General features: G+C 42.4%; 1 protein-coding gene, 1 long non-coding RNA gene and 1 pseudogene across 3 annotated transcripts; all 3 read left to right on the top strand.

Moving 5' to 3' along the window:
• The first annotated feature begins 11,473 nt into the window (after positions 1 to 11,473).
• LOC106569857 (tRNA-dihydrouridine(47) synthase [NAD(P)(+)]-like) lies at positions 11,474 to 27,915 on the top strand (annotated as a pseudogene).
• A 49,923-nt stretch (positions 27,916 to 77,838) lies between these two features.
• On the top strand, positions 77,839 to 251,827 carry LOC106569855 (mucin-17). Its single transcript, XM_045694730.1, has 80 exons — positions 77,839 to 78,084; positions 79,211 to 79,274; positions 81,745 to 86,712; positions 95,134 to 98,593; positions 99,052 to 99,200; positions 99,393 to 99,523; positions 99,616 to 99,677; positions 99,826 to 99,926; positions 100,103 to 100,190; positions 100,800 to 100,948; positions 101,141 to 101,271; positions 101,364 to 101,425; positions 101,574 to 101,674; positions 101,850 to 101,937; positions 102,547 to 102,695; positions 102,888 to 103,018; positions 103,111 to 103,172; positions 103,321 to 103,421; positions 103,597 to 103,684; positions 104,294 to 104,442; positions 104,635 to 104,765; positions 104,858 to 104,919; positions 105,068 to 105,168; positions 105,345 to 105,432; positions 106,042 to 106,190; positions 106,383 to 106,513; positions 106,606 to 106,667; positions 106,816 to 106,916; positions 107,093 to 107,180; positions 107,790 to 107,938; positions 108,131 to 108,261; positions 108,354 to 108,415; positions 108,564 to 108,664; positions 108,841 to 108,928; positions 109,538 to 109,686; positions 109,873 to 110,003; positions 110,096 to 110,157; positions 110,306 to 110,406; positions 110,583 to 110,670; positions 111,280 to 111,428; positions 111,615 to 111,745; positions 111,838 to 111,899; positions 112,048 to 112,148; positions 112,325 to 112,412; positions 113,017 to 113,165; positions 113,358 to 113,488; positions 113,581 to 113,642; positions 113,791 to 113,891; positions 114,068 to 114,155; positions 114,760 to 114,908; positions 115,101 to 115,231; positions 115,322 to 115,383; positions 115,537 to 115,637; positions 115,813 to 115,900; positions 243,146 to 243,294; positions 243,487 to 243,617; positions 243,710 to 243,771; positions 243,925 to 244,025; positions 244,201 to 244,288; positions 244,896 to 245,044; positions 245,237 to 245,367; positions 245,460 to 245,521; positions 245,675 to 245,775; positions 245,951 to 246,038; positions 246,646 to 246,794; positions 246,987 to 247,117; positions 247,210 to 247,271; positions 247,425 to 247,525; positions 247,701 to 247,788; positions 248,396 to 248,544; positions 248,737 to 248,867; positions 248,960 to 249,021; positions 249,175 to 249,275; positions 249,451 to 249,538; positions 249,918 to 250,066; positions 250,261 to 250,391; positions 250,484 to 250,545; positions 250,699 to 250,799; positions 250,973 to 251,151; positions 251,280 to 251,827. The coding sequence occupies exons 2-80, from the start codon at positions 79,238 to 79,240 to the stop codon at positions 251,373 to 251,375; spliced, it is 16,617 nt and encodes a 5,538-aa protein (XP_045550686.1). The 5' UTR covers positions 77,839 to 78,084; positions 79,211 to 79,237; the 3' UTR covers positions 251,376 to 251,827.
• On the top strand, positions 164,292 to 166,630 carry LOC106569861 (uncharacterized). Of its 2 annotated transcripts, XR_001320573.2 has the most exons (4): positions 164,292 to 164,530; positions 164,690 to 164,851; positions 165,979 to 166,040; positions 166,593 to 166,630. It is a non-coding gene; the product is annotated as an uncharacterized lncRNA (long non-coding RNA). The 2 variants fall into 2 exon arrangements; XR_006758904.1 differs by lacking the exon at positions 164,292 to 164,530 and having other exon boundaries at positions 164,596 to 164,851.
• Positions 251,828 to 288,358: the final 36,531 nt, after the last annotated feature.

Below are 288,358 nucleotides of genomic sequence, written 5' to 3'. Positions count from 1 at the left end.
TTCTGAGGTCGTGGCAGATTTCTTTTCATTTTCCCATAATGTCAAGCAAAGAGGCACTGAGTTTGAAGGTAGGCCTTGAAATACATCCACAGGTACACCTCCAATTGACTCAAATTATGTCAATTAGCCTATAAGAAGCTTCCAAAGCCATGACGTCAATTTCTGGAATTTTCCAAGCTGATTAAAGGCGCAGTCAACTTAGTGTATGTAAACTTCTGACCCACTGGTATTGTGATACAGTGAATTACAAGTGAAATAATCTGTCTGTAAACAATTGTTGAAAAAATTACTTGTGTCATGCACAAAGTAGATATCCTAACCGACTTGCCAAAACTATAGTTTGTTAACAAGAAATTTGTGGAGTGGTTGAAAAACGAGTTTTAATGACTCCAACATAAGTGTATGTATACTTCCGACTTCAACTGTACCTGCGTAATTGTGCACCCAACTCACTCACGTGCTTTGCTATATCACATTTGACATTGTCCATAAGCTTGAGTTCATTTGCACACAAAAAAATCATACAATGATGGAAAGACCTGTGTGTTGTCCTTGTTAATGCAGACAGAGAAGAGCTCCAACTTCTTAATCATAGCCTCAATTTTGTCCCGCACATTGAATATAGTTGAACCCAACTGAGGAAGGCCTTTTTCATAATTTGAACTTGACTGATCACACGAATGCAAGGTGTTTTCAAAGTGCTATGCATATTATGCATAAAACTGATAGAATGCATCATCATTTGTATGGGGTATTTTGATTAGCCATTGGCTCAACTTTCCCCTGGCTTGATGGCAGAATTTACCCCAAAGCAACCATTTTGACTAATTAGCGACAAGGATGGACTTTCATGCTAGGTTCAGGACCTTATATTGTATGACACAGTCTAAAAACGATTTACTTTGGTTTAGCTACAAGCATCATGAAATGTATAACACAATAAATGAATTTGACTTTGTGAAAATCAGTTTTATGGACACTTTTGCCATGTGGTTTCTTCCTTCACAGACTTTATGAAACTGTGACCTCTTCCTAAATATTTGGGCACATGATACATTTTGTGTATGGTTTCCTAGGAACAAGCGGTGGCTCAACTAACTCTTTGGCACAACTTATCCCACTCTCCCCTATGCAATCTAACCTCCATTCAAGTTTTGAGGGCAAGGCTTTTTAGACAAAACAAGCCATTATGTACCAAAGCATGTCATAATCAATAATGACTAGAATCCTTTCTATCCTCATTTAAAGCATATTTGTCATGGCCATGTTTCAACCAAAAGCAAAGTCCATTAAGTTTCACTAAAGTCAGTTCACTGTCAGATTTTGTATTTTATCCAACCATCATTCCAAACCGTGATTTCCATGACAAAAACGTGAGACTTGCCCAAACACCTGTCCAGGGTTTGCTGAGAGGGAATCACATTTTTTTTTACCATACAGCTGTGCTCTTGTTGAGCTTTGAGTCAGGACCACTCGAATGCTATTAACATTTTCCAATTAAGTCCTTCTCAAGCAGCAATTGTGTCCCCATTTTATCAGCAGCCCTCTTAAAGTGCAATTGAGGTGTGTGTGTGTGTGTGTGTGTGTGTGTGTGTGTGTGTGTGTGTGTGTGTGTGTGTGTGTGTGTTTGGAGGAGATTTGGTGGTGGGGGGGTATTGAGGAGTGTGTTGATGGAGGGATGTTAGTGAGGTGGGAGAGAGCGAGTGTGCATTTGTGTGTTGGGGCGGGGGGTATTCATCCAAGAAAAGCTCAAAGACGCTTACAAATCTCTTTGCACCTGCCAGTTATTTCAAATGTAATCCTTACCCTTAATGATGGTAATTTGCTTTGCGGTCACTCGTCATTATAACCTACTGTTAGATTTCTCTGCTTTGACACCCTAACTATCCATTCAGCAGCTGCTTGGTGTAAAGGACATTTTCTCTTGTTGGCAAGACACTTCCATTGTTTCAGTGGTCAGCCACAATGATATACAGTGCCTTGCAAAAGTATTCATCCCCCTTGGTGTTTTCCTATTGTGTTGCATTACAAACTGTAATTTAAATGGATTCTTATTTGGATTTCATGTAATGGACATACACAAATAGTCCAAATTGGTGAAGTGAAAAAAAAAAAAAAATTGTTTAAAATTTAAAAAAAAATGTAATACAGAAAAGTGGTCCGTGCATATGTATTCACCTCCTTTGCTATGACGCCCCTAAATAAGATCTGGTGCAACCAATTACCTTCAGAAGTCACATAATTAGTTAAATAAAGTCCACCTGTGTGCAATTTAAGTGTCACATGATCTGTCACATGACCTCAGTATATATACACCTGTTCTGAAAGGCCCCAGAGTCTGCAACACCACGAAGCAAGGGGCACCACAAAGCAAGTGGCACCATGAAGACCAAGGGGCTCTCCAAACAGGTCAGGGACAAAGTTGTGGAGAAGTACAGATCAGGGTTGGGTTATAAGAAAATATGAGAAGCTTTGAACATCCCACGGAGCACCATTATCCAATATAAAAAAATGGAAAGAATATGACACCATAACAAACCTGCCAAGAGAGGGCTGCCCACCAAAACTCACGGACCAGGCAAGAAGGGCATTATTCAGAGAGGCAACAAAGAGACCAAAGATAACCCTGAAGGAGCTGCAAGGTTCCCCAGCAGAGATGGGAGTATCTGTCCATAGGACCACTTTAAGCCACAGAGCTGGGCTTTATGGAAGAGTGGCCAGAAAAAGCCATTGCTTAAAGAAAAGAAAATAAGCAAACACATTTGGTGTTTGCCAAAAGGCATGTGGGAGACTCCTCAAACATATGGAAGAAGTTACTCTGGTCAGATGAGACTAAAATGTAGTTATTTGGCCATCAAGGAAAATGGCACAAACCCAACACCTCTCATCACCCGAGAACCCCATCCCCACAGTGAAGCATGGTGGTGGCAGCATCATGCTGTGGGGATGTTTTTCGTCGGCAGGGACTGGGAAACTGGTCAGAATTGAAGGAATGATGGATGGCGCTAAATACAGGGAAATTCTTTAGGGGAAACGTGTTTCAGTCTTCCAGCTTGAAGGAGCTGGAGCAGTTTTGCCTTGAAGAATGGGCAAAAATCCCAGTGGCTATATTTTGTATCTTCAAAGTGGTAGGCATGTTTTGTAAATCAAATGATACAAACCCCCAAAAAAGCAATTTTAATTCCAGGTTGTAAGGCAACAAAATAGGAAAAATGCTAAGGTGGTGAATACTTTCACAAGCCACTGTATACCTCTACCGGTATGCCATCAAGCCCTGGAGTTTTTCCAGACTGAAAGGATTTAATAGCCTCAAAGTTATATCTACTTTCGCAAGCCACTGTATCACATATATTAGGCAGATTCTTGTAGTTATCACACCCACCACCACCCCTCTCATTAGTGTTCCACTCCATTTGATTGTAATACCCTATTTTGAGTGTGAGATTTTTATGTCTCTCTAATCATCCTTGTTGACAGAGTAGATAGAAAAGGTTTCCCTATATAGAGGCTTCAATCATCCTTGTAGATATAGAGGCTTAAATATATAGGCTTCAATCATCCTTATAGACAGAAATACAAGGTTTTCCTATATAGAGGCTTCAATCTAGCAAATACTTTGACTACAGTCACATAGTCTCCCCCCCTCTTCCCCCTTTCAAAAAGCTTCCCTGCTTGTGTTCACTGCAAGCACACATCAATGAATGCCCGGTGGTGAGGCTTGTGCAAATAACCTGCTGGGCGCTGATAAAAGGATTAATACCGAAAGTTCCTAATCTGCAAAATTACAAATTAAATTCTTCTATTAAAAAAGGATCACCCAAGAGTTGGCTGCTGCTCTTCCTCACACATTTGATTCCCCCTCTGGCGTGCTGCGTATATGGAGTGATATTAGTGCCAACAGAAACGTGCTATTCTAGCTATAGAGTGTGAGTCAGAGAGATGCTTCGACTTCTGTCTTGGCAAACTGCTTGTGTCTGATAATAAAGAGCAAGAAGTATTGTGAGTAATCATCAGCGCATGGACGGGGACGGGGGGGATTCATCTAGAAATTGAATGAGTAGGGTTGCTATGTGCATTGAACTGAATGTTTGAATGTTGAACTATGCTGATCAGGTGGCTGGTATTTTCAAGTCATTGTTGCTTAAAACAACATTTTATGCTTCTCTGTGTTCTATAAAAAAACAATTGATTATATTCTATGGGTATTTAGGAAAAACAATACATGTGAAGTCATAGCCACGGGAATTAGGCATGCTGAATGTGCTGCAGGAGCCCCTGAAAAATCATTTTAAACTTTTTTCACAAAAGTAGTGCACTGGGCCTTTAAAATGTGCTGTATTAGCGGACCGATATAGCTTCTGTAGCATGGGCAAACATATTTTTTCAGCACCCCAACCCCTTGACAATACAACAATTATTTTTTTTATAATAAAATATGCACCACTGTCACGTCCTGACCATAGAAAGTTGTTATTTTCTATGGTAGAGTAGGTCAGGGCGTGATAGTTTTTTTCTAGTTTAGATTTTCTATGTTGTTATGTTCTAGTTTTGTATTTCTATGTTGGGCTTTGTTTGGAATGATCTCCAATTAGAGGGAGCTGGTCATCGTTGTCTCTAATTGGAGATCATACTTAAGTAGTTGTTTTTCCCACCTGGGTTTGTGGGAGATTGTTTTTGAGTAAGTGTTTGTTGTAACTCTTCGTCACGGTTTGTTGTTGTGTTCATTCAGTTTATTTGTATGTATTGCATATTTTCACAGTTTAATAAAGAAAATGTGGAACGATACACACGCTGCGCTTTGGTCCGCTCCTTCATCCGATGAACGACGTGACAGAATCTCCCACCACAATAAGACCAAGCAGCGTGGAATGGACCAGTGGACTTGGGAGGAGATACTGGACGGGAAAGGACCCTGGAGGCAGGCTGGGGAGTATCGCCTTCCTAAAGAGGAGATTGAGGCAGCGAAAGCGGAGAGGCGATATTACGAGGCACTATACCAACCACGAGGCAAATGCGAGAGGCAGCCCCAACAACATTTTTTTGGGGGGGCACACGGGGAGATTGGCAGGGTGGAGACTTGAGCCAACTCCCCGTGCTTACCGTGGGGAGCGAGTGACGAAGCAAGCACCGTGTTATCCCCGCGCCCCGCATTTGTCGAGCTAGGTTGAGCATTCAGCCAGGAAGGGTGGTGCCAGCTCAGCGCTCCTGGTCTCCAGTTCGCCTTCTCGGTCCAGGATATCCTGCGCAGGCTCTGCGCACTGTGTCGCCAGTGCGTATTCACAACCCAAAGCTGTTATTTTCTATGGTAGAGTAGGTCAGGGCATGACGTTTTTTTTTTCTAGTTTAGATTTCTATGTTATGTTCTAGTTTTGATTTCTATGTTGGGCTTTGTTGGGGATGATCTCCAATTAGAGGGAGCTGGTCATCGCTGTCTCTAATTGGAGATCATACTTAAGTAGTTGTTTTTCCCACCTGGGTTTGTGGGAGATTGTTTTTGAGTAAGTGTATGTTGTAACTCTTTGTCACGGTTTGTTTTGTTCATTTAGTTTATTTGTATGTATTGCATAGTTTCACAGTTTAATAAAGAAAATGTGGAACGATACACACGCTGTGCTTTGGTCCGCTCCTTCATCCGATGAACGACGTGACAACCACCCCCAACATATTTCCCACAGCTATGTGTGAAGTAGAAAAGCTCTAGTCATTTTGTTTCTAAAGAAGAGGTTGATAAAAGTAAAACTTGCCTGATGAAGTATTCAGTCCCAGTGTCTACCCACACTTTTATTAGTGTGCCTACAGAGATTTATCTACAGTATCTATGTATGAACTTTTTTGACGACTACCACAATGATATAGGTAGAGGAAATTTGACCCCTGCAGTTGATCATGTTACAAATGAAATTCATGACAATAAATATCGGCAATGAAAGCCAACTGAGGTGCTGACCTGTTGCACCCTCTACAACCACTGTGATTATTATTATTTGACCCTGCTGGTCATCTATGAACGTTTGATCATCTTGCCCATGTACTGTTATAATTTCCACTCGGCACAGCCAGAAGAGGACTGGCCACCCCTCAAAGCCTGGTTTCTCTCTAGGTTTCTTCCTTGGTTCCTGCCTTTCTTGAGAGTTTTTCCTAGCCACCGTGCTTCTACATCTGCATTGCTTGCTGTTTGGGGTTTTAGGCTGGGTTTCTGTATAGCACTTTGTGACATCGGCTGATGTAAAAAGGGCATTATAAATATATTTGATTGATTGATGACAAATACATTCCAGTTGCATTCTAATCCTCCACTATCCCCCATCCACTTAGATGTGCAAAGATGTAAAAGTACTGGATAGGTGATAGCAGCATGGCAGGAGCTCCATAATAAACGGCATCGACTCATTGCACGTCAATTTAAACATGCATTTTCACAGTGCAAAAAGAAGGCCGTTGTCAAATTGTTGACAACGGCCTTTAACTCTAAATGTTGTTTTGGAAACCCAATTAATGCGCTTACCAAAATAGAGCCTCTGGTATGATCCTATGTCTATGGGTATGATGGTTAAACCAGCCATCCTCTGAAGAATCTTCCCATCTCATCATAGGAGCTCTGCTGTGTGCTCTGTTGAGACAGAGGATTACATGGTTTACAACATAACAATGAGACACTTGATTTATGCTGCACTCAGATGTAGGAAATTACACTTGTATTACTGTTTGCTACATGCTGAATATGAATATGTGCCAAAAGATTAACCACAGTTCCATATTTGCATAAATCCACAGAGAAAAATATATTAAGTAATGAAATAGGCAACATGTATGGTAACCAAGGGATTAGAATGTGTTTTATCTTGTGTTGGATATAGGCCTAACTGCCCAAAACGAAACACTTATTGAAAAGTTCCAAGGATGCACAATATCTTTCTTCCTCTATCCTACTTTATTCACTTCATTGAACCCAAAGTTAATTTGACTAAGAAAAGTTATTTGCTTTTCAAAACTGCAGTTAAAAACCCCCTCTATCCCAATTTTTGTATTCAATGGAGGGTTGTTTTGAAATCATATCAGCCTCACCAAAGTTTGACATACAGTAAAAGGAGGTAAAATCAGCAACAGTGGTCAGCATTCCAGAATGTTTGTTCTTCACATATTTTATTTCCACATGCAGTTACCACTAGGCTATATCTCAAGGTTATAACATTTAGGGACATCCAGTGCAATAAGGCACTGTCTACCAATATACAGCTCGATTAAAACGAAGCCACATTGCGGTAGTTACCCATTCTAGGCAAATAAAACCACATAACAGAAGGGTTTGTGATACTGTAAAAAACGTTACTAGCCTACTACAGGTTGGGTTGTTCCACAAAGAGTGCTTTTTGCGTCGCTTTCCGTCCCTTTGATATTTTAAGTAGAAATTCTGCACCAATATTGAATTTTAAAAGCCTGTTATATTAAATGAAGAAGTGCCCTTTAATATAGACCACATGGAGAATTCAATAAATCATAGTTTTTTTATATGAGTAAAGGCTTGCTAAAGTGCAAAAATTCTGCATTTTGGCATGTCCCTCTGTCAACACTGTCACTTCTAGCAAGATTTCAATCCACTTAATCCAAAGATGTATCCAAGTTTCACCATTATTGTAAAGCCCCAGTTATTGTGTTGCTTTGACAGTCATTTCTGAAGATTATTATTTATTTCATGTGACTAAGGATTCATTTGTCTGTCCCCCATTTTAAGGTCCACCATGTTACATGAACTGAACTCTCATTTTAATATGGTGATTTTTTTTCAAAATAGTTTTTTTACAGGCTAGAAATGTTTTAGCAATGTAAAAAAAATGGTGAAGCTTGTATTCAATTGCCACTCCATGAACATGTTCTCTTAATGACAGAATGTTCAAATTTGGTGAAATGAAAAAAAAAATGTATACCAAGTTATACTTCTCAAATGGCTCACAGACGTTTTCAGAATAGGATGTTTGGGTGCAGTTTCTAAAGACAACTAATAAGCATTGCTTTGATGGCTTGTATTGAATTTCAGAGAGAAGACTTTACCCATAGTTAACTGTTGTCATCTGTAGCGTTAAACTAATTCCCATAAGATTGGTGTATTTGATAAGTCATAAATAAATGATGCTCTATTAACTCTTGCATTAATGTTTTCACTTCACAAGGACATGCAAGCCTCAACATGAGCATGCTGTTATGAGGCAAAAACATAATACTTTCAAAAAAAGGGGTAGTTATTGCTGTGGCACATGTGTTTTAGTAAGTTTGCCTTTGGGAATTTTGACAATGAAGGTGATAGGTACAAAGAATTTATGAAGCTGTCATGAATCACATACTGGTTTGACTTTGCACGGGCAATAACATAACATCATTTCTACATAAGGCATTGATCAAAACTGGTTACTCAAAAACACTTTCTGTCCCCTGCAATGAGAGATCATGTTTGAAGCAATGCATTAGCAACATACAGTATTTTATCTAACATCATTTACGTATTTATTTAGGATTTATTTTATGATTTTGTTATTTACACTGAACAAAAATATAAACGCAACATGTAAAGTGTTGGTCAACATGTTTCATGAGCTGAAATAAAAATATCCCAGAAATGTTCAATACATCTGAAAAGCTTATTTCTCTCAAATTTTGTGCACAAATTTGTTTACATCCCTGTTAGTGAGCATTTCTCGTTTGTCAAGATAATCCATTCACCTGACAGGTGTGGCATATGAAGAAGCTGATTAAACAGCATGATAATTACACAGGTGCACCTTGTGCTGGGGACATAAAAGGCCAGTCTAAAATGTGCAATTTTGTCACACAACACAATGCCACAGATGTCTGAAGTTTTGATGGAGCATGCAATTGGCATGCTGACTGCAGGAATGTCCACCAGAGCGGTTGCCAGAGAATTTAATGTTATTTTCTCTTCCATTAGCAGCCTCCAATATGGTTTTAGAGAATTTGGCAGTATGTCGTGTAACCACGCCAGCCTAAGACCTCCACATCCGGTTTCTTCACCTGCGGGATTGTCTGACAACAGATGTAACTGAGGAGCATTGCTGTGAGTTTTTCCTCATGAAAGGGTTTTATTACAGACAGAAATACTCCTCAATTACATCTGTTGTAACTGGCTCCCAAGTGGGTGCGCCGATGCCTTCCCAGGCCCACCCATGGCTGTGCCCCTGCTCAGTTCTGTAAAATCCATAGATTAGGGCCTAATGTATTTATTTAAATTGCCTGATTTCCTAATAAGAACTCTAACTCAGTAAAATCGTTGAACTTCTTGCATGTTGCTTTTATATTTTGGTTCAGTATACTTGAATAAACAAGGCTAACTGGACTGTAGGCCAGAGAAACAAGAGCCTACATATATTATTCAGGCTGAAGGATTAACAACCTACCATTTTCTCTTGAAAGAGCAAAACAAGACCCTTTTCAAAGTTGGTGCCTAGACCTGTTCCCCAGAAAGTTTTACCTCCCTTGTGTGACAAGTGTTACATGCTAAATGTAAGCCACTATCACTAGCAGAGGGTCTTTCTGCTGAAGGGAAAAGGCCTCTGAATACATAATATAACATGGCTTAAAGCTGTGCCGAGAGTACAGAGGCACCTACTGCACACACGCAAAGTAATTTAATGTATGTTCATCTCAGTAACATCATGCCAGCAAACATCGGATGTTTGTTATTGTAGCGACCTCTTTGGATCTCTTGGCGTAACTTGTGTTGCGTTGACAGTTGCTGAACCCGGTTTGGAGTCCCGGTTGGTGCTACCCCACGAATTTGCTACAATATTGTGGCGGGGCACCGAAGCGAATTGCGTTCGGCAAGTGGGTGTGGGGATGTGTAGTCAGGCGTCAGGCCATGGATGTGAAGGCATGTAACAATTTTGGGCCCAAATCTTCATCAGGCAACAGCGTCCTCTGTTGTCTGAAATACCAAAAAACCTCGACACAATTTTGTTTAAAACAAAGGTTTTTTTTAGCAGCGATTAACATTTCGGTTATCTTTCGGTTTTTAAACTACTAATTGACCAACGTTGGTTCAATAAATTGAATACAATTTAGTTTTAGTTTTTTGTGAGCTCAATGAAGTTTCCCCAGAGATAAATCAGATCAAACCCAATATTCGATACAGTTTAGCGCAGAAAACGTGGTAATTAACTACAATGACCATAATCTATTGCAAGCCTACTTGTCAGGTCTGTGTTTCTTTTTTATGCCAGCTACATTTTATGCAATCCAGAGGAGAGCAGTTGCTTTGCGAGGTATCTCTGCCTAAAAATACATGATCTAATTGATTGATAGTTGGTATTCAGCAGTCACATGCCTTATATACTTTGATGAACTACTAAAATGTTGATTTTGTCTTTCATTAATAATTGTTTTATTCTGTGTTGTTACAGCATTCAACCCATATAATGCATAGTGCATTTAATGTTAAAAAAAAGTTTAGCTAGGTAGCTATGGTTAACTTGTTGTCATGAAGTTTCTGGAAGTGTATCGTTTTATCATAATACCTATGGTTATTGTTTTTCAGAATGTGTGCTACTGACACATTGCAGTAGTATTCTGTTGCGGACACATGGATTTATAGCTAGCCATAATGCATTGTAAGTAAAGATACCACCCATGTTCAAGCCAGCCAAAGGCCGAGCCCAGTGTCTCCTCTAAGTGTGCAAGCAAGCAAGCAACTGTCTGCCACGTTAGCAAATAATGCTAGGTAGTTTACCAACTAATCATTAGTCTACTGAGATGTGTTAAGTTGCGTCAATTCGATCTGGTATCGGAACAAAATAGTCAGCACGTAGTAACTTCTGATTTCTTTGTACTTTAATTAATGCAAACCCTTGAAGGGTAAATAGGTGGTTTGTATATACGGGCTCCCTGTAACACCTCGCAGGGCAAAACAGAGAACTGAAATGACATCATAAGTTCTTCCTTTAATACTTCTTGACAGGTGTAGTTCCCTCTCCCTGAGGGCCTGTCATAGTAGAGGCTTGGGTGTGGTTTAGACTTACTCCAGCCTATCGTTGGCGTGCAGGCTGGTCCCAGCCTCTAGACGCATCTTTGTTGCCAGGCATAGTTGTCTTCTAGCTTATCTTCGTGTGTGTACCCGAGAGTCAGACACCCAAGGACAGTGCCTGTTCTTGTGCCACAGCCATTCTCCCCTCTATCAGTTCCTCACATACACCTGTCCTTGAGCGGCCCCACAACCAGGCATTGTGTGTGTGTGTGTCACGAGTCTACTCAGCCTACACTACTAGCCAGCAACTCTCCAGTTAGTCATGTCTATTATATGTCGCTCAATCTATGTTAATACAATATAAACCTTTTATGTTTAGCATTAGTATTCATAAGTTATGCACCACAACTAATTTTATTATATAGGTTTAAATAGTTGTATTATATTGGTTATGCAAACAAATAGTTGGTTAAACCCTAACAGATGTTTATTTCAGAGGGATTTATGGAGACTGAGACAACCCCAAATATACCCACAGAAAGCCATGGGCATGGGATGAATGGGACTGATAAAGGCAGAGCTGCCGTTAAAACTCAGTAAGTGTGCTTGGCTGGAACAAAAGCTTGCACCCACAATGGCCCTATGTGAATACAATTGGCCACCCCTGCCCCAGACCATCACCAGTCTGACATGAGTACTGATGGAACAGGCATCAATGAGAGAAACTACACAATTAAAAATATCAGACCAAAAGGGGGAATCTAAAAGTATTAGGCATACCTATTGATTTGTCTCAATTATATGTCAATGTGATTTAGCATTCTCTGTTTTTCAGGTTTCTCACAACGAAAGAAAAATTCCATGAATTACTGGACTCTGGGGGGGAAGGGTCCTAACGGTAACAAGGCCAGCGGTGATGCAGGACCAAAGGAGACTGCAGAGGACTCTATGGAAGAGCCTCAAAAGAAAAAAATGAAAGTTGACCCGGATGAGCAGGAGAGGACGGGGAAACAGGACAGCAAGCGAATGCGAGAGCAGGACAAGTCCAGGCCGCACATGAAACCCACGAGCTACGAAAACAGACTGTGTCCTTCCATTATTCAGGTAGGAAGGCCACTTTAGGGGATAGATGAAAGGGCCAACTACTATTCATGCAACCTGGGACTTTCCATCTTAGAAATCCCCCCAAGTCATTCAGTGATGTTTTTCCTTTACCTATCAGGAGCATGCTCAATTGAGTTTCCTGTAGACCTAATTGTTTATCAACACCAATTTTATATATTTTTTCCCCCCAGGAGTGTGAGACCAAATGTGTCTATGGCGACAAATGCAAGTTCTTCCATGACATTGTGGTGTACATGCGGCAGGTAGCCTAGTGGTTAGAGTGTTGGACTAGTAACCAAAAGGTTGCAAGATTGAATCCCCGAACTAACATAAAAATCTGTCGTTATGCCCCTGAACAAGGCAGTTAACCCACTGTTCCTAGGCCGTCATTGAAAATAAGAATTTGTTCTTAACTGACTTTGTCACGTATCTCAAGGAGCGGGAAACGGGCAAGTCAGGCGCAGGAGACGAAATGTCCGTAGAATATATATTTAATAATGTCCAGAGTGAATACAACGACTAGGCAGGGTGCAAACCACAACCAAGAGGGAGAACAGCTACAAACTAAAAAAAAAAATACACGGGGCACAGCCCGGCAACCCTACAGCCTATCAAAAATGTTGTGTAAATAAAACACATAGGAAAAATCATCCAGTCCTTAACCTCAACGTAACACAGAACAATCCCGCACAAATCCCAAACAAGAAACAGACAAACGAAATACTCTCCCACTAATTACAAACAAGGAACAGGTGCATACTAAACAGACATAACCAACAGACACATGAAACATGGATCGGTGGCAGCTAGTAGGCCGGCGACGACGACCACCGAGCGCCGCCCGACCGGGGAGTGGCGCCACCTTCTGTGGACGTTGTGACAGACTTGCCTAGTTAAATAAAGGTAAAATAAAGATGGCCTCCAAGCCCGCCGACGTTGGAGAGCACTGCTACCTCTGACACTTTTGGGAAGTGCCACTACGGCCTGAGCTGCCAGTTTGCCTGGGCCCACACTAGCGCTGACCTCAAAAACCTAGTGAACGAGGAGCGCGTGAAAGCCATGGAAAGGAGAACGCCAGTGAGGAATAGCCTGGACAAGGACCTGCAGTGGCGCCTCCACAAGAAGGTGACGCCTACACGAAGACCATTTTCAAAGGTGGACACAAACAAAGCAGGAGAAGGCTGGATAAAGGCAGCAGCAGCAGAGAACGGTAAGGCTTGATGGGTCTGCCATTATGTGGGAAAGGTATGTCGCCTGGGTTGTATTCATTAGTCACACACCGTAGCAAAATGTTTTGTAACAGAAAATGGTTTGCAACAAAAATAGTATCTATTGGTCAAATTCAGGTAGGTCCCTCCCCTTTTGCTTCTGTTTGGTTCCAAGTGAACTCACCCATGGTGGTGGTGTGATGTATCACCGACTGATTCGCAGTAATTTCACTGTTTTTAGCTGCAGAATTGGCCATATGTTTTTGTTTGGTCAGTTTTCTTTGTGTACAACTCTCAATGCCAAACTCTACTTCAAGTAGCTTTACAATTTGTAAGGACTTATCAGGTGCAGAGATGGTGTTAGAATAAATTAATGGATTAATTAAATTATTAAATATTTATAATCTGATTTTCATGCTGATCAGGTGTTCATGTTAATTATCTGAGAGTTCAATGTTTTCTCTCCCTTAGCTGATAACTGCTGCTCATTGGAGGTTCACTCGGTGTTCTGAAGGGGAGAAACCACAAACAGACAACCAGGGAACTGAGGTATAGTAACAACACTATTAAACTATGACTACTACTCCATTTGTCACAGGGCGCTTAACATCAACCTGGGCCTTAATCTTCGAAGAGCAATTAGAGGTGACTGGTGACAGTGGCAAGGAAAAAACTGCCTGGCTGGGAAATATAATAGATCTGTGCGATTTAAAAAAAAATATATATATATATATATATAATTTTTTTTATTTATAAAAAGGGGGGAAGCTCTTCCCATGGCTGTGCATTTATTTTATGGTGTCTAGAAGTTTTTCCTTGACAAGTTGTTTACCTTTTGGAAAATTGCAGGTTAGCCAGGAGAACCTGGCTCTAGTGAAGACCATTGGGCATTGACTGATGCTGATGTCATAAAGCTACTACAATGTGAAAAGAAGCTGGTACATTTGAGCTGCAAGGTATTTTGTCTTGCATGTCGGGGATCTGAGTGGCACTTTGTATATTAGGCTCATTTAAACATTAACAACCCATTTTAATATTAAGAAGTTGTATAAACCAAATAGTACATTTATGAATAGATTGTTTTTATTCTTCCTAAAGGTGGACTTCAAAGACAAGCTGTATCTTGCTCCCTTAACAACAGTAAATTGGTCCTTGGAACAGAATTGGCCACTTTCCCAGACTAAGATTATTCCTACTCCTGGACTGAAACCCAAGCTCAACTGAATCTATTTTTAAAAGTTTCTTAGTCCAGGAATAAGCTTGTTCTGGGTCTTGGAAACTGACCCAATGTGCACAGTCTAATGGCTTGATATTTCATACTAACCATACTCCAAAGAGGATCACAACTTTATTGTGTTTCATGTACTCTATGATTTTGTGTGTTGTGTTCTGCATTATGTATTTTAGAATTATCTAATAAAATGTATTCATTCCTCTGTGTGGAAACCTGCCTTTCCGTCGTATATGCAAACGCTTCTGCGCTGACATTACGTGTGGGAAGATGGCCATGTGTACCAACCTGCTGCAGGGCCAGTTGTCCGAATGGGCGCTCCTCAAAAGACACGAGAACGAAAGTAATACTTAGATTAGTATTTTTTTTAAACCGGATTAGCAATGACAATCTGAGTACTCAGGGAGCATAGGCCATCGATAACTCCTGTCCATTGCACTTTGTTCTGGGCAGTATGCTTAAGCTTGTTCCACCCCATGCCGGTTCTAAAAGTGATAGTCGTGGAAGTGGTAGTAGATCACGCCAAAGTTTCAGACATTTTTTTTAGGTTAGTCTGTCTCTCATTTGTTGTGTGGATCTAGCTATTTTCCTCAATCTGAAATGAATGGGAAAGATGGGGATCATTTTAGTCCATTTCAGATTTGTCCTCCTGGGCATTTGAGCTCAAAGCAAAGGTATTTGAAACTGTTACATTTTATAGGTAGAATCCTTAATTGAAACAATAACAAAGTCATCCCACCTATGTTTTTGTAAAAAGCTGAGGGATAGACAGAGCTATGGATGCAAGGACTGACAATAATGCCAAAATGATTTATAAAATAATCCAATTACAATTTTAACCATGTTTAGAGGCTGTAGTGTTTGTTTACATTTACTTTGTTTAAAACAATCTTATATTTGGGGTTCATTCTGTCACGTTCCTCGTCTTCTGACGATATTGCGAAATCACTGTCGGAGAACGTGGACCAATACGCAGCAGGTTGTGTGCTCAACATCATGTTTATTAAACACGTTGATCACAGAAAAACAACAAATGCAGACAACACGACAGGAGACAGTTTCGCAGGCTATAACTAGCAGTGCAAAAAACAACTACCCATGAAACACAAAGACAAACACACCCTACTATATAGGACTCCCAATCAAAGGCAACTCAACACACCTGCCTTCAATTGAGAGTCCAACCCTAATTAACGAGACATAGACCAGTGACAAACCCCATAAACATACATCAACTCCCCTCTGCCACGTCCTGACCAAACTACAATAATCAAATATACTCTATACTGGTCAGGACGTGACACATTCCTGACGCAATGACCAGATGTACAGAGCTACTCAACAACAAAATTGACGTGGACTTTGTGGACATCAACTCGGGGTGTCCCATTGACCTTGTGTGCAAGAAGGTAAACTTCTGAATCTATCGCGTGAGGACCGAAATAAGGTATTTCAATGGACATTCTCCATTGAGCTTGCTTTTTAGTCCAGGATTAGTCTTAATCTGTGTCTGGGAAAACCAGCCCTCTAAAACAGATGAATAATATGGTTTTCCCTTTCCTTAGGGCGGAGGTTGTGGTCTGATGACGTGCACCAACACGTTTGAGCAAATCATCCGAGGAATGAACTCTGTAAGCGATGCTTCTATATATAGTATAATTCCTTATTTGCTCAACTATGGTATTGGACATGTTGCACTCGATGCAGGCTCAATAAAACGCTCAAAGCATTTGAAAGAAAATAAATATTACTTGAACTCAGTTCTGGTATGTAAAGGGACTTGGTTGTTCTGTCCTCTGGTTCTGGATGTTCCATTGACTGTCAAGATTCGTTCATGATAAGGCCAACATCGCGCACAAACTCCTCCCAGAGATGAAGAAGTGGGTGGTGTCCATGATCACGTGTGTCAGAATGTAATGCTGAATCCTAAATCGATCTAGCCTAAGTAAACTGTTGTGTATTGTTGGGGTCTTGGTTGTGTCAGGGATGTGTAGCATAAGAGTAATTTCAAGTATCTATGTAGTTGCATGGTAGGTCCAGGGAACAGCGCTATACCAAGTCAGCTGACTGGGACTACATTAATACCTACATTAATACCTGCTCCCAACTCGCCAGCCCCATCCCACTCTTTGAGTTAGATTTAGAGATTTTATTAGTCAGATGCAGATGTAATAACAGTGAAATTCTTAAACTCCGAGCTTTAACAGCTCAGGCCAAAGGGAAGTGAAAGAAACAATACAAATAATGTTCCCGCTTTAAATTACGTGCAGTTTATAAAGGTTTCATGCTTTATAAAGGGTTCATAAATGTGGCATAACTGTGTGACATGACCAACAATGTAAAATGTGACATAACCTACGATGTTTTTGGTAACTGGCCCAAAGAGTTTAACCGCTAGGCTACCTGCCGCATATGGCGATAATCCCTGAGAACTCTCTCGGAAGGTAAAAAGGGCGACATTTGATGACCAAGTATTCCAAATTGGGAGAGCAGAAGCTTGCAAGTTCCTGTACGTTTCCCCTGTTGCACCACTTGTTGTTGATCAGAAAATGGAGCCCTTCGCCTTTGTTCTTGCCAGAGAAAGCCTGCTTTCTGTCCCCTCGATGAACTGTAAAACCCATTGGTTGTATATAATCCATTTGGTTGTCGAAGGAAAGCGAAGCCTCAGTGAAACAATGTATGCTGCAGAATCTGATGTCCAACTGGAAGGAGATCCTCACACTGAATTCAAGTTTATTCATTATTGATTGAACATTAGCGAGTAGTAAGCTCTGTAATGGAGGATGGGTCGCCCGGCAACTCAATCTCACAAAGTGTGTATGTTCGTGCATGCATGTTTGTGTGTGTGCACCTGTTAAACCTAATCTCTCTTCTATGCAGGTAATGGGGACATTTTGTTTTACGATGACGCCATGAAGGTTAGAGAGATTAAAGTTTTGGGTATTATGCTGGAAAGGTTGGTATCTTAATGGAAAAGAATAGACAGTGCATTCGAAAGTATTCAGACCCCTTAACTTTTTCCACATTTTGTTACGTTATGGCCTTATTCTAAAATGTATTACATATTTTTTTCCCCTCATCAATCTACACACACAACCCCATAATGACAAAGCAAAAACTGTTAAGACATTTTTGCAAATGTATAAAAAACAGAAATATCTTACTTACATAAGTATTCAGACCCTTGAAATTAAGCTCAGGTGCATCCTGTTTCCATTGATCATCCTTGAGATGTTTTTACAACTTGATTCGAGTCCACCTGTGGTAAATTCAATTGATTGGACATGATTTGGAAAGGCACACACCTGTCTATAAGGTCCCACAGTTGACAGTGCATGTCAGAGCAAAAACCAAGCCATGAGGTTGAAGGAATTGTCCTAGGAGCTCTGAGACGGGATTGTGTCGACACAGATCTGGGGAAGGGTACCAAAACATTTCTGCAGCATTGACTGTCCCCAAGAACACAGTGGCCTCCATCATTCTTAAATGGAAGAAGTTTGGAACAACCAAGATTCTTCCTAGAGCTGGCAGCGCAGCCAAACTGAGCAATAGGGGGAGAAGAGCCTTTGGTTAAGGGAGGTGACCAAGAACCCGATGGTCACTCTGAAAGAGCTCCAGAGTTCCTCTGTGGAAATAGAACCTTCCAGAAGGACAACCATCTCTGCAGCACTCCACCAATCAGGCCTTTATGGTAGTGGCCAGACGGAAGCCACTCCTCAGTAAAAGGCACATGACAGTCCGCTTGGAGATTGCCAAAGGCATCTAAATACACTAACCATGAGAAACAAGATTCTCTGGTCTGATGAAACCAAGGTTGAACTCTTTGGCTAGAATGCCAAGCGTCACGTCTGGAGGAAACCTGGCACCACCCCTACAGTGAAGCATGGTGGTGGCAGCATCATACTGTGGGGGTGTTTTTCAGCGGCAGGGACTGGGAGACTAGTCAGGACAGAGAGATCCTTGATGAAAACCTGATCGAGCGCTCAGGGCCTCAGACTGAGGCGAAGGTTCACCTTCCAACAGGACAATGACCCGAAGCACACCGGCAAGACAATGCAGGAGTGGCTTCGGGACAAGTCTCTGAATGTCCTTGAGTGGCCCAGCCAGTGTCCAGACTTGAACCCGATCTAACATCTCTGGGAAGACCTGAAAATAGGTGTGCAGCAATGCTCCCCATCCAACCTGACAGAGTTTGAGAGGATCTGCAGAGAAGAATTGGAGAAACTCCCCAAATAAAGGTGTGCCAAGCTTGAAGCGTCATAACCAAGAAGACTCGAGGCTGTAAACGCTGCCAAAGGTGCTTCAACAAAGTACTGAGTAAAGGGTCTGAATACTTATTGTAATAATGTCTACCCAAGTTCTCTCACGTCACCCCGCTCCTCCGCTCTCTCCACTGGCTTCCTGTAGAAGCTCGCATCCGCTACAAGACCATGGTGCTTGCCTACGGAGCTGTGAGGGGAACGGCACCTCCGTACCTTCAGGCTCTGATCAGGCCCTACACCCAAACAAGGGCACTGCGTTCATCCACCTCTGGCCTGCTCGCCTCCCTACCTCTGAGGAAGCACAGTTCCCGCTCAGCCCAGTCAAAACTGTTCGCTGCTCTGGCACCCCAATGGTGGAACAAGCTCCCTCACGACGCCAGGACAGTGGAGTCAATCACCACCTTCCGGAGACACCTGAAACCCCACCTCTTTAAGGAATACCTAGGATAGGATAAAGTAATCCTTTTCACCAGTAGGCATCTCCCAAAACTCTGCTCATCACTACTCAAATTACATCATTAGTACTGACTTTCCTCTCATGTATATAGTAAATAAGTAGTGAAACACATATTATTGAGTAGAACTTGTGATGAATTGTACATATTACATTTTTTTCATGAGGTTGAGGTCATTTACTGCCATCTGGTGGCGACTAAAAACAATTGCACAATACAAACTGTTAGAAATTGGTCCTTTTAAAATAGGTATTAGTGCTTGAAAAAGTACTTAAGTTCTTGAATTTGACTTGCCACTGTCTGTACAATCTTGGGCTAAGGGTTGATTTGAGATGGGACGCACATCCAATTCAGTCCCTTAACCCTTAATTCAGTGGTTCTCAAACCTCTCGTCGGGGACCCCCCAGACATTTCACAATTTTGTTGTAGCCCTGAACTAACTCACCTAGTCAAGGGCTTGATGATTAGTTGAAAATTGTAATCAGGTATGCTTGCCTTGGATTAGTTAATATACATGGAAAGTTTGGGGGGTCCCCGAGATGAGGTTTGAGAGCCCCTGCCTTAAAGCTGCAATATGTTACTTTTTGGGACGACCCGACCAAATACACATAGAAATGTAAGTTATAGATCTGTTATACTCATTGAAAGCAAGTCTAAGAAGCAGTAGATATGTTCTATGTGTCACGCCCTGACCATAGAGAGCCATTGTTTCTCTTTGGTGAAGTAGGTCAGGGCGTGACTGGGGGGTATTCTAGTTTATTATTTCTATGTGGGGTTCTAGGTTATTATTTCTGTTTGATTTGTATGACTCACAATTAGAGGCAGCTGGTAATCGTTGTCTCTAATTGGGGATCATATTTAAGTAGTTATTTTTCTCACCTGTGTTTGTGAGATCTTGTTTTTGTGTAGGTGCCTATTTGCACTTCACTGTCATCACGTTTCGTTTGTTCATTTACAGTTTTTGTATTTTGCTATGTTTCACTTTATAATAAAGATGTGGAACGCTAATCACGCTGCGCCTTGGTCCAATTATTACGACGATCGTGACACTATGTGAGCTATTTCTATGCTAATTGGTAATTTTTGCGTCTCTTACTTTCGGTTCTGTACACCAGCTGATAATGTTTGGTTATAGAAAATATATTTCACAGTGGTTTAGATGGTACAATGATTCTCTACACTATACTTGCTTATGTAACCGATGTGAAATGGCTAGCTAGTTAGCGGTGGTGCGCCCTAATAGCGTTTCAATCGGTGACGTCACTCGCTCTGAGACCTGAAGTAGTTGTTCCCCTTGCTCTGTAAGAGGCGCGATGGGTAACGGTGCTTCGTGGGTGTCAGTTGTTGATGTGTGCAGAAGGTCCCTGGTTCAAGCCCAGGTTGGGGCGAGGAGAGGGACAGAAGCTATACTGTTACACTTATTTTGTCACATAAAGTGAAATTAGGCAAACTATTAGAACTTTTGTAACCATGAAATGGCGGCGTGATTTCACCATAGTGCATCTTTAATTGACTCCAGCTCTGGTTGTAAACCAGACCTGCCAAAATGCATGCATTTTGTGTACAACTACGCAATTATCTGTCCATGTATGCAGGTACAAGATCCGAGTTAAAGGTACGCAGAAATGAATAGGGCCTGATTATTATAAAAAAAAGTTTACATTTTAATAAAAAATAAATCCACTGTGTAAATCTAACATCCCGATTCTCAAGCGGCAACACACAGACATGTACGGAGTTTGTGTCAACGGACATGGAGATTAATACATCATTATTCAACGTAGCTACTCCGTGTCTGTCCCTCCTGTTTGTTGTGATGCTGAGTTTGCCGACTGTCAGCTACGGAGGTAAAGACAGATTCAGGTTGGATATTCAACGGATATTCGCCTGTAGTTTTCCTTATGTCCACCAAAAGCAGTTAGGGACTGTCAACATAGTGACAACATTTTCTAATTTCAATTTCAATAGCTCTTTAACCATTACTCCTAAAACGTTCAAAACTGGTTCTAGCTAACCTGATGGCATAGCATTGCACAACCCTTTTTTGGTTGATTTACATCTCGCACTATTTTAAATTATTTATTTACATTTTTGAATTTCAATAGCTCCTTGGTCGTGTGACCTACTGACTTCACACAAGGTTCAGCATGTACACTCAGTGGGCTTACGCATTGCACACCCTTTAAGTTTGTCCATTTTCATCTCATGCAATTTACATGAATTTTCAATGTTTCAAATTTCAATAGCTCCTTGGTCATGTGACCTACTGTCCTCAAACAAGGTTCAGAATGTCCACTGACTACACTTCTATATTGCACACCCTTTAGTTTGTCCATTTTCATCTCACGTTTTTACATGGATTTTACAAACTTTCAAATGTCAGTAGCTCCTTGGTCATGTGACTTACTGACCTCAAACTACTTTCAGAATGTCCACGCAGATTAAAATATCAAAACAAACTCTGAACCAATTATATTAATTTGGGAACAGGTCGAAAAGCCTTAAACATTTATGGTAATTTAGCTAGCTAGCTTGCACTTGCTAGCTAATTTGTCCTATTTAGCTAGCTTGCTGTTGCTAGCTAATTTGTCCTGGGATATAAACATTGAGTTGTTATTTTACCTGAAATGCACAAGGTCCTCTACTCCACCAATTAATCCACACATAAAACGGTCAACCGAATCGTTTCTAGTCATCTCTCCTCCTTCCAGGCTTTTTCTTCTCTTGACTTTATATTGCGATTGGCAACTTTCATAAATTACATGCATTACTGCCAACGACCTATTTCGTCTTTCACTCACCCACATGGGTATAACCAATGAGGAGATGGCACGTGGGTACCTGCTTCTATGAACCAATGAGGAGATGGGAGAGGCAGGACTTGCGGCGCGATCTGCGTCAGAAATAGAACTGACTTCTATTTTAGCAACACAGATGCTCGTTGTTGCGCACGAGCAGTGTGGGTGCAATAATTGAATAATATAGATTTCTACATTTATTTTGCAACGCTCGCGCACACAATGCGAGCAGTGAAGTCAGCCTGTAATTGTTTCAAGCTAAAGTTAGCGAACATAAGATGGACATTCAGTGGGTTCTAAAGTACCAGCAGTTTACTCACATTTGCCAGGGAAAGAAATGAATTGCAAATACGAAAAATAACTGTTCGCATTTGTGCAAGTGTGATATACATTTAATTCTGCGTCCCATTAGTTGTATTTTCCACTTAACATTACGAGGATCATGAAACCTGATAGACTGTAACTGTAATTATGATTCACGTCACAAAAGGCATTACAAAAGTATAATAAAAAATAAATATAAACATCTTGGCATTAAATGGAGATGAAGAATGAATGAGTGTCCGGTATTAGCTACAGAGGCAATGCTTCTAAAATGCCTTTGCACAAGATTTGAGATGTTATCAATTTAGAAAATGTGCTGCACAGAAATAGGCTGAAACACCGGACTCTTCAAGCGAACAGCGTTCAGATTCACTTTGCGGTAGCCTACTTAAGCTTTGTGTAGACAGTTTGCGGTCTGTGTTGATGCGATCATTTGTTTTATGTTTTCAAAATGGTTTTGCTTTATGTGTTGATTAGGAACCATGCCTAAAAAGCCAATACTAGCAGGCGCTAGTGATTGGCCATGTTTGATAGGTGACAAGCGTTCCTCTACTACAGTTTAGAGACTAAACTTGGGGCCAAGGCAAGCTGGATCTGAAGACCTATGCAGATGTCAGAAACGTGGCATGGTCTATTCCCACCTTTTGGCTGTGATGCTGGGGATATTGGTCATATTCCACAGCAATGCAGACTGCGAACGAATATTCAGTCTCGTTCCCAAGAACAAACCCAGTACAGAGCCTCCCCCAGTACAGACATGCTGAGTGCCCTCGTTACCAAGGTTTCAATGATTGTCAGAGGAACTGTTTTAGCCTCTGAGAAGTCTACCCTGATGCACTGCTGTGTAAGGCTAAATCTGCTAGCTACCAGGCAAATCTGTCTAGGAAATGATTTCCTGAACATTTGAAGGTCTCCAGAAGATTTGTTCTCACCCACTGTTTCCTATCATACGTTTTAATTTTTTTGTTTGTTGTTTATTATGTTTATTTGATACTGATGCTCTGCTTCAAACATTTGTTGTTATCATAGAGTAAACATTTTTTTACAATGTATGAGACGCTTGTACCTCAAACAAATAACATTATTTGTTTAATAAAATTTTAAAAACTCCAAGAACAAAAGCATCCTTGTGTGTTCTTTCTAATTACATCTTGTTAGTGACTTTTACCATATGTGTTAATGGAATGCTGTCAAGAAAGAAAGTATTTCAACCTTTTTATAGACTTGATTTGGTACAATTCTATTATTGCGATCAGACTCTCACAGCGCGCGTCCTCTCCAATTTGCCACACGCATCTGGTACTCTAAAAAGTTGGACAGGGTTAGCAGGTCTCTCATACTTTTCTTCTCCTGTAGGGGCACCCTCATCAAGCACTGGGTTTTCACAGAGATCAAGGAGTGGCGGGACTGGGATATCTCGTCCAGCGAGCGGCTGGACTGACTTCACCCACTACGGCCTGGAGCACTGGGGCTCGGACATCCTAGGCCTGGAGAAGACCAGGAACTTCCTGCTGGAGTGGCTGTCCTTCATGTGCAGGTGTGTACTCGTATAGACAGGAAGTATCAGGTGGTATTCACACTTTGTAGTAATGCTTAGAAACATGCACATTTGTTTTTTTTGTGCATTTTAGGTTGATCAATAGATTGATGTAGATGAGGACAAACAATTATTGAAGAGAACCTGCAGGACTGTATTTGCCATATTTTACAAAACGTAGAATTCAACCACTTAAAATATTATTTAATTTATAGCTGTAAACATCAACAACTCAACACATTTAATGTGGACATGCCAATCTAAACCTCTATCCTTTGTAAGTACATACCAGTTGGGCTGCTCGAACGAGTGACACAGAGGATCAACGGGCGACCACCCTACTACATGGGCAGGGAGTACCTGGAGTCTCATGGCAAGTCAACACATAGGGGACTGAATCAAGATCAGGTGAGGATCACTGTTGCCTATCCTAACCTAGGTTATTTTGTCAGCCAGCGTGTTTTCATTCACATTGATCTCTTGACTCATTCTGGGGTTGAAACTTCCAATAAAGAATTGCTTAGTAGGAGGTTGCAAGAGCAATGTCTGTCTCAACCCTTGTTCTCGAGGACTTTATATGGTGGCTTCTTAACCAGTCAATAAAATAAGGAGAGATGGACAGTTAATGCTCTGTAAAAAATTGTCCCATTAACATTTGTCAGATAGCATAGATTACCTCCTATACCAGGGGTCTGCAACAGGTCAGTTGTGAGCTACCAGTAGCTCGCAGCCCACCTATGAGTAGCTCGCCAAAGAATTATGAAAGTACATGCAATTTTCACGTGTTCCACCGCAAACTGTCATTAAAACCTCTTAGGGCTAGGGGACAGTGTTCGGACGTTCGGATAAATGACGTGCCCAAAGTAAAGTGCCTGCCACTCAGGCCCAGAAGCTAGGATATGCATATAATTGATAGCATTGGATAGAAAACACTCTGAAGTTTCTAAAACTAATGTTTGTGAGTATAACAGAACTGATATTGCAGGCGAAAACCCGAGGAAAATCCATCCAGAATAATTTATTTTGAGGTCACTGTCCATTTCAACGCTTGTCTGTGGGATATACAAATAAATAGCTCCCAGATTGCAGTTCCTATGGATTCCACTAGATGTCAACAGTCTTTAGAAAGGGTTTTAGGCTTGTTTTTTGAAAAATGAATTAGTAGTTGTAGTTTTTCAAGGTGGCTCTCATTTTAACTGTAGTCTTGTGGTGCGCGTGGATGATGGCGCGCACCTCGTTATTTATCTCCGGTATTGAACATACTACATTCCGTCTTAAATTGTATCATTTATTTAGATATTAGGGTACCTGAGGATTGATTAGAAACGTTGTTTGACTTGTTTGGATGAAGTTTATTGGTAACTTTTGGGATTCCTTTGTATGCATGTTGAACTAGTGGAACGGGTGGATTACTGAATCAGACGCGCCAACTAAACTGATTTTTTTGGGATATAAAGAAGGACTTTATCGAACAAAACGACCATTTGTTGTGTAGCTGGGATCCTTGGGATTGCAAACAGAGGAAGATCTTCAAAGGTAAGTGATTTATTTTATTGCTATTTCTGACTTGTGACGCCTCTGCTGGTTTGGATTTTGTTTTTAAATCTTTTGTATGCGGGGCGCTGTCCTCAGATAATCGCATGGTATGCTATCGCCGTAAAGCCTTTTTTAAATCTGCCAACGCGGTTGGATTAGCAAGAAGTTAAGCTTTTAAATGATGTAGGACATTTGTATGTTCATGAATGTTTAATATTACAATTTTGTAATTTGAATTTGGCGCGCTCCAGCTTCACCGGATGTTGTCTGTTAAAACCTAAGAGGTTTTAACAGACACCACAAGCTTCCAGCTACTTTCTAATCAACGCAACATTTACTTTATCCCACCCCTGGTTAGCCACTATTGGCTTATAAAACCACATCTGCCAATTAATATCCAGCAATATTGCCCGTCTGTCAGTGTGGTGCGCCCGTTTGTCTATCACTCCGTGTGTAGCCAGTTGATGTGATAAGTCTTGTGGGTTGACAGAAATACTTTCCCCAAAACCATCGCAAAATAAATGTTAACGGCAAAGTAGGCCTGGTAGAAGTACAGTATCAGTCAAATGTTTGGACACACCTACTAATTCCAGGGTTTTTCTTTATTTTTTACTATTTTCTACATTGTAGAATAATAGTGAAGACATCAAAACTATGAAATAAAACATGTGGAATCATGTAGTAACCAAAAAAGGGTCAAACAAATCAAAATATATTTTAGATTCTTCAAAGTAGCCACCATTTGCCTTGATGGCAGCTTTGCACACTCTTGGCATTCTCTCAACCAGCTTCATGCGGAATGCTTTTCCAACAGTCTTGAAGGAGTTCCCACATATGCTAAGCAGTTGTTGGCTGCTTTTCCTTCAATGTGGTCCAACTCATCCCAAACCATCTCAATTGGGTTGAGGTCGGGTGATTGTGGAGGCCAGGTCATCTGATGCAGCACTCCATCACTTTCCTTCTTGGTCAAATAGCCCTTACACAGCCTGGAGGTGTGTTTGGGGTCATTGTCCTGTTGAAAAACAAATGATAGTCCCACTAAACACAAACCAGATGGGATGGCGTATCGCTGCAGAATGCTGTGGTAGCCATGCTGGTTAAGTGTGCCTTGAATTCTAAATAAATCACTGGCAGTGTCAAAAGCAAAGCACCATCACACCTCCATGCTTCATGGTGGGAACCACACATGTGGAGATCATCCGTTCACCTACTCTGCATCTCACAAAGACAAGACGGTTGGAACTAAAAATCTCTCATTTGGACTCATCAGACCAAAGGACAGATTTCCACCGGTCTAAAGTCCATTGCTCGTGTTTCTTGGCCCAAGCAAGTCTCTTCTTATTGGTGTTCTTTAGTAGTGGTTTCTTTGCAGCAATTCGACAATGAAGGCCTGATTCACGCAGTCTCCTCTAAACAGTTGGTGTTGATGTGTCTGTTACTTGAACTCTGAAGCATTTATTTGGGCTGCAATTTCTGAGGCTGGTAACTCTAATGAACTTATCCTCAGCAGCAAAGGTAACTCTGGGTCTTCCTTTCCTGTGGCGGTCCTCGTGAGAGCCAGTTTCATCATACTTGATGGTTTTTGCGACTGCACTTGAAGAAACTTCTTGAAATGTTCTAGACTGACTTATCTTCATGTCTTAAAGTAATGATGGACTGTTGTTTCTGTTTGCTTATTTGAGTTGTTCTTGCCATAATATGGACTTGGCCTTTTACCAAATAAGGCTATCTTCTGTTTGCCAACCCTACCTTGTCACAACACAATTGATTGGCTCAAACGCATTAAGAAGGAAAGGAATTCCACAAATTAACTTTTAACAAGGCACACCTGTTAAATGAAACGCATTCCAGGTGACTACCTCATGAAGCTGGTTGAGAGAATGCCATGGGTGTGCAAATCTGTCAAGGAAAAGGTTGGCTCCTTTGAAGAATCTCAATCTGAAATATATTTAGATTTCTTTAACACTTTTTTGGGGTTACTACATGATTCCATGTGTTATTTCATAGTTCTGATGTCTTGACTATTATTTTACAATGTAGAATAAAGAAAAATCCTGGAATGAGTAGGTATTTCCAAATTTTTGACTGGTACTGTATACCATGAGTAAGTATATAATTTGTATCTATTATTTATTTGCAAACTTGGCCATGAAATGAAAAGCAGCAGTACAGAACCAGTGCTAGACCGGCACATTCCTCACTCGCTTTCTCGTGTACACTAAGGACCTGGGGAAGAGTTGCAGGGGAGAAGAGAAGAATGTCCCTATTTCATGTAAAAAAAAAAAAAATTGTAGCTTGCAACATGTTTCATTTTTTAAAAGCAGCTGAATATCTTTTCCAACTACACACAACACGCTGAATAGTTTCATGGAAAAGTTTTTTTTAATAATAGTCAATCATATGTTCCCTTCTCCACAGTGGAATGCTGCTTGGACCTGTACCCAAAAATGTCAACTTTCTGCCCAAGCATAAGACAAATGCTTATAAATGAATGTGTGTGACTGCTCAGCAAAATTTAATGATGGCAAAGCTTTTTTCATTCTTTTATTTATTTTATTCACGTCATCAGGCCTGAATATACACTGCTCAGAAAATAAAGGGAACACTTAAAACCTCTTACATCTAGACGTTCCGCTAGCGGAACACCTGCTCCAATATCCAATGATGGGCGTGGCGCGAAATACAAATTCCTCTAAAATCCGAAAACTTAAATTTTTCAAACATATGACTATTTCACAGCATTTTAAAGACAAGACTCTCGTTAATCTAACCACACTGTCCGATTTCAAAAAGGCTTTACAGCGAAAGCAAAACATTAGATTATGTCAGCAGAGTACCCAGCCAGAAATAATCAGACACCCATTTTTCAAGCTAGCATATAATGTCACAAAAACCCAGAAGACAGCTAAATGCAGCACTAACCTTTGATGATCTTCATCAGATGACACACCTAGGACATTATGTTATACAATACATGCATGTTTTGTTCAATCAAGTTCATATTTATATAAAAAAACAGCTTTTTACATTAGCATGTGATGTTCAGAACTAGCATACCCCCCGCAAACTTCCGGGGAATTTACTAACAATTTACTAAATTACTCACGATAAACATTCACAAAAAGCATAACAATTATTTTAAGAATTATAGATACAGAACTCCTCTATGCACTCGATATGTCCGATTTTAAAATAGCTTTTTGGTGAAAGCACATTTTGCAATATTCTAAGTACATAGCCCAGCCATCACGGGCTAGCTATTTAGACACCCGGCAAGTTTAGCCTTCACCAAAATCAGATTTACTATTACAAAAGTTTGATTACCTTTTGTTGTCTTCGTCAGAATGCACTCCCAGGACTGCTACTTCAATAACAAATGTTGGTTTGGTCCAAAATAATCCATCGTTATATCCGAATAGCGGCGTTTTGTTCGTGCGTTCCAGAAACTATCCGAAATGGTAAATCAGGGTCGTGCGCATGGCGCATTTCGTGACAAAAAAAATTCTAAATATTCCATTACCGTACTTCGAAGCATGTCAACCGCTGTTTAAAATCAATTTTTATGCAATTTATTTCGTAAAAAAGCGATAATATTCCGACCGGGAATCTCCTTTTCTGTAAACAGAGGAAAAAACACAAAGACGGGGGGCGGCCAGTGCACGCGCCTAAGCCCACAGTCCCTTGATCGGCCACTTGAGAAAGGCGATAATGTGTTTCAGCCTGGGGCTGGAATGACGACATTCAGGTTTTTCCCGGGCTCTGAGAGCCTATGGAAGACGTAGGAAGTGTCACGTTAGAGCAGAGATCCTTTGTAATGGATAGAGATGGCAAAGAAGTTCAAGAAATGGTCAGACAGGGTACTTCCTGTACAGAATCTTCTCACGTTTTGGCCTGCCAAATGAGTTCTGTTATACTCACAGACACCATTCAAACAGTTTTAGAAACTTTGGAGTGTTTTCTATCCAAAGCTAATAATTATATGCATATTTTAGTTTCTGGGCAGGACTAATAATCAGATTAAATCGGGTGCGTTTTTTATCCAGCCATGAAAATACTGCCCCCTAGCCATAACAGGTTAAACAACACAATGTAACTCTAAGTCAATCACACAAAAGCAACACTGATTGACAATACATTTCACATGCTGTTGTGCAATTGGAATAGACAACAGGTGGAAATTATAGGCAATTAGCAAGACACCCCCAATAAAGGAGTGGTTCTGCAGGTGGGGACCACAGACCACTTCTCAGTTCCTATGCTTCCTGGCTGATGTTTTGGTCACTTTTGAATGCTGGCGGTGCTTTCACTCTAGTGGTAGCATGAGACGGAGTCTACAACCCACACAAGTGGCTCAGGTAGTGCAGCGCATCCAGGATGGCACATCAATGCGAGCTGTGGCAAGAAGGTTTGCTGTGTCTGTCAACGTAGTGTCCAGAGCATGGAGGCGCTACCAGGAGACAGGCCAGTACATCAGGAGACGTGTAGGAGGCCGTAGGAGGGCAACAACCCAGCAGCAGGACCGCTACCTCCGCCTTTGTGCAAGGAGGAGCAGGAGGAGCACTGCCAGAGCCCCGCAAAATTACCTCCAGCAGGCCACAAATGTGCATGTGTCTGCTCAAACGGTCAGAAACAGACTCCATGAGGGCCCGACATCCACAGGTGGGGGTTGTGCTTACAGCCCAACACCGTGCAGGACGTTTGGCATTTGCCAGAGAATACCAAGATTGGCAAATTCGCCACTGGCGCCCTGTGCTCTTCACAGATGAAAGCAGGTTCACACTGAGCACGTGACAGACGTGACAGAGTCTGGAGATGCCGTGGAGAACGTTCTGCCTGCAACATCCTCCAGCATGACCGGTTTGGCGGTGGGTCAGTCATGGTGTGGGGTGGCATTTCTTTGGGGGGCCGCACAGCCCTCCATGTGCTCGCCAGAGGTAGCCTGACTGCCATTAGGTACCGAGATGAGATCCTCAGACCCCTTGTGAGACCATATGCTGGTGCGGTTGGCCCTGGGTTCCTCCTAATGCAAGACAATGCTAGACCTCATGTGGCTGGAGTGTGTCAGCAGTTCCTGCAAGAGGAAGGCATTGATGCTATGGACTGGCCCGCCCGTTCCCCAGACCTGAATCCAATTGAGCACATCTGGGACATCATGTCTCGCTCCATCCACCAACGCCACGTTGCACCACAGACTGTCCAGGAGTTGGCTGATGCTTTAGTCCAGGTCTCGGAGGAGATCCCTCAGGAGACCATCCGCCACCTCATCAGGAGCATGCCCAGGCGTTGTAGGGAGGTCATACAGGCACGTGGAGGCCACACACACTACTGAGCCTCATTTTGACTTGTTTAAGGACATTACATCAAAGTTGGATTAGCCTGTAGTGTGGTTTTCCACTTTAATTTTGAGTGTGACTCCAAGTCCAGACCTCCATGGGTTGATAAATTGGATGTCCATTGATTATTTTTGTGTGATTTTTGTTGTCAGCACATTCAACTATGTAAAGACAAAAGTATTTAATAAGATTATTTCATTAATTAAGATCTAGGATGTGTTATTTTAGTGTTCCCTTTATTTTTTTGAGCAGTATACTTTACCTCTTAATGAATAATACACTGGAGTCATTTCAAAATTACTGTAAGTTTATGTAAATGACTTATAAAAAATGTATTCGGAGAGGTGTGTATCTTTTACTTGGAAATGTATTTTCTTACCATTGCACCAAATAAATACTGTATATGGAATAAAATAAATAAAAATACAGCTGATCTTTTCCCTAAAGCATCTTAAGGCTAAGTTCGTTAGAACCATGGGATCCTAAGGTTCTAACAATGGGATCCTATGGTTCTAACAATGAACTTAAGATGCCTATGGGAGACTGGGCCTTGGTCTCTTCTAGTCTTCACGTTTACACTGATCCATCCCCAGCAGATCACAGCGCAGCAGTGTAGAGTACACTGCATAGAAAGTTGAGTCACACACCTTTGTCATAGAAGTCAGCACACCAGTACATAGCCGTGGGAAGTAGGGGTGTTGGGGGGGGGGATGCATCACCCCCTGAACATTTTGAATTAAAAAAAGGAAAGTTCTCACAAAAGTAGTGCACTGGGCTTTTACTAGTCCTGTATTAGCGGACCGGATTTATAGCCATCTGTAGCGTGGGCAAAATAAAAATCTCCCCATCCCCAAACATCTTCAAGCAGCTATGTACCAATACGCCACACTGTCCTCCAGTGAGGTTGGAGAGGACTAGAAAGGAGCGAGATGTAATTGTTTGGCCATCCATGTCTTTGGGCATTGCTGAGCAGTCTGTCTGTACACCACACAACCCTGTCAAACTTGGTGAGATCATAGTTACAGCTGAGAACAACCTCATCTCCCGCTGAGAAGAACTCAGACCAGGTGAAAGCCGGCCTAATGAGCTTACACCATATTTTTTTGACCTGTCAAGTATTTTCCTGTTAGTGCAGATGAAGGGCACCTACATGTATTTTCGTAGCGTGAAGCTTGGAATTGGGTAGCCTACTCTGTTACTGGTTCAGTATTTAGCTGCCTTGGAATCAAAATTGATGTTTTGCGAATCCCAAAGGCCCAATATGGTGTAGAAAATGACAGGAGTTAATGTCTTCTATTGATGGCTTGGGGTTGTGTTGCACCAACACTAGCCCAGATTAACACTAGAAAGTTCAACTTTAATGTGAATGAAGCCAATGCGTGCGGTTTCTTGGCAAACAAGGGTTAGTCTATGTATAATCCAGTCATGAAGATTTGATTTGTTTCCAATTCACCAGACTGATGAATTCAAGCCAGAAGCCGCGTTCAAAACAACTGGGGATTGGGAACTCGGAAATCTTCAACTTCCGACATCAGTGCTTTCAAGACAACTTTGAAATCGTAAAAATATAACAAGCTCCGACTAGAAAAATATATTTTGAACGATCTTACAACTATGAACTCTAAGTCGGGAACTCGAGCATCTTTCTAAAGCTCAGACTTTCCGACCTGAATATCACTGATGTCATGATTTGACCTAGTTTTTTTTCAGAATTCCTAGTTTTCTTGAAAGCACAAGGGCTGCATTCCAAACACTTAAAAGACACACCCTCTCCCCTCAAATTAAGAGGACACTTCTGATGTCGTATCATGACGTCTGACGAGCTTACACTTGCAGGGAAAGGGGCAAGGGAGGAAGGAATTGATTTTAAATGGACCACCCTTGCCCGGAAATTTGTCACTCGTTCGTCCCGAGACAATTGTGTTTTCAGCCAACTGTAGCTTGTGGGTGCTTTATATGCACTACAGTCAATTATGATCGCATGTCTACTTATATTAACTATATAATTATTAATATACGCCTACTGTATGATAGCTAGCAAATGAATTAGCTAACTAACGTTAGCCTGCCTAGCTGGAAATTCTGAAGAAGGAAAAAGTTTTATTTTTACAATTTCCAAAAGATAACCAAACAAACCAAACGTTTAAGTGGACACTTCTGATGACGTATCATGACGTCTGACGAGTATACACTTGCAGGGCGAGGGAGGAAGGAATGATTTTTAAATGGACCGCCCTTGCCCGGATATTCTTCACTCGTTCATCCTGCGATGATTGTGGTTTCACCCACCGGTAGCTTGTGGGTGCTTTATATGCGCTACAGTCAGTTATGATTGCATGTTAACTTATATTAACTACATAATTATTAATTATTATTATTATTTTTTTATATATATATTTGTTTTACATAATTATTAATATACGCCTACTGTATGATAGCTAGAAAATGAATTAGCTAACTAACATTAGCCTGCCTAGCTGGAACTTCTGAAGAAGGAAAATGTTTTATTTCTACAATTTCCAAAAGTTAACCAAACAAAAACATTACTTTTACGAGATGTTTGTGCATTAGTAGCACCATTTCTAACGTATTTACATACATTTTTACTTACACTTGTATGTTGACGTTCACATCAGCAAAGCTGAGTACAGGCTGAACCAATTTAGAAGACATGTTCACTGCTTTTTCAGTGTAACCCACCACACTCAATCCATAGGCAGAGCCAATGATTCGTGGCCTCAGCAGAAAAATGATGCCTCAATATTTCCTCAACTTTAGTGACCGGTCTAATAGTCAAGTAACACTAGGTTACAGTACTATTTCCCAGCACAATAACACACTGGTGGCAGTCTAGACATTCCCTGTTGTATTGACAGTGTCAAACAAACGTCATGTTACCAGTGTCTCTCTCTCTTCTGTCAAAAAAGAGCGGACCTAATGGGAACACAGCCCATTAGTCCTGCAACCTTTTCTTAACTCAAGTTCTGCCCTCAGCTACGCTGAGTACAGAACGAGCTAAAGAGTTAGACGACATGTCCAACAGGTAGAATCGGATAAAAGGAGACGGTGACGACCACGACGCCGCTGCACAAATATCCTCTACCCCAATTAGCTTTGAAAAGTGCCTTAGACTCCACAAGTGGAGTGGGCTCTTAAGCCATGAGGCATTGGTCGCCCTGCCGCCTCATAAGTCGCCTCAATGCCTTCGCAAAGCCAATGAGACAGCCGCTGTTTTGAGAGTGGTCTACCCAGTGCGTTAGCACCGTGACACACAAACAATTGAGGTGATGACCTAATCATCGCCGTGCGCTGCACTTAGCACACCAAGGCGCGCACCGAGCACAGGCGATGAAGTCTCTCCTCTCTCCGCTCCACATGAGGAGGTGGGGAGAAAGCCCATAGCTCAACAGTCTGTGACCTCTATGAGCTCTTAATAACCTTCGGCATAAATGCCGGGTTAGGACATAACACCACTCTGCTCAAGTCGCCATTTATGGCAAGGCAGTCGGGTCTCGTCAAAAGAGCACACAAATCACTGACACGCTTGGCTGTAGTCAAGGCAAGCAACAGTGCCGTCTTCAAAGACAACATCTGAGGGGAATTTGATTCAATGATTCGGACGGCGTCTCACTGAGCGCCTCGAGTACCAACGTTAAATCCCACTGTGATAGCGTGGCTCTCGTCCCCAATAGAAACTGTTTCACTAAAGGGTGACTGAAAACAGTGTCTGCCAAACCCCTCATGACAAGCTGAAATCGCTGCCGCAAACACCTTAATGGTGGCGGGTGAGCGCTGCTTGTCAAACATGAACTGTAGGAAAGAGAGCACACTCTCAACCTGACAGCACACGGGGTCCATATTCTCGGTGGTGCACCATTGTGAAAACATGTTCCATCTACTGGCATAAGTCCTGTATGTTTCTGATTACTGAATCAGATAACCCACGGCGCTCTAGCCTGTCCCTCTTAGGAGCCAGACCCTCAGTGGCTGGCCGATTAGGGACAATTGCTCTATCATACCTGCCGCCTGAGACATCGCGTCCTGTCTGTGGAATTGGCCATGATGGCGCAATCAACATTTGAATCATCTCCGCGTACCACGGAGCCCCTGGGCGGTCGGGGGCTATCAAGATGATTGACAGCCCTCCTGTTCTCACACGGGCTAGCAGTGGGAGAATGCAGGACAGCGGTGGAAATGCGTACAGGAGAACCTCTGGCCACTGGTGTGCAAAAGCGTCTATCCCTAGTGGCGGTTCGTCCTGGGCTCGTAGAGAAAACCATAGGGGCATTGCGCGTTCACACGTGACGCGAACAGGTCCACCTCGGCTCTCCCAAACCGTTCCCATATTTGGAGAACAACATCGGGTTGCAGTCGGCACTCGTCGTCTCGGGGACCCCCTCGAGACATGAGGACTGCTCCGATGTTCTGACAGCCTGGAATGTGTGCTGCTCGTGAGCCCACAGCCACAATTCCTCCGCCAACCGGTGGAGTGCAGGACACCTGACTCCCCTTTGGCGATTTATATAGGCTACTGTCGTTCTGTTGTCTGACCAGACCAGCACATCATGTCGCTGTAGGGTGGACATGAAGTGGGTCAGAACCAGTAGAACTGTCTCCATTTCCAGGAGGTTGATGTGACGTCCCGATTTGGACGACACACCTCCGACTGCCCGAGCCTGACATGTCCCTCCCCATCCAGTCAGACAAGCATCGCTGTACACTGAAATGTAGGATGACACTCTGCCTATTGCGACCCCTTGTGTCATTACGGACGGGTCTCTCCAATAGTGAACTGTCAACAACCGACGACGGTGCCTCACTGGGTCCAGTCGTAGTTGAGCAAACCATCGCTGTGTTTTGCGCATGTGCAAAAGTCCCAGCGGAAACACGGAGTGGGCAGACGACGAGACCCAAAAGTGTCATGACTGAATGTGCCGTCACCATGTGATTTGGATAAAACTTTCTTAGGGCTAACAACAAGGCAGCCCGTCGAGGATCCGAAATTCGAGCCCTCATAGTCACAGTGTCTAGCTGTAATCCCAGATAGACAATCTGTTGACTGGGCCAAGGCGCACTCTTTTTCAAATTCACAGCGAACCCCAGACGTGTGAGGTGAATCACTGTCTGTGTCGTGTGTGTGATCGCCAGCTCTGCTGACGTGGCCAAAACCAGTAGGTCGTCTAGGTAGGCTAATAGCCTTATCCCTTGACGGCACAACGGCTCCAATGCCGCCTCCACATATTTGGAAAACGTGCGAAGTGCCAGGACGTACCCGAATGGCATTCTCGCATACTCGTACGCCACCCCTTGAAAGGCGAAACGCAGAAACTTCCTGTGACGCGGAAGTACCGGCACATGAAAGTATGCGTCCTTTAGATCTATGCTTACACAAAAGTCTCTGTTGTGAATACATTCCAGTAGACGTTTTGTCGTGAGCATTCGGAAAGGCCGTTTGGCTACGCTCTCGTTGAGAGTGCATAAATCCAATATCGGCCTCATTCCCCCTGTCTTTTTTGGCACTAGGAAATAGGGTGAATATAGCCCGCTGTTCCTTTGCTCCTGGAGAACTACTGTGATCGCCTCTTTTGCCAAAAGACCCGTAATGTCTTTCACAAGAGCGGCTACTTTCTCTGGCGTCTTCATCACCGTCTTTGCAGCGGTGTTACTACAGACTCGGGTTCAATCCTGGGCTGTATCACAACTGGCCGTGATCGGGAGTCCCATAGAGCGGCACACAATTGGCCCAGCATCGTCCGGGTTAGGGGAGGGTTTGGCCGGGGGGGCTTTACTTGGCTTATCACGCTCTTGCGACTCCTTGTGCCCGGCTGTGCGCATGCAGGCTATTGTGTTTCCGCCGACACATTGGTGCGGCTGGCTTCTGGGTTAAGCGGGCAGGTGTTAAGAAGCGCGGTTTGGCAGGTCATGTTTCGGAGGATGCATGACTCGACCTACGCCTCCTGAGCCCGTTGGGGAGTGGCAGCAATGAGACAAGATCGAAATTGGGGAGAAAAAGGGAGTAAAAAAAATATGTTTTTACTATTATTGAATGTAGAAAACACCTGGGCACCTCATTCAGAAATGCTGGCCCGCCGCGCCGGATCTGCCCGAGTGGCCCGCCGCGCCGGATCTGCCCGAGTGGCCCGCCGCGCCGGATCTGCCCGAGTGGCCCGCCGCGCCGGATCTGCCCGAGTGGCCCGCCGCGCCGGATCTGCCCGAGTGGCCCGCCGCGCCCGGATCTGCCCGAGTGGCCCGCCGCGCCGGATCTGCCTGGGGGGCCCGCCGCGCCGGATCTGCCCGAGTGGCCCGCCGCGCCGGATCTGCCCGAGTGGCCCGCCGCGCCGGATCTGCCCGAGTGGCCCGCCGCGCCGGATCTGCCAGAGTGGCCCGCCTGCCCGGAGCTGCCAGAGTGGCCCGTCGACCCGGAACCGAGGGGGTCTGCCTGTGACCCGGAACCGAAGGGGTCTGCCTGTGACCCGGAACCGGGTGAGTCTGCCTATGACCCGGAACCAAAGGAGTCTAGCAGCAACCCGGAACTGAGTAAGTCTATTAATGATCCAGAACTAAATATAAGTAACTGTGTTTCAAATGAGTCTGCCGACAGTGTGGAATGGAAGAGGTCTGCCTACGATCCGGAACGAGGGGAGTTTGCCTACGGCCCGAAACGGATTAAGTCTGTCTGCATTTTGGAGGACAGTAGGCTGGAGCCTGAACCACCACCTGTATAGGTGGGTTGGGGAGGGGGGGTGTAGCACAAGTGCCGTCGGTGACGGCAGCCACCCTCCCTTCCCTCCCTTTAGTTTAGGGGGCTTTTTTGTTGTTGTTGTTTTGGGTTTTGTTTATTTATGAGGTGCATCCGGAGTCTGCACCTTTAGGGGGGGGGGACTGTCACGTACTGACCAGTATAAGGGTTATTTGTTATTGTAGTTTGGTCAGGACGTGGCAGAGGGTATTTGTTTTATGTGGTTCGGGGTGGTGTTTTTGGTAGAAGGGTATTTGATTTATGTATTCCGGGGTTTTTGGGCACTGTTCCTTGTTTATGTATTTCTATGTTTAGTCCAGTTAGTTGTATTTCTATGTTTAGGTTAATGGGGGGTTGGACTCTCAATTGGAGGCAGGTGCTTTCTCGTTGCCTCTGATTGAGAGTCCTATATATGGGTATGTGTTTGGTTTAGTGTTTGTGGGAGATTGTCTCTTGTTGACTGTTTGGTTGTTCGTGAGTTCTTCGTCGTTTGTTATTTTGGTGTTTTCTTGGTTTCAATAAATATCAAGATGAGCATCCACATTCCTGCTGCGTTTTGGTCCTCCTTTCCCGACGACAACTGTGACAACACTGTATTTCTGATCAATTTGATGTTATTTTAAATTGACAAAAAATTTGCTTCTCTTTCAAAAACAAGGACATTTCTAAGTGACCCCAAACTTTAACAGTAGTGTATAAATATACTGTATTCTATTCTACTGTATTTTAGTCAATGCCACTCCGACATTGCTCGATGAAATATTTCTATATTTCTTAATTCAATTTTTTAACTTTACATTTTTGTGTATTGTTGTGAATTAAAAATAGATACTACTGCACTGTCGGAGCTAGGAACACAAGCATTTCGCTACACCTGCAATAACATTAGCTAAATATGTGTGACCAATAACAATATATATTTTTTTACTTTGTAACTGTTTTAAAGTCACCATTGGCCTCATGGTGAAATCCCTGAGCGGTTTCCTTCCTCTCCGCCAACTGAGTTAGGAAGGACGCCTGTATATTGGTAGTAACTGGGTGTATTGATACACCATCCAAAGTGTAATTAATATGAGAGAAAATTTGACTTGGAAAGTTGTCTATTAATCAGCTACCAAAAACTTAAGCTTATATTCAATATGCAGTACCAGTCAAAAGTTTGGACACACCTACTAATTCATGGGTTTTTCTTTATTTGTACTATTTTCTACATTGTAGGATAATAGTGAACACACCAAACTATGAAATAACACATGGAATTATGTAGTAACCAAAAAAGAGTCAAACAAATCAAAATATATTTTAGATTTTAGATTCTTTAAAGTAGCCACCTTGCCTTGATGACAGCTTTGCACACTCTTGGCATTCTCTCAACCAGCTTCACGAGAAAAGCTTTTCCAACAGTCTTGAAGGAGTTCCCACATATGCTGAGTACTTGTTGGCTGCTTTTCCTTCACTCTGCGGTCCAACTCATCCCAAACCATCTCAATTGGGTTGAGGTCGGGTGATTGTGGAGGCCAGGTCATCGGATGCAGCACTCCATCACTCTCCTTCTTGGTCGAATAGCCCTTACACAGCCTGGAGGTGTGGTGGGTCATTGTCCTGCTGAAAAACAAATGATAGTCCCACTAAGCACAAACCAGATGGGATGGCATATCACTGCAGAATGCTGTATTAGCCATGCTGGTTTAGTGTGCCTTGAATTCTAAATAAATCACAGACAGTTTCACCAGCAAAGCACCCCACACCATCACACCTCCTCCTCCATGCTTCACGGTGGGAATCACACATGCAGAGATCATCCGTTCACCTACTCTGCGTCTCTCAAAGACACAGCGGTTGGAACCAAAAATCTCAAATTTGGACTCATCAGACCAAAGGACAGATTTCCACCGGTCTAAAGTCCATTGTTTGTGTTTCTTGGCCAAAGCAAGTCTCTTATTATTATTGGTGTCCTTTAGTAGTGGTTTCTTTGCAGCAATTCGACCATGAATCCCTTTGTGTTTAGGGGTGTTTCACAATATCTATCAATTTAACCACTTATGCAGTAAAATATTTTTACACAATCATAAATGGGAGACATGAGAGATGTGAAAAAACATGGTTGTGGTTTTTTCTACCTTGGGCAGGGGTATGTAAATATATGGCGGCCTTGCCATCTTAACCTGTCCTGTTGAATAAAAACGGTCCTTTTCCGACAATCAGATTCTTGTTTGTCAGTATGGTCTGTCCCTTTGCGGAAAATCCAATTAACATCGGAGCCTGCACTGTTCGCCGTGCATTACAAATTATTGGACAACTTACTCAACCCGTACATAGCCAATGTAACCCAAAGCAGTTATGCTCTGACTGCTATAGGCCTACAAACTACAAAAGTAAATGTATTACTTGGAAGTTTCCTGTACATTTCTGAACGATTTGGCAAGGCATCTGTGTGTAGAGCCGTAAGAAGAGTCTGCCTCGCATTGAGAGATATTTTAATGTCTTTATTGCATTCCCTGGCCATCAGGCTGTCCATATAATCAAAGAGGACTACAGAATTGCAGGTACAGTAGGCTGTGGTCAGTTGACTGCCAGCGATGCTTTGCTAAGCCATGTGTGTAAGCTAGGCCTATTAGATATTGGAATAGTGCCACTTCACTTGCACATTTACTTTGTCTGTTATTTTCTGCCAGGCTCCCTCTCTGGCTTTTGTATTACTTTTTTTGGTAAATATGTGAACATATGTTGAAACTGTTTCTTGTTCTAGACTTGTGATATTTTTGGCTCTGTCTTTTGACTCCATATCAATAATTTTTTTCTGCCATCAACATGAGGACCTTTTTGAATGTTGTACTCACCCGCTAGTTGTCCGATCAACTAATCTGTGCTTCGCTTAAAGGCTCTGCATGGTCAATCTGACATCTGCAGTGGCCATACAGCATTTACTGTGATACGGCCTATGCAGAAGTCAGGGCATTCGTACTTCTTGAGAAGAGCAGAGCTGTTGTGCATTCACCTTATAATATCCAGTGGAACAACCACTTTACAATAATGCATCTAAATCTTTTAAGGGGGGGTTAGAAGGATTACTTTATCCTATCCCAGGTATTCCTTAAAGAGGTGGGGTTTCAGGTGTCTCCGGAAGGTGGTGATTGACTCCACTGTCCTGGCGTCGTGAGGGAGCTTGTTCCACCATTGGGGTGCCAGAGCAGCGAACAGTTTTGACTGGGCTGAGCGGGAACTGTGCTTCCTCAGAGGTAGGGAGGCGAGCAGGCCAGAGGTGGATGAACGCAGTGCCCTTGTTTGGGTGTAGGGCCTGATCAGAGCCTGAAGGTACGGAGGTGCCGTTCCCCTTACAGCTCCGTAGGCAAGCACCATGGTCTTGTAGCGGATGCGAGCTTCAACTGGAAGCCAGTGGAGAGAGCGGAGGAGCGGGGTGACGTGAGAGAACTTGGGAAGGTTGAACACCAGACGGGCTGCGGCGTTCTGGATGAGTTGTAGGGGTTTAATGGCACAGGCAGGGAGCCCAGCCAACAACGAGTTGCAGTAATCCAGACGGGAGATGACAAGTGCCTGGATTAGGACCTGCGCCGCTTCCTGTGTGAGGCAGGGTCGTACTCTGCGAATGTTGTAGAGCATGAACCTACAGGATCGGGTCACCGCCTTGATGTTAGTGGAGAACGACAGGGTGTTGTCCAGGGTCACGCCGAGGCTCTTAGCACTCTGGGAGGAGGACACAAGGGAGTTGTCAACCGTGATGGCGAGATCATGGAACGGGCAGTCCTTCCCCGGGAGGAAGAGCAGCTCCGTCTTGCCGAGGTTCAGCTTGAGGTGGTGATCCGTCATCCACACTGATATGTCTGCCAGACATGCAGAGATGCGATTAGCCACCTGGTTGTCAGAAGGGGGAAAGGATAAGATTAATTGTGTGTCATCTGCATAGCTATGATATGAGAGACCATGTGAGGATATGACAGAGCCAAGTGACTTGGTGTATAGCGAGAATAGGAGAGGGCCTAGAACAGAGCCCTGGGGGACACCAGTGGTGAGAGCACGTGGTGCGGAGACAGATTCTCGCCACGCCACCTGGTAGGAGCGACTTGTCAGGTAGGATGCAATCCAAGCGTGGGCCGCGCCGGAGATGCCCAGCTCGGAGAGGGTGGAGAGGAGGATCTGATGGTTCACAGTATCAAAGGCAGCAGATAGGTCTAGAAGGATGAGAGCAGAGGAGAGAGAGTTAGCTTTAGCAGTGCGGAGAGCCTCCGTGACACAGAGAAGAGTAGTCTCAGTTGAATGCCCAGTCTTGAAACCTGACTGATTAGGATCAAGAAGGTCATTCTGAGAGAGATAGCAAGAGAGCTGGCCAAGGACGGCACGTTCAAGAGTTTTGGAGAGAAAAGAAAGAAGGGATACTGGTCTGTAGTTGTTGACATCGGAGGGATCGAGTGTAGGTTTTTTCAGAAGGGGTGCAACTCTCGCTCTCTTGAAGACGGAAGGGACAACACTCAGACATTATTTGTTTTGTGTTTAGTGAATCCGCCAACACATAGACAGTAGGGATGACCACGTGTACTCTTGATAAGTGCGTGAATTTCAACGTTTTCCTGGTCTGCTAAGCATTCAAAACGTAACGAGTACTTTTGGGTGTCAGGGAAAATGTATGGAGTAAAAATTACAATATTTTATTTAGGAATGTAGTGAAGTAAAAGTAGTCAAAAATATAAATAGTACAGATACCCCAAAAAACTACTTAATTAGTACTTTAAAGTATTTTTACTTAACCTCTCTGGGGTATGTGGGATGCTAGCGTCCCACCAGCGGGATACACTATTCAACAGCCAGTGAAATAGCAGGGCGGCAAATTCAAAACAACAAAAATCTCATAATTCAAATTTCTCAAACATACTACTATTATATCCCATTTTTAACCTGTTGGGGCTAGGGGGCAGTATTTTCACGGCTGGATAAAAAAACGTACCTGATTTAATCTAGTTACTAATCCTACCCAGTAACTAGAATATGCATATACTTATTATATATGGATAGAAAACACCCTAAAGTTTCTAAAACTGTTTGAATGGTGTCTGTGAGTATAACAGAACTCATTTGGCAGGCAAAACCCTGAGACAGATTCCGACAGGAAGTGGATACCTGATGTGTTGAATTACCTTTAAGCCTATGCCATTGAAACACACAGGGGCTGATTCATGTTTTGGCACTTCCTATTGCTTCCACTAGATGTCACCAGCCTTTACAAAGTGTTTTGAGTCTTCTACTGTGAGATCTGACCGAACAAGAGCCTTGGAACGGTGATGGCCGATTAGACTCTGGCGCGCGAGGTCATGTTGGGTACCCTCGTTCCAATACGTTTTAAAAGAGAATGCATTCGTCCACCTTGAATATTATTCATGTTCTGGTTAAAAAAGGCACTAATGATTTATGCTATACAATGTTTGACATGTTTGAACGAACGTAAATATATTTTTTCCCCTCGTTCATGAAGTGAAGTCCGGCGGGCTTAGATCATGTGCTAACAAGACAGAGATTTTTGGACATAAATGATGAGCTTTTTTGAACAAAACTACATTCGTTATGGACCTGTGATACCTGGAAGTGACATCTGATGAAGAGAATCAAAGGTAATGGATTATTTACATAGTATTTTCGATTTTAGATCTCTCCAACATGGCGCCTAGTCTGTATCGCAAAGCGTTTTTTTCTGGGCGCAGTGCTCAGATTATTGCAAAGTGTGATTTCCCAGTAAGGTTATTTTTAAATCTGGCAAGTCGATTGCGTTCAAGAGATGTAAATCTATAATTCTTTAAATGACAATATAATATTTTACCAATGTTTTCTAATTTTAATTATTTAATTTGTGGTGCTGACTTGACTGCCGGTTATTGAAGGGAAACGATTTCCTGAACATCAACGCCATAGTAAAACGCTGTTTTTGGATATAAATATGAACTTGATAGAACTAAAAATGCATGCATTGTCTAACATAATGTCCTAGGAGTGTCATCTGATGGAGATTGTCAAAGGTTAGTGCATAATTTTAGCTGGTTTTATGGTTTTGGTGACGCCTGTCTTTGAATTGACAAAACATTACACACAGCTATTGTCAATGTACTCTCCTAACATAATCTAACTTTATGCTTTCGCCGTAAAACCTTTTTGAAATCGGACAACGTGGTTAGATTAAGGAGATGTTTATCTTTCAATGGGTGTAAGATAGTTGTATGTTTGAAAAATTTGAATTTTTACATTTATTTGGTTTCAAATTTGCCGCTCTTGAAATGCACCTGCTGGTGATAGGGTGCACCACGGGTGGCACGCTAGCGTCCCACATAGCCCCAAGAAGATACACTTCTCGTTAATCCAACCACATTGTCCGATTTCAAAAAGGCTTTACGGTGAAAGCATAACATTAGATTCTGTTAGGACAGCACCTATACAAGAAAAACCACACAGCCATTTTCCAAGCAAGGAGAGGCATCACAAAAACCAGAAATACAGCTAAAATGAATCACTAACCTTTGATGATCTTCATTAGATGGCACTCATAGGACTTCATGTTAGACAATACATGTATGTTTTGCTCGATAAAGTTCATATTTATATCCAAAAACCCCATTTTACATTGGCGTGTAATGTTCAGAAATGTGAATGAGGTGAATGAGCACATCAATTTACAGAAATACTCATCATAAACGTTGATAAAATATTAAACTGTTATTCAAAGAATTATAGATACACTTCTCCTTAATGCAACCGCTGTGTCAGATTTAAAAAAAACTTTACAGCGAAAGCACACTTTGCAATAATCTGTGTACAGCGTTCAGACACAAAACCAAACCCGCCATTTTGTGGAGTCAACAAAACTCAGAAATAATATTATAAATATTCACTTACCTTTGATGATCTTCATCAGAATGTACTCCCAGGAATCCACAATAAATGTTTGTTTTGTTCGATAAAGTCCATCATTTATGTCCAAATACCTCCTTTTTGTTCGCGTGTTCAGTCCACTACTCCAAATGCAGGAAGCACGCGCAAAATGTCACAACGAAAAGTAAAAAAAAGTTATATTTACATTCGTAGAAATATGTCAAACGATGTATAGCATCAATCTTTAGGATGTTTTTAACATAAATCTTCAGTAATATTCCAACCGGACAATTCCAATGTCTTCAGAAAAGAAAAGGAACACAGCTAACTCATGTGAGAGCGTGCCTCTGAGCTCAAGTCATTTTCTCACTCATCTGACTCCAGGACCTCTTATTCTCTCCATATTCACAGTAGAAGCTTGAAACAACGTTCTAAAGACTGTTGACATCTAGTGGAAGCCTTAGGAAGTGCAAAATGAACACTAAGTCACTGTATACTGTATTGGCAATCACTTGAAAAACTACAAACCTCAGATTTCCACACTTCCTGGTTGGATTTTTCTCAGGCTTTTGCCTGCCATATGAGTTCTGTTATACTCACAGACATCACTCAAACAGTTTCAGAGTGTTTCCTATCCAAATCTACTAATAATATGCATATCCTACCTTCTGAGCCTGAGTAGCAGGCAGTTTAATTTGGGCACGCCTTTCATCCGGACGTCAAAATACTGCCCCCTACCCTAGAGAAGTTAAGTACTTTACACTACTGCGCATTGTTACAAAATTTGGGAGGCGCATAGCGATGTGATACAAAGCTCGATTTGGCCTCCGCACGGAGCCTTTGGATTGCATTGCCAGAGCAAGGATGAATTGGCTTCAATTAGGCCAATTTAAATGAGAAGCAGCCATTCTGGAACCAACAAATCCCAGACTCCCTCATCTGTTTAAGAGAAGCCGGATATGTTAAACCCTCCTTCTGGAATACCCACCAGAGGGGTATCCAACGAAGCAAGCGCGATATACTCAGGGTTTTCTAAAGCTAACCAGCTTCAGTTAGCTTCACATTCCAGCTCAGGCTTCATCCGTACTATTACGCTGGATATTGCTTGTCCACCTGCTGCTAACTCTAGCAGGCTTGTAACTGCATGTGTAAGGGGCTTAATACAGTTGTATTCCAGCCACTAGGGGGTACTCTGGTGAAGCCCATGGGAAATAAAGGAATATAGTTTAAGTGAATTGGGGAGAAGAAGAATAAGAAACAAAAAAAGGGCTGTAAACTGCTGTTACATGTGCTGACATGATTAAAGGTGAAGTAAACAGTACCTTCCGTGTTGTAGGTTATATTATAAGCTCATAGAAGGGGTAACAAATTTAGAGGCACCGCTGAGATTTATTTTCATGTGAGCACCGGCCCATATTCCTGGAACGGACAACGAGTGAGAGACATTGGGAGGACAATATGAGTCGAGAGAGGGAAACGTTGTTGGATGAAATCGAACAGAGTTTATGGACTTTAACTGAGGACAATTTATGGCACTTGTGTGTATGTTGTGGAATAGGAGGCGCAAATTGATGGAAGATTACTGTGAGAAGGAGGATTTAATGGAATCAGAGGATGAGGGAATGTCTTGACTGCTTCAACTGAAAGAAGAAATCAAAGGAATATCGGACTCTGAGGATAATGTGAAAAGTCTGCCTACAAGTCCCAGCCAGTCAGCGCCAACGATGCAAGTGGATAGCGAACCCAGCGGAGAGACGGAAGCTGCGGCAGAACGAAAAGAAGAGGGAGGGGCTCCTCAGCCCAGCAGAGAAGCGGTCTCAGCTCCAGAAAGGCACCCGCCACAGAGAGAGAATGGAGTGAGTGTGTCCAGTTATAAAGACTTTAAAATCCATGGACAGATAGGAGATCATAATCAGAAAGATAAGCTCAGCTTCAGCAGCCTAGAACATCAGATTGAAAATGGATGGAGAAAAGGGTACCATGAATTAGAAATCATACAAGCAGTAACCAGAGCTGTGAGCCCAGGGCTTAAAATTAGGAGTTATCTGGAGGGAAAAACAGACATGACACTCTACACACTAAGGCAAATCTTGAGGAGACATAATACAGAGAAGGATGCTACTGAACTGTATCACAAGTTGACTAAAGCAACACAAGAGCCGGGAGAGTCTGCCTTGGACTTCCTAGTCTGAGTCTTTGACCTGAGACAGAAAGTGTTATCAGCCTCAGCTCGTGCCCAATCAGGACTGAAATATGGCAAAGAGTTAGTCAAGAGCCAATGATGACAGTGCATCTCCAGAATATTAACACCAGTGATGAACTGTTGCTTGAGAAAATGCAAATTGCCCAGGGAAATGAAAGCGAACGCATGCAAAAGGCCAGGATTTCACGTAAGTTCACACCCACACGAGTGAACATTTTACATTTACATTTTACATTTTAGTCATTTAGCAGACGCTCTTATCCAGAGCGACTTACAGTAGTGAATGCATACATTTCATACATTTATTTTTTTCCGTACTGAACGCAGTACTGAGTGAGGATAACGGGGATAGCGGAGAGGAATGTGCACAGGCAGAGCCCTCACAGACCACAGTCCAAAAACAAAATAAATTAAACCCTCTACTGAGTAAAATTGATGCGAGCAATGAAGCAATCAAAGAACTGACCTGTCAGGTAGCCTCATTAGTACAGTCAGTGCAGGGCAGTGATAGCCATTGGGCAGTAGGATGTAGGATCAGGGGCAACGCACATCCATCGGGAAATGCCTGGGGGTCACAACCATGGAATGGGGAGTGACCTCAGATACATCTAGCTCCATCCAGTGTTGCAGCGGCTGCAGTGCAAAGGAAGAGAGAACCTCAGAGTTTAAGTTGTGTTCATTGTGTCATAAAGCTGCCTATTGTTCCAAAGTGTGCCAACAGGATCATTGGAAACAGCACCGACCTACATGTAAGACTGCCCACAAGACTGATCACAACTCCCCTTGTCCCATGACACAGAGAGAGTGGGGGCCAACTACCCCAGCTACCACAAAACATTGTAATGCAGAACAGCTCATTGGTAAAAAAAAAGTAAAGTGTGGTGTTATATGGAGGGTGTAAAGACACAGGGGCTCAGTTATCTATCATAAGTGAGGAATGGAGAAAATGTAATTTGCCACGCACACAAACTAGACCACTGGCAGAAATCATGGGCAATGCAGAGAAACTGGATCTGAGGGCAGCCCATGGCACTGAATTTCCCTTTCTGGGTTGGATGGACATTTTGTTTTAGTTTGCTTGATCCCAATGCTGAGGTCATTGCAGGAAAACAGTTGAAGGTTCTGATATTAGTCACAAACGAAAGACTGGAGAAACCTATCATTGGGTTTAATGTAACTGAAGAAATAGTTAAAACAAAAAGTAACAAGGAGCCCTCAGAGCTGATGTATACAGTAAATATGCTTAGAAATGCACTTAAGCTAGCACAGGGAAAGGCAAAGACTCTACTCCATCTGCTTCAGCACTCAGAGTACACAGAGGAATGTTTGCTTACAGCAGGCAGACGTGACGTTGTCATTCCAGGTGGACAAACAAAATGGATTCATCCCTGTATCTCAAGAGAGGCCCCCTTCAATGATGAAATTGTGTTATTTCAACCGGACGTGAGAGGGGTCTGTGGCCTGGACCTACAAAGTCAGGTCGTGAAAACATCAAAACGGCCATCTCGAAAAGTTGACATTGCAGTAGTGAATACTACCAAACATGACATTACCTTACCAAGACAAACAGTGATAGGGACATTACAGAGAGTAGTAGCGTGTCACCTGGTTCCTGTGCCCAGTGGAGAAAAGGTTACTGTAGCACAGGTTCAGGACAGATCCCCACCGGAGCCTTGCCCTGACAACGGTCACATAGAGTGGTGGGACCCACCTGTAGATGTTCAGCACTTGAGCCAAGAACAACAATAACTAATCAAACAGATGCTCAGAGGAATCAGCAGTTTTCGGCAAAGATGACATGGACATAGGGTGTATTGAAAATCTCAGAATGGAGATAACATTGACTGATAACATACCAGTGGCAAAGAGATACAATGGTGTGCCACGCCCCTTGTATGCTGAGGTGAAAAGCCACCTTCAGGGGCTCCTGAACAAAAACTTAATCAGGAAGTCAACTTCATCATACGCATCACCTTTGGTCTGTGTACGGAAAAAGGATGGGAGTTTAAGACTTTGTTGATTACAGGGGATTGAACAAGAAGACTGTTCTGGACAGGCATCCCGTATCCCGTATATAGAAAATACTTGATGGTTTGGGAGGAAACTCATGGTTTACAGTTTTAGATCAAGGAAAGGCATACCACCAAGGCTTTGTGGGAGAGGAGTCCAGAAAATACACTCCCGTCAGCACCCCTTGGGCCTTATATGAATGGAATATAATTCCCTTTGGCTTATCAAACAGTCCCCCTGCCTTCCAAAGAAGCATGGAGGAAAGTTTAGAGGGTATAAGAGACCTGTGTACCATATTTGGATGATGTTCTTATTTTGAATCAGTCATTTGAACAACATGTGGAAGATGTCCGTCAGGTACTCAGGCAGCAAAATAAATGGGTTATTAAACTCAGGGCTGATAAATGTGACCTATTCAAGAATGAGGTCCGTTATTTAGGAAAAATAATTTCTGCTGAGGGTTACAGAATGTATGTTAAAGAAATTGTACAGTGCAAGAACTGGTAAACAGGCCACCAACAAACGTGAGAGAGCTGAGGAAACTACTGGGGTTTCTCGGGTACTATACGGGTTATGTACAGAACTTCTCACAACCTGCTAAATGTCTCTATGACTTACTAGCAGTGAAGTCAGAGACCCCAGCATCCAGGAAGCGAAGGACCAAGGTACCGTTGTACAGTCAGGACAGGCTCTGCCCCACCAGAGAGTTATATAGGAGGATGCTCACCAGAGAGCATTATTTTATTTATTTTTATTTCACCTTTATTTAACCAGTTAGGCGAGTTGAGAACAAGTTCTCATTTACAACTGCGACCTGGCCAAGATTAAGCAAAGCAGTGCGACAAAAACAATAACACAGAGTTACACATAAACAAACATACAGTCAATAACACAAAAGTAAATAAATATATAAAAATCTATGTACAGTGTGTGCAAATGTAGGCAGGTAGGCAATAAATAGGCCCTAGCGGTGAAAATAATTAAAATTTAGCATTAATACTGGAGTGATAGATGTGCAGATGATGATGTGCAAGTAGAGATACTGGGGTGCAAAAGAGCAAGAGGGTAAGTAATAATATGGGGATGAGGAAGTTGGGTGTGCTATTTACAGATTGGCTGTGTACAGGTACAGTGATCGGTAAGCTGCTCAGACAGCTGATGCTTAAAGTTAGAGAGGGAGATATAAGACTCCAGCTTCAGAGATTTTGCGAATTCATTTCAGTCATTGGCAGCAGAGAACTGGAAGGAAAGGCGGCCAAAGGAAATGTTGGCTTTGGGGATGACCAGAGCAATATACCTGTTGGAGCGTGTGCTACGGGTGGGTGTTGCTATGGTGACCAGTGAGCTGAGATAAGGTGGGGCTTTACCTAGCAAAGACTTATACAGTTGAAGTCGGAAGTTTACATACACCTCAGCCAAATACGTTTAAACTCAGTTTTTCAGAATTCCTGTCATTTAATCGGAGTACAAATTCCCTGTCTTAGGTCAGTTAGGATCACCACTTTATTTTAAGAATGTGAAATGTCAGAATAATAGTGGAGAGAATGATTTATTTCAACTTTTATTTCTTTCATCACATTCCCAGTGGGTCAGAAGTTTACATACACTCAAGTAGTATTTGGTAGCATTGCCTTTAAATTGTTCAACTTGGGTCAAACATTTCGGGTAGCCTTCCACAAGCTTCCCACAATAAGTTGGGTGAATTTTGGCCCATTCCTCCTGACAGAGCTGGTGTAACTGAGTCAGGTTTCTAGGCCTCCTTGCTTGCAAACGCTTTTTCAGTTCCTCCCACAAATTTTCTATAGGATTGAGGTCAGGGCTTTGTGATGGCCACTCCAATACCTTGACTTTGTTGTCCATAAACCATTTTACCACAACTTTGGAAGAATGCTTGGGGTCATTGTTCATTTGGAAGACCCATTTGCGACCAAGCTTCAACTTCCAGACTGATGTCTTGAGATGTTGCTTCAATATATCCACACACTTTTCCTACCTCATGATGCCATCTATTTTGTGAAGTGCACCAGTCCCTCTTGCAGCAAAGCACCCCCACAACATGATGCTTCCACCCCCGTGCTTCACGGTTGGGATGGTTTCTTTGGCTTCCAAGCCTCCCCCTTTTTCCTCAAAACATAACAATGGTCATTATAGCCAAACAGTTCTATTTTTGTTTCATTAGACCAGAGGACATTTCTCCTAAAAGTACGATCTTGTGCAGTTGCAAACCATAGTCTGGCTTTTTTATGGCGGTTTTGGAGCAGTGGCTTCGTCCTTGCTGAGCGGCCTTTCAGGTTATGTCGATATAGGACTCGTTTTACTGTGGATATAGATACTTTTGTCAGTGTTTCCTCCAGCATCTTCACAAGGTCCTTTGCTATTGTTCTGGGATTGATTTGCACTTTTCGCACCAAAGTACGTTTATCTCTAGGAGACAGAGCGTGTCTCCTTCCTGAGCGGTGGTCACGACTTCCGCCGAAGTCGGTCCCTCTCCTTGTTCGGGCGGCGTTAGGCGGTCGACGTCACCGGCCTTCTAGCCATCGCCGATCCACTTTTCATTTTCCATTTGTTTTGTCCTTGTCTAACAGACCTGGTTTCACTCCCCCAATTACTTGTTCATTATTTAACCCTCTGTTCCCCCATGTTTGTTTTTGAGTGATTGTTTGTTGTATTTACGGTCCGTATTGTGGGCTAGGTTTATCGTCTTGTATTTTGTAAATCTTGAGTAAAATTATGTGTATTACTCATCTCTGCTGTCCTGCGCCTGACTCCTCTGCACCAGCTACACCCAGACCGATTACAGCGGTATGACGGCTGCGTGGTACCATGGTGTTTATACTTGTGTACTATTGTTTGTACAGATGAACGTGGTACCTTCAGGCATTTGAAAATTGCTCCCAAGGATGAACCACACTTGTGGAGGTCTACAATAATTTTTTCTGAGGTCTTGGCTTATTTCTTTTGGTTTTTACATGATGTCAAGCAAAGAGGCACTGAGTTTGAAGGTAGGCTTTAAAATACATCCACAGGTACACCTCCAATTGACTCAAATGATGTCAATTAGCCTATCAAGCTTCTAAAGCTATGACATCATTTTCTGGAATTTTTCAAGCTGTTTAAAGGCACAGTCAATTTAGTGTGTAAACTTCTGACCCACTGGGATTATGATACAGTGAATTATAAGTGAAATAATCTGTCTGTAAACAATTGTTGGAAAAATTACTTGTGTCATTCACAGAGTAGATGTCCTAACCAACAAGCCAAAACTATAGTTTGTTAACAATACATTTGTGGAGTGGTTAAAAAATGAGTTTTAATGACTCCAACCTAAGTGTATGTAAACTTCCGACTTCAACTTTAGATGACCTGGAGCCAGTGGGTTTTGCGACTGATATGTAGTGAGGGCCAGCCAACGAGAGCATACAGATCGCAGTGGTGGGTCGTAAAGTTGAAGTCGGAAGTTTACATACAGTTAGGTTGGAGTCATTAAAACTAATTTTTCAACCACTCCACAAATTTCTTGGTAACAAACTATAGTTTTGGCAAGTCCTAACTGACCCAATTTTTACTAGTATTAAATGTCAGGATTTGTGAAAAACTGAGTTTAAATGTATTTGGCTAAGGTGTATGTAAACCTCTGACTTCAAATGTATATGGGGCTTTGGTGATAAAACGGATGGCACTGTGATGGACTACATCCAGTTTGCTGAGTAAAGTGTTGGAGGCTATTTTGTAAATGACATCGCGGAAGTCAAGGATCGGTAGGATAGTCAGTTTTACAAGGGTATGTTTGGCAGCATGAGTGAATTAGGCTTTGTTGCGAAATAGGAAGCCGATTCTAGATTTAATTTTGGATTGGAGATGCTTAATGTGAGTCTGGAAGGACAGTTTACAGTCTAACCAGACACCTAGGTATTTGTAGCTGTCCACATATTATAGATCAGGACCGTCAAGTGTAGTGAGGCTAGTCGGGCAGGCGGGTGCGGGCAGCAATTGGTTGAAGAGTACGCACTTAGTTTTACTGTCACGTCCTGACCAGCAGATGGAGCTATTGTATTAGTTTTGGGGTCAGGACGTGGCAGTTTTGTGTGTGTGAATGTTTGTTGGTCATTGGGACTTCCAATTGAAGGCAGGTGTGTTGAGTTGCCTTTGATTGGAAGTCCTATATAGGTGTGTGTGTTTTTCTTTGGGGTTGTGGGTAGTTGTTTTTGCACTGCGTTTGTATAGCCTGTAAAACTGTTGCTGTCGTCATCTTTATTGTTTTGTCAGTGAATACGTTACTCCTTTTAAAAAAAATTAAAACCATGAGTATTCACATTCTCGCTGCGCCTCGGTCCTCTTCTCTCCAGTACGACATTTTCCGTGACGAGTACGACATTTTTTGTGACATTTACTAGTGTCATGACGTTGGCCTCTTTTGGTACAGGGAGGACAGTTGACCCCCTCCCTTTTGCACCACCACCCAACCTACCTTCCCCCCAATCCACCCTGTGTGTAAAGGGTTGTAAAAACTCTAAAATTCCAGGAGAGTCTCTGGCCACATGGCCCATAGAGAGACACAGGAAATTCTTCCAACTCATAGAATTGGAGAGCCAAGCGACATTTTGTGTTCTGGAGAAGGTAAGGAAGATTGGTGAAGAATCCAGCTACGAACTGATCCGCTTGGTACAATTTTGTGATACTCAGAAGAGACAATATAGCCATATTACCATAAAACTGTTTATATAATAGACTCAGCTTAAGACTTGCATCATATGGGTGTATGGAATGTATTAATAAGGATAAAGCTTTTGTAAGACATTGAGATGCTATTGCACTGATGTAATGTGATAGAATTGTATTTCTGTAACCAAGTCTAGCTCAGTCATGGGCACGCCCCCAGGGACCCATACAGGACCAGGCGTCATTTGACAAGCCTGTTCGATGGGCACTATAAAACACCCCTTGATTTACATTTCCCCAGACCAGGCCTCCACTCCATTGAGTTGGCCCATAGGTTTGACCATCCAAGTACTCTATTGAAAGTTAACTATACCACTTGGTTAAATTTTAGACTATCGAGACCGACAGAATAAGAACAAGTCTTTGATATTAATTATTAGTCTGCAGCTAAGTAAATTATATCATCGAACGCGAAGACCAACGAAACATTCATTCTATGACGACATTAATGAATGTCGCTCTGAAAGACCCATTCTAACCGAGAGAGAGAGAGAGAACGCGGACAAAACTCCCCAACAGAACAGAACTCTCGAACAAGGATCACGACGACACATGAGCGTAAATATATATTGATTGCAATTGTTCCCGAATGAGTGAGCCTTCAATTGTTAATATTAATGAACTCTGTGTAACTTCTCAGCTGACCGTTTATGACCCATTGTTTAACAGACCAGCCATGCTTGTTAGCCATTAGGGCACATTACTATACCAATCCTTTGTGACGATAATTACTGTTTGTATGTTTTCTGTTAATTACTTAGTGTAGTAAATAAATGATTTTAAGACAATTGATGTATGGATGATTTTAGTAAAGACTGGGTTCGTGCAGATACAACAATTTACGACGTTTGGAATGAGACTGGACTCGAGGTAAAATACACCATTTAAACCAGAAGATAATCGGCCTATACTATAATAGAATATAATATTATAGTACAGGAAAGTTATATTAGGAAAATTATAGCTTTGTAATCTGAATATTCTCCTTGGTGCCCCGATCTCCTAGTTAATTACAATTAAACGATTAATCAATTTAATTGCGTGATAATAATTACAGGGAGCTAATTGATAAACATATCTTCAGTTTAATGGTACCCCCAAAGACACGACACTAGCATTTAAAAGCATTTGGAGTCCACGGAAGGAGTCTTGTATGGCGGTGAAGCTCGTTTGGAAGTTTGTTAACACAGTGTCCAAAGAAGGGCCAGATGTATACAGAATGGTGTTGTCTGCGTAGAGGTGGATCAGAGAATCACCAGCAGCAAGAGCGACATCATTGATATATACAGAGGAAATAGTCGGCCTGAGAATTGAACCCTGTGGCACCCCTGTAGAGACTGCCAGAGGTCCGGACAACAGGCCCTCCGGTTTGACACACTGAACTCTATCTGAGAAGTAGTTGGTGAACCAGGCGAGGCAGTCATTTGAGAAGCCAAGGTTATTGAGTCTGCCGATAAGAATGTGGTGATTGACAGAGTCGAAAGCCTTGGCCAGGTTGATGAAGACAGCTGCACAGTACTGTCTTTTATCGATGGTGGTTATGATATCGTTTAGGACCTTGAGCGTGGCTGAGGTGCATCCATGACCAGCTTGGAAACCAGATTGCATAGTGGAGAAGGTACGGTGGGATTCAAAATGGTTGGTGATCTGTTTATTAACTTGGCTTTCGAAGATTTTAGAAAGGCAGGGCAGGATGGATATAGGTCTATAACAGATTGGGTCTAGGGTGTCTCCCCCTTTGAAGAGGGGGATGACCGCGGCAGATTTCCAATCTTTGGGGATGTTAGACGATACAAAAGAGGGATTGAATAGGCTAGTAATAGGTTGCAACAATTTTGGCTGATAATTTTAGAAAGAGAGGGTCCAGATTGTCTTGCCCAGCTGATTTGTAGGGATCCAGATTTTGCAGCGCTTTCAGAACATCAGCTGTCTGGATTTGGGTGAAGGAGAAGCGGGGGGGATTTGGGCGAGTTGCTGCAGGGGGTGTTGACATGCTGACCAGGGTAGGGGTAGCCAGGTGGAAAGCAAGGCCAGCTGTGGAAAGATGCTTATTGAAATGACCGATTATTGTAGATTTAGTGGTGGTGACAGTGTTTCCTATCCTCAGTGCAGTGGGCATCTGGTAGGAGGTGCTCTTATTCTCCATGGACTTTACAGTGTCCCAAAACCTTTTGGAATTAGTGCTACAGGAAGCAAATTTCCGTCAGGAAAGCTAAGGCTAGCTTTTTCAAACTGACTGAGTATAATGGTTCCTGACTTCCCTGAAAAGTTGCCTGTCGCGGGAGCTATGAAACACCACAGGATGTTTTTATGCTGGTCAAGGGCAGTCAAGTCTGGGGTGAACCAAGGGCTATATCTGTTCTTAGTTCAAAATGTTTTGAATGGGGTATGCTTATTCAAGATGGAGAGGAAGCATTTTTGAAGAGCAACCAGGCATCCTCTACTGACGGGATGAGGTCAATATCCTTCCAGGATACCAGGGCAAGGTCGATTAGAAAGGCCTGCTCGCTGAAGTGTTTTAGGGAGCGTTTAACAGTGATGAGGGGTGGTCGTTTGACCGCGGACCCAGTACGCACGCAGGCAATGAGGCAGTGATCGCTGAGATCCTGGTTGAAGACAGCAGAGATGTATTTAGAGGGCAGGTTGGTCAGGATGATATCTAAGAGGGTGCACATGGTTACGGATTTAGGGTTGTACCTGGTAGGTTCCTTGATGATTTGTGTGAGATTGAGGGCATCTAGTTTAGATTGTAGGATGGCAGGGGTGTTAAGCATGTCCCAGTTTAGGTCACCTAACAGCATGAACTCTGAAGATAGATGGGGGGGCGTTCAATTCAAATATGGTGTCCAGGGCACAACTGGGGGCCGAGTGGGGTCTATAACAAGCGGCAACGGTGAGAGACTTGTTTTTGGAAAGGTGGATTTTTTTTAAAGTAGAAGCTCGAATTGTTTGGTCATAGACCTGGATAGTGACAGAAGTCTGCAGCTTATCTCTGCAGTACATTGCAACTCCGCCCCCTTTGGCAGTTCTATCTTGTTGGAAAATGTTGTAGTTGGGGATGGAAATTTCAGGATTTTTGGTGGCCTTCCTAAGCCAGGATTCAGACACGGCTAGGACATCCAGGTTGGCGGAGTGTGCTACAGCAGTGAATAAAAGAAACTTAGGGAGGAGGCTTCTAATGTTAACATGCATGAAACCAATGCTTTTACGGTTACAGAAATCAACAAATGAGAGCGCCTGTGGAATGGGAGTGATGCTGGGGGCTGCAGGGCCTGGGTTAATCTCTACATAAGAGTACGGCTAAAAGAACTGGTCGTCTAATGCATTCGGAACAGAGAGTAAAAGGAGCAGGTTTCTGGGCGCGGAAGAATAGATTCAAGGTATAATGTACAGACGGGTATGGTAGGATGTGAGTACAGCAGAGGTAAACCTAGGCATTGAGTGATGATGAGAGAGGTTTTGTCTCTAGAGGCAGCATTTAAGCCAGGTGCGGTCACCGCATGTGTGGGGGGGTGGAACATAAGAGCTATCTCAGGCATATTGAGCAGGGCTGGAGGCTCTACAGTGAAATAAGACAAAAATTACTAACCAAAACAGCAATAGATTATGTAAATTTACATTAGGGAGAGGCATGTGTAGCCGAGTGATCATAGGGTCCAGTGAGGAGCTAGGTGAGCTGGAGGCACGGTGATTCAGACAGACCGGTCGTGATGGATCGGCGGGGCTCCGTGTCGGCAGCAAAGGGTTCAGGCCAATTGGCAGAAGAGGTATTGAAGCCCAGGAATTATCTGATGGAATTCTTCGGCTAGCCGGGAGAAGGGCCTAGCTCCAGGATAGCTCCAGGCTAACTGGTGCTTGCTTCGGGACAGAAACCCCCTCGGATGGTTACGTCGGTAGACCAGTCATTATGGATCGGCGGGGCTCCGTTTCGGGAAGCTAAGGGTCCAGGCCAAAAGAAGTGGCAGCTTTCGAGATGATTTCAATTAGAACACTTGGCGAGTGTGTTGACTAACCCACCTGTGCATGCTTACCCAGATTTCAAGGACCCTTTTATCCTGCATGTTGATACCTCCGAAGAGGGATTGGAAAGTGTGTTATACCAACGACAAAGTGGCAAACTGAGGGTCATTGGATATGGCTCCCGCACCATGACTCAAGCAGAGAGAAACTTTCACCTTCACTCAGGGAAACTGGAATTCTTAGCTCTCAAATAGGCAGTGACTGAGCGGTCCCGAGATGACCTATTTTATGCTCCCTTTGTGACAGTGTACAGTAATAATAACCCCTTGACACATGTACTAACTACAGCAAGACTGAATGCCACCGGTCATCGCTGGGTGGCAGAGCTGTATGACTTTAATCTCACAATGAAGTTTCGTCCTGGAAAGGTGAACACTGATGCAGACTTTCTGTTACACTCTCCTTTGCATGCTGAACATTACATGGAAGAATGCACAGAGAAACACTCACTAATGTTCAGACACAACAGAACGACTGTAATTTGGATATCCACGGTCACACTAAGGCCATCAGTGCAAGAGGAGCTGTTGTGGTGGGGGGGAACAGTTACAGACTGACTGTCTCCACACGATCTCATACAGGCTTAGTTAAAGGATGCAGCTGTATCGAGAATCTTGGAACTGAAAAGTCAAAGGACTAAGCCTAAACCAACAGAATGTCAACAAGAGTCATACAAAGTCAAACAGTTACTGCAAGAGTGGAACAGGCTCCATGTCTCATCAGATGGATTATTACAACTGAAAACAGCAAAAAGGACACAAGTTGTGGTACCAAGTCAGTATAGAACACTGATTTACAAGTACTTACACACTGAAATGGCCCATCTAGGAACAGAAAGAGTGTTGAACTTTTATTGGCCACGCATGCAACATGACATTAAACCTTTTATCACTAAAGTGTGTAAGTGTATCAAACAAAAGAACCAGTGTAATAACTAGGGCCCCAATGCAACATGTACGAGCTACAGCTCCTTTCGAGATGATTTCAATTGACTATGTGCATTTGGAGAAAAGCAGAGGGGGCTACGAGTAAATTTTAGTTATTTTAGATAACTTTACAAAATTTGCACAAGCCTACTCCACCAGAAATAAGTCAGGGAAAACTGCAGCCTAAAAGCTTTTCGATTATTTTTTCCCAAAGTTTGGCTCTGTGTCAAAAATCCATCATGATCAGGGAAGAAAGTTTGAAAATCAGTTATTCAGAGCCTTGCAGAACTGTACGGGACTAGCCAATTCTAGATCCTCTCCATATCATCCACAGGGGATCCGGTGGGGAGATTTAACCGTACACTGTAGTCAATGTTGCGCACACTAGATGAACAGAAAAAGGCCAACTGGGGTGATTATCTGAACAAGGTCATTCATGCATATAATTGTACCACCAGTGATGCTACTGGGTTGTCACTGTATTTCCTGCTTTTTGGAAGGGCTCCACTGCTACCTGTTGACCTTGTCTTTGTGTTACAGATAAAGGAACAGGAGAAATCATACCAGGATTATGCTAAGAAGTGGCAGCAACAGATGATGGAAGCCTATGACATTGCCATTAGAAACATGGAGAAATCAACAGCAAAGGGAAAAGCCTACTACGATCGGAAGAAAACGAGTTAGGTTCTGGTCTCAGGGGATCGTGTACTGGTGAGGAACATGTCAGAACGTGGAGGGCCAGGAAAGCTCAAATCACACTGGGAGGACCAAATACACGTGGTGGTAACCAGGAAAGGTGATGACAGCCGTTCTATGAGGTCAAACCCGAGAGGGGTACAGGCAGGGCCCGGGTTCTGCATCGCAGTATGCTCATGTCATGTAATTCCCTACCATTTGAGGAACTTGTTGAAACACCCTGTAGGGGTCTGTGGAGAAGGGAACCACCCCAGCAAAAGTAGAAAAATGGGGAGAGCGCTGAGTCTGAGAGCTCAGATGAAGATTCTTATCCAGTTTTCATCAATAGGCCATGTAGGGATGAAGAGAGCAGACAGAGTAGCACACAGCTAGTATCAGATAATAGTGAGGAACGGGGTCAGACTGATAAAAACTTCACTGTGAAGGAGTGCCAGCCAGTCCTCAGAGACAGCCCGGAGAGGACGGGGGTAAATATGGAAACAGCTGAGGGCTCAGAGACTCAATCATCTCATGATGAAGTGGACACTGATTCATTGGGGTCACCCATGACCTTGCCCCGCCGTTCAGCCCGGCAGAGGAGGCCCAGAGACATTCTAACCTATAACGCTTTAGGGCTGCCAAGCTCTTATCAGGATAACAACTAGAGATGTTCAGATGTGTATATATATTTTTGTTACCTTTACTAATCACAGTGTGATAATGTTTAGTGGGGGTTGCGTCTATATGTCTATGTCTAGATAGTTATATCGCTGTTAGGCCAGTTTTCTCAGTTGTTCTCATGACCAGTACTTACATCCTCTGTTTGTTTTGAGTCCAGTGAAATGTTTGGGACAACACTTAGTTTTTGCATGGGGGTGTTGTAATACAGTTGTATTCCAGCCACTAGGGGCTACTCTGGTGAAGCCCATGGGAAATAAAGAAATATAGTTTAAGTGAATTGGGGAGAGGAAGAATAAGAATTTAAAAAGGGCTGTAAACTGCTGTTACATTTGCTGACATGATTAATAGTGAAGTAAACCGTACCTTCCGCGTTGTAGTTTATATTATAAGCTCAGAGAAGGGGTAACACATGTCGCACATAGGTGAACGCCGAACTCTTAATTGAGGCAATGCTGAAACGTCATCGGGCGCGTCAGTGCCACATTTTCATTTGTGCTGAAATAAAAATTATAGAAAAGTTAATGTGCAAATCCAGCAGGCTATGGTGTGAAATAGGCTTTTAGAAGTGCGGTCTTTATTTCATTACTTATCAGTAATGCCGACTTTGGTGTGCTTATCAATGCACAAGCACCTTTCCCCAGACTCCTATCATAAAATAGATACAATAATTTATTAGGCTAAGTCATACAAGATTCTTATTGTGCGTGAAGTATAAAATGCATTCTGTCATTACTAAATGTGTAACGTGGTATTTTAACATTACTACTTTTTAACACAAAAAAACATATGATTAACATATGTAATCAGTCATTTTTTAATTTTATTTTTATTTTATGTAATCAGTCTTCTTCCTCAAATGAAGGGGATGATGACGCAATCTTTGCAAGAGGGAGGTAATCTGATATTATTGGTCTTCATCTCCTGGCTCAGTCATTTCATTCGCGATAAGTGGAGTTAACCGTGATTTATGCCGCGTTCAAAACAACTGGCACTGGGGGAAAAAAATTAGCTCGGAATTACAAGTCGGAAACTCAGGCATCTTTCTAGAGTTGACTTCCCGACATGAAGATCACTGACGTCATGATTTAAACTCGTTCCCAGTTGTCGTGAAAGTACCATTAGCATTCCCCGGAGGAGGTTAGATATGAATGTACCTGGCTAAAAGGTGAGCCACTTTCGAATGACCGGTTATCCCAAGTTGAACTCAGAGTTGACTACAGTTACTTCGCTAACTCCTCAAACCTGCTTCCGACGTAAAAAAATATATAAAATTGTTTCGCAAGATCCATGTGAAACACTAACTTTTCTCTGGGATTTCAGTTGCTAGGTACAGGTAGGAGCAGCTGAAGAGACGGCTGCAGAAATAAAAATAAGATGGTTTAGAAGAGGTGGACATTGGAGGATGAGATGAGAACCTTCAGCAAGAAGAAAACAGCTACTGAACTGCTCTGTGGCCACTCCTTCAACACCACTGCCAACCACAAAATGGACAAACACTGCAAACGGTAAGAGAGATTCATTTTAAATGTAATCACATTAATCTGTCATCCCTTCAGTTCTAATTCACTTTCCACGCTCAACTTTATTTCTTCACCCTCAATTTCCATACCTGCTTAGATTGACAACCATATATGAGGATTATATACTGTGTCCTGTGAGTGTTACAAATCGAATGTTTACAAACCGAACGATGTATAGTTTCAAAGTAAAAATATTCTGAGTGCCGTCTATTAATTTGAGTGGTTACAATTCGCTAGGACCGTTCCTAGCTCTATACCAAAACAATTGATGGGACCCCATATTATTGTTTTCGTAGCAGAATGGAGCTTTAAGATGGCATCTAAGGATACTAACCAAAATCGAAACAGATGCTCCAGAAACCTCAAGGGAGATATTTTTTGGGGACAAATATAAACTATAGATTTGACAGTAAATAAGTCGAAGCTATTAATAAAAAAAAGCAGAGCTTATGAAATTAATTTATACATTACCAGCTTGTTTTCTAATTTTGAATCTTATTAATTTGGAACCAATATTAAGGCCATTAGGACATTTGTTAAATCATTAAAATGTTTCCTTGTAATACTAGAAAAGCCCGGCCTCTTTGAGTCCCCATTCAGGCCAATGAGGGATCATTTTGACTCAACATTCAGTCTAATAAATACATTTTCAGTTTAATAAATACATTTTCAAAATAATACTTTGGTTGTGTTTATGAAGATCTTGGGTAACATAATACAAACAAAATAGTATTTCCAAGAACACAAATAAATTTTCATTAGTTTGTTACTGCAGGCTGTCTGTTGCTGGCATGCTCAAATGTGGAGCGCATGGAACAGAGGATATTCTTGGAAAAAGTAATATTTTGAGCTCATCGACTCAATTTTGAGACTGATTTGGCAATGGTAAGTGTTTTTGAAACCTAAGAATCTGCTGTTTCTGATACTGTATAGAAATTAAATCGAAATATCTTATCTGCATGTGACTCTGTAGGAGGATTTGAAAAAGTCCCTTTTTGGCGTGGGGAAAAAAGACCTCTTAACTGCTTATAACACATTCTGTTAGTGATATTGAAATTCTAACAACATATGACTTATTAAGGAAAAGTTAAGGATGGAGGGGGGAATTACTTTAAAAATGTCAGTGATATTATCTCCTTGACCTTTCTTGTGTTAAACACATTTGAGTCTGAAAAAAGTGATATAACTGTAAACCCAGAATATCTACATTAATTTTGAGTACCTATCATAAAAGTAATTTTGGAACATTTAAAGTCAATGTCTTGAAGTACTCAACACAAGATATTACTTGTTTTAAATACACATTTATTTTCTCTAACCCAAAATGTATTGATATGTTTTTTTTCCACTTTACTCAGTCTCTTGAAAGGTTCATGAGAAGAAATTATGAATGGACAAAAGACCCATAGACATTAAAACCAGTTGATGGTGATAGCGCTGACGTCATCCACGTATTCCTATGGAAAACTCCCGATGGCTGCGCATCATCAGAGATACTTTTGAAGATATGGGAAACCAGAGACATTTTTGAGGAGATGGCAAACTCATATTAACGCATATTGTTGCCCATGCGTCGTCAGTGGGCTGAACGGTACATTCAGGGCGATTCTAGGACAAGTTGAGCTCTCCGTCATGGAGTGAAATGGAGTCAATTGGGCGCTAGCTAAAAAACCCAACATTAGCATGAGTTTTGTGAACAAGAAGTACAGCATTGCAAATCTTTTCTGAGATGTAAGATAAATAACTTGTTCTCTGTAATATTGTATAGTTCTGGAATCGTGACATTACGTACTTTCACGGAAAATAGGCAGTTTTCTCAACTCATACCCTGACTTTGAGAAGGGACTGCATGACAATGAGATCGCGATTAGTCGACAGTGTGCTGGGTGGACGTTATATATTTAATTATTCATTGCCTAATGTGATTCCTTTCTCCTTTCTCTACTATCTCATGCGTCATGTTGCTGAATGGCACAAAAAAAAAATTGCTAAGAATCATTGTCGATGTAGTCATTTTCATCCTGCCTGAGAGTCAACCTTAATGCTTGTTTAGCAACACAACCAACGCCTAAGGAACTAGGGGGCAAAACAGACGGGATTGGGAGTTGGCTTAGATTGTTGACTATGGAAAGCCATTTGGGTCTTTACGTGTAAAACCCCCCCCCCCCCAAAAAAAACATGTCAAATAACACTATTTGACGAGTCAAATAAGGTTTTAATTTGACATGTCAAAAAAAAGTTATATTATAGTATTGTTGTGTGTGCTAAATTTGCACATGTAAGCCAAGCGCTAATATTACGATCAGTAGCACTGTCAAAGCTGCTGTAAAATATAAATAAAAGATTGCAAACAAGCATACTCCTCGGCCACGATGTAGTTACAATACCACGTTGGTAATAAGGCATTATTTGTTTGACTGAATGGGACAACGTCTGTGTTAGCATTTGAAATAAGACCAGGATCAAACGAGCAGGATCAAAAATGTTAGCAAATATCTTTTGATACAGATTTTATTATCAACTTTTGGGGTAGTTAGCTTTAGCTAGGTACCTAGCGAGCACCAATGCAACCAGCCTGTAAACAATGACCAGATGAAACTGCAGCCATTTTCAATATTCTTAGCAATGATTTAGGAATCCATGTGACTAAATATTAGCTAGGCAACCACTTGTTGTTGTCCTATTGAAATCGAACTTCAGTTCATTAAAATAACTAGCTAGCTAGATAACGAACTAAACAAGCTAGCCAGCTATTTAACCCTGTTGCCCCAAGTTAACGTTTAAGCAGCTAGCTGGCTTCATCTGGCTAGTGCCGCTTGACCGGACCGGGCTGTGTTGTGGAAATTGCGGTTCGCCTTTTAAATAAAAGTCCCTCTGAAAGTGATGCAAATGGATACAAATAGTGGAATCATGCCATATTTAGACTAGATAATGCGAAACAAGGTTGGAGTGTTGGAATGTGGAGCAATGAAATGGGGTATCAGTCTACTCAGTACCGAAGTCCTCCTCAGTTATCAGACTCCAAAACATCCATGTTGTATTGTTTTTCCTCTGGAATAGTGTTCAACAAACACAAAATAGGTTGACTGGTACAATAAATGTGGCTCAAATGAGCCACATTTATTGTACCAGCTAGCACCTAGCTAGCACCAATACAACCAGCCTGAAAACAATGACCAGTAGAAACTGTAGTCATTTGCATTATTCTTAGCAATGATTTAGGAGTCCTTGTGAGTAAGTATTGTTGTTCGCCTAATGAAATTGAACTTCAGTTCATGAAAATAAATAGCTAGCCAGCTACTTAACCCTGTTGCCCAAAGCTAGCGTTAAAAGCAGCCAACTAGGGGAGCACGTGATGCCGCGGAGCTGAGCAGATGTTGACAAACCGAGCTCTTGAAAGTTATTCTATTATTACCTAAATAACAACGTTGAAACAATATTCTAACATCGGCTGATTAAATTGTCAGGTACTTACCTTCCCAAAGAGCCATGGACCTCCGACCGAGAGGCAAGAAGGACGACCAAAACGTCGTTGATTCCAAAATACCTAGTGTCGCAGTTTCCCTCGACGCTGAAAAGGCCTTTGATAGGGTTGAATGGCCATACCTTTTTCGCGTCTTGGAAAAGTTTTGTTTAGGTACCGTGTTTGTAAATTTGATAAAATCACTCTACAAATCTCCTAAAGCTAGGATTGCTACCAATGGAATTACTTCCTCCACTTTCCCTCTCTATAGGGGGAACAGACAAGGTTGCCCAATTAGCCCCTACCTCTTTGCCCTCGCCATCGAACCGTTGGCTGAGGCTATTAGAACGTGTCCTGACATACATGGCTTTGAGGTGGGCCCCCAGACCCATAAGTTATCACTCTTTGCGGACGACCTTATCTTATTTCTAACAAACCCAGAACACTCCCTCTCTCACTTGCAGATCCTACTACAGTGTTATTGTTCTTTCTCTGGATATAAGGTTAATTTTGACAAAAGCAAAATCTTACCGTTGTCTGTCTTTGACCATCATACCATCAAGCACAACTTTCCTTTTAGATGGTCGCCTCTGGGCTTCACATATTTGGGCATAATGGTGGATGGTAACCTGAAAAACCTCTATAAACTCAATCTGGCCAGCTTGTTGCAAAAGGTGGAGGGTGACCTGTGTAAGTGGATGGACTTGCCCCTCACTCTACTGGGTAGAATCAATGTGATTAAAATGAATGTCCTGCCCAGATTAATATATTTGTTTCAATCTCTCCCTATCCCTGTGGCCGCAGCATTCTTTTCCTCTCTCGACAAGCTGACCAGACGGTTTATCTGGCATGGCAAAACCCCGAGGGTTAGCCTGGACAAACTGACCCTTGATTACGGTCAAGGAGGCTTAAACCTCCCCAATTTTAGAATGTACTACTGGGCTGCACAGTCTAGGTTTCTGGCTCAGAGCTTTGGCAATGGTCCCTCTCCCTCATGGTTGAACATTGAAAAGCTTGAGGTAAATGACGACACGGGGGCAGAATTGTTTTACAAATGGGACAGAAAATCTATAAAAACCATCACAGACAACCCTTTAATCATACATTCTGTCCTGGCATGGTGCAAACTGCATGAGCTGTTCAGACGACAGGGATTTCTTTCCCCTAAAACCCCTTTATGGAACAACAGACTGATCCCTATGTTTTTCCAGAATAGTAACTTTAGACCATGGTCTGATAAGGGGATCACTCTTTTGGAACACTGTTATGAGGAGGGAGTTCTTATGTCTTTTGATCAGCTGAAACAGAAATACCACTTGTCTAACAGGGACTTCTTTAGCTACCTACAACTACGAAACTTTATTAGGGTGACCCTCAAGGGACAATGGAACCTACCTAAGATGTCACCTATTGAACAACTCTGCCATGCAGACCAACCACTATTCAAGACCATTTCCCGTGTTTACGATGCTCTTATGTCAGGACTAACGCTGCCTGAGCTAGATAAACCCCGACTTAGATGGGAAAAAGATCTGGGTATTGATCTTGATGAGGGTCTATGGAGTGACTTATGCAGGGATGGTGTTACATCCACATTGAACTCCAGATACAGACTGATCCAGTTTAATTTCCTCCATCAGCTCTATATCACCCCATCTAGACTGCACAAGTTCAACCCTGATATCTCCTCCCTATGTTTTAGATGTGGCTCAGATGAAGGAACATTCCTCCATTCCACTTGGCAGTGTTCAAAACTACACGGTTTCTGGCAGGGGGTATGCGATACCATATCCTCAATTCACGGGGTTGTATTCCCTTTAGACCCGGAGGTCTGTCTACTGGGTAACTTTACTAACACTAATCTTAGGCAAAGCCATACTATAAAGCTAACAGAAATATTGCTAGCGATTGCCAAGAAATGTATTGCCTTGAAATGGAAATCAGATTCCTCCCTGCCAGTTACAATGTGGCTATCGGAAGTTAATTAATAGTTGTATCCCACTGGAGAAAATCACTTACTGCTTGAGGAATAAGTTAAAGACATTTGGCAACCTTTTATTGACTATATGGAGAATCTCCCCCCACATCACATTGATTGCATCTCTAGATAATCCTTATATAATGTTTCACACGTAATGTATAATATGTATTTTTTATTTTACTCTTTATTATGACTTTTATGTGTTATGTATGGTTGTATATATATATATTTTTTTTTAATTGTTACGCTCGTCTGTTACCGTCACTTTGTCCAATTGTTGTCTAATATCTTTTCACTTTTGTTTTGAATGTGCTTAATTGGAATATGCAAAAATAAAATATTCAACAACAACAAAAAAAAAGCAGCCAACTAGCTTCATCTGGCTAGTGAGGCTCAACCGGACCGGGTAATATGTTGTGAAGCTAGCCACAAAAAGGATTAGGCACAATAGTGGAATTTGAGGTTTACCTTCAAAATAAAAGTACCTATTTGAAAGTGATGCAGAAGGTTACAGTTGGTTGAATCATGCCATATTTAGATGAGATAATGTTAAACAAGGTTGGAATGTGAAGCAATGAAATGGGGTATCAGTCTACTCGGTTACACCCACAGAACACAACTCTGAAGAGTTTATGCAAATACACTACTGGTCAAAAGTTTTAGAACACCTACTCATTCAAGGGTTTTTCTTTATTTTTTACTATGAAATAACACATATGGAATCATGTAGTAACCAAAAAAGTGTATTTCATATTTGAGATTCTTCAAATAACCACCCTTTGCCTTGATGACAGCTTTGCACACTTGGCATTCTCTCAACCAGCTTCATGAAGTAGTCTCCTGGAATGCATTTCAGTTAACAGGTGTGCCTTCTTAAAAGTTAATTTGTGGAATTTCTTTCCTTCTTAATGCATTTGAGCCAATCAGTTGTGTTGTGACAAGGTAGGGGGGTATACAGAAGATAGACCAAGTCCATATTATGGCAATAACAGCTCAAATAAGGAAAGAGAAATGACAGTCCATTATTTTAAGACATGAAGGTCAGTCAATACTGAACATTTCAAGAACTTTCAAAGTTTCTTAAAGTGCAGTTGCAAAAACCATAAAGCGCTATGATGAAACTGGGGCGGCAGGTAGCCTAGTGATTAGAGCGTTGGACTAGTAACCGAAAGGTTGCAAGATCGAATCCCTGAGCTCACAAGGTAAAAATCTGTAGTTCTGCCCCTGAACAAGGCAGTTAACCCACTGTTCTTAGGCCGTCATTGAAAATATATATTTTTTCTTAACTGACTTGCCTAGTTAAATAAAGGTCAAAATAAAATAAACTGTCTCTCATGAGGACTGCCATAGGAATGGAGGATACGTTCATTAGATTTACCAGCCTCAGAAATTGTAGTCCAAATAAATGCTTCACAGAGTTCAAGTAACAGACACATCTCAACATCAACAGATGAGACTCTGTGAATCAGGCCGTCATGGTCGAATTGCTGCAAAGAAACCACTACTAAAGGACACCAATAAGGAGAAGAGACTTGCTAGGGCAAAGAAACACAAGCAATGGACTTTAGACCGGTGGAAATCTATCCATATTGGAGATGTTTGGTTCCAACTTCCGTGTCTTTGTGAGACGCGGTGTGGGTGAACGGATTATCTCTGCATGTGTATTTCCCACTGTAAAGCATGAAGGAGGAGGTGTTATGGTGCTTTGCTGGTGACACTGTCTGTGATTTATTTAGAATTCAAGGCACACTTAACCAGCATGTCTACCACAGTATTCTGCAGCTATACACCATCCCATCTTGTTTGAGCTTAGTGGGACTATCATTTGTTTTTCAACAGGACAATGACCCAACACACCTCCAGGCTGTGCAAGAGATATTTTACCAAGAAGGAGAGTGATGAAGTGCTGCATCAGATGACCTGGCCTCCACAATCCCCCGACCTCAACCAAATTAAGATGGTTTTGGATGAGTCGGACCGCAGAGTGAAGGAAAAGCAGCCAACAAGTGCTCAGCATATGTGGGAACTCCTTCAAGACTGTTGGAAAAGCATTTCAGGTGAAGCTGGTTGAGAGAATGCCAAGAGTGTGCAAATCTGTCATCAAGGCAAAGGTTGGCAATTTGAAGAATCTCAAAAATACAATATATTTTAACGTATACTTTTTTGGTTACTACATGATAACATGTGGTATTTCATAGTTTTGATGTCTTCACTATTATTCTACAATGTAGAAAATAGTACAAATAAAGAAAAACCCTGGAATGAGTAGGTGTGTCCAAACCTTTGACTGGTACTGTATCTACGCGAGTCAGGGTTCTCAACTCTGGCATACTTAAAAAACAAGTACAGAAACAGGCTCAATGCTGAACATGACCTCCGTGTTGCGCTGTCAAACCCAGAATAGAAAACCTGTGTGATTTGATCAATCAGTTTATTACAGTTCAGAATAAAAAATATATATTGTATTTTAACAGCAACAGTTCTAACCTAGACTTTTTTTCAACAATACTTCCTACAGTAAGATGTACAGTAGGCCTGCATTTTTCATCTGTACTATTACTTAGGGTTGCACTATCAAAAACTCAAACTGTGATCAATGAGTTTATTCCAGTTAAGATTTAAAATCATTGATTGTATTTTAACAGCAACAGTTCCAACCTAGACAGATGTAGAGAGTGTTTTTAATGGGAAAAAATAAATATGCATAGCTATTTATATGGGTATTTCATTGTTATTTGTTTTTGGCTTATGGGCAATGAAATGTACCAGTATTTCCGTATAGTTTTTTTTTATTTTTTATTTATGTATATTTTCATAAACTTGGGTCTCAGGAAAACAGAATTTCTAATTTGGGTCCCAGGCTGAAAAAGTCTAAGAGCCCCTATTATCAACGTTATATATAATAATAATAATAAAAAAATATATATATATATAATAATAATAATTAAAAAAAAATATATATATATATTTTATTATTTTATTTTTTATTAATTAAAATACGTAAAAAAGTAATGCACGTGTTAAATGAATATGTGACGTGCTGTCATATCCAGGTCCTGATTGGGAAGAAAGCTTATTTGTTGCATTAAATAGTGTTGACCTGTATATTTTTGATACGCAAAAGTCGAAACGGCGCTCCATTTATACAGGTCCTGGTTGGTCAACAAGCTTATTGGACGCATCAAATAGTGTGTGTATCTTTTTTGATACGTAAAGGACCAAACTGCATTCCATAGTTGACAATATGTGAACTCTTATTTATTCTCCAATGTTTATTTAAAACATAAATACGTTTGCACAATGAGCACTTGTCTCTCAAAACATCGTTAGTTGTTGTTTAGCTAGCTAGCCAATCGTAGACATATTTAACGTTACATTGACATGACATCAGTCAAAACACCTCTAAACAAGACATGGTATCAATAACAAGCTGAAACAAGTCACGTACGATTCCCCACATGGCAGTTTCTTGTCGTTGTTGGTAGAATCACAACAATTTTGGCCGTTCTGGCGATTGTAATTTACGTAGGCTTTCTAGGGCAGACCAGGGCTTTTGGCACCGCTCGGTTGCTACGCAGTAGCCGATCAGCAGAGTTTGCGACTTCACGCTCCAGACCTGACAATGGGGGCCTGCAAAGACTTCCTACATCATTCAGAATACTTCACTATTGTAGTCATATTTTGTCTCTACAGCAAGAGGGCGCCAAATGATCAGGTTCTGGTTAGTTATTGTTCAACATACAGGCCCGGTCCAAATATACTGCTCAAAAAAATAAAGGGAACACTTAAACAACACATCCTAGATCTGAATGAAAGAAATAATCTTATTAAATACTTTTTTCTTTACATAGTTGAATGTGCTGACAACAAAATCACACAAAAATAATCAATGGAAATCCAATTTATCAACCCATGGAGGTCTGGATTTGGAGTCACACTCAAGATTAAAGTGGAAAACCACACTACTGGCTGATCCAACTTTGATGTAATGTCCTTAAAACAAGTCAAAATGAGGCTCAGTAGTGTGTGTGGCCTCCACGTGCCTGTATGACCTCCCTACAACGCCTGGGCATGCTCCTGATGAGGTGGCGGATGGTCTCCTGAGGGATCTCCTCCCAGACCTGGACTAAAGCATCCGCCAACTCCTTGACAGTCTGTGGTGCAACGTGGCATTGGTGGATGGAGCGAGACATGATGTCCCAGATGTGCTCAATTGGATTCAGGTCTGGGGAATGGGTGGGCCAGCCCACAGCATCAATGCCTTCCTCTTGCAGGAACTGCTGACACACTCCAGCCACATGAGGTCTAGCATTGTCTTGCATTAGGAGGAACCCAGGGCCAACCGCACCAGCATATGGTCTCACAAGGGGTCTGAGGATCTCATCTCGGTACCTAATGGCAGTCAGGCTACCTCTGGCGAGCACATGGAGGGCTGTGCGGCCCCCCAAAGAAATGCCACCCCACACCATGACTGACCCACAGCCAAACCGGTCATGCTGGAGGATGTTGCAGGCAGCGGAACGTTCTCCACGGCGTCTCCAGACTCTGTCACGTCTGTCACGTGCTCAGTGTGAACCTGCTTTCATCTGTAAAGAGCACAGGGCGCCAGTGGCGAATTTGCCAATCTTGGTGTTCTCTGGCAAATGCCAAACGTCCTGCACGGTGTTGGGCTGTAAGCACAACCCCCACCTGTGGACATCGGGCCCTCAAACCACCCTCATGGAGTCTGTTTCTGACCATTTGAGCAGACACATGCACATTTGTGGCCTGCTGAAGGTCATTTTGCAGGGCTCTGGCAGTGCTTCTCCTGCTCCTCCTTGCACAAAGGCGGAGGTAGCGGTCCTGCTGCTGGGTTGTTGCCCTCCTACGGCCTCCTCCACGTCTCCTGATGTACGGGCCTGTCTCCTGGTAGCGTCTCCATGCTCTGGACACTACGCTGACAGACACAGCAAACCTTCTTGCCATAGCTCACATTGATGTGCCACCCTGGATGAGCTGCACTACCTGAGCCACTTGTGTGGGTTGTGGACAGTTTGATTTCACAGAAGTGTGATTGACTTGGAGTTACATTGTGTTGTTTAAGTGTTCCCTTTATTTGTTTGAGCAGTGTACATTGAAAATGCATTCATATATGTCTGAATTGGTGAAAACTAACATTACAAGTTTTCCAAGAGCCATTATGTACCATTATGTGGAGTGTGGAGCTTGCAATGCCAGTGTCGGTTCCCACTGGAGTCCTCCACACAAAAATCTATGCATGCTCTACTGTGATTCGCTTTCAATAAAAGCATCTACAAAATTATAATATAAACTAAGCACGTATTGTTCATCTTTCATGTCATACCATGGCATTCACACATAAAACAAGGAGGATGTTCCTTATCGTGGATGTAATGGCATGTTCAGTAGAACAGATTCATTCAATGAAACTAGAACACCTTTCAGCGTCATAGTAGAATTCAGGGAAATGTCAGGGAGTGAGTCAACTCTTACATAAACATTCCATCTTATTATATGACATCTAATGACAAACCAAACCCAGTTTTAAATCAACCATGACCGTTTAGGGTGTGGCTAGTTATTGGAGGATGGCAACGCCTAAGACAACAATAAATAATCAGAAACATGATATCACATTTCACATATCCAAATAGTGTTGAGTAAGTTGTACAATTCACATCTGATAAATATAAGTTAGGATTTGTTACGATTGGGTCACTGCAAATCGTTAGTTGGGATGTGTGCAAAAAAATATATATCATTGGTCAAAACACTGACACACTGACTGAGGATGTTACTCTTCGCAAGATGACCGTTTTCTCTAACTGAATACATTTCTACCTGTACATGTGTTTTGTTTACTGTGGCAAGTAGCCATCCTATAAGCAGGAAGGAGTTCTATCGAAATAATCCACTTCACAGAGGTTTAACGGCATGCACCAGGCCAAATTTTATAGTACTATAGTACAGTGAGGAAAAAAAGTATTTGATCCCCTGCTGATTTTGTACGTTTGCCCACTGACAAAGAAATGATCAGTCTATAATTTTAATGGTAGGTTTATTTGAACAGTGAGAGACAGAATAACAACAAAAAACTCCAGAAAAACGCATGTCAAAAATGTTATAAATTGATTTGCATTTTAATGAGGGAAATAAGTATTTGACCCCTCTGCAAAACATGACTTAGTACTTGGTGGCAAAACCCTTGTTGGCAATCACAGAGGTCAGACGTTTCTTGTAGTTGGCTACCAGGTTTGCACACATCTAAGGAGGGATTTTGTCCCAGTCCTCTTTGCAGATCTTCTCCAAGTCATTAAGGTTTCGAGGCTGACGTTTGGCAACTCGAACCTTCAGCTCCCTCCACAGATTTTCTATGGGATTAAGGTCTGGAGACTGGCTAGGCCACTCCAGGACCTTAATGTGCTTCTTCTTGAGCCACTCCTTTGTTGCCTTGTCCGTGTGTTTTGGGTCATTGTCATGCTGGAATACCCATCCACGACCCACTTTCAATGCCCTGGCTGAGGGAAGGAGGTTCTCACCTAAGATTTGACGGTACATGGCCCCGTCCATCGTCCCTTTGATGCGGTGAAGTTGTCCTGTCCCCTTAGCAGAAAACACCCCAAAGCATAATGTTTCCACCTCCATGTTTGATGGTGGAGATGGTGTTCTTGGGGTCATAGGCAGCATTCCTCCTCCTCCAAACACGGCGAGTTGAGTTGATGCCAAAGAGCTCCATTTGGTCTCATCTGACCACAAGACTTTCACCCAGTTGTCCTCTGAATCATTCAGATGTTCATTGGCAAACTTCAGACGGGCATGTATATGTGCTTTCTTGAGCAGGGGGACCTTGCGGGCGTTGCAGGATTTCAATCCCTCATAGCGTAGTTTGTTACCAATTGTTTTCTTGGTGACTATGGTCCCAGCTGCCTTGAGACCATTGACAAGATCCTCCCGTGTAGTTCTGGGCTGATTCCTCACCGTTCTCATGATCATTGCAACTCCACGAGGTGAGATCTTGCATGGAGCCCCAGGCCGAGGGAGATTGACAGTTCTTTTGTGTTTCTTCCATTTGTGAATAATCGCACCAACTGTTGTCACCTTCTCACCAAGCTGCTTGGTGATGGTCTTGTAGCCCATTCCAGCCTTGTGTAGGTCTACAATCTTGTCCCTGACATCCTTGGAGAGCTCTTTGGTCTTGGCCATGGTGGAGAGTTTGGAATCTGATTGATTGATTGCTTCTGTGGACAGGTGTCTTTTATACAGGTAACAAACTGAGATTAGGAGCACTCCCTTTAAGAGTGTGCTCCTAATCTCAGCTCGTTACCTGTATAAAAGACACCTCGGAGACAGAAATATTTCTGATTGATGTGGTCAAATACTTATTTCCCTCATTAAAATGCAAATCAATTTATAACATTTTTAACATGAGTTTTTCTGGATTTTTTTGTTGTTATTCTGTCTCTCACTGTTCAAATAAACCTACCATTAAAATTATAGACTGATCATTTCTTTGTCAGTGGGCAAATGTACAAAATCAGCAGGGGATCAAATACTTTTTTCCCTCACTGTATAAATAAAGGTTGTAAATACACCTGGCTGCCTAAGTTTTAGGAAATATCCTGTATTTGTATTTGATTCTGACTCCATTTCTGGTTAAGCTAAAGTTGTAAAAGCTATAAAGGGCTTTTCACATTGCTGAGACAAACAGAGCCAAGCTCTACTGAGCTGGCATCCACTAGTTGCTGGAACCATGCTGGAAAGGACAATGTTACAAGAAAATATCCAAGCCAGCACAGTATGGTGGGTCAGTTCAGTAGTGTGAAAGGGTATACGTTAACACAGCAACTTACCTCACCACCTTGATTAAGTTGTAGACCATCCCTATGAATCATCTTAAAGTGGCTTAGCAATGAATTGATCAATGAAACACTGGATTTTGCAATGCCTCACCAGCCTGGAAAGCATTCAACACTAATATGTTCTGGGTTTGTCATCAACATATTTCACACATTCTACGTCATATGCAGAGGTGTCTCTACATGTCTGGGTGTTATTATGTGTAATTAAGACAGTCAGACAGACGCACACCAGAATAGAAAGGGCGATGATTTAGGAACATTCCAACTCAAGGTGTCTTTTAAAAAAGGCACTCCCTTCCCCAACGTCAAAATATCTTTACAAGACCCTCTGTCTGCACACCCTCTGTCCTCATAGAATTAACTAAAAATATTTTTTAACGATAACTGTAGCTAGCAACCCTGTGTTTATAAACATGGATATCAACTTTGACACTTCAGCATGTTTTTGTAGCACAGTAGATGCCATGCAGGGCTATGGGCCAGAAGGTTGAGAGTTCGCCAACCACCACGGACTCTACAAACTCATACAAATTAACATTTCCCATCCATAGTTACAGTCAAGTTCACTAAAAGAGCACTTACACAATATTAGTACCTTATAGAAAGAGTAAACATACTGATCATCTGGTTTTACAAAACTTGCTTTCTAGGATAGAGAGAATATTTCTAAATATTCTAATGAACACCCTTATTTTTAATGCCTTATTTTACATACCGGTACTGGGGTGGGGAGGTCATCCGAAATACGGGAGGGTTGTCTAACTTTTTTTTTGTTTTTGCTTTTGGGAGGGTTGTGTGTGTGTTTTTTTAATTTTTTATTGGGAAAAGGGGGGGTTAGTGCATTTTTTCCCCCCCTGGTTTACATTTGCTTTTTTGCAGGATTTACTATATAATGTCTTCCATCTTAGCCACATTTCCTCATCTGCTTTCATGCCCCTCCCCTATATCAAGGTGTTTTGGTACTTCCCTTATGCACTACGCTTTTCCTCATGCTAACATTTACTATGTCACAGGTCAGTATAGTCTACCAGTATATCCTGCCCTCCATCCACCATTCATAGTGACAATAGTGGTAGGTGGATCATTTGTCCAGATCTGCAGTAGGATAACTAGCAATCATACCACATATAAAAGCATTTAAAGCTGCATCAATTTTCAGTATGAATCCACAATAACAAATCAGAATAGCTGATAGGCAGCAGAGAGGCCAGGTGCATCATTGCGCATGAAAGAACAGTGAAGACATGAAACACGCAGCTCAAAAAGTTCCCCTATTGATCATGTTTAGGGACAATATCCTACCTAGACTAGCCTACAACACCACAATGCAATAAATAATTGCATTATTGTTAGTGAGTACAAGATTCTACTCTAGGCTGCTTTGAAAATGTCATTTGAATAACGGCGCAAAAGCCCTGTGTTTTATTTAATTTGGATCAGTTGTGGGTCTACTCTCGACAGTGTAGAAGTTCTAGAAAATAAAGTAGCAGGCCAGTCTGGCTTTTTATTTCTGATACTGAGATGTGGTCTGTTGCTGATCATCAAGTCTTCGTACAATAATGTGGCCACATGCTCCCGGCAGGCCCAGTTATTCAGGAAAGCTTAACATGAGCTCTGCTTAATCTTCAATCCAAGCGGCTATTCCTCGCACCCCTGGAACCTAACGTATCAATATAGCCTAAATATTGGTCATTTAACTTTTAAAAGGTATTACCTTTTATGTGCCATGAACACAACCAGGCACAGTGTTTTAATCTGATTAGGCTACTTCAAAAGTGTCCTGTAGGCATGTGCACGTTTGTCCAAAATATGATTCTAGCACCTTCAAAATGGCTTCACATTAACCAGGTTTCCATCCAAATCAAATGTAATTTTGTCACATGCGCCGAATAGTGAAATAGAGTACAGTATATACATATGAGATGAGCAATGCAGGGTATGAAAACATTATATGAAGTGACATTGTTTAATGTGGCTAGTGATACATTACATCAAGATGGCATAGCGTACAGTATATACATATGAGATGAGCAATGTAGGGTATGAGAACATTATATAAAGTGACATTGTTTAAAGTGGCTAGTGATACATTTAATTACATCAGATGGCAAGATGCAGTAGATGGTATAGCGTACAGTATATACATAAGAGATGAGTAATGTAGGGTAAGTAAACATTATATAATTTAAAGTGGCTAGTGATAAATTGATTACATCAATTTTACCATTATTAAAGTGGGTGGAGTTGAGTAAGTATGTTGGCAGCAGCCACTCAATGTTAGTGATGGCTGTTTAACAGTCTGATGGCCTTGAGATTGAAAAACAGCTTCTGTCTCTCGGTCCCCGCTTTGATGCACCTGTACTGACCTCGCCTTCTGGATGATAGCGGGGTGAACAGGCAGTGGCTCGGGTGGTTGTTGTCCTTGATGATCTTTTTGGCCTTCCTGTGACATCGGGTGGTGTAGGTGTCCACAACTCTATGTGAAGGAGTGGTATTGAGCTGCATGATGCAAATGGTGGTCACACCAGATACTGACTGGTTTTCTGATCCACATCGCTACCTTTTTTAAGGTATCTGTGGCCAACAGATGCATATCTGTATTCACAGTCATGTGAAATCCATAGATTAGGGTCTAATGATTTTATTTCAATTAACTGATTTCCTTATATGAACTGTGTAACTCAGTAAAATATTTGAAATTGTTGCATGTTGCGTTTATTTTTTTGTACAGTGTATATTATTCTTATTAACACAAGTTCAACTCACTATAAAACTATAAATCTGGAAATCCAAGATGATTTCCTCTGTTGTTCGGTTCACCATGTGGGGTCATTGTGACCCTCAATCATTGTTAGCAGCTGATTACAAAGTACCTTGACATCTCTTTTGTTAGAGATTCATAAACTGAATCTACTGTTAAAAGAAAAAGCTAGGTTATGTTAATAATATATATACGAATTAGCAGGTGTGTGAGTGTAGGACTGTTAAATAGAAAAAGGCTAAATTATAACCTTAGGCCACTGACTAAATAAAAGTGTTTTTGACTATAGAAAATGTTGAAAAATTGTAATTGTTCCTGACCAGTTTTCAAAACGATAAGGTCAGTAACTGGGAAAACAAAATTGTTATCATACTCGCAAACAGATTTACCTGCCCATATTTTGTTCCTCCCTTTTTTCATATTATCTTTTGTCCCTCCCAAAAGTTTTTGTCAGAACACCTAACCAGTTTTTTCTTTCACCTGACCAGTTTTCAATACCACGTCAGTATCTTGGGAAAAAACAAAAACAGTATTATCCACAAGACCTTTCACATGCATTCACCCGCCCATCCATTGTCCCTCCCTTTTTTCATAATCTTTATCTTATATTTTGTGCCTCCCAAAATATTTACGTCACTTGAAAGGTGAAGAATTTGTGGCATCAAAACAGCCCTAGAGTAATATAAATAGAAACTAGAAATGCATTGACATGACAGTATACATATGAACAGTTCAATTGGAAGCTTGAAATGGCAAACACAACTACAAGGATAATAACATTTTAGAGTGGATAGAAGCTAGATATTGTGATTGTTTATTGTCATTGACCAATTCCTTCCTCAATTGAGATTTTGAGAAATTACAGAAATAAGGAGACTGGCAGTAAAGTGTTTTCTGTAGGTAAGTAATGACCTTTACTGTATAATGTAATATATACACGGAAAAGCTTTGATTTTTTTAACATATTTTATTTGCACAGTTATGTACACATGTCACATGAGGAAGAGAAACCCAAAATGGGTTGAAACTATGAAAAAACATTGAAACTATGAAGATTATGGTTATTATGTATGTGTTATATATGAAAACCCATCCACTTTTAATGAACTACAACTATTACTGTCACAGAATATATATAGGATTCAGAATTTCTGTCAGACCGTTTGGAAACTTGAAATTACTTTTCCTCTTTTATGAAGTAACGGTTACATGATTTAAGTGATATACATTCATCAGTATAATGTATGGATGTGGATTCCTTTCAAAATAATTAAGTATGCTTACAGTATTGTTATGTGTGAGAGGATATTAAGCATAATTATCTATCCCCATGTCTTCTTTATACGAATACAATAACATGTAGCCAAGTCCTGTGCTGTGATAATGAATGACACAAACATATCTCCCATCTAAATTTACCACCTTTGCTTTTAAAGAATATAGAAATTGGATTTATGAGCTTTATGATAGCCAAGTTTAAATACATATATTTTTTAATCAGTAAAAGGCGGATTTCTCTTGAGAAAATGCAACCCTAATGTAGATTTTACTATATTATTTGATGTATTATGTGTTATATTTGGAAAAACACTCCACTTTTGATGAACTGAACCTATTACTGTCACATAATATGTATAGGTTTCAGAGTGAATTGCTGGGTGCTGGTAGACTGTTTGAAAACTAGAAATTACTTTTCTTCTTTTATGAAGTAACATGATTGAAGTGCTGCAGTAAAAGGCAGATTTCTCATAGAAAGAATACAACACAAATGTAGATTTTCCTATATAATTTCACTAGGGTGTATAAATCCATTTTTACAGCAGTTATAGAGCCTACTTCACAAAAAATTATAGAACACTTTTTGAGATCTTTATACCTCTTGATCTGGCACACCTAAATGAGTTCAAGTGCATACGTTTCCTTACCAAGTTACACATTAAGTTTAACTTGAATGGAGTCCACCATTGCACATTAATAGTGGTTCATATGAACAGTCAATAAAATTGATATTTTCCTTTCTGTTCAGAAAACAACTGCATCAACTGGGTTCAAAATGAAGGCACAGAAAGTGACAGCTACTTTCACCATGGGTATGTAGTACACTGAATTTCTTTCTGTGGTGATGTTTCCAACTAATGTTTTACTAAATGCTAACTTCATGTCAACTAGTGTATTAATCCGAAATCAAAATATAAATGATCAAAAAGGCAGGATGGTGACATAAAATGTAATTATACTAATGAGCAATGATGTATTTTTTTTGCATATGATGTTACAATGCATATGTTTATATTTTGACATTTAGTGTGGGAAAATGTAAATGTTGCCTAATCTACTGTCAAATGTCACACCTCGATTAAATACATACATATTAAAAGGGAAAATTACTAAAGTGTAAGAGGTAAACATAATCACACTGCTATATATTACTTCAATTATATTAACACACTACTTACTGTAATGAAAAATGGGATATCTTGTAAACAAACAAAAAATACAACTCAAGTGTGTTAATCTCAGTAAGGTATTATACAGTGCCTTCAGAAAGTATTCACACCCTTTCACTTTTTCCACGTTGTTGAATTCCAGCCTGAATTTAGAACGGATTAAATTGAGATTTTTATGTCACTGACCTCGACTCAATACCCGATAATGTCAAAGTGGAGTCATGTTTTTCAATTTTTTCAAAGAAATTAATAAAAAATGAAAAGCTGAAATGTGTTGAGTTCATAAGTATTCAACCCAAAAAATGTAATTTAAAAGTCACATAATAAGTTGCAAGGACTCGCTCTGTGTGCAATAATAGTGTTTAACATGATTTTTGAGTGACTAACTCATCTCTGTACCCCACACATACAATTATCTGTAAGCTCTCGAGCAGTGAATTTCCAACACAGATTCAACCACAAAGACCAGGAAGGTTTTCCAATGCCTCGCAAAAAAAAAAAAGCAGACATTGAATATCCCTTTGAGCATGGTGAAGTTATTATTTCAACTTTAGAAGGTGTATCAATACACCCAGTCACTACAAAGACACAGGCATCCTTCCTAATTTAGTTGCCGGAAAGGAAGGAAAACTCTCAGGTATTTCACCATCAGGCCAATGGTAACTTTGAAACAGTTTAATGGCTGTGATAGGAGAAAACTGAGGATGGATCAATAACATTGTAGTTAATCCACAATACTAACCTAATTGACTGTCACGTCCTGACCAGTAATAGGGGCTATTTGTTATTGTAGTTTGGTCAGGACGTGGCAGGGGGTATTTGTTTTATGTGGTTCGGGGTGGTTGTGTGTTTAGTGGAGTGTTTGATTTATTATTCCGGTGTTTTGGGCACTGTTCTATGTTAATGTATTTCTATGTTTAGTCTAGTTCTTTGTATTTCTATGTTTAGTTTATTGGGGGTTGAACCCTCAATTGGAGGCAGGTGTTTTCTCATTGCCTCTGAGGGTTCTATAAATAGGTATGTTATTAGTCGTTGTGTTTTTTTGTGTACGTGTTGTTTTGGTTCACCTTCTTATCCATTTAATAAAAAGAAGATGAGTGCACATTTCCCCGCTGCGTCTTGGTCCACTTTACCCTACGACAATTGTGACATTGACAGAGTGAAAAGACAGAAACCTATACAGAATATGCTATTCACTTTTTGTCCTGAATACAAAGTTTTATGTTTGGGGCAAATCCAATACAACACATTACTGAGTACCATTCCATATTTTCAAGCATAGTGGTAGATGCATCATGTTATGGGTATGCTTATAATCATTAAGGACTGGGGAGTTTTTAAGGATAAAAAAGAAATGGAGCTAAGCGCAGGTGAAATCCTAGAAGAAAATCTGGTTGAGTCTGCTTTCCACCAGACACTGGAAGATGAATTCACCTTTCACCAGGACAATAACCTAAAAAGGAAGGCCACATCTACACTGGAGTTCGTAATCAAGTAGACAGTGTGAATGTTCCAGTTTTGACTTGAATCTACTTGAAAATCTATGTAAATGGTTGTCTAGCAATGATCAACAACCAATTTGACAGAGCTTGAAGAATTTTGAAAATAATAATGAGCAAATGTTGCACAATCCAGGAGTGGAAAGCTCTTAGACTGACAAAAGGTGTTTCTACAAAGTATTGACTCAGGTGTGAACACTTATGTAAATTAGATATTTCTGTATTTTATTTTCAATGCATTTAAAAACATTTTCTTGAACATGTTTTCACTTTGTCATTATGGCTTATTGTGTGTAGATGGGTAAGAATTTTTTGTTGTTGTTGAATACATTTTAAATTCAGGCTGTAACACAACAAAATGTGGAATAAGTCAAGTGGTATGAACACTTAAGGCATTGTAGGTAATATTCTTGACAATCAATTACATTTTAGCATTTTTACATCATTATTTATTTTCTGGAAAAAAAAGGAGTGTGGCTACAAATTATAATCATTTATTTTATATGAAAATAAGCAGAATATTTAAAAACTGCACCATCCTGATGAAGAGTATTCTTGGAAATATTGATATTGTGTGAAATAAACAATTTAACCCTTCATTTCACAAACCACAGTGTTCTTATGTTGGATTATCCATGGAGTTTCTACCACAACCGCTTCTTCTACAACTGCATCTCCTACAACTGCAGATCTTATTACGGCAACAACAACTGCAGCTCCTATGGCATCAACTGTAGCTCCTACGACAACTGCAGCTCCAACGACAACTGCAGTACCTAATACGACACCCACAACTGCAGTTCCTAATACAACTGTAGCTCCAACGACCACAACAACAGTAGAACCTACAACGGCAGTTGTAGCTCCTACAGCAACAAATGTAGCTCCTACTACTACTACAACTACAGCCCCTACTACGACTGTAGATCCTACGGACACTACAAAGGTAACACCTACAATGACCACTGTAGCTCCCACGACACCTGAAGCTCTGACGACAACAACTGCTGCTCCTACGACCACTACAACTCCAGAACCTACTACGACAGAACCTACTCCTACAACTGCTACGACTGTAGAACCTACTACGACAACCAGTGCAGCTCCTACTACAACAACTGCTGTTCTTACAACCACAACGACCGAAGCACCTTCTACAACAACTACAACTTCAGCTCCTACGACAACCACAACAGCAACACCTACAACAACTGTAGCTCCCACAACAACTTTAGCATCTACTTCAACCACATCAGCTGCCCCTACAACAACCACTGCAACCCTAACTACAACAACTGCTGCTCCTACGACCACTACAACTCCAGAACCTACTACGACAACCACTGCATCTCCAACTACAACAACTGATGTTCTTACAACCACAACGACCGAAGCACCTTCTACAACTTCAGCTCCTACGACAACCACAACAGCAACACCTACAACAACTGTAGCTCCTGCGACAACTGCAGCTCCTACAACAACTTTAGCCTCTACTTCAACCACAGCAGCAGCCGCTACGACAACTACTGCAGCCCTAACTACAACAACTGCTGCTCCTACGACCACTACAACTCCAGAACCTACTACGACAACCAGTGCAGATCCAACTACAACTGCTGTTCTTACAACCACAACGACCGAAGCACCTTCTACAACAACTACAACTTCAGCTCCTACGACAACCACAACAGCAACACCAACAACAACTGTAGCTCCCACAACAACTTTAGCATCTACTTCAACCACACCAGCTGCCCCTACGACAACCACTGCAGCCCTAACTACAACAACTGCTGCTCCTACGACCACTACAACTCCAGAACCTACTACGACAACCACTGCAGCTCCAACTACAACAACTGCTGTTCTTACAACCACAACGACCGAAGCACCTTCTACAACAACTACAACTTCAGCTCCTACGACAACAACAGCAACACCAACAACAACTGTAGCTCCCACGACAACTGCAGCTCCTACAACAACTTTAGCCTCTACTTCAACCACAGCAGCAGCCACTACGACAACTACTGCAGCCCTAACTACAACAACTGCTGCTCCTACGACCACTACAACTCCAGAACCTACTACGACAACCAGTGCAGCTCCTACTACAACAACTGCTGTTCTTACAACCACAACGACCGAAGCACCTTCTACAACAACTACAACTTCAGCTCCTACGACAACCACAACAGCAACACCTACAACAACTGTAGCTCCCACAACAACTTTAGCATCTACTTCAACCACATCAGCTGCCCCTACGACAACCATTGCAGCCCTAACTACAACAATTGCTGCTCCTACGACCACTACAACTCCAGAACCTACTACGACAACCAGTGCAGCTCCAACTACAACTGCTGTTCTTACAACCACAACGACCGAAGCACCTTCTACAACAACTACAACTTCAGCTCCTACGACAACCACAACAGCAACACCTACAACAACTGTAGCTCCCACAACAACTTTAGCATCTACTTCAACCACATCAGCTGCCCCTACGACAACCACTGCAGCCCTAACTACAACAACTGCTGCTCCTACGACCACAACAACTCCAGAACCTACTACGACAACCACTGCATCTCCAACTACAACAACTGATGTTCTTACAACGACCGAAGCACCTTCTACAACAACTACAACTTCAGCTCCTACGACAACCACAACAGCAACACCTACAACAACTGTAGCTCCCACGACAACTGCAGCTCCTACAACAACTTTAGCCTCTACTTCAACCACAGCAGCAGCCGCTACGACAACTACTGCAGCCCTAACTACAACAACTGCTTCTCCTACGACCACTACAACTCCAGAACCTACTACGACAACCAGTGCAGCTCCAACTACAACTGCTGCTCTTACAACCACAACGACCGAAGCACCTTCTACAACAACTACAACTTCAGCTCCTACGACAACCACAACAGCAACACCTACAACAACTGTAGCTCCCACAACAACTTTAGCATCTACTTCAACCACATCAGCTGCCCCTACGACAACCATTGCAGCCCTAACTACAACAATTGCTGCTCCTACGACCACTACAACTCCAGAACCTACTACGACAACCACTGCAGCTCCAACTACAACAACTGATGTTCTTACAACCACAACGACCGAAGCACCTTCTACAACAACTACAACTTCAGCTCCTACGACAACCACAACAGCAACACCTACAACTACTGTAGCTCCCACAACAACTGCAGCTCCTACAACAACTTTAGCCTCTACTTCAACCACAGCAGCAGCCTCTACGACAACTACTGCAGCCCTAACTACAACAACTGCTGCTCCTACGACCACTACAACTCCAGAACCTACTACGACAACCAGTGCAGCTCCAACTACAACTGCTGTTCTTACAACCACAACGACCGAAGCACCTTCTACAACAACTACAACTTCATCTCCTACGACAACCACAACAACAGCACCTACTATAACACCTGCAGTTCCTACAACTGTAGCTCCCACGACCACTACACCTGCTGTACTTACTACAACAATGACAACTACAGCTCCAGCAACAACAACTGTAGCTTCTACGTCAACCACAGCAGCTGCCTCTACAACAACCACTGCAGCTGTAACTTCAACAACTGCTGCTCCAACGACCACTACAACTCTAGAACCTATTACAACAACCACTGCAGCTCCTGCTACAACAACTGCAATTCTTACAACCACTGCGACTGCAGCACCTTCTACAACAACTACAACTTCAGCTCCTACGACAACCAAAACAGCAACACCTACAACAACTGTAGCTCCCACAACCACTTTAGCCTCTACTTCAACCACATCAGCTGGCCCTACGACAACCACTGTAGCCCTAACTACAACAACTGCTGCTCCTACGACCACAACAACTCCAGAACCTACTACGACAACCACTGCAGCTCCAACTACAACAACTGATGTTCTTACAACCACAACGACCGAAGCACCTTCTACAACAACTACAACTTCAGCTCCTACGACAACCACAACAGCAACACCTACAACAACTGTAGCTCCCACGACAACTGCAGCTCCTACAACAACTTTAGCCTCTACTTCAACCACAGCAGCAGCCGCTACGACAACTACTGCAGCCCTAACTACAACAACTGCTGCTCCTACGACCACTACAACTCCAGAACCTACTACGACAACCAGTGCAGCTCCAACTACAACTGCTGCTCTTACAACCACAACGACCGAAGCACCTTCTACAACAACTACAACTTCAGCTCCTACGACAACCACAACAGCAACACCTACAACAACTGTAGCTCCCACAACAACTTTAGCATCTACTTCAACCACATCAGCTGCCCCTACGACAACCATTGCAGCCCTAACTACAACAATTGCTGCTCCGACGACCACTACAACTCCAGAACCTACTACGACAACCAGTGCAGCTCCAACTACAACAACTGCTGTTCTTACAACCACAACGACCGAAGCACCTTCTACAACAACTACAACTTCAGCTCCTACGACAACCACAACAGCAACACCTACAACTACTGTAGCTCCCACAACAACTGCAGCTCCTACAACAACTTTAGCCTCTACTTCAACCACAGCAGCAGCCGCTACGACAACTACTGCAGCCCTAACTACAACAACTGCTGCTCCTACGACCACTACAACTCCAGAACCTACTACGACAACCAGTGCAGCTCCAACTACAACTGCTGTTCTTACAACCACAACGACCGAAGCACCTTCTACAACAACTACAACTTCATCTCCTACGACAACCACAACAACAGCACCTACTATAACACCTGCAGTTCCTACAACTGTAGCTCCCACGACCACTACACCTGCTGTACTTACTACAACAATGACAACTACAGCTCCAGCAACAACAACTGTAGCTTCTACGTCAACCACAGCAGCTGCCTCTACAACAACCACTGCAGCTGTAACTTCAACAACTGCTGCTCCAACGACCACTACAACTCTAGAACCTATTACAACAACCACTGCAGCTCCTGCTACAACAACTGCAATTCTTACAACCACTGCGACTGCAGCACCTTCTACAACAACTACAACTTCAGCTCCTACGACAACCACAACAGCAACACCTACAACAACTGTAGCTCCCACAACCACTTTAGCCTCTACTTCAACCACATCAGCTGGCCCTACGACAACCACTGTAGCCCTAACTACAACAACTGCTGCTCCTACGACCACAACAACTCCAGAACCTACTACGACAACCACTGCAGCTCCAACTACAACAACTGATGTTCTTACAACCACAACGACCGAAGCACCTTCTACAACAATTACAACTTCAGCTCCTACGACAACCACAACAGCAACACCTACAACAACTGTAGCTCCCACGACAACTGCAGCTCCTACAACAACTTTAGCCTCTACTTCAACCACAGCAGCAGCCGCTACGACAACTACTGCAGCCCTAACTACAACAACTGCTGCTCCTACGACCACTACAACTCCAGAACCTACTACGACAACCAGTGCAGCTCCAACTACAACTGCTGTTCTTACAACCACAACGACCGAAGCACCTTCTACAACAACTACAACTTCATCTCCTACGACAACCACAACAACAGCACCTACTATAACACCTGCAGTTCCTACAACTGTAGCTCCCACGACCACACCTGCTGTACTTACTACAACAATGACAACTACAGCTCCAGCAACAACAACTGTAGCTTCTACGTCAACCACAGCAGCTGCCTCTACAACAACCACTGCAGCTGTAACTTCAACAACTGCTGCTCCAACGACCACTACAACTCTAGAACCTATTACAACAACCACTGCAGCTCCTGCTACAACAACTGCAATTCTTACAACCACTGCGACTGCAGCACCTTCTACAACAACTACAACTTCAGCTCCTACGACAACCACAACAGCAACACCTACAACAACTGTAGCTCCCACAACCACTTTAGCCTCTACTTCAACCACATCAGCTGGCCCTACGACAACCACTGTAGCCCTAACTACAACAACTGCTGCTCCTACGACCACAACAACTCCAGAACCTACTACGACAACCACTGCAGCTCCAACTACAACAACTGATGTTCTTACAACCACAACGACCGAAGCACCTTCTACAACAACTACAACTTCAGCTCCTACGACAACCACAACAGCAACACCTACAACAACTGTAGCTCCCACGACAACTGCAGCTCCTACAACAACTTTAGCCTCTACTTCAACCACAGCAGCAGCCGCTACGACAACTACTGCAGCCCTAACTACAACAACTGCTGCTCCTACGACCACTACAACTCCAGAACCTACTACGACAACCAGTGCAGCTCCAACTACAACTGCTGCTCTTACAACCACAACGACCGAAGCACCTTCTACAACAACTACAACTTCAGCTCCTACGACAACCACAACAGCAACACCTACAACAACTGTGGCTCCCACAACAACTTTAGCATCTACTTCAACCACATCAGCTGCCCCTACGACAACCATTGCAGCCCTAACTACAACAATTGCTGCTCCGACGACCACTACAACTCCAGAACCTACTACGACAACCACTGCAGCTCCAACTACAACAACTGATGTTCTTACAACCACAACGACCGAAGCACCTTCTACAACAACTACAACTTCAGCTCCTACGACAACCACAACAGCAACACCTACAACTACTGTAGCTCCCACAACAACTGCAGCTCCTACAACAACTTTAGCCTCTACTTCAACCACAGCAGCAGCCGCTACGACAACTACTGCAGCCCTAACTACAACAACTGCTGCTCCTACGACCACTACAACTCCAGAACCTACTACTACAACCAGTGCAGCTCCAACTACAACTGCTGTTCTTACAACCACAACGACCGAAGCACCTTCTACAACAACTACAACTTCATCTCCTACGACAACCACAACAACAGCACCTACTATAACACCTGCAGTTCCTACAACTGTAGCTCCCACGACCACTACACCTGCTGTACTTACTACAACAATGACAACTACAGCTCCAGCAACAACAACTGTAGCTTCTACGTCAACCACAGCAGCTGCCTCTACAACAACCACTGCAGCTGTAACTTCAACAACTGCTGCTCCAACGACCACTACAACTCTAGAACCTATTACAACAACCACTGCAGCTCCTGCTACAACAACTGCAATTCTTACAACCACTGCGACTGCAGCACCTTCTACAACAACTACAACTTCAGCTCCTACGACAACCACAACAGCAACACCTACAACAACTGTAGCTCCCACAACCACTTTAGCCTCTACTTCAACCACATCTGCTGGCCCTACGACAACCACTGTAGCCCTAACTACAACAACTGCTGCTCCTACGACCACAACAACTCCAGAACCTACTACGACAACCACTGCAGCTCCAACTACAACAACTGATGTTCTTACAACCACAACGACCGAAGCACCTTCTACAACAACTACAACTTCAGCTCCTACGACAACCACAACAGCAACACCTACAACAACTGTAGCTCCCACGACAACTGCAGCTCCTACAACAACTTTAGCCTCTACTTCAACCACAGCAGCAGCCGCTACGACAACTACTGCAGCCCTAACTACAACAACTGCTGCTCCTACGACCACTACAACTCCAGAACCTACTACGACAACCAGTGCAGCTCCAACTACAACTGCTGTTCTTACAACCACAACGACCGAAGCACCTTCTACAACAACTACAACTTCAGCTCCTACGACAACCACAACAGCAACACCTACAACAACTGTAGCTCCCACAACAACTTTAGCATCTACTTCAACCACATCAGCTGCCCCTACGACAACCATTGCAGCCCTAACTACAACAACTGCTGCTCCTACGACCACTACAACTCCAGAACCTACTACGACAACCAGTGCAGCTCCAACTACAACTGCTGTTCTTACAACCACAACGACCGAAGCACCTTCTACAACAACTACAACTTCATCTCCTACGACAACCACAACAACAGCACCTACTATAACACCTGCAGTTCCTACAACTGTAGCTCCCACGACCACTACACCTGCTGTACTTACTACAACAATGACAACTACAGCTCCAGCAACAACAACTGTAGCTTCTACGTCAACCACAGCAGCTGCCTCTACAACAACCACTGCAGCTGTAACTTCAACAACTGCTGCTCCAACGACCACTACAACTCTAGAACCTATTACAACAACCACTGCAGCTCCTGCTACAACAACTGCAATTCTTACAACCACTGCGACTGCAGCACCTTCTACAACAACTACAACTTCAGCTCCTACGACAACCACAACAGCAACACCTACAACAACTGTAGCTCCCACAACCACTTTAGCCTCTACTTCAACCACATCAGCTGGCCCTACGACAACCACTGTAGCCCTAACTACAACAACTGCTGCTCCTACGACCACAACAACTCCAGAACCTACTACGACAACCACTGCAGCTCCAACTACAACAACTGATGTTCTTACAACCACAACGACCGAAGCACCTTCTACAACAACTACAACTTCAGCTCCTACGACAACCACAACAGCAACACCTACAACAACTGTAGCTCCCACGACAACTGCAGCTCCTACAACAACTTTAGCCTCTACTTCAACCACAGCAGCAGCCGCTACGACAACTACTGCAGCCCTAACTACAACAACTGCTGCTCCTACGACCACTACAACTCCAGAACCTACTACGACAACCAGTGCAGCTCCAACTACAACTGCTGCTCTTACAACCACAACGACCGAAGCACCTTCTACAACAACTACAACTTCAGCTCCTACGACAACCACAACAGCAACACCTACAACAACTGTAGCTCCCACAACAACTTTAGCATCTACTTCAACCACAGCAGCAGCCGCTACGACAACTACGGCAGCGCTAACTACAACAACTGCTGCTCCTACGACCACTACAACTCCAGAACCTACTACGACAACCAGTGCAGCTCCAACTACAACTGCTGTTCTTACAACCACAACGACCGAAGCACCTTCTACAACAACTACAACTTCATCTCCTACGACAACCACAACAACAGCACCTACTATAACACCTGCAGTTCCTACAACTGTAGCTCCCACGACCACTACACCTGCTGTACTTACTACAACAATGACAACTACAGCTCCAGCAACAACAACTGTAGCTTCTACGTCAACCACAGCAGCTGCCTCTACAACAACCACTGCAGCTGTAACTTCAACAACTGCTGCTCCAACGACCACTACAACTGTAGAACCTATTACAACAACCACTGCAGCTCCTGCTACAACAACTGCAATTCTTACAACCACTGCGACTGCAGCACCTTCTACAACTTCAGCTCCTACGACAACCACAACAGCAACACCTACAACAACTGTAGCTCCCACAACCACTTTAGCCTCTACTTCAACCACATCAGCTGGCCCTACGACAACCACTGCAGCCCTAACTACAACAACTGCTGCTCCTACGACCACTAAAACTCCAGAACCTATTACGACAACCACTGCAGCTCCAACTACAACAACTGATGTTCTTACAACCACAACGACCGAAGCACCTTCTACAACAACTACAACTTCAGCTCCTACGACAACCACAACAGCAACACCTACAACAACTGTAGCTCCCACGACAACTGCAGCTCCTACAACAACTTTAGCCTCTACTTCAACCACAGCAGCAGCAGCTACGACAACTACTGCAGCCCTAACTACAACAACTGCTGCTCCTACGACCACTACAACTCCAGAACCTACTACGACAACCAGTGCAGCTCCTACTACAACAATTGCTGTTCTTACAACCACAACGACCGAAGCACCTTCTACAACAACTACAACTTCAGCTCCAACGACAACCACAACAGCAACACCTACAACAACTGTAGCTCCCACGACAACTGCAGCTCCTACAACAACTTTAGCCTCTACTTCAACCACAGCAGCAGCAGCTACGACAACTACTGCAGCCCTAACTACAACAACTGCTGCTCCAACGACCACTACAACTCCAGAACCTACTACAACAACCAGTTTAGCTCCTACGACCACAACGACCGCAGCACCTTCTACAACAACTACAACTTCAGCTCCTACGACAACCACAACAACAGCACCTACTATAACACCTGCAGTTCCTACAACTGTAGCTCCCACGACCACTACACCTGCTGTACTTACTACAACAATGACAACTACAGCTCCAGCAACAACAACTGTAGCTTCTACGTCAACCACAGCAGCTGCCTCAACAACAACCACTGCAGCTCTAACTTCAACAACTGTTGCTCCAACGACCACTACAACTCCAGAACCTATTACAACAACCACTGCAGCTCCTGCTACAACAACTGCTATTCTTACAACCACTGCGACTGCAGCACCTTCTACAACAACTACAACTTCAGCTCCTACGACAACCACAACAGCAACACCTACAACAACTGTAGCTCCCACAACCACTTTAGCCTCTACTTCAACCACATCAGCTGGCCCTACGACAACCACTGCAGCCCTAACTACAACAACTGCTGCTCCTACGACCACAACAATTCCAGAACCTACTACGACAACCAGTGCAGCTCCTACTACAACAACTGCTGTTCTTACGACCACAATGACCGCAGCACCTTCTACAACAACTACAACTTCAGCTCCTACGATAACAACAACAACAGCACCTACTACAACACCTGCAGTTCCTACAACTGTAGCTCCCACGACCACTACACCTGCTGTACTTACTACAACAATCACAACTACAGCTCCAGCAACAACAACTGTAGCTTCTACGTCAACCACAGCTGCTGCCTCTACAACAACCACTGCAGCTCTAACTTCAACAACTGCTGCTCCAACGATCACTACAACTCCAGAACCTATTACAACAACCACTGCAGCTCCTGCTACAACAACTGCTATTCTTACAACCACTGCGACTGCAGCACCTTCTACAACAACTACAACTTCAGCTCCTACGACAACCACAACAGCAACACCTACAACAACTGTAGCTCCAACGACAACTGCAGCTCCTACAACAACTTTAGCCTCTACTTCAACGACAGCAGCAGCCCCTACGACAACTACTGCAGCCCTAACTACAACAACTGCTGCTTCCACGATCACTACAACTCCAGAAACTACTACGACAACCAGGGCAGCTCCTACTACAACAACTGATGTTCTTACAACCACAACGACCGAAGCACCTTCTACAAGTACAACTTCAGCTCCTACGACAACTGCAGCTCCTACAATAACTTTAGCATCTACTTCAACCACAGCAGCTGCCCCTACGACAACCACTGCAGCCCTAACTACAACAACTGCTGCTCCTACGACCACTACAATTCCAGAACCTACTACGACAACCAGTGCAGCTCCAACTACAACAACTGCTGTTCTTACGACCACAACGACCGCAGCTCCTTCTACAACAACTACAACTTCAGCTCCGACGACAACCACAACAACAGCACCTACAACAACTGTAGCTCCCACAACAACTACACCTGCTGTACTTACTACAACAATCACAACTACAGCAACAACAATTGTAGCTTCTACGTCAACCACAGCAGCTGCCTCTACAACAACCACTGCAGCTCTAACTTCAACAACTGCTGCTCCAACAACCACTACAACTCCAGAACCTATTACAACAACCTCTGCAACAACTGCTATTCTTACAACCACTGCGACCGCAGCACCTTCTACAACAACTACAACTTCAGCTCCTACGACAACCACAACAGCAACACCTACAACAACTGTTGCTCCCACAACAACCTTAGCATCTACTTCAACCACATCAGCTGCCCCTACGACAACCACTGCAGCCCTAACTACAACAACTGCTGCTCCTACGACGACTACAACTCCAGAACCTACTACGACAACCAGTGCAGCTCCAACTACAACTGCTGTTCTTACAACCACAACGACCGAAGCACCTTCTTCAACAACTACAACTTCAGCTCCTACGACAACCAAAACAGCAACACCTACAACAACTGTAGCTCCCACGACAACTGCAGCTCCTACAACAACTTTAGCATCTACTTCAACCACAGCAGCTGCCCCTACGACAACCACTGCAGCCCTAACTACAACAACTGCAGCTCCTACGACCACTACAACTCCAGAACCTACTACGACAACCAGTGCAGCTCCAACTACAACAACTGCTGTTCTTACAACCACAACGACCGAAGCACCTTCTACTACAACTTCAGCTCCTACGACAACCACAACAGCATCACCTACAACAACTGTAGCTCCCACAACAACTTTAGCATCTACTTCAACCACATCAGCTGCCCCTACGACAACCACTGCAGCCCTAACTACAACAACTGCTGCTCCTACGACCACTACAACTCCAGAACCTACTACGACAACCACTGCAGCTCCAACTACAACTGCTGTTCTTACAACCACAACGACCGAAGCACCTTCTACAACAACTACAACTTCAGCTCCTACGACAACCACAACAGCAACACCTACAACAACTGTAGCTCCCACGACAACTGCAGCTCCTACAACAACTTTAGCATCTACTTCAACCACAGCAGCTGCCCCTACGACAACCACTGCAGCCCTAACTACAACAACTGTAGCTCCTACGACCACTACAACTCCAGAACCTACTACGACAACCAGTGCAGCTCCAACTACAACAACTGCTGTTCTTACAACCACAACGACCGAAGCACCTTCTACTACAACTTCAGCTCCTACGACAACCACAACAGCAACACCTACAACAACTGTAGCTCCCACAACAACTTTAGCATCTACTTCAACCACATCAGCTGCCCCTACGACAACCACTGCAGCCCTAACTACAACAACTGCTGCTCCTACGACCACTACAACTCCAGAACCTACTACGACAACCACTGCAGCTCCAACTACAACTGCTGTTCTTACAACCACAACGACCGAAGCACCTTCTACAACAACTACAACTTCAGCTCCTACGACAACCACAACAGCAACACCTACAACAACTGTAGCTCCCACGACAACTGCAGCTCCTACAACAACTTTAGCATCTACTTCAACCACAGCAGCTGCCCCTACGACAACCACTGCAGCCCTAACTACAACAACTGTAGCTCCTACGACCACTACAACTCCAGAACCTACTACGACAACCAGTGCAGCTCCAACTACAACAACTGCTGTTCTTACAACCACAACGACCGAAGCACCTTCTACTACAACTTCAGCTCCTACGACAACCACAACAGCATCACCTACAACAACTGTAGCTCCCACAACAACTTTAGCATCTACTTCAACCACATCAGCTGCCCCTACGACAACCACTGCAGCCCTAACTACAACAACTGCTGCTCCTACGACCACTACAACTCCAGAACCTACTACGACAACCACTGCAGCTCCAACTACAACTGCTGTTCTTACAACCACAACGACCGAAGCACCTTCTACAACAACTACAACTTCAGCTCCTACGACAACCACAACAGCAACACCTACAACAACTGTAGCTCCCACGACAACTGCAGCTCCTACAACAACTTTAGCATCTACTTCAACCACAGCAGCTGCCCCTACGACAACCACTGCAGCCCTAACTACAACAACTGTAGCTCCTACGACCACTACAACTCCAGAACCTACTACGACAACCAGTGCAGCTCCAACTACAACAACTGCTGTTCTTACAACCACAACGACCGAAGCACCTTCTACTACAACTTCAGCTCCTACGACAACCACAACAGCAACACCTACAACAACTGTAGCTCCCACAACAACTTTAGCATCTACTTCAACCACATCAGCTGCCCCTACGACAACCACTGCAGCCCTAACTACAACAACTGCTGCTCCTACGACCACTACAACTCCAGAACCTACTACGACAACCACTGCAGCTCCAACTACAACTGCTGTTCTTACAACCACAACGACCGAAGCACCTTCTACAACAACTACAACTTCAGCTCCTACGACAACCACAACAGCAACACCTACAACAACTGTAGCTCCCACGACAACTGCAGCTCCTACAACAACTTTAGCATCTACTTCAACCACAGCAGCTGCCCCTACGACAACCACTGCAGCCCTAACTACAACAACTGTAGCTCCTACGACCACTACAACTCCAGAACCTACTACGACAACCAGTGCAGCTCCAACTACAACAACTGCTGTTCTTACAACCACAACGACCGAAGCACCTTCTACAACAACTACAACTTCAGCTCCTATGACAACAACAACAGCAACACCTACAGCAACTCTAGCTCCCACGACAACCGCAGCTCCTACAACAACTTTAGCCTCTACTTCAACCACAGCAGCTGCCCCTACGACAACTACTGCAGCCCTAACTACAACAACTGCTGCGCCTACAACCACTACAACTCCAGAACCTACTACGACAACCAGTGTAGCTCCTACGACCACAACGACCGCAGCGCCTTCTACAACAACTACAACTTCAGCTCCTACGACAACCACAACAACAGCACCTACTATAACACCTGCAGTTCCTACAACTGTAGCTCCCACGACCACTACACCTGCTGTACTTACTTCAACAATGATAACTACAGCTCCTGCTACAACAACTGTAGCTCCCACGACAACTGTAGCTCCTACAACAACTTTAGCCTCTACTTCAACCACAGCAGCTCCAACAACCACTACAGCTGCCTCTACGACAACCACTGCTGCTTTAACTACATCAACGGCTGCTCCAACAACCACTACAACTCTAGAACCTACTACGACAACCAGTGCAGCTCCTACTACAACAACTGCTGTTCTTACGTCCACAACGAACGCAGCACCTTCTACAACAACTACAACTTCAGCTCCTACGCCAACCACAACAACAGCACCTACTACAACACCTGCAGTTCCTACAACTGTAGCTCCCACAACCACTACACCTGCTGTACTTTCTACAGCAACAACAACTGTAGCTTCTACATCATCCACAGCAGCTGCCTCTACAACAACCACTGCAGCTCTAACTTCAACAACTGCTGCTCCAACAACCACTACAACTCCAGAACCTATTTCGACAACCACTGCAGCTCCTGCTACAACAACTGCTATTCTAACAACCCCAACGACCGCAGCACCTTCTACAACAACTTCAGCTCCTACGACAACCACAACAACAGCACCTACTACAGCACCTGCAGTTCCTACAACTGTAGCTCCCACGACCACTACCCCTGCTGTACTTACTACAGCAATCACAACTACAGCTCCTGCTACAACAACTGTAGCTTCTACGTCAGCTGCCTCTACGACAACCACGGCAGCTCTAACTACAACAACTGCTGCTCCTACCACCACTACAACTCCAGAACCTACTACCACAACCAGTGCAGCTCCTACTACAACAACTGCTGTTCTTACGACCACTGTGACTGCAGCACCTTCTACAACAACTACAACAACTGCTGCTCCAACAACCAGTACAACTGCCTCTACAACAACCACTGCATCTCTAACTACAACAATTGCTGCTCCAACAACCACTACAACTCCAGAACCTATTAAAACAACCACTGCAGCTTCTGCTACAACAACTGCTATTCTTACAACCACTGTGACTGCAGCACCTTCTACAACAACTACAACTTCAGCTCCTACAACAACCACTACAGCAACACCTACAACAACTGTAGCTCCTACAACAACTTTAGCCTCTACTTCAACCACAGCCGCTGCCCCTACGACAACCACTGCAGCCCTAACTACAACAACTGCTGCTCCAACGACCACTACAACTCCAGAACCTATTACGACAACCACTGCAGCTCTAACTACAACAACTGCTGCTCCAACGACCACTACAACTCCAGAACCTATTACGACAACCAGTGCAGCTCCTTCTATAACAACTGCTGTTCTTACGACCACAACGACTGGAGCACCTTCTACAACAACTACAACTTCAGCTCCTACGACAACCACAACAACAGCACCTACTACAACACCTGCAGTTCCTACAACTGTAGTTCCCACAACCACTACACCTGATGTACTTACTACAACAATCACAACTACAGCTCCTGCTACAATAACTGTAGCTTCTACGTCAACCACAGCAGCTGCCTCTACGACAACCCTTGCAGCTCTAACTACAACAACTGCTGCTCCAACGACCACTACAACTCCAGAACCTATTACAACAAGCACTGCAGCTCCCAAAACTGCTATTCTTACAACCACTGTGACAGCAGCACCTTCTATAATAATTACAACTTCAGCTCCTACGACAACCACAACAGCAACACCTACAACAACTGTAGTTCCCACGACAACAGCTGCTCCTACAACAACTTTAGCCTCTACTTCAACCATAGCAGCTGCTCCTACGAAAACTACTGCAGTCCTAACTACAACAACTGCTGCTCTTATGACCACTACAACTCCTGAACCTACTACGACAACCAGTGCAGCTCCTTCTATAACAACTGCTGTTCTTACGACCACAACGACCGCAGCACCTTCTACAACAACTACAACTTCAGCTCCTACGACAACCACAACAACAGCACCTACTACAACACCTGCAGTTCCTACAACTGTAGCTCACACGACCACTACACCTGCTGTACTTACTACAACAATCACAACTACAGCTCCTGCTACAACAACTGTAGCTTCTACGTCAACCACAGCAGCTGCCTCTACAACAACCACTGCAGCTCTAACTTCAACAACTGCTATTCTTACAACCACTGCGAATGCAGCACCTTCTACAACAACTACAACTTCAGCTCCTACGACAATCACAACAACAACAGTAGCTCCCACGAAAACTGCAGTTCTTTCAACAAGTTTAGCATCTACTTCAACCACAGCAGCAGCCCCTACGATTTCCACCGCAGCCCTAACTACAACAACTGCTGCTCCTACCACCACTAGAACTCCAGAACCAACTACGACAACCAGTGCAGCTCCTACAACAACTGTAGCTTCTACGTCAACCACAGCAGCTGCTTCTACGACAACCACTGCAGCTCTAACTACAACAACTGCTACTCCTACGACCGATACAACTCCAGAACCTGCTACGACAGAACCTACTCCTACAACTGCTACGACTGCAGAACCTACCATGACAGCCAGTGCAGCTCCTGTGACAACTGCTGTTCTTATGACCACATCGACTGCAGCACCTTCTACAACAACTACAACAGCTCTTTCTACTGCAACTGTAAATCCTATGACAACAATAGTTGGTCCTACGACACCTATTACAACAATTAATACTGCAGGTCCTACAACCACCACCACAACTGGTAGTTCTCATCCTACAACAACGACTACAACTGCAGCACCTACAAGTACAACCACAATTGTACTTCCTAACTCGACATCCAGAAATGCAACTTATAACTCAACTTCTATGGCATCAACAACTAGGTATGCAAGATAAATTAGTATAATTATTTCATACTATTCAATTAACACTTTGTCAATCAAGGAGCCTTGGCAACAATGAACCGTGTATATAAGACCACTAGATTTCTTACATTCTTTTTCTAATTATTTTAACATTTTCTAAACTTTCTAAACTAAAACAATTTAAATGAGTATAAATTAGCATATAATAACCCAGCAATAATAATATTAACTCTTGAACCGATCAAGCTAGAGAGACCGAACCAACTTTCATATGTTCATGCTATCCTATCCTATCCATCAATCAATCTTTCCATCTACCTACTTTTTCCAATTATAACCAGTCACTACCATTACTACTGCAGTGACTGCCAATACTATGACTTATTTTACAACCATGAATACTTTAAGACAAGCTAGCAAGTACACACATTTTCTGTAGGAAATGTAATTTTCCATGTATTATTATTTTCTCTTAGATTCGGCACAGTGGGGGGTTTTGTTGAACTGATATTCAAGGTGAAAACACCAGTCCCCACTGAGGATGATGTCCTTGGTGCCGTCAAGAAGCAACTGTCTCCTCAATTCCCGACCACTCAAACCACCTACCAGAATGCAACTTATATCAGTGAGTTCAACAAATTAGGCTTCGTGAAGACATTAATTTCCTGTCTATAAAATAATTTCTTAATAAGTAAACATGCAACTGCTCCTGCTATCTAAATACTTCTTGAATGTTTTTTAATGTTGTTGAAACTCCTAAATTGTAGCAGTTCAGTTGATTTGTTGCTATAGTGACAATGTTTTTGTGTGCTCACAGAACTTACAGATACTTCATTTGCCATCGTCCTTGGTTTCAAAATAACCAATGTAACCCAGGAGTCTCTAAGTAATAGACTCACACTCACCAATGAGACCGAAACCCAGATACAGGATTCAATTAACATACTAGTAAGATACTGTACTTCTATACATAAGATACATCCATGGTCATGTTCAGGTCATGATAGTAATTGACAACTTGATGTTTTGTCCCCTTTTAGCTCCATAAGGTTCTCAGTGAACCAGACGGCAACCAGTTTCAATTTCCCAGCGCCAACTTCATGTAAGTACAATGTCATAACCTTGAACCAACCCATCTTTCTCAACTGCACTCTTTAGAATTTCTGCAGATTTCATTTAGCTTGGTACAGCTAAACAGGATGAAGGGAACATGTTTAACTCTCACACAAAACCCATTTTTACATCCACAGTGACGATGGCACTGAAATCACAGCAAACGTGACGTATGTATACAAAGAGGAAGATGTCAACCAGCCTAGTAGTTTTCTACAGGAAGTCTTAAAAGTCTCAGGTATGCTGCTTTTGTTACCATACGGTTGTCATTTCTATGTTTTTTTTATGACAGTGAGTTATCAAACACCATGTAATGTGTATAATACTCAATCTCGAAAACACTTATATATCTATGTTATGTGACATATTACAAGTTTATAATCCCTCTAAAATGTATTTTCATTTCTATTCTAGGTCTCCTGACCGCCACTGTTGCCCCAACAACAACTATCAGCAACACACCACTTCCTACCCTTTTGACTTCAGTGACATCAACAACTAGGTAAGCAAGATCATTTATTATAATGATTTCATACAATTGAATTAACACTTTGTCAATCAAGGAACCTTTGCAACAATGAACCATGTATATCCATGCTTGTGTCGTTAACTACTGATGTTTTTAATAAAAGCATCCAAAATGTCAACCTTTCTTTAGGAAAGCTCTTTGAGTACATCAATCGGTCAAAAGGCGCAATATAAATCCAATCCATTATTATTAATGTGCTTGCTGAAGGCAAGACCACTAGATTTAAGACATACTTTTTCAAATTATTTTAACATTTTCTAAACTTTCTAAACTAAAACAATTTAAATGAGTATAAATTAGCATATAATAACCCAGCAAAAATAATATTAACTCTTGAACCGTTCAAGCTAGAGAGACCGAACCAACTTTCATATGTTCAGGCTATCCTATCCTATCCTATCCATCAATCAATCTTTCCATCTACCTACTTTTTCCAATTATAACCAGTCACTACCATTACTACTGCAGTGACTGCCAATACTATGACTTATTTTACAACCATGAATACTTTAAGACAAGCTAGCAAGTACACACATTTTCTGTAGGAAATGTAATTTTCCATGTATTATTATTTTCTCTTAGATTCGGCACAGTGGGGGTTTTTGTTGAACTGATATTCAAGGTCAAATCACCAGTCCCCACTGAGGATGATGTCCTTGGTGCCGTCAAGAAGCAACTGTCTCCTCAATTCCCGACCACTCAAACCACCTACCAGAATGCAACTTATATCAGTGAGTTCAACAAATTAGGCTTCGTGAAGACATTAATTTCCTGTCTATAAAATAATTTCTTAATAAGTAAACATGCAACTGCTCCTGCTATCTAAATACTTCTTGAATGTTTTTTAATGTTGTTGAAACTCCTAAATTGTAGCAGTTCAGTTGATTTGTTGCTATAGTGACAATGTTTTTGTGTGCTCACAGAACTTACAGATACTTCATTTGCCATCGTCCTTGGTTTCAAAATAACCAATGTAACCCAGGAGTCTCTAAGTAATAGACTCACACTCACCAATGAGACCGAAACCCAGATACAGGATTCAATTAACATACTAGTAAGATACTGTACTTCTATACATAAGATACATCCATGGTCATGTTCAGGTCATGATAGTAATTGACAACTTGATGTTTTGTCCCCTTTTAGCTCCATAAGGTTCTCAGTGAACCAGACGGCAACCAGTTTCAATTTCCCAGCGCCAACTTCATGTAAGTACAATGTCATAACCTTGAACCAACCCATCTTTCTCAACTGCACTCTTTAGAATTTCTGCAGATTTCATTTAGCTTGGTACAGCTAAACAGGATGAAGGGAACATGTTTAACTCTCACACAAAACCCATTTTTACATCCACAGTGACGATGGCACTGAAATCACAGCAAACGTGACGTATGTATACAAAGAGGAAGATGTCAACCAGCCTAGTAGTTTTCTACAGGAAGTCTTAAAAGTCTCAGGTATGCTGCTTTTGTTACCATACGGTTGTCATTTCTATGTTTTTTTATGACAGTGAGTTATCAAACACCATGTAATGTGTATAATACTCAATCTCGAAAACACTTATATATCTATGTTATGTGACATATTACAAGTTTATAATCCCTCTAAAATGTATTTTCATTTCTATTCTAGGTCTCCTGACCGCCACTGTTGCCCCAACAACAACTATCAGCAACACACCACTTCCTACCCTTTTGACTTCAGTGACATCAACAACTAGGTAAGCAAGATCATTTATTATAATGATTTCATACAATTGAATTAACACTTTGTCAATCAAGGAACCTTTGCAACAATGAACCATGTATATCCATGCTTGTGTCGTTAACTACTGATGTTTTTAATAAAAGCATCCAAAATGTCAACCTTTCTTTAGGAAAGCTCTTTGAGTACATCAATCGGTCAAAAGGCGCAATATAAATCCAATCCATTATTATTAATGTGCTTGCTGAAGGCAAGACCACTAGATTTAAGACATACTTTTTCAAATTATTTTAACATTTTCTAAACTTTCTAAACTAAAACAATTTAAATGAGTATAAATTAGCATATAATAACCCAGCAAAAATAATATTAACTCTTGAACCGTTCAAGCTAGAGAGACCGAACCAACTTTCATATGTTCAGGCTATCCTATCCTATCCTATCCATCAATCAATCTTTCCATCTACCTACTTTTTCCAATTATAACCAGTCACTACCATTACTACTGCAGTGACTGCCAATACTATGACTTATTTTACAACCATGAATACTTTAAGACAAGCTAGCAAGTACACACATTTTCTGTAGGAAATGTAATTTTCCATGTATTATTATTTTCTCTTAGATTCGGCACAGTGGGGGGTTTTGTTGAACTGATATTCAAGGTGAAAACACCAGTCCCCACTGAGGATGATGTCCTTGGTGCCGTCAAGAAGCAACTGTCTCCTCAATTCCCGACCACTCAAACCACCTACCAGAATGCAACTTATATCAGTGAGTTCAACAAATTAGGCTTCGTGAAGACATTAATTTCCTGTCTATAAAATAATTTCTTAATAAGTAAACATGCAACTGCTCCTGCTATCTAAATACTTCTTGAATGTTTTTTAATGTTGTTGAAACTCCTAAATTGTAGCAGTTCAGTTGATTTGTTGCTATAGTGACAATGTTTTTGTGTGCTCACAGAACTTACAGATACTTCATTTGCCATCGTCCTTGGTTTCAAAATAACCAATGTAACCCAGGAGTCTCTAAGTAATAGACTCACACTCACCAATGAGACCGAAACCCAGATACAGGATTCAATTAACATACTAGTAAGATACTGTACTTCTATACATAAGATACATCCATGGTCATGTTCAGGTCATGATAGTAATTGACAACTTGATGTTTTGTCCCCTTTTAGCTCCATAAGGTTCTCAGTGAACCAGACGGCAACCAGTTTCAATTTCCCAGCGCCAACTTCATGTAAGTACAATGTCATAACCTTGAACCAACCCATCTTTCTCAACTGCACTCTTTAGAATTTCTGCAGATTTCATTTAGCTTGGTACAGCTAAACAGGATGAAGGGAACATGTTTAACTCTCACACAAAACCCATTTTTACATCCACAGTGACGATGGCACTGAAATCACAGCAAACGTGACGTATGTATACAAAGAGGAAGATGTCAACCAGCCTAGTAGTTTTCTACAGGAAGTCTTAAAAGTCTCAGGTATGCTGCTTTTGTTACCATACGGTTGTCATTTCTATGTTTTTTTATGACAGTGAGTTATCAAACACCATGTAATGTGTATAATACTCAATCTCGAAAACACTTATATATCTATGTTATGTGACATATTACAAGTTTATAATCCCTCTAAAATGTATTTTCATTTCTATTCTAGGTCTCCTGACCGCCACTGTTGCCCCAACAACAACTATCAGCAACACACCACTTCCTACCCTTTTGACTTCAGTGACATCAACAACTAGGTAAGCAAGATCATTTATTATAATGATTTCATACAATTGAATTAACACTTTGTCAATCAAGGAACCTTTGCAACAATGAACCATGTATATCCATGCTTGTGTCGTTAACTACTGATGTTTTTAATAAAAGCATCCAAAATGTCAACCTTTCTTTAGGAAAGCTCTTTGAGTACATCAATCGGTCAAAAGGCGCAATATAAATCCAATCCATTATTATTAATGTACTTGCTGAAGGCAAGACCACTAGATTTAAGACATACTTTTTCAAATTATTTTAACATTTTCTAAACTTTCTAAACTAAAACAATTTAAATGAGTATAAATTAGCATATAATAACCCAGCAAAAATAATATTAACTCTTGAACCGTTCAAGCTAGAGAGACCGAACCAACTTTCATATGTTCAGGCTATCCTATCCTATCCTATCCATCAATCAATCTTTCCATCTACCTACTTTTTCCAATTATAACCAGTCACTACCATTACTACTGCAGTGACTGCCAATACTATGACTTATTTTACAACCATGAATACTTTAAGACAAGCTAGCAAGTACACACATTTTCTGTAGGAAATGTAATTTTCCATGTATTATTATTTTCTCTTAGATTCGGCACAGTGGGGGTTTTTGTTGAACTGATATTCAAGGTCAAATCACCAGTCCCCACTGAGGATGATGTCCTTGGTGCCGTCAAGAAGCAACTGTCTCCTCAATTCCCGACCACTCAAACCACCTACCAGAATGCAACTTATATCAGTGAGTTCAACAAATTAGGCTTCGTGAAGACATTAATTTCCTGTCTATAAAATAATTTCTTAATAAGTAAACATGCAACTGCTCCTGCTATCTAAATACTTCTTGAATGTTTTTTAATGTTGTTGAAACTCCTAAATTGTAGCAGTTCAGTTGATTTGTTGCTATAGTGACAATGTTTTTGTGTGCTCACAGAACTTACAGATACTTCATTTGCCATCGTCCTTGGTTTCAAAATAACCAATGTAACCCAGGAGTCTCTAAGTAATAGACTCACACTCACCAATGAGACCGAAACCCAGATACAGGATTCAATTAACATACTAGTAAGATACTGTACTTCTATACATAAGATACATCCATGGTCATGTTCAGGTCATGATAGTAATTGACAACTTGATGTTTTGTCCCCTTTTAGCTCCATAAGGTTCTCAGTGAACCAGACGGCAACCAGTTTCAATTTCCCAGCGCCAACTTCATGTAAGTACAATGTCATAACCTTGAACCAACCCATCTTTCTCAACTGCACTCTTTAGAATTTCTGCAGATTTCATTTAGCTTGGTACAGCTAAACAGGATGAAGGGAACATGTTTAACTCTCACACAAAACCCATTTTTACATCCACAGTGACGATGGCACTGAAATCACAGCAAACGTGACGTATGTATACAAAGAGGAAGATGTCAACCAGCCTAGTAGTTTTCTACAGGAAGTCTTAAAAGTCTCAGGTATGCTGCTTTTGTTACCATACGGTTGTCATTTCTATGTTTTTTTTATGACAGTGAGTTATCAAACACCATGTAATGTGTATAATACTCAATCTCGAAAACACTTATATATCTATGTTATGTGACATATTACAAGTTTATAATCCCTCTAAAATGTATTTTCATTTCTATTCTAGGTCTCCTGACCGCCACTGTTGCCCCAACAACAACTATCAGCAACACACCACTTCCTACCCTTTTGACTTCAGTGACATCAACAACTAGGTAAGCAAGATCATTTATTATAATGATTTCATACAATTGAATTAACACTTTGTCAATCAAGGAACCTTTGCAACAATGAACCATGTATATCCATGCTTGTGTCGTTAACTACTGATGTTTTTAATAAAAGCATCCAAAATGTCAACCTTTCTTTAGGAAAGCTCTTTGAGTACATCAATCGGTCAAAAGGCGCAATATAAATCCAATCCATTATTATTAATGTGCTTGCTGAAGGCAAGACCACTAGATTTAAGACATACTTTTTCAAATTATTTTAACATTTTCTAAACTTTCTAAACTAAAACAATTTAAATGAGTATAAATTAGCATATAATAACCCAGCAAAAATAATATTAACTCTTGAACCGTTCAAGCTAGAGAGACCGAACCAACTTTCATATGTTCAGGCTATCCTATCCTATCCTATCCATCAATCAATCTTTCCATCTACCTACTTTTTCCAATTATAACCAGTCACTACCATTACTACTGCAGTGACTGCCAATACTATGACTTATTTTACAACCATGAATACTTTAAGACAAGCTAGCAAGTACACACATTTTCTGTAGGAAATGTAATTTTCCATGTATTATTATTTTCTCTTAGATTCGGCACAGTGGGGGTTTTTGTTGAACTGATATTCAAGGTCAAATCACCAGTCCCCACTGAGGATGATGTCCTTGGTGCCGTCAAGAAGCAACTGTCTCCTCAATTCCCGACCACTCAAACCACCTACCAGAATGCAACTTATATCAGTGAGTTCAACAAATTAGGCTTCGTGAAGACATTAATTTCCTGTCTATAAAATAATTTCTTAATAAGTAAACATGCAACTGCTCCTGCTATCTAAATACTTCTTGAATGTTTTTTAATGTTGTTGAAACTCCTAAATTGTAGCAGTTCAGTTGATTTGTTGCTATAGTGACAATGTTTTTGTGTGCTCACAGAACTTACAGATACTTCATTTGCCATCGTCCTTGGTTTCAAAATAACCAATGTAACCCAGGAGTCTCTAAGTAATAGACTCACACTCACCAATGAGACCGAAACCCAGATACAGGATTCAATTAACATACTAGTAAGATACTGTACTTCTATACATAAGATACATCCATGGTCATGTTCAGGTCATGATAGTAATTGACAACTTGATGTTTTGTCCCCTTTTAGCTCCATAAGGTTCTCAGTGAACCAGACGGCAACCAGTTTCAATTTCCCAGCGCCAACTTCATGTAAGTACAATGTCATAACCTTGAACCAACCCATCTTTCTCAACTGCACTCTTTAGAATTTCTGCAGATTTCATTTAGCTTGGTACAGCTAAACAGGATGAAGGGAACATGTTTAACTCTCACACAAAACCCATTTTTACATCCACAGTGACGATGGCACTGAAATCACAGCAAACGTGACGTATGTATACAAAGAGGAAGATGTCAACCAGCCTAGTAGTTTTCTACAGGAAGTCTTAAAAGTCTCAGGTATGCTGCTTTTGTTACCATACGGTTGTCATTTCTATGTTTTTTTTATGACAGTGAGTTATCAAACACCATGTAATGTGTATAATACTCAATCTCGAAAACACTTATATATCTATGTTATGTGACATATTACAAGTTTATAATCCCTCTAAAATGTATTTTCATTTCTATTCTAGGTCTCCTGACCGCCACTGTTGCCCCAACAACAACTATCAGCAACACACCACTTCCTACCCTTTTGACTTCAGTGACATCAACAACTAGGTAAGCAAGATCATTTATTATAATGATTTCATACAATTGAATTAACACTTTGTCAATCAAGGAACCTTTGCAACAATGAACCATGTATATCCATGCTTGTGTCGTTAACTACTGATGTTTTTAATAAAAGCATCCAAAATGTCAACCTTTCTTTAGGAAAGCTCTTTGAGTACATCAATCGGTCAAAAGGCGCAATATAAATCCAATCCATTATTATTAATGTGCTTGCTGAAGGCAAGACCACTAGATTTAAGACATACTTTTTCAAATTATTTTAACATTTTCTAAACTTTCTAAACTAAAACAATTTAAATGAGTATAAATTAGCATATAATAACCCAGCAAAAATAATATTAACTCTTGAACCGTTCAAGCTAGAGAGACCGAACCAACTTTCATATATTCAGGCTATCCTATCCTATCCTATCCATCAATCAATCTTTCCATCTACCTACTTTTTCCAATTATAACCAGTCACTACCATTACTACTGCAGTGACTGCCAATACTATGACTTATTTTACAACCATGAATACTTTAAGACAAGCTAGCAAGTACACACATTTTCTGTAGGAAATGTAATTTTCCATGTATTATTATTTTCTCTTAGATTCGGCACAGTGGGGGTTTTTGTTGAACTGATATTCAAGGTCAAATCACCAGTCCCCACTGAGGATGATGTCCTTGGTGCCGTCAAGAAGCAACTGTCTCCTCAATTCCCGACCACTCAAACCACCTACCAGAATGCAACTTATATCAGTGAGTTCAACAAATTAGGCTTCGTGAAGACATTAATTTCCTGTCTATAAAATAATTTCTTAATAAGTAAACATGCAACTGCTCCTGCTATCTAAATACTTCTTGAATGTTTTTTAATGTTGTTGAAACTCCTAAATTGTAGCAGTTCAGTTGATTTGTTGCTATAGTGACAATGTTTTTGTGTGCTCACAGAACTTACAGATACTTCATTTGCCATCGTCCTTGGTTTCAAAATAACCAATGTAACCCAGGAGTCTCTAAGTAATAGACTCACACTCACCAATGAGACCGAAACCCAGATACAGGATTCAATTAACATACTAGTAAGATACTGTACTTCTATACATAAGATACATCCATGGTCATGTTCAGGTCATGATAGTAATTGACAACTTGATGTTTTGTCCCCTTTTAGCTCCATAAGGTTCTCAGTGAACCAGATGGCAAACAGTTTAAATTTCCCAACGCCAACTTCATGTAAGTACAATGTCATAACCTTGAACCAACCCATCTTTCTCAACTGCACTCTTTAGAATTTCTGCAGATTTCATTTAGCTTGGTACAGCTAAACAGGATGAAGGGAACATGTTTAACTCTCACACAAAACCCATTTTTACATCCACAGTGACGATGGCACTGAAATCACGGCAAACGTGACGTATGTATACAAAGAGGAAGATGTCAACCAGCCTAGTAGTTTTCTACAGGAAGTCTTAAAAGTCTCAGGTATGCTGCTTTTGTTACCATACGGTTGTCATTTCTATGTTTTTTTTATGACAGTGAGTTATCAAACACCATGTAATGTGTATAATACTCAATCTCGAAAACACTTATATATCTATGTTATGTGACATATTACAAGTTTATAATCCCTCTAAAATGTATTTTCATTTCTATTCTAGGTCTCCTGACCGCCACTGTTGCCCCAACAACAACTATCAGCAACACACCACTTCCTACCCTTTTGACTTCAGTGACATCAACAACTAGGTAAGCAAGATCATTTATTATAATTATTTCATACAATTGAATTAACACTTTGTCAATCAAGGAACCTTTGCAACAATGAACCATGTATATCCATGCTTGTGTCGTTAACTACTGATGTTTTTAATAAAAGCATCCAAAATGTCAACCTTTCTTTAGGAAAGCTCTTTGAGTACATCAATCGGTCAAAAGGCGCAATATAAATCCAATCCATTATTATTAATGTGCTTGCTGAAGGCAAGACCACTAGATTTAAGACATACTTTTTCAAATTATTTTAACATTTTCTAAACTTTCTAAACTAAAACAATTTAAATGAGTATAAATTAGCATATAATAACCCAGCAAAAATAATATTAACTCTTGAACCGTTCAAGCTAGAGAGACCGAACCAACTTTCATATGTTCAGGCTATCCTATCCTATCCTATCCATCAATCAATCTTTCCATCTACCTACTTTTTCCAATTATAACCAGTCACTACCATTACTACTGCAGTGACTGCCAATACTATGACTTATTTTACAACCATGAATACTTTAAGACAAGCTAGCAAGTACACACATTTTCTGTAGGAAATGTAATTTTCCATGTATTATTATTTTCTCTTAGATTCAGCACAGTGGGGGTTTTGGTTGAACTGATATTCAAGGTGAAAACACCAGTCCCCACTGAGGATGATGTCCTTGGTGCCGTCAAGAAGCAACTGTCTCCTCAATTCCCGACCACTCAAACCACCTACCAGAATGCAACTTATATCAGTGAGTTCAACAAATTAGGCTTCGTGAAGACATTAATTTCCTGTCTATAAAATAATTTCTTAATAAGTAAACATGCAACTGCTATCTAAATACTTCTTGAATGTTTTTTAATGTTGTTGAAACTCCTAAATTGTAGCAGTTCAGTTGATTTGTTGCTATAGTGACAATGTTTTTGTGTGCTCACAGAACTTACAGATACTTCATTTGCCATCGTCCTTGGTTTCAAAATAACCAATGTAACCCAGGAGTCTCTAAGTAATAGACTCACACTCACCAATGAGACCGAAACCCAGATACAGGATTCAATTAACATACTAGTAAGATACTGTACTTCTATACATAAGATACATCCATGGTCATGTTCAGGTCATGATAGTAATTGACAACTTGATGTTTTGTCCCCTTTTAGCTCCATAAGGTTCTCAGTGAACCAGATGGCAAACAGTTTAAATTTCCCAACGCCAACTTCATGTAAGTACAATGTCATAACCTTGAACCAACCCATCTTTCTCAACTGCACTCTTTAGAATTTCTGCAGATTTCATTTAGCTTGGTACAGCTAAACAGGATGAAGGGAACATGTTTAACTCTCACACAAAACCCATTTTTACATCCACAGTGACGATGGCACTGAAATCACGGCAAACGTGACGTATGTATACAAAGAGGAAGATGTCAACCAGCCTAGTAGTTTTCTACAGGAAGTCTTAAAAGTCTCAGGTATGCTGCTTTTGTTACCATACGGTTGTCATTTCTATGTTTTTTTTATGACAGTGAGTTATCAAACACCATGTAATGTGTATAATACTCAATCTCGAAAACACTTATATATCTATGTTATGTGACATATTACAAGTTTATAATCCCTCTAAAATGTATTTTCATTTCTATTCTAGGTCTCCTGACCGCCACTGTTGCCCCAACAACAACTATCAGCAACAAACCACTTCCTACCCTTTTGACTTCAGTGACATCAACAACTAGGTAAGCAAGATCATTTATTATAATTATTTCATACAATTGAATTAACACTTTGTCAATCAAGGAACCGTTGCAACAATGAACCATGTATATCCATGCTTGTGTCGTTAACTACTGATGTTTTTAATAAAAGCATCCAAAATGTCAACCTTTCTTTAGGAAAGCTCTTTGAGTACATCAATCGGTCAAAAGGCGCAATATAAATCCAATCCATTATTATTAATGTGCTTGCTGAAGGCAAGACCACTAGATTTAAGACATACTTTTTCAAATTATTTTAACATTTTCTAAACTTTCTAAACTAAAACAATTTAAATGAGTATAAATTAGCATATAATAACCCAGCAAAAATAATATTAACTCTTGAACCGTTCAAGCTAGAGAGACCGAACCAACTTTCATATGTTCAGGCTATCCTATCCTATCCTATCCATCAATCAATCTTTCCATCTACCTACTTTTTCCAATTATAACCAGTCACTACCATTACTACTGCAGTGACTGCCAATACTATGACTTATTTTACAACCATGAATACTTTAAGACAAGCTAGCAAGTACACACATTTTCTGTAGGAAATGTAATTTTCCATGTATTATTATTTTCTCTTAGATTCAGCACAGTGGGGGTTTTGGTTGAACTGATATTCAAGGTGAAAACACCAGTCCCCACTGAGGATGATGTCCTTGGTGCCGTCAAGAAGCAACTGTCTCCTCAATTCCCGACCACTCAAACCACCTACCAGAATGCAACTTATATCAGTGAGTTCAACAAATTAGGCTTCGTGAAGACATTAATTTCCTGTCTATAAAATAATTTCTTAATAAGTAAACATGCAACTGCTATCTAAATACTTCTTGAATGTTTTTTAATGTTGTTGAAACTCCTAAATTGTAGCAGTTCAGTTGATTTGTTGCTATAGTGACAATGTTTTTGTGTGCTCACAGAACTTACAGATACTTCATTTGCCATCGTCCTTGGTTTCAAAATAACCAATGTAACCCAGGAGTCTCTAAGTAATAGACTCACACTCACCAATGAGACCGAAACCCAGATACAGGATTCAATTAACATACTAGTAAGATACTGTACTTCTATACATAAGATACATCCATGGTCATGTTCAGGTCATGATAGTAATTGACAACTTGATGTTTTGTCCCCTTTTAGCTCCATAAGGTTCTCAGTGAACCAGATGGCAAACAGTTTAAATTTCCCAACGCCAACTTCATGTAAGTACAATGTCATAACCTTGAACCAACCCATCTTTCTCAACTGCACTCTTTAGAATTTCTGCAGATTTCATTTAGCTTGGTACAGCTAAACAGGATGAAGGGAACATGTTTAACTCTCACACAAAACCCATTTTTACATCCACAGTGACGATGGCACTGAAATCACGGCAAACGTGACGTATGTATACAAAGAGGAAGATGTCAACCAGCCTAGTAGTTTTCTACAGGAAGTCTTAAAAGTCTCAGGTATGCTGCTTTTGTTACCATACGGTTGTCATTTCTATGTTTTTTTTATGACAGTGAGTTATCAAACACCATGTAATGTGTATAATATTCAATCTCGAAAACACTTATATATCTATGTTATGTGACATATTACAAGTTTATAATCCCTCTAAAATGTATTTTCATTTCTATTCTAGGTCTCCTGACCGCCACTGTTGCCCCAACAACAACTATCAGCAACACACCACTTCCTACCCTTTTGACTTCAGTGACATCAACAACTAGGTAAGCAAGATCATTTATTATAATTATTTCATACAATTGAATTAACACTTTGTCAATCAAGGAACCTTTGCAACAATGAACCATGTATATCCATGCTTGTGTTGTTAACTACTGATGTTTTTAATAAAAGCATCCAAAATGTCAACCTTTCTTTAGGAAAGCTCATTGAGTACATCAATCGGTCAAAAGGCGCAATATAAATCCAATCCATTATTATTAATGTGCTTGCTGAAGGCAAGACCACTAGATTTAAGACATACTTTTTCAAATTATTTTAACATTTTCTAAACTTTCTAAACTAAAACAATTTAAATGAGTATAAATTAGCATATAATAAGCCAGCAAAAATAATATTAACTCTTGAACCGTTCAAGCTAGAGAGACCGAACCAACTTTCATATGTTCAGGCTATCCTATCCTATCCATCAATCAATCTTTCCATCTACCTACTTTTTCCAATTATAACCAGTCACTACCATTACTACTGCAGTGACTGCCAATACTATGACTTATTTTACAACCATGAATACTTTAAGACAAGCTAGAAAGTACACACATTTTCTGTAGGAAATGTAATTTTCCATGTATTATTATTTTCTCCTAGATTCGGCACAGTGGGGGTTTTGGTTGAACTGATATTCAAGGTCAAATCACCAGTCCCCACTGAGGATGATGTCCTTGGTGCCGTCAAGAAGCAACTGTCTCCTCAATTCCCGACCACTCAAACCACCTACCAGAATGCAACTTATATCAGTGAGTTCAACAAATTAGGCTTCGTGAAGACATTAATTTCCTGTCTATAAAATCATTTCTTAATAAGTAAACATGCAACTGCTCCTGCTATCTAAATACTTCTTGAATGTTTTTTAATGTTGTTGAAACTCCCAAATTGTAGCAGTTCAGTTGATTTGTTGCTATAGTGACAATGTTTTTGTGTGCTCACAGAACTTACAGATACTTCATTTGCCATCGTCCTTGGTTTCAAAATAACCAATGTAACCCAGGAGTCTCTAAGTAATAGACTCACACTCACCAATGAGACCGAAACCCAGATACAGGATTCAATTAACATACTAGTAAGATACTGTACTTCTATACATAAGATACATCCATGGTCATGTTCAGGTCATGATAGTAATTGACAACTTGATGTTTTGTCCCCTTTTAGCTCCATAAGGTTCTCAGTGAACCAGATGGCAAACAGTTTAAATTTCCCAACGCCAACTTCATGTAAGTACAATGTCATAACCTTGAACCAACCCATCTTTCTCAACTGCACTCTTTAGAATTTCTGCAGATTTCATTTAGCTTGGTACAGCTAAACAGGATGAAGGGAACATGTTTAACTCTCACACAAAACCCATTTTTACATCCACAGTGACGATGGCACTGAAATCACGGCAAACGTGACGTATGTATACAAAGAGGAAGATGTCAACCAGCCTAGTAGTTTTCTACAGGAAGTCTTAAAAGTCTCAGGTATGCTGCTTTTGTTACCATACGGTTGTCATTTCTATGTTTTTTTTATGACAGTGAGTTATCAAACACCATGTAATGTGTATAATACTCAATCTCGAAAACACTTATATATCTATGTTATGTGACATATTACAAGTTTATAATCCCTCTAAAATGTATTTTCATTTCTATTCTAGGTCTCCTGACCGCCACTGTTGCCCCAACAACAACTATCAGCAACACACCACTTCCTACCCTTTTGACTTCAGTGACATCAACAACTAGGTAAGCAAGATCATTTATTATAATGATTTCATACAATTGAATTAACACTTTGTCAATCAAGGAACCTTTGCAACAATGAACCATGTATATCCATGCTTGTGTCGTTAACTACTGATGTTTTTAATAAAAGCATCCAAAATGTCAACCTTTCTTTAGGAAAGCTCTTTGAGTACATCAATCGGTCAAAAGGCGCAATATAAATCCAATCCATTATTATTAATGTGCTTGCTGAAGGCAAGACCACTAGATTTAAGACATACTTTTTCAAATTATTTTAACATTTTCTAAACTTTCTAAACTAAAACAATTTAAATTAGTATAAATTAGCATATAATAACCCAGCAAAAATAATATTAACTCTTGAACCGTTCAAGCTAGAGAGACCGAACCAACTTTCATATGTTCAGGCTATCCTATCCTATCCATCAATCAATCTTTCCATCTACCTACTTTTTCCAATTATAACCAGTCACTACCATTACTACTGCAGTGACTGCCAATACTATGACTTATTTTACAACCATGAATACTTTAAGACAAGCTAGAAAGTACACACATTTTCTGTAGGAAATGTAATTTTCCATGTATTATTATTTTCTCTTAGATTTGGCACAGCCGTGGTTTTTGTTGAACTGATATTCCAGCTCAAAACACCAGTCCCCACTGAGGATGCTGTCCTTGGTGCCGTCAAGCAGCAATTGTCTCTTCAATCCAAGACCACTCAAACCACCTTCCATAATGCAACTTATATCAGTGAGTTTAAGAAATTAGGCTTCATGAACACATTTATCTCCACTCTATAACATAATTTTTTAATAAGTACACATTCAACTGCTCCTGCAATCTAAATACTTCTTGAATGTTTTTTAATGTTGTTGAATCTCCTAAATTGTAGCAGTTCATTTGATCTGTTGCTATAGTGACCTTCTTTTTGTGTGCTCACAGAACTTACTGATACTTCATTTGCCATCAACCTTGGTTTCAAAATAACCAATGTAACCCTGGAGTCTCTAAGTAATAGACTCACATTCACCAATGAGACCTACATCCAGATACAGCTTTCAATTAACACACTAGTAAGATACTGTACTTGTATACCTAAGATACATCCATGGTCATGTTCAGGTCACGATAGTAATTGACAACTTGATGTTTTCCCCTTTTAGCTTCGTGAACTTCTCAGTGAACCAGACGGCAAACAGTTTCAATTTCCCAACGCCGACTTCATGTAAGTACAACGTCATAACCTTGAACCAACCCATCTTTCTCAACTGCACTCTTTAGAATTTCTGAAGATTTCATTTAGCTGCTGCTTGTACAGTTAAACAGGAAGAAGGGACCATATTTAACTCTCACACATAATCCATTTTTACATTCACAGTGCTTATGGCACTGAAATCAGGGCAAACGTGACGTATGTATACAAGGAGGAAGATGTCAGCCACCCTAGTGGTTTTCTACAGGATGTCTTAAAAGTCTCAGGTATGCTGCTTTTGTTACCATACGGTTGTCATTTCTATGTTTTTTTATGACAGTGAGTTATCAAACACCATGTAATGTGTATAATACTCAATCTCGAAAACACTTATATATCTATGTTATGTGACATATTACAAGTTTATAATCCCTCTAAAATGTATTTTCATTTCTATTCTAGGTCTCCTGACCGCCACTGTTGCCCCAACAACAACTATCAGCAACACACCACTTCCTACCCTTTTGACTTCAGTGACATCAACAACTAGGTAAGCAAGATCATTTATTATAATGATTTCATACAATTGAATTAACACTTTGTCAATCAAGGAACCTTTGCAACAATGAACCATGTATATCCATGCTTGTGTCGTTAACTACTGATGTTTTTAATAAAAGCATCCAAAATGTCAACCTTTCTTTAGGAAAGCTCTTTGAGTACATCAATCGGTCAAAAGGCGCAATATAAATCCAATCCATTATTATTAATGTGCTTGCTGAAGGCAAGACCACTAGATTTAAGACATACTTTTTCAAATTATTTTAACATTTTCTAAACTTTCTAAACTAAAACAATTTAAATGAGTATAAATTAGCATATAATAACCCAGCAAAAATAATATTAACTCTTGAACCGTTCAAGCTAGAGAGACCGAACCAACTTTCATATGTTCAGGCTATCCTATCCTATCCTATCCATCAATCAATCTTTCCATCTACCTACTTTTTCCAATTATAACCAGTCACTACCATTACTACTGCAGTGACTGCCAATACTATGACTTATTTTACAACCATGAATACTTTAAGACAAGCTAGAAAGTACACACATTTTCTGTAGGAAATGTAATTTTCCATGTATTATTATTTCCTCTTAGATTTGGCACAGCCGTGGTTTTTGTTGAACTGATATTCCAGCTCAAAACACCAGTCCCCACTGAGGATGCTGTCCTTGGTGCCGTCAAGCAGCAATTGTCTCTTCAATCCAAGACCACTCAAACCACCTTCCATAATGCAACTTATATCAGTGAGTTTAAGAAATTAGGCTTCATGAACACATTTATCTCCACTCTATAACATAATTTTTTAATAAGTACACATTCAACTGCTCCTGCAATCTAAATACTTCTTGAATGTTTTTTAATGTTGTTGAATCTCCTAAATTGTAGCAGTTCATTTGATCTGTTGCTATAGTGACCTTCTTTTTGTGTGCTCACAGAACTTACTGATACTTCATTTGCCATCAACCTTGGTTTCAAAATAACCAATGTAACCCTGGAGTCTCTAAGTAATAGACTCACATTCACCAATGAGACCTACATCCAGATACAGCTTTCAATTAACACACTAGTAAGATACTGTACTTGTATACCTAAGATACATCCATGGTCATGTTCAGGTCACGATAGTAATTGACAACTTGATGTTTTCCCCTTTTAGCTTCGTGAACTTCTCAGTGAACCAGACGGCAAACAGTTTCAATTTCCCAACGCCGACTTCATGTAAGTACAACGTCATAACCTTGAACCAACCCATCTTTCTCAACTGCACTCTTTAGAATTTCTGAAGATTTCATTTAGCTGCTGCTTGTACAGTTAAACAGGAAGAAGGGACCATATTTAACTCTCACACATAATCCATTTTTACATTCACAGTGCTTATGGCACTGAAATCAGGGCAAACGTGACGTATGTATACAAGGAGGAAGATGTCAGCCACCCTAGTGGTTTTCTACAGGATGTCTTAAAAGTCTCAGGTATGCTGCTTTTGTTACCATACGGTTGTCATTTCTATGTTTTTTTTATGACAGTGAGTTATCAAACACCATGTAATGTGAAAAATACTCAATTCCGAAAACACTTTTATATCTATGTTATGACATTTTACAAGTTTATAATCCCTCTAAAATGTTATTTTATTAATATTCTAGGTCTTCTGACCACCACTGTTGCCCCAACAACACCTACCAGCACCACACCACTTCCTACCCTTTTGCTGACTACTCCTTTCAATACCACAAGTGTTGGAGGTTTTCCTGGCTGGGCTTTGGCCATTATCATTCCTTGTGGCATCGCTATCATTCTGGTACCCCTGTGGATCCTGCTATGTGTACGTATAGGCCTGTGTTCACATGTATACTATGAAAATAGTTTACATAGTATTTCATCAAATAAGCTGTTTATTTTCTGCAATGATATTTTAGCATGTGAATCATGTTTCCCCATCTTTCTTTTGCAGTGTATGCTATGTGGCTGCTGTGCAGCTGTACGGAGACGCTGGCACAGACGCAGATCTTACAATGTACAGTACACCACCAGAAACGGACTCTTCTGAGGTGACAACACTAACATCAGTGGGCAACTGTCATCACAAGAACAGCCAATTATCTATCTATATCTGCTAATCAAGAGACTTCATTGGGTGCTTGCATCTATTTTTTTTATCATGATAAGAAAATTCATAATGGGCTTAATAATCCGCAAGTTTTTTGCACATTGTACAATTTTTTATATTATACATCTGATTGTTAATCAAAGTTACAGCTGAGCTGAACAGTATGTATGTTTATGTATTTATTAGCTATGTACTTTATGTGGTTTCAAGCTGTGCTGTCCACTGACTAAAGCGGTTATCAGTTATTTATTGAATGTATAATAAGGTAGATTAAAATATTTATTTGAGTTTTGTTATTTCCTCTCTTGATTAACTATTAACTAACTTATTTTCAACTGCAATACAGTACTTGTTTCTTCATCACACAGTTTGACAAATGTAATAAAGGCTTTGCAAATCAGTATTAAGTAAACATTTTATGAATTGGTTTGACTCATGAGGGTGATTACAGCCAGCACATCTAAACATCAAAGGAAGTCAAGATTGTCCGACCTGGCACCTTACGCTCAGAAATATCTAACACAATTTAATATCTACAGTACCAGTCAAAAGTTTGGACACACAAACTCATTCAAGGGTTTTTCTTTCTTTTTACTATTTTCTACATTGTAGAATAATAGTGAAGATACCACAACTATGAAATAACACATATGAAATCATGTAGTAACCAAAAAAGTGTTCAAATAAAAATATATTTTAGATTCTTCAAAGTAGCCACCCTTTGCCTTGATGGCAGCTTTGCACACTCTTGGCATTCTCTCAACCAGCTTCACCTGGAATGGTTTTCCAACAGTCTTGAAGTAGTTCCCACATATGCTGAGCACTTGTTGGCTGCTTTTCCTTCACTCTGTGGTCCAACTCATCCTAACCATCTCTATTGGGTTGAGGTCGGGTGATTGCGGAGGCTAGGTCATCTGATTTAGCACTCCAAATAGCCGTTACACAGCCTGGAGGAATGTTGGGTCATTGTCCTGTTAAAAAATAAATAATAGTCACACTAAGCGCAAACCAGATGGGATGGCGTATCGCTGCAGAATGCTGTGGTAGCCATGCTGCTTAAGTGTGCCTTGAATTCTAAATAAATCTCAGACAGTGTCACCAGCAAAGCACCCCCACACCATCACACCTCCTCCAAGTTTCTTCTTCTTATTGGTGTCCTTTAGTAGTGGTTTCTTTGCAGCAATTCGACCATGAAGGCCTGATTCATGCAGTCATCTCTGAACAGTTGATGTTGAGATGTGTCTGTTACTTGAACTCTGTAAAGTATTTATTTGGGCTGCAATCTGAGGTGCAGTTAACTCTAACAAACATATCCTCTGCAGCAGAGGTAACTCTGGGTCTTCATCTCCTGTGGCAGTCCTCATGAGAGCCAGTTTCATCATAGCGCTTGATGGTTTTTGCGACTGCACTTGAAGAAACTTTCAAAGTTCTTGACATTTTCCGAATTGACTGACCTTCATGTCTTAAATGACTGTTGGACTGTTGTTTCTCTTTGCTTATTTGAGCTGTTCTTACCATAATATAGACTTGGTATTTGACCAAATATGGCTATCTTCTGTATACCACCCCTACCTTGTCACAACACATCTGATTGGCTCAAACGCATTAAGAAGGAAAGAGGATTTCATTCACTTGCTATCTGGCACTGTAAACAAACGCATGCCTTACAGCGAGGATAGCTGTGCTGCAAGCCCAGCTTCAGACGCAATCGTTAGGCAATGGCAATTTCAGTGTAGGAAAGGATGAAACAGCGTCTGTGCCACCAGTAAGTACAGATAGTAACGTTAGTATAAACCCCCTCGCACGGTCCCCGCAGCCGGACAACTTTATCATGGCTTCTGGAGGGAAACGCTGTAGGAATGCTCAACTGGTGTCGCTTATTCAGCCGACAGAAACTTTCAATCGGTTCTCCCCATTAAGCAAGTCGGAGTCAGAGGCCGAGACTTCTCTGGTCTCTACTCCTCCTGTTATGGGGTCTGAGACGCCGAAGCCTCCCACCATTAGCTCTGACAAATTGAAAACCCTAGTCATTGGCGACTCCATTACCCGCAGTATTAGACTTAAAACGAATCATCCAGCGATCATACACTGTTTACCAGGGGGCAGGGCTACCGACGTTAAGACTAATCTAAAGACAGTGCTGGCTAAAGCTAAAACTGGCGAGTATAGAGATATTGTTATCCACGTCGGCACCAACGATGTTAGGATGAAACAGTCAGAGGTCACCAAGCGCAACATACCTTCAGCGTGTAAATCAGCTAGAAAGATGTGTCGGCATCGATTAATTGTCTCTGGCCCCCTCCCAGTTAGGGGGAGTGATGAGCTCTATAGCAGAGTCTCACAACTCAATCGCTGGTTGAAAACTGTTTTCTGCCCCTCCCAAAAGATAGAATTTGTAGATAATTTGCCCTCTTTCTGGGACTCACCCACAAACAGGACCAAGCCTGGCCTGTTGAGGAGTGACGGACTCCATCCTAGCTGGAGGGGTGCTCTCATCTTATCTACGAACATAGACAGAGCTCTAACTCCTCTAGCTCCACAATGAAATAGGGTGCAGGCCAGGCAGCAGGCTGTTAGCCAGCCTGCCAGCTTAGTGGAGTCTGCCACTAGCACAGCCAGTGTAGTCAGCTCAGCTATCCCCATTGAGACCGTGTCTGTGCCCCGACCTAGGTTGGGCAAAATTAAAGATGGCGGTGTTCGCCTTAGCAATCTCACTAGTTTAAAGACCTCCTCCATCCCTGCCATTATTGACAGAGATTGTGATACCTCACATCTCAAAATAAGGCTACGTAATGTTAGATCCCTCACTTCAAAGGCAGTTATAGTCAATGAACTAATCACTGATCATAATCTTGATGTGATTGGCCTGACTGAAACATGGCTTAAGCCTGATGAATTTACTCTGTTAAATGAGGCCTCACCCCCTGGTTACACTAGTGACCATATCCCCCGCGCATCCCGCAAAGGCGGAGGTGTTGCTAACATTTACGATAGCAAATGTCAATTTACAAAAAAACCCAACAACAACGACGTTTTCGTCTTTTGAGCTTCTAGTCATGAAATCTATGCAGCCTACTCAATCACTTTTTATAGCTACTGTTTACAGGCCTCCTGGGCCATATGCAGCGTTCCTCACTGAGTTCCCTGAATTCCTATCGGACCTTGTAGTCATCGCGGATAATATTCTAATTTTTGGTGACTTTAATATTCACATGGAAAAGTCCACAGACCCACTCCAAAAGGCTAACGGAGCCATCATCGACTCAGTGGGTTTTGTCCAACATGTCTGGACCTACTCACTGCCACAGTCATACTCTGGACCTAGTTTTGTCCCATGGAATAAATGTTGTGGATCTTAATGTTTTTCCTCATAATCCTGGACTATCGGACCACCATTTTATTACGTTTGCAATCGCAACAAATAATCTGCTCAGACCCCAACCAAGGAGCATTAAAAGTCGTGCTATAAATTCTCAGACAACCCAAAGATTCCTTGATGCCCTTCCAGACACCCTCTGCCTGCCCAAGGACGTCAGAGGACAAAAATCAGTTAACCACCTAACTGAGGAACTCAATTTAACCTTGCGCAATACCCTAGATGCAGTTGCACCCCTAAAAACTAAAAATATATGTCATAAGAAACTAGCTCCCTGGTATACAGAAAATACACGAGCTCTGAAGCAAGCTTCCAGAAAATTGGAACGGAAATGGCGCCACACCAAACTGGAAGTCTTCCGACTAGCTTGGAAAGACAGTACCGTGCAGCATCGAAGAGCCCTCACTGCTGCTCGATCATCCTATTTTTCCAACTTAATTGAGGAAAATAAGAACAATCCGAAAAAAAAATTGATACTGTCGCAAAGCTAACTAAAAAGCAGCATTCCCCAAGAGAGGATGGCTTTCACTTCAGCAGTAATGAATTCATGAACTTCTTTGAGGAAAAGATCATGATCATTAGAAAGCAAATTACGGACTCCTCTTTAAATCTGCATATTCCTCCAATGCTCCGTTGTCCTGAGTCTGCACAACTCTGCCAGGACCTAGGATCAAGGGAGACACTAAAGTGTTTTAGTACTATATCTCTTGACACAATGATGAAAATAATCATGGCCTCTAAACCTTCAAGCTGCATACTGGACCCTATTCCAACTAAACTACTGAAAGAGCTGCTTTCTGTGCTTGGCCCTCCTATGTGGAACATAATAAACGTCTCTCTATCCACCGGATGTGTACCAAACTCACTAAAAGTGGCAGTAATAAAGCCTCTCTTGAAAAAGCCAAATCTTGACCCAGAAATTATAAAAAACTATCGGCCTATATAGAATCTTCCATTCCTCTCAAACATTTTAGAAAAAGCTGTTGCGCAGCAACTCACTGCCTTCCTGAAGACAAACAATGTATACGAAATGCTTCAGTCTGGTTTTAGACCCCATCATAGCACTGAGACTGCACTTGTGAAGGTGGTAAATTACCTTTTAATGACGTCAGACCGAGGCTCTGCATCTGTCCTCGTGCTCCTAGATCTTAGTGCTGCTTTTATATCCTGCCTGTTTGGCCCTGTCCGGGGGTATCATCGGATGGGGCCACAGTGTCTTCTGATCCCTCCTGTCTCAGCCTCCAGTATTTATGCTGCAGTAGTTTATGTGTCGGGGGGCTAGGGTCAGTCTGTTACATCTGGAGTATTTCTCTTGTCTTATCCGGTGTCCTGTGTGTATTTAAATATGCTCTCTCTAATTCTCTCTTTCTCTCTTTCTGTCTTTCTCTCGGAGGACCTGAGCCCTAGGACCATGCCTCAGGACTACCTGGTATGATGACTCCTTGCTGTCCCCAGTCCACCTGGCCGTGCTGCTGCTCCAGTTTCAACTGTTCTGCCTGCGGCTATGGAACCCTGACCTGTTCACCGGACGTGCTTGTTGCACCCTCGACAACTACTATGATTATTATTATTTGACCATGCTGGTCATTTATGAACATTTTAACATTTTAACATTTTGACCATGTTCTGTTATAATATCCACCCTGCACAGCCAGAAGAGGACTGGCCACCCCTCATAGCCTGGTTCCTCTCTAGGTTTCTTCCTAGGTTTTTGGCCTTTCTAGGGAGTTTTTCCTAGGGAGTTTTTCCTAGCCACCGTGCTTCTTTCACATGCTTTGCTTGCTGTTTGGGGTTTTAGGCTGGGTTTCTGTACAGCACTTTGAGAATATCAGCTGATGTACGAAGGGCTATATAAAAATAAATTTGATTTGAAATTTGATACCATCGATCACCACATTCTTTTGGAGAGATTGGAAACCCAAATTGGTCTACATGAACAAGTTCTGGCCTGGTTTAGATCTTATCTGTCGGAAAGATATCAGTTTGTCTCTGTGAATGGTTTGTCCTCTGACAAATCAACTGTAAATTTCGGTGTTCCTCAAGGTTCCGTTTTAGGACCAGTATTGTTTTCACTATATATTTTACCTCTTGGGGTTGTAATTCGAAAACATAATGTTAAATTTCACTGCTATGCGGATGACACACAGCTGTACATTTCAATGAAACATGGTGAAGCTCCAAAATTCCCCTCGCTAGAAGCCTGTGTCTCAGACATAAGGAAGTAGATGGCTGCAAACGTTCTACTTTTAAACTCGGACAAAACAGAGATGCTTGTTCTAGGTCCCAAGAAACAAAGAGATCTTCTGTTGAATCTGACAATTAATCTGAATGGTTGTACAGTCGTCTCAAATAAAACTGTGAAGGACCTCGGCGTTACTCTGGACCCTGATCTCTCTTTTGAAGAACATATCAAGACTTTTTCAAGGACAGCTTTTTTCCATCTACGTAACATTGCAAAAATCTGAAACTTTCTGTCCAAAAATGACACAGAAAAATTTATCCATGCCTTTGTTACTTCTAGGTTGGACTACTGCAATGCTCTACTTTCTGGCTACGCGGATAAAGCACTAAATAAACTTCAGTTAGTGCTAAATACGGCTGCTAGAATCCTGACTAGAACCAAAATATTTGATCATATTACTCCAGTGCTAGCCTCCCTACACTGGCTTCCTGTTAAGGCAAGGGCTGATCTCAAGGTTTTACTGCTAACCTACAAAGCATTACATGGGCTTGCTCCTACCTATCTTTCCGATTTGGTCCTGCCGTACATACCTACACGTACGCTACGGTCACAAGACGCGGGCCTCCTAATTGTCCCTAGAATTTCTAAGCAAACAGCTGGAGGCAGGGCTTTCTCCTATAGAGCTCCATTTTTATGGAATAAACTGCCTACCCATGTGAGAGACGCAGACTCAGTCTCAACTTTAAGTCTTTACTGAAGACACATCTCTTCAGTAGGTCCTATGATTAAGTGTAGTCTGGTCCAGGGGTGTGAAGGTGAACGGAAAGGCTGGAGCAACGAACCGCCCTTGCTGTCTCTGCCTGGCCGGTTTCCCCTCTCTCCACTGGGATTCTCTGCCTCTACCCCTATTACAGGGGCTGAGTCACTGGCTTACTGGTGTTCTTCCATGCCGTCCCTGGGAGGGGTGCGTCACTTGAGTGGGTTGAGTCACTGATGTGGTCTTCTTGTGTGGGTTGGCGCCCCCCCTTGGGTTGTGCCGTGGCGGAGATCTTTGTGGGCTATACTCGGCCTTGTCTCGGGATGGTAAGTTGGTTGTTGGAGATATCCCTCCAGTGGTGTGAGGGCTGTGCTTTGGCAAAGTGGGTGGGGTTATATCCTACCTGTTTGGCCCTGTCCGGGGGTTTCATCGGATGGGGCCAGTCTCTCTCTCTCTCTCTCTCTCTCTGAGGACCTGAGCCCTAGGACCATGCCTCAGGACTACCTGGCTTGATGACTCCTTGCTGTCTCCAGTCCACCTGGCCGTGCTGCTGCTCCAGTTCCAACTGTTCTGCCTATGGAACCCTGACCTGTTCACCGGACGTGCTAGCTGTCCCAGACCTGCTGGAACCCTGACCTGTTCACCGGATGTGTTACCTGTCCCAGACCTGCTGTTTTCAACTCTCTAGAGACAGCAGGAGCGGTAGAGATACTCTCAAAGATCGGCTATGAAAAAGCCAACTGACACTTACTCTTGTGTTACTGACTTGTTGCACCCTCGACAACTACTATGATTATTATTATTTGACCATGCTGGTCATTTATGAACATTTGAAAATCTTGGCCATGTGCTGTTATAATCTCCACCCGGCACAGCCAGAAGAGGACTGGCCACCCCTCATAGCCTGGTTCCTCTCTAGGTTTCTTCCTAGGTTTTGGCCTTTCTAGGGAGTTTTTCCTAGCCACCGTGCTTCTACACCTGCATTGCTTGCTGTTTGGGGTTTTAGGCTGGGTTTCTGTACAGCACTTTGAGATATCAGCTGATGTAAGAAGGGCTATATAAATACATTTGATTTGATTTGATCAAGGAAGGAACGATAGGATGAATTATCAGCTAGGGAGGGGACTAGTTAGCTAGCTAAATTAGATTGACGGGGTTTCTAATAGATAGCACAGCCACAAAGTTAAAATTGGCTATATTGTAGCAATTCATGAGAACATAATTGGTGTTAATGGTTTAAAATCTAATTTTAAGAAGAGACATTTTAGAACTAGACAGGGTTTATGACTTTGTGACTCTAGTAATGACCATTTGACCGCGATTTGATCATAAAGAAGGTGGTGCAGCAGTCCTTCTTGTTGGCAAATTTTGTCTTCAAACTCTGTCATAAAAGTCTGGCATTCACGCGTAATGCACACTGGCACTTCAACAAGGAAACAGCACTGTGCTTCAGACAAACACACAAGATTAAGTCTGAGGCTGGTAACATCAACAGTGCTAAGTGGCTGTACTACAGAAACACCGCTAACCAAACAACAGTGCTAGGTGGCTGTACTACAGAAACCCCGGTCATCGTCGTGGGAAGGACGCATTTTTTAAAAACTTTTGTAAACAACTGGTTGCAGTAAAGAGCCAACCTGGATACTAAGGAGATCCTGATGGAAGTTGATGAGTAACAACAGCTTTATGCTATGGAGGAACAACATACTCCATCATGGAAAGATCTGGCTACCTCACAAAAGAACTCTAACCCGACAAAAAAAGAAAGACATTCATCTACAGACACGGATGATATACTTGCCGTTGAAGTAGAGGCTAGTGCTCTGGCTGGAATCCATGCAACACTGGAAAAGTTGTGTGAGGAGGTTGCAAGGCTGAGGGGGTGTTTGGAGTTTAGCCTGAGGGAAATTCTCACGCTCCAAGGAGAAAACAAGGCACTCACTGCCATGGTAAAAATCCATGATTCCAAAATGGATTGTCTACTCATGTAAAACAGGGTGATGAGGGAGTCACTACTAGACATACAAAGCCATAGCATTTGTGAAAATCTAATATTGTCTGGGATTCCTGAGGACGCATCCAATAATCAGAGGGTGCGATCAGAGAATTCATGCAATCCGCCTTGATATTTCCTCTAGAGACCGTAAACAAGGTGGCTTTCCACCGAGTACACAGACTTGGAGCTCGGAGCGACAGACCAAGGGTCCCCGACCTATCATCACAAAATTTGAACACTACCAACAAAAGGAGTTGATCAAAAGCAGGGGAAGGGAACTTAAAGGGATCAAATTCGGTCTCAATGACCAATTTCCACGGGAGATAAACGAACGTCGCAAGAGGCTGTATCCTGTACAGAGGCAACAGAGGTAGAGGGGTAAGCTTGCCTTTCTCATTGTGGACCAACTCTTTATAGATGGACAGCTATTCCGTGACAGCTCCATCACACCATGGCTGTGCTAAATTCTACAGGGACTTCAGGTTACGAAAATAAAGAAAGTATGGAAACTGTAAAAATATCTGAAGATTATGAAGTGGATATGATGACATACGTACTCAATTACATGCTCGCTTACACATACGGACTTATACATACACATTTGACCTCGCTCTCTTCTCTCCCTCTCTCTCTCTAATGTTGATAACTGTTCTATAATTTAATTTGTTTCTTGTTTGTCTATCTTTTCTATGTCTTTGTCTACATGTTTACAACAAGCAAGGGGAAGATATCAGAATATTGACATTGGGGAATAATAGCATATTGTACGGGATACATTTGTACTGTAGTGAAGCCGTCTCTATAGTAATGCAAGGTCTCTTTCATGATCATGTGAAACATCATTTGCTATGGATATGCTGGGTTGTGTTTTTCAATGATGTTGAAGGTAATTATGATGCAACTATGACGTTGATACGATATGGATTACAATTATCATCCTCAATATTAAGGCTATACGCACTACATGTTACACACATAGACACTCAACCATGCAAATTGGCAGGGTTATTTTTTATTTGGACATCACACATTATAGTCTTATTCTTAAACAGACATCGTACACACACACTAAATCACATCCAATATCATACACACCTAATCAGATTTACTACAAACATAATATCTGGTCTCAATTTTCTAACATCTGTGGCATTGGCTCACAGACAAACTGGCAAGGGAATAAAACAAATATTGCTAGAACCTATTTCTTGAATTCTAAATATCAAACATTTGAAAGCTCTAATTTTGACCGTCATGATACCTCTTATGGTAGTAACTTTACTAGCACTAATTATGGTCAATATATACTGAGAATAGTATCTAGTTATGGTAAGGGGTGAAATAAGTATAGCCAGTTATAATTGTAACAGTTTAGCAGATTATAAAAAAAGATCAGTCTTTACGTTGCTTAAAGAAAAGGAATATAACATATACTGCTTCCAGGAAACTCACTCTACATCCTTAGATGAAGTTGCGTGTAAAAAGGAATGGGGTGGTGAAATAATTTTATATCATGGACAAAGGAACTCAAAAGTTGTGATGATATTAATTAACAAAATAGTCAGGAAATAGTCAGCAAATAGTCAGGAAGGATTCGCAAGGAATGTGGATCTTTTTGATTATGAAAGTGGACGAAAAATACATTTAGCTCATTAATCTCTATGGTCCAAATCAGGTTGACCATACTTCTTTGAAAATATTTATACCAATGTATTGAACTTACAGGCAAACAAATGATCAAATCATTATGGTGGGAAGAGTTAATGGACCGTAAAGGAAATCACTGTACAAACTATCATCACTGTGCCCTTAAGGAAATCACAAATGTTATGGACGCATTAGAAATAGTGGATATTTAGAGACTAAAAAACCCTGACCTAGTGAGATATACATGGAGGAGACTTAATCAAGCTAGTCATCTTGACTACTTTCTAATCTCGTTCTCTCTTGAATCCAAGGTTAAAAAAGTTTTAAAAGGAGACGGAATGCGATCGGATCATCATCTAATTGGCCTTCACGTAACTCTTATAGAATTTCCATGTGGACGGGAATATCTGAAATGTAATCAAAGTTTACTGGAGGACAACTTATTTTTAACTAAGACAAAATAATTTATAACTGAATTTTTCCAGTAGAATATAGGTTCAGCAAATCCCCTTATTGTTTGGGATACCTTGAAATGTACCGTCAGAGGTCATTCAATTCAATATTCATCAATAATAAAAAAGCAGTTTCTGGCTAAAGAGACAAGACTAACAAGGGCTAACATGAACTTATAGTACAGGTAGATAGCAATAAAAACAATACTACAGAGATATTTTGAATCTCTGTAGTATTGTTTTTATTGCTATCTACCTGTACTATAAGTTCATGTTAGCCCTTGTTAGTCTTGTTAGAGGAAAAGTTAGAGGAAAAACCAAAAGAACTTGAGGAACTTATTCAAGAACAATCTAATGTAATCTATTACAAAAATAAAGGAAACTGGGTGGAATATGGAGAAAAATGCACAAATGTCTTCCTGTATCTCAACACAGGAACGCTGGCAAAAAGAATTTGCAGAAACTTGTCACTGAAGACGGAGTCATCTATGATTCTCCAAATTATATTTTAAAAGAGGAAGCTAAATATTTTATGCAGATGTTCTCTTTTCCGTCTCAACCTCTCCTACTCAATGAAGATGATGGTAAGGAATTCTTTCCAAATAGTAAAATAGTAAAAGAAAATTGAAAATTAAGAAATGTACAGAAAGATCAGTGCGAAGGCCAAATTACAGAGGAATAACTTTTTGAGGCTATTAAATCCTTTCAGTCTGGAAAAACTCCAGGGCTTGATGGCATACCGGTAGAGGTATACATTGGCTTGCGAAAGTATTCACCCACCTTGGTATTTTTCCTATTTTGTTGCCTTACAACCTGGAATTAAAATTAATTTTGGGGGGGGGGTTGTATCATTTGATTTACACAACATGCCTACCACTTTGAAGATGCTAAATATTTTTTATTGTGAAACAAACAAGAAATAAGACAAAAAAAGTAAAAACTTCAGCATGCATAACTATTCAACCCCCCCACCCCCACCCCAAAAGTCAATACTTTGTAAAGCCACCTTTTGCAGCAAGTACAGCTGCAAGTCTCTTGGGGTATGTCTCTATAAGCTTGGCACATCTAGCCACTGGGATTTTTGCCCATTCTTCAAGGCAAAACTGCTCCAGCTCCTTCAAGTTGGATGGGTTCTGCTGGAGTACAGCAATCTTTAAGTCATACCACAGATTCTCAATTGGACTGAGATCTGGGCTGTGATTAGGCCATTCCAAGACATTTAGATGTTTCCCCTTAAACCACTCAAGTGTTGCTTTATCAGTATGCTTAGGGTCATTGTCCTGCTGGAAGGAGAACCTCTGTCCCAGTCTCAAATTTCTGGAAGACTGAAACAGGTTTCCCTCAAGAATTTCCCTGTATTTAGCACCATCCATCATTCCTTAAATTCTGACCAGTTTCCCCAGTCTCTGCCGATGAAAAACATGATGTTCTCGGAGTGATAAGAGGTGTGGGGATTGCGCCAGACATAGCATTTGCCTTGATGTCCAAAAAGCTACATTTTAGTCTCATCTGACCAGAGTACCTTTTTCATATGTTTGGGGAGTCTCCCACATGCCCTTTGGGGAACACCAAACATGTTTGCTTTTTTTTATCTTCAAGCAATGTGGAGTGTACGGCTTAAAGTGGTCCTATGGACAGATACTCCAATCTCAGCTGTAGAGCTTTGCAGCTTCTTCAGGGTTATCGTTGGTCTCTTTGTTGCCTCTCTAATTAATTCCCTCCTTGCCTGGTCTGTGAGTTTTGGTGGGCGGCCCTCTCTTGGCAGGTTTGTTGTTGTGCCATATTCTTCACATTTTGTAATAATGGATTTAATGGTGCTCCGTGAGATCTTCAAAGTTTCTGATATTTTTTTATAACCCAACCCTGATCTGTACATCTCCACAACTTTTTCACCGACCTGTTTGGAGAGCTCCTTGGTCTTCATGGTGCCACTTGCTTGGCGGTGCTCCTTGCTTCGTGGTGTTGCAGAATCTGGGGTCTTTCAAAACAGGTGTACATATACTGAGATCATGTGACAGATCATGTGACAATTAGATTGCACACATGGGGATGTTATTTAACTAATTATGTGACTTCTGAGGGTAATTGTTTGCACCAGATCTTATTTTGGGGCTTCATAGCAAAGGGGGTGAATACATATGCACCCACCACTTTTCTTATTTATTTTTTTTTTTTGAATTTTCTGAAACAAATATTTTTTTCATTTCACTTCAGCAATTTGAACTATTTTGTGTATGTCCATTACATGACATCCAAATAAAAATCAATTTAAATTACAGGTTGTAATGCAACAAAATAGGCAAAACGCCAATGGGGATGAATACTTTTGCAAGGCACTGTATCAAGCCTTTTTTGATATACTAAAAGCTCCATTGTTAGATTGTTTTAACTATTCCTATAGAAATGGTAGTTTGTCAGGTACTCAGCTGGAAGGTCTGATTTCACTATTATTAGAACAAGACCCAGATGGCCAATATAAAGATCCAGTCTATCTAAAAAAAAATGGAGGCCCCTTACACTTCAATGTGGTGATGCTAAAATACTAGCGAAATGCAAAGCACTTAGAATTAAAACGGTTTTACCAGGTATTGTTCATCCTGATCAGACAGGATGTTTTTTACATGGACTATACACTGGAGATAATATACGACAACTACTAGAAATAATAGAACATCATCAAACATCTAGGAAGCAAGGCCTGGTATTTATAGCAGATTTTTAAAAGGCCTTTGATAAAGTAAGACTGGATTTTATTTATAAATGCCTGGATTTCTTTGATTTCGGTGATTCTCTTATAAAATGGGGAAAACTAATATATAGCTACCCCAGGTGTAAAATAGCAAATAGCGGCTACTTCTCAGAGAGTTTTGAATTGTCAAGAGGAGTTAAACAAGGTTGTCCGCTGTCACCATATCTATTCGTAATGGCCATCGAAATGCTAGCTATTAAAATCAGATCCAATAACATTAGAGGATAAGAAATCCAAGGCTTAAAAACAAAGCTGTCCATGTATGCCGATGACTCAAGTTTTATATAAGTCCGCAAGCTAGATCCCTACAATGTCTCATTGAAGATCTATATGACTTTCTGGACTCTATGGACTAAAACCAAATTATGATAAGTGTACAATATTACGTATTGGATCTTTAAAAAATAAAACTTTTACATTACCCTGCAGTTTACCTATAAAATGAGCTGACGGTGAGGTAGACATACTTGGTATTCATATCACAAAATATATAAATGAGCTCTCCACAATGAATTTCAATAGAAAACTTATGGAAAAATGACCCTGATTAACTCCTTGGTCATAGCTTAAATTCTTGTTAATATAACTGCACTGTCCAATTTACAGGAGCTATTACTGTGAAAAAATGCCATGCTATTGTTTGAGGAGAGCTCCGAACAACAAAACACTTTTTTCCCCCGAGATAGGTTGGATAAATTCACCTCTGAAGGTGAATTGCGTACTTACATTCTGAAATCTTGCTCTGATTTATCATCCAAAGGGTCCCAGAGATAACATGAAGTGTCGTTTTGTTAGATCAAATCCTTTTTGATATCCTAAAAAGGTCCATATATCATGCACGATCAATTTTGTATTTCCACTCGTTCAATTTGCAAAAAAAGGAATCTCTGAAAATCTCACCCTAAACTTTGTTTCAACGAGTCAAATCACATTCATATGTATTCCTCAGAGATCCTTGAAGGTAACAAGACTTCACTATATCATTAGGGGTGTAGTATATCCCATAGGACACCATATTTGGTCAGAGAGCGACGCCTTCATGGCACGCCGATGACGCGGGCGGCCATCACTTGAACAACTGTATCTTTGTCAAATAAGCACCAATCGGGCTCAAACAAATCTAGCTAGATAGTCAATGAGCTGGGCTTTTCGGAAGTATCTGGAAATCATGTATATGTCGTAAAATGTAGCTACTAACCTTGTATGACAGCATGCCTTTTCATTTTGGACAAAAAGTTATGAAGTTATGAAAACTGATTGTTTTGCAAATGTTGAACTTATAATATGGCTACTAATACTTGGAAAGCTAAATCAAAGTCCAAGTATACAGATTTTTCAATATTCTTGCAGAAAAATGTAATATGACTGCGAATGTTTCCTTCACAATTTCCCCAAATGAACCTGGGGACTTCACACTAAAAGTCTTGTAGTTCACTCATACTTCAAGGTATCTGAAACTTTGCACATACACTGCTGCCATCTTGTGAACACTTATCGGAATTACAACCGGAGTGACGGCTAGAACTAGGACCTTTCTCTTGCATTTCAAAATGGTGGTAGAAAAAAACCATTTAGTTTTTTGTTGTTGTATTTTCTTCTACCAGATCTATTGTGTTATATTCTCCAACATTCAATTCACATTTCCACTAACTTCAAAGTGTTTCCTTTAAAATGTTACCAAGAATATGCATATCCTTACTTCAGGGCCTGAGCTACAGGCAGTTAGATTTGGGTATGTCATTTAGGTGAACATTTTAAAACGGGGCTATCCCTAAGAAGTTTTAATAGGGATAGGTGTCCCGCTAGCGGGACCAAAAGTTGACAACATCTGGGGAAATTGGAGGGCGCGCAATTCAAATAAATATTTGTAATATTAAACTTTCATGAACATACAAGTGTCTTATGTCATTTAACTTGTTATGGATAGGGGGCAGGATTTTCACGGCCGGATAAAACATTTTCTTATAGTAAATCTGTGTTTGGTGAGGGCCAAACTTGGTGGGTGTCAAAATAGCTAGCCTGTGATGGCGAGCTATCAACTCAGAATATTGCAAAATGTGCTTTCACCGAAAAGCTATTTTAAAATCGGACATAGCGATTGCATAAAGGAGTTCTGTATCAATAATTCTTAAAATAATTGTTATGTTTTTTGTGAACGTTTATCGTGAGTAATTTATTAAATTCACCGGAAGTTTCGGTGGGTATGCTAATTCTGAATGTCACATGCTAATGTAAAAAGCAGTTTTTTGATATAAATATGAACTTGATTGAACAAAACATGCATGTATTGTATAACATAATGTCCTAGGAGTGTCATGGCTTCCCTGTGGCTCAGTTGGTAGAGCATGGTGTTTGCAACGCCAGGGTTGTGGGTTCGATTCCCACGGGGGGCCAGTACAAAAAAAAAATACATGAAATGAAACGAAATGTATGAAATGTATGCATTCACTACTGTAAGTCGCTCTGGATAAGAGCGTCTGCTAAATGACTAAAATGTAAATGTAAATGTAAAAATGTCATCTGATGAAGATCATCAAAGGTTAGTGCTGCATTTAGCTGTGGTTTTGTTTTTTGTGACATTATATGCTAGCTTGAAAAATGGGTGTCTGATTATTTCTGGCTGGGTACTCTGCTGACATAATCTAATGTTTTGCTTTCGCTGTAAAGCCTTTTTGAAATCGGACAGTGTGGTTAGATAAAGGAGATTCTTGTCTTTAAAATGGTGTAAAATAGTCATATGTTTGAAAAATTGAAGTTTTCGGATTTTCGAGGACTTTGTATTTCGCGCCACGCCCATCATTGGATATTGGAGCAGGTGTTCCGCTAGTGGAACGTCTAGATGTAAGAGGTTAAAAGCTTAACTTCTTGTTAATCTAACTGTGTTTTCAGATTTGAAAAAGGCTTTACAGCAAAAGCATACCATGCGATTGTCTGAGGACGGTGCCCCACATCAACATATTTTTCAACCAGCACAGGCTTCACAAAATCACAAATAGCGATTAAATAAATCACTTACCTTTGCAGATATTCCTCTGATTGCAATCCCAAGGGTCCCAGCAACAACATGAATGGTCATTTGTTCAATAAAATCCTTCTTTATATCCCAAAAAGTCAGTTTAGTTGGCGCCATTGAATTCAGTAATCCACTCGTTCAACATGCTGACAAAAGAGTCCAAAAAGCTACCACTACACATCGTCCAAACAAGTGAAACAACTTTTCTATTAAATCCTCAGGTACTCTAAAATGTAAATAAACTATAATATTTCATACGGAAAGTAGTATGTTCAATAGGGTAGGAAAATCCGTAAGCGCTCCCTCTAGTCCCCCAAAAAAACCTACAAATACTTGTTAATTTTTCCAAAAACAAGCCTGAAACCTTGAATATAGACAGTTGACATCTAATGGAAGCCATAGGAATTGCAATCTGGGAGATGGATTTACATAGAAACAATAGAAACCCATTATAAGAGCCTGCGAGCTCAAAAGAAAAACAATTCCGGTTGGATTGTCTTTGGATTTTTGCCCGACATTTTTATCTTGTTATAGTCTCAGACATTATTTTAACAGTTTTAGAAACCTCAAAGTGTTTTCTATCTAATGCTATCAATTATATGCATATCCTGGCATCTGGGCCTGAGTAACAGGCAGTTTACTTTGGGCATGTCAGTCAGGTGGAAATTCAGGAAACTAGACCTTATCCCAGAGAGGATTTAGGTGCCTTTAATAGTAGTAGGTGCCAGGTGGACCAGTTTATGTCAAGAACTGCAAAGCAGCTGTTTTTTTTGCGCTCAACAGTTTCCCTTATGTATCAAGAATAGTCCACCACCCAAAGGACATCCAGCCAGTGTCCATCCGTCGAATTGGTGTGTGTGTGTGTGTGTGTGTCTCTACCCTCGCACTGAGCTCAGTAGGGGTACCGACGATTGCTGGGAAGCCAACCATCCGGGTGAGCAATTAAATAGAAATAGACAGCATGAAATATGGTTATTACTGTTAAACAAAAGGCACATTTAGAGAATTGAGCAGATAATTGTCATTCTTTCTCCCACACAGCTGTTATTTGTCCCCCTGTATTTTGTTAACTTAATGTCTCGCGGTAATAATCGACTGAGGAGAGGGCAGAAGCTTTCTATTTACATTTTTAATTACCGTGACTTTTGACACTGTGTGATTTTCCAGTTTCACTTAACTTAAATGACTTTAAAAAATGTTTATTAGGTTAATGTGTCTTCTAGCACATTATGCTCAACATACACTTTTTGGTGTTTCTTAGTTTATTTTTGCTAAGTTTGTGAATTCAATTCGGTTAGTAGTCAAATAATCACAATAGAATCAAGGTATTTATAAATTGAAATATTGAGATGTTAAGATATTAATAATTTAATAGACATTGATTAATTTGTTTTTAATAGGCTGTGCCATTTCGTAACAAGGTGTGTGGAAAAAACCCTTACAAAAGAAATCACATGAAAAAATCACGTGAAAAGTGTCACAAGGGAAAAACAGACATGTGTGAAGTTTCACATAGATTTTTCACATTTTTCTCATGAATAAGAAATATGTATTTTTAACACACTTGAATCATTATACTCAGGTAAGCTAAGTAACCTTTTTACAGAATGGAATTGAAGAATTTGAAATTCTATGTGTGACCCGATTCAGGAAACTAGGCGTATGTCGCAAGTCACGTCTTCATAGGAGAGCCGTTTGAACGTAAAACATTTTTTTAAATCAAAATGAGTTTTTTGGCAGAAATGCCTTCTCGATCATGTAAACTTTCATGTGCCTTTATAACTAACTTGTATGCAATTTGTAAATACGAATAAAATTGTTAAATAACAAGCCTTGTTGGTTAAGCCACAGAAAAAGCCCGCAACCTTCCCACTAGCCATGATTGGCTGAGATAATGAATGGGCTGGACATGCCGAGGGATGAGTTCGGATTGGTCTGCCATATAGACTGCTTCTGTCTATTTGAGCTCGTTAGTCTGTGTAGGTAATCCTGTAGAACACTGCTTTTAAAAAAATGTATTGTGAAGTGGAGCTGAATAAGTGTTGCTCTCCACTTTCTGGAGGATCAAGTTTTGAAATCAGTGGAATTAGAGTATGATAGCTAAAGAGATGGAGAAAACACCTGTCTCCGGATTACATCTTCAAACTAAGGGCAACCGTGGTATGGCATTCCTGACAGGGAGACACATCCATCATGCATGATAATGTATACAGGTAAGCTAGTCTAGCGTTAGCTAGCTACATTTTCAGATTGTACACGTTTCTACATTGGCAGAAAGTGGTTTCATTTCAAGCTAAAGTGTACTGTTAGCTAGCTAATGAGATCCTCATGTTAGCTAGCTACCATTGAACCTGGTTGGTTATTTCCCAGCACTGTGGCGTTGTTGGCACTGTTCATTGTTGTTTAACTAGCTAATGTTAGCTGGCTGGCTCGTTTGCTAACATTAAGTGATGTGTGTACAACATCCATTGAATATGGCCGGTGTCAGTAAACGTTTGCAAAAAAGCATAATGAAATTGTTGCCAGCAGAGCTGGTTAGGCTGTTTTCATGTTATCCAATCATCGGCCAGAGCGTCAAGTTTGCACTCCGAGAGCGAAACTAGATGGGTGGGGCTAAAGCTTAAGAGGGTGTGAACGATGCTGAATGGGTGTAGACAAAGAAGAGCTCTTCAGTAGATACCAAAACATTCTAAGGTCATTTTCTCAAAAATGAGTTTACAAGTTGATCAACATTAAAAGCAGAATTACTTTCCCATTGTTCCTCAAATGCAGTGTATGATATACTATGTTGTAGCTCTGAGTCTTTACTTTAATCCAACGTAAAAAACACAATTTCAAATTTTAATACTAAGACCGAATCCAGGTGGTGAGTCACATATGTGGAAACATTACTCTTGCAACACATTAACACCAGCTTTTCACATGCAAGGAGAATAACACTATTTCACCACCACATGTGAAAGTTACATTTTCGGCAATGAATGTTTCTTACATGTGAAACTGCAAATGTGAGATTTACATGTATTTGTATTTATTATGGATCCCCCATTAGCTGCTGCCAAAGCACCAGCTGCTCTTCCTGGGGTCCAGCAAAATTAAGGCAGTTTATATATTTTTCCAAACATTACAATACATTCACAGATTTCACAACACACTGTATGCCCTCAGGCCCCTACTCCACCACTACCACATATGTACATCCAAGGGACAGCCGTGCTGCCCTGTTCTGAGCCAATTGCAATTTTCATAAGTCCTTTTTTGTGACACCTGACCACATGACTGAACAGTAGTCAAGGTGCGACAAAACTAAGGCCTGTAGGACCTGCCTTGTTGATAGTGTTGTTAAGAAGGCAGAGCATCGCTTTATTATAGACAGACTTCTCCCCATCTTAGCAACTACTGCATCAATATGTTTTGACCATGACAGTTTACAATCTAGGGTTACTCCAAGCAGTTTAGTCATCTCAACTTGCTCAATTTACACATTATTTATTACAAGATTTAGTTGAAGTTTAGGGTTTAGTGTGTGTTTTGTTCCAAATACATTACTTTTAGTTGTAGAAATATTTAGGGATAACTTATTCCTTGCCACCCACTCTGAAACTAACTGCAGCTCTTTGTTGAGTGTTGCAGTCATTTCAATCATTGTAGTAATCATTGTAAATCTAACAAGACAACCCCCACGATAATTTTATCATCAATTTCTCTCAGCCAATCATCAGTCATTTGTGTACGTGCTGTGCTTGTTGAGTGTCCTTCCCTATTAACATGCTGAAATTCTGTTGTCAATTTGTTTACTGTGAAATAGCATTGTATCTGGCCAAACACCATTTTTTCCATAAGTTTACTAAGGGTTGGTAACAGGCTGATTGGTCGGCTATTTGAGCAAGTGAAGGGGGCTTTATTACTCTTGGGAAGCGGAATGACTTTCAGCTTCCCTCCAGGCCTGAGGGCACACACTCTCTAGTAGGCTTAAATTGAAGATGTGGCAATATCGTCTGCTATTATCCTCAGGAATTTTCCATCCAGATTGTCAGACCCCGGTGGCTTGTCATTGTTGATAGACAACAATAATTTTTGTTGCCTCTTCCACACTGACTTACGGAATTCAAATTATGAAATTCCTGTCTTTCATAATTTGGTCCGATATACTTGGATGTGTAGTGTCTGCGTTTGTTGCTGGCCTAAGTTTGCTTATCTTGCCAATGAAAAAGGCATTAAAGTGGGCTATCAGTGGGCTTTGTGATGAATGAGCCATCTGATTCAATGAATGAAGGAGCCGAGTTGTACTTTTTGCCAAAAATTTCATTTAAGGTGCCCCAAAGCTTTTTACTATTGTTCTTTATATAATTTATCTTTGTTTCATAGTGTAGTTCATTTTTATTTAGTTTAGTCACATGATTTCTTAATATGCAGTATGTTTGTCATTCTGTTGGGCTGCCAGACTTAATTGCCATACCTTGTGCCTTATCCCTCTCAACCATACAATTCCTCGTCAATCCAAGGGGATTTAACAGTTTTTACAGTCATTTTCTAATGGGTGCGTGCTTATTAGTAAATGGAAAAAGTAGTTTCATAAATGTGTCAAGTGCAGCATCTGGTTGCTCCTCATTACACACCACAGACCAGCAAATATTATTTTCATCATCAACATATGAATCACAACAAAACGTATTGTATGACCTCTTATACACTATATTAGGCCCAGCCTTTGGAACTTTGGTTTTCCTAGATATGGCTATTATATTGTGATCACTACATCCTATGGATTTGGATACTGCTTTAAAGCAAATATCTGCAGCGTTAGTAAAGATGTGATCAATACATGTTGATGGTTTAATTCCTGTGCTGTTTGTAACTACCCTGGTAGGTTGACTGACAACCTGATCCAGGTTGAAGGCATTGTTAAGAGTTTGAAGTTTTTTCCTGATTGGGCAGCTTGATGATAGCCAGTCAATATTTAAATCACCCAGAAAATATACTTCTCTGTTGATATCACATACATTATCAATGTCACGACTTCCGCCGAAATCGGTCCCTCTCCTTACTCGGGCGGCGTTTGGCGGTCGACGTCACCGGCCTTCTAGCCATTGCTGATCCACTTTTCATTTTCATTTCATTTTGTTTTGTCTTTGTTTTACACACCTGGTTTCAATTCCCCAATTACATGTTCATTATTTAACCCTCTGTTTTCCCCATGGTCTTTGTGCGTGTTTGTTCGTTGTTAAGTGGTCGGTATTTCTGTGAGCTGGTGTGTTTCCCAGTGTGGAAATTATTGTTGGTTTATTTTCGAGTAAAGTTACGTTTTTACTCAGTTCTGTGTCCTGCGCCTGACTTCGTCCGACCCGCCACACACTGACACTTGACAATCAAGCATTTCACACATATTATCCGGATACTGACTGTTAGCAGTTGGTGGTTTATAGCAGCTTCCCACAAGAATGGGCTTTAGGTGAGGCAGATGAACCTGTAGCCATATTACTTCAACAGTATTTAACATTAGATCGTCTCTAAGCTTTACAGGAATGTGGTTCTGAATATAGACCGCAACACCGCCTCCGTTGGCATTTCTGTCTTTTTGGTAGACGTTATAACCATACAGCTACCACTGTATTATCAAAGGTACTTTCTAAGTGTGTTACAGAGATAGTCAGAATATGAATGTCATCTGTTACAAGCAAGTTATTGACTTCTTGAACCTTGTTTCTTAGACTATATGGGCTATTTTTAGCACTTTTCTGGGTTGCTCGATTGTTTTTAATGCTTTACTGGGAAGCTTATCAGAGGTAGATTTACTCATGTTATTTACATTGGAGCTGATAGTGCAGGGTGAGCTGCATAAAGTGGTCTTCCTACTATTGCACACCACCTCAGTGCTAACAGTGGAACTCTGGTTTATAGGCTCATGATTACTGCTTACAATAGCTGTAGGATAAACAGATGTATTCGGTGCAATTAGGGGTACATAAATTAAATTACTTACATTGTGTTTGCCAATAAGATCATGTACATTTGATGCAGCATTATGACGACTCATTGTCACAATGGTAGGGATTTAACTGAGCTGGTCTTGTGTCATTTACCTGTCATTGTTTCAACGCAGCCCTGAAATGTGTGGACAGAGTGACGTGATTGTTTTTACATGTGAAAATGTAATAACATGAAAATCAATACGTGTAAGTGAGATTTTCCCATGTGGAGTTTGATTTTCACGTTATCTTTCAATTCCACATGTGAACGTGAGATTTTCACATTGATTATCACATGTTAACTTGCAATTCCACATGTGAACGTGAGATTTTCACATGAACATTTTCACGTGAAACTGCATATCACAGATTTGATTCGGCTGAAAGCAAATATTATGGATTGAGAGAGAGATGTTGGAAACCTTAAAAAAAAACTTGAAATTTAAACTCAACGTGAAAAACAGCTATTACGAAAATTCTATTTTCACATGTTTTTGTTGTAAGGAGAGTTCGGACATCTCGCTATCCTCTCTCTCTCAATCTATAATACTAGCATTCAGCCAAATCAAATCTGTGATATTAATTTCTCACATTTAAATGTTCTTGTCGCCTCACCTCTCGGGACAAAGAATTTCTCTCTTCTCAAAATTGTGAACGATTTCTAATGTATTTATAATATGTTTTTCTAATATACCTTATTTCAGTCTCAACAGCATGCAAATATGAATATGAATCATCCTTTATATAATTTATATGAATCACCCATACTACCCACAACCAAAGGGGGGTGCCAACCAAATATTTTGCTGGTCCACATCCTAACACATTTGGGTGGGTGGGTGTGTGTGTGGGGGGATGGAGTGAGTTAAGCAAGGGAAAGGGAGAGAGAGCGTTGGTTTGTGTGTGTGAGGTATTGTGGTGAGTTTATATCTGTGAGGAAGTGTGTTAGTTCACATGAGTGTGTAAAAATGTGTGAGTGGGGGCCCCATGTATTTACGTAAGGCAGTGAGAGAGAGTCACTTGGCTCTGTCATATCCTTACATGGTCTCTCCTATCATTGCTACGCAGACGACACACAATTAATCTTCTCCTTTCCCCCTTCTGATAACCAGGTGGCGAATCGCATCTCTGCATGTCTGGCAGACACATCAGTGTGGATGACGGATCACCACCTCAAGCTGAACCTCGGCAAGACGGAGCTGCTCTTCCTCCCGGGGAAGGACTGCCCGTTCCATGATCTCGCCATCATGGTTGACAACTCCATTGTGTCCTCCTCCCAGAGTGCTAAGAGCCTTGGCGTGACCCTGGACAACACCCTGTCGTTCTCCGCTAACATCAAGGCGGTGACCCGATCCTGTATGTTCATGCTCTACAACATTCGCAGAGTACGACCCTGCCTCACACAGGAAGCGGCGCAGGTCCTAATCCAGGCACTTGTCATCTCCCGTCTGGATTACTGCAACTCGCTGTTGGCGGGGCTCCCTGCCTGTGCCATCAAACCCCTACAACTCATCCAGAACGCCGCAGCCCGTCTGGTGTTCAACCTTCCCAAGTTCTCTCACGTCACCCCGCTCCTCCGCACACTCCACTGGCTTCCAGTTGAAGCTCGCATCTGCTACAAGACCATGGTGCTTGCCTACGGAGCTTTGAGGGGAACGGCACCTCCGTACCTTCAGGCTCTGATCAGTCCCTACACCCAAAGAAGGGCACTGCGTTCATCCACCTCTGGCCTGCTCGCCTCCCTACCTCTGCAGAAGCACAGTTCCCGCTCAGCCCAGTCAAAACTGTTCGCTGCTCTGGCACCCCAATGGTGGAACAAGCTCCCTCACGACGCCAGGACAGCGGAGTCAATCACCACCTTCCGGAGACACCTGAAACCCCACCTCTTTAAGGAATACCTGGGATAGGATTAAGTAATCCTTCTAACCCCCCCCACCCTCCCCCCAAAAAGATATAGATGTACTATTGTAAAGTGGTTGTTCCACTGGATATCATAAGGTGAATGCACCAATTTGTAAGTCGCTCTGGATAAGAGCGTCCGCTAAATGACGTAAATGTAAAAATGTAAATGTATTCGCTTGTGTGTTTTTGTTTACATGTACGTGATATCCATGAATAGGTCCCTCAGCCCTCATGCCCATCTCCCTCCATGCACCGCTGTGTGGCAGGCAGCATCTTTCATTTCAATATTTCAATATTTAAGTCTCACTTTTACAAGCCCCAGAGGTTCAAAGTCATTGTAAGGGTATGTGCAACTGGGCTGTTTGGCTCTCTGTCAATTACTTTCCCTTCTTCTTACACTGAGCCTGGTTTGATTTTATATTTATTTATATATTAGTATAGGTGAAAGACAGTCCTTCTTAAGTACAGTATCATACTTAGTTAGGAAGCTAACACATGTCGTTTTAGACTGAAATATATAGTATAAATAAGAATTACTTTGTGCTTTTTGATTTTTTTATTATTGATTGGTGACTCACAGCATTTGTTTTATTAATGTATTGTGGTATCCCAGGAGGTCTACCCTGGGGGATGGTAATAGAGGGGAGGTACGTGAGGCGACGTTGGCTCCCTCTGCTGGGGATACGGGAGCTGGGCACCTCGACACGGACAGCTATAAGTGGAGGTAATTAGAGGAAAGTGCCAACCAGCCGTGGAGGCTAAATAAAAGGAGCACGATGACACACCGCGAGAGAGAAGGGGGAGAGACGGACACCAGTTAAGAGAGAGAAGAAAGACCGAGCAAAACCGAAGTGATTTCTTTGATATCTTTATTTTCCGTCTTAGTAAAGTTGTTTTGTGGACTAAAGCCTCCCTGTCTCTGTGTCAATCTCTGCAAGCTCAACCCAACACCCCACAGTTTACCACATATGGTGGAGAATGCGGGCAACTCAGTAGCTTTGGGTGCCGTGGGGTCGAGTGTGCGGCGATGACCACGGAGGAGCTGGTGGCTCAGTTCATCCTCAGCCAGCAGAAACAACAGGCTTTCCAGGAGCAAGCACTGGAGGAGCAGCACCAACAAAACCGCAGACTGGTAGCGGAGGTAGCCCAGTTGAAGGTTGGGAGGGCTCAGGAATCTGACCCGAATCAGTTCCTGGTTCAGTTAACTTCTATGGGCTAGGTGGGACGTTAGCGTCCCACTCTATTCAACAGCCAGTGGAATCGCGTGGCGCGAAATACAAATACCTCAAAAATGCAATAATTTCAATATTTCAAACATACGACTATTTTACACCATTTGAAAGATAAGACTCTCGTTAATCTAACCACATTGTCCGATTTCAAAAAGGCTGTACAGCGAAAGCAAAACATTAGATTATGTTAGGAGAGTACATAGCCACAAATAATCACACAGCCATTTTTCAAGCAAGCATACATGTCACAAAAACCAAAAACACAGTTAAATGTAGCACTAACCTTTGATGATCTTCATCAGATGACACTCCTAGAACATTATGTTATACAATACATGCATGTTTTGTTCAATGAAGTTCATATTTATATCAAAAAACTGCTTTTTACATTAGCATGTGATGTTCAGAACTAGCATTCCCACCCAAAACTTCCGGTGAATTTACTAAATTACTCATGATAAACGTTGACAAAATACATAAATTATTTTAAGAATTATAGATACAGAACTCCTTTATGCAATCGCTATGTCAGATTTTAAAATAACTTTTTGTCGAAAGCACATTTTGCAATATTCTGAGTACATAGCTCAGCCATCACGGCTAGCTAATTTGACACCCGGCAAGTTCGAGGCAACCTAATCTCAGAATTACTATAAAAAAAATTGGATTACCTTTGCTGTTCTTCGTCAGAATGCACTCCCAGGACTGTTACTTCCACAACAAATGTTGTTTTTGTTCCAAATAATCCCTAGTTATGTGCAAATACCCCCGTTTTCTTCGTGCGTTCAGGTCACTATCCAAAGGGTAACGTGCGAGCTCATTTCGAGACAACAAATTTCAAAATGTTCCATTACCGTACTTAGAAGCATGTCAAACACTGTTTAAAATACATTTTTATGGTATTTTTCTCGTATAATAGCGATAATATTCCAACCGGACAATACTGTATTCATTCAAAGAGGAAAATAAAAAATGCCGAGGTCTCGTGAACGCGCATTTCCATTCCCTTTGTACTCAGGCAGACCGCTGACAAACTGAGTTACTATACTTTGCCCAGAGAGAGGAGACGCCCTAATCCGCTTTCTGGCGGCTTTAGAGAGCCAATGGAAGCCTTAGAAAGTGCAACATAACCCCACGGATACTGTAGTTTCGATAGACAAGCAAAAGGAGAATTACAACATTGCAGACAGGCCACTTCCTACTTGGAATCTTCTCAGGTTTTTGCCTGCCATATGAGTTCTGTTATACTCACAGACACCATTCAAACAGTTTTAGAAACTTTAGAGTGTTTTCTATCCAAATCTAATAATAACTAATAATATGCATATTCTCGTTTCTGGGCAAGAGTAGTAACCAGTTTAAATTGGGTACGTTTTTTATCCGGCCGTGAAAATACTGCCCCCTAGCCCAGACAGGTTAAGGGAGGAAGATGACGTTGAGTCGTATCTTTGCACCTTGGAGAGGACGGCACAGCGGGAAGGATGGCCCAAGCCCAAGTGGGCCAGCTTGTTGGCACCCTACCTCTCTGGGAAGGCCCAGAAGGCCTACTTTGATTTGAACACTGACCAGGCCGCGAATTATGAGGGACTCAAACAGGAGATACTAAGCCATTATGGGTTCAATCTCGCACGCTGTGCACAAGTGGTCCACGACTGGGCCTTTGACCCCACCCTGTCCCCCGTGCTCAGATGAGCGACCTTTTTGCGGCTGACCAAGGGCTGGCTACTGACGGAAGTACCGTCCCTCCCGATGCTCGACAAGCTTGTCCTGGATAAATACCTTCGGGCCCTGTCCTACGAGATGAAGAAGATGGTGAGCATGCAGAACCCCCAGAGCCTGAAGGAGTTGCTGACAGCAGTGGAGATTCACCAGAACACCCAGGACCTGCTGAGAGGGGCCCGAGCAGAGAGAGGAGACGCGGCGAGGGGGATGACCAACACAAAGAGAGGCAAGGAGCTGAAGGGGGCCTGGACGGAACCAGCCAAGCCTGTGAAGCGGGAGGGTGACCCCAAACCGACGACATCGGCAGCTGCTGGACCCTGATCAGAGACGCTGCTATGAGTGCGGTGAGCCGGGGCACCTCGCGTGGAGCTGTCCCAGCCGGGAAGAGGCAATGCCCTCCGCTACCCCCCAGCTCTGGGATAACCCGGATGGCGAGTTACGTCACCTCCTGTTGGGCGCACACCGAGACGGCCCCTCCGATGGTTCTTGTACGAATTGATGGCATCGACACCAGCGCTCTGCTGGACTCCGGTAGGATGGTGACCCTGGCCCACCCGCAGTGGCTCACACAAGAGGGGAAGGAGGAACCATGGGACGAGGAGGTGACAGTGTCCTGTGTACACGAGGACACAAAGAGGTACCCAACGGTGCCCGTGAGGATAACCACCCCAAAGGGGGAGTGCCAGATGCACGTGGGAGCTGTTCCTAACCTGCCCGTGTCCCTTCTCCTTGGTCTAGACTGCCCTCTCTTCCAGGCACTGCGGAGGAGGGACCTGGGGAGGTGAGCACGGGAGATAGGAAGAAAAGGAAAAAAGACAGTGGCCTGTGCAACCCAACCCCCGCCACAAGAGGGGTCCACTGGGCCCGGATCAGACCCGGAGGAGGGAGGCGACCCCGCTCCTGCAAGCGATCCACCATGCGAGGAAGGCCTCAGGCTCCCCTTTATGGAGGTGGAGGCCCGAGTGGGACCTCCCGACACGGGAATCCTCACGGGTCAGTTTGGGACGGCCCAATTAGAAGACCCCAATCTCCAGAACGCTGATTGCGGTGGATGGCGTACTGTTACCTGGGGTAAATGATTGGCGCTACCCCCACTTCGCAACCAAGCATAACTTATTGTATCAGGTAGTAAAGCATAATGGGGAGACCAAAGACTTGTTACTCATACCCAGCCAGTATGTTAGGACTGTGTTGCAGCTTGCCCACACCCACCTGCTTGGGGCACACCTGGGGATGGAGAAAACCAGGGAGCGGATCAGAAACTGGTTCCACTGGCCCGGAGTCAAGCACGCCATGGAGGACTACTGCCGTAGTTGCCCGGAGTGCCAGATCACAGCTCCGAGGGTATATTATCGAAACCCTTTTGTTCCCTTGCCCATTATAGGAGGGCCATTCGAGCGGGTGGCAATGGATCTGGTGGATCCGTTGGTGAAGACCGCGAGGGGACTATGCCACCCGGTATCCTGAAGCAATCCCGCTACGCACGGCGGCAGCAAAAGGTATCGCACGGGAGCTCTTCCATTTATTTAGCAGGGTGGGTATTCCGCGGGAAATCCTGCCGGACCAGTGCACTGCGTTCATGTCTCGTGTGATGAAGGATGTCTGCAATCTGTTATGAATCAAACAGGTGAGGATCAGTGTGTACCATCCATAAACCGACGGGCTGGTGGAACCCCTCAATAAGACCCTGAAACGGATGCTGAAGAAGGTCATCGAGAGAGATGGGAGGAACTGAGACCAGCTATTGCCCCACCTGATGTTTTCAGTGCACGAGGTACCCCAAGCATCCACGGGGTTCTCCCACTTTGAGCTCCTGTATGGCCGTCAGCCCCGCGGGCTGCTGGACCTAGCCAAGGAGGCCTGGGAAGAGCAGCTGACCCCCCTTTGCAGCGTAGTAGAACATGTGGAGGAGATGAGGGAGAGGATGACGGCGATTTGGCCAGTGGAGAGAGCACATTGCCCAGGCGCAACGTGCCCAGGAGTGTGTATACAACCGGGGGGCCCAACCAAGAGAGTTCCAACCCGTGAGAAGGTCTCAGTGCTGATCCCTACCATGGAAAGTAAATTCCTGGCTACGTGGCATTGGCCCTACGACATCGTTGAGCAGGTAGGCAACGTCAACTATAAATCCTCTTGTCGTTCGCCTAGGATAGGGGGCGCTACAGCGATTTTTGAAAAACATTCGTGCCCATTTTAAACGGCCTCCTACTCAAACTCAGAAGCTAGGATATGCATATAATTAATACTTGTGGATAGAAAACACCCTAAAGTTTCTAAAACTGTTTGAATGGTGTCTGTGAGTATAACAGAACTCATATGGCAGTCAAAACCCCGAGACCGATCGTAACAGGATGTGGAATTCTGAATTGTGGACTCAACTTCACCACTTTGCCTGTAATTCACACAGTGAGCAATGGTTCATTGAGCACTTCCTATTGCTTCCACTAGATGTCCCCAGTCTTTACAAAGTGATTAGAGCCTTCTACTGTGAAAACTGAATGAATGAGACGCTGTGGAAAGTGGTCACATGAGGAGGGCCATCACCATTATGACGCCAGGGGCCCTGGCTACCCTCCCCTTTCGAAACGTTTTGAAAGACAATGCAATCATCCCCCTTGAATCTTATTGGAGCTCTGGTTGAAAAAGGCCCTAAAGATTTATGTTATACAACGTTTGACATGTTTGAACGAACCTAAATAAAAATAAATGCATTTTTTCGAAAGAGGTGTCCCGCGCACGACGGAACTTTTGGTGCATCCTTCAGAACGCGCTAACAAGAACAAGCTATTGGAACATAAAGGATTAATTTTTTCGAACAAAAATACATTTGTTGTGGACCTGGGAGTCCTGGAAGTGCTTTCTGATGAAGACAATCAAAGGTAAGGGATTATTGACAATAGTATACAAGACTAGATTTGATATGCGATTGTTCCAAGATGGCGCTGACCTGTATTGCTAGCCTATTTTCTGAGTATCGCATCCCCTTTTATCGCAAAGTGTGATTACCCAGTAAAGTTATTTTTAAATCTGGCATTACAGGTGCTTTCAAGAGATATTCATCTATAAATCTTAGAATGACAATATTACATTTTAAAAATGTTTTCGAATAGTAATTTAGTAAATTGTAGCGCTGTTTCACCGGATGCATTTGAGGGAAAATAGTTTGTCAACGTTACGCGCCGATGTAAAATGCTGTTTTTATATATAAATATGAACTTTATCGAACAAAAGAATGCATGTATTGTGTAACATGATGTCCTAGCAGTGTCATCTGATGAAGTTTGTAAAAGGTTAGTGCTGCATTTAGCTGTTTTTTGGTTATTTGTGATGCATGTGGTTGGTCGGAAAATGGCTATGTGGCTACTTTTACGATATACTCCTCTAACATAATCTAATGTTTTGCTTTTGCTGTAAAGCCTTTTTGAAATCGGACAACGTGGTTAGATTCAGGAGAGGTGTATCTATAAAACGATATAACATAGTCCTATATTTGAAAAAAGATATATATTAAATTTCGTTATGCTAATGGCGATAGGATTTTTTCGCTGGATGTCCGTCCCGCATACGGGACGAGCCCGTCAAGAGGATAAGGTCCGGCAACCGGGGCGGAGAAAACCCCTCCAGCTTTACCATGTGAATTTACTGAAGAAATGGCACGCACGTGAGGCGCTGTGCTTAACGTGGACCCGGCCACAGTAGGGCCCTCCCTCGGTCGAAGTGGCAATGGGGAAGATCTCAGCCCGACCCAACGACAAGAACTCAGAGAGTTGGTCCAGCAGAATACGGCCATGTTCTCCGAGGTGCCGGGGCGCACGGACCTCGTGGAACATCAGATCCACACCCTTCCGGGAGAAAAAGTGAGTAAACAGCCATACCGGATACCAGAAGCCCGGAGGGTGGCAGTCCAGCGGGAAGTGATGACAATGTTAGAAATGGGGGTACTGGTGGAGTCACGCAGTGAGTGGTCTAGACCCATAGTGCTGCTTCCGAAACTGGACGGAACCGTCTGCTTCTGTAATGACTTCCGGGCCCTGAACGAGGTCAGTAAGTGTCACGAGAATTTTCAATCCCAATGATGATAACTAACAATCATTTAAGCTTTGACTAATTCCCGAGGTTTGTAAGACCCTGGGTTTAATAATAATTTGGCAAAGTCTCAGATTCTGCAAAATGTTTGTCGTTTATTCAGAGAACGTTCTAAAGTCAACCAAAATTTGAACAGTCTTTATTACCCCCTCTACGCACGCACGCACGCGCACACACACACACACACACACACACACACACACACACACACACACACACAGGTTTATCACTTTTCTACCAGCCTTGGCAGTTTCTCGCTGTTCCTCCCCTCCCTAGATTAGAGAGGCCTTGGAAGGGCCCTCCTGTTGTCAGCTTTTTCAGAGTTATCATGTGTAGTCTACCAGCCTCTGTTTTCTCAATCATACATTTCTCCCTCTTAACTTGACCAACATTACTACATAGTAACACAATGGTCTAGTCACACATTGATAAGGGAATAATTGGTTTAAAGGTAAATGATTAAAGAATCCAACCCTGAAATGTAACTAATTAGTAATTAGTAGTTATGTATAATGAATAATTAAAGTACTAAACGTAAGTCCCATAAGGTCTAGTAGAGACCCGGGAGGAAGAGAAATGTATGTGTGTATGAGTGTGCCTAAGAAAATAGCAAGAACAATTAGACTGTGTTTGACCTGACCTAGCGAGAACTTAGAGAAGAAAGGGAGTAACTCTCAAGGTTCCTCTAATCTCGGGGGAAAGGAACAGACAGTGCTGGGTCGTGATTAACAGTGGTGAGAACTCTGGGGAGGGATACAACTCACCTACTGTTCGTGTGTATGTATGTGTGTAGGACATCTACTGTTTGTGTGGAGGTATGTGCGTAAGTAGGGAGTGAGCATAAAATGAATGTCTGTGTAATGGACTTCAGTGTAATGGACTTCTCTGAATAAACTGTACGAACCTTTTGCATAAGCTGAGTCTTTGCCTAATTATTATTAACCCAGTGTCTTACAAACCTTGGGGATTAGTCAAAGCTTATCGATTGTTAATTATTATCGTTGGGATACAAAATACTTCCGACAGCTTGGTCCTTCGAAAGCCAGAACTCAATACCTGCTTCTGTCGGTCCATGAAGACAGCGAAACCATGCACGGGCGGATGAAATATCCGTAGATTAAAGACCTGGCCCCTTGCTGAGGGTTCTTCACAGGCTGGTGGCAAACTGGTTTGCGACAGAAGCGGTGACGAGATCCTACCAACATTGAAACCTCAGCTGCAAAAAAACAAGGTTAGTGCGCTTTATTCACGGATTAGGGGAGAGCACCTGTATGATTGCATTAAATGATGAAATGAGAGTGAAAGGCGGGAGCGATTATAAAGGATTTTAATGTACTCTGGGTGTTAGACGCTGGAATATCCGAAGGAGTTTATATCTGGTGACCTGTCTTTAGAATTTTCTGTGGAGAAAAAATGTTTTAAAGGGAACCAAGTATTCTGTGCAAATGGAAGATAGGAATCGGGTATAAATTGAAATAGGAGGAGGAGGGGTCCGGAATGACTCCAAGGTATCTGTGGCCACTACCAATATAAACTAGCTAAATGTTGAGACCTTAAACGTACAATTGCTTGAAAGACATTGGCACAAAAACGTAAATTGGAAGGCGACATAATAATAATATAATTATGAGAGAGGTCAGAGACATGATTATATTAATATAGGTCGCCTGTCTAAACACGCCTAGGAGGGGATGGTCAGATCTTTAGGAGGCGCACATCTAGGTCTGATTATCCAATGAAGGAGGGAAACCTAATATAGCGGAGTGAGATACGGGATATTAACAAGTCAATAATTGCAAGGAACAACAGAAAAATAGGCTGCTAACTAGGGCTTTACGACCCCTGGAAAATAGCTTATAGTTGTATACGTATGAGACCTAATGTCCGATCGAAAGACACCTCTATAGATAAAGTTTCAAGAAAGGAAAAGCACACATAGGTCAAGAGATACACATAGATTTTGAGCATAAGAGTGTTAGTACACGCATAGGGAGTAGTGACATACACTTCAATTGTGAGACACATAGATTGTGAGAAGAAGGAAAGGTAATTGAATCAGAGTTTTAGAAGCACACACATAGTTTAAGAAGATAATTGTTTGCATGTGAGATAGATATATTGTTCAGTCAAAAGTCGCAAGGAAGGACATAAAAATAAGTATAACTTATTGTTGTATACGTGTGAGATATAAATAATATCAGGATTCATACAAATAATTATTCTAAAATTCTAGGAAAGATTAACGGTAGGTATTTTTCAACATAGGTTAAGGATAATAATGGTAGAAAGCACACACATAGAGATTAATAGCACGTACACATAGATCGTGAGAAGAAGCATAATAACAACGATAGTAATTGAACGAACATGGGTAGTAAATCCTCTAAGGGTATTCCGGTATTTACCAGAGATGAGAGATATATGCAGGGAAAAGATAAAAGAAACATCTATTTTGGCCCGAAATGGAGGAAGAAGTACAAATTTGATGGATGTTTAAATAGAGAAAAACTGGAATCAATGATTAAACAAATAAATAGGATCTGTGCGGACAAGATAGAGAAGCAACGAACAGAAGGGCTTGATACCGCTCGTATTTGGCTGGCTGAAGCTAGAAAAAGAGCGGAGGGGGCCAAGAAAAAAGGAGCTACTAAGGACGAAGAATTAGGTAGCCAGGAGCAGACAGAGAGGACTCTCACGGCTCCCACAGAGAAACCACCTAAACCCAAATTATACCCCTCCCTGGCAGACCAGGGGTAGAGGGAAAATCCAGACGAGGTGGTGGTAATGAAACGGAGGCAGCCAAACCAGGTGCCGCACGTCCCGTTACCCCCTCCTCCATATGCTGGTCCTCAGGGAGCCGAGGGAGGGAGAGAAGAAGAGACACAGAAAGGAGTACAGGATTTAGCTACCTTATTGAGAAAGTGGATAGAGGTAGAGAAGGGTGGAGGTGAGAAAAGACAAAGAACTCTGAAGAGAGAAGACAGAGAGGGACCTAAATGTTACAAATGTAGCAAGCCAGGTCATTTTGCTTGAGATTGTGAGGCACCGTGTAAACACTGCAATAAAGTAGGCCATAATCACTGAGACTGTAAAAAGAGAGAACAGGTTGAGTCAGAGCATCTAACAGTAACTATCGGGGTAACTGTGTTCTTGGGGATAGAATCCCACTGACGGGATTGCTTGACAAGCTAGCATGGCGCGAAATTCAAAACAGCAAAAATCAAATAATTTCAATTTCTCAAACAATCAACTATTTTACACCATTTGAAAGATAAACATCTCCTTAATCCAACCAAATTGTCAGATTTCAAAGAGGCTTTACGGCGAAAGCATAAAGTTAGATTATGTTAGGAGAGTACATAGACAAAAAATTACACACAGCCATTTTCAATGCAAGGACAGGCGTCACCAAAAGCAGAAAACCAGCCAAAATTATGCACTAACCTTTGACAATCGTCATCAGATGATACTCCTAGGATATTATGTTAGACAATACATGCATTTTTTGTTCTATCAAGTTCATATTTATATCCAAAAACAGCATTTTACATTGGCGCGTGACGTTCAGAAAATGTATTTCCCCCAAAACCTACGGTGAATCAGCACAACAATTTACAAGAATACTCATTATAAACGTTGATAAAATATTAAACTGTTATTCAAAGAATTATAGATTAACATCTCCTGAATGCAACCGCATTGACAGATTTCAAAATAACTTTACTGGGAATGCACACTTTGCAATAATCTGAGTACTGCGCTACCGGGTTCTGCCTTTCGGGCTTCATGGGGCACCAGCGACCTTTCAGCGACTCATGGATCGAGTCCTGCGGTCGCACAGTGAGTACGCAGCGGCGTATCTGAATGACATAATTGTGCACAGTGACAATTGGGAGTCACATCTGCGTAAGTTACAGGCCGTGATTGATGCGCTAAGGGATGCAGGTCTGACCGCGAACCCCCACAAGTGCAAGCTGGGCTACACCGGAGTGGAGTACCTGGGATATCAGATCGGGTGGGGAAATGTGAAATCCCCCCCCAAAAATCGCTGCCATTAGGGGATGGCCGGTCCCCCGAACTAAGAGGTAGGTAAAGTCATTCCTGGGGTTAGCAGGGTACTACAGTAGATTTGTACCTAACTTTCCCGCAATAGCTTCTCCCCTCACAGATCTATCAAAGGCACGACTACCCCAGACGGTGCAATGGACGGAGGACACAGAGGAGGCGTTCCAGGCCCTGAAGGATGTGCTATGTTCGCACCCGGTACTCGTCACCCCGGACTTCTCAAAGAACCTCCTCGTCCAGACAGACGCGTCTGACACCGGGGTAGGGGCCGTTTTGTCCCAAGAGCAGGAAGATGGGGAGCACCCCATCATGTATGTCAGCAGGAAATTCCTCCTGAGGGAGAAGACATACTCAATTGTCGAGGAGTGCCTCGCCGTGAAGTGGGCACTCGACACCCTCAAATATTACCTCCTCGGGAGGAAGTTCACCCTGATCACTGACCATGCCCCCCTCGTGTGGATGGCACGAGGTAAGGACACGAATAAGCGTGTCACCCACTGGTTCCTGTCCTTACAGCGATTCTCTTTCTCTGTCATCCACAGGTCAGGGGCCCAGCACGGAAATGCGGACGCCCTATCCAGGAGGGATGCAAACCTAGCCCTGAGCATGCCTCCCTCCCAGTTAGAGCTAAGGGGCTGTGTGTGTGGAATCCCAGGAGGTCTACCCCGGGGGATGGTAATAGAGGGGAGGTACGTGAGACGACGTTGGCTCCCTCTGCTGGGGATACGGGAGCTGGGCACCCCGACACGGACATCTATAAGTGGAGGTAATTAGAGGAAAGTGCCAACCAGCCGTGGAGGCTAAATAAAAGGAGCTCGATGGCACACCGTGAGAGAGAAGGGGGAGAGACGGACACCAGTTAAGAGAGAGAAGAAAGACCGAGCAAAACCAAAGTGATTTCTTTGATATCTTTATTTTCCGTCTTAGTAAAGTTGTTTTGTGGACCAAAGGCTCCCTGTCTGCGTGTCAATTTCTGCACGCTCAACCCAACACCCCACGGTTTACCACAGTATGCATCGAGGTGTATTTTTTGCACGCTTGCCATCTGTCGTGTGTGTGTGTATGTATGTGCACCATAGGCACACATTGATACATACACATGTACCATGTGTGTGTATCAATGTGTGCGCTCGCTTACGTGGTCCGTGCATACATGTTTGTGTTTGTGCTCACACAAACCTTTCATTGCACCCATTCCTCCTGTTTGGAAGATGAACTTAACGGTGGAAGTGAAGAAGAAGGGCAGCCTCATTTGCATAGCAGGGCTTTATTAGAATATGCTAAGGATGGAGAGTGTATTTCCAACCTCGGTGATGAATCGCTGCCGCATCACAAATGTTGCCTCAAAGTACTCTGTCGTCACCCTCATTTGCATACCTTGCGGTCTTCCTTCCTTTATTTATTTATTTACTTACCTTAATGGGCGAATGCTTATTTTAAATTACAGATTTGTCTCCAAGGAGACTTTTGGCAAGCACTCTGCAGCTTAAATGGGGCCGTTCTGTTTCTTTATAGATGAACTGAGGGATTGTGGCTTTAAAAGCTTCTGGATGTGTCTGTCTGTAGTCGGGATGCTGTGGAGGGTTTGTGATGTGGAGAATAAGGTGTTATTGAGAGGTTGGTTTAATGGTCGGGAATTAGACCTTACATTTGAAGGATGAGGTTTGATTGTTACTACACCCGTTCCGCCTCAAGGGTTCTCTCCAAAAAGTAGGTGCCACATTAGATTTCGGACACGGACCCTTCCAATAGCCAGTCTTTCAAGAATACAAATAGAGAAATTGTGTGGCTCATCCACATAATACAACACTGGTGTTTTATGGAAATTGACAGAATATATGGCCACACTGACGTTGAGCATCCAAAAGACTGACTTAACTTCAAATTTAATTAGTCTCCACTTCACATATTTACATCTAACTCTTCTAAAATCAAAGCTAAATCTACCACCACACCTTCCACTGCTCAGAACAAGCAACAACGCCAACATCTGATGACGTTTGGCTCCGTTTGTTTATGGAGGCCGATGGATTGCCGTGGCGAGCGTTGACTCTTGAGATCTCACTCGGTACCGGGCCAGTCAGATCTCGTCAGGCACTGGATGACTAGATGAAACAGGCGTTGTTGGCCCATCCGCTCAGGTTTGCTTTCAAAAAGACAGCACTGCATGGTGCCTCGGAGACGAGGGGAGAAAAAAAAGGGGAGAAAAAAAACATGATTTATTTAGCATGTTTACTGTTTCTACCATTTCTTGGAGAGCAGGATTATTTTCACAAACAATAAAGCCCCTGGAGTATTACAATTAGAACTCAGGGATCCTGGGGTATTTGGCTTCCAAAAATATTGACTGTAGGTGGGGCTTTGATTTGCTTCATCTTAGGCATTGATTCCCAACTCTGGTCCTCGAATACCCCCAACAGTACACATTATTGTTGAAGCCCCAGTCAAACACATCTCATTCAACTTGTCAAGGGGTTGATGATTAGTTGCCAAGTACAATCAGGTGCGCTGTTCGGGACCACAACAGAAATGTGTCCGGTTTGGGGTAGTTGAGGACCGGAGTTGGGAACTACTGCCTAAGAGAATGATGGGTTTGATCAAAGATGGGCTATTATATTGACAAGATATTCGAGTGACCACTAGCAATGGAAATACATGGCCTCAAAGATGGAAGGCAGGCGGGAGGAGGCAAGATCAGCTGGGACAATTCTAGCCAATGAGAGGGCAGATAGGCATGTGAACAACAGGTCATAGAGATAGATATAGGACTCATCTTTGTATCTGTGCCATTATAGCATCTGTAACAGCATGGGCAGTGCCATTGAGGTTATCTTCATTGGCTGATTGGTCCAAACTCAGGAATCCCCACCCAGTTGACTACTTTAAAATTATGGAATCCCTCAACGGAAATGTCCATGCTGAAAGGGGTTATATCCATGATGAGTCTCTATGACAACAGGCAACAGGCCAAAATGCCACTTGCATCCACTTATACTGTATCATTGCATTTGTAACCACCTAACCATTGCAAAACTTCTATTAGATAAAATAATCCTCACATGGCAAATTTATAATAATAATAATAATGATACAATCATGTACTTATATAGAGCTTTTCAAGGACCCAAAGTCACTTTACAATTTTAAAACAACCAAATTTAGTCAAAACAAAACATCAGACCAAAGAAAAACATGAATAAAGATAGGGGTGGGCTGAAAGAAGAGAAATGTGATGTATCAGTGTATGGGTAGGGGAGGGTTGGGATTTGGATACGAACCCAGTTTAGGGTAAGGGGTAGGGTAAGGGTTTGGGTTAGGTGCAGCTCAGTATGGTGAAGAGAGTAGTGTCTTTGTAGTATATGGACTCGCTTAAGGGTCGACCTTGTCAAAGAGGTGGGACTTTAGGAGGGAGTGAAAGACAGTGATGGACTCGCTGTCACAGATGGCTGGAGGGAGGGAGTTCCAGAGCCTAGGAGCAACTGTGGAAAAGGCCCTGTCGCTGAAGCTCTGGAGCTTCGACCTGGGGATGGCAAGGTGGACTGCAGTGGTGGAATGGAGTGAGCGTGTGTGTTGGTAGGGGAGAAGAAGGTCTTAGAGGTAAGGGGGGCAAGGTGGTGAAGGGCTTTGTAGGTCAGAAGGAGGATCTTGTAATCAATGCGTTGGGAGACAAGGAGCAAGTGGACATCACAGAGGACAGGGGTGATGTGCTGCCAGGACTTAGTGTGGGTGAGGAGTTGGGCTGCAGATTTTTGAAACATTTGGAGCTTATGGAGGGAGCTTGAGTTGATGCCGGAGAGTAGTGAGTTGCAGTAGTCAAGACGGGAGGAGGTTTCAGCAGCAGGACAGGTGAGGGAGGACCTGACTTTGGCAATATTGCAGAGGTGGAAGAATTAGGACTTGACAGTCTGTGTTATGTGTTCAAAGGAGAGGGTGGAGTCCAGCAACAAACATTTTGTTGACCAATTAAGAGAGTGATACTCTATGTCGCACATATCGCGACAAATGGTTACACTAAAGTCTCATTTGCGACAAAAATGTATTTATTGGGATATTAAATCGTTTGGAGTCTGACTTTTTTCCTCCTTCACCAATTAAGGGATGAGACAAGAATTTGTCTTTTGACTTTCTCTCACTGACTAGGCTCTCTCTTCCTACTAAATCATTCAGCAGTGCTGTGCTATAAGCACGCATAACAAAACTTCCTCTGAAATCAAATAAATCAGAGCCTGGGATAAAAACTAAAGCTCCATAGCTCCTGGGATTGGCTTTTTCTATAAAAGACCTGCAGTTACGATTTAAAGCAGTCCTAAATACCAACTTAACTTCACCCAAAGGGTTCTAATGCGATGAAGAATAGCCCAAAAGTTTCTAGTAAAATGTAGCATCAATGAAAAAAAGTCAGTTTTAATGTGTTTTGCGAAAGTGGCAGGTCATTCGCTGGGAACGCAGATAGCAATAGGAGCCGCTTTAGACAAGGAAAGCTGAAGAGCAAAATAAACTGTTTTCAGATCGGCTGTTAATTGGCAGCAACAAAATATGTGATCTCAAAGCATATGGGATGTTCACTTTATTAGTGACCAACACACACACACTATCTCCCTCACTCTTTATTTAATAATTACTTCAATCAAATGAAATTGGTCACATACACATGGTTGGCAGATGTTATTGCGAGTGTAGCGAAATGCTTATGCTTCTAGATTCGACAGCGCAGCAGTATCTAACAGGTAATATCTAATAATTCCACAACTAAACCTAATATCTAAGATTGTGTGTATTAGGTTTTGTTGTGGAATACACACAATCTAGTAAATTCCACAACAAAACCTAATACACACAATCTAGTAAAGGAATGGGATAATAATATATAAGTATAAAATATATGGATGAGCAGTGACAGCGCGGCTAAGATGCAGTAGATAGTAAAGAATATATAGTGAAGGATACAGTATAATGTATATACATATGAGATGAGTAATGCGAGATATGTAAACATTCTTAAAGTGGCATTATTAAAGTGACTAGTGTTTAATTTATTAAAGTGGCCAATGATATCAAGTCTGTAGATAGGCAGCCGCCTCTGTGACAGAAGCTGTTTTTCAATCTCTCTGGCCCAGCTTTGATGCACCTGTACTGACCTCGCCTTCTGGGTGGAAGCGCGGTGAACAGGCAGTGGCTCGGGTGGTTATTGTCCTTGATGATCTTTTTTTGCCTTCCTGCGACATCGGGTGCTGTAGGTGTCCGGGAGGGCAGGTAGTTTGCCCCCAGTGATGCGTTGTGCAGACCGCACCACCCTCTGGAGAGCCCTGCGGACATCTACTTTGTGCATGACACAAGTAATTTTTCCAACAATTGTTTACAGACAGATTATTTCACTTATAATTCACTGTATCACAATTCCAGTAGGTCAGAAGTTTACATACACTAAGTTGACTGTGCCTTTAAACAGCTTGGAAAATTCCAGAAAATGATGTCATGGCTTTAGAAGCTTCTGATAGGCTAATTGACATCATTTGAGTCAATTGGAGGTGAACCTGTGGAGGTATTTTAAAGCCTACCTTCAAACTCAGTGCCTCTTTGCTTGACATCATGGGAAAATGACAAGAAATCTGCCACGAAAGAAAAAATTGTAAAAAAAATTGTAGACCACCACAAGTCTGGTTCATCCGTGGGAGCAAATTCCAAATCCCTGGAGGTACGATGTTCATCTGTACAAACAATAGTACGCAAGTATAAACACCATGGCACCACGCAGCCGTCTTACCGTTAAGGAAGGAGATGCGTTCTGTCTCCTAGAGATGAACGTACTTTGGTGCGAAAAGTGCAAATCAATCCCAGAACAACAGCAAAGGACCTTGTGAAGATGCTGGAGGAAACAGGTACAAAAGTATCTATATCCACAGTAAAACGAGTCCTATATCGACATAACCTGAAAGGCCACTCAGCAAGGAAGAAGCCACTGCTCCAAAACCGCCATAAAAAAAGCCAGACTACGGTTTGCAACTGCACATGGGTGAAACAAAAATAGAGCTGTTTGGCCATAGTGACCATCGTTATGTTTGGAGGAAAAAGGGTGAGGCTTGCAAGCCGAAGAACACCATCCCAACCGTGAAGCACGGGGGTGGCAGCATCATGTTGTGGGGGTGCTTTGCTGCAGGAGGGACTGCTGCACTTCACATAATAGATGGCATCATGAAGAAGGAAAATGATGTGGATATATTGAAGCAACATCTCAAGACATCAGCCAGGAAGTTAAAGCTTGGTCGCAAATGGGTCTTCCAAATGGACAATGACCTCAAGCATACTTCCAAAGTTGTGGCAAAATGGCTTAACCTCCCTGGGCAAGGTGGGACGTTTGATCGCTTATTGATGTCATTTGTTAACCCCTAAGGTCGATGTCCACGCCCTGCGGAAATCTAATTAGCATAATACAAAAATCCCCATACAAATCTTTAAGTTTTTTTGCATTGGATTCGTCTCAATCCACCGCATCCGCCTATGTCGCACTTCCGCATCTGCGGTGAAAGGGGACAGAGCTGGAGCGGTGTTTGTCAGACCATGAAACGTCCTGAAAATCAGTCTTCTCACAAAATCGTCTGTAGCATCCGAACATGGAAAGATGAGACTCTCACGAACACAACAGTGTTTTGCTCTATGACCCCAAAAAGCGTCTTGGGACTCGACTGAAATCGGTACAGCTGATCTACCGACTTCTGTCAGCAGCGTCCGATCAGTTTGGGCTAAACACTAATGTGACCCCTTTGGAAAGGTGAGACTCATGGACACGTACATGTCACTTCCTGAATGGAATCTTCTCAGGTTTTGGCCTGCCATATGAGTTCTGTTATACTCACAGACACCATTCAAACAGTTTTAGAAACTTTAGGGTGTTTTCTATCCAAATCTACTAATTATATGCATATTCTAGTTTCTGGGCAGGAGTAGTAACCAGATTAAATCGGGTATGTTTTTTATCCGGCAGGGGAAATACTGCCCCCTAGCCCCAACAGGTTAAGTACAAAAAAGTCAAGGTATTGGAGTGGCCATCACAAAGCCCTGACTTCAGTCCTATATAAAATTTGTGGGCAGAACTGAAAAAGAGTGTACGAGCAAGGAGGCCTACAAACCTGACTCAGTTACACCAGCTCTGTCAGGAGGAATGGGCCAAAATTCATCCAACTTATTGTGGGAAGCTTGTGGAAGGCTACCCAAAACATTTGACCTAAGTTAAACAATTTAAAGGCAAAGCTACCAAATACTAATTGAGTGTATGTAAACTTCTAACCCACTGGGAATGTGATGAAAGAAATAAAAGCTGAAGTAAATCATTTTCTCTAATATTATTCTGATATTTCACATTCTTAAAATAAAGTGGTGATCCTAACTGACCTAAAACAGGGATTTTTTCTAAGATTAAATGTCAGGAATTGTGAAAAACTGAGTTTTAATGTATTTGGCTAAGGTGTATGTAAACTTCCGACTTCAACTGTAACTGCCGACACGGAGCCCGGCTGATCCATCACGACTGGTCTGCCGACGTAACCATCCGAGGGGGTTTCAACAGACTCTCCCGTTGCGACATTCCCCTGAGGCACATCTGCTAGCCCCGGCCTGCTAGCTGTCTGAATTGCCGTGCCACCAGCTCGCCTAGTTACTCACTGGACCCTATGATCACTCGGCTACACATGCCTCTCCCTAATGTCAATATGTCTTGTCTATTGCTGTTTTGGTTAGTAATTGTTGTCTTATTTCACTGTAGAGCCTCCAGCCCTGCTCAATATGCCTAAGCTAGCCCTTATGTTTCACCCCCCCACACACGTGGTGACCGCACCTGGCTTAAATGGTGCCTCTAGAGACAAAACCTCTCTCATCGTCACTCATTGCCTAGGTTTACCTCCGCTGTACTCACATCCTACCATACCCGTCTGTACATTATGCCTTGAATCTATTCCTTGGTTTCAAGCATTGGTTTCATGCATGTTAACATTAGAAGCCTCCTCCCTAAGTTTGTTTTATTCACTGCTTTAGCACACTTCGCCAACCCGGATGCCCTAGCCATGTCTGAATCCTGGCTTAGGAAGGCCACCAAAAATCCTGACATTTCCATCCCTAACTATAACATTTTCTGACAAGATAGAACTGCCAAAGGGGGTGGAGTTGCAATGTACTGCAGAGATAGCCTGCAGAGTTCTGTCATACTATCCAGGTCTGTGCCGAAACAATTTGAGCTTCTACTTCTAAAAGTCCACCTTTCCAGAAACAAGTCCCTCACCGTTGCCGCTTGTTATAGACCCCCCTCGGGCCCCAGCTGTGCCCTGGACACCATATGTGAATTGATCACCCCCCATCTATCTTCAGAGTTCGTACTGTTAGGTGACCTAAACTGGGACATGCTTAACACCCCGGCCGTCCTACAATCTAAGCTAGATGCCCTCAATCTCACACAAATCATCAAGGAACCTACAAGGTACAACCCTAAATCCGTAACAATGGGCACCCTCTTAGATATCATCCTGACCAACCTGCCCTCTAAATACACCTCTGCTGTCTTCAACCAGGATCTCAGCAATCACTGCCTCATTGCCTGCGTGCGTACTGGAACCGTGGTCAAACGACCACCCCTCATCACTGTCAAATGCTCCCTAAAACACTTCAGCAAGCAGGCCTTTCTAATCGACCTGGCCCGGGTATTCTGGAAGGATATTGACCTCATCCCGTCAGTAGAGGATGCCTGGTTGCTCTTCAAAAGTGCTTTCCTCTCCATCTTAAATAAGCATGCCCCATTCAAAAAATTTGAAACTAAGAACAGATATAGCCCTTGGTTCACCCCAGACTTGACTGCCCTTTTACCAGCACAAAAACATCCTGTGGCGTTCTGCATTAGCATCGAATAGCCCCCCGCGATATGCAACTTTTCAGGGAAGTCAGGAACCAATATACTCAGTCAGTTAGGAAAACTAAGGCTAGCTTTTTCAAAAAGAAATTTGCTTCCTGTAGCACTAATTCCAAAAAGTTTTGGGACACTGTAAAGTCCATGGAGAATAATAGCACCTCCTCCCAGCCGCCCACTGCACTGAGGATAGGAAACACTTTCACCACAGATAAATCTACGATAATCGATAATTTCAATAAGCATTTTTCCACGGCTGGCCACCTGACTACCCCTACCTACACTCCATATCATCCACAGGGGATTCCGGTGGAGAGATTTAACCGTACACTGTTGTCAATGTTGTGCACACTAGATGAAGAGAAAAAGGCCAACTGGGGTGATTATCTGAACAAGGTCGTTCATGCATATATTTGTACCACCAGTGATGCTATTGGGTTTTCCCCATATTTCCTGCTATTTCGAAGGGCTCCACTGCTACCTGTTGACAGATAAAGGAACAGGAGAAATCATACCAGGATTACGCTAAGAAGTGGCAGCAACAGATGACGGAAGCCTATGACATTGCCATTAGAAACATGGAGAAATCAACAGCAAAGGGAAAAGCCTACTACGATCGGAAGAAAATGAGTTAGGTTCTGGTCTCTGGGGATCGTGTACTGGTGAGGAACATGTCAGAACGTGGGGGGCCAGGAAAGCTCAAATCACACTGGGAGGACCAAATACACGTGGTGGTAAACCAGGAAAGGTGACGACAGCCGTTCTTAAGGTCAAACCCGAGAGGGGTACAGGCAGGGCCTGGGTTCTGCATCGCAGTGTGCTCATGTCGTGTAATTCCCTACCATTTGAGGAACTTGTTGAAACACCCTGTAGGGGTCTGTGGAGAAGGGAACCACCCCAGCAAAAGTAGAAAAATGGGGAGAGCGCTGAGTCTGAGAGCTCAGATGAGGATTCTTATCCAGTTTTCATCAATAGGCCACGTAGGGATGAAGAGAGCAGACAGAGTAGCACATAGCTAGTATCAGATAATAGTGAGGAACGGGGTCAGACTGATAGAAACTTCACTGTGAAGGAGTGCCAGCCAGTCCTCAGAGACAGCCTGGAGAGGACGGGGGTAAATATGGAAACAGCTGAGGGCTCAGAGACTCAATCATCTCATGATGAAGTGGACACTGATTCATTGGGGTCACCCATGACCTTGCCCCGCCGTTCAGCCCAGCAGAGGAGGCCCAGAGACATTCTAACCTATAACGCTTTAGGGCTGCCAAGCTCTTATCAGGATAACAACTAGCAGATGTTCAGATGTGTATATATTTTCTTGTTACCTTTACTAATCACAGTGTGATAATGTTTAGTGGGGGTTGCGTCGTTGCCCATAAAGGTAGACTGGACATGTCTAGATAGTTATATGGCTGTTAGGCCAGTTTTCTCAGTTGTTCTCATGACCAGTACTTACATCCTCTGTTTGTTTTGAGGCCAGTGAAATGTTTGGGACAACATTTCGTTTTTGCTGGGGGGGTGTTGTAAGGGGCTTAATACAGTTGTATTCCAGCCACTAGGGGGTACTCTGGTGAAGCCCATGGGAAATAAAGAAATATAGTTTAAGTGAATTGGGGAGAGGAAGAATAAGAATTTAAAAATGGGCTGTAAACTGCTGTTACATGTGCTGACATGATTGACATGATTAAAAGTGAAGTAAACCGTACCTTTAGCCTTGTTGTTTATATTATAAGCTCATAGAAGGCATGTCGCACATAAGTAGTCGAACGCCGAACTCTTCATTGAGGCAATGCTGAAACATCAATCCATTGGGAGCGTCAGTGCCACGTTTTCATTTGTGCTGAAATAAAAATGACAAATGTTCATGTGCAAATTCAGCAGGCTTTTGTGAAATAGGCTTTCAGAAGTGATGTCTTTATTTCATTACTTATCAGTAATGCCGACTTTGGTGTGCTTATCAATGCACAAGCACCTTTCCCCCCACTCCTATCATAAAATAGATACAATAATTTATTAGGCTAAGTCATACAAGATTCTTATTGTGCGTGAAGTATAAAATGCATTCTGACATTGCTAAATGTGTAACGTGATATTTTAACATTAATACTTTTTAACACAAAAAACATTTCATTAAAATATGTAATCAGTCTTCTTCCTCAAATTAAGGGGATGATGACGCAATCTTTGCAAGAGGGAGGTAATCTGATTTTATCGGTCTTCATCTCGTGGCTCAGTCATTTAATTCGCGATAAATGGAGTTAACCGTGAGTTATGCCGCGTTCATAACAACTGGCACTGGGAAAAAAAATGAACTCGGAATTCCAAATCGGACACTCAGGATCTTTCTAGAGTTGACTTCCCGACCTGAAGATCACTGACGTCATGATTTAAACTCGTTCCCAGTTGTCATGAAAGTACCATTAGCATTCCCCGGAGCAGGTTAGATATGAATGTACCTGGCTAAAAGGTGAGCCACTTTCGTATGACCGGTTATCCAAAATTGAACTCAGTTGACTAAAGTTACCTCGCTAACTTCTCAAACCTGCTTCCTACGTATAAAAAAAATTAAAAAAAATACAATTGTTTCGCAAGATCCATGTAAAACACATTTTTTCTGGGTTTTCAGTTGCTAGGTACCAGTAAGTAGGAGCAGCTGAAGAGGGCTGCAGAAATAAAAATAAGATGGTTGAGAAGAGGTGGACATTGGAGGATGAGATGAGCACCTTCAGCAAGAAGAAAGCAGCTACTGAACTGCTCTGTGGCCACTCCTTCAACACCACTGCAAACGGTAAGAGAGATTCATTTTAAATGTAACCACATTAATCTGTCATCCCTTCAGTCCTAATTCACTTTCTACACTCAATTTTATTTCTTCACCTTCAATTTCCATACCTGCTTAGATTGACAACCATACACGAGGATTATATCTGTGTCCTCTGAGTGTTACAAATCGAATGTTTACGAACCGAACGATGTATAGTTTCAAAGTAAAAATATTCTGAGTGCCGTCTATTAATTTGACAGTGGTTACAATTCCCTAGGACCGTTCCTAGCTCTATACCAAAACAATTGATGGGACCCCATATTATTGTTTTCGTAGCAGAATGGAGCTTTAAGATGGCATCTAAGGATACTAACCAAAATCGAAACAGATGCTCCAGAAACCTCAAGGGAGATCATTTTTTGGGACAAATATAAACTATAGATTTGACAGTGAATAAATCGAAACTTTTGATTAAAAAAAGCAGAGCTTATGAAATTAATGCATACATTACCAGCTTGTTTACTCATTTGACTCGTACTACTTTGGAACCAATATTAAGGCCATTTATTAAATAATGAAAATGTTTCCTTTTAATAATAGAAATTCCTGGCCTCTGGATCCCCATTCAGGCCAATTTTGACTGAACATTCAGTCTAATGTAATGAAATAGCAGGGAGCAGGTCTCGAAAGCCCAAAGTCCAGCGCGCTATCAACTGTGCCGCAAAAGCAAGCTCAAGCCGCAGAGTTGATATCCGCGGTTATAAACCCAGGGTCGTTACACTACTCCCTCCTTTTAAATAGGGCGTCCTCGTGCTAGCTTGTGACTACGTCTTATAGGAACGCGCTCACTGGCCAAGCACATGCACTGTCTTGGATGCAAGGTCCGATCCCACATCTGACACCAGTGTAATGAAACAGCAGGGAGCAGGTCTCGAACCCTCGACCTTCTAGCCCGAAGTCCGGCGCGCTATCGCCTCTATCCCCACTTATAAACCCAGGGTCGTTACATTAATACATCCATTTTCAGTCTAATAAATCAATTTTCAAAATAATACTTTGGTTGTGTTTATTAAGGTCTTGGCTAACATTATAAAACAAAAAATATATATTTCCAAGAACGCAAATACATTTTCATTAGTTTGTTATTGCAGGCTGTCTGTTGCTGGCATGCTGAAATGTGGAGCGCATGGAACAGAGGATATTCTCGGAAAAAGTAATATTTTGAGCTCATTGATTCAATTTTGTGACTGATTTGGCAATGGTAAGTGTTTTCGAAACCTAAGAATCTGCTGTTTCTGATACTGTATAGAAATGAAATCGAAATATCTCATCTGCATGTGACTGTGTAGGAGGATTTGAAAAAGTCCCGTTTTGGCGCTCAGAAAAAAATTGCCTCTTAACTGCTTATAACACAAATTCTGTTTGTGATATTGAAATTCTAACGTATGACTTATTAACTTTTTATGGATAGGGGGCAGTATTTTCACGGCCGGATAAAAAACGTACCCGATTTAATCTGATTATTACTCCTGCCCAGAAACTAGAATATGCATATAATTATTAGCTTTGGATAGAAAACACTCCAAAGTTTCTAAAACTGTTTGAATGGTGTCTGTGAGTATAACAGAACTCATTTGGCAGGCCAAAACCTGAGAAGATTCCAAACAGGAAGCGCCCTCTCTGACCATTTCTTGGCCTTCTTGATCATCTCTATCCAAAACAGGGGATCTCTGCTGTAACGTGACATTTTCTAACGCTCCCATAGGCTCTCAGAAGGCGCCAGAACGGGGAATGATGACTCTGCAGGCCATGGCTGAAAAACAGTAGCGCATTTGGATAGTGGTCGATCAGAGGACAATGAGACTGGGGGCACGTGCAAGAGCCGACACCATGTTTTTATTTTTTAGTCTTTGAACGAAAACAAGGTTTCCCGGTCGGAATATTATCTCTTTTTTACGAGAAAAATCGCATAAAAATGAATTTTAAACAACGGTTGACATGCTTCGAAGTACGGTAATTGAATATTTAGATTTTTTTTGTCACGAAACGCGTCGGGCGCGTCACCCTTCGGATAGTGTCTTGAACGCACGAATAAAACGCCGCTATTTGGATATAACTATGGATTATTTGGAACCAAACCAACATTTGTTATTGAAGTAGAAGTCCTGGGAGTGCATTCTGACGAAGAACAGCAAAGGTAATCCAATTTTTCTTATAGTAAATCTGAGTTTGGTGAGGGCCAAACTTGGTGGGTGTCAAAATAGCTAGCCCGTGATGGTGAGCTATCTACTCAGAATATTGCAAAATGTGCTTTCACCGAAAAGCTATTTTAAAATCGGACACCTCGATTGCATAAAGGAGTTCTGTATCTATAATTCTTAAAATAATTGTTATGTTTTTTGTGAACGTTTATCGTGAGTAATTTAGTAAATTCACCGGAAGTTTTCGGTGGGTATGCTAGTTCTGAACATCACATGCTAATGTAAAAAGCTGTTTTTTGATATAAATATGAACTTGATTGAACAAAACATGCATGTATTGTATAACATAATGTCCTAGGAGTGTCATCTGATGAAGATTATCAAAGGTTAGTGCTGCATTTAGCTGTGGTTTTGGTTTTTGTGACTTTATATGCTAGCTTGAAAAATGGGTGTCTGATTATTTCTGGCTGGGTACTCTGCTGACATAATCTAATGTTTTGCTTTCGTTGTAAAGCCTTTTTGAAATCGGACAGTGTGGTTAGATAAAGGAGAGTCTTTAAAATGGTGTAAAATAGTCATATGTTTGAAAAATTGAAGTTTTCGGATTTTCGAGGACTTTGTATTTCGCGCCACGCCCATCATTGGATATTGGAGCAGGTGTTCCGCTAGAGGAACGTCTAGATGTAAGAGTTTTAAGGTTAAAAGTTAAAGATGGAGGGGGGAATTACTTTAAAAATGTCAGAGATATTACCTTGTGTTAAACACATTTTAGTCTGAAAAAAGTAAACAATAAATGTGAACCCAAAATATCTGCATTATTTTGACTACCTATCATAAAAGTCATTTTGGAACATTAAAGTCAATGTCTTGAAGTACTCAACACCAGATATTATTGTTTTAAACACACATTTATTTTTTCTAACCCAAATTATTGATACATTCTTTCCCACTTTACTCAGTGTCTTGAAAGGTTCATGAGAAGAAATGATGAAGGGACAAAAGATCCATAGACATTAAAACCATTAGATGGTGATTGCGCTGACGTCATCCACATATTCCTATGGAAAACTCCCGATGGCTGCGCATCATCAGAGATACTTTTGAGGATATGGGAAACCAGAGACACTTGAGGAGATGGGAAACTCATTAACGCCCTTTGTTGCCCATGCGTCGTCAATGGGCTGAGCGGTACATTCAGGGCGATTCTAGGACAAGTAGAGCTCTCCGTCAAGGAGTAAAATGGAGTCAATTAGGCGCGAGCTCAAAAACCCAACATTAGCATGAATTTTGTAAACAAGAAGTACACCATTGCAAATCTTTTCCGAGATGTAACTTGTTCTCTGCAATATTGTATAGTTTTGGAATCGTGACATTACATACTATCACTGAAAATAGGCAGTTTTCTTGACTCATACCCTGACTTTGAGAAGGGATTGGGTGATTAGTTTAGCAGCCACATGATGCTGCATGACAATGAGAACACAATTGGTCGACAGTGTGCTGTGTGGACGTTTTATATTTAATTATTCATTGCCTAACGTGATTCCTTTCTCCACTATCTCAGGCGTCATGTTGCTGAATGGCACAAAAAAATTGCTAAGAATCATGATGAAAATGGCCATAACTAGCAAAGGATCATGGTCGTTGTAGTCATTTTCATCCTGCCTGAGAGTCAACCTTAATGGTTGTTTAGCAACACAACCGACGCCTAAGCAACTATTTGGCAAAACAGACAGGGTTGGCAGTTGACTTAGATTGTTGACTATGGAAAGCCATTTGGGTCTTTGCGTGTAAAAAAACAAAAAAAAAACATGACAAATAACACTATTTGACCAGTCAAATAAGGTTTTCATTTGACATGTCAAATAAAAAAGTTAGATTATAGAAATGTTGTGTGTGCTAAATTTGCACGTGCAAGCCAAGCGCCAACATTACGATCAGTAGCACTGTCAAAGCTGCTGTAAAAAATAAAAGATTGCAAACAAGCACACTCCTAGGCCACAATGTAGTTACGATACCGCGTTGGTAATAAGGCATTATTTGTTTGACCGAATGGGACGTCTGTATTAGCATTTGAAATAAGATCAGGGTCAAACAAGCAGGATCAAAAATGTTAGCAAATATCTTTTGTTACAGATATTATTAGCAACTTTTGGGGTAGTTAGCTTTAGCTTAGTACCTAGCGAGCACCAATGCAACCTGCCTGAAAACAATGACAAGACAAAACTGCAGTCATTTTCAATATTCTTAGCAATGATTTAGGAATCCATGTGACTAAATATTAGCTAGGCAACCACTTGTCCTATTGAAATCGAACTTCAGTTCATTAAAATAACTAGCTAGCTAGATAACGAACTAAACAAGCTAGCCAGCTATTTAACCCTGTTGCCCCAAGTTAACATTATAAGCAGCTAGCTGGCTTCATCTGGCTAGTGCCGCTTGACCAGACCGGGTTATGTGTTGTGGAATTTGCGGTTCGCCTTTTAAATAAAAGTCCCTCTGAAAGTGATGCAAATGGAAACAAATAGTGGAATCATGCCATATTTAGACTAGATAATGCGAAACAAGGTTGGAGTGATGGAATGTGGAGCAATGGAATGTGGAGCAATGAAATGGGGTATCAGACTACTCCGTACCGAAGTCCTCCTCAGAGTTATCAGACTCCAAAACATCCATGTTGTATTGTTTGTCCTCTGGAGAAGTGTTCAACGAACACATAATAGGTTGACTGGTACAATAAATGTGGCTCGTTTCAGAGTCCCGCAATATGAGCTACAACGCAAATATTTGTGTAATCTCTTCGCAGTTGTTTTCTGTGGGTTTCCATTAGTAGACCGATATCCCATTTTATTGATCCACAATGTACAGTGCAATATGAATGTCAATACGCACAATAAGCTGACTGAGAGTTGATTTCCCACAGCCAGTGACGCAATAAGAGCTACAATGCTAATATTTGTTTAAACTCTTCACAGTTATGTTCTGTGGGTGTCACTTAGTAAATTGATACCCCATGTTATTGATCAACAATCAATAGGTAATGCTGTACAGTAGGGGTGCACGATATATCGGTGAACATGTCGGAATCGGATGTTATTAGCTAAAAATGCCAACATCGGTATCGGCCCGATGTCTAGTTTAACGCCTATGTGCAAAACCGATGTCAAAGCTGATGTGCATACCTATATAACGTAGGTACATGACGTAATGATGCCACAGAAAATTTGGTGCTACACGTGCAACACAGCATTCCTAACCTAGCCCACAATGTCTGCTGTGTGGATCGAGCAGTCAACAAGTCGAGCAGTCATTTGAATGAGTAAGAACATTTCAGGGAGACAACTCAAATGTGAAATCCATTAACACCAAGATAATGGAATTAATTTCCCTTGACAATCAACCGTTCTCTGTCGTGGGTGATGTTGGCTTTCGCGACTGGTCGAGCACCGGTACACACTACCAGTGCGCTAATTTTCAGATGTTGCCCTACCAGAATTACAGTGTCACTGCTATTAGCTTCACGACATAAACGCCGTTTGGGTCTTTGCGTGTCAAAAAAGATACATGTCAAAAAATTCTATTTGGCAATAACACGATTTGCCACATTAAATAAGCTTTTAATTTGACACGTCAAATAACACAGTTCTATTATAGAATGTTGTGTGTTCTGAATTTGCACGTGCAAGCCAAGCGCTACCACTACTATCAGTAGCACTGTCAAAGCTGGCAAACAAGCTTCTGGGGTAGCTAGCTAGCTTTAGCTTGGTATCTAGCTAGCACCAATACAACCAGCCTGAAAACAATGACCAGTTGAAACTGCAGTCATTTTCATTATTCTTAGCAAGGATTTAGGAATCCTTGTGAGTAAGTATTATCTAGGTAGCCACTTGTTGTTCACCTAATGAAATTAAACTTCAGTTCATGAAAATAAATAGCTAGGCAGCTACTTAACCCTGTTGCCCAAAGCTAGCGTTAAAAGCAGCCAGCTAGGTTAATCTGGCTAGTGATGCTCGACCGGACCGGGTTATATGTTGTGAAGCTAGCCACAATAAGGATTAGGCACAATAGTGTAATTTGAGGTTTACCTTCAAAATAAAAGTACCTCTTTGAAAGTGATGCAGAAGTTTAGAATTGGTGGAATCATGCCATATTTAGACTAGACAATGTTAAACAAGGTTGGATTGTGAAGCAATGAAATGGGGTATCAGTCTACTCAGTTACACCCACAGAACACAACTCTGAAGAGTTTATCCAAATACACTACCGCTCAAAAGTTTTAGAACACCTACTCATCCGTATTCATCGACCTGGCCAAGGCTTTCGACTCTGTCAATCACCACATTCTTATTGACAGACTCAACAGCCTTGGTTTTTCAAATGATTGCCTCGTCTGGTTCAACAACTACTTCTGTTGTTATAGGGGACAAGCTAACTAATACTATTTTTACATAAGGCTCAGGCATTAGGTCTATGTCTCAGGTTTGGCTAGATTTACTAAATTAACTGGTTTTATTCTTTGACACAGAGTTCAGTGTGTCAAATCGGAGGGCCTGTTGTCCGGACCTCTGGCAGTCACTATGGGGGTGCCACAGGGTTCAATTCTCGGGCTGACTCTCTTCTCTGTATACATCAATGATGTCGCTCTTGCTGCTGGTGATTCTCTGATCCACCTCTACGCAGACGACACCATTCTGAATACCTCTGGCCCTTCTTTGGACACTGTGTTAACTACCCTCCAGACGAGTTTCAATGCCGTACAACTCTCCTTCCGTGGCCTCCAACTGCTCTTAAATGCAAGTAAAACTAAATGCATGCTCTTCAACCGATCACTAACCCTAGTGGTTAGAGCGTTTGACTAGTAACCGAAAGGTTGCAAGTTCGAATCCCCGAGCTGACAAGGTAAAAATCTGTTGTTCTGCATTTTACATTTTAGTCATTTAGCAGACGCTGTTATCCAGAGCGACTTACCGAAGTGAATACAAACATTTCATACCATTTCATGCATTTTTTAAATTTTTGTACTGGCCCCCCGTGGGAATCGAACCCACAACCCTGGCGTTGCACACACCATGCTCTACCAACTGAGCCACTGAATAAGGCTGTTCCTAGGCCGTCATTGAAAATAAGAATTTGTTCTTAACTGACCTGCCTAGTTAAATAAAGTTAAAATAAAAACGGGCTCTCATGAGGACTGCCACAGGAATGGAAGACCAAGAGTAGAGGATACGTTCATTAGAGTTACCAGCCTCAGAAATTGCAGCCCAAATAAATGCTTCACAGAGTTCAAGTAACAGACACATCTCAACATCAACAGATGAGACTCTGTGAATCAGGCCGTCATGGTCGAATTGCTGCAAAGAAACCACTACTAAAGGACACCAATAAGGAGAAGAGACTAGCTTGGGCCAAGAAACACGAGCAGTGGACATTAGACCGGTGTAAATTTGTCCTTTAGTCTGGAGTTCAAATTGGAGATTTTTGGTTCCAACTGCCGTGTCTTTGTGAGACGTGGTGTGGGTGAACGGATTATCTCTGCATGTGTATTTCCCACCGTAATGCATGGAGGAGGAGGTAATATGGTGCTTTGCTTGTGACACTGTCTGTGATTTATTTAGAATTCGATGCACACTTAACCAGCATGGCTACCACAGTATTCTGCAGCAATACGCCATCCCATCTTGTTTGAGCTTAGTGGGACTATCATTTGTTTTTCAACAGGACAATGACCCAACACACCTCCAGGCTGTGCAAGAGATATTTTACCAAGAAGGAGAGTGATGAAGTGCTGCATCAGATGACCTGGCCTCCACAATCCCCCGACCTCAACTAAATTAAGATGGTTTTGGATGAGTCGGATTGCAGAGTGAAGGAAAAGCAGCCAACAAGTGCTCAGCATATGTGGGAACTCCATCAAGACTGTTGGAAAAGCATTCCAGGTGAAGCTGGTCGAGAGAATGCCAAAAGTGTGCAAATTTGTCATCAAGGCAAAGGTTGGCAATTTGAAGAATCTCAAAAATACAATATATTTTGATTTAACACTTTTTTTGGTTATTACATGATTCCATATGTGTCATTTCATAGTTTTGACGTCTCTACTATTACAATACAATGTAGAAAATAGCACAAATAAAGAAAAACCCTGGAATGAGTAGGTGTGTCCAAACCTTTGACTGGTACTGTATCTACGTGAGTCAGGGTTCTCAACTCTGGCATACTTACTGTACATTTCAATGAAACATGGTGAAGCCCCAAAATTGCCCTCGCTAGAAGCCTGTGTTTCAGACATAAAGAAGTGGATGGCTGCAAACTTTCTACTTTTAAACTCGGACAAAACAGAGATGCTTGTTCTAGGTCCCAAGAAACAAAGAGATCTTCTGTTGAATCTGACAATTAATCTGGATGGTTGTACAGTCGTCTCAAATAAAACTGTGAAGGACCTCGGCGTTACTCTGGACCCTGATCTCTCTTTTGAAGAACATATCAAGACTGTTTCAAGGACAGCTTTTTTCCATCTACGTAACATTGCAAAAATCAGAAACTTTCTGTCCAAAAATGACGCAGAAAAATTTATCCATGCTTTTGTTACTTCTAGGCTGGACTACTGCAATGCTCTACTTTCCGGCTACCCGGATAAAGCACTAAACAAACTTCAGTTAGTGCTAAATACGGCTGCTAGAATCCTGACTAGAACCAAAAAAATGTATCATATTACTCCAGTGCTAGCCTCCCTACACTGGCTTCCTGTTAAGGCAAGGGCTGATTTCAAGGTTTTACTGCTAACCTACAAAGCATTACATGGGCTTGCTCCTACCTATCTTTCCGATTTGGTCCTGCCGTACATACCTACACGTACGCTACGGTCACAAGACGCAGGCCTCCTAATTGTCCCTAGAATTTCTAAGCAAACGGCTGGAGGTAGGGCTTTCTCCTATACAGCTCCATTTTTATGGAATAGTCTGCCTACCCATGTGAGAGACGCAGACTCAGTCTCAACCTTTAAGTCTTTACTGAAGACTTATCTCTTCAGTAGGTCCTATGATTAAGTATAGTCTGGCCCAGGAGTGTGAAGGTGAACGGAAAGGCTGGAGCAACGAACCGCCCTTGCTGTCTCTGCCTTGCCGGTTCCCCTCTTTCCATTGGGATTCTCTGCCTCTAACCCTTTTACAGGGGCTGAGTCACTGGCTTACTGGTGTTCTTCCATGCCGTCCATGGGAGGGGTGCGTCACTTGAGTGGGTTGAGTCACTGACGTGGTCTTCCTGTCTGGGTTGGCGCCCCCCCCTTGGGTTGTGCCATGGCGGAGATCGTTGTGGGCTATACTCGGCCTTGTCTTAGGACGGTAAGTTGGTGGTTGGAGACATCCCTCTAGTGGTGTGGGGGCTGTGCTTTGGCAAAGTGGGTGGGGTTATATCCTGCCTGTTTGGCCCTGTCCGGGGGTATCATCGGATGGGGCCACAGTGTCTTCTGATCCCTCCTGTCTCAGCCTCCAGTATTTATGCTGCAGTAGTTTATGTGTCGGGGGGCTAGGGTCAGTCTGTTACATCTGGAGTATTTCTCTTGTCTTATCCGATGTCCTGTGTGAATTTAAATATGCTCTCTCTAATTCTCTCTTTCTGTCTTTCTTTCGGAGGACCTGAGCCCTAGGACCATGCCTCAGGACTACCTGGTATGATGACTCCTTGCTGTCCCCAGTCCACCTGGCCGTGCTGCTGCTCCAGTTTCAACTGTTCTGCCTGCGGCTATGGAACCCTGACCTGTTCACCAGACGTGCTTGTTGCACCCTTGACAACTACTATGATTATTATTATTTGACCATGCTGGTCATTTATGAACATTTTAACATCTTGACCATGTTCTGTTATAATATCCACCCTGCACAGCCAGAAGAGGACTGGCCACCCCTCATAGCCTGGTTCCTCTCTAGGTTTCTTCCTAGGTTTTTGGCCTTTCTAGGGAGTTTTTCCTAGGGAGTTTTTCCTAGCCACCGTGCTTCTTTCACATGCTTTGCTTGCTGTTTGGGGTTTTAGGCTGGGTTTCTGTACAGCACTTTGAGATATCAGCTGATGTACGAAAGGCTATATAAATAAATTTGATTTGATTTAAAAAACAAGTACAGAAACAGACTCAATGCTGAACATGACCTCCATGTTGCGCTGTCAAAAACCCAGAATAGACAACCTGTGTGATTTGATCAATCAGTTTATTAAAGTTCAGAATAAAAAAGATATATTGTATTTTAACAGCAACAGTTCTAACCTAGACTTTTTTTCAACAATACTTTCTACAGTAAGATGTACAGTAGGCCTGATTTTTTTTTTTTTTTTAATCTGTACAGTTACTTAGGGTTGCACTATCAAATACTCAACCTGTGATGTGATCAATGAGTTTATTCCAGTTAAAATGTAACATTATTTATTGTATTTTAACAACAACAGTTTCAACCTAGACAGATGTAGAGAGTGTTTTTAATGGGAAAAATTAAGTATACACAGCTATTTATAAGGGTATTTCATTGTTATTTGTTTTTGGCTTAAGGGCAATGAAATGTACCAGTATTTACGTAGTTGCATATTTTCATAAGCTTGGGTCTCAGGAAAACAGAATTTCTAATTTGGGTCCCAGGCTGAAAAAGTTTAAGAACCACAGTTTATCAACGTGCAACAAAAAATACGTTTGGACAATGAGCACTTGTCTCTCAAAACATCGTTACAGTTGTTTAGCTAGCTAGCCAATTGTAGACATATTTAACGTTATATTGACATGAAATCAGTCAACACACCTCAAAACAAGACATGGTATCGAGAACAGTGTTGCCAACTAATTTTCAGGGTAAGTTGCTAGAGGCAGGTTGATTTGTTGCTAAAAGTTGTTAAATGACGTTGTGATATCAATGCGTGATAACGTAAAACTGTGTCATTACGTTGAATACACAATAACGTTACTCAAATTGACTGGCCACTCGGCAAAAAATATGATTTGACATTTGTTCAGGTACAGACTCCCACTCTTTTCTGTACTTCTGGCTGTACAATTTTGATTGAGACATGTTGATTGATGTTGTAAGTTATGTTCAAGATCAAACATTCGTGAGCAACTATATTCATTGGGTTTGGCTCGTCGAAGCAGTACTGCTGCTGCTGCAGTCAGCCAACAATGATTTGCAATTTGCTGAAATTGCTGCTGCCTGTGCACGAGCTGAGCGCCTGCTGCTGACGTCACTCACAATGCACTTTTGCAGCCAGGCACGTGTGTTGTGACTGAGTGTGTGACAGAGAACATCGGTTTTGTGCCATTTTAGAGGGAAATTGCATGCATTTTAGCGTTTGAGTCACTTTTCAAAAGTTGCTAAAAGTTCCAAATACATTTTTAAAAGTAGCTACATTTGCTGCTAGGTGCTGTTTGAAAAAAAGTTGCCAGGGTAGTCTGAAAAGTTGCTAAATCTAGCAACAAAATTGGTAAATTGGCATCACTGATCGAGAACAATGTGAAACAAGTCACTTACGATTCCCCACATGGCAGTTTCTTGTCGTTGTTGATAGAATCACAACAACTTTGGCCGTTCTGACGATTGTAATTTACATAGGCTTTCTAGGGCAGATCAGGGCTTTTGGCACCGCTGGGATGCTACGCAGTAGCGGATCAGCAGAGCTTACGACTTCAGTCAGAATACTTCACTATTGTAGTCATATTTTGTCTCTACAGCAAGAGGGGGCCAAATGATCAGGTTCTGGTTAGTTATTGTTCAACATACAGGCCCGGTCCAAATACATTGAAAATGCATTCTTATATGTCTGAATTGGTGAAAGCTAACATTACAAGTTTTCCAAGAGCCATTATGTGGAGTGTGGAGCTTGCAATGCCAGTGTCGGTTCCCACTGGAGTCCTCCATACAAAAATGTATGCATGCTCTACTGTGGTTCGCTTTCAATAAAAGCATCTACAAAATTATAATATAAACTAAGCACGTATTGTTCATCTTTCATGTCATACCATGACATTCACACATAAAACAAGGAGGATGTTCCTTATCATGGATGTAATGGCATGTTCAATAGAACAGATTCAATGAAACCAGAACACCTTTCAGCGTCATAGTAAAAGTCAGGGAAATGTCAGGGAGTGAGTCAACTCTTAAATTATCATGCCGTCTTATTATATGAAATCTAATGACAAACCAAACCCAGTTTTAAATCAACCATGACCGTTTAGGGTGTGGCTAGTTATTGGAGGATGGCAACGCCTAAGACAACAATAAATAATCAGAAACATGAAATCACATTTCACATATCCAAATAGTGTTGTGTAAGAGTAAGTTGTACAATTCACATCTGATAAATATAAGTTAGGATTTGTTACGATTGGGTCACTGCAAATCGTTAGTTGGGATGTGTGCAACAAAAAAATTCTATCATTGGTCAAAACACTGACACACTGACTGGGGATGTTGCTCTTCGCAAGATGACACGTTTTCTCTAACTGAATACATTTCTACCTGTACATGTGTTTTGATTACTGTGGCAAGTAGCCATCCTATAAGCAGGGAGGAGTTCTATCGAAATAATCCACTTCACAGAGGTTTAACGGGTCCTGGATAGAGGTCCTGGATGGCAGGAAGCTTGGCCCTAGTGATGTACTGGGCCGTATGCACTACCCTCTGTAGTGATTCAACCAGTCAGGATGCTCTCGATGGTGCAGCTGTAGAACTTTTTGAGGATCTGTAGACCCATTGGGGAATAGTTTTTGCCGTGCCCTCTTCATGACTGTCTTGGTGTGTTTGGACAATGATCGTTTGTTGGTGATGTGGACACCCAAGGAAATTGAAGCGCTCAACCTGCTCCAGTACAGCCTCTTCTATTAGAATGGGGGCGTGCTCGGTCTTCCTTTTCCTGTAGTCCACAGTCATCTCCTCTGTCTTGATCACATTGAGGGAGAGGTTGTTATCCTGGCTAGAGGTCGACCGATTAATCGGAATGGGCGATTAATTAGGGCCGATTTCAAGTTTTCATAACAATCGGTAATTGGTATTTTTGGCCGCCGATTTAAAAAAATATGTATATTATTTTTACAAATGTTTTAATTAAAAAAACATTTTTTTACACCTTTTATTTAACTAGGCAAGTCAGATTAAGAACACATTCTTATTTTCAGTGACGGCCTAGGAACGGGGGTTAACTGCCTCGTTCAGGGGGGATTCGTTTTTGCAACCTTCTGGTTACTAGTCCAACGCTCCAACTACCTGCCTTACATTGCATTCCACAAGGAGACTGCATGGCAGGCTGACTACCTGTTACGCGAGGGCAGCAAGAAGCCAAGGTAAGTTGCTAGCTAGCTAGCATGAAACTTATCTTATAAAAAAACTATCAATCTTAACATAATCACTAGTTAACTACACATGGTTGATGATATTACTAGTTTATCTAACGTGTCCTGCGTTGCATATAATCGATGCGGTGCCGGTTAATTTCTCATCGAATCACAGCCTACTTCGACAAACGGGTGATGATTTAACAAGCGCATTTGCAAAAAAAGCACTGTCGTTGCAACAATGTACCTAACCATAAACATCAATGCCTTTCTTTAAAATCAATACACAAGTATATATTTTTAAACCTGCATATTTAGGTAATATTGCCTGCTAACATGAAATTGTGTCACTGCTCTTGCGTTCATTGCCTGGCTCGTTGCGAACTAATTTGCCAGAATTTTTCCGTAATTATGACATACCATGGAAGGTTGTGCAATGTAACAGGAATATTTAGACTTAGGGATGCCACCCGTTAGATAAAATACGGACCGGTTCCGTATTTCACTGAAAGAAAAAAACGTTTTGTTTTTGAGATGATAGTTTCCGGATTCGACCATATTAATGACCTAAGGCTCGTATTTCTGTGTGTTTATTATATTATAATTAAGTCTATGATTTGATAGAGCAGTCTGACTGAGCGGTGGTAGGAACCAGCAGGCTCTTAAGCATTCATTCAAACAGCACTTTCGTGCGTTTTACCAGCAGCTCTTCGCAATGCATTGCGCTGTTTATGACTTCAAGCCTGTCAACTCACAAGATTAGGCTGGTGTAACCGATGTGAAATGGCTAGCTAGTTAGCGGTTGAGCGCTAATAGCATTTCAAACGTCACTCGCTCTGAGACTTGGAGTAGTTGTTCCCCTTGCTCTACATGGGTAACGCTGCTTCGAGGGTGGCTGTTGTCGATGTGTTCCTGGTTCGAGCCCAGGTAGGAGCGAGGAGAGGGACGGAAGCTATACTTTTACACTGGCAATACTAAAGTGCCTATAAGAACAACCAATAGTCAAAGGTATATGAAATACAAATCGTATAGAGAGAAATATTCTTATAATAACTACAACCTAAAACTTCTTACCTGGGAATATTGAAGACTCATGTTAAAAGGAACCACCAGCTTTCATATGTTCCCATGTTCTGAGCAAGGCACTTAAACGTTAGCTTTCTTACATGGCACATATTGCATTTTTACTTTCTTCTCCAACACTATGTTTTTGCATTATTTAAATCAAATTGAACATGTTTCATTATTTATTTGAGGCTAAATTGATTTTATTGGTGTATTATATTAAGTTAAAATAAGTGTTCATTCAGTATTGTTGTAATTGTCATTATTACAAATAAATAAAATTGTCCGATTTAATCGGTATCGGCTTTTTCGGGTCCTCCAATAATCGGTATCGGCGTTGAAAAATCATAATCGGCCGACCTCTAATCCTGGCACCACATGACCAGGTCTCTGACCTTCTCCCTATAGGCTGTCTCATCGTTGTCGGTGATCAGGCCTACAACTGTTGTCGTCAGCAAACTTAATGATGGTGTTGGAGTCGTGCCTGGCTATGCAGTCATGAGTGAACAGGGAGTACAGGAGGGGACTGAGCACACACCCCTGAGGGGCCCACATGTTGAGGATCAGCATGGCAGATGTGTTGTTACCTACTCTTACCACCTGGGGGCTGCCCATCAGCAAGTCCAGGATCCAGTTGCAGAGGGAGGTGTTTAGTCCCAGGGTCCTATGGTATTGAACGCTGAGTTGTAGTCAATGAATAGCATTCTCACATAGGTGTTCCTTTTGTCCAGGTGGGAAAGGGCAGTGTGGAGTGCAATAGAGATTGCATCATCTGTGGATCTGTTGGGGCGGTATGCAAATTGGAGTGGGTCTAGGGTTTCTGGGATAATAGTGTTGATGTGAGCCATGATCAGCCTTTCAAAGCACGTCATGGCTACAGACATGAGTGCTACGGGTCGGTAGTCATTTAAGAAGGTTACATTAGTGTTCTTGGGCACAGGGACTATAGTGGTCTGCTTGAAACATGTTGGTATTAGACTCAGTCAGGGACAGTTTGAAAATGTCAGTGAAGACACTTGCCAGTTGGTCAGCGCATGCTCGGAGTACACGTCCTGGTAATCCGTCTGGCCCCGCAGCCTTGTGATTGTTGACCTGTTTAAAGGTCTTACTCACATCGGCTACGGAGAGTGTGATCACACAGTCGTCCGGAACAGCTGATGCTAACATGCATGCTTCAGTGTTGCTTGCCTCGAAGCGAGCATATAATTAATTTAGCTCGTCTGTTAGGCTCGTGTCACTGGGCAGCTCGCGGCTGTGTGAGCTGTGGTTCCTTTTTATGCGAGTAAAGTACGTTAAATAAGTAAACTTGGATTCATGTGATGATATGTTCTGTGGTTCTCCCAATACAACTCGGGAAAGTATGCAGTTTATTAGGCTACAAATTAAATAAGTTATGATGAACTTCACAGTGTGGTGAAAGTGCACAGTGATGAGCATGATTCTCCTTTCAATAAATATCAAAGGTCTTATTCTGGTGACATGATGATTGATGCTGCCGTTGGACCTTGAAGCCAGTTCCACTGCATTTTTTCATTGTTCCCCTCTAATCAGCGACTGATTTAGGGACACCAGGTGTGTGCACTTAATTATCGGGTAGAACAAAAAACCAGCAGGCTCTGGACCTCGTAGAATAAAAGTTGAATACCCCTGATGTAGGCTATACCCACAAAGTATCAGCTAACTGTTAGCTAGAGCACACGTGCCAATACCAGAGTGGGCACATTCGCTACACAGTACATTCGGAAAGTATTCAGACCCCTTGACCTTTTCCACATTTTGTTACGTTACAGACTTCTTCTAAAATGTATTTAATAAATGTTTTCCCTCATCAATCTACACACAATACCCCATAATGACAAAGAAAAACAGTTTTGTAGATTTTTTTTGCTATTTGTAAAAAATAAAAACCTGAAATATCACATTTACAGAAGTATTCAGACCCTTTACTCAGTACTTTGTTAAAGCACCTTTGGCAGCAATTACAGCCTCGAGTCTTCTTGGGTATGGCGCTACAAGCTTGGCACACCTGTATTTGGGGAGTTTCTCCCATTCTTTTCTGAGTGCCCAGTTCCCAGTTGTTTTAAACACGGAAATAGTGACGGCGTCAGCATCACTGGCTATTGACCTATTAAAAATGAATGTGTTCTTCAAGCATGTCAGGGAACTGTCTTATGTGGGACACCATACGAAAGGGATGACGAATAACATATGCCATGAGAAAAAAATGCTTACAGCTGCAGTATCTGTATTAGTTGGGAATGACAATACTAATGACCGATTTAAAATCTGTGTGTTCTTCAAACATGTCAGGTCCTGCGTTGCATCTTATATGTAACACCGAATGAAGGGATGACGACTAACGTCTACCACCAGAAAAAAATGCTGATAGGTACTGTATCAGTATTGGTTATGAAAGACAATTGCAATATTTGCACATTGTTGTATTAGCAGAACACTAAGGATGGTTTATTCTACATGGAACCGTTGCACTTGAAAGTTATCAAAACACTTTGTTTAGAATATCTACACAAGTTCAGCAATTTGCACTATTCTGATATTACTTTGTAGGCTTCTGCTGGACCCATGGGTTGAGGCAAACTCTGTCATATCCAGGATGAAGTGTCATGCACTCCACCCCTGCTGCCACCTGACTGCACGTACATACACGTACGTACATGAAGACAGAACCTCACCCAGAGACCTGTGAATGTCGGTATGTGGTTAGACAGCCAAATCCTTAGAATATACAATAGAAATAGAATTGAATACATTGCTATTTCTGGGACAGCTGAAGTTGTACCGAAGATTTGTATGCTACTTGTTCTATCTGTGGTTCTCCTTTACACACAACTTATTTGTATTTTTGCTAAGTAGTGTAGGCATACTGTCTTTATAACCACATCAATATTACAGCAGAAAATGTTTTGTCTTTACATTAAATTTCAAACTTCAAGTTGCAAGCTACTTTCATAGCAAGGTGTTGTAGAACGAGTTTCTCATGAAACACATTGCAGACACTGGTAAAACGTGTATAATTTAAATGCATACATTCAACAGCTGATGATACCAAAATGAACAAATGGCAGGAAATCACGCATTAGATGCCTTTGCAGTATGAGTAAGCCTAGTGTGTTGATATTCATTGCTTACTGCATATGTTTTTACTAAACAGTATGTTCTAAATAATATGTAGTACGATTAGTACACAGAAGTATGTACTTTTAGTAAGTAGTAGGCAAGACAGATATTGGACACGGACCATGCCTCGGGATTTGTGAAATGTCATATGAACACAAATATCTTCTTTCCCTGCACTGTCTCTAAGTAGGTTGGTATACAATATGAGTCTTAAATCTGGTCACACCCTAAAAAGTCACACCCTCGAAGATAAACATACTCTCTCAAACTTGTGTTGTGTTTGCACTTAGCAAGTACAACGGAAATGCACAGACATTACATCCCTATAAACAGTCCTTATTAGTCAAGAAGGTTCTGATAGTAACAATTAGACATGTTGAGTCAGGCATCACTCTCAGGGATGTACAGGTTCAAAAGTGATACTCACATTTTGAAAGAAACTCACCCGAATTTCTTGACTAAATAAGTTGGATAACACTTTGTGAATGTTAAAGGTGCCATAACAACCTAATATTTAAAAATAATTCAAAAGAAAGCAGAATAAGTATTTTTTTCCATTACAGTATTAAGTTGTAGTATTGTTGCCGGTGTTGCTGACAGGATTAGTCCTGTGCACCACAAGGCTGTATTAGACTCTGCTGAGCTAAAGCCAAGGCATAAGCTTCTGGCTCAATGGGTTTTAGGCCGGGTATCTGTAAAGTGCTTCCTGACCACCGCTGATGTAAAAAGGGCTTTATAAAATAAATGTGATTGATTTGATTGGAGCTAATACATGTCTTCAGGTATCAGGCAAGGTTACTGAACACATTACAATGTCATCAATTGCTCTGACCTGAGTTCAAATAGTATTGAGCATGTCTGGAGTAGAGTGCCAGAAAGATGTTGTTTGCTCTTTTGGGACTATTACAATGGTCCCATTGTGCCAGGCAAGCTCAATCATCGACCACAGCTCATTAGAGTATTTGAAATATACTATTTATCCAGGTCTGGTTCCAACCCCTTCTGCCATTGTGTCCTTGAGCAAGGCACATAAACCCCTGAACTGCTACCTGGGTACTGCTCTGAGGCTTACCTGATGCTCCCAGACTGTTGCGTGGATAGTATGTCAGAGGGTTGGGTACTATGACAGGTGGAATACACATTTTCGTTGTTCTGATTAACAAGGCAACATTAAACATGTCCTCCAACTAATAAATGTAGGTTATCATGTGTGACCGCATTTTATCCAATATATTGACCAGATACTCAAGTGGTCACTCTAACAATTAAAATAAATGTGTTCAAAATAGAAAGCAGTTAGCCTGGGTACCAGTGCAAGGCTTGACATTCAGGTCATTTCAATTGTGAGTGATTTCATTTGCATAATAAAATCACATAATAAAATCATGTGATTTTTACAGTGTTTATAAATACAGGGTAATTGTGTGAATTTTACAGAGAGTATAGGCCTAATGTTTATGAATTAAAATGGCCAACATACTTCCCGTGGTTACTTTTTTTATTGTCATGCCAGATACTCAAGGTTGTGACCCGGTCCGTGTACATCTTAGACAATGGTTTTCTGATGTAAAATGGAAACGTCAGCAACGTGAAAAAGGCACGTTTTTCTTTCTTTTTCATTCTTACATAAAACACATAGGTTGTTGTTATCTCGTTTTTTGCAGATTAACAAAAAAAGAGATGCCGAGATGCAGCAGTGTGTATGAAGACTCTCCGGTGACAGTGTCTGAGAGGTTGGCTGAGAGAGTTTTTAAGGTGACTGTGGAGAGGGCCAGAGCGGCAGTGAGCAACCCTTATACTGCATGCACACCGCAATGGAGCTATCGAGAACACTCCCTGTGGTACAGCCGTTACTGGTAAGATGGGGAGAAAGAAGGGATGAGGGAGGAGATATGTGTAGGTGGTGAGGAGGCGGAACATGTCGTACCCTCTGTCCTGAAGAGGTGAGTGTGCGAGGGCGCTAACCTGCTACACTCCCTCTGCTCCCTCTGAGGAAGAACATCCCGGAAAACATTACCTTCCTCTCCTTTTTGTGTGTTGTGTGTGTGTCCAGTTGTTTTAGTCTACTCATAAAAGTGAGCTTGTCTTTCAAGAAATTACACAAATTAACTTTTAACAAGGCACACCTACCTCGTGAAGCTGGTTGAGTGAATGCAAAGAGTGTGCAAAGCTGTCAAGGCAAAGGGTGGAAACTTTGAAGAATCTCAAATATAAAGTATATTTAGATTTGTTTAACACGTTTTTTTTGGTTACTACGTGATTCCATATGTGTTATTTCATAGTTTTGATGTCTTCACTATTATTCTACAATGTAGAAAATAGTACAAATAAAGAAAAACCCTTGAATGAGTAGGTGTCTCCAAACTTTAGATCGGTACTGAATGTGTACAGTTTATGTCTATATACAGTGCATTTGGAAGGTATTCAGACCCCTTGACTTTTTCTACATTTTGTTACGTTACAGCCTTATTCTAAAATTGATTAAGTTGTTGTTTCCCTCATCAATCTACACACAATACCCCATAATGACAAAGCAAAAATATATTTTTTGAAATTTTAGCAAATGTATAAAACCTAAAAAAACTGATATCACATTTACATAAGTATTCAGACCCTTCACTCGGTACTTTGAAGCACCTTAGGCAGTGATTCCAGCCTCAAGTCGCCTTGGGTATGATCCTACAAACTTGGCACACCTGTATTTTGGGGAGTTACTCCCATTCTTCTCTGCAGATCCTCTCAAGCTCTGTTAGGTTGGATGGGGTGTGTTGCTGCACAGCTATTTTCCAGTCTCTCCAGAGATGTTCGATTGTGTTCAAGTCCGGGCTCTGGCTGGGCCGCATTTTATCCAATATATTGACCAGATACTCAAGTGGCCGCTCTAACAATTAAAATAAATGTGTTCAAAATTTAAAGCAGTTAGCCTGGGTACCAGTGCAAGGACCTGGGTACCAGTCAAGGACATTCAGAGACTTGTCCCGACGCCACTCCTGCATTGTCTTGGCTGTGTGCTTAGGTGAACTTTTGCCCCAGTCTGAGGTCCTGAGCGCTCTGGAGCAGGTTTTCATCAAGGATCTCTCTATAAGTCTCTCTATAAGTTCCTGTTGAACACTTCCTGTTGAACGCGGAATGTGGGAGAGCTCAGTTTGTTGTTTTGAAAAGTTTGTTGTGTTGAAAGTGTATTGGGAAGTTTCTTAGTAGCTAACTAACTTTTTAGTTTGGATCCCGCGATGCATTTGACATCAGTTACTGGGACTGCTACTCTCTGTCCAGTGATCCTGCCGACCAAGGCCGGGTCTGAGGAGCTATTTGGCGTAGCAACTAGCCTAGCTGCTTAATAGCTGCCTATCAAGCTAGCAGGGTTCATTGAGGACTTCATTGTAGCCTATGACGCGGTTAGCCATTGTGGCTGGGACCACGATTTTGTCCCAGGTTTGTGGCTATCTAGATCCCTGCTGTTTGTTGTGTTCAATCTTCCCTGTGACCTGCCATGTCTGGAACTGCGAGAAGTAACAGCGTAACCTACGTTGCTAGCTACCATGACAAAGACAAAAGCCGGCGGGAGTATTGTTGAGGACAGTGGTGTCTCTCTCTCACAGTTGAAGGATCTTTTAAACAAAAAAAGAGTCCAGGACCTGAAGAACAGTTTGCAGTTCTCCCAGGGTCAGCTCGATGAGGTGAAACAGGAGAACGGCAAGATGACAGCAATCATAAGTCATTGAGAGAGGACATCAGTTCTGTGTGTGAATCCATGATAACAATGACGGGTAAATCTTGAGGGACAATCAAGGGGGAATGAAATGGTTGTGGACGGAATTGCAGAATCCCCACATGAGACCTGGATGAAGTCTGAGGAACGTATATCTTCCTCAACAAGGACTATCCTGAAGCTGTGCGGCAGAAGAGAAAATAACTTATCCCAGTCATGAAAGCTGTCAGAGCGCGTGGGGACATTGCTTACATCCGCATAACAGGCTCATTGTCCACCCTCCCTCCCAGAAGCCTGGAAGGGATGAGAGAGCCAAGTCTGTGGGTTCATAGATTCAACCCCGCAACACACACACACACCAATTGATTAATGGACTCCTGAATGTTTATTTTTTTTCTCTTGCTTTGTTTGCTCTTTGTCTATCTCTGATAAGCTACCCAGGAAAGGGCTGATAATTGCCCATATTAATATATGTAGCTGTCACGTCCTGACCAGTTTAGGGATTATTTGCTATTGTAGTTTGGTCAGGACGTGGCAGAGGGTATTTTGTTTGTGTTTCGGGGTGGTGGTGTATGTAGTAGGGTGTTTGATTTATTATTTCTGGGTTTTGGTCTATGTTCTATGTTCTTTCTGGTTTGTTGTATTTCTATGTTTAGGTTGATGGGGGGTTGGACTCTCAATTGGAGGCAGGTGCTTTCTCGTTGCCTCTGATTGAGAGTCCTATATATGGGTAATTGTTTGGTTTGGTGTTGTGGGAGATTGTTTCTTGTTTTGCCTGTGTGAGCATGACAAGACTGTTTTGTTGTTCGTGCGTTCTTCGTTTTGTTATTTTGGTGTTCTCTTTATTTTAAATAAATACAAGATGAGCATCCACATTCCTGCTGCGTTTTGGTCCTCTATTCCCGACGACAGCCGTTACAGAATCTCCCACCACAATAGGACCAAGCAGCGGAGAAGGGAGCGATGGGAATATGATATGGACTGTCGGGAAAAGGAGACATGGGCAGAGTTGAGGAGAGGCATTTCCAGGGCTGTGGAGGATTTAAGGGAGCCCGAGAGGCAGCCCCAAGATTTTTTTTTGGGGGGGGCACACGGGTAGTTTGGCTGGGCGAGGAGTGAGCCCCAGGCCAAATCCCCGTACCTTTTTTGGGCAACCAGTGACTGGACAGGTACCGTGCTTCGGGGTAATGGGTACTGTGGCGAGGCCAAGTATTTTTAGGCCGGTACGCGCAGTACCAGCGCCCCGCATTTGCCAGGGGGAAGTGGGCATCCAGCCAGTAAGAGCGATGCCAGTTCTGCGCTCGAGATCGCCAGTAAGCCTCTACGGTCCAGTGCGTCAGCCCAGTCCGACTCGTCCTGTTCCCGCTCCCCGCACTAGCCCTGAGGTGCATGTTCCCAGGCTGATACCTCCAGTACCACCACCACGCATCAGGCTTCCAGTGCGTCAACCCGCTCACCGCACTAGCCCTCAGGTGCGTGTCCCCAGACTGGCACATCCAGTACCACGCATCAGGCTTCCAGTGCGTCAGCCCAGCCTCGAGAGTTCGGCAATAGTGTGCAGTCCAGAGTATCCGGCAACAGTGTGCAGTCCAGAGTATCCGGCACCAGTGTGCAGTCCAGAGTATCCGGCACCAGTGTGCAGTCCAGAGTATCCGGCACCAGTGTGCAGTCCAGAGTATCCGGCACCAGTGTGCAGTCCAGAGTATCCGGCACCAGTGTGCAGTCCAGAGTATCCGGCACCAGTGTCTAGTCCAGAACCGAGTGAGACTGCCTGCGGCCCGGAACCGAGGGAGACTGCCTGCGGCCCGGAACCAAGGGAATCTATCAGCAACCCGGAACTGAGTAAGTCTGTTGACGATCCGGAGCTAAATGTGATTAACTGTGTACAAAATGAGTCTGCTTACAGCGTGGAATGGAATGGGTCTGCCTACGATCTGGAACGGAATGGGTCTGCCTACGATCTGGAACGGAATGGGTCTGCCTACGATCTGGAACGGAATGGGTCTGCCTACGATCTGGAACGGAATGGGTCTGCCTACGATCCGGAACGAGGGGAGTCTGCCTACGGCCCGGAACTGAGCAAGTCTGTCTGCAGTCTGGAGGGCAGTAGGCCTGAGCCAGAACCACCTCCAGTTAAGGTGGGTTGGGGAGGGGGGGGGGTGTAGCACAGGTGCCATCGTTGACGGCAGCCACCCTCCCTTCCCTCCCTTTAGTTTAGGGGGATTTTTGTTTGTTTTTGGGGATTATGTTGTTTTTTTTGTGTGTGTAAGGTGCATCCGAGGTTTGCACCTTTAGGGGGGTAATGTCACGTCCTGACCAGTTTAGGGATTATTTGCTATTGTAGTTTGGTCAGGACTTGGCAGAGGGTATTTTGTTTATGTGTTTCGGCGTGGTGGTGTATGTAGTAGGGGGTTTGATTTATTATTTCCGGGTTTTGGTCTATGTTTTGTATTTCCATGTTTAGGTTGATGGGGGGTTGGACTCTCAATTGGAGGCAGGTGCTTTCTCGTTGCCTCTGATTGAGAGTCCTATATATGGGTAATTGTTTGGTGTTGTGGGAGGTTGTTTCTTGTTTTGCCTGTGTGAGCATGACAAGACTGTTTTGTTGTTCTTGCGTTCTTCGTTTTGTTATTTTGGTGTTCTCTTGATTTAAAATAAATACAAGATGAGCATCCACATTCCTGCTGCGTTTTGGTCCTCTATTCCCGACGACAGCCGTTACAGTAGCCTTATAAGGTTAATGAACTCTAACTTGCTAACATCAGATAAGATTCATATATTAGCCATTTCTGAGACTCACTTAGATAATTAATTTGATGATACAGCAGTAGCAATACAAGGATATAACATCTATAGAAGAGACAGAAACGCTTATGGGGGAAGTGGTGCTGTATATATTCAGAGCCATATCCCTGTAATGCTTAGAGAAGATCTTATGTCAAGTGTTAATGAAGTATTGTGATTGCAGGTTCACTTGGCACATCTAAAGCCTTTTATTTTGGGGTGTTGCTATAGGCCACGAAGTGCTAACAGTCTGTATCTAAATAATTTATGAAATGCTTGATAGTGTATGTGATATAAACAGATGGGTCTACTTTCTTGGACCTGAATATTGACTGGTTTTCATCAAGCTGTCTGCTCAAGAGGAAGCTTCTCACTGTAACCAGTTCCTGTAATCTGGTTCAGGTTATTCATCAACCTATCAGGGTGTTTACAAACACTATAGGGACAAGATTATCCACATGTATCGATCACATTTTTACTAATACTGTAGAACTTTGTCCTAAAGCTGTATCCGTACCCATTGGATGCAGTGATCACAATATAATGGCTATATCCAGGAAGGACAAAGTTCCAAAAGCTGGGTCTAAAATACTGTATAAGAGATCATAGAAAAGATTTTGCTGTGACTTATGTGGATGATGTTAAAAATATTTATTGGTCTGATGTGATTAATAAGGAGCATCCAGACGCTGCACTTGATGAATTTATGAAATTGCTTCTTCCAATTATTGATAAACATGCACCTTTTAAGAAACTGACTGTGAGAACTGTTAAGGCTCCATGGATTGATGAGGAATTGAAGCAATTTTGGTTGAAAGAGATGGAGCAAAAGGAGTGGCTAATAAGTCTGGCTGACTTACTGCAAATTGAGAAATTATGTAACTAATTATGTGACAAAAAAAAGAAGAAACTGAAAAAGAAGCCAAGATCAATGATGTAAAGAGGGGTGGAAAAAACTTTGGAGTACTTAAAATGAAATTATGGGCAGAAAGACAAATTCAACTCCATCTTTCATCTATTCAGATGGCTTATTCATCACAAAACCATTTGATGTTGCTAATTATTTTTATGATTACTTCATTTGCAAAGTGGGCAATCTTAGGTAGGAAATGCCAGCAATGAACAGTGAGCCATCGTATTCATGCATTAAAAAAAACAAATGATGAAAGAAAAACATTGCAAGTTTGAATTTTGTAAAGTTTGTGTGGTCGAGGTGGAAAAATAATTGTTAACGGTCAATAATGACAAACCTCCTGGCATTAACAAATTAGATGGAACGCTACTGAGGATGGTAGCTGACTATAGCCACTCCTATCTGTCATATCTTTAATCTGAGCCTAGAGGAGTGTGGTGTCAGGAAAACAACCTCTCCCTCATCGTCAAAACGAAGGAGATGATCGTGGACTTCAGGTAACAGCAGAGGGAGGACCCCCCTATCCACATCCAACAGGTCAGCAGTGGAGAAGGTGGAACGTTTTAAGTTCCTCGGCATAAACATCAAGGACAAACTGAAATGGTCCACCCACAGAGACAGTGTGGTGAAGACTGCGCAACAGCGCCTTTTCAACCTCAGGAGGCTGAAGAAATATGGCTTGTCACGTAAAACCCTCAGACTTTTACAGACACACAATTGAGCACTGTATCGGGCTGTATCACCGCCTGGTAGGCAACTGCACAGCCCACAACCGCCGATCTCTCCAGAGGGTGGTGCGGCCTGCACAATGCATCACCGGGGGCAAGCAACCTCTCTCCAGGACACCTACAGCACCCAATGTCACAGGAAGGCCAAAAAGATAATTAAGGACAACAACCACCCGAGCCACTGCCTGTTCACCCCGCTACCATCCAGAAGGCGAGGTCCGTACAGGTGCATCCAAGCTGGGACCGAGAAGCTATTTTTCAGTCTCTATCTCAAGACCATCAGACTGTTAAACAGCCATCACTAACACAGAGAGGCTGCTGCCTACATACAGACTTGAAATCATTGGCCACTTTAATACATGGATCACTAGTCACTTTAATAATGTTTTCATATCTTGCATTTCTCATCCAATATGTATATACTGTATTTTATACCATCTATTGCATCTTGCCTATGCCACTCGGTCATTGCTCATCCATATATTTATATGTATATATTCTTATTCCATCCCTTAACTTAGATTTGTGTCTATTAGGTAGTTGTTGTGGAATTGTTAGATTACTTGTTAGATATTGCTGTACTGCCGGAACTAGAAGCACAAGCATTTCGCTAAACTCGCAATAACATCTGCTAACCATGTGTATGTGACCAAGAACATTTGATTAGATTTTTTTCTGTTAGAGTTCAGTGCAGCCTTTGATATTGTATCCTGTTGTTGACATTTTTTTATGTGTTATGGCTTTTCAACCCTTGCCATATCATGGATTCAGAGCTATCTATCTAATAGAACTCAACGGGTTTTCTTTAATGTAAGCTTCTCTAATGTCAAACATGTGAAGTGTGGTGTACCGCAGGGCAGCTCTCTAGAACCTATACTCTATTTATTTTTACCAATGACCTGCCACTGGCATTAAACAAAGCATGTGTGTCCATGTATGCTGATGATTCAACCATATACGCATCAGAAACCACAGCTAATGAAGTCACTGAAACCCTTAGCAAAGAGTTGCAGTCTGTTTTGGAATGGGTGGCCAGTAATGAACTGGTGCTGAACATCTCAAAAAAAAAATAAGAGCATTGTATTTGGTACAAATCATTCCTTAAGTTCTAGACTTCAGCTGAATCTGGTAATGAATGGTGTGGCTGTTGAACAAGTTGAGGTGACTAAATTACTTGGTGTTACCTTTTAGATTGTAAACTGTCATGGTCAAAACATATAGATTCAATGGTTGTAAATATGGGGAGAGATCTGTCCATAATAAAGAGATGCTCTGCATTTTTGACACCACACTCCAAAAAGCAAGTTCTGCAGGCTCTAGTTTTGTCTTATCTTGATTATTGTCCAGTCGTGTGCTCGAGTACTGCAAGGAAAGACCTAGTTAAGCTGCAGCTGGCCAGAGCAGAGCGACACGTCTTGCTCTTCATTGTAATCAGAAGGCCTGATATAAATATTATGCATGCCAGTCTCTCTTGGCTAAGAGTTAAGGAGAGACAGACTACATCACTTCTTTTTATAATAAATATTAATCCCAAATTGTTTGCGTAGTCAACTTGCACACAGCTCTGACACACACAATTACCCCACCAGACATGCCACCAGTGGTCTTTTCACAGTCCCCAAATACAGAACAAATTCAAGAAAGTGTACAGTATTATAAAGAGACATTATTGCATGGAACTCCGTTCCATCTCATATTGCTCAAGTGAACAGCAAACCTAGTTTAAAAAAAACAGATAAAGCAACTCCTCACAGCACAACGCCTCTCCCCTATTTGACGTCGATAGTTAGTGTGTATGTATTGGTATTGATATGTAGGCTACGTGTGCCTTTTTTACATTTATTTTTTTATAACGTAGTTCTGTCCTTGACCTGTTCTTGTGTATTAATGTTCTATATTATGTCATGTTTTGTGTGGTCCCCAGGAAGAGTAGCTGCTTTTGCAAAGCTAAAGGGGATCCTAATGAAATACCAAAATACTTTGCTTTGTTTATCTTTCCCTCAATCCTGACTAGTCTCTCAGTCCGTGCCGCTGAAAAACATCCCCACAGCATGATGCTGCCATCACCATGCTTCACCGTAGGGATGGTGCCAGGTTTCCTTCAGACGTGACACTCGACATTCAGGCCAAATAGTTAAATCTTGGATTCATCAGACCAGATAATCTTGTTGGTCTGAGAGTCCTTTTGGTGTCTTTTGGCAAATTCCAAGCGGGCTGTCATGTGCCTTTTACTGAGGAGTGGCTTCCGTCTGGCCACTCTACCATAAAGGCCTGATTGGTGGAGTGCAGCAGAGATGGTTGTCCTTCTGGAAGGTTCTCCCATCTCCACAGATGAACTCTGGAGCTCTGGAACCATCGGGTTCTTGGTCACCTCCCTGATCAAGGACCTTCTCCCCCTATTGCTCAGTTTGGCTGGGTGGCCAGCTCTAGGAAAAGTCTTAGTGGTTCCATTTAAGAAAGATGGAGGACACTGTGTTCTTGGGGACCTTCAATGCTGCAGAAATGTTTTGGTACCCTTCCTCAGATCTGTGCCTCGACTAAATCATGTCATGGAGCTCTACAAACAATTCCTTTGAACTCATGGCTTGGTTTTTGCTCTGACATGCACTGTCAAATGTGGAACCTTATAGACAGGTGTGTGCCTTTCCAAATCATGTCCAATCAATTTAATTTACAACAAGTGGACTCCAATTAAGTTGTAGAAACATCTCAAGGATTATCAATTTCGAGTCTCATAGCAAAGGGTCTGAATACTTAAACAGTTTTCGCCTTGTCATTATGGGGTATTGTGTGTAGATTGATGATTTTTTATTTATTTAATCCATTTTAGAATGAAGCTGTAACGTAAAAGAATGTGGAATAGGTCAAGGGGTCTGACTACTTTCCTAATGCACTGTATACATTCTGAACAAAATGATAAATGCAACATGTAAAGTGTTGGTACCATGTTTAAAGCTTCTTCAGGATTGGTGGGTCCCCCACGGGACGGTTGAGCTAACGTAGGCTAATGCGATTAGCATGAGGTTGTAAGTAACAAGAACATTTCGCAGGACATAGACATATCTGATATTGTTAAGCTAACTGCACTGCCCAATTTACAGTAGCTATTACAGTGAAATAATACCATGGTATTGTTTGAGGAGAGTTCACAGTTATGAGCTTGAAAAGTTATTAATAAACCAATTAGGCACATTTGGGCAGTCTTGATAGAACATTTTGAACAGAAATTATAATGGTTCATTGGATCAGTCTAAAACTTTGCACATACACTGCTGCCTAGTGGCTAAAATCTAAATTGAGCCTGGGCTGGAATAATACATTATGGCCTTTCTCTTGCATTTCAAAGATGATGGTACAAAAAAATACAAAATATTGTTGTTTTTTTTCTTTGTATTTTCTTTTACCAGAGCTAATGTGTTATATTCTCCTGCATTCATTTTACATTTCCATAAACTTCAAAGTGTTTTCTTTCAAATGGTATCAAGAATATGCATATCCTTGCTTCAATGCCTGAGCTACAGGTATGTCATTTTCGGTGAAAATTGAAAAAAAGGGTCCGATCCTTAAGCGGTTTTAATGAGCTGAAATAAAATATCCCAGAAATGTTCTATACACACACAAAAGCTTATTTCACTCAAATGTTGTGCACAAATTTGTTTACTTACCTTTTAGTAAGCATTTATCCTTTGCCAAGATAATCCATCCACCTGACAGTTGTGGCATATCACAGCATGATCATTATCATAGATGCACCTTGTGCTGGGGAAAATTAGAGTGGCCTTTAAAACGTGCAGTGTTGTCACACAACACAATGCTACAGATGTCTCAAGTTTTGAGGGAGCATGCAATTGGCATGCTGACTGCAGGAACATCCACCAGAACTGTTTCCTGATAATTTAATGTTCATTTCTCTACCCTAAGCCACCTCCAACATCGTTTTAGAGTTTGCTTACTCACCAGACGTCACCCATCGAGCTTGTTTGGGATGCTCTGGATCGTTGTGTACGACAGCGTCTTCCAGTTCCCGTCAATATCCAGCTACTTCACACTGCCATTGAATAAGAGTGTGACAACATTCCACAGGCCACAATCAACAGCCTGATCAACTCAAATCAAATGTATTTGTCACATACACATGGTTAGCAGGTGTTAATGCAAGTGTAGCGAAATGCTTGTGCTTCTAGTTCCGACCATGCAGTAATATCTAACAAGTAATATAACCTAAAAATTTCACAACAACCACCTTATACACACAAGTGTAAAGGAATGAATATGATTATGTACATAAAAATATATAAATGAGTGCTGGCCGAACGGCATAGGCAAGATGCAGTAGATGGTATAGAGTACAGTATATACATATGAGATGAGCAATGCAGGGTATGAAAACATTATATGAAGTGACATTGTTTAATGTGGCTAGTGATACATTACATCAAGATGGCATAGCGTACAGTATATACATATGAGATGAGCAATGTAGGGTATGAGAACATTATATAAAGTGACATTGTTTAAAGTGGCTAGTGATACATTTAATTACATCAGATGGCAAGATGCAGTAGATGGTATAGCGTACAGTATATACATAAGAGATGAGTAATGTAGGGTAAGTAAACATTATATAATTTAAAGTGGCTAGTGATAAATTGATTACATCAATTTTACCATTATTAAAGTGGGTGGAGTTGAGTAAGTATGTTGGCAGCAGCCACTCAATGTTAGTGATGGCTGTTTAACAGTCTGATGGCCTTGAGATTGAAAAACAGCTTCTGTCTCTCGGTCCCCGCTTTGATGCACCTGTACTGACCTCGCCTTCTGGATGATAGCGGGGTGAACAGGCAGTGGCTCGGGTGGTTGTTGTCCTTGATGATCTTTTTGGCCTTCCTGTGACATCGGGTGGTGTAGGTGTCCACAACTCTATGTGAAGGAGTGGTATTGAGCTGCATGATGCAAATGGTGGTCACACCAGATACTGACTGGTTTTCTGATCCACATCGCTACCTTTTTTAAGGTATCTGTGGCCAACAGATGCATATCTGTATTCACAGTCATGTGAAATCCATAGATTAGGGTCTAATGATTTTATTTCAATTAACTGATTTCCTTATATGAACTGTGTAACTCAGTAAAATATTTGAAATTGTTGCATGTTGCGTTTATTTTTTTGTACAGTGTATATTATTCTTATTAACACAAGTTCAACTCACTATAAACTATAAATCTGGAAATCCAAGATGATTTCCTCTGTTGTTCGGTTCACCATGTGGGGTCATTGTGACCCTCAATCATTGTTAGCAGCTGATTACAAAGTACCTTGACATCTCTTTTGTTAGAGATTCATAAACTGAATCTACCTTTTAAAAGAAACAGCTACGTTATGTTAGTTAAAATATATTGGAATTAGCAAGTATGTGAGTGTAGGACTGTTAAATAAAAAAGGCTGAGTGATCACTTTAGGCCACTGACTAAATCAAATTAATGGCTCAAAAGTTAAGTAAATTAAGAGTAATTAAGCAAGTTTTGGGCTACAGAAAACCTTGAAAAATGTTTGTCACCTGACCAGTTTTCAATACAAGAAGGTCAGTAACTGGGGAACTAACAATTGTAATTATACTCTCAAAGAGATTCACCTACCCATCTTTTGTCCCTCCCTTTTTCACATTATCGTTTGACCCTCCCACAAGTTTTCTTCAGAACACCTAAACAGTTTTCTTTCACCTGATCGGTGAAACGCCAGTATCTTTGGGAAAAAACAAAAGCAATATTATCTATATACTGTATATTATTATATAACAAGCAGTCATCCCACCACTTTAGTAAACAGCTGGGGGATGAGGCTGGATAAATGTAACCACTCTCAAATTCATGGATGCAAGGAATGACCATCAATTAAGTAAAAATTATGAGGACCAAGGCAGTCTTCAAAATATTGAAATGCCTTTATTGTAGTGTAGTTTCATGTTCAATAGAACAAATGTAAAAAATATTTGAACACCTTTCTCATCATTATAGTGTTTGTCAGGCAGAGATACAAGTCTTTAAATAAACATGCAATCTTCTGATGTGTAATATTATAACAAACCAAACCGGTGTTCAATCAACCATGATTATAAAGGCTTTGGCTAGTCACAGAATTAGTCATCTGATGGACAGCAACAGCTAAGACAACAGTAAATGATAACATGAAATCACAGTTCACATATCCAAAGAGTGTAAGAGTAGGTTGTACAATTCACATCTGATAAATATAAATTGTTGCGGATTGTTACAATTGGGGTTCCTGCAATATGTTTGGTTCGGAGTTCAACATAGGTTGGCGGTCTCAAAATGGTCTCTCAATAGCCATTTTGTAGGGCTCACATCCTTAGGTTGTCCCCTGACCTGGGGAAATGTAACCACTCAAATTCATAGACTGTTATGGATGCAGGAATTCATATTTACCAATCCCGGATTGTCCATTTAAAGACTCTGCCCAATCACTTTTTTAATACATTTTTTTTACTCAGCCACAAGATAAAGAGTTATATTAATTTCTCATAAAATATTATCTGCGAAGTCCAAAAAATAAAGGGTCGTTTGCACACAAAAGTAATAGACAGAATGTCAGAATTATTATTTTAAAAAATGCATTGCTTTTCAGCAGGTACACGGATGTTTTGGTGTCAACCTTCAGTTTAAGTAATCAATGTTAAATAATTTTAGCGTCTGAAAAAAAAGTGCCATACAAATATATTATTCTTATTAATACAATTAATGAAGTCCAACTGAAATCTGTAAATCCAAGATGATTTTCTCCATTGTTGGGTTCACCATGTGGGGTCATTGTGGCCCTCGGTCATAGTTAGCAGCTGACTACAAAGAACCTTGACATCTCTTTTGTTAGAGATTCATAAACTGAATCTACTGTTAAAAGAAAAAGCTAGGTTATGTTAATAATATATATACGAATTAGCAGGTGTGTGAGTGTAGGACTGTTAAATAGAAAAAGGCTAAATTATAACCTTAGGCCACTGACTAAATAAAAGTGTTTTTGACTATAGAAAATGTTGAAAAATTGTAATTGTTCCTGACCAGTTTTCAAAACAATAAGGTCAGTAACTGGGAAAACAAAATTGTTATCATACTCGCAAACAGATTTACCTGCCCATATTTTGTTCCTCCCTTTTTTCATATTATCTTTTGTCCCTCCCAAATTTTTTGTCAGAACACCTAACCAGTTTTTTCTTTCACCTGACCAGTTTTCAATACCACGTCAGTATCTTGGGAAAAAACAAAAACAGTATTATCCACAAGACCTTTCACATGCATTCACCCGCCCATCCATTGTCCCTCCCTTTTTTCATAATCTTTATCTTATATTTTGTGCCTCCCAAAATATTTACGTCACTTGAAAGGTGAAGAATTTGTGGCATCAAAACCGCCCTAGAGTAATATAAATAGAAACTAGAAATGCATTGGCATGACAGTATACATATGAACAGTTCAATTGGAAGCTTGAAATGGCAAACACAACTACAAGGATAATAACATTTTAGAGTGGATAGAAGCTAGATATTGTGATTGTTTATTGTCATTGACCAATTCCTTCCTCAATTGATATTTTGGAGAAATTACAGAAATAAGGAGACTGGCAGTAAAGTGTTTTCAGTAGGTAAGTAATGACCTTTACTGTATAATGTAATATATACATGGAAAAGCTTAGATTTTTTTTAAACATATTTTATTTGCACAGTTATGTACACATGTCACATGAGGAAGAGAAACCCAAATGGGTTGAAACTATGAAAAAACATTGAAACTATGAAGATTATGGTTATGTATGAACTATGAAGATTATGGTTATGTATGTGTTATTTATGAAAACCCATCCACTTAATGAACTACAACTATTACTGTCACAGAATATATATAGGATTCAGAATTTCTGTCAGACCGTTTGGAAACTTGAAATTACTTTTCCTCTTTTATGAAGTAACGGTTACATGATTTAAGTGATATACATTCATCAGTATAATGTATGGATGTGGATTCCTTTCAAAATAATTGTCACGGCTGTCTTCGTCTTCTGACGATATAGCGAAATCGTCGTCTGAAAATGTAGACCAATACGCAGCGGATGTCGTGTTCATCTTTGAATTTAATTAATCGCTCAAGTGAACACTATACAAAAACAATAAACAATGACAGTGCAACAGTTTTGCAGGCTATCCTAACGCAGTGCAAAAACAATCTCCCACAAAACACAAACACACCCTCATATATGGGACTCTCAATCAAAGGCAAATAGACAACACCTGCCTTCAATTGAGAGTCCCAACCCCAATGAACCCCAAACATAGAAATAGACACATAGAATACATGAAAATCAAACAGTGCCCAAAAACCCCGGAATACTTAAATCAAATACCCTTTTTAGAAAAACACCACCCCTAACCACATAAAACAAATACCCTCTGCCACGTCCTGACCAAACTACTATACCAATTAACCCTTATACTGGCCACGACGTGACAATAATTAAGTACGCTTACAGTATTGTTATGTGTGAGAGGATATTAAGCATAATTATCTATCCCCCTGTCTTCTTTATACGAATACAATAACATGTAGCCAAGTCCTGTGCTGTCATAATGAATGACACAAACATGTCTCCCATCTAAATTTACCACCTTTCCTTTTAAAGAATATAGAAATTGGATTTATGAGCTTTATGATAGCCAAGTTTAAATACATATATTTTTTAAGCAGTAAAAGGCTGATTTCTCTTGAGAAAATGCAACCCTAATGTAGATTTTACTATATTATTTGATGTATTATGTGTTATATTTGGAAAAACACTCCACTTTTGATGAACTGAACCTATTACTGTCACAGAATATGTATAGGTTTCAGAGTGAATTGCTGGGTGCTGGTAGACTGTTTGAAAACTAGAAATGACTTTTCTTCTTTTATGAAGTAACATCATTGACGTGCTGCAGTAAAATGCAGATTTCTCATAGAAAAAATACAACACAAATGTAGATTTTCCTATATAATTTCACTAGGGTGTATAAATCCATTTTTACAGCAGTTATAGAGCCTACTTCACAAAAAATTATAGAACACTTTTTGAGATCTTTATACCTCTTGACAGGGGCGAAAATCTGATATCAACTTTGGGGGGGACAATTACATGAAATTTTCTCAAGAGCAATTCCTGAGGGGGACACCAAAAGTAGTGCTGTAACACATAGCCTACATTGTAATATGGTAAATGTATATTGAGGAACCAAAGAAATAAGGTGTTTGCCGTACTCCTAACTACCGGTACCCAAAACTACACAACTACTCACAACAGCAATACCATTGCCTTTAACAAATCTTAGTTCAGTCACCAGTTTAAGTTGAGAGTGGGGGTATCCATGGCATTTTCCAATTATGTTCCTATTTTACAAGTAAAAAAAATGGACAACCTTTCATAATGTTGCCAAACAAAGACTCAACAAACTTACCTGAGACTCCCTGTCTCTGCGAGTCTGTCCCTGCATATCTGTCCCCAACTCTGCTGTCTGTGTGCCATCTGTTGCCTGCTCTGCCTAATGACATCATTGTGAAACATTTCCATTAGAATTTCATTTCTTTCTTATGAACATTTTATCAACTAGTCTTTGAGATATTAGGCTACTAGGGTTCTTACTTTGCGTTTTGGTGTACTGAAAAATACTCTGATGTCCGTCTTTTATTTTTCTGCCATTTTTCTACCTGGCTGGCTACACACACACACAGTGTGTAGGTTATTTACAGTAGGAGATGGGCTTCTATCATCTTATCTTTTATCATTCTATTTGGGCTTCGATCTAAAAGGTAGCTAGCAAATGTGAAACGGATTAAAATGACAAGAGTTGACAGCTGTATGAGTTCACCATTTACACAACATATGCTGCAACCTTTTGTAATTTTAATAGTTTGTTTCATATTGGCTGGCTTCCAACAATAGCTGAATTTGCAAAGCTAGCGAGCACCAATTCAGTTTCAGTGGTGTTTGCTATAATCTTTGCTACCCGGGTTAAATAAAATAAATAAATAAAAGTTCCCTTGCGACAATTTAGCTTTTGCAACGAGACCATTAAATATATTTAAGAGAATGGTAGAAGAGAGTGTAGTTCTGTTCAGTTTGGACTTCAGTTTATCGCTAACCTTATCACAGGGACTTTGAAGCACTAACTTACATCATCTGCATGCTGATCTCGGAATAAATTGACGATAGCAAAGATTCCATCTTTGACGAGGCCACATAAATGGAATAGGTACTAGCTAGCTTAATAGTTAATATTTGTGCGCTAGCTCTGCATATTCAGCTAGTGTGTGTGCGCTATTGACTGGATTAACCTCACGTCTGTTACGTTCATTGAGTGCCTTTCAGACAGTAGATACGACCCCTCTGTTACCTTGCCAGTGGATCAAACCATTGTGAGGAAAAGGGTGGGGGGTCGCAATCTTTTGAAACATAAAAACGTGCTATTAAGTGTCTATATTCAGCACAATTGCTTTCATTGCGTATTATTAATATTATTTAAATTACATAGTTATGTTTCAGTGATATATTGGGGGGGACAAATCATATTTTTCCCAGGATGGGGGGGTCGTGTCCCCCCCGTCCCCCCCGCGATTTCCGCCCCTGCCTCTTGATCTGGCACACCTAAATGAGTTCAAGTGCATACGTTTCCTTACCAAGTTACACATTAAGTTTAACTTGAATGGAGTCAATAAAATTGATATTTTCCTTTCTGTTCAGAAAACAACTGCATCAACTGGGTTCAAAATGAAGGCACAGAAAGTGACAGCTACTTTCACCATGGGTATGTAGTACACTGAATTTCATTCTGTGGTGATGTTTCCAACTAATGTTTTACTAAATGCTAACTTCATGTGTATTAATCCGAAATCAAAATATAAATGATCAAAAAGGCAGGATGGTGACATAAAATGTAATTATACTAATGAGCAATGATGTATTTTTTTTTGCATATGATGTTACAATGCATATGTTATATATTTTGACATTTAGTGTGGGAAATTTGAAATGTTGCCTAATCTACTGTCAAATGTCACACCTCGATTAAATACATACATATTAAAAGGGAAAATTACTAAAGTGTAAGAGGTAAACATAATCACACTGCTATATATTACTTCAATTATATTAACACACTACTTACTGTAATGAAAAATGTGATATCTTGTAAACAAACAAAAAATACAACTCAAGTGTGTTAATCTCAGTAAGGTATTATACAGTGCCTTCAGAAAGTATTCACACCCTTTCACTTTTTCCACGTTGTTGAATTCCAGACTGAATTTAGAACGGATTAAATTGAGATTTTTATGTCACTGACCTCGACTCAATACCCGATAATGTCAAAGTGGAGTCATGTTTTTCAATTTTTTCAAAGAAATTAATAAAAAATGAAAAGCTGAAATGTCTTGAGTTCATAAGTATTCAGTCGCCCTACGGTCCGGAACCGGGTGAGTCGCCCTACGGTCCGGAGCTCCCAGAGACACTCTACAGCCCTGAGCATTCAGCAGGGGTGGACAGGTTGGGTGGGGGAAGTAGACCTGAGCCTGAGCCACCTCCAGTATAGGTTGGTTGGGGGGGGTGTAGCACAGGATCCGTCGTTGACGGCAGCCACCCTCCCTTCCCTCCCTTTAGTTTAGGGGATTTATTTTTGTTTTTTTTGTTTATTTGTGTGAGGTGCATCTGGGGTCTGCACCTTTGGGGGGGGGGTACTGTCACGTCCTGACCAGTAATAGGGGTTATTTGTTATTGTAGTTTGGTCAGGACGTGGCAGGGGGTATTTATTTTATGTGGTTCGGGGTGGTTGTGTGTTTAGTGGTGTGTTTGATTTATTATTCCGGGGTTTTGGGCACTGTTCTATGTTAATGTGTTTCTATGTTTAGTCTAGTTCTTAGTATTTCTATGTTTAGTTTATTGGGGGTTGAACCCTCAATTGGAGGCAGGTGTTTTCCCGTTGCCTCTGATTGAGGGTTCTATAAATAGGTATGTGTTTGTTTTAGTATTTGTGTGAGATTGTGCTGTGTATAGCTTTGTGCCTTACCGGCCTGTTATTAGTCGTTGTGTTTTTTTGCGTACATGTTGTTTTGGTTCACCTTCTTATCCATGTAATAAAAAGAAGATGAGTGCACATTTCCCCGCTGCGTCTTGGTCCACTTTACCCTACGACAATTGTGACATTGACAGAGTGAAAAGACAGAAACCTATACAGAATATGCAATTCACTTTTTGTCCTGAATACAAAGTTTTATGTTTGGGACAAATCCAATACAACACATTACTGAGTACCATTCCATATTTTCAAGCATAGTGGTAGATGCATCATGTTGTGGGTATGCTTATAATCATTAAGGACTGGGGAGTTTTTAAGGATAAAAAATAAATGGAATGGAGCTAAGCGCAGGCGAAATCCTAGAAGAAAATCTGGTTGAGTCTGCTTTCCAACAGACACTGGGTGATGAATTCACCTTTCACCAGGACAATAACCTAAAAAGGAAGGCCACATCTACACTGGAGTTCGTAATCAAGTAGACAGTGTGAATGTTCCAGTTTTGACTTGAATCTACTTGAAAATCTATGTAAATGGTTGTCTAGCAATGATCAACAACCAATTTGACAGAGCTTGAAGAATTTTGAAAATAAAAATGAGCAAATGTTGCACAATCCAGGTGTGGAAAGCTCTTAGACTGACAAAAGGTGTTTCTACAAAGTATTGACTCAGGTGTGAACACTTATGTAAATGAGATATTCCTGTATTTTATTTTCAATACATATAAAAACATTTTCTTGAACATGTTTTCACTTTGTCATTATGGCTTATTGTGTGTAGATGGGTAAGATTTTTTTTTTTTTTAATACATTTTAAATTCAGGCTGTAACACAACAAAATGTGGAATAAGTCAAGTGGTATGAACACTTAAGGCATTGTAGGTAATATTCTTGACAATCATTATTTGAACATTTTTACATCATTATTTATTTTCTGAAAAAAAAGGAGTGTGGCTACATATTATAATTATTTATTTTATATGAAAATAAGCAGAATATTGATAAAAATTGCACCATCCTGATGAAGAGTAATCTTGGAAATATTGATATTGTGTGCAATAAACAATTTAACCCTTCATCTCACAAACCACAGTGTTCTTATGTTGGATTATCCATGGAGTTTCTACCGCAACTGCATCTTCCACAACTGCATCTCCTACAACTGCAGATCTTATTACGACAACAACAACTGCAGCTCCTATGGCAACAACTGTAGCTCCTACGACAACTGCAGCTCCAACGACAACTGCAGCTCCAACGACAACTGCAGTACCTAATACAACACCCACAACTGCAGTTCCTAATACAACTGTAGCTCCAACGACCACTGCAGCTCCTACAACAACTTTAGCATCTACTTCAACCACAGCAGCTGCCCCTTCGACAACCACTACAGCCCTAACTACAACAACTGCTGCTCCTACGACCACTACAACTCCAGAACCTACTACGACAACCAGTGCAGCTCCAACTACAACAACTGATGTTCTTACAACCACAACGACCGAAGCACCTTCTCCAACAACTACAACTTCAGCTCCTACGACAACCACAACACCTACAACAACTGTAGCTCCGACAACTGCAGCTCCATCAACAACTTTAGCCTCTACTTCAACCACATCAGCTGCCCCTACAACAACCACTGCAGCCCTAACTACAACAACTGCTGCTCCTACGACCACTACAACTCCAGCTCCTACTACAACAACTGCTGTTCTTACAACCACAACGACCGAAGCACCTTCTACAACAACTACAACTTCAGCTCCCACGACAACCACAACACCTACAACAACTGTAGCTCCAACGACAACTGCAGCTCCTACAACAACTTTAGCATCTACTTCAACCACAGCAGCTGCCCCTACAACAACCACTGCAGCCCTAACTACAACAACTGCTGCTCCTACGACCACTACAACTCCAGAACCTACTACGACAACCAGTGCAGCTCCAACTACAACAACTGTTGTTCTTACAACGACTGCAGCACCTTCTACAACAACTACAACTTCAGCTCCTACGACACCCACAACAACAGAACCTACTACAACACCGGCAGTTCCTACAACTGTAGCTCCCACGACCACTACACCTGCTGTACTTACTACAACAATCACAACTACAGCTCCTGCTACAACAACTACAACTTCAGCACCTACGACAACCACAACAGCAACACCTACAACAACTGTAGCTCCCACAACAACTTTAGCATCTACTTCAACCACATCAGCTGCCCCTACGACAAACACTGCAGCCCTAACTACAACAACTGCTTCTCCTACGTCCACTACAACTCCAGAACCTACTATGACAACCAGTGCAGCTCCAACTACAACAACTGATGTTCTTACAACCACAACGACCGAAGCACCTTCTGCAACAACTACAACTTCAGCTCCTACGACAACCACAACAGCAACACCTACAACAACTGTAGCTCCAACGACAACTGCAGCTCCATCAACAACTTTAGCCTCTACTTCAACCACATTAGCAGCCCCTACGACAACTACTGCAGCCCTAACTACAACAACTGCTGCTCCTACGACCACTACAACTCCAGAACCCACTACGACAACCAGTGCAGCTCCTACTACAACAACTGCTGTTCTTACAACCACAACGACCGAAGCACCTTCTACAACAACTACAACTTCAGATCCTACGACAACCACAACAGCAACACCTACAACAACTGTAGCTCCCACGACAACTGCAGCTCCTACAACAACTTTAGCATCTATTTCAACCACAGCAGCTGCCCCTACGACAACCACAGCAGCCCTAACTACAACAACTGCAGCTCCTACGACGACTACAACTCCAGAACCTACTACGACAACCAGTGCAGCTCCAACTACAACTGCTGTTCTTACAACCACAACGACCGAAGCACCTCCTACAACAACTACAACTTCAGCACCTACGACAACCACAACAGCAACAACTACAACAACTGCAGCTCCCACGACAACTGCAGCTCCTACAACAACTTTAGCCTCTACTTCAACAACAGCAGCAGCCCCTACGACAACTACTGCAGCCCTAACTACAACAACTGCTGCTCCTACGACCACTACAACTCCAGAACCTACTACGACAACCAGTGCAGCTCCTACTACAACAACTGCTGTTCTTACAACCACAAAGACCGAAGCACCTTCTGCAACAACTACAACTTCAGCTCCTACGACAACCACAACAGCAACACCTACAACAACTGTAGCTCCCACGACAACTGCAGCTCCTACAACAACTTTAGCATCTACTTCAACCACAGCAGCTGTCCCTACGACAACCACTGCAGCCCTAACTACAACAACTGCTGCTCCTACGACCACTACAACTCCAGAACCTACTACGACAACCAGTGCAGCTCCAACTACAACTGCTGCTCTTACAACCACAACGACCGAAGCACCTTCTACAACAACTACAACTTCAGCTCCTACAACAACCACAACAGCAACACCTACAACAACTGCAGCTCCATCAACAACTTTAGCCTCTACTTACACCACAGCAGCAGCCCCTACGACAACTACTGCAGCCCTAACTACAACAGCTGCTGCTCCTACGACCACTACAACTCCAGAACGTACTACGACAACCAGTGCAGCTCCTACTACAACAACTGCTGTTCTTACAACCACAACGACCGAAGCACCTTCTGCAACAACTACAACTTCAGCTCCTACGACAACCACAACAGCAACACCTACAACAACTGTAGCTCCAACGACAACTGCAGCTCCATCAACAACTTTAGCCTCTACTTCAACCACATTAGCAGCCCCTACGACAACTACTGCAGCCCTAACTACAACAACTGCTGCTCCTACGACCACTACAACTCCAGAACCTACTACGACAACCAGTGCAGCTCCTACTACAACAACTGCTGTTCTTACAACCACAACGACCGAAGCACCTTCTACAACAACTACAACTTCAGCTCCTACGACAACCACAACAGCAACACCTACAACAACTGTAGCTCCCACGACAACTGCAGCTCCTACAACAACTTTAGCATCTATTTCAACCACAGCAGCTGCCCCTACGACAACCACAGCAGCCCTAACTACAACAACTGCAGCTCCTACGACGACTACAACTCCAGAACCTACTACGACAACCAGTGCAGCTCCAACTACAACTGCTGTTCTTACAACCACAACGACCGAAGCACCTCCTACAACAACTACAACTTCAGCACCTACGACAACCACAACAGCAACACCTACAACAACTGCAGCTCCCACGACAACTGCAGCTCCTACAACAACTTTAGCCTCTACTTCAACAACAGCAGCAGCCCCTACGACAACTACTGCAGCCCTAACTACAACAACTGCTGCTCCTACGACCACTACAACTCCAGAACCTACTACGACAACCAGTGCAGCTCCTACTACAACAACTGCTGTTCTTACAACCACAAAGACCGAAGCACCTTCTGCAACAACTACAACTTCAGCTCCTACGACAACCACAACAGCAACACCTACAACAACTGTAGCTCCCACGACAACTGCAGCTCCTACAACAACTTTAGCATCTACTTCAACCACAGCAGCTGTCCCTACGACAACCACTGCAGCCCTAACTACAACAACTGCAGCTCCTACGACCACTACAACTCCAGAACCTACTACGACAACCAGTGCAGCTCCAACTACAACAACTGTTGTTCTTACAACGACTGCAGCACCTTCTACAACAACTACAACTTCAGCTCCTACGACACCCACAACAACAGAACCTACTACAACACCGGCAGTTCCTACAACTGTAGCTCCCACGACCACTACACCTGCTGTACTTACTACAACAATCACAACTACAGCTCCTGCTACAACAACTACAACTTCAGCACCTACGACAACCACAACAGCAACACCTACAACAACTGTAGCTCCCACAACAACTTTAGCATCTACTTCAACCACATCAGCTGCCCCTACGACAAACACTGCAGCCCTAACTACAACAACTGCTTCTCCTACGTCCACTACAACTCCAGAACCTACTATGAAAACCAGTGCAGCTCCAACTACAACAACTGATGTTCTTACAACCACAACGACCGAAGCACCTTCTGCAACAACTACAACTTCAGCTCCTACGACAACCACAACAGCAACACCTACAACAACTGTAGCTCCAACGACAACTGCAGCTCCATCAACAACTTTAGCCTCTACTTCAACCACATTAGCAGCCCCTACGACAACTACTGCAGCCCTAACTACAACAACTGCTGCTCCTACGACCACTACAACTCCAGAACCCACTACGACAACCAGTGCAGCTCCTACTACAACAACTGCTGTTCTTACAACCACAACGACCGAAGCACCTTCTACAACAACTACAACTTCAGCTCCTACGACAACCACAACAGCAACACCTACAACAACTGTAGCTCCCACGACAACTGCAGCTCCTACAACAACTTTAGCATCTATTTCAACCACAGCAGCTGCCCCTACGACAACCACAGCAGCCCTAACTACAACAACTGCAGCTCCTACGACGACTACAACTCCAGAACCTACTACGACAACCAGTGCAGCTCCAACTACAACTGCTGTTCTTACAACCACAACGACCGAAGCACCTCCTACAACAACTACAACTTCAGCACCTACGACAACCACAACAGCAACAACTACAACAACTGCAGCTCCCACGACAACTGCAGCTCCTACAACAACTTTAGCCTCTACTTCAACAACAACAGCAGCAGCCCCTACGACAACTACTGCAGCCCTAACTACAACAACTGCTGCTCCTACGACCACTACAACTCCAGAACCTACTACGACAACCAGTGCAGCTCCTACTACAACAACTGCTGTTCTTACAACCACAAAGACCGAAGCACCTTCTGCAACAACTACAACTTCAGCTCCTACGACAACCACAACAGCAACACCTACAACAACTGTAGCTCCCACGACAACTGCAGCTCCTACAACAACTTTAGCATCTACTTCAACCACAGCAGCTGTCCCTACGACAACCACTGCAGCCCTAACTACAACAACTGCTGCTCCTACGACCACTACAACTCCAGAACCTACTACGACAACCAGTGCAGCTCCAACTACAACTGCTGTTCTTACAACCACAACGACCGAAGCACCTTCTACAACAACTACAACTTCAGCTCCTACAACAACAACACCTACAACAACTGCAGCTCCCATGACAACTGCAGCTCCTACAACAACTTTAGCCTCTACTTCAACAACAGCAGCAGCCCCTACGACAACTACTGCAGGCCTAACTACAACAACTGCTGCTCCTACGACCACTACAACTCTAGAACCTGCTACGACAACCAGTGCAGCTCCTACTACAACAACTGCTGTTCTTACAACCACAACGACCGAAGCACCTTCTACAACAACTACAACTTCAGCTCCTACGACAACCACAACAGCAACACCTACAACAACTGTAGCTCCCATGACAACTGCAGCTCCTACAACAACTTTAGCATCTACTTCAACCACAGCAGCTGCCCCTACGACAACCACTGCTGCCCTAACTACAACAACTGCAGCTCCTACGACCACTACAACTCCAGAACCTACTACGACAACCAGTGCAGCTCCAACTACAACTGCTGTTCTTACAACCACAACGACCGAAGCACCTTCTACAACAACTACAACTTCAGCTCCTACGACAACCACAACAGCAACACCTACAACAACTGTAGCTCCCACAACAACTTTAGCATCTACTTCAACCACATCAGCTGCCCCTACGACAAACACTGCAGCCCTAACTACAACAACTGCTGCTCCTACGACCACTACAACTCCAGAACCTACTACGACAACCAGTGCAGCTCCAACTACAACTGATGTTCTTACAACCACAACAACCGAAGCACCTTCTGCAACAACTACAACTTCAGCTGCTACGACAACCACAACAGCAACACCTACAACAACTGTAGCTCCCACGACAACTGCAGCTCCTACAACAACTTTAGCATCTACTTCAACCACAGCAGCTGTCCCTACGACAACCACTGCAGCCCTAACTACAACAACTGCAGCTCCTACGACCACCACAACAGCAACACCTACAACAACTGTAGCTCCCACAACAACTTTAGCATCTACTTCAACCACATCAGCTGCCCCTACGACAAACACTGCAGCCCTAACTACAACAACTGCTGCTCCTACGACCACTACAACTCCAGAACCTACTACGACAACCAGTGCAGCTCCAACTACAACTGCTGTTCTTACAACCACAACGACCGAAGCACCTTCTACAACAACTACAACTTCAGCTCCTACAACAACCACAACAGCAACACCTACAACAACTGCAGCTCCCACGACAACTGCAGCTCCTACAACAACTTTAGCCTCTACTTCAACAACAGCAGCAGCCCCTACGACAACTACTGCAGGCCTAACTACAACAACTACTGCTCCTACGACCACTACAACTCTAGAACCTGCTACGACAACCAGTGCAGCTCCTACTACAACAACTGCTGTTCTTACAACCACAACGACCGAAGCACCTTCTACAACAACTTCAGCTCCTACGACAACCACAACAGCAACACCTACAACAACTGTAGCTCCCACGACAACTGCAGCTCCTACAACAACTTTAGCATCTACTTCAACCACAGGAGCTGCTCCTACGACAACCACTGCAGCCCTAACTACAACAACTGCTCCCCCTACAACTCCAGAACCTACTACGACAACCAGTGCAGCTCCTACTACAACAACTGATGTTCTTACAACCACAACGACCGAAGCACCTTCTACAACAACTACAACTTCAGCTCCTACGACAACCACAACAGCAACACCTACAACAACTGTAGCTCCCATGACAACTGCAGCTCCTACAACAACTTTAGCATCTACTTCAACCACAGCAGCTGTCCCTACGACAACCACTGCAGCCCTAACTACAACAACTGCAGCTCCTACGACCACTACAACTCCAGAACCTGCTACGACAACCAGTGCAGCTCCTACTACAACAACTGCTGTTCTTACAACCACAACGACCGAAGCACCTTCTGCAACAACTACAACTTCAGCTCCTACGACAACCACAACAGCAACACCTACAACAACTGTAGCTCCCATGACAACTGCAGCTCCTACAACAACTTTAGCATCTACTTCAACCACAGCAGCTGTCCCTACGACAACCACTGCAGCCCTAACTACAACAACTGCAGCTCCTACGACCACTACAACTCCAGAACCTACTACGACAACCAGTGCAGCTCCAACTACAACTGCTGTTCTTACAACCACAACGACCGAAGCACCTTCTACAACAACTACAACTTCAGCTCCTACGACAACCACAACAGCAACACCTACAACAACTGTAGCTCCCACAACAACTTTAGCATCTACTTCAACCACATCAGCTGCCCCTACGACAAACACTGCAGCCCTAACTACAACAACTGCTGCTCCTACGACCACTACAACTCCAGAACCTACTACGACAACCAGTGCAGCTCCAACTACAACTGATGTTCTTACAACCACAACAACCGAAGCACCTTCTGCAACAACTAAAACTTCAGCTGCTACGACAACCACAACAGCAACACCTACAACAACTGTAGCTCCCACGACAACTGCAGCTCCTACAACAACTTTAGCATCTACTTCAACCACAGCAGCTGTCCCTACGACAACCACTGCAGCCCTAACTACAACAACTGCAGCTCCTACGACCACCACAACAGCAACACCTACAACAACTGTAGCTCCCACAACAACTTTAGCATCTACTTCAACCACATCAGCTGCCCCTACGACAAACACTGCAGCCCTAACTACAACAACTGCAGCTCCTACGACCACTACAACTCCAGAACCTACTACGACAACCAGTGCAGCTCCAACTACAACTGCTGTTCTTACAACCACAACGACCGAAGCACCTTCTACAACAACTACAACTTCAGCTCCTACAACAACCACAACAGCAACACCTACAACAACTGCAGCTCCCACGACAACTGCAGCTCCTACAACAACTTTAGCCTCTACTTCAACAACAGCAGCAGCCCCTACGACAACTACTGCAGGCCTAACTACAACAACTACTGCTCCTACGACCACTACAACTCTAGAACCTGCTACGACAACCAGTGCAGCTCCTACTACAACAACTGCTGTTCTTACAACCACAACGACCGAAGCACCTTCTACAACAACTTCAGCTCCTACGACAACCACAACAGCAACACCTACAACAACTGTAGCTCCCATGACAACTGCAGCTCCTACAACAACTTTAGCATCTACTTCAACCACAGCAGCTGCCCCTACGACAACCACTGCTGCCCTAACTACAACAACTGCAGCTCCTACGACCACTACAACTCCAGAACCTACTACGACAACCAGTGCAGCTCCAACTACAACTGCTGTTCTTACAACCACAACGACCGAAGCACCTTCTACAACAACTACAACTTCAGCTCCTACGACAACCACAACAGCAACACCTACAACAACTGTAGCTCCCACAACAACTTTAGCATCTACTTCAACCACATCAGCTGCCCCTACGACAAACACTGCAGCCCTAACTACAACAACTGCTGCTCCTACGACCACTACAACTCCAGAACCTACTACGACAACCAGTGCAGCTCCAACTACAACTGATGTTCTTACAACCACAACAACCGAAGCACCTTCTGCAACAACTACAACTTCAGCTGCTACGACAACCACAACAGCAACACCTACAACAACTGTAGCTCCCACGACAACTGCAGCTCCTACAACAACTTTAGCATCTACTTCAACCACAGCAGCTGTCCCTACGACAACCACTGCAGCCCTAACTACAACAACTGCAGCTCCTACGACCACCACAACAGCAACACCTACAACAACTGTAGCTCCCACAACAACTTTAGCATCTACTTCAACCACATCAGCTGCCCCTACGACAAACACTGCAGCCCTAACTACAACAACTGCTGCTCCTACGACCACTACAACTCCAGAACCTACTACGACAACCAGTGCAGCTCCTACTACAACAACTGCTGTTCTTACAACCACAACGACCGAAGCACCTTCTGCAACAACTACAACTTCAGCTCCTACGACAACCACAACAGCAACACCTACAACAACTGTAGCTCCCATGACAACTGCAGCTCCTACAACAACTTTAGCATCTACTTCAACCACAGCAGCTGTCCCTACGACAACCACTGCAGCCCTAACTACAACAACTGCAGCTCCTACGACCACTACAACTCCAGAACCTACTACGACAACCAGTGCAGCTCCAACTACAACTGCTGTTCTTACAACCACAACGACCGAAGCACCTTCTACAACAACTACAACTTCAGCTCCTACAACAACCACAACAGCAACACCTACAACAACTGCAGCTCCCATGACAACTGCAGCTCCTACAACAACTTTAGCCTCTACTTCAACAACAGCAGCAGCCCCTACGACAACTACTGCAGGCCTAACTACAACAACTGCTGCTCCTACGACCACTACAACTCTAGAACCTGCTACGACAACCAGTGCAGCTCCTACTACAACAACTGCTGTTCTTACAACCACAACGACCGAAGCACCTTCTACAACAACTACAACTTCAGCTCCTACGACAACCACAACAGCAACACCTACAACAACTGTAGCTCCCATGACAACTGCAGCTCCTACAACAACTTTAGCATCTACTTCAACCACAGCAGCTGCCCCTACGACAACCACTGCTGCCCTAACTACAACAACTGCAGCTCCTACGACCACTACAACTCCAGAACCTACTACGACAACCAGTGCAGCTCCAACTACAACTGCTGTTCTTACAACCACAACGACCGAAGCACCTTCTACAACAACTACAACTTCAGCTCCTACGACAACCACAACAGCAACACCTACAACAACTGTAGCTCCCACAACAACTTTAGCATCTACTTCAACCACATCAGCTGCCCCTACGACAAACACTGCAGCCCTAACTACAACAACTGCTGCTCCTACGACCACTACAACTCCAGAACCTACTACGACAACCAGTGCAGCTCCAACTACAACTGATGTTCTTACAACCACAACAACCGAAGCACCTTCTGCAACAACTACAACTTCAGCTGCTACGACAACCACAACAGCAACACCTACAACAACTGTAGCTCCCACGACAACTGCAGCTCCTACAACAACTTTAGCATCTACTTCAACCACAGCAGCTGTCCCTACGACAACCACTGCAGCCCTAACTACAACAACTGCAGCTCCTACGACCACCACAACAGCAACACCTACAACAACTGTAGCTCCCACAACAACTTTAGCATCTACTTCAACCACATCAGCTGCCCCTACGACAAACACTGCAGCCCTAACTACAACAACTGCTGCTCCTACGACCACTACAACTCCAGAACCTACTACGACAACCAGTGCAGCTCCAACTACAACTGCTGTTCTTACAACCACAACGACCGAAGCACCTTCTACAACAACTACAACTTCAGCTCCTACAACAACCACAACAGCAACACCTACAACAACTGCAGCTCCCACGACAACTGCAGCTCCTACAACAACTTTAGCCTCTACTTCAACAACAGCAGCAGCCCCTACGACAACTACTGCAGGCCTAACTACAACAACTACTGCTCCTACGACCACTACAACTCTAGAACCTGCTACGACAACCAGTGCAGCTCCTACTACAACAACTGCTGTTCTTACAACCACAACGACCGAAGCACCTTCTACAACAACTTCAGCTCCTACGACAACCACAACAGCAACACCTACAACAACTGTAGCTCCCACGACAACTGCAGCTCCTACAACAACTTTAGCATCTACTTCAACCACAGGAGCTGCTCCTACGACAACCACTGCAGCCCTAACTACAACAACTGCTCCCCCTACGACCACTACAACTCCAGAACCTACTACGACAACCAGTGCAGCTCCTACTACAACAACTGATGTTCTTACAACCACAACGACCGAAGCACCTTCTACAACAACTACAACTTCAGCTCCTACGACAACCACAACAGCAACACCTACAACAACTGTAGCTCCCATGACAACTGCAGCTCCTACAACAACTTTAGCATCTACTTCAACCACAGCAGCTGTCCCTACGACAACCACTGCAGCCCTAACTACAACAACTGCAGCTCCTACGACCACTACAACTCCAGAACCTGCTACGACAACCAGTGCAGCTCCTACTACAACAACTGCTGTTCTTACAACCACAACGACCGAAGCACCTTCTGCAACAACTACAACTTCAGCTCCTACGACAACCACAACAGCAACACCTACAACAACTGTAGCTCCCATGACAACTGCAGCTCCTACAACAACTTTAGCATCTACTTCAACCACAGCAGCTGTCCCTACGACAACCACTGCAGCCCTAACTACAACAACTGCAGCTCCTACGACCACTACAACTCCAGAACCTACTACGACAACCAGTGCAGCTCCAACTACAACTGCTGTTCTTACAACCACAACGACCGAAGCACCTTCTACAACAACTACAACTTCAGCTCCTACAACAACCACAACAGCAACACCTACAACAACTGCAGCTCCCATGACAACTGCAGCTCCTACAACAACTTTAGCCTCTACTTCAACAACAGCAGCAGCCCCTACGACAACTACTGCAGGCCTAACTACAACAACTGCTGCTCCTACGACCACTACAACTCTAGAACCTGCTACGACAACCAGTGCAGCTCCTACTACAACAACTGCTGTTCTTACAACCACAACGACCGAAGCACCTTCTACAACAACTACAACTTCAGCTCCTACGACAACCACAACAGCAACACCTACAACAACTGTAGCTCCCATGACAACTGCAGCTCCTACAACAACTTTAGCATCTACTTCAACCACAGCAGCTGCCCCTACGACAACCACTGCTGCCCTAACTACAACAACTGCAGCTCCTACGACCACTACAACTCCAGAACCTACTACGACAACCAGTGCAGCTCCAACTACAACTGCTGTTCTTACAACCACAACGACCGAAGCACCTTCTACAACAACTACAACTTCAGCTCCTACGACAACCACAACAGCAACACCTACAACAACTGTAGCTCCCACAACAACTTTAGCATCTACTTCAACCACATCAGCTGCCCCTACGACAAACACTGCAGCCCTAACTACAACAACTGCTGCTCCTACGACCACTACAACTCCAGAACCTACTACGACAACCAGTGCAGCTCCAACTACAACTGATGTTCTTACAACCACAACAACCGAAGCACCTTCTGCAACAACTACAACTTCAGCTGCTACGACAACCACAACAGCAACACCTACAACAACTGTAGCTCCCACGACAACTGCAGCTCCTACAACAACTTTAGCATCTACTTCAACCACAGCAGCTGTCCCTACGACAACCACTGCAGCCCTAACTACAACAACTGCAGCTCCTACGACCACCACAACAGCAACACCTACAACAACTGTAGCTCCCACAACAACTTTAGCATCTACTTCAACCACATCAGCTGCCCCTACGACAAACACTGCAGCCCTAACTACAACAACTGCTGCTCCTACGACCACTACAACTCCAGAACCTACTACGACAACCAGTGCAGCTCCAACTACAACTGCTGTTCTTACAACCACAACGACCGAAGCACCTTCTACAACAACTACAACTTCAGCTCCTACAACAACCACAACAGCAACACCTACAACAACTGCAGCTCCCACGACAACTGCAGCTCCTACAACAACTTTAGCCTCTACTTCAACAACAGCAGCAGCCCCTACGACAACTACTGCAGGCCTAACTACAACAACTACTGCTCCTACGACCACTACAACTCTAGAACCTGCTACGACAACCAGTGCAGCTCCTACTACAACAACTGCTGTTCTTACAACCACAACGACCGAAGCACCTTCTACAACAACTTCAGCTCCTACGACAACCACAACAGCAACACCTACAACAACTGTAGCTCCCACGACAACTGCAGCTCCTACAACAACTTTAGCATCTACTTCAACCACAGGAGCTGCTCCTACGACAACCACTGCAGCCCTAACTACAACAACTGCTCCCCCTACGACCACTACAACTCCAGAACCTACTACGACAACCAGTGCAGCTCCTACTACAACAACTGATGTTCTTACAACCACAACGACCGAAGCACCTTCTACAACAACTACAACTTCAGCTCCTACGACAACCACAACAGCAACACCTACAACAACTGTAGCTCCCATGACAACTGCAGCTCCTACAACAACTTTAGCATCTACTTCAACCACAGCAGCTGTCCCTACGACAACCACTGCAGCCCTAACTACAACAACTGCAGCTCCTACGACCACTACAACTCCAGAACCTACTACGACAACCAGTGCAGCTCCAACTACAACTGCTGTTCTTACAACCACAACGACCGAAGCACCTTCTACAACAACTACAACTTCAGCTCCTACAACAACCACAACAGCAACACCTACAACAACTGCAGCTCCCATGACAACTGCAGCTCCTACAACAACTTTAGCCTCTACTTCAACAACAGCAGCAGCCCCTACGACAACTACTGCAGGCCTAACTACAACAACTGCTGATCCTACGACCACTACAACTCTAGAACCTGCTACGACAACCAGTGCAGCTCCTACTACAACAACTGCTGTTCTTACAACCACAACGACCGAAGCACCTTCTACAACAACTACAACTTCAGCTCCTACGACAACCACAACAGCAACACCTACAACAACTGTAGCTCCCATGACAACTGCAGTTCCTACAACAACTTTAGCATCTACTTCAACCACAGCAGCTGCCCCTACGACAACCACTGCTGCCCTAACTACAACAACTGCAGCTCCTACGACCACTACAACTCCAGAACCTACTACGACAACCAGTGCAGCTCCAACTACAACTGCTGTTCTTACAACCACAACGACCGAAGCACCTTCTACAACAACTACAACTTCAGCTCCTACGACAACCACAACAGCAACACCTACAACAACTGTAGCTCCCACAACAACTTTAGCATCTACTTCAACCACATCAGCTGCCCCTACGACAAACACTGCAGCCCTAACTACAACAACTGCTGCTCCTACGACCACTACAACTCCAGAACCTACTACGACAACCAGTGCAGCTCCAACTACAACTGATGTTCTTACAACCACAACAACCGAAGCACCTTCTGCAACAACTACAACTTCAGCTGCTACGACAACCACAACAGCAACACCTACAACAACTGTAGCTCCCACGACAACTGCAGCTCCTACAACAACTTTAGCATCTACTTCAACCACAGCAGCTGTCCCTACGACAACCACTGCAGCCCTAACTACAACAACTGCAGCTCCTTCGACCACCACAACAGCAACACCTACAACAACTGTAGCTCCCACAACAACTTTAGCATCTACTTCAACCACATCAGCTGCCCCTACGACAAACACTGCAGCCCTAACTACAACAACTGCTGCTCCTACGACCACTACAACTCCAGAACCTACTACGACAACCAGTGCAGCTCCAACTACAACTGCTGTTCTTACAACCACAACGACCGAAGCACCTTCTACAACAACTACAACTTCAGCTCCTACAACAACCACAACAGCAACACCTACAACAACTGCAGCTCCCACGACAACTGCAGCTCCTACAACAACTTTAGCCTCTACTTCAACAACAGCAGCAGCCCCTACGACAACTACTGCAGGCCTAACTACAACAACTACTGCTCCTACGACCACTACAACTCTAGAACCTGCTACGACAACCAGTGCAGCTCCTACTACAACAACTGCTGTTCTTACAACCACAACGACCGAAGCACCTTCTACAACAACTTCAGCTCCTACGACAACCACAACAACAACACCTACAACAACTGTAGCTCCCACGACAACTGCAGCTCCTACAACAATTTTAGCATCTACTTCAACCACAGGAGCTGCTCCTACGACAACCACTGCAGCCCTAACTACAACAACTGCTCCCCCTACGACCACTACAACTCCAGAACCTACTACGACAACCAGTGCAGCTCCTACTACAACAACTGATGTTCTTACAACCACAACGACCGAAGCACCTTCTACAACAACTACAACTTCAGCTCCTACGACAACCACAACAGCAACACCTACAACAACTGTAGCTCCCATGACAACTGCAGCTCCTACAACAACTTTAGCATCTACTTCAACCACAGCAGCTGCCCCTACGACAACCACTGCTGCCCTAACTACAACAACTGCAGCTCCTACGACCACTACAACTCCAGAACCTACTACGACAACCAGTGCAGCTCCAACTACAACTGCTGTTCTTACAACCACAACGACCGAAGCACCTTCTACAACTTCAGCTCCTACGACAACCACAACAGCAACACCTACAACAACTGTAGCTCCCACAACAACTTTAGCATCTACTTCAACCACATCAGCTGCCCCTACGACAAACACTGCAGCCCTAACTACAACAACTGCTGCTCCTACGACCACTACAACTCCAGAACCTACTACGACAACCAGTGCAGCTCCAACTACAACTGATGTTCTTACAACCACAACAACCGAAGCACCTTCTGCAACAACTACAAACTTCAGCTGCTACGACAACCACAACAGCAACACCTACAACAACTGTAGCTCCCACGACAACTGCAGCTCCTACAACAACTTTAGCATCTACTTCAACCACAGCAGCTGTCCCTACGACAACCACTGCAGCCCTAACTACAACAACTGCAGCTCCTACGACCACCACAACAGCAACACCTACAACAACTGTAGCTCCCACAACAACTTTAGCATCTACTTCAACCACATCAGCTGCCCCTACGACAAACACTGCAGCCCTAACTACAACAACTGCTGCTCCTACGACCACTACAACTCCAGAACCTACTACGACAACCAGTGCAGCTCCAACTACAACTGCTGTTCTTACAACCACAACGACCGAAGCACCTTCTACAACAACTACAACTTCAGCTCCTACAACAACCACAACAGCAACACCTACAACAACTGCAGCTCCCACGACAACTGCAGCTCCTACAACAACTTTAGCCTCTACTTCAACAACAGCAGCAGCCCCTACGACAACTACTGCAGGCCTAACTACAACAACTACTGCTCCTACGACCACTACAACTCTAGAACCTGCTACGACAACCAGTGCAGCTCCTACTACAACAACTGCTGTTCTTACAACCACAACGACCGAAGCACCTTCTACAACAACTTCAGCTCCTACGACAACCACAACAACAACACCTACAACAACTGTAGCTCCCACGACAACTGCAGCTCCTACAACAACTTTAGCATCTACTTCAACCACAGGAGCTGCTCCTACGACAACCACTGCAGCCCTAACTACAACAACTGCTCCCCCTACGACCACTACAACTCCAGAACCTACTACGACAACCAGTGCAGCTCCTACTACAACAACTGATGTTCTTACAACCACAACGACCGAAGCACCTTCTACAACAACTACAACTTCAGCTCCTACGACAACCACAACAGCAACACCTACAACAACTGTAGCTCCCATGACAACTGCAGCTCCTACAACAACTTTAGCATCTACTTCAACCACAGCAGCTGTCCCTACGACAACCACTGCAGCCCTAACTACAACAACTGCAGCTCCTACGACCACTACAACTCCAGAACCTACTACGACAACCAGTGCAGCTCCAACTACAACTGCTGTTCTTACAACCACAACGACCGAAGCACCTTCTACAACAACTACAACTTCAGCTCCTACAACAACCACAACAGCAACACCTACAACAACTGCAGCTCCCATGACAACTGCAGCTCCTACAACAACTTTAGCCTCTACTTCAACAACAGCAGCAGCCCCTACGACAACTACTGCAGGCCTAACTACAACAACTGCTGCTCCTACGACCACTACAACTCTAGAACCTGCTACGACAACCAGTGCAGCTCCTACTACAACAACTGCTGTTCTTACAACCACAACGACCGAAGCACCTTCTACAACAACTACAACTTCAGCTCCTACGACAACCACAACAGCAACACCTACAACAACTGTAGCTCCCATGACAACTGCAGCTCCTACAAAAACTTTAGCATCTACTTCAACCACAGCAGCTGCCCCTACGACAACCACTGCTGCCCTAACTACAACAACTGCAGCTCCTACGACCACTACAACTCCAGAACCTACTACGACAACCAGTGCAGCTCCAACTACAACTGCTGTTCTTACAACCACAACGACCGAAGCACCTTCTACAACAACTACAACTTCAGCTCCTACGACAACCACAACAGCAACACCTACAACAACTGTAGCTCCCACAACAACTTTAGCATCTACTTCAACCACATCAGCTGCCCCTACGACAAACACTGCAGCCCTAACTACAACAACTGCTGCTCCTACGACCACTACAACTCCAGAACCTACTACGACAACCAGTGCAGCTCCAACTACAACTGATGTTCTTACAACCACAACAACCGAAGCACCTTCTGCAACAACTACAACTTCAGCTGCTACGACAACCACAACAGCAACACCTACAACAACTGTAGCTCCCACGACAACTGCAGCTCCTACAACAACTTTAGCATCTACTTCAACCACAGCAGCTGTCCCTACGACAACCACTGCAGCCCTAACTACAACAACTGCAGCTCCTACGACCACCACAACAGCAACACCTACAACAACTGTAGCTCCCACAACAACTTTAGCATCTACTTCAACCACATCAGCTGCCCCTACGACAAACACTGCAGCCCTAACTACAACAACTGCTGCTCCTACGACCACTACAACTCCAGAACCTACTACGACAACCAGTGCAGCTCCAACTACAACTGCTGTTCTTACAACCACAACGACCGAAGCACCTTCTACAACAACTACAACTTCAGCTCCTACAACAACCACAACAGCAACACCTACAACAACTGCAGCTCCCACGACAACTGCAGCTCCTACAACAACTTTAGCCTCTACTTCAACAACAGCAGCAGCCCCTACGACAACTACTGCAGGCCTAACTACAACAACTGCTGCTCCTACGACCACTACAACTCTAGAACCTGCTACGACAACCAGTGCAGCTCCTACTACAACAACTGCTGTTCTTACAACCACAACGACCGAAGCACCTTCTACAACAACTTCAGCTCCTACGACAACCACAACAGCAACACCTACAACAACTGTAGCTCCCACGACAACTGCAGCTCCTACAACAACTTTAGCATCTACTTCAACCACAGGAGCTGCTCCTACGACAACCACTGCAGCCCTAACTACAACAACTGCTCCCCCTACGACCACTACAACTCCAGAACCTACTACGACAACCAGTGCAGCTCCTACTACAACAACTGATGTTCTTACAACCACAATGACCGAAGCACCTTCTACAACAACTACAACTTCAGCTCCTACGACAACCACAACAGCAACACCTACAACAACTGTAGCTCCCATGACAACTGCAGCTCCTACAACAACTTTAGCATCTACTTCAACCACAGCAGCTGCCCCTACGACAACCACTGCTGCCCTAACTACAAAAACTGCAGCTCCTACGACCACTACAACTCCAGAACCTACTTCGACAACCAGTGCAGCTCCAACTACAACTGCTGTTCTTACAACCACAACGACCGAAGCACCTTCTACAACAACTACAACTTCAGCTCCTACGACAACCACAACAGCAACACCTACAACAACTGTAGCTCCCACAACAACTTTAGCATCTACTTCAACCACATCAGCTGCCCCTACGACAAACACTGCAGCCCTAACTACAACAACTGCTGCTCCTACGACCACTACAACTCCAGAACCTACTACGACAACCAGTGCAGCTCCAACTACAACTGCTGTTCTTACAACCACAACGACCGAAGCACCTTCTACAACTTCAGCTCCTACGACAACCACAACAGCAACACCTACAACAACTGTAGCTCCAACGACAACTGCAGCTCCATCAACAACTTTAGCCTCTACTTCAACCACAGCAGCAGCCCCTACGACAACTACTGCAGCCCTAACTACAACAACTGCTGCTCCTACGACCACTACAACTCCAGCTCCTACTACAACAACTGCTGTTCTTACAACCACAACGACCGAAGCACCTTCTACAACAACTACAACTTCAGCTGCCACGACAACCACAACACCTACAACAACTGTAGCTCCAACGACAACTGCAGCTCCTACAACAACTTTAGCATCTACTTCAACCACAGCAGCTGCCCCTTCGACAACCACTACAGCCCTAACTACAACAACTGCTGCTCCTACGACCACTACAACTCCAGAACCTACTACGACAACCAGTGCAGCTCCAACTACAACAACTGATGTTCTTACAACCACAACGACCGAAGCACCTTCTACAACAACTACAACTTCAGCTCCTACGACAACCACAACAGCAACACCAACAACAACTGTAGCTCCCACAACAACTTTAGCATCTACTTCAACCCCATCAGCTGCCCCTACAACAACCACTGCAGCCCTAACTACAACAACTGCTGCTCCTACGACCACTACAACTCCAGAACCAACTACGACAACCAGTGCAGCGGCAACTACAACAACTGCTGTTCTTACAACCACAACGACCGAAGCACCTTCTACAACAACTACAACTTCAGCTCCTACGACAACCACAACAGCAACACCTACAACAACTGTAGCTCCAATGACAACTGCAGCTCCATCAACAACTTTAGCCTCTACTTCAACCACAGCAGCAGCCCCTACGACAACTACTGCAGCCCTAACTACAACAACTGCTGCTCCTACGACCACTACAACTCCAGAACCTACTACGACAACCAGTGCAGCTCCTACTACAACAACTGCTGTTCTTACAATGACTGCAGCACCTTCTACAACAACTAAAACTTCAGCTCCTACGACAACCACAACAGCTACACCTACAACAACTGTAGCTCCCATGACAACTGCAGCTCCTACAACAACTTTAGCATCTACTTCAACCACAGCAGCTGCTCCTACGACAACCACTGCAGCCTTAACTACAACAACTGCTGCTCCTACGACCACTACAACTCCAGAACCTACTACGACAACCAGTGCAGCTCCAACTACAACAACTTCTGTTCTTACAACCACAACGACCGAAGCACCTTCTACAACAACTACAACTTCAGCTGCTACGACAACCACAACAGCAACACCTACAACAACTGTAGCTCCAACGACAACTGCAGCTCCATCAACAACTTTAGCATCTACTTCAACCACAGCAGCTGCTCCTACGACAACCACTGCAGCCCTAACTACAACAACTGCTCCCCGTACGACCACTACAACTCCAGAACCTACTACGACTACCAGTGCAGCTCCAACTACAACAACTGATGTTCTTACAACCACAATGACCGAAGCACCTTCTACAACAACTACAACTTCAGCTCCTACGACAACCACAACAGCAACACCTACAACAACTGTAGCTCCCACGACAACTGCAGCTCCTACAACTTTAGCCTCTACCTTAACCACAGCAGCTGCACCTACGACAACTACTGCAGCCCTAACTACAACAACTGCTGCTCCTACGACCACTACAACTCCAGAACCTAATACGACACCCAGTGCAGCTCCTACTACAACAACTGCTGTTCTTACAACGACTGCAGCACCTTCTACAACAACTACAACTTCAGCTCCTACGACAACCACAACAACAGAACCTACTACAACACCTGCAGTTCCTACAACTGTAGCTCCCACGACCACTACACCTGCTGTACTTACTACAACAATCACAACTACAGCTCCTGCTACAACAACTGTAGCTTCTACATCAACCACAGCAGCTGCCTCTACGACAACCACTGCAGCTCTAACTACAACAACTGCTGCTCCAACGACCACTACAACTCCAGAACCTATTACAACAACCACTGCAGCTCCTGCTACAACAACTGCTATTCTTACAACCACTGCGACTGCAGCACCTTCTACAACAACTACAACTTCAGCTCCTACGACAACCACAACAGCAACACCTAGAACAACTGTAGCTCCAACAACAACTGCAGCTCCATCAACAACTTTAGCCTCTACTTCAACCACAGCAGCTGCCCCTTCGACAACTACTGCAGCCCTAACTACAACAACTGCTGTTCTTACAACCACAATAACCGAAGCACCTTCTACAACAACTACAACTTCAGCTCCTACGACAACCACAACAGCAACACCTACAACAACTGTAGCTCCAACGACATCTGCAGCTCCATCAACAACTTTAGACTCTACTTCAACCACAGCAGCAGCCCCTACGACAACTACTGCAGCCCTAACTACAACAACTGCTGCTCCTACGACCACTACAACTCCAGAACCTACTACGACAACCAGTGCAGCTCCAACTACAACAACTGATGTTCTTACAACCACAACCACCGAAGCACCTTCTACAACAACTACAACTTCAGCTCCTACGACAACCACAACAGCAACACCTACAACAACTGTAGCTCCCACGACAACTGCAGCTCCTACAGCAACTTTAGACTCTACTTCAACCACAGCAGCAGCCCCTACGACAACTACTGCACCCCTAACTACAACAACTGCTGCTCCTACGACCACTACAACTCCAGAACCTACTACGACAACCAGTGCAGCGGCAACTACAACAACTGATGTTCTTACAATCACAACGACCCGAAGCACCTTCTACAACAACTACAACTTCAGCTCCTACGACAACCACAACAGCAACACCTACAACAACTGTAGCTCCAACGACAACTGCAGCTCCATCAACAACTTTAGCATCTACTTCAACAACAGCAGCTGCCCCTACGACAACCACTGCTGCCCTAACTACAACAACTGCAGCTCCTACGACCACTACAACTCCAGAACCTACTACGACAACCAGTGCAGCTCCAACTACAACTGCTGTTCTTACAACCACAATGAACGAAGCACCTTCTACAACAACTACAACTTCAGCTCCTACGACAACCACAACAGCAACACCTACAACAACTGTAGCTCCCACAACAACTTTAGCATCTACTTCAACCACATCAGCTGCCCCTACGACAAACACTGCAGCCCTAACTACAACAACTGCTGCTCCTACGACCACTACAACTCCAGAACCTACTACGACAACCAGTACAGCTCCAACTACAACTGATGTTCTTACAACCACAACAACCGAAGCACCTTCTGCAACAACTACAACTTCAGCTGCTACGACAACCACAACAGCAACACCTACAACAACTGTAGCTCCAACAACAACTGCAGCTCCATCAACAACTTTAGCATCTACTTCAACCACAGCAGCTGCTCCTACGACAACCACTGCAGCCCTAACTACAACAACTGCTCCCCCTACGACCACTACAACTCCAGAACCTACTACGACAACCAGTGCAGCTCCAACTACAACAACTGATGTTCTTACAACCACAACGACCGAAGCACCTTCTACAACAACTACAACTTCAGCTCCCACGACAACCACAACACCTACAACAACTGTAGCTCCAACGACAACTGCAGCTCCTACAACAACTTTAGCATCTACTTCAACCACAGCAGCTGCCCCTTCGACAACCACTACAGCCCTAACTACAACAACTGCTGCTCCTACGACCACTACAACTCCAGAACCTACTACGACAACCAGTGCAGCTCCTACTACAACAACTGCTGTTATTACAACCACAACGACCGAAGCACCTTCTACAACTTCAGCTCCTACGACAACCACAACAGCAACACCTACAACAACTGTAGCTCCCACAACAACTATAGCATCTACTTCAACCACATCAGCTGCCCCTACGACAAACACTGCAGCCCTAACTACAAGAACTGCTGCTCCTACGACCACTACAACTCCAGAACCTACTACAACCACCAGTGCAGCTCCAACTACAACAACTGATGTTCTTACAACCACAACGACCGAAGCACCTTCTACAACTTCAGCTCCTACGACAACCACAACAGCAACACCTACAATAACTGTAGCTCCCACGACAACTGCAGCTCCTACAACAACTTTAGACTCTACTTCAACCACAGCAGCAGCCCCTACGACAACTACTGCACCCCTAACTACAACAACTGCTGCTCCTACGACCACTACAACTCCAGAACCTACTACGACAACCAGTGCAGCGGCAACTACAACAACTGATGTTCTTACAACCACAACGACCGAAGCACCTTCTACAACAACTACAACTTCAGCTCCTACGACAACCACAACACCTACAACAACTGTAGCTCCAACGACAACTGCAGCTCCATCAACAACTTTAGCCTCTACTTCATCCACAGCAGCAGCCCCTACGACAACTACTGCAGCCCTAACTACAACAACTGCTGCTCCTACGACCACTACAACTCCAGAACCTACTACGACAACCAGTGAAGCTCCTACTACAACAACTGCTGTTCTTACAACCACAACGACCGAAGCACCTTCTACAACAACTACAACTTCAGCTCCTACGACAACCACAACAGCAACACCTACAACAACTGTAGCTCCCACAACAACTTTAGCATCTACTTCAACCACATCAAGTGCCCCTACGATAAACACTGCAGCCCTAACTACAACAACTGCTGCTCCTACGACCACTACAATTCCAGAACCTACTACAACCACCAGTGCAGCTCCAACTACAACAACTGATGTTCTTACAACCACAACCACCGAAGCACCTTCTACAACAACTACAACTTCAGCTCCTACGACAACCACAACAGCAACACCTACAACAACTGTAGCTCCCACGACAACTGCAGCTCCTACAACAACTTTAGACTCTACTTCAACCACAGCAGCAGCCCCTACGACAACTACTGCACCCCTAACTACAACAACTGCTGCTCCTACGACCACTACAACTCCAGAACCTACTACGACAACCAGTGCAGCGGCAACTACAACAACTGATGTTCTTACAACCACAACGACCGAAGCACCTTCTACAACAACTACAACTTCAGCTCCTACGACAACCACAACAGCAACACCTACAACAACTGTAGCTCCAACGACAACTGCAGCTCCATCAACAACTTTAGCCTCTACTTCAACCACAGAAGCAGCCCCTACGACAACTACTGCTACCCTAACTACAACAACTGCTGCTCCTACGACCACTACAACTCCAGAACCTACTACGACAACCAGTGCAGCTCCTACTACAACAACTGCTGTTCTTACAACCACAACGACCGAAGCACCTTCTACAACAACTACAACTTCAGCTCCTACGACAACCACAACAGCAACACCTACAACAACTGTAGCTCCCACAACAACTTTAGCATCTACTTCAACCACATCAAGTGCCCCTACGATAAACACTGCAGACCTAACTACAACAACTGCTGCTCCTACGACCACTACAACTCCAGAACCTACTACAACCACCAGTGCAAGTACAACTACAACAACTGATGTTCTTACAACCACAACGACCGAAGCACCTTCTACAACAACTACAACTTCAGCTCCTACGACAACCACAACAGCAACACCTACAACAACTGTAGCTCCCACGACAACTGCAGCTCCTACAACAACTTTAGACTCTACTTCAACCACAGCAGCAGCCCCTACGACAACTACTGCAGCCCTAACTACAACAACTGCTGCTCCTACGACCACTACAACTCCAGAACCTACCACGACAACCAGTGCAGCTCCTACTACAACAACTGCTGTTCTTACAACCACAACGACCGAAGCACCTTCTACAACAACTAGAACTTCAGCTCCTACGACAACCACAACAGCAACACCTACAACAACTGTAGCTCCACTCCCCATCAACAACTTTAGCCTCTACTTCAACCACAGCAAGCAGCCCCTACGACAACCACTGCTACCCTAACTACAACAACTGCTGCTCCTACGACCACTACAACTCCAGAACCTACTACGACAACCAGTGCAGCTCCTACTACAACAACTGCTGTTCTTACAACCACAACGACCGAAGCACCTTCTACAACAACTAGAACTTCAGCTCCTACGACAACCACAACAGCAACACCTACAACAACTGTAGCTCCCACAACAACTTTAGCATCTACTTCAACCACATCAAGTGCCCCTACGATAAACACTGCAGACCTAACTACAACAACTGCTGCTCCTACGACCACTACAACTCCAGAACCTACTACAACCACCAGTGCAAGTACAACTACAACAACTGCTGTTCTTACAACCACAACGACCGAAGCACCTTCTACAACAACTAGAACTTCAGCTCCTACGACAACCACAACAGCAACACCTACAACAACTGTAGCTCCCACGACAACTGCAGCTCCTACAACAACTTTAGACTCTACTTCAACCACAGCAGCAGCCCCTACGACAACTACTGCAGCCCTAACTACAACAACTGCTGCTCCTACGACCACTACAACTCCAGAACCTACCACGACCACCAGTGCAGCTCCTACTACAACAACTGATGTTCTTACAACCACAACCACCGAAGCACCTTCTACAACAACTACAACTTCAGCTCCTACGACAACCACAACAGCAACACCTACAACAACTGTAGCTCCCACAACTGCAGCCCACAACTTTAGACTCTACTTCAACCACATCAGCAGCCCCTACGATAAACACTGCAGCCCTAACTACAACAACTGCTGCTCCTACGACCACTACAACTCCAGAACCTACTACGACAACCAGTGCAGCTCCAACTACTACAACTGATGTTCTTACAACCACAACCACCGAAGCACCTTCTACAACAACTACAACTTCAGCTCCTACGACAACCACAACAGCAACACCTACAACAACTGTAGCTCCCACGACAACTGCAGCTCCTACAGCAACTTTAGACTCTACTTCAACCACAGCAGCAGCCCCTACGACAACTACTGCACCCCTAACTACAACAACTGCTGCTCCTACGACCACTACAACTCCAGAACCTACTACGACAACCAGTGAAGCTCCTACTACAACAACTGCTGTTCTTACAACCACAACGACCGAAGCACCTTCTACAACAACTACAACTTCAGCTCCTATGACAACCACAACAGCAACACCTACAACAACTGTAGCTCCCACAACAACTTTAGCATCTACTTCAACCACATCAAGTGCCCCTACGATAAACACTGCAGCCCTAACTACAACAACTGCTGCTCCTACGAACACTACAATTCCAGAACCTACTACAACCACCAGTGCAGCTCCAACTACAACAACTGATGTTCTTACAACCACAACCACCGAAGCACCTTCTACAACAACTACAACTTCAGCTCCTACGACAACCACAACAGCAACACCTACAACAACTGTAGCTCCCACGACAACTGCAGCTCCTACAACAACTTTAGACTCTACTTCAACCACAGCAGCAGCCCCTACGACAACTACTGCACCCCTAACTACAACAACTGCTGCTCCTACGACCACTACAACTCCAGAACCTACTACGACAACCAGTGCAGCGGCAACTACAACAACTGATGTTCTTACAACCACAACGACCGAAGCACCTTCTACAACAACTACAACTTCAGCTCCTACGACAACCACAACAGCAACACCTACAACAACTGTAGCTCCCACGACAACTGCAGCTCCTACAGCAACTTTAGACTCTACTTCAACCACAGCAGCAGCCCCTACGACAACTACTGCACCCCCTAACTACAACAACTGCTGCTCCTACGACCACTACAACTCCAGAACCTACTACGACAACCAGTGAAACTCCTACTACAACAACTGCTGTTCTTACAACCACAACGACCGAAGCACCTTCTACAACAACTACAACTTCAGCTCCTACGACAACCACAACAGCAACACCTACAACAACTGTAGCTCCCACAACAACTTTAGCATCTACTTCAACCACATCAGCTGCCCCTACAACAACCACTGCAGCCTTAACTACAACAACTGCTGCTCCTACGACCACTACAACTCCAGAACCTACTACGACAACAAGTGCAGCGGCAACTACAACAACTGCTGCTCCTACGACCACTACAACTCCAGAACCTACTACGACAACCAGTGCAGCGGCAACTACAACAACTGCTGTTCTTACAACCACAACGACCGAAGCACCTTCTACAACAACTACAACTTCAGCTCCTACGACAACCACAATAGCAACACCTACAACAACTGTAGCTCCAACAACAACTGCAGCTCCATCAACAACTTTAGCCTCTACTTCAACAAAAGCAGCAGCCCCTACGACAACTACTGCAGCCCTAACTACAACAACTGCTGCTCCTACGACCACTACAACTCCAGAACCTACTACGACAACCAGTGCAGCTCCTACTACAACAACTGCTGTTCTTACAACCACAACAACCGAAGCACCTTCTACAACAACTACAACTTCAGCTCCTACGACAACCACAACAGCAACACCTACAACAACTGTAGCTCCCACGACAACTGCAACTCCTACAACAACTTTAGACTCTACTTCAACCACATCAGCAGCCCCTACGACAACTACTGCACCCCTAACTACAACAACTGCTGCTCCTACGACCACTACAACTCCAGAACCTACTACAACCACCAGTGCAGCTCCAACTACAACAACTGATGTTCTTACAACCACAACGACCGAAGCACCTTCTACAACAACTACAACTTCAGCTCCTACGACAACCACAACAGCAACACCTACAACAACTGTAGCTCCAACGACAACTGCAGCTCCATACAACAACTTTAGCCTCTACTTCAACCACAGCAGCAGCCCCTACGACAACTACTGCAGCCCCTAACTACAACAACTGCTGCTCCTACGACCACTACAACTCCAGAACCCACTACGACAACCAGTGCAGCTCCTACTACAACAACTGATGTTCTTACAACCACAACGACCGAAGCACCTTCTACAACAACTACAACTTCAGCTCCTACGACAACCACAACAGCAACACCTACAACAACTGTAGCTCCCACGACAACTGCAGCTCCTACAACAACTTTAGCATCTATTTCAACCACAGCAGCTGCCCCTACGACAACCACAGCAGCCCTAACTACAACAACTGCAGCTCCTACGACGACTACAACTCCAGAACCTACTACGACAACCAGTGCAGCTCCAACTACAACACTGCTGTTCTTACAACCACAACGACCGAAGCACCTCCTACAACAACTACAACTTCAGCACCTACGACAACCACAACAGCAACCTACAACAACTGCAGCTCCCACGACAACTGCAGCTCCATCAACAACTTTAGCCTCTACTTCAACAACAACAGCAGCAGCCCCTACGACAACTACTGCACCCCTAACTACAACAACTGCTGCTCCTACGACCACTACAACTCCAGAACCTACTACGACAACCAGTGCAGCTCCAACTACAACAACTGCTGTTCTTACAACCACAACGACCGAAGCACCTTCTACAACAACTACAACTTCAGCTCCTACGACAACCACAACAGCACACCTACAACAACTGTAGCTCCAACGACCGCCTCATCAACAACTTTAGCCTCTACTTCAACCACATCAGCAGCCCCTACGACAACTACTGCAGCCCTAACTACAACAACTGCTGCTCCTACGACCACTACAATTCCAGAACCTACTACGACAACCAGTGCAGCTCCTACTACAACAACTGCTGTTCTTACAACCACAACGACCGAAGCACCTTCTACAACAACTACAACTTCAGCTCCTACGACAACCACAACAGCAACACCTACAACAACTGTAGCTCCCACAACAACTGCAGCTCCTACAACAACTTTAGACTCTACTTCAACCACAGCAGCAGCCCCTACGACAACTACTGCACCCCTAACTACAACAACTGCTGCTCCTACGACCACTACAACTCCAGAACCTACTACGACAACCAGTGCAGCGGCAACTACAACAACTGATGTTCTTACAACCACAACGACCGAAGCACCTTCTACAACAACTACAACTTCAGCTCCTACGACAACCACAACAGCAACACCTACAACAACTGTAGCTCCCACGACAACTGCAGCTCCTACAGCAACTTTAGACTCTACTTCAACCACAGCAGCAGCCCCTACGACAACTACTGCACCCCTAACTACAACAACTGCTGCTCCTACGACCACTACAACTCCAGAACCTACTACGACAACCAGTGAAGCTCCTACTACAACAACTGCTGTTCTTACAACCACAACGACCGAAGCACCTTCTACAACAACTACAACTTCAGCTCCTATGACAACCACAACAGCAACACCTACAACAACTGTAGCTCCCACAACAACTTTAGCATCTACTTCAACCACATCAAGTGCCCCTACGATAAACACTGCAGCCCTAACTACAACAACTGCTGCTCCTACGAACACTACAATTCCAGAACCTACTACAACCACCAGTGCAGCTCCAACTACAACAACTGATGTTCTTACAACCACAACCACCGAAGCACCTTCTACAACAACTACAACTTCAGCTCCTACGACAACCACAACAGCAACACCTACAACAACTGTAGCTCCCACGACAACTGCAGCTCCTACAACAACTTTAGACTCTACTTCAACCACAGCAGCAGCCCCTACGACAACTACTGCACCCCTAACTACAACAACTGCTGCTCCTACGACCACTACAACTCCAGAACCTACTACGACAACCAGTGCAGCGGCAACTACAACAACTGATGTTCTTACAACCACAACGACCGAAGCACCTTCTACAACAACTACAACTTCAGCTCCTACGACAACCACAACAGCAACACCTACAACAACTGTAGCTCCCACGACAACTGCAGCTCCTACAGCAACTTTAGACTCTACTTCAACCACAGCAGCAGCCCCTACGACAACTACTGCACCCCTAACTACAACAACTGCTGCTCCTACGACCACTACAACTCCAGAACCTACTACGACAACCAGTGAAGCTCCTACTACAACAACTGCTGTTCTTACAACCACAACGACCGAAGCACCTTCTACAACAACTACAACTTCAGCTCCTACGACAACCACAACAGCAACACCTACAACAACTGTAGCTCCCACAACAACTTTAGCATCTACTTCAACCACATCAGCTGCCCCTACAACAACCACTGCAGCCTTAACTACAACAACTGCTGCTCCTACGACCACTACAACTCCAGAACCTACTACGACAACAAGTGCAGCGGCAACTACAACAACTGCTGCTCCTACGACCACTACAACTCCAGAACCTACTACGACAACCAGTGAAGCTCCTACTACAACAACTGCTGTTCTTACAACCACAACGACCGAAGCACCTTCTACAACAACTACAACTTCAGCTCCTATGACAACCACAACAGCAACACCTACAACAACTGTAGCTCCCACAACAACTTTAGCATCTACTTCAACCACATCAAGTGCCCCTACGATAAACACTGCAGCCCTAACTACAACAACTGCTGCTCCTACGACCACGACAATTCCAGAACCTACTACAACCACCAGTGCAGCTCCAACTACAACAACTGATGTTCTTACAACCACAACCACCGAAGCACCTTCTACAACAACTACAACTTCAGCTCCTACGACAACCACAACAGCAACACCTACAACAACTGTAGCTCCCACGACAACTGCAGCTCCTACAACAACTTTAGACTCTACTTCAACCACAGCAGCAGCCCCTACGACAACTACTGCACCCCTAACTACAACAACTGCTGCTCCTACGACCACTACAACTCCAGAACCTACTACGACAACCAGTGCAGCGGCAACTACAACAACTGATGTTCTTACAACCACAACGACCGAAGCACCTTCTACAACAACTACAACTTCAGCTCCTACGACAACCACAACAGCAACACCTACAACAACTGTAGCTCCCACGACAACTGCAGCTCCTACAGCAACTTTAGACTCTACTTCAACCACAGCAGCAGCCCCTACGACAACTACTGCACCCCTAACTACAACAACTGCTGCTCCTACGACCACTACAACTCCAGAACCTACTACGACAACCAGTGAAGCTCCTACTACAACAACTGCTGTTCTTACAACCACAACGACCGAAGCACCTTCTACAACAACTACAACTTCAGCTCCTACGACAACCACAACAGCAACACCTACAACAACTGTAGCTCCCACAACAACTTTAGCATCTACTTCAACCACATCAGCTGCCCCTACAACAACCACTGCAGCCTTAACTACAACAACTGCTGCTCCTACGACCACTACAACTCCAGAACCTACTACGACAACAAGTGCAGCGGCAACTACAACAACTGCTGTTCTTACAACCACAACGACCGAAGCACCTTCTACAACAACTACAACTTCAGCTCCTACGACAACCACAACAGCAACACCTACAACAACTGTAGCTCCAACGACAACTGCAGCTCCATCAACAACTTTAGCCTCTACTTCAACAAAAGCAGCAGCCCCTACGACAACTACTGCAACCCTAACTACAACAACTGCTGCTCCTACGACCACTACAACTCCAGAACCTACCACGACAACCAGTGCAGCTCCTACTACAACAACTGCTGTTCTTAGAACCACAACGACCGAAGCACCTTCTACAACAACTACAACTTCAGCTCCTACGACAACCACAACAGCAACACCTACAACAACTGTAGCTCCCACAACAACTTTAGCATCTACTTCAACCACATCAAGTGCCCCTACGATAAACACTGCAGCCCTAACTACAACAACTGCTGCTCCTACGACCACTACAACTCCAGAACCTACTACAACCACCAGTGCAAGTACAACTACAACAACTGATGTTCTTACAACCACAACGACCGAAGCACCTTCTACAACAACTACAACTTCAGCTCCTACGACAACCACAACAGCAACACCTACAACAACTGTAGCTCCCACGACAACTGCAGCTCCTACAACAACTTTAGACGCTACTTCAACCACAGCAGCAGCCCCTACGACAACTACTGCACCCCTAACTACAACAACTGCTGCTCCTACGACCACTACAACTCCAGAACCTACTACGACAACCAGTGCAGCTCCAACTACTACAACTGATGTTCTTACAACCACAACGACCGAAGCACCTTCTGCAACAACTACAACTTCAGCTCCTACGACAACCACAACAGCAACACCTACAACAACTGTAGCTCCAACGACAACTGCAGCTCCATCAACAACTTTAGCCTCTACTTCAACCACAGCAGCAGCCGCTATGACAACTACTGCAGCCCTAACTACAACAACTGCTGCTCCTACGACCATTACAACTCCAGAACCTACTACGACAACCAGCGCAGCTCCTACTACAACAACTGCTGTTCTTACAACCACAACGACCGAAGCACCTTCTGCAACAACTACAACTTCAGCTCCTACGACAACCACAACAGCAACACCTACAACAACTGTAGCTCCCATGACAACTGCAGCTCCTACAACAACTTTAGCATCTACTTCAACCACAGCAGCTGCCCCTACGACAACCACTGCTGCCCTAACTACAACAACTGCAGCTCCTACGACCACTACAACTCCAGAACCTACTACGACAACCAGTGCAGCTCCAACTACAACTGCTGTTCTTACAACCACAACGACCGAAGCACCTTCTACAACAACTACAACTTCAGCTCCTACGACAACCACAACAGCAACACCTACAACAACTGTAGCTCCCACAACAACTTTAGGATCTACTTCAACCACATCAGCTGCCTCTATGACAAACACTGCAGCCCTAACTACAACAACTGCTGCTCCTACGACCACTACAACTCCAGAACCTACTACGACAACCAGTACAGCTCCAACTACAACTGATGTTCTTACAACCACAACAACCGAAGCACCTTCTGCAACAACTACAACTTCAGCTGCTACGACAACCACAACACCTACAACAACTGTAGATCCAACGACAACTGCAGCTCCATCAACAACTTTAGCATCTACTTCAACCACAGCAGCTGCTCCTACGACAACCACTGCAGCCCTAACTACAACAACTGCTCCCCCTACGACCACTACAACTCCAGAACCTACTACGACAACCAGTGCAGCTCCAACTACAACAGCTGATGTTCTTACAACCACAACGACCAAAGCACCTTCTACAACAACTACAACTTCAGCTCCTACGACAACCACAACAGCAACACCTGCAACAACTGTAGCTCCCACAACAACTTTAGCATCTACTTCAACCACATCAGCTGCTCCTACAACAACCACTGCAGCCTTAACTACAACAACTGCTGCTCCTACGACCACTACAACTCCAGAACCTAATACGACAACCAGTGCAGCGGCAACTACAACAACTACTGTTCTTACAACCACAACGACCGAAGCACCTTCTACAACAACTACAACTTCAGCTCCTACGACAACCACAACAGCAACACCTACAACAACTGTAGCTCCAACGACAACTGCAGCTCCATCAACAACTTTAGCCTCTACTTCAACCACAGCAGCAGCCCCTACGACAACTACTGCACCCCTAACTACAACAACTGCAGCTCCTACGACCACTACAACTCCAGAACCTACTACGACAACCAGTGCAGCGGCAGCTACAACAACTGATGTACTTACAACCACAACGACCGAAGCACCTTCTGCAACAACTACAACTTCAGCTCCTACGACAACCACAACAGCAACACCTACAACAACTGTAGCTCCAACGACAACTGCAGCTCCATCAACAACTTTAGCCTCTACTTCAACCAAAGCAGCAGCCCCTACGACAACTACTGCAGCCCTAACTACAACAACTGCTGCTCCTACGACCACTACAACTCCAGAACCTACTACGACAACCAGTGCAGCTCCTACTACAACAACTGCTGTTCTTACAACCACAACGACCGAAGCACCTTCTGCAACAACTACAACTTCAGCTCCTACGACAACCACAACAGCAACACCTACAACAACTGTAGCTCCCATGACAACTGCAGCTCCTACAACAACTTTAGCATCTACTTCAACCACAGCAGCCTTAACTACAACAACTGCTGCTCCTACGACCACTACAACTCCAGAACCTACTACGACAACCAGTGCAGCTCCAACTACAACAGCTGATGTTCTTACAACCACAACGACTGAAGCACCTTCTACAACAACTACAACTTCAGCTCCTACGACAACCACAACAGCAACACCTACAACAACTGTAGCTCCCACAACAACTTTAGCATCTACTTCAACCACATCAGCTGCCCCTACAACAACCACTGCAGCCTTAACTACAACAACTGCTGCTCCTACGACCACTACAACTCCAGAAACTAATACGACACCCAGTGCAGCGGCAACTACAACAACTGCTGTTCTTACAACCACAACGACTACAACTTCAGCTCCTACGACAACCACAACAGCAACACCTACAACAACTGTAGCTCCCATGACAACTGCAGCTCCTACAACAACTTTAGCATCTATTTCAACCACAGCAGCTGCCCCTACAACAACCACTGCAGCCTTAACTACAACAACTGCTGCTCCTACGACCACTACAACTCCAGAACCTACTACGACAACCAGTGCAGCTCCAACTACAACAACTGATGTTCTTACAACCACAACGACCGAAGCACCTTCTACAACAACTACAACTTCCATTCCTACGACAACCACAACAGCAACACCTACAACAACTGTAGCTCCAACAACAACTGCAGCTCCATCAACAACTTTAGCCTCTACGTCAACCACAGCAGCTGCCCCTTCGACAACTACTGCAGCCCTAACGACCACTACAACTCCGGAACCTACTACGACAACCAGTGCAGCTCCTACTACAACAACTGCTGTTCTTACAACCACAACGACCGAAGCACCTTCTACAACAACTACAACTTCAGCTCCTACGACAACCACAACAGCAACACCTACAACAACTGTAGCTCCCACAACAACTTTAGCATCTACCTCAACCACATCAGCTGCCCCTACGACAAACACTGCAGCCCTAACTACAAGAACTGCTGCTCCTACGACCACTACAACTCCAGAACCTACTACAACCACCAGTGCAGCTCCAACTACAACAACTGATGTTCTTACAACCACAACGACCGAAGCACCTTCTACAACAACTACAACTTCAGCTCCTACGACAACCACAACAGCAACACCTACAACAACTGTAGCTCCCACGACAACTGCAACTCCTACAACAACTTTAGACTCTACTTCAACCACAGCAGCAGCCCCTCCGACAACTACTGAACCCCTAACTACAACAACTGCTGCTCCTACGACCACTACAACTCCAGAACCTACTACGACAACCAGTGCAGCGGCAACTACAACAACTGATGTTCTTACAACCACAACGACCGAAGCACCTTCTACAACAACTACAACTTCAGCTCCTACGACAACCACAACAGCAACACCTACAACAACTGTAGCTCCAACGACAACTGCAGCTCCATCAACAACTTTAGCCTCTACTTCAACCACAGCAGCAGCCCCTACGACAACTACTGCAGCCCTAACTACAACAACTGCTGCTCCTACGACGACTACAACTCCAGAACCTACTACGACAACCACTGCAGCTCCTACTGCAACAACTGCTGTTCTTACAACCACAACGACCGAAGCACCTTCTACAACAACTACAACTTCAGCTCCTACGACAACCACAACAGCAACACCTACAACAACTGTAGCTCCCATAACAACTTTAGCATCTACTTCAACCACATCAGCTGCCCCTACAACAACCACTGCAGCCTTAACTACAACATCTGCTGCTCCTACGACCACTACAACTCCAGAACCTAATACAACACCCAGTGCAGCTCCTACTACAACAACTGCTGTTCTTACTATGACTGCAGCACCTTCTACAACAACTACAATTTCAGCTCCTACGACAACCACAACAACAGAACCTACTACAACACCTGCAGTTCCTACAACTGTAGCTCCCACGACCACTAAACCTGCTGTACTTACTACAACAATCACAACTACAGCTCCTGCTACAACAACTGTAGCTTCTACATCAACCACAGCAGCTCTAACTACAACTGCTGCTCCAACGACCACTACAACTCCAGAACCTATTACAACAACCACTGCAGCTCCTGCTACAACAACTGCTATTCTTACAACCACTGCGACTGCAGCACCTTCTACAACAACTACAACTTCAGCTCCTACGACAACCACAACAGCAACACCTACAACAACTGTAGCTCCCATGACAACTGCAGCTCCTACAACAACTTTAGCATCTACTTCAACCACAGCAGCTGCCCCTACGACAACCACTGCAGCCTTAACTACAACAACTGCTGCTCCTACGACCACTACAACTCCAGAACCTACTACGACAACCAGTGCAGCTCCAACTACAACAGCTGATGTTCTTACAACCACAACGACTGAAGCACCTTCTACAACAACTACAACTTCAGCTCCTACGACAATCACAACAGCAACACCTACAACAACTGTAGCTCCCACAACAACTTTAGACTCTACTTCAACCACAGCAGCAGCCCCTACGACAACTACTGCAGCCCTAACTACAACAACTGCTGCTCCTACGACCACTACAACTCCAGAACCTACTACGACAACCAGTGCAGCTCCTACTACAACAACTGCTATTCTTACAACCACTGCGACTGCAGCACCTTCTACAACAACTACAACTTCAGCTCCTACGACAACCACAACAGCAACACCCATGACAACTGCAGCTCCTACAACAACTTTAGCCTCTACTTCAATAACAGCAGCAGCCTCTACGACAACTACTGCAGGCCTAACTACAACAACTGCTGCTCCTACAACCACTACAACTCCAGAACCTACTATGACAACCAGTGCAGCTCCTACTACAACAACTGCTGTTCTTATAATCACAACGACCGAAGCACCTTCTACAACAACTACAACTTCAGCTCCTACGACAACCACAACAACAGCACCTACTACAACACCTGCAGTTCCGACAACTGTAGCTCCCACGACCATTACCCCTGCTGTACTTACTACAACAATCACAACTACAGCTCCTGCTACAACAACTGTATCTTCTACGCCAAGCAAAGCAGCTGCCTCTATGACAACCACTGTAGCTCTAACTACAACAACTGCTGTTCCAACGACCACTACAACTCCAGAACCTATTACGACAACCACTGCAGCTCCTGCTACAACAGCTGCTATTCTTACAACCACTGCGACTGCAGCACCTTCTACAATAACTACAACTTCAGCTCCTACGACAACTACAACAGCAACACCTACAACAACTGTAGCTCCCACGACAACTGCAGCTCCTACAACAACTTTAGCCTCTACTTCAACCACAGCAGCTGCCCCTATGACATCTACTGCAGCCCTAACTACAACAACTGCTTCTCCTACGACCACTACAACTCCAGAACCTACTACGACAACCAGTGCAGCTCCAACTACAACAACTGCTGTTCTTACGACCACAACGACTGCAGCACCTTCTACAACATCAGCTCCTACGACAACCTCAACAACAGCACCTACTACAACACCTGCAGTTCCTACAACTGTAGCTCCCACGACCACTACACCTGCTGTACTTACTACAACAATCAAAACTACAGCTCCTGCTACAACAACTGTACCTTCTACTTCAACCACAGCATCTCTAACTACAACAACTGCTGCTCCAACGACTACTACAATTTCAGCTGCTACTACAACCACAACAACAGCCCCTACTACAACTCCTGCAGTTCCTACAACTGTGGCTACCACGATCACTACACCTGCTGTATTTACTACAACAATTACAACTACAGCTCCTGCTACAACAACTGTAGCATCTACTTCAACCACAGCAGCTGCCCCTACGATTTCCACTGCAGCCCTAACTACAACAACTGCTGCTCCTACGACCACTACAACTCTAGAAACTACTACGAAAACCAGTGCAGCTCCTACTAAAACAACTGCTGTTCTTACGACCACAACGACTGCAGCTCCTACAACAACTTTAGCATCTACTTCAACCACAGCAGCTGCCCCTACGATTTCCACTGCAGCCCTAACTACAACAACTGCTGCTCCTACGACCACTACAACTCTAGAAACTACTACGACAACCAGTGCAGCTCCTACTAAAACAACTGCTGTTCTTACGACCACAACGACTGCAGCACCTTCTACAAAAACTACAACTTCAGCTCCTACGACAACCACAACAACAGCAGCTACTACAACACCTGCAATTCCTGCAAATATAGCTCCCACGACCACTACACCTGCTGTACTTACTACAACAATCACAACTACAGCTCCTGCTACAACAACTTTAGCATCTACTTCAACCACAGCAGCCGCCCCTATGACAACCACTGCAGCCCTAACTACAACAACTGCTACTCCTACGACCACTACAACTCCAGAACCTGCTACGACAGAACCTACTCCTACAACTGCTACAACTGCAGAACCTACCATGACAGCCAGTGCAGCTCCTATGACATCTGCTGTTCTTATGACCACATCAACTGCAGAACCTTCTACAACAACTTCAATAGCTCTTTCTACAGCAACTGTAAATCCTATGACAACAATAGTTGGTCATACGACACCTATTACAACAATTAATACTGCAGGTCCTACAACAACGACTACAACTGCAGCACCTACAAGTACAACCACAATTGTACTCCCTAACTCGACATCCAGAACTGCAACTTATAACTCAACTTCTATGGCATCAACAACTAGGTATGCAAGATACATTTGTATAAATATTTCATACAATTCAATTAACACTTTGTCAGTCAAGGAACCTTTGCAACAATGAACCTTGTATTTCCATGTATATCCTTGCTTGTGTCGTTATGAGTATAAATTAGCATATAATAACCCACCAAAAATAATATTAACTCTTGAACTGTTCAAGCTAGAGAGACCGAACCAACTTTCATATGTTCAGGCTATCCTATCCTATCCTATCCATCAATCTTTCCATCTACCTACTTTTTCCAATTATAACCAGTCACTACCATTACTACTGCAGTGACTGCCAATACTACAATTTATTTTACAACCATGAATACTTTAAGACAAGCTAGCAAGTACACACATTTTCTTTAGGAAATGTAATTTTCCATGTATTATTATTTTCTCTTAGATTCAGCACAGTGGGGGTTTTGGTTGAACTGATTTTCAAGGTGAAAACACCAGTCCCCACTGAGGATGCTGTCCTTGGTGCCGTCAAGAAGCAACTGTCTCCTCAATTCACGACCACTCAAACCACCTTTCAGACTGCAACATATATCAGTGAGTTCAACAAATTAGGCTTCATGAAGACATTTATCTCCACTCTATAAAATAATTTCTTAATAAGTAAACATGCAACTGCTCCTGCTATCGAAATACTTCTTGAATGTTTTTTAATGTTGTTGAAACTCCTAAATTGTAGCAGTTAATTTGATCTGTTGCTATAGTGACAATTTTTTTGTGTGCTCACAGAACTTACAGATACTTCATTTGCCATCGACCTTGGTTTCAAAATAACCAATGTAACCCAGGAGTCTCTAAGTAATAGACTCACACTCACCAATGAGACCGAAACCCAGATACAGGATTCAATTAACATACTAGTAAGATACTGTACTTCTATACATAAGATACATCCATGGTCATGTTCAGGTCATGATAGTAATTGACAACTTCATGTTTTGTCCCCTTTTAGCTCCATAAGGTTCTCAGTGAACAAGACGGCAAACAGTTTCAATTTCCCAACGCCAACTTCATGTAAGTACAACGTCATAACCTTGAACCAACCCATCTTTCTCAACTGCACTCTTTAGAATTTTTGCAGATTTCATTTAGCTGCTGCTTGTACAGCTAAACAGGATGAAGGAAACATGTTTAACTCTCACACAAAACCCATTTTTACATCCACAGTGCTGATGGCACTGAAATCACTGCAAACATGACGTATGTATACAAAGAGGAAGATGTCAACCAGCCTAGTAGTTTTCTACAGGAAGTCTTAAAAGTCTCAGGTATGCTGCTTTTGTTACCATACGGTTGTCATTTCTACGTTTTTTTATGACAGTGAGTTATCAAACACCATGTAACGTGTATAATACTCAATCTCGAAAACACTTATATATCTATCTTATATGACATATTACAAGTTTATAATCCCTCTAAAATGTATTTTCATTTCTATTCTAGGTCTCCTGACCACCACTGTTGCCCCAACAACAACTATCAGCAACACACCACTTCCTACCCTTTTGGCTTCAGTGACATCAACAACTAGGTAAGCAAGATAATTTATTATAATTATTTCATACAATTGAATTAACACTTTGTCAATCAAGGAACCTTTGCAACAATGAACCATGTATATCCATGCTTGTGTCTTAACTACTGATGTTTTAATAAAAGCATCCAAAATGTCAACCTTTCTTTAGAAAAGCTCTTTGAGTACATCAATCGGTCAAAAGGCGCAATATAAATCCAATCCATTAATATTAATGTGCTTGCTGAAGGCAAGACCACTAGATTTCTTACATACTTTTTCTAATTATTTTAACATTTTCTAAACTTTCTAAACTAAAACAATTTAAATGAGTATAAATTAGCATATAATAACTAACCAAAAATAATATTAACTATTGAACCGTTCAAGCTAGAGAGACCGAACCAACTTTCATATGTTCAGGCTATCCTATCCTATCCTATCCATCAATCAATCTTTCCATCTACCTACTTTTTCCAATTATAACCAGTCACTACCATTACTACTGCAGTGACTGCCAATACTACAATTTATTTTACAACCATGAATACTTTAAGACAAGCTAGCAAGTACACACATTTTCTTTAGGAAATGTAATTTTCCATGTATTATTATTTTCTCTTAGATTCAGCACAGTGGGGGTTTTGGTTGAACTGATTTTCAAGGTCAAATCACCAGTCCCCACTGAGGATGCTGTCCTTGGTGCCGTCAAGAAGCAACTGTCTCCTCAATTCACGACCACTCAAACCACCTTTCAGACTGCAACATATATCAGTGAGTTCAACAAATTAGGCTTCATGAAGACATTTATCTCCACTCTATAAAATAATTTCTTAATAAGTAAACATGCAACTGCTCCTGCTATCTAAATACTTCTTGAATGTTTTTTAATGTTGTTGAAACTCCTAAATTGTAGCAGTTAATTTGATCTGTTGCTATAGTGACAATTTTTTTGTGTGCTCACAGAACTTACAGATACTTCATTTGCCATCGACCTTGGTTTCAAAATAACCAATGTAACCCAGGAGTCTCTAAGTAATAGACTCACACTCACCAATGAGACCGAAACCCAGATACAGGATTCAATTAACATACTAGTAAGATACTGTACTTCTATACATAAGATACATCCATGGTCATGTTCAGGTCATGATAGTAATTGACAACTTCATGTTTTGTCCCCTTTTAGCTCCATAAGGTTCTCAGTGAACCAGACGGCAAACAGTTTCAATTTCCCAGCGCCAACTTCATGTAAGTACAACGTCATAACCTTGAACCAACCCATCTTTCTCAACTGCACTCTTTAGAATTTTTGCAGATTTCATTTAGCTGCTGCTTGTACAGCTAAACAGGATGAAGGGAACATGTTTAACTCTCACACAAAACCCATTTTTACATCCACAGTGCTGATGGCACTGAAATCACGGCAAACATGACGTATGTATACAAAGAGGAAGATGTCAACCAGCCTAGTAGTTTTCTACAGGAAGTCTTAAAAGTCTCAGGTATGCTGCTTTTGTTACCATACGGTTGTCATTTCTACGTTTTTTTATGACAGTGAGTTATCAAACACCATGTAACGTGTATAATACTCAATCTCGAAAACACTTATATATCTATCTTATATGACATATTACAAGTTTATAATCCCTCTAAAATGTATTTTCATTTCTATTCTAGGTCTCCTGACCACCACTGTTGCCCCAACAACAACTATCAGCAACACACCACTTCCTACCCTTTTGGCTTCAGTGACATCAACAACTAGGTAAGCAAGATAATTTATTATAATTATTTCATACAATTGAATTAACACTTTGTCAATCAAGGAACCTTTGCAACAATGAACCATGTATATCCATGCTTGTGTCTTAACTACTGATGTTTTAATAAAAGCATCCAAAATGTCAACCTTTCTTTAGAAAAGCTCTTTGAGTACATCAATCGGTCAAAAGGCGCAATATAAATCCAATCCATTAATATTAATGTGCTTGCTGAAGGCAAGACCACTAGATTTCTTACATACTTTTTCTAATTATTTTAACATTTTCTAAACTTTCTAAACTAAAACAATTTAAATGAGTATAAATTAGCATATAATAACTAACCAAAAATAATATTAACTATTGAACCGTTCAAGCTAGAGAGACCGAACCAACTTTCATATGTTCAGGCTATCCTATCCTATCCTATCCATCAATCAATCTTTCCATCTACCTACTTTTTCCAATTATAACCAGTCACTACCATTACTACTGCAGTGACTGCCAATACTACAATTTATTTTACAACCATGAATACTTTAAGACAAGCTAGCAAGTACACACATTTTCTTTAGGAAATGTAATTTTCCATGTATTATTATTTTCTCTTAGATTCAGCACAGTGGGGGTTTTGGTTGAACTGATATTCAAGGTCAAATCACCAGTCCCCACTGAGGATGCTGTCCTTGGTGCCGTCAAGAAGCAACTGTCTCCTCAATTCACGACCACTCAAACCACCTTTCAGACTGCAACATATATCAGTGAGTTCAACAAATTAGGCTTCATGAAGACATTTATCTCCACTCTATAAAATAATTTCTTAATAAGTAAACATGCAACTGCTCCTGCTATCTAAATACTTCTTGAATGTTTTTTAATGTTGTTGAAACTCCTAAATTGTAGCAGTTAATTTGATCTGTTGCTATAGTGACAATTTTTTTGTGTGCTCACAGAACTTACAGATACTTCATTTGCCATCGACCTTGGTTTCAAAATAACCAATGTAACCCAGGAGTCTCTAAGTAATAGACTCACACTCACCAATGAGACCGAAACCCAGATACAGGATTCAATTAACATACTAGTAAGATACTGTACTTCTATACATAAGATACATCCATGGTCATGTTCAGGTCATGATAGTAATTGACAACTTCATGTTTTGTCCCCTTTTAGCTCCATAAGGTTCTCAGTGAACCAGACGGCAAACAGTTTCAATTTCCCAGCGCCAACTTCATGTAAGTACAACGTCATAACCTTGAACCAACCCATCTTTCTCAACTGCACTCTTTAGAATTTTTGCAGATTTCATTTAGCTGCTGCTTGTACAGCTAAACAGGATGAAGGGAACATGTTTAACTCTCACACAAAACCCATTTTTACATCCACAGTGCTGATGGCACTGAAATCACGGCAAACGTGACGTATGTATACAAAGAGGAAGATGTCAACCAGCCTAGTAGTTTTCTACAGGAAGTCTTAAAAGTCTCAGGTATGCTGCTTTTGTTACCATACGGTTGTCATTTCTACGTTTTTTTATGACAGTGAGTTATCAAACACCATGTAACGTGTATAATACTCAATCTCGAAAACACTTATATATCTATCTTATATGACATATTACAAGTTTATAATCCCTCTAAAATGTATTTTCATTTCTATTCTAGGTCTCCTGACCACCACTGTTGCCCCAACAACAACTATCAGCAACACACCACTTCCTACCCTTTTGGCTTCAGTGACATCAACAACTAGGTAAGCAAGATAATTTATTATAATTATTTCATACAATTGAATTAACACTTTGTCAATCAAGGAACCTTTGCAACAATGAACCATGTATATCCATGCTTGTGTCTTAACTACTGATGTTTTAATAAAAGCATCCAAAATGTCAACCTTTCTTTAGAAAAGCTCTTTGAGTACATCAATCGGTCAAAAGGCGCAATATAAATCCAATCCATTAATATTAATGTGCTTGCTGAAGGCAAGACCACTAGATTTCTTACATACTTTTTCTAATTATTTTAACATTTTCTAAACTTTCTAAACTAAAACAATTTAAATGAGTATAAATTAGCATATAATAACTAACCAAAAATAATATTAACTATTGAACCGTTCAAGCTAGAGAGACTGAACCAACTTTCATATGTTCAGGCTATCCTATCCTATCCTATCCATCAATCAATCTTTCCATCTACCTACTTTTTCCAATTATAACCAGTCACTACCATTACTACTGCAGTGACTGCCAATACTACAATTTATTTTACAACCATGAATACTTTAAGACAAGCTAGCAAGTACACACATTTTCTTTAGGAAATGTAATTTTCCATGTATTATTATTTTCTCTTAGATTCAGCACAGTGGGGGTTTTTGTTGAACTGATATTCAAGGTCAAATCACCAGTCCCCACTGAGGATGCTGTCCTTGGTGCCGTCAAGAAGCAACTGTCTCCTCAATTCACGACCACTCAAACCACCTTTCAGACTGCAACATATATCAGTGAGTTCAACAAATTAGGCTTCATGAAGACATTTATCTCCACTCTATAAAATAATTTCTTAATAAGTAAACATGCAACTGCTCCTGCTATCTAAATACTTCTTGAATGTTTTTTAATGTTGTTGAAACTCCTAAATTGTAGCAGTTAATTTGATCTGTTGCTATAGTGACAATTTTTTTGTGTGCTCACAGAACTTACAGATACTTCATTTGCCATCGACCTTGGTTTCAAAATAACCAATGTAACCCAGGAGTCTCTAAGTAATAGACTCACACTCACCAATGAGACCGAAACCCAGATACAGGATTCAATTAACATACTAGTAAGATACTGTACTTCTATACATAAGATACATCCATGGTCATGTTCAGGTCATGATAGTAATTGACAACTTGATGTTTTGTCCCCTTTTAGCTCCATAAGGTTCTCAGTGAACCAGACGGCAAACAGTTTCAATTTCCCAGCGCCAACTTCATGTAAGTACAACGTCATAACCTTGAACCAACCCATCTTTCTCAACTGCACTCTTTAGAATTTTTGCAGATTTCATTTAGCTGCTGCTTGTACAGCTAAACAGGATGAAGGGAACATGTTTAACTCTCACACAAAACCCATTTTTACATCCACAGTGCTGATGGCACTGAAATCACGGCAAACGTGACGTATGTATACAAAGAGGAAGATGTCAACCAGCCTAGTAGTTTTCTACAGGAAGTCTTAAAAGTCTCAGGTATGCTGCTTTTGTTACCATACGGTTGTCATTTCTACGTTTTTTTATGACAGTGAGTTATCAAACACCATGTAACGTGTATAATACTCAATCTCGAAAACACTTATATATCTATCTTATATGACATATTACAAGTTTATAATCCCTCTAAAATGTATTTTCATTTCTATTCTAGGTCTCCTGACCACCACTGTTGCCCCAACAACAACTATCAGCAACACACCACTTCCTACCCTTTTGGCTTCAGTGACATCAACAACTAGGTAAGCAAGATAATTTATTATAATTATTTCATACAATTGAATTAACACTTTGTCAATCAAGGAACCTTTGCAACAATGAACCATGTATATCCATGCTTGTGTCTTAACTACTGATGTTTTAATAAAAGCATCCAAAATGTCAACCTTTCTTTAGAAAAGCTCTTTGAGTACATCAATCGGTCAAAAGGCGCAATATAAATCCAATCCATTAATATTAATGTGCTTGCTGAAGGCAAGACCACTAGATTTCTTACATACTTTTTCTAAACTGCCACTACTATAACTTATTTTACAACCATAAATACTTTAAGACAAGTTAGGCAGCACACACATTTTCTTTAGGAAATGTAATTTTCCATGTATTATTATTTCCTCTTAGATTTGGCACAGCCGTGGTTTTTGTTGAACTGATATTCCAGCTCAAAACACCAGTCCCCACTGAGGATGCTGTCCTTGGTGCCGTCAAGAAGCAACTGTCTCTTCAATCCAAGACCACTCAAACCACCTTCCAGAATGCAACTTATATCAGTGAGTTTAAGAAATTAGGCTTCATGAAGACATTTATCTTCACTCTATAAAATAATTTCTTAATAAGTACACATTCAACTGCTCCTGCTACCTAAATACTTCTTGAATGTTTTTTTTTATGTTGTTGAAACTCCTAAATTGTAGCAGTTCATTTGATATTTTGCTATAGTGACCATATTTTTGTGTGCTCACAGAACTTACAGATACTTCATTTGCCATCAAACTTGGTTTCAAAATAACCAATGTACCCCTGGAGTCTCTAAGTAATAGACTCACATTCACCAATGAGACCTACGTCCAGATACAGCTTTCAATTAACACACTAGTAAGATACTGTACTTCTATACCTAAGATACATCCATGGTCATGTTCAGGTCACGATAGTAATTGACAACTTGATGTTTTGTCTCCTTTTAGCTCCGTGAACTTCTCAGTGAACCAGACGGCAAACAGTTTCAATTTCCCAACGCCAACTTCATGTAAGTACAACATCATAACCTTGAACCAACCCATCTTTCTCAACTGCACTCTTTAGAATTTCTGCAGATGTCATTTAGCTGCTGCTTGTACAGCTAAACAGAAAGAAGGGACCATGTTCAACTCTCACACAAAATCCATTTTTACATTCACAGTGCTGATGGCACTGAAATCAGGGCAAACGTGACGTATGTATACAAAGAGGAAGATGTCAGCCACCCTAGTGGTTTTCTACAGGATGTCTTAAAAGTCTCAGGTATGCTGCTTTTGTTACCATACAGTTGTCATTTCTATGTTTTCTTTATGACAGTGAGTTATCAAACACCATGTAACATGAAAAATACTCAATTCGAAAACACTTTTATATCTATGTTTTGACATTTTACAAGTTTATAATCCCTCTAAAATGTTATTGTATTTATATTCTAGGTCTTCTGACCACCACTGTTGCCCCAACAACAACTACCAGCACCACACCACTTCCTACCCTTTTGCTGACTACACCTTTCAATACCACAAGTGTTGGAGGTTTTCCTGGCTGGGCTTTGGCCATTATCATTCCTTGTGGCATCGCTATCATTCTGGTACCCCTGTGGATCCTGCTATGTGTACGTATAGGCCTGTGTTCACATGTGTACTATGAAAATAGTTTACATAGTATTTCATCAAATAAGCAGTTTATTTTGTGCAATGATATTTTGCATGTGAATCATACTTCCCCATCTTTCTTTTGCAGTGTATGCTATGTGGCTGCTGTGCAGCTGTAAGGAGACGCTGGCACAGACGCAGATCTTACAATGTACAGTACACAACCAGAAACGGACTCTTCTGAGGTGACAAAACTAACACCAGTGGGCAACTGTCATCACAAGAACAGCCAATTATCTATCTATATCTGCTAATCAGGAGACTTCATTGGGTGCTTGCATCTATTTTTTTTTTATCATGATAAGAAAATTCATAATGGGCTTAATAATCCACAGGCTTTTGCGCATTGTACAATATTTTATATTATACATCTGATTGTTAATCAAGGTTACAGTTGAGCTGAACAGTATGTATGTTTATGTATTTATTAGCTATGTACTTTATGTGGTTTCAAGCTGTGCTGTCCACTGACTAAAACGGTTATCAGTTATTTATTGAATGTAGATTAAAATATTTATTTGAGTTTTGTTATTTCCTCTTTTGATTAACTATTAACTAACTTATTTTCAACTGCAATACAGTACTTGTTTCTTCATCACACAGTTTGACAAATGTAATAAAGGCTTTGCAAATCAGTATTAAGTAAACATTTTATGAATTGGTTTGACTCATGAGGGTGATTACAGCCAGCACATCTAAACATCAAAGGAAGTCAAGATTGTCCGACCTGGCACCTTACGCTCAGAAATATCTAACACAATTTAATATCTACAGTACCAGTCAAAAGTTTGGACACACAAACTCATTCAAGGATTTTTCTTTCTTTTTACTATTTTCTACATTGTAGAATAATAGTGAAGATACCACAACTATGAAATAACACATATGAAATCATGTAGTAACCAAAAAGTGTTAAAATAAAAATATATTTTAGATTCTTCAAAGTAGCCACCCTTTGCCTTGATGGCAGCTTTGCACACTCTTGGCATTCTCTCAACCAGCGTCACCTGGAATGGTTTTCCAACAGTCTTGAAGTAGTTCCCACATATGCTGAGCACTTGTTGGCTGCTTTTCCTTCACTCTGCGGTCCAACTCATCCTAACCATCTCTATTGGGTTGAGGTCGGGTGATTGCGGAGGCTAGGTCATCTGATTTAGCACTCCAAATAGCCCTTACACAGCCTGGAGGAATGTTGGGTCATTGTCCTGTTGAAAAATAAATAATAGTCACACTAAGCGCAAACCAGATTGGATGGCGTATCGCTGCAGAATGCTGTGGTAGCCATGCTGGTTAAGTGTGCCTTGAATTCAAAATAAATCACAGACAGTGTCACCAGAAAAGCACCCCCACACCATCACTCTTCCTCCAAGTTTCTTCTTCTTATTGGTGTCCTTTAGTAGCAATTCGACCATGAAGGCCTGATTCATGCAGTCATCCCTGAAAAGTTGATGTTGAGATGTGTCTGTTACTTGAACTCCGTAAAGTATTTATTTGGGCTGCAATCTGAAGTGCAGTTAACTCTAACAAACCTATCCTCTGCAGCAGAGGTCATTCTGGGTCTTCATCTCCTGTGGCAGTCCTCATGAGAGCCAGTTTCATCATAGTGCTTGATGGTTTTTGCGACTGCACTTGAAGAAACTTTCAAAGTTCTTAACATTTTCCGAATTGACTGACCTTCATGTCTTAAATGACTGATGGACTGTTGTTTCTCTTTGCTTATTTGAGCTGTTCTTACCATAATATAGACTTGGTATTTGACCAAATATGGCTATCTTCTGTATACCACCCCTACCTTTTCACAACACAACTGATTGGCTCAAACGCATTAGGAAGGAAAGAGGATTTCATTCACTTGCTATCTGGCACTGTAAACAAACGCATGCTAGAATCAAGGAAGGAACGAGAGGACAAATTATCAGCTAGGGAGGAGAGTAGTTAGCAAGCTAAATTAGATTGACAGGGTTTCTACTAGATAGCACAGCCACAAAGTTAAATTGGCTATATTGTAACAATTCATGAGAACATAATATGTGTTAATGGTTTAAAATCTCATTTTAAGAAGAGACATTTTAGAACTAGACAGGGTTTATGACTTTGTGACTCTAGTAATGACCATTTGCCGGGATTCCGATCATAAAGAAGGTGTCGCAGCGGTCCTTCTAGTTGGCAAATTTTGTTTCAAACTCTGTCATAAATGTCTGGCATTCATGCGTAATGCACACTGGCACTTCAACAAGGAAACAGCACTGTGCTTCAGACAAACACACAAGATTAAGTCTGAGGCTGGTAACATCAACAGTGCTAAGTGGCTGTACTACAGAAACACCGCTAACCAAACAACAGTGCTAGGTGGCTGTACTACAGAAACACCGGTCATCGTCGTGGGAAGGACGCATTGTTAAAAACTTTTGTAAACAACTGGTTGCAGTAAAGAGCCAACCTGGATACTAAGGAGATCCTGAGGGAAGTCGACGAGTAACAACAGCTTTATGCTATGGAGGAACAACATACTCCATCATGGAAAGATATGGCTACCTCACAAAAGAACTCTAACCCGACAAAAAAAGAAAGACATATTCATCTACAGACACGGATGATATACTTACCGTTGAAGTAGAGCCTAGTGCTCTGGCTGGAATCCATGCAACACTGGAAAAGTTGTGTGAGGAGGTTGCAAGGCTGAGGGGGTGTTTGGAGTTTAGCCTGAGTGAAATTCTCACGCTCCAAGTGGAGAACAAGGCACTCACTGCCAAGGTAAAAATCCACGATTCCAACATGGATTGTCTACTCATGTAAAACAGGGTGATGAGGGAATCGCTACTAGACATACAAAGCCGTAGCATTCGTGAAAATCTAATATTTTCTGGGATTCCTGAGGACGCATCCAATAATCAGAGGGTGCGATCAGAGAATTCATGCAATCCACCTTGAAACTTCCTCTAGAGACCGTAAACAAGGTGGCTTTCCACCGAGTACACAGACTTGGAGCTCGGAGCGTCAGACCAAGGGTCCCCGACCTATCATCGCAAAATTTGAACACTACCAACAAAAGGAGTTGATCAAAAGCAGGGGAAGGAAGCTTAAAGGGACCAAATTCGGTCTCAATGACCAATTTCCACGGGAGATAAACGAACGTCGCAAGAGGCTGTATCCTGTACAGAGGCAACAGAGGTAGAGGGGTAAGCGTGCCTTTCTCATTGTGGACCAAGTCTTTATAGATGGACAGCTATTCCGTGACAGCTCCATAACACCATGGCTGTACTAAATTCTACAGGGACTTCAGGTTACGAAAATAAAGAAAGTATGGAAACTGTAAAAAAATCTGAAGATTATGAAGTGGATATGAACACATACGTACTCAATTACATGCTCGCTTACACATACGGACTTGACCTCGCTCTCTTCTCTCCCTCTCTCTCTAATGTTGAGGACTGTTCTATAATTTCATATGTTTCTTGTCTGTCTTTTCTATGTCTTTGTCTACATGTTTACAACAAGCAAGGGGAAGATATCAGAATATTGACATTGGGGAATAATATATCATGATCATGTGAAACATCATTTGCTATGGAAATGCTGGGTTGTGTTTTTCAATGATGTTGAAGGTAATTATGATGCAACTATGACGTTGATACGATATGGATTGCAATTATCATCCTCAATATTAAGGCTATACGCACTACATGTTACACACATAGACACTCAACCATGCAAATTGGTGGGGTTATTTTTTATTTGGACATCACACATTATAGTCTTATTCTTAAACAGATATCGTACACACACACTAAATCACATCCAATATCATACACACCTAATCAGTTTTACTAGAAACATAATGTAACGGCTGTCTTCTGTAGAAATGGACCAAGGCGCAGCAGGTATGTGAATACTCATCTTTAATTAAAATAAAGAAGTAAAGCATCCACTTAACAATGCAAAGAAAGTGACAACAGCTACAGTTCTGCAGGCTAGAAACGCAGTGCAAAAACAACCACCCACAACCCCAAAGAAAAACACACACACCTATATAGGACCTCCAATCAAAGGCAACTATACACACCTGCCTTCAATTGGAAGTCCCAATCATCCACCCAACATTTAACCAACACAAACATGCCACGTCCTGACCCAACTACACCCTCTACTGGTCAGGACGTGACAGTACCCCCCCCCCCCCCCTCAAGGTGCAGACCCCGGGATGCACCTAAAAAAAGGAAAACACACACAAAAAAAAAAAAATCCCCAACAAAAAGGAACACCTAAACAATAAGGGAGGGAAGGGAGGGTGGCTGCCGTCACCGACGGCACTGTGCTACACCCTCCCTCCCCAACCCACCTATCCTGGAGGTGGCTCAGGTGCAGGACGTGGACCTCGCTCCACCTTCGGCGTCGCCCACTCTGTTGGCGCCGATCGCTGCGCCGGGCAGACGGGCCACTCGGGCTGACCCTGGCAGACGGACCACTCGGGCTGGGTCGGAAGGCATGCGGGCCACTCGGGCTGGGCCGGAAGGCATGCGAGCCACTCGGGCTGGGCCGGAAGGCATGCGGGCCACTCGGGCTGGGCCGGAAGGCATGCGGGCCACTCGGGCTGGGCCGGAAGGCATGCGGGCCACTCGGGCTGGGCCGGAGGGCATGCGGGCCACTCGGGCTGGGCCGGAGGGCATGCGGGCCACTCGGGCTGGACCGGAGGGCAGGAGGACCACTCGGGCTGGACCGGAGGGCAGGAGGACCACTCGGGCTGATCCTGACAGGCCGGGCACCCTGGCAGATCAGGGCAGGCGGGCACCTCTGGCAGAACAGGGCAGTCCGGCCACTCTGGCAGAACAGGGCAGTCCGGCCACTCTGGCAGAACAGGGCAGTCCGGCCACTCTGGCAGAACAGGGCAGTCCGGCCACTCTGGCAGAACAGGGCAGTCCGGCCACTCTGGCAGAACAGGGCAGTCTGGCCACTCCGGCCGTCCAGGGCAGTCTGGCCACTCCGGCAGTTCAGCGCAGTCTGACCTCTCTGGCGACTGTTGACTGGCGGGCAGCTCTGACGACTGTTGACTGGCGGGCAGCTCTGACGACTGTTGACTGGCGGGCAGCTCTGACGACTGTTGACTGGCGGGCAGCTCTGACGACTGTTGACTGGCGGGCAGCTCTGACGACTGTTGACTGGCGGGCAGCTCTGACGACTGTTGACTGGCGGGCAGCTCTGGTGATGGTTGACTGGCGGGCAGCACTGACGACTGTTGACTGGCGGGCAGCTCTGGTGACTGTTGACTGGCGAGGCTGGGTTGACACACTAGACTCCTGATGCGTGGGGCTGGTATAGGACGTGCCAGCCTGGAGACACGCACCTCCATGCTAGTGCGTCTGGCGGGAAACACCGGACCGAAAGGGCGCACTGGCGGTCTTGAGTGCAGGGTTGGCATCACCCCTTCCGGCTCGATGCTCCCCTTGCCCTGGCACCTGCGGGGCGCTGGTACTGGGCGAACTGGGCTGTGCGTCCGTATAGGCGAGATGGTGCATACCTCAGCGTAACATGGCGCCCTCCACCTCGTACGCACCTCCCTGTAGTCACGGGTAGCTGGCTTACTGCTCCTCCCTGGCCTGGCCAAGCTACCCGTGTGCCCCCCCCCAAAAAAAATCTTGGGGCTGCCTCTCGGGTTTCCTAGCCAACCGTGTTCCAGCGTAACGTTCCCGATGGTTCCTCTGTCCAGCTGCCTCCACCTGTTCCCATGGGAGGCGATCCCTTCCGGCCAGGATCTCTTCCCAGGTGTAGGCTCCCTTGCCGTCCAGGACGTCCTCCCATGTCCATTGTTCCCTTTTTCTCTCCTGTGGCTTCCTCCTCTTCTGCTGCTTGGTCCTTTGGTGGGTGGTTCTGTAACGGCTGTCTTCTGTAGAAATGGACCAAGGCGCAGCAGGTATGTGAATACTCATCTTTAATTAAAATAAAGAAGTAAAGCATCCACTTAACAATGCAAACAAAGTGACAACAGCTACAGTTCTGCAGGCTAGAAACGCAGTGCAAAAACAACCACCCACAACCCCAAAGAAAAACACACACACCTATATAGAACCTCCAATCAAAGGCAACTATACACACCTGCCTTCAATTGGAAGTCCCAATCATCCACCCAACATTTAACCAACACAAACATGCCACGTCCTGATCCAACTACACCCTCTACTGGTCAGGACGTGACACATAATATCTGGTCTCAATTTTCTAACATCTGTGGCATTGGCTCACAGGCAAACAGGCAAGGGAATAAAACAAATATTGCTAGAACCTATTTCTTGAATTTTAATTATCAAACATTTGAAAGCTCTAATTTTGACCGTCATAATACCTCTTATGGTAGTAACTTTACAAGCACTAATTATGGTCAATATATACTGAGAATAGTATCTAGTTATGGTAAGGGGTGAAATAAGTATAGCCAGTTATAATTGTAATGGTTTAACGGTTTAGCAGATTATTAAAAAAAGATCAGTCTTTACGTTGCTTAAAGAAAAGGAATATAACATATACTGCTTCCAGGAAACTCACTCTACATCCTTAGATGAAGTTGCGTGTAAAAAGGAATGGGGTGGTGAAATAATTTTATATCATGGACAAAGGAACTCAAAAGTTGTGATGATATTAATTAACAAAATAGTCAGGAAATAGTCAGCAAATAGTCAGGAATGATTCGCAAGGAATGTGGATATTTTTGATTATGAAAGTGGACGAAAAAGATATTTAGCTCATTAATCTCTATGGTCCAAATCAGGTTGATCCATACTTCTTTGAAAATATTTATACCAATTTATTGAACTTACAGGCAAACAAATGATCAAATCATTATGGTGGGAAGAGTTAATGGACCGTAAAGGAAATCACTCTACAAACTATCATCACTGTGCCCTTAAGGAAATCACAAATGTTATGGACACATTAGAAATAGTGGATATTTAGAGACTAAAAAACCCTGACCTAGTGAGATATACATGGAGGAGACTTAATCAAGCTAGTCACCTTGACTACTTTCTAATCTCTTTCTCTCTTGCATCCAAGGTTAAAAAAGTTTTAAAAGGAGACGGCCCCTTACTAGTGAAATGCAAAGCACTTAGAATTAAAAAGGTTTTACCAGGTATTGTTCATCCTGATCAGACAGGATGTTTTTTTTACATGGACTATACACTGGAGATAATATACGACAATTACTAGAAATAATAGAACATCATCAAACATCTAGGAAGCCAGACCTGGTATTTATAGCGGATTTTTAAAAGGCCTTTGATGAAGTAAGACTGGATTTTATTTATAAATGCCTGGATTTTTTTTCTCGATTTCGGTGATTCTCTTATAAAATGGGTAAAACTAATATATTGCTACCCCAGGTGTAAAATAGCAAATAGCGGCTACTTCTCCGAGAGTTTTGAATTGTCAAGAGGAGTTAAATAAGGTTGTCCGCTGTCACCATATCTATTCGTTATGGCCATCGAAATGCTAGCTATTAAAATCAGATCCAATAACATTAGAGGATAAGAAATCCAAGGCTTAAAAACAAAGGTATCCATGTATGCCGATGACTCAAGTTTTAAATAAGTCCGCAAGCTAGATCCCTGCAATGTCTCATTGAAGATCTATATGACTTTCTGGATTCTCTGGACTAAAACCAAATGATGATAAGTGTACAATATTACATATTGGATCTTTAAAAAATACAACTTTTACATTACCCTGCAGTTTACCTATAAAATGGGCTGACGGTGAGGTAGACATACTTGGTATTCATATCACAAAATATATAAATGAGCTCTCCACAATGAATTTCAATAGTAAACTTATGGAAAAATTGCCCTGATTAACTCCTTGGTCATAGCTTAAATTCTTGTTAATATAACTGCACTGTCCAATTTACAGGAGTGATTACTGTGAAAAAATGCCATGCTATTGTTTGAGGAGAGCTCCGAACAACAAAACACTTTTTTCACCGAGATAGGTTTGATAAATTCACCTCTGAAGGTGAATTGCGTACTTACATTCTGAAATCTTGCTCTGATTTATCATCCAAAGGGTCCCAGAGATAACATGAAGTGTCATTTTGTTAGATCAAATCCTTTTTGATATCCTAAAATGGTCCATATATCATGCACGATCGATTTTGTATTTCCACTCTTTCAATTTGCAAAAAAGGGAATCTCTGAAAATCTCACCCTAAACGTTGTTTCAACGAGTCAAATCACATTCAAATGTATTCCTCAGAGATCCTAGAAGGTAACAAGACTTCACTATATCATTAGGGGTGTAGTATATCCTATAGGACACCATATTTGGTCAGAGAGCGACGCCTTCATGGCACGCCGATGACGCGGGTGGCCATCACTTGAACGACTGTATCTTTGTCAAATAAGCACCAATCGGGCTCAAACAATGCTAACTAGATAGTCAATGAGCTGGGCTTTTCGGAAGTATCTGGAAATCATGTATATGTCGTAAAATGTAGCTACTAACCTTGTATGACAGCATGCCTTTTCATTTTGGTCAAAAATTATAATTATTTTCAGAGTTATGAAGTTATGAAAACTGATTGTTTTGCAAATGTTGAACTTATACTGCTCAAAAAAATAAAGGGAACACTTAAACAACACATCCTAGATCTGAATGAAATAAATTATCTTATTAAAGACTTTTTTCTTTACATAGTTGAATGTGCTGACAATAAAATCACACAAAAATAATCAATGGAAATCCAATTTATCAACCCATGGAGGTCTGGATTTGGAGTCACACTCAAAATTAAAGTGGAAAACCACACTACAGGCTGATCCAACTTTGATGTAATGTCCTTAAAACAAGTCAAAATTAGGCTCAGTAGTGTGTGTGGCCTCCACGTGCCTGTATGACCTCCCTACAACGCCTGGGCATGCTCCTGATGAGGTGGCGGATGGTCTCCTGAGGGATCTCCTCCCAGACCTGGACTAAAGCATCCGCCAACTCCTGGACAGTCTGTGGTGTAACGTGGCGTTGGTGGATGGAGCGAGACATGATGTCCCAGATGTTCTCAATTGGATTCAGGTCTGGGGAATGGGCGGGCCAGTCCATAGCATCAATGCCTTCCTCTTGCAGGAACTGCTGACACACTCCAGCCACATGAGGTCTAGCATTGTCTTGCATTAGGAGGAACCCAGGGCCAACCGCACCAGCATATGGTCTCACAAGGGGTCTGAGGATCTCATCTCGGTACCTAATGGCAGTCAGGCTACCTCTGCCGAGCACATGGAGGTCTGTGCGGCCCCCCAAAGAAATGCCACCCACACCATGACTGACCCAACGCCAAACCGGTCATGCTGGAGGATGTTGCAGGCAGCAGAACGTTCTCCACGGCGTCTCCAGACTCTGTCACATCTGTCATGTGCTCAGTGTGAACCTGCTTTCATCTGTGAAGAGCACAGGGCGCCAGTGGCGAATTTGCCAATCTTGGTGTTCTCTGGCAAATGCCAAACGTCCTGCACGGTGTTGGGCCGTAAGCACAACCCCCATCTGTGGACGTCAGGCCCTCATACCACCCTCATGGAGTCTGTTTCTGACCGTTTGAGCAGACACATGCACATTTGTGGCCTGCTGGAGGTCATTTTGCAGGGCTCTGGCAGTGCTCCTCCTGCTCCTCCTTGCACAAAGGCGGAGGTAGCGGTCCTGCTGCTGGGTTGTTGCCCTCCTACGGCCTCCTCCACGTCTCCTGATGTACTGGCCTGTCTCCTGGTAGTGCCTCCATGCTCTGGACACTACGCTGACAGACACAGCAAACCTTCTTGCCACAGCTCACATTGATGTGCCATCCTGGATGAGCTGCACTACCTGAGCCACTTGTGTGGGTTGTAGACTCCGTCTCATGCTACCACTAGAGTGAAAGCACCGCCAGCATTCAAAAGTGACCAAAACATCAGCCAGGAAGCATAGGAACTGAGAAGTGGTCTGTGGTCCCCACCTGCAGAACCACTCCTTTATTGGGGGTGTCTTGCTAATTGCCTATAATTTCCACCTGTTGTCTATTCCATTTGCACAACAGCATGTGAAATTTATTGTCAATCAGTGTTGCTTCCTAAGTGGACAGTTTGATTTCACAGAAGTGTGATTGACTTGGAGTTACATTGTGTTGTTTAAGTGTTCCCTTTATTTTTTTGAGCAGTGTATAATATGGCTACTAATACTTGGAAAGCTAAATCAAAGTCCAAGTATACGGATTTGACAATATTCTTGCAGAAAAATGTAATATGACTGCGAATGTTTCCTTCACAATTTCCCCAAATGTACCTGGGGACTTCACACTAAAAGTCTTGTAGTTCACTCATACTTCAAGGTATCTGAAACTTTGCACATACACTGCTGCCATCTTGTGAACACTTATCGGAATTACAAGCAGAGTGACGGCTAGAACTAGGACCTTTCTCTTGCATTTCAAAAATGGTGGTAGAAAAAAACCATTTAGTTTTTTGTTGTTGTATTTTCTTCTACCAGATCTATTGTGTTATATTCTCCAACATTCAATTCACATTTCCACAAACTTCAAAGTGTTTCCTTTAAAATGTTACCAAGAATATGCATATCCTTGCTTCAGGGCCTGAGCTACAGGCAGTTAGATTTGGGTATGTCATTTAGGTGAAAATTTAAAAACGGGGCTATCCCTAAGAAGTCTTAATAGGGATAGGTGTCCCGCTAGCGGGACCAAAGTTGACAATATCCGGGGAAATTGGAGGGCGCGCAATTCAAATAAATATTTGTAATATTAAACTTTCATGAACATACAAGTGTCTTATATCATTTAAAAGCTTAACTTCTTGTTAATTTAACTGTGTTTTCAGATTTCAAAAAGGCTTTACGGCAAAAGCATACCATGCGATTGTCTGAGGACGGTGCCCCACATCAACATATTTTTCAACCAGCACAGGCTTCACAAAATCACAAATAGCGATTAAATAAATCACTTACCTTTGCAGATATTCCTCTGATTGCAATCCCAAGGGTCCCAGCAACAACATGAATGGTCATTTGTTCAATAAAATCCTTCTTTATATCCCAAAAAGTCAGTTTAGTTGGCGCCATTGATTTCAGTAATCCACTCGTTCAACATGCTGACAAAGGAGTCCAAAAAGCTACCACTACACATCGTCCAAACAAGTGAAACAACTTTTCTATTAAATCCTCAGGTACTCTAAAATGTAAATAAACTATAATATTTCATACGGAAAGTAGTATGTTCAATAGGGTAGGAAAATCCGTAGGCGCTCCCTCTAGTCCCCCAAAAAAACCTACAAATACTTGTTAATTTTTCCAAAAACAAGCCTGAAACCTTGAATATAGACAGTTGACATCTAATGGAAGCCATAGGAATTGCAATCTGGGAGATGGATTTACATAGAAACAATAGAAACCCATTATAAGAGCCTGCGAGCTCAAAAGAAAAACAATTCCGGTTGGATTGTCTTTGGATTGTTGCCCGACATTTTTATCTTGTTATAGTCTCAGACATTATTTTAACAGTTTTAGAAACCTCAAAGTGTTTTCTATCTAATGCTATCAATTATATGCATATCCTGGCATCTGGGCCTGAGTAACAGGCAGTTTACTTTGGGCATGTCAGTCAGGTGGAAATTCAGGAAACTAGACCTTATCCCAGAGAGGATTTAGGTGCCTTTAATAGTAGTAGGTGCCAGGTGGACCAGTTTATGTCAAGAACTGCAAAGCAGCTGTTTTTTTTGCGCTCAACAGTTTCCCTTATGTATCAAGAATAGTCCACCACCCAAAGGACATCCAGCCAGTGTCCATCCGTCGAATTGGTGTGTGTGTGTGTGTGTGTGTGTCTCTACCCTCGCACTGAGCTCAGTAGGGGTACCGACGATTGCTGGGAAGCCAACCATCCGGGTGAGCAATTAAATAGAAATAGACAGCATGAAATATGGTTATTACTGTTAAACAAAAGGCACATTTAGAGAATTGAGCAGATAATTGTCATTCTTTCTCCCACACAGCTGTTATTTGTCCCCCTGTATTTTGTTAACTTAATGTCTCGCGGTAATAATCGACTGAGGAGAGGGCAGAAGCTTTCTATTTACATTTTTAATTACCGTGACTTTTGACACTGTGTGATTTTCCAGTTTCACTTAACTTAAATGACTTTAAATAATGTTTATTAGGTTAATGTGTCTTCTAGCACATTATGCTCAACATACACTTTTTGGTGTTTCTTAGTTTATTTTTGCTAAGTTTGTGAATTCAATTCGGTTAGTAGTCAAATAATCACAATAGAATCAAGGTATTTATAAATTGAAATATTGAGATGTTAAGATATTAATAATTTAATAGACATTGATTCATTTGTTTTTAATAGGCTGTGCCATTTCGTAACAAGGTGTGTGGAAAAAACCCTTACAAAAGAAATCATATGAAATAAATCACGTGAAAAGTGTCACAAGGGAAAAACAGACATGTGTGAAGTTTCACATAGATTTTTCACATTTTTCTCATGAATAAGAAATATGTATTTTTAACACACTTGAATCATTATACTCAGATAAGCTAAGTAACCTTTTTACAGAATGGAATTGAAGAATTTGAAATTCTATATGTGACCCGATTCAGGAAACTAGGCGTATGTCGCAAGTCACGTCTTCATAGGAGAGCCGTTTGAACGTAAAACATTTTTTTGGCAGAAATGCCTTCTCGATCATGTAAACTTTCATGTGCCTTTATAACTAACTTGTATGCCATTTGTAAATACGAATAAAATTGTTAAATGACGCGCCTTGTTGGTTAAGCCACAGAAAAAGGCTGCAACCTTCCCACTAGCCATGAGTGGCTGAGATAATGAATGGGCTGGACATGCCGAGGGATGAGTTCGGATTGGTCTGCCATATAGCATGCTTCTGTCTATTTGAGCTTGTCAGTCTGTGTTGGTAATCCTGTCGAAAACTGCTTTTAAAAAAATGTATTGTGTAGTGGAGCTGAATAAGTGTTGCTCTCCACTTTCTGGAGGATCAAGTTTTGAAATCAGTGGAATTAGAGTATGATAGCTAAAGAGATGGAGAAAACACCTGTCTCCAGATTACATCTTCAAACTAAGGGCAACCGTGGTATGGCATTCCTGACAGGGAGACACATCCATCATGCATGATAATGTATACAGGTAAACTAGTCTAGCGTTAGCTAGCTACATTTTCAGATTTTACACGATTCTAATTTGGACAGAAAGTGGTTTCATTTCAAGCTAAACTGTACTGTTAGCTAGGTAATGAGATCCTAATGTTAGCTAGCTACCATTGAACCTGGTTGGTTATTTCCCAGCACTGTGGCATTGTTGGCACTGTTCATTGTTGTTTAACTAGCTAATGTTAGCTGGCTGGCTTGTTTGCTAACGTTAAGTGATGTGTGTACAACACCCATTGAATATGGCCGGTGTCAGTAAACGTTTGCAAAAGAGCATAATGAAATTGTTGCCAGCAGAGCTGGTTAGGCTGTTTTCATGTTATCCAATCATCGGCCAGAGCGTCAAGTTTGCGCTCCGAGAGCGAAACGAGATGGGTGGGGCTAAAGCTTAAGAGGGTGTGAACGATGCTGAATGGGTGTAGACAAAGAAGAGCTCTTCAGTAGATACCAAAACATTCTAAGGTCATTTTCTCAGAAGTGAGTTTACAAGTTGATCAACTTTAAAAGCAGAATTACTTTCCCATTGTTCCTCAAATGCAGTGTATGATATACTATGTTGTAGCTCTGAGTCTTTACTTTAATCCAACGTAAAAAACACTATTTCAAATTTTAATACATAAGACCGAATCCAGGTGAATCACATATGTGGAAACATTACTCTTGCAGCACATTAACACCAGCTTTTCACATGCAAGGAGAATAACACTATTTCACCACCACATGTGAAAGTTACATTTTCACATGAATGTTTCTTACATATTTGTATTTGTATTTATTATGGATCCCCCATTAGCTGCTGCCAAAGCACAAGCTACTCTTCCTGGGGTCCAGCAAAATTAAGGCAGTTTATATAATTTTCAAAACATTACAATACATTCACAGATTTCACAACACACTGTATGCCCTCAGGCCCTCAGGCCCCTACTCCACCACTACCACATATGTACATCCAAGGGCCAGCCGTGCTGCCCTGTTCTGAGCCGATTGCAATTTTCCTAAGTCCTTGTTTGTGGCACCTGACCACATGACTGAACAGTAGTCAAGGTGCGACATAACTAAGGCCTGTAGGACCTGCCTTGTTGATAGTGTTGTTAAGAAGGCAGAGCATCGCTTTATTATAGACAGACTTCTCCCCATCTTAGCAACTACTGCATCAATATGTTTTGACCATGACAGTTTACAATCTAGGGTTACTCCAAGCAGTTTAGTCATCTCAACTTGCTCAATTTACACATTATTTATTACTAGATTTAGTTGAAGTTTAGGGTTTAGTGAGTGTTTTGTTCCAAATACAATACTTTTAGTTTTAGAAATATTTAGGGATAACTTATTCCTTGCCACCCACTCTGAAACTAACTGCAGCTCTTTGTTGAGTGTTGCAGTCATTTCAATCATTGTAGTAATCATTGTAAATCTAACAAGACAACCCCCACAATCATTTTATCATCAATTTCTCTCAGCCAATCACCAGTCATTTGTGTACGTGCTGTGCTTGTTGAGTGTCCTTCCCTATTAGCATGCTGAAATTCAGTTGCCAATTTGTTTACTGTGAAATAGCATTGTATCTGACCAAACACCATTTTTTCCATAAGTTTACTAAGGGTTGGTAACAGGCTGATTGGTCGGCTATTTGAGCAAGTGAAGGGGGCTTTATTACTCTTGGGAAGTGGAATGACTTTCAGCTTCCCTCCAGGCCTGAGGGCACACACTCTCTAGTAGGCTTAAATTGAAGATGTGGCAATATCGTCTCCTATTATCCTCAGGAATTTTCCATCCATATTGTCAGACCCCGGTGGCTTGTCATTGTTGATAGACAACAATATTTTTTTTGCCTCTTCCACACTGACTTACGGAATTCAAATTATGAAATTCCTGTCTTTCATAATTTGGTCCAATCTACTTGGATGTGTGGTGTCTGCGTTTGTTGCTGGCATGTCATCCCTAAGTTTGCTTATCTTGCCAATGAAAAAGGCATTACAGTGGGCTATCAGTGGCTTTGTGATGAATGAGCCATCTGATTCAATGAATGAAGGAGCCGAGTTGTATTTTTTGCCAAAAATTTCATTTAAGGTGCCCCAAAGCTTTTTACTATTGTTCTTTATATAATTTATCTTTGTTTCATAGTGTAGTTCATTTTTATTTAGTTTAGTCACATGATTTCTTAATATGCAGTATGTTTGTCATTCTGTTGGGCTGCCAGACTTAATTGCCATACCTTGTGCCTTATCCCTCTCAACCATACAATTCCTCATCAATCCAAGGGGATTTAACAGTTTTTACAGTCATTTTCTTAATGGGTGCGTGCTTATTAGTAAATGGAAAAAGTAGTTTCATAAATGTGTCAAGTGCAGCATCTGGTTGCTCCTCATTACACACCACAGACCAGCAAATATTATTTTCATCATCAACATATGAATCACAACAAAACGTATTGTATGACCTCTTATACACTATATTAGGCCCAGCATTTGGAACTTTGGTTTTCCTAGATATGGCTATTATATTGTGATCACTACATCCTATGGATTTGGATACTGCTTTAAAGCAAATATCTGCAGCGTTAGTAAAGATGTGATCAATACATGTTGATGGTTTAATTCCTGTGCTGTTTGTAACTACCCTGGTAGGTTGACTGACAACCTGATCCAGGTTGAAGGCATTGTTAAGAGTTTGACGTTTTTTCCTGATTGGGCAGCTTGATGATAGCCAGTCAATATTTAAATCACCCAGAAAATATACTTCTCTGTTGATATCACATACATTATCAATGTCACGACTTCCGCCGAAATCGGTCCCTCTCCTTACTCGGGCGGTGTTTGGCGGTCGACGTCACCGGCCTTCTAGCCATTGCTGATCCACTTTTCATTTTCATTTTGTTTTGTCTTTGTTTTACACACCTGGTTTCAATTCCCCAATTACATGTTCATTATTTAACCCTCTGTTTTCCCCATGGTCTTTGTGCATGTTTGTTCGTTGTTAAGTGATCGGTATTTCTGTGAGCTGGTGTGTTTCCCAGCGTGGAAATTATTGTTGGTTTATTTTCGAGTAAAGTTACGTTTTTACTCAGTTCTGTGTCCTGCACCTGACTTCGTCCGACCCGCCACACACTGACACTTGACAATCAAGCATTTCACACATATTATCCGGATACTGACTGTTAGCAGTTGGTGGTTTATAGCAGCTTCCCACAAGAATGGGCTTTAGGTGAGGCAGATGAACCTGTAGCCATATTACTTCAACAGTATTTAACATTAGATCGTCTCTAAGCTTTACAGGAATGTGGTTCTGAATATAGACAGCAACACCGCCTCCGTTGGCATTTCTGTATTTTTGGTAGACGTTCTAACCATACAGCTACCACTGTATTATCAAAGGTACTTTCTAAGTGTGTTACAGAGATAGTCAGAATATGAATGTTACAAGCAAGTTCTGGGACCTTGTTTCTTAGACTATATGGGCTATTTTTAGCACTTTTCTGGGTTGCTCGATTGTTTTTAATGCTTTACTGGGAAGCTTATCAGAGGTAGATTTACTCATGTTATTTACATTGGAGCTGATAGTGCAGGGTGAGCTGCATAAAGTGTTCTTCCTACTATTGCACACCACCTCAGTGGTAACAGTGGAACTCTGGTTTATAGGCTCATGATTACTGCTTACAATAGCTGTAGGATAAACATATTTATTCGGTGCAATTAGGGGTACATAAATTAAATTACTTACATTGTGTTTGCCAATGCCCCTAAGATCATGTACATTTGATGCAGCATTATGACGACTCATTGTCCCAATGGTAGGGATTAACTGAGCTGGTCTTGTATCATTTACCTGTCATTGTTTCAACGAAGCCCTGAAATGTGTGGACAGAGTGACGTGATTGTTTTTACATGTGAAAATGTAATAACATGAAAATCAATACGTGTAAGTGAGATTTTCCCATGTGGAGTTTGATTTTCACATGTTATCTTTCAATTCCACATGTGAACGTGAGATTTTCACATTGATTATCACGTTAACTTGCAATTCCACATGTGAACGTGAGATTTTCACATTAACATTTTCACGTGAAACTGCATATCACAGATTTGATTCGGCTGAAAGCAAATATTATGGATTGAGAGAGAGATGTCGGAAACCTTACAAAAAAACCTTGAAATTTAAACTCGACGTGAAAAACAGCTATTACGAAAATGCTATTTTCACATGTTTTTGTTGTAAGGAGAGTTCGGACATCTCGCTATCCTCTCTCTCTCAATCTATAATACTAGCATTCAGCCAAATCAAATCTGTGATATTAATTTTTCACATTTAAATGTTCTTGTCGCCTCACCTCTCGGGACAAAGAATTTCTCTCTCCTCAAAATTGTGAACGATTTCTAATGTATTTATAATATGTATTTATAATATACCTTATTTCAGTCTCAACAGCATGCAAATGTGAATATGAATCATCCTTTATATAATTTATATGAATCACCCATACTACCCACAACCAAAGGGGGGTGCCAACCAAATATTTTGCTGGTCCACATCCTAACACATTTGGGTGGGTGGGTGGGTGTGTGTGTGGGGGGGTGGAGTGAGTTAAGCAAGGGAAAGGGAGAGAGAGCGTTGGTTTGTGTGTGTGAGGTATTGTGGTGAGTTTATATCTGTGAGGAAGTGTGTTAGATCACATGAGTGTGTAAAAATGTGTGAGTGGGGGGGCACATGTATTTACATAAGGCAGTGAGAGAGAGTCACTTGGCTCTGTCATATCCTCACATGGTCTCTCCTATCATTGCTACGCAGACGACACACAATTAATCTTCTCCTTTCCCCCTTCTGATTACCAGGTGGCGAATCGCATCTCTGCATGTCTGGCAGATATATCAGTGTGGATGACGGATCACCACCTCAAGCTGAACCTCGGCAAGACGGAGCTGCTCTTCCTCCCGGGGAAGGACTGCCCGTTCCATGATCTCGCCATCAGGGTTGACAACTCCATTGTGTCCTCCTCCCAGAGTGCTAAGAGCCTTGGCGTGACCCTGGACAACACCCTGTCGTTCTCCGCTAACATCAAGGCGGTGACCTGATCCTGTAGGTTCATGCTCTACAACATTCGTAGAGTACGACCCTGCCTCACACAGGAAGCGGCGCAGGTCCTAATCCAGGCACTTGTCATCTCCCGTCTGGATTACTGCAACTCGCTGTTGGCGGGGCTCCCTGCCTGTGCCATCAAACCCCTACAACTCATCCAGAACGCCGCAGCCCGTCTGGTGTTCAACCTTCCCAAGTTCTCTCACGTCACCCCGCTCCTCCGCACACTCCACTGGCTTCCAGTTGAAGCTCGCATCTGCTACAAGACCATGGTGCTTGTATACGGAGCTGTGAGGGGAACGGCACCTCCGTACCTTCAGGCTCTGATCAGTCCCTACACCCAAAGAAGGGCACCGCGTTCATCGACCTCTGGCCTGCTCGCCTCCCTACCTCTGCGGAAGCACAGTTATTTATTGGGATATTCAATCGTTTGGAGTCTGAGTTTTTTCCTCCTTCACCAATTAAGGGATGAGACAAGAATTTGTCTTTTGACTTTCTCTCACTGACTAGGCTCTCTCTTCCTACTAAATCATTCAGCAGTGCTGTGCTATAAGCACGCATAACAAAACTTCCTCTGAAATGAAATAAATCAGAGCCTAATGTAAAAATTGAAGCTCCATAGCTCCTGGGATTGACTTTTTCTATAAAAGGCCTGCAGTTACGTTTTAAAGCACTGCAGTCCTAAATACCAACTTAACTTCACCCAAAGGGTTCTAATGCGATGAAGAATAGCCCAAAGTTTCAAGTAAATGTAGCATCAATGAAAAAAGTCAGTTTTAATGTGTTTTGCGAAAGTGGCAGGTCATTCGCTGGGAACGCAGATAGCAATAGGACCCGCTTTAGACAAGGAAAGCTGAAGAGTTTTCAGATTGGCTGTTAATTGGCAACAACAAAATATGTGATCTCAAAGCATGTGGGATGTTCACTTTATTAGTGACCAACACACACACTATCTCCCTCACTCTTTATTTAATAGTTACTCCAATCAAATCAAATTGGTCACATACACATGGTTGGCAGATGTTATTGCGAGTGTAGAGAAATGCTTATGCTTCTAGATTCGACAGCGCAGCAGTATCTAACTGGTAATATCTAATAATTCCGCATCTAAACCTAATATCTAACAAATTCCACAACAAAACCTAGTACACACAATCTAGTAAAGGAATGGGATAATAATACACTGTTCAAAAAAATAAAGGGAACACTTAAACAACACAATGTTACTCCAAGTCAATCACACTTCTGTGAAATCAAACTGTCCACTTAGGAAGCAACACTGATTGACAATAAATTTCACATGCTGTTGTGCAAATGGAATAGACAACAGGTGGAAATTATAGGCAATTAGCAAGACACCCCCAATAAAGGAGTGGTTCTGCAGGTGGGGACCACAGACCACTTCTCAGTTCCTATGCTTCCCGGCTGATGTTTTGGTCACTTTTGAATGCTGGCGGTGCTTTCACTCTAGTGGTAGCATGAGACGGAGTCTACAACCCACACAAGTGGCTCAGGTAGTGCAGCTCATCCCGGATGGCACATCAATGTGAGCTGTGGCAAGAAGGTTTGCTGTGTCTGTCAGCGTAGTGTCCAGAGCATGGAGGCACTACCAGGAGACAGGCCAGTACATCAGGAGACGTGGAGGAGGCCGTAGGAGGGCAACAACCCAGCAGCAGGACCGCTACCTCCGCCTTTGTGCAAGGAGGAGCAGGAGGAGCACTGCCAGAGCCCTGCAAAATGATCTCCAGCAGGCCACAAATGTGCATGTGTCTGCTCAAACGGTCAGAAACAGACTCCATGAGGGTGGTATGAGGTCCTGACGTCCAAAGATGGGGGTTGTGCTTACAGCCCAACACCGTGCAGGACGTTTGGCATTTGCCAGAGAACACCAAGATTGGCAAATTCGCCACTGGCGCCCTGTGCTCTTCACAGATGAAAGCATGTTCACACTGAGCACGTCACAGACGTGGCAGAGTCTGGAGACGCCGTGGAGAATGTTCTGCTGCCTGCAACATACTCCAGCATGACCGGTTTGGCGGTGGGTCAGTCATGGTGTGGTGTGGCATTTCTTTGGGGGGCTGCACAGCCCTCCATGTGCTCGCCAGAGGTAGCCTGACTGCCATTAGGTACCGAGATGAGATCCTCAGACCCCTTGTGAGACCATATGCTGGTGCGGTTGGCCCTGGGTTCCTCCTAATGCAAGACAATGCTAGACCTCATGTGGCTGGAGTGTGTCAGCAGTTCCTGTAAGAGGAAGGCATTGATGCTATGGACTGGCCCGCCCGTTCCCCAGACCTGAATCCAATTGAGCACATCTGGGACATCATGACTCGCTCCATCCACCAACGCCACATTGCACCACAGACTGTCCAGGAGTTGGCGGATGCTTTAGTCCATGTCTGGGAGGAGATCCCTCAGGAGACCATCCGCCACCTCATCAGGAGCATGCCCAGGCGTTGTAGGGAGGTCATACAGGCACGTGGAGGCCACACACACTACTGAGCCTCATTTTGACTTGTTTTAAGGACATTACATCAAAGTTGGATCAGCCTGTAGTGTGGTTTTCCACTTTAATTTTGAGTGTGACTCCAAATCCAGACCTCCATGGGTTGATAAATTGGATTTCCATTGATTATTTTTGTGTGATTTTGTTGTCATTTTTTTACATTACATTTTAGTCATTTAGCAGACGCTCTTATCCAGAGCGACTTACAGTAGTGAATGCATACATTTCATACATTTTTTTTTTTTCTGTGCTGGCCCCCCGTGGGAAACGAACCCACAACCCTGGTGTTGCAAACACCATGCTCTACCAACTGAGCTACAGGCACATTCAACTATGTAAAGAAAAAAGTATTTAATAAGATTATTTCTTTCATTCAGATCTAGGATGTGTTGTTTAAGTGTTCCCTTTATTTTTTTGAGCAGTATATATAAGTATAAAATATATGGATGATGTCACGTCCTGACCAGCAGAGGGAGGTATGGTATCAGTTTTGGGTCAGGATGTGGCAGGTTTTTTGTATGTTAAAGGGTTTGTGTTGGTGATTAGACTCCCAATTGAAGGCAGGTGTGTTGAGTTGCCTTTGATTGGGAGTTCTATATAGTGGTGTGTGTTTTTCTTTGGGGTTGTGGGTAGTTGTTCTTGCACTGCGTTTTTGTATGCCTGTAAGACTGTTCCTGTCGTGTGTATTGTTTTTCCAGTGGATGCTTTACTCCTTTTTTGAATTAAAACATGAGCATCCATATTCCCGCTGCAGTTTGGTCTATTCAACACGGCACCTTTTGTGACAGAACTACCCACCACCAAAGGACCAAGCAGCGGAGAAGAGGACAGAGGCAAGTGAGGGAGGAACGTTGGAAGCAGCGCGCTCGGGAGGTGATGGATTCCTGGTCGCTGGAAGTATTGACGGAAAGGATTGACTGGACATGGGAGCAGTTGCGGGTCCACTGTGACAACCTGCCTGGGAGGCAGGTAGAACCCGAGAGGCAGCCCCAATAACTTTTTTTTGGGGGGGGCATTAGGGCTATTTGGCGGGGCGAGATTGGAGCCCCAGGCCAGCTCCCCGTACCCGTGTAGGGCAGACTGGACAGGTCCCGTGCTTTGGGGTTGGGGCTGTGGTGAGGCCTGGGATTTTCAGGCCGGTATGCACAGTACCAGCGCCCTGCATGTGCCAGGGCGAAGTAAGCATCGAGCCGGAAGGGGTGATGCCGGTGTTTCCCGCTAAACGCACTAGCATGGAGGTGTGTGTCTCCAGGCTGGCACGTCCAGTACCAGCCCCACGCATCAGGAGACTAGTGCGTCAGCCCAGCCTCGCCAGTCACCAGAGCTGCCCGCCAGTCAACAGTCACCAGAGCTGCCCGCCAGTCAAGAGTCACCAGAGCTGCCCGCCAGTCGAAAGTCACCAGAGCCGCCCGCCAGTCAGGAGCCGCCCGCTAGTCAGGAGCCGCCAGAGCCGCCCGCTAGTCAGGAGCTGCCAGAGTGGCCCGTCTGCCCGGAGCTGCCAGAGTGGCCCGACTGCCCGGAGCTGCCAGAGTGGCCCGACTGCCCGGAGCTGCCAGAGTGGCCCGACTGCCCGGAGCTGCCAGAGTGGCCCGACTGCCCGGAGCTGCCAGAGTGGCCCGACTGCGCGGAGCTGCCAGAGTGGCCAGACTGCCCGGAGTGGCCCTCCTGTCCTCCGGCCCAGCCCGAGTGGCGCTCCTGTCCTCCGGCCCAGCCCGAGTGGTCCGTCTGCCAGGGTCAGCCCGAGTGGCCCGTCTGCCCGGCGCAGCTAGCGGCGCCACCGAAGTGGGCGACGCCGAAGGTGGAGCGAGGTCCACGTCCTGCACCTGAGCCACCTCCAGGATAGGTGGGTTGGGGAGGGAGGGTGTAGCACAGTGCCGTCGTTGACGGCAGCCACCCTCCCTTATTGTTTAGGGGTTATTGTTTATTGGTTTTGTTGGGGTTACATTTTTTTTCTTCTGTTGTTAGGTGCATTCCGGGGTCTGCACCTTGAGGGGGGGGGGGGTACTGTCACGTCATGACCAGCAGAGGGAGGTATGGTATCAGTTTTGGGTCAGGATGTGGCAGGTTTTTTGTATGTTAAGGGGTTTGTGTTGGTGATTAGACTCCCAATTGAAGGCAGGTGTGTTGAGTTGCCTTTGATTGGGAGTTCTATATAGTGGTGTGTGTTTTTCTTTGGGGTTGTGGGTAGTTGTTCTTGCACTGCGTTTTTGTATGCCTGTAAGACTGTTCCTGTCGTGTGTATTGTTTTTCCAGTGGATGCTTTACTCCTTTTTTGAATTAAAACATGAGCATCCATATTCCCGCTGCAGTTTGGTCTATTCAACACGGCACCTTTTGTGACAGATGAGCAGTGACAGCGTGGCTAAGATGCAGTAGATAGTAAAGAATAGATAGTGATGGATACAGTATAAGGTACATACATATGAGATGAGTAATGCGAGATATGAAAAACATTCTTAAAGTGGCATTATTAAAGTGACTAGTGTTTAATTTATTAAAGTAGCCAATGATATCAAGTCTGTAGATAGGCAGCCGCCTATCTGTGATAGAAGCTGTTTTACAATCTCTCTGGCCCAGCTTTGATGCACCTTTACTGACCTCGCCTTCTGGGTGGAAGTGCGGTGAACAGGCAGTGGCTCGGGTGGTTATTGTCCTTGATGATCTTTTTTACCTTCCTGCGACATCGGGTGCTGTAGGTGTCCGGGAGGGCAGGTAGTTTGCCCCCAGTGATGCGTTGTGCAGACCGCACCACCCTCTGGAGAGCCCTGTGGACATCTACTGTGTGCATGACCCAAGTAATTTTTCCAACAATTGTTTACAGACAGATTATTTCACTTATAATTCACTGTATCACAATTCCAGTGGGTCAGAAGTTTACATACACTAAGTTGACTGTGCCATTAAACAGCTTGAAAAATGCCAGAAAATGATGTCATGGCTTTAGAAGCTTCTGATAGGCTAATTGACATAATTTGAGTCAATTGGAGGTGTACCTGTGGAGGTATTTCAAGGCCTACCTTCAAACTCAGTGCCTCTTTGCTTGACATCATGGGAAAATGAAAAGAAATCTGCCACGAAAGAAAAAATTGTAAAAAAATTGTAGACCATCACAAGTCTGGTTCATCCGTGGGAGCAAATTCCAAATCCCTGGAGGTACGATGTTCATCTGTACAAACAATAGTACGCAAGTATAAACACCATGGGACCACGCAGCCGTCTTACCGCTCAGGAAGGAGATGCGTCCTGTCTCCTAGAGATGAACGTACTTTGGTGCGAAAAGTGCAAATCAATCCCAGAACAACAGCAAAGGACCTTGTGAAAGATGCTGGAGGAAACAGGTACAAAAGTATCTATATCCACAGTAAAACGAGTCCTATATCGACAAAACCTGAAAGGCCACTCAGCAAGGAAGAAGCCACTGCTCCAAAACCGCCATAAAAAAAGGCAGACTACGGTTTGCAACTGCACATGGTTGAAACAAAAATAGAACTGTTTGGCCATAATGACCGTCGTTATGTTTGGAGGAAAAAGGGTGAGGCTTGCAAGCCGAAGAACACCATCCCAACCGTGAAGCACGGGGGTGGCAGCATCATGTTGTGGGGGTGCTTTGCTGCAGGAGGGACTGGTGCACTTCACATAATAGATGGCATCATGAAGGAGGAAAATGATGAGGATATATTGAAGCAACATCTCAAGACATCAGTCAGGAAGTTAAAGCTTGGTCGCAAATGGGTTTTTCAAATGGACAATGACCCCAAGCATACTTCCAAAGTTGTGGCAAAATGGCTTAAGGACAACAAAGTCAAGGTATTGGAGTGGCCATCACAAAGCCCTGACTTCAGTCCTATAGAAAATTTGTGGGCAGAACTGAAAAAGAGTGTGCGAGCATGGAGGCCTACAAACCTGACTCAGTTACACCAGCTCTGTCAGGAGGAATGGGCCAAAAATCATCCAACTTATTGTGGGAAGCTTGTGGAAGGCTACCCAAAACATTTGACCCAAGTTAAACAATTTAAAGGCAAAGCTACCAAATACTAATTAGGTGTATGTAAACTTCTAACCCACTGGGAATGTGATGAAAGAAATAAAAGCTGAAATAAATCATTTTCTCTACTATTATTCTGATATTTCACATTCTTAAAATAAAGTGGTGATCCTAACTGACCTAAAACAGGGATTCTTTCTAAGATTAAATGTCAGGAATTGTGAAAAACTGAGTTTTAATGTATTTGGCTAAGGTGTATGTAAACTTCCGACTTCAACTGAAACTGCCGACACGGAGCCCGGCCGATATAGCACGACTGGTCTGCCGATGTAACCGTCCGAAGGGGTTTCAACAGACTCTCCCGTTGCGATGTTCCCCTGAGGCCCATCTGCTAGCCCGGCCTGCTGGCTGTCTGAATCGCCGTGCCTCCAGCTCGCCTAGTTACTCACTGGACCCTATGATCACTCGGCTCTCCATCTTAAATAAGCATGCCCCATTCAAAAAATTTTAAACTAAGAACAGATATAGCCCTTGGTTCACCCCAGACTTGACTGCCCTTGACCAGCACAAAAACATCCTGTGGAGTTCTGCATTAGCATCGAATAGCCCCCCGCGATATGCAACTTTTCAGGGAAGTCAGGAACCAATATACTCAGTCAGTTAGGAAAACTAAGGCTAGCTTTTTCAAACAGAAATTTGCTTCCTGTAGCACTAATTCCAAAAAGTTTTGGGACACTGTAAAGTCCATGGAGAATAATAGCACCTCCTGCCAGCTGCCCACTGCACTGAGGATAGGAAACACTGTCACCACCGATAAATCTAGGATAATCGATAATTTCAATAAGCATTTTTCCATGGCTGGCCACCTCACTACCCCTACTTACTCTCCATATCATCCACAGGGGAATCCGGTGGAGAGATTTAACCGTAAACTGTTGTCAATGTTGTGCACACTAGATGAAGAGAAAAAGGCCAACTGGGGTGATTATCTGAACAAGGTCGTTCATGCATATATTTGTACCACCAGTGATGCTATTGGGTTTTCACCGTATTTCCTGCTATTTGGAAGGGCTCCACTGCTACCTGTTGACCTTGTCTTTGGGTTACAGATAAAGGAGCAGGAAAAATCATACTAGGATTATGCTAAGAAGTGGCAGCAACAGATGACGGAAGCCTTTGACATTGCCATTAGAAACATGGAGAAATCAACAGCAAAGGGAAAAGCCTACTACCATCGGAAGAAAATGAGTTAGGTTCTGGTCTCTGGGGATTGTGTACTGGTGAGGAAAATGTCAGAACGTGGGGGGCCGGGAAAGCTAAGATCACACTGGGAGGACCAAATACACGTGGTGGTAACCAGGAAAGGTGATGACAGCCGTTCTATGAGGTCAAACCCGAGAGGGGTACAGGCAGGGCCCGGGTTCTGCATCGCAGTGTGCTCATGTCATGTAATTCCCTACCATTTGAGGAACTTGTTGAAACACCCTGTAGGGGTCTGTGGAGAAGGGATCCACCCCAGCAAAAGTAGAAAAATGGGGAGAGCGCTGATTCTTATCCAGTTTTCATCAATAGGCCACGTAGGGATGAAGAGAGTAGACAGAGTAGCACACAGCTAGTATCAGATAATAGTGAGGAACGGGGTCAGACTGATAGAAACTTCACTGTGAAGGAGTGCCAGCCAGTCCTCAGAGACAGCCCGGAGAGGACGGGGGTAAATATGGAAACAGCTGAGGGCTCAGAGACTCAATCATCTCATGATGAAGTGGACACTGATTCATTGGGGTCACCCATGACCTTGCCCCGCCGTTCAGCCCAGCAGAGGAGGCCCAGAGACATTCTAACCTATAACGCTTTAGGGCTGCCAAGCTCTTATCAGGATAACAACTAGAGATGTTCAGATGTGTATATATTTTCTTGTTACCTTTACTAATCACAGTGTGATAATGTTTAGTGGGGGTTGTGTCGTTGCCCATAAAGGTAGACTGGACATGTCTAGATAGTTATATGGCTGTTAGGCCAGTTTTCTCAGATGTTTTCATGACCAGTACTTACATCCTCTGTTTGTTTTGAGGCCAGTGAAATGTTTGGGACAACATTTCGTTTTTGCTGGGGGGGTGTTGTAAGGGGCTTAATACAGTTGTATTCCAGCCACTAGAGGGTACTCTGGTGAAGCCCCTGGGAAATAAAGAAATATAGTTTAAGTGAATTACCTATGATAGGATAAAGTAATCCTTCTAACCCCCCCCCCTTAAAGATTTAGATGCACTATTGTAAAGTGGTTGTTCCACTGGATATCATAAGGTGAATGCACCAATTTGTAAGTCGCTCTGGATAAGAGCGTCTGCTAAATGACTTAAATGTAAATGTAGGAAGAATAAGAATTTAAAAAAAGGGCTGTAAACTGCTGTTACATGTGCTGACATGATTAAAAGTGAAGTAAACCGTACCTTTCGCGTTGTTGTTTATATTATAAGCTCATAGAAGGCGTAACACATGTCGCACATAAGTAGTCGAACGCCGAACTCTTCATTGAGGCAATGCTGAAACATCAATCCATTGGGTGCGTCAGTGCCACGTTTTCATTTGTGCTGAAATAAAAATGACATACATGTTCATGTGCAAATTCAGCAGGCTATGGTGTGAAAGAGGCTTTTAGAAGTGATGTCTTTATTTCATTACTTATCAGTAATGCCGACTTTGGTCTGCTTATCAATGCACAAGCACCTTTCCCCCCACTCCTATCATAAAATAGATACAATAATTTATTAATCTAAGTCATACAAGAGTCTTATTGTGTGTGAAGTATAAAATGCATTCTGACATTGCTTAATGTGTAACGTGATATTTTAACATTAATACCTTTTAACCTGTTAGGGATAGGGGGCAGTAGTTTCACGGCTGGATAAAAAACGTACCCGATTTAATCTGGTTATTATTCCTGCCCAGAAACTAGAATATAGAATATTCTAGAATATGAATATGGAACTAGAATATGGCAGGCCAAAACCTGAAAAGATTCTATATGGGAAGTGCCCTTTCTGACCATTTCTTGTCCTTCTATAGCCTCTTTATCGAAAATACAGGATCTCTGCTGTAACGTGACATTTTCTAAGGCTTTCATTGGCTCTAGGAAGGCGCCAGAACATTGAATGATAGCTCTGCAGTCTCTGGGCGAAAAACAGCAGGGGTTTTGGTGAGTGGTCCTTCTGAGGACAATGACACTGGCGTGCGCGTGCATGTGACGACTGCATGTTTTACTTTCAGTGTTTGAACGGATACAACGTCTCCCGGTTGGAATATTATCGCTATTTTACGAGAAAAATCGCATAAAAAATTATTTTAAACAGCGTTTGACATGCTTCGAAGTACGGTAATGGAATATTTTGACATTTTTTTGTCACGAAATGCGCCGGTGCGTCACCCTTCGGATAGTGACTTGAACACACGAACAAAACGGAGCTATTTCAATATAACTATGGATTATTTGGAACCAAAACAACATTGGTTGTTGAAGTAGAAGTCCTGGGAGTGCATTCTGACGAAGAACAGCAAAGGTAATCCAATTTTTCTTATAGTAAATCTGAGTTTGGTGAGTGCCAAACTTGGTGGGTGTCAAAATAGCTAGCCATGATGGCCGGGCTATATACTCAGAATATTGCAAAATGTGCTTTCACCGAAAAGCTATTTTAAAATCAGACATAGCGATTGCATAAAGGAGTTCTGTATCTATAATTGTTATGTTTTTTGTCAACGTTTATCGTGAGTAATTTAGTAAATTCACCGGAAGTTTTCGGTGGGTATGCTAGTTCTGAACATCACATGCTAACGTAAAAAGCAGTTTTTTTAATATAAATATGAACTTGATTGAACACAACATGCATGTATTGTATAACATAATGTCCTAGGAGTGTCATCTGATGAAGATCATCAAAGGTTAGTGCTGCATTTAGCTGTGGTTTTGGTTTTTGTGACATATATGCTAGCTTGAAAAATGGGTGTGTGATTGTTTCTGGCTAGGTACTCTCCTGACATAATCTAATGTTTTGCTTTCGCTGTAAAGCCTTTTTGAAATCAGACAAGGTGGTTAGATAAAGGAGAGACTTATCTTTCAAATGGTGTAAAATAGTCATATGTTTGAGAAATTGAAATTATAGCATTTTTAAGGTTTTTCGTATTTCGTGCCAGGCGCTACCATTAGATATTGTCCATAATTAACACAAAAAACATTTCATTCAAATATGTAATCAGTCTTCTTCCTCAAATTAAGGGGATGATGACGCAATCTTTGCAAGAGGGAGGTAATCTGATTTTATCGGTCTTCATCTCGTGGCTCAGTCATTTCATTAGCGATAAATGGAGTTAACCGTGAGTTATGCCGTGTTCAAAACCACTGGCACTGGGAAAAAAATGAACTCGGAATTCCAAGTTGGACACTCAGGCATCTTTCTTGAGTTGACATCCCGACATGAAGATCACTGACGTCATGATTTAAACTCGTTCCCAGTTGTCTTGAAAGTACCATTAGCATTCCCCGGAGCAGGTTAGATATGAATGTACCTGGCTAAAAGGTGAGCCACTTTCGTATGACCGGTTATCCAAAATTGAACTCAGAGTTGACTAAAGTTACCTCGCTAACTTCTCAAACCTTCTTCCTACGTAAAAAAAAAAGAAAATACAATTGTTTCGCAAGATCCATGTAAAACACGTCTTTTCTCTGGGTTTTCAGTTGCTAGGTAACAGTAAGTAGGAGCAGCTGAAGAGAGGGCTGCAGAAATAAAAATAAGATGGTTGAGAAGAGGTTGACATTGGAGGATGAGATGAGAACCTTCAGCAAGAAGAAAACAGCTACTGAACTGCTCTGTGGCCACTCCTTCAACACCACTGCCAACAACAAAATGGACAAACACTGCAAACGGTAAGAGATTCATTTTAAATGTAATCACATGAATCTGTCATCCCTTCAGTCCTAATTCACTTTATACACTTTATACACATTATTTCTTCACCTTCAATTTCCATACCTGCTTAGAGATTGACAACCATACATGAGGATTATATACTGTGTCCTGTGAGTGTTACAAATTGAATGTTTACGAACCGAACTATGTATAGTTTCAAAGTAAAAATATTCTGAGTGCCGTCTATTAATTTGACAGTGGTTACAATTCCCTAGGACCGTTCCTAGCTCTATACCAAAACAATTGATGGGACCCCATATTATTGTTTTCGTAGCAGAATGGAGCTTTAAGATGGCATCTAAGGATACTAACCAAAATCGAAACAGATGCTCCAGAAACCTCAAGGGAGATATTTTTTTGAGACAAATATAAACTATAGATTTGACAGTAAATAAGTCGAAACTATTGATTAAAAAAAGCAGAACTTATGAAATTAATTTATACATTACCAGCTTGTTTACTCATTTGACTCATACTACTTTGGAACCAATATTAAGGCCATTTATTAAATAATGAAAATGTTTCCTTTTAATACTAGAAATGCCTGGCCTCTGGATCCCCATTCAGGCCAATTTTGACTCAACATTCAGTCTAATGTAATGAAATAGCTGGGAGCAGGTCTCGAAAGCCCAAAGTCCAGCGCGCTATCAACTGTGCCGCAAAAGCAAGCTCAGGCCGCAGAGTCGATATCCACGGTTATAAACCCAGGGTCGTTACACTACTCTCCCTCCTTTTAAATAGGGCGTCCTCGTGCTAGCTTGTGACTCTACGTCTTATAGGAACGCGCTCACTGGCCAAGCACATGCACTGTCGTGGATGCAAGGTCCGATCCCACATCTGACACCAATGTAATGAAACAGCAGGGAGCAGGTCTCGAACCCTCGACCTTCTAGCCCGAAGTCCAGTGCACTATCGCCTCTATCCCCACTTATAAACCCAGGGTCGTTACACTAATAAGTCCATTGTCAGTCTAATAAATACATTTTCAAAATAATACTTTGGTTGTGTTTATGAAGGTCTTGGCTAACATTATAATACAAAAAAAATGATTATTATTTAAAAAAATGGCCTCTTAACTGCTTATGATATTGAAATTCTAACATATGACTTATTAAGGTTAAAAGTTAAGGATGGAGGGGGGAATTACTTTAAAAATGTCAGAGATATTATCCCCTTGACCTTTCTTGTGTTAAACACATTTTAGTCTGAAAAAAGTAACTAAACTATAAATGTGAACCCAAAATATCTGCATTATTTTGACTACCTATCATAAAAGTCATTTTGGAACATTAAAGTCAATGTCTTGAAGTACTCAACACCAGATATTATTGTTTAAAACACACATTTATTTTTTCTAACCCAAATTATTGATACATTTTTTCCCACTTTACTCAATCTTTTGAAAGGTTCATGAGAAGAAATGATGAAGGGACAAAAGATCCATAGACATTAAAACCATTAGATGGTGATTGCGCTGACGTCATCCACGTATTCCTATGGAAAACTCCCGATGGCTGCGCATCATCAGAGATACTTTTGGAGATATGGGAAACCAGAGACACTTGAGGAGATGGCAAACTCATTAACACCCTTTGTTGCCCATGCGTCGTCAATGGGCTGAGCGGTACATTCAGGGCGATTCTAGGACAAGTAGAGCTCTCCGTCAAGGAGTAAAATGGAGTCAATTAGGCGCGAGCTCAAAAACCCAACATTAGCATGAATTTTGTAAACAAGAAGTACACCATTGCAAATCTTTTCTGAGATGTAAGATAAATAACTTGTTCTCTGCAATATTGTATAGTTTTGGAATCGTGACATTACATATTTTCGCTGAAAATAGGCAGTTTTCTCGACTCATACCCTGACTTTGAGAAGGGATTGGGTGATTAGTTTAGCAGCCACATGATGCTGCATGACAATGAGAACACGATTGGTCGACAGTGTGCTGTGTGGACGTTTTATATTTAATTATTCATTGCCTAACGTGATTCCTTTCTCCACTATCTCAGGCATCATGTTGCTGAATGGCACAAAAAAATTGCTAAGAATCATGGTGAAAATGGCCATAACTAGCAAAGGATCATGGTCGTTGTAGTCATTTTCATCCTGCCTGAGAGTCAACCTTAATGGTTGTTTAGCAACACAACCGACGCCTAAGCAACTATTTGGCAAAACAGACAGGGTTGGCAGTTGACTTAGATTGTTGACTATGGAAAGCCATTTGGGTCTTTGCGTGTAAAAAAAAACCAAAAAAACATGACAAATAACACTATTTGACCAGTCAAATAAGGTTTTCATTTGACATGTCAAATAAAAAAGTTCGATTATAGAAATGTTGTGTGTGCTAAATTTGCACGTGCAAGCCAAGCGCCAACATTACGATCAGTAGCACTGTCAAAGCTGCTGTAAAAAATAAAAGATTGCAAACAAGCACACTCCTAGGCCACAATGTAGTTACAATACCGCGTTGGTAATAAGGCATTATTTGTTTGACCGAATGGGACGTCTGTGTTAGTATTTGAAATAAGATCAGGGTCAAACAAGCAGGATCAAAAATGTTAGCAAATATCTTTTGATACAGATATTATTAGCAACTTTTGGGGTAGTTAGCTTTAGCTTAGTACCTAGCGAGCACCAATGCAACCTGCCTGAAAACAATGACAAGACAAAACTGCAGTCATTTTCAATATTCTTAGCAATGATTTAGGAATCCATGTGACTAAATATTACCTAGGCAACCACTTGTTGTTCTATTGAAATCGAACTTCAGTTCATTAAAATAACTAGCTAGCTAGATAACGAACTAAACAAGCTAGCCAGCTATTTAACCCTGTTGCCCCAAGTTAACATTATAAGCAGCTAGCTGGCTTCATCTGGCTAGTGCCGCTTGAACGGACTGGGTTATGTGTTGTGGAATTTGCGGTTCGCCTTTTAAATAAAAGTCCCTCTGAAAGTGATGCAAATGGATACAAATAGTGGAATCATGCCATATTTAGACTAGATAATGCGAAACAAGGTTGGAGTGTTGGAATGTGGAGCAATGAAATGGGGTATCAGACTACTCCGTACCGAAGTCCTCCTCAGAGTTATCAGACTCCAAAACACCCATGTTGTATGTTGTATTGTTTGTCCTCTGGAATAGTGTTCAACAAACACATAATAGGTTGACTGGTACAATAAATGTGGCTCATTTCACAGTTGTTTCAGAGTCCCGCAATATGAGCTACAATGCTAATATTTTGTTTAAACTCTTCACAGGTATGTTCTGTGGGTGTCACTGTGTAAATTGATACCCCATGTCATTGATCCACAATCAATAGGTAATGCTGTACAGTAGGGATGCACGATATATCGGTGAACATATCGGAAGCGGATGTTATTAGCTAAAAATGCCAACATCAGTATCGGCCGATGTCTAGTTTAACGCCTATGTGCAAAACCGATGTCAAAGCTGACGTGCATACCTATATAACGTAGGTACATGACGTAATGATGCCACAGAAAATTTGGTGCTACACGTGCAACACAGCATTCCTAACCTAGCCCACAATGTCTGCTGTGCGGATCGAGCAGTCAACAAGTCGAGCAGTCATTTGAAAGAGTAAGAACATTTCAGGGAGACAACTCAAATGTGAAAGCCATTAAAACCAAGATAATGGAATTAATTTCCCTAAACATCAACCATCAACCGTTCTCTGTCGTGGGTGATGTTGGCTTTCGCGACTGGTCGAGCACCGGTACACACTACCAGTGCGCTATTTTTCAGATGTTGCCCTACCAGAGTTACACAGTAACAGCGTCACTGCTATTAGCTTCACGACATAAACGCCGTTTGGGTCTTTGCGTGTCAAAAAAGATACATGTCAAAAAATACTATTTGGCAATAACACGATTTGCCGCCTTAAATAAGCTTTTAATTTGACACGTCAAATAACACAGTTCTATTTTAGAATAGAATGTTGTGTGTTCTGAATTTGCACGTGCAAGCCAAGCACCACCACTACTATCAGTAGCACTGTCAAAGCTGGCAAACAAGCTTCTGGGGTAGCTAGCTAGCACCAATACAACCAGCCTGAAAACAATGACCAGTTGAAACTGCAGTCATTTTCATTATTCTTAGCAATGATTTAGGAATCTTTGTGAGTAAGTATTATCTAGGTAGCCACTTGTTGTTCACCTAATGAAATTAAACTTCAGTTCATGAAAATAAATAGCTAGGCAGCTACTTAACACTGTAGCCCAAAGCTAGCGTTAAAAGCAGCCAGCTAGGTTAAAACCTGTTAGGGCTAGGGGGCAGTATTTGCACGGCTGGATAAAAAAATTTACCCGATTTAATCTGGTTACTAATCCTACCCAGTAACTAGAATATGCATATACTTATTATATATGGATAGAAAACACCCTAAAGTTTCTAAAACTGTTTGAATGGTGTCTGTGAGTATAACAGAACTCATTTGGCAGGCAAAACCCTGAGACATTTTCTGACAGGAAGTGGATACCTGATGTGTTGTATTACCTTTAAACCTATGCCATTGAAAAACACAGGGGCTGAGGAATATTTTGGCACTTCCTATTGCTTCCACTAGATGTCACCAGCCTTTACAAAGTGTTTTGAGTCTTCTGGAGGGAGATCTGACCGAACAAGAGCCATGGAACGATGATGGCCCATTAGACACCTGGCGCGCGAGTTCATGTTGGGTACCCTCGTTCCAATACGTTATAAAAGAGAATGCATTCGTCCACCTTGAATATTATTCATGTTCTGGTTAAAAAAGGCCCTAATGAGTTATGCTATACAACGTTTGACATGTTTGAACGAACGTAAATATATTTTTTCCCCTCGTTCATGAAGTGAAGTCCGGCGGGCTTAGATCATGTGCTAACAAGACGGAGATTTTTGGACATAAATGATGAGCTTTTTTGAACAAAACTACATTCGTTATGGACCTGTGATACCTGGAAGTGACATCTGATGAAGAGAATCAAAGGTAATGGATTATTTACATAGTATTTTCGATTTTAGATCTCCCCAACATGACGGCTAGTCTGTATCGCAACGCGTATTTTTCTGGGCGCAGTGCTCAGATTATTGCAAAGTGTGATTTCCCAGTAAGGTTATTTTTAAATCTGGCAAGTTGATTGCGTTCAAAAGATGTAAATCTATAATTCTTTAAATGACAATATAATATTTTACCAATGTTTTCTCATTTTTATTATTTAATTTGTGGTGCTGACTTGACTGCCGGTTATTGGAGGGAAACGATTTCCTCAACATCAATGCCATAGTAAAACGCTGTTTTTGGATATAAATATGAACTTGATAGAACTAAAAATGCATGCATTGTCTAACATAATGTCCTAGGAGTGTCATCTGATGGAGATTGTAAAAGGTTAGTGCATCATTTTAGCTGGTTTTATGGTTTTGGTGACCCTGTCTTTGAATTGACAAAACATTACACACAACTCTTGTAAATGTACTGTCCTAACATACTCTAAATTTATGCTTTCGCCGTAAAACCTTTTTGAAATCGTAAAACGTGGTTAGATTAAGGAGATGTTTATCTTTCAAAGGGTGTAAAATAGTTGTATGTTTGAAAAATTTGAATTTTGACATTTATTTGGATTCAAATTTGCCGCTCTTGAAATGCACCTGCTGTTGATGGAGTGCACCACGGGTGGGACGCTTGCGTCCCACCTAGCCCATAGAGGTTAATCTGGCTAGTGATGCTCGACCGGACCGGGTTATATGTTGTGAAGCTAGCCACAATAAGGATTAGGCACAATAGTGTAATTTGAGGTTTACCTTCAAAATAAAAGTACCTCTTTGAAAGTGATGCAGAAGTTTAGAATTGGTGGAATCATGCCATATTTAGACTAGATAATGTTAACCTCTTGGGGCTAGGTGGGACGCTAGCGTGCCACCCGTGGTGCACTCCATCAACAGCAGGTGCATTTCAAGAGCGGCAAATTTGAATCCAAATAAATGTCAAAATTCAAATTTTTCAAAAATACAACTATGTTACACCATTTGAAAGATAAACATCTCCTTAATCTAACCACGTTTTACGATTTCAAAAAGGTTTTACGGCGAAAGCATAAATTTAGAGTATGTTAGGACAGTACATTTACAAGAGTTGTGTGTAATGTTTTGTCAAGTCAAAGACAGGGTCACCAAAACCATAAAACCAGCTAAAATGATGCACTAACCTTTTACAATCTCCATCAGATGACACTCCTAGGACATTATGTTAGACAATGCATGCATTTTTAGTTCTATCAAGTTGATATTTATATCCAAAAACAGCGTTTTACTATGGCATTGATGTTGAGGAAATCGTTTCCTCCAATAACCGGCAGTCAAGTCAGCGTCACAAATTAAATAATTAAAATTAGAAAACATTGGTAAAATATTATATTGTCATTTAAAGAATTATAGATTTACATCTTTTGAACGCAATCAACTTGCCAGATTTAAAAATAACCTTACTGGGAAATCACACTTTGCAATAATCTGAGCACTGCGCCCGGAAAAATACGCGTTGCGATACAGACTAGACGTCATGTTGGGGAGATCTAAAATCGAAAATACTATGTAAATAATCCATTACCTTTGATTCTCTTCATCAGATGTCACTTCCAGGTATCACAGGTCCATAACGAATGTAGTTTTGTTCAAAAAAGCTCATCATTTATGTCCAAAAATCTCCGTCTCGTTAGCACATGATGTAAGCCAGCCGGACTTCTCGTCATGAACGAGGGGAAAAAATATATTTCCGTTCGTTCAAACATGTCAAACGTTGTATAGCATAAATCATTAGGGCCTTTTTAACCAGAACATGAATAATATTCAAGGTGGACGAATGCATACTCTTTATAACGTATTGGAACGAGGGTACCCAACATGAAGTAGCGCCAGGTGTCTAATGGGACATCACCGTTCCATGGCTCTTGTTCGGTCAGATCTCCCTCCAGAAGACTCAAAACACTTTGTAAAGGCTGGTGACATCTAGTGGAAGCAATAGGAAGTGCCAAAATATTCCTAAACCCCTGTGTTTTTCAATGGGATAGGTTTAAAGTCAATACAACACATCAGGTATCCACTTCCTGTCAGAAAATGTCTCAGGGTTTTGCCTGCCAAATGAGTTCTGTTATACTCACAGACACCATTCAAACAGTTTTGGAAACTTTAGAGTGTTTTCTATCCATATATAATAAGTATATGCATATTCTAGTTACTGGGTAGGATTAGTAACCAGATTAAATCGGGTACATTTTTTTTATCCAGACGTGCAAATGCTGCCCCCTAGACCCAACAGGTTAAACAAGGTTGGATTGTGAAGCAATGAAATGGGGTATCAGTCTACTCGGTTACACCCACAGAACACAACTCTGAAGAGTTTATGGAAATACACTACCGGTCAAAAGTTTTAGAACAGTTTTAGAACACCTACTCATCCGTATTCATCGAC

This window comes from Salmo salar, chromosome ssa14 (genome assembly GCF_905237065.1).
Source record: "Salmo salar chromosome ssa14, Ssal_v3.1, whole genome shotgun sequence".
Classification (NCBI taxonomy): domain Eukaryota; kingdom Metazoa; phylum Chordata; class Actinopteri; order Salmoniformes; family Salmonidae; genus Salmo; species Salmo salar.
This window is presented reverse-complemented; position numbering and strand designations above follow the sequence as displayed.

Excerpts from the sequence above, each read along its gene's own strand:
- LOC106569855 (XM_045694730.1), top strand. The coding sequence starts at position 79,238 with ATGAAGGCACAGAAAGTGACAGCTACTTTCACCATGG. Across the intron at positions 110,158-110,305 it reads TTTCCCAACGCCAACTTCAT|TGACGATGGCACTGAAATCA; the intron begins GTAAGTACAATG and ends TTACATCCACAG. Across the intron at positions 247,118-247,209 it reads AGGATTCAATTAACATACTA|CTCCATAAGGTTCTCAGTGA; the intron begins GTAAGATACTGT and ends GTCCCCTTTTAG.